General features: G+C 32.6%; 5 protein-coding genes across 6 annotated transcripts in view; 4 read left to right on the top strand and 1 right to left on the bottom strand.

Moving 5' to 3' along the window:
* Window positions 1–12,462: 12,462 nt before the first annotated feature.
* Window positions 12,463–81,646, bottom strand: LOC129225278 (short transient receptor potential channel 4-associated protein-like). The gene is made up of 23 exons (XM_054859864.1): window positions 81,440–81,646; window positions 77,736–77,873; window positions 76,484–76,597; window positions 74,851–74,911; window positions 70,110–70,171; window positions 66,378–66,531; window positions 66,013–66,123; window positions 65,845–65,904; window positions 63,167–63,229; window positions 62,491–62,601; window positions 62,273–62,406; window positions 57,910–57,989; window positions 57,490–57,544; window positions 53,763–53,821; window positions 53,220–53,275; window positions 47,558–47,588; window positions 43,463–43,555; window positions 40,132–40,222; window positions 26,800–26,940; window positions 23,875–23,986; window positions 22,439–22,548; window positions 19,941–20,162; window positions 12,463–17,134 (listed from the first exon to the last, which is right to left on the bottom strand). The coding sequence occupies exons 1-23, from the start codon at window positions 81,536–81,538 to the stop codon at window positions 17,012–17,014; spliced, it is 2,280 nt and encodes a 759-aa protein (XP_054715839.1). The 5' UTR covers window positions 81,539–81,646; the 3' UTR covers window positions 12,463–17,011.
* Window positions 81,647–81,886: 240 nt separating this feature from the next.
* Window positions 81,887–137,599, top strand: LOC129225277 (flap endonuclease 1-like). The gene is made up of 12 exons (XM_054859863.1): window positions 81,887–82,049; window positions 97,348–97,450; window positions 102,532–102,634; window positions 104,976–105,039; window positions 105,150–105,259; window positions 110,283–110,419; window positions 121,057–121,123; window positions 121,737–121,865; window positions 121,955–122,041; window positions 130,499–130,563; window positions 134,024–134,141; window positions 137,311–137,599. The coding sequence occupies exons 1-12, from the start codon at window positions 81,968–81,970 to the stop codon at window positions 137,377–137,379; spliced, it is 1,134 nt and encodes a 377-aa protein (XP_054715838.1). The 5' UTR covers window positions 81,887–81,967; the 3' UTR covers window positions 137,380–137,599.
* Window positions 137,600–149,747: 12,148 nt separating this feature from the next.
* On the top strand, window positions 149,748–171,578 carry LOC129223810 (uncharacterized). Its single transcript, XM_054858166.1, has 8 exons — window positions 149,748–149,881; window positions 150,363–150,491; window positions 154,034–154,229; window positions 155,144–155,333; window positions 158,296–158,344; window positions 163,445–163,647; window positions 165,911–166,037; window positions 170,411–171,578. Exons 1-8 carry the CDS (start codon window positions 149,774–149,776, stop codon window positions 170,621–170,623), a joined length of 1,215 nt encoding a protein of 404 aa, XP_054714141.1. The 5' UTR covers window positions 149,748–149,773; the 3' UTR covers window positions 170,624–171,578.
* A 44,364-nt stretch (window positions 171,579–215,942) lies between these two features.
* On the top strand, window positions 215,943–237,222 carry LOC129224550 (uncharacterized). The gene is made up of 5 exons (XM_054859026.1): window positions 215,943–216,082; window positions 222,527–222,633; window positions 227,505–227,563; window positions 229,063–229,175; window positions 235,975–237,222. The coding sequence occupies exons 1-5, from the start codon at window positions 216,071–216,073 to the stop codon at window positions 236,125–236,127; spliced, it is 444 nt and encodes a 147-aa protein (XP_054715001.1). The 5' UTR covers window positions 215,943–216,070; the 3' UTR covers window positions 236,128–237,222.
* Window positions 237,223–250,998: 13,776 nt separating this feature from the next.
* LOC129224027 (interferon regulatory factor 3-like) overlaps window positions 250,999–255,868 on the top strand; it is a 74,706-nt gene continuing 69,836 nt past the window's right edge. The window contains exon 1 of one of the 2 annotated variants that reach the window (XM_054858421.1): window positions 250,999–251,054. The gene's annotated coding sequence lies outside the window, so the exon portion shown is untranslated. The remainder of the gene's footprint in view (window positions 251,055–255,868) is intronic. The other variant, XM_054858424.1, reaches the window with a different exon arrangement.

Raw genomic sequence — 255,868 nt, 5'->3', positions numbered from 1 at the left:
GTAGGTTCGATTCCCGCCTGTGCCTTGAGTGTTATTTCCTTCTCTAGTGTTGTAAATCTTTCCTGTGTGTGTCCGGAGGCAAGGCGCCTGGCACGCAGTCCTCTATCTATGTGAAGCTGTCTAGCTTCTAAATAAATAGATAAATAAAGTGCAACGAGTGGGACTTCAGAGCAGACAGCATGATTGAAATTTTTAGGGAGAGGAGGGTTGACTAAAAGTTGTCTTTGTCGATTTTAGGGGATCTCATTTTGGGGATGCATTTGAGGGGAGGGGACATCATTGTTCTTGAGGGGGAAGAAGAGCATCTCTGATTTAGGAAAGAGTTTTTTGGTGCAAATGGAATTTCATAAAAAATGCGGAAAAACTGTAACGTCATTTAGTTTGTTCTATTATAATTCAAAATATATAACTTTAGAATACAGAACAAACCAGTTTATTTTCTTAAACTAATTTGCATTTAATGATGTTTACCATTCTTGAAAATACCAAATACATGAAAAAAAGTACACTTAAAATCGGAAAGAACATACTCCTTCAGGAAGTGTTTCCAAAAAGGAAAAATAAACTGCAACTGTATTGCTTATGGTCTCGCACTTTTTTTTTGGCATCATGTTCGTCATGTTGATAAGAACTCGCCTTGAAATAGATGAAGTCGCCAATATGGTAACCATGGACCCAGGATCGTTCCTGCATTGACCGACGTGTAATCTTGAATCACAGAATACTCAACGAACTTTTTTTTTTTTTGAGATGAGTTTGAGTTTTTCTTTGCTGATTAAGGTTGAAATGGGCCACAGCCCGACTCAAACTCATCTCAAAAAAAAAAAAGTTCGTTGAGTATTCTGTGATTCAAGATTTCAAAACAACGTAGAAGTTTGTTTACATGATTTATCGGCGAAGTGTTGCCAACAGAGGTTTAGAAATTCACCCCTTCATTTGCCGGCACGTAAGAGAGAGCAAGATCTTTTGAAGCAGTGTCAGTTGTGGCTCCCAAACGGGACATTTTTAATTGTGTATATGAGGAAGTTTTCTCAGATTAGAATATATAAGAGTGTAAATATGTAAATATATAAGAGTGTAAATAATGTAAATACATCCCTCGGGGGAGCCTGTAACCCCTAGAGGGCGTGTCCCCAGGTGGCGGATAGGGGAATGCCTTCATTGGTTTTCCAATGGGTGGTAGAAGGGAAATAAAATACCTTCCGCGGACCAACAGGTAGAAGTGCAATCTCTCCAAAGCAATGACAGACACTTTTGTATCTATAATGGTAAAGTTGTGCACATTGCCAAGGCAGTCATCTTACATACAGCAAAGTTAAACTGTCGAAAATCTGGCTAAAGCAGACAAATTAACATTATGAACGTAATTTTCATATTGGTTAAATGGATGGTGACCTAAATGCAATTACCAACTTTAATTTTTACGGAAAATTTTAGCTAGGCTAATGTATTGGCATACAGCGAGCGAGCGAAGCGAGCATGGATCGCGAAGCGATCCACAGGGAACTGCGTAAGCAGTTCCGGGGGTTGGCGAGCGATAGCGAGCAGGGGGCGATAGCCCCCTAGTACAATATAATGTGCAATACTTTTGCTCTATAGCATCTTTAAGTTCAGTGAAAATTGTAGCTGTTATGTGTGACTTCATATTATTAAAGAAGTGTGCAAGAAGTATTTAGATTTTTTAAAAAATAGAGACATTGCTTACTTCCTAAAGCTTCTGCAGATAATCTTATATCTTTAAATGAGAAATTCTTGTTGTTATGAATTATAGTTCATAACAATTGCGATAAAAGTGACAAAAAGTATTTTTTCAATAAGGCTTTAACAGAAAATGCAATCTTAAAACACAATTTGGAGCATCCAAAATTCTGTATTAAAGAGATTATTTAAGTAAAAATCTCCTAAATGTGCGTTTCTAACATTTTTTTTTTTTTTTTTTTTGAAAAATAAAATATTTAGTTTTTCTCACTCAATATCTCTCGAAGAGTCCAAACCCACGGTTGAAGACCCTTCAGTTCAAAAATGATTATGTAAAAAAATGATTCTCAAGGCCGACACACCGACCTTTTCTACCATGTACCTTTCCTATTTTTTTAATATGAAAAATATCATCCCGAAAATCAGAGTTATGTATATGGAAAAGTACACAGACCCCAGAAATATGGTTTAACTAAGAGAAAAATTAAAGTATAGCGGGAGAGATTGAAAATATTGAAATTAATAGTCACACCAGTAGTTATAAGTGTTTGAATGTAAAAATCATGTATGAATAGAAAATTAAAACAAAACTTTATCAAGAGGTGAAGAAGGAATGATATTTAAAATAAAATAGAGTGAAAAAAAAATACCGAAGATCATTAAGGTTATTTAAGGTCACCAAAGCACCAGATCAGTTCAAGAAAAGTTTTTTTTTTTATCTGGGGCTGCAGATAGCTTACATTTCAAGCAAATAAAAATGCTAGGCTCTAAATTGAAAATTTTATTATGGAAAATCTAAATGTAAATGGTTCTTAAGGAGAACACTGTTGGAGGGTGTTTCATATTTTTTATCACTAAAATAAATAAAAGAAGATTGGGACGTAGCCAAAAGGGGGGAAGAGAGGGATCCAAAAGAGCTTATATCTTCTTTTTTAGTCACCAAAGCTTGCCTAAAGTGCGTTTTTAAAACTTAGCTTTTTAAGGAATTCCTGGGAAAAACTCCCGAACCACATTCCTTAGTTTAACGTCATTATAGATGGCCTACAACAGCGTATTTGGGATTTCAGCTTCGAAAAACTTCGAGGAGAGTATTTCTGCCACAATCGACCTAGAAACGTCCCCACCCCATCATTAAAGAGCGTCAGAAATCAGTGTCAAAAAAATTTCAGAGACCCCTTAAGGATTTCCTTCCCATAATATCATCGAAGATCGTCTAAAATTACTTTTTTTGGGGTTCAATCTCAAACAAAAAAAAAAAAAACAAAAAAAGAGGAGGAAAACCCCGAAATTCCCGCTTTTCCCATATCATCATGACAAAAGATTTTTTGACCCATTACCAAAAATTAAATTAAAACCCTAAATTTCTTCTGTATCACGTAAAAGTCCATGTCATGGTGTCACGGACTCACAGGTACACCAGACCTTTATATCTTCCATTGTCCACTAGCCTCATCTTTCCACATTAAATATTACCCCTCTAATTTCTCTTTCCAAAGTTTCGATTGTTTACCGGGTGAAAGCCCTCGATCCTCTCTTCTTAGTAACACTATGAAAGATCGTTTATAACTCCGTTTTCGAATATACAGCACCGAAAAATTTCGAAGAAAGTCTCCCCCCCCCTCTCCCTCCGTCATCATCAGTAAAGCACGTCAGAAATCTCTTTTTTAATGCTTCAATTTCGAAAAAATTCCAAGTAGAGCTTCGCCATAACTCCTCCTAAAATCATCGAAGGTCGGTAAAACTTTCGTTTTCGGAACTTAACTTTTGAATAAATGTCGATGTCCTAGTTTTTATCAAAAAAGAAGAAAAAAAAAAAGAAAAGCTTACAATTACCTTTTTAAGATTTCAATTTCGAAAAAATTCTTGGTGGATGTTGCTCGAATATCTCCTTTTCCTAGAATCACCCAAAATCAATACAGCACCAGGCAATTTAAAAATACTTAAATAGATTATTACAATCATCCTTTTTTTTTACAAACAAAGGTTTAGCTTATTTTGTATCAATTGTTCACCATTAAAACACAGAAAAGATTCCCATCTGCTAAATTTAGTTTAAAAGAAAGTATTTAATTTTTTTTTAAATAATTTCCTCATATTTAAGTGATATCGTTTCCCAATCATTTTTGTAAAAATTAGTACCTATAGAAGCTATGGGCCGCGACATCCCTTTATGCCAGGGCCGATTTCTTTAACCAATCCGCCACTGCCTGAACCCCCCTCTTTCTCCAATGTCATCGAAGATAGTCAACATTTTTTGAATTTTTGGAGCTTTAACTTTGAAAAAATGGCTGAGGAAGATTCCTTGAATCCCATCCCTTTACCCAACGCTCTACCAAAGTTATCAAGTTATCATACAATTACGTTTTCTCCTCCAGTTCCAAAAAACTTCCGCAGGAAGACTACAAAACCTCACCTCTTCCTAACATCACCAAAAAATCTTAAACTATGTTTTTGGAAATTTATTACCAACATATTTCCGGGTCCGAGAGAGAGTTTTAAACCTCATGCCTTCGCCAAATGTCTTTAAAGAGGAGCTTCAATTTCGTCTTTAAAACTTAAAAAATAAGGACTGAAAAAATTCCGGGGGAGACTCTCTGATCCTGAGCCTAACTCCAGGATGATCTAATAACATTATGTTTTTGAAACTTTAAGAAATTGTTTAGATTTTAGACTTGACCTTTACAATAACTGCAGATTTTGTACAGAAATCTGCAGAAAACTTGCGTTCTTTAACTGCCCGCCCTGTTCCATAAACGCAACGGAAGATCGGACGATAAATACGAATACTTCCCTATACACATGTGCAGTTTAGCTTCCTCACTTCTCACAAGAAATAAATTAAGTTTAAAAAAAGTGAGTAAAAGAAAATTTTATTTTGTCATAAATAATATAATCGAGACACAAAAGAAATGCTGCTGCTTATATATACAAATAGAATGACACACAGAATAAATTAGATTGGTTTTGGAAATAATATTTAATCAAAATGCACAATTTCTTAAAAATTGCACTTCTTGATTTGAATTTAAAATATTGAAATAAAATAATTTTTCCTTGACCACAATTTTTATACGTTGACTATATTTCATTAAAATATTATGTAACCATAATTTAAAAGAAACAATACTCAATACTGCATTGTTAGTGTTTCCTTAAAGACTGCATAGTGCAGGGAAAAAAAAGCAATTTTAAGGATGAAAAATTAAATTTTAAATGGAGGTTCGAAAATTTACAGTCGGCAATCAGGAGAGGTCAAGTGACTCCCTTGGATTTCAGAAACATAATGATATTAGGCATTTTTGTATGTATTTTGTTGTATTTCCTCTTTGCCTCTCTACCCTCGGAAAATTTCGAAATGAGGGAGGTGACCTCGCATCAAGCCAAACTATCAGCCAGTGTTTCAGAAAAATGATATGCATAACAAGTCATGGCTTGTACAGAAAAAAAAATATTATTTCTGAACAAAAAATGTTTATCTGCTAAAACCCTTTATTTATTATTAACTTTTTTAATATCCATTTGTCCCTTTCTAAGTGGTGTCCCTTAAAAAAAAATTTTTTTAGAAAGATTTATTAAGAGAACTTAGAAAAAAATCTACCTTCACGCACTATAAATATTAAAACTAAATTTACACATAATTTTAAAGCTGAAAATTCACCATTTTCTGAAAAATAACATTACAAAAAAGTAGCATCAAACTGGATAGTTTCATCATGTTTTATTTGCATAAGATACAAAGTCACTTTATGCTGACATAACAATTCCTCATTGCACAGAGCAGTTAAAAGATTACTTAAAGCTTACATTTTACCTCTCATCATAAAAACTTCCAGCAGGTCCGTATTTAAGGGGTGGGTTTTTGGGATTCAAACCCCTTTCTGAAAATTTTCAAAACTGTTCCAAAAAATGCTTTTTATTATGAACTTTTTTGGCTGAAAAATTATTCTTACTATTTTGCTTTTTACTTCTTTATTTACATTTCAATTTCACTTAAAAAATAAAAATATTGTAATTGTAAAATTGAACAAACTTGGTACTTTATCTGCAGTATTTATTTTTACCATAGATTGCAAACATCTTTTTTCACAAAACAATGCAGCATTTTCCTTCAAATTTTAAATACATTGGCGCTAACGGAAACATCAAAATTCTTTCAATTCGAAAGTGTCAAACTCCATAGGTAACATATCTAATAGCTGTCAAAGGATATGAATTTACAAAGTTACTTCAAATGCGCGTATATAAGTACATGCATCTGTTCTTTTAAGTTGTTAAAAAGGCATCTAATATTTAACAGGGGTGAAGTTATGCAGAGTGCAGTTATCAGAATTCTTCGCTTCATTTTTTAGGTAAGTCAATTTTTACCTTTCTCCTTGTTAATGCCCTAAAAACATCACCACCTAATTTAACTAACTTATTGTAACAAAATCAGTAGAATATATAAATGAAATCAAAGTTTATTAATCATTCAGATTTCACGAGAAATGTGCACTTGGTAATACCCTTCCCGAAACAACCTTCAAATGAAACTACAATACAAAAATTATACTGCGGTGCTAAGCGCAAAAGTCGTATCTGCAGTGGAGCTCAAAATGAGAATTAATGATTAAAGTTTTACAACTCGCTTCTTTGATTTGTGACTTACTTTAATGGTCCTTTTCTAGTGGTTGTTTCGTAAATGATTGATCTAACCCAGCGGTTATCAAACATTTTAGGCCATGGAACCCTTACTGCTTTGCCTTTACCTCAAGGAACCTAATCATTGTTTATGACAAAGACAAAATGTCAACAATCTGGGAGTCAACTGATAAAGATGAAAATTCATTTGAATGCTTTCTTCTACATAGAAGAAACTATTAATCACGTAAAAGTTTTGTGATTTAACAGATCAACGCTTTTTAAGGTGTGCTGAACGCTGAACAGGCTTTGACCATTTTTGGAAACTATGTGGCCAACTTGTTTGTGTTTGCATGTATTTGACAGTATTGTGAGTGTTCTAATTAAAAACATAACAAATGGACTAAACAAAACTTGCCATGCATGTGCACCCCCATGTGAACTGGTAATGATTCGTTTGGGCACCGATTTCTTCAGAGGGCGACCCATCTGATAGATTTCTGCTATTAGTCTGACTGCTGTATTTGAAACAGCAATACAAAAATTCGCATGAAAATTGGTGCTGATATGTACCACTATGGGAGGGGAGCTGATAAAGTTCTGCCGTCATTCATTTTCAAGGGGTGTCATAATAAAACAATTTCTTTTACCTCGAAAAATGTTGTACGAATTCAAGCAAAAACTGAAGCACAGGGGAACCTCAACTGAAACACTTGTGGATTAGTTTTGAGTTGACTTTGTCATTGATTGACTGCTCAAAGAAAGGAGGTGCATCCAGTGGTTTTATCATCCTATGTGATTGATGTTTTCATGCATGATTCAGTCCTTGTGCATTATCAGAACTAGAACTGTGGTCAAGACACTTAATCTATGCAACTTGGTTGCGATAATTCATAAGTTTGAAAGTACTCCAAGACAAAAAATTGTGCCAACCTGGTTGATATAGCATGCACAGTTCAAATGTCGCCATGATTCCGAACTTTGGTAAATGCAAAAGTCGGCAAATATTGTTTGCTCAAGTGAAATTTACAGAAGAAAGTTTCATGATGTCCACTACATACTTCACTTCCCACTGTAATGTTCTCCGTGCCTATCACAGAGTGGTTTCTCAGTTTATAGGGTCCTGAAGTAAGCTCTGTTTTTTTTGCAATACAGATCAGGAGGCGAGTAACACCAGACTCAAAACCTCCAGAAGTGTTGGTTTGGAATGGAAACATGGAAGACATAGTGACCAGCCGCGACAGATGCAACAAGCACTGGTCGAAATAGCCCACATGGTGGATTGTCAACCGTTGTTATCGAACCTGCAATACTTTCACCACAAATCTGGTGCCTTACAGGTAGGGCTACCTCTGTCCGTGATCACTGCATATTAGTAACTCCTTAAAAAACTGAAGCTGTGATGGTAAAAAATGCTACCTTCAGTTTGAAATAAGTCCTATACATAAAAAAAGATTTTTGCATGAAATTGTTTTAACAGTCTACAATTATAACTTTTTGCAAGAAATTATATTAATATGAAGAATGAAATTGATTCATTGTATTACTGATAATGTCCACAAACTCTGGTATATGTTGAAAAATTGAGCAAGTACAACAGGAACAGAATCCATATTAGAATTGAATTTGTTTTTCGTGTACACATTGGCTGGAAAGATTTAATAAAATTTCTAATTTATTATGTGCTGCAGCTGTATTAATATACAAACTTTAAAACTTTTTTAGCCAATAACTAGTATTCCTCTTAGACACCAACCCAAAGTTCATTGAGTGAAACAGAATGAAACACGTTTTTAATGCAGATGATCTCTGAAGTTCAATTAATGATTCATACTCTGGCATGAATAGTGTCATTTGGTGAATGGGTTTTGTAAAGTTGATTCTAAGTCGCTATGAGTGAGCGACAGGTATTCGGCAAGAATAAGGTTCTTCCACTGATCAGTAATGGTTTTAAATACCAGGAAACAATGCGTTTTCTCCGTAGAGATAGTTTTCTTGCAGAACTTCACTTTAAGAGAGGAAAATATATATTCTACGTTGTTTCCTCTTAGGCAGAGAATACAAAAACTCTATTTCTCTCACAACAAGAAAGGTAACTTTCTCCTTGAAACGAAATAGAGACTTCGTTCAGTTTATCAAAAAGATAGGCTGATTATATCAACTGACCTCATGCAAAACATTGAAAACTGTTAAAGGTATTATTGTCCTTTGCTCCAGATGAAAAACCTTCAGTTCATCTGTAAGTTCATACAATCTTTCAAAAGTGTTTGTTTGGGACAGTCTGCGTATTTTGTGCAGAAAAGTAATCTGATGATTATTCATATTTAAATAAATCTTGCTCAATAATGTTGACTAGAGGCACCAAGAATTCAAAAAAGTATTTACTTCTGCAGTGTCTTTAAGAACTTTCTTTAAATCAGATGGTGTTTTTTTTAACGCTGGCACAACAATGACACAGCGATGCCTACTACTTCAATTCAGAACAGTGTTTTTTGTCCCTGAAAGTTTTCTTTCCTCTGAAATTACAGTGGAAAATAATATATTTATGCAACTACTGGTGGAACCTTTCTCAGCCCAAGGGTTCCGTGGAACACATTTTGGGAATTGCTGATCTAACTCATGCAAGTGCGTATTTTTGCAAAAGTCTTTATTTAAAATTAATGAACGTAGTTACAACATATTCTCTCTTCAATAACGTTTTCATATACTAGGTTAATTTCCCTGTAAGAGACTATTACTAGTCAAGTTTAATGGTATCTGCACAGATACGACAGAAATAGCATAGTAAAACGTGCTTAATGTATTATTTAAAAAAACTGAAAACATCTTCTTTCTTTGGCTTAAAAGACTCAGCTGTCCCTTTATTTTGTAAATATATATTATAACAGAATGTGCCTTCCAAAAAATAAATACCATCTTCAAAATTTCAGACAGTTAGAACTGTGTAAACCATAATATATTTCTGTTCTCTATATTTGTTAACTGTGTGTTAGTTAGTTTTACCAACCGACAATACTTAATAAATTTAAAACAAAAAAGGATAAATTGAATCAGTTGAATTTTTATATGATCATTTACATTAGATAACAACATTTTATATTCTCGATTCATTTACTGAGCGTGAAGATAGTTTTGACAGCAGACGATACTTAGATAAAAATATAATTGGCTGTAGAATGAAATGTCTTTTTTTTTTTTGAAAAAAAGAATTGGTAATGAATATTTTAAGTGCATTTATTTTTAAGAATTTGCATTGTAATTAAACATTAAAAAGAAAAGTTTGAATATTTACATGAATCTTTATGCGAGGTAGTATTAGTTTTTATTATGGATCTATATCAACTATTCAATTAATAGGTAACCTAAATTTTAGTACTATGTCACAATAAACTGCTACATTATTAAATGTTGTGTTACTAAAGTATAAAAATCATATCTACATAATTACTAGGGAAAAAATGGTGTAACTGCCGCAGATACCCCTTTAAAAGCTCAGTATTGTCATTTACGTTCAAATATTCTTAGCAAATGTGTAGTTGCAATTTTTCCCCTAAAGCTTTTTTAATACAGTAAAACCTGTGTACAACGATACTGTTGGGACCTAAAAAAAATATCATAATAGGCAGGTTATCGTTATAGACGGTTTGATTATTCATGCTGACATTTTTCTGGGACCAAAAAAAAAATTGTTATGGACAGTATCATTATACACAGGTTTCACTGTATTTCGCAGTTACAAATTGCCAAAAAATGTGAGATTTAGGTACATTAAATTACAAATGAACACCGGGTGACAATAACTCAATTTTGATAAAATGTGCAGATACCATATTTGTGCTTAGCACGGCAATATAATATGCATAGACAGTAGAAAGCCAATTAGCTCCCCTAACTTCAAGTAACTGAACTGTTTAAATATAATATTCCTATTATTTTTTACAGTTGAGCCAACAAAATAGAGAACATTCTCCAATGGGTAAGAAAATAAGGACGTCGGAGGATGGGGTGAATCAAGACCGAGGCAACAGAATTGAAACAGCTTAATCATAAATGTCATCTCATAAAATGTCACTTTCAGGGGGGTCAAATGATTAATAAACGAGCCATCATACATTTTAGTTGAAATAAAAAACTTTTTATATTGATATATTTATGTAACATAGCATGACATGCGACAAGAGGAGAGTGAAAGGGGTAAGGTCGTTTGACACTTAGTGATAAATGGGAGGGAGTTAAATATGTTGAAAAAAAGTGACATCAGTTATTGACAGCTTTCTATCCCAGATAAAGTGAAGGAAAATTATACACATAGTTTGTTTTAATTTATCAATTCAATACTAAATTTGGTAAGGAAATTTTACTGCAATAAAAATATATGTTTTAATCATTTTCATAGTCTAAAGCATCTCTGAAGCGACTTGGCAAATTATCTGAATTGTGCTTATCATAACTAGTTCTTGCTCAGACAGATTACGGATCTCAGCTCTACAATATTTATGCCAGAACTATAGGGTGTTTATAAAGTCTTGCACATGAAGATTTTTTTTTTTTTTTTTGAAAAAAAAAAAAATCAGATTTAACAAAGAATTTTTTTTATATTTTGATCCTTATCAGATCAAGTATTTTTTCCCACTGTTAAAATATTAGCTAAAGACACATAGGTAGCGCTAACATCTAAAACTGAAAACAGCGTACATGAACGAAAAACTTCCAAGGGAGATTGTGAGTGTTAACCAATCAGAACCTTTGGTTTTAACACATTTTGCCAATTCTAACATGACTTTATATCCGTATAAGAACTTTTATGACCAAACCCTCACCCCAAACCTGAGGTAAATTCTGACTCTCTAGTGCCTGACGTAAAGTAGAAAAATCGTCTAAATCTTCTCAGAACTACAAGCACACACGTAAAAGTATATTAATGTTGCGAAAAAGAACTTTTGAGATAAGGATCAAAATAAAAAAAGAAATATGTTTAAATCTGAAGCCTTTTTTCAAAATGAAATTTCTTTTGCAGTACAAGATTTTATGAACACCCCGTATATTTAGGTTTAGATAATTGTCCTCTACTAGGTTTAAAACTGCATACTGAGATGCTTCAGATTCTCTTTAAGATGAGAATTTTTTCCCAACTACTGCATATGTCCAAAGGCGGGAAAAATCTTGCACCTGTGAAATACAGTTGAATAGCAAAATAATTGAGCTATGAAGTTTGGACTTATAGGCATGTAATACTTTCTTGCATAGTAATACAACTTTTTTAATTACCTAACTGCCTTTGTGAATAGCAAAGTAAAAGCATGCTATGCATTGTGTTTCATATGTATATTGTATACATAATATTGTTCAATGCACTTGAGGTAGATTAGTAGTTGCATATAAATTATCGGGGGGTTCAAATATAAGTAATTGCCTCAAAACCAATCTAGGATGCAGTCAATTTAAACTTTTTGAGTAATGATTTCAATGTACAGCGGCTTCATGAAAAAAAAAAAAAAAAAAAAAAAACAGTACACAAGGTTTATATCATGAAGTTACTGCGGTAGAACTTCAATTATCTGAATCAAATTGGACTGGACCGCATTTGGAAAACTGGATTGTTTTTTTTAATGGTCGTTAATTTAATTGCTGTATTAAGGAGGTTGTTTAAAAAGGAAGAAAAAACTATTTTCAAAGAAAAATAGCTTTTAATTAATAAAATAAGAGGCGCCACTTTTACAAAGTGCTGCACATAGGAAGCCAATAATAGAGCTGCCCTATGAAACAGTGACTCATCAGAATAATGTTTGTACTGTACCTGCACTAGCTTTGCGGAAGGGAGGATAACAGCTAACGTAAACATAATTATAATTTAGAAAATCCCAGGGTGTTTCAGTGTTCAGTCTTAATTTTTTTCTGGAATTCTGAATGTGATTTGGATAATCAACAATTTGGATAGTTGGAGTTCGACTGTAAATGCAAATACTAATAGAAAGTAGTAGTCTGTGAGGATGGAATTTAGGGACCTTGTAATGTTTCCAAGAATAGCTGCAAAACGCAGTTTAATGAAACTTAACCTTATATTTACCATGATTTAAAAAAAAAAAAGTTTCTATGCAATACCATTCTTTATATTTTATGCAACATACAAGTAAATAATGAGTTTATAACAATTTTATTAAAAAAAGAAAGAATGGAAAACACATGATTTCAGTTGCACACAAAACTTTGCAACCATTTTGCACATACTTGATTTTTATCTCAGAATTAATAAATAAAAAGATTGCATTGATACCTAATATCTTTAAACACATTGCATAGATGATAGAAAAATGAATTTGTTTAACATATTTGCAGTACTATACAGAAGAATGATTTTTTTTTAAACTTAAAAACATTTATTAAAAAATTAAAATGCCACAGAATGTATTTAAAAATAGTGGAGAGCAAAGAATTCAATTTTATATCATACTAGTAAAATTGAAATGTTATAATTTATATACACAGTGCTAATATAAGAAAGATGATTAAAGACTCTTTGAACTAACACAAGAAGAAAAACAAATAGTTAAAGTAAGTAAAGCACAAACCATTGTCTTATTTAGTGACTTGTGCCATGCTTAATTTGATTATTTATCCTGCCCAAAATAATATTGTAATTTGAGAAAAACTCAGCATATATACAAATTTATATCTGGGTTAGATTTTTGACAATAATAATCAATGATACACCCAAATAGAGATAATATGAAAGGGCTGAAACATAATGTGCAATCCTATATGCCTTCTTTTTCGTGCAAAACGTTGCTCTTATATTTAAAATTTGTTTCACTTCATTTAAAATGTTTATTTAAAATAATCCTTATACAAACCAAATGTAACATAATTCTTTTCTTAAAAAATTTCAATCAGTATTGCTCCTTTAATTCACATCAATTTAAAGCTGCAATTATTTCTCAATTTCTTATATAATTCAAGAAAATTTTTTCTGGTTTAAGTATATCTCCTTGAAAATGCAATGGATGTACATTTACTGAAGTAGACATTACTATAAAAATCTTGAGAGAAAAAAATGAAAAGCAAATCATTATAGTTATTGTTTAGTACTTTAAAAACAGTTTTATATACCATTCACTAAAGACTCCTTTAAAGTAAGTAAAAACACTTTGAAGAATACGACTTTCATTGATAAGATTTAACTAAGGGAAAAAAAGAAATTTTTTCACAAGAATTAAGGAAAAAAGGATACTCTAAAAATTTTGTTTTACTTTAAAAACTAAAATTGAAGTTTTTAATTTTCTAGCAAATTAAAATAAAGATTTTATAAAGAATTGAAATATTGTTTACTTTATTTACTATAATACTTACTTTAAAAAAAAAAAGGCGATTATGATGCAGATGAATTCCCTCCTCTAACCCCCTTCCTTTGAAATATTGTTTACTTTTATCACAAAGTATTGTTTATTATCGTGAAGTTGTAGGAATTTTTTTTACACATGGTATATTTATGCTTCATTACAAGAATATTAATTACCAATTCTGAAACAAAAATCATTTATAAAAAATTTAATGTAGTTGAATTTGTGCATAAATATTAAAAGTTCCCTATATGTACTTTTTTACGTTTGATTTTTTCTTAATCAAGATTTTGAAATAGCCTATACAAAACTATTGTTATAGGCAATAATAAGCACTTCAAGTAATGATCACACATTTCAGAACAACATTCCTTTTCAGAGTTGTTTCCTTCTAAAACATACTTAGTATTTATATTAATTACCCTCTGAGAGTCATTTAAATTAAATTATGCACTTAAATTAATATAACATATGTTCAAACAATACACTTAAACTCTGAAAGTAAATAACACAAATAAACAAATGAAGTCAAAAATAGCATTAATACATAAAACTGTACACTTTGTACACAGCAGCATTAACCAACTAACTCAAGAACTTATTTCACAGATCTCTCACACAGCTTGAAACAAATGAATAAAAAATAAATAAAAGAATTTGTGTAATTCATCATAAACTTTGCTTTGGGGAATCAAAATAATAGTACATTTCACTAATGCACTATTGTATAACAGTTATACCAGTAACAAGCTTGCATTTAATGGGATTTTAGATATAATAACGGATATGGAGTAATTTGTTTGGTACTACGTAATAAAAATGTGAGAGTACACGTTTTCAGTGAATGAATTCTTTTATTTTCCTCAGAATAATGGTAGGAAATAATAAAGGAAACATAAAATGACAGAAAAATAGTAATAATAACAATGAAATAAATGAAAATATATCTCTTACCATAATATCAAGCAACACAAACAGACATAACCAACAACAAAGCAGAATTTTATTATTATTGATTTTTCAACCACCAAACTCAACCTCAGTGCTTACCAAAGTCATTTGCAGTTTCGAATGTCTTCAAGGAAAATAAATGATTTTTATAATGCTAGAGGGAATGGAAAAAGATATATCTGTTATTGACAATCGACGCTTCAAGACATATGCTTAGTTAAAACATTATTCAATCCGGAATTGAAAACTGTTACAAGAAGGCTGGATGGATTGACAGAAGTGATGGTGGCATTGAAGATGAAAATGACTTCCCATACTCAAGCTGGTTTCAACAACAGAAAAGTATTGAGCAATTTAACTTGGTTTTTAAGCATTGTTGAGAACAAAAAATGATGATGATGTGGGGCATACTTTTTACTGAAGATACACCAGGAGCAGGGAAAAACAATTGATTTGCTGTAACTTAAAAAAATGCTTCTAATACTTATCAGTGGTTGTGCTGAAGAGTCACCTGCAAAATCTTCGGCAGTTTTTCAAAGCAATGGAAAATACGGTTGAAACATTTAATTCATTATGTGCTTCAAGATGAAAATTTTTCAAAAGTCAAAAAAACTGCATATGCCTATTTTTGCATCATTATTAAAACTAATAAGTCTGAAATTAATGTAAGTTGTTTTTTTATGCTTAAAGTTTTTGAACTAAATTTGAATTGGGATTTTTAAAGAGCAACCAGATATTTCTGTCCTGAATTCTGTGTCTATCACATATGATTCTTTACTCTGTAACCAAAATGAAACAGCTAAACTGACACTAAAATGAACTGAAAGCTAGATTACCGATTACAATACAAAATTTCCCCAAGCCAGAATCAACAGCAAATGATAAATTCCTCTTTGGTAAATAAAAAACAGGGTTATTTATAATTCCTTTTGGGATTTCAAAAAAAAAAAAAAAAAAAAACCACTAAGATGACTACAGCAAAAAAGAACATTTGAAAGAGTGCAGAAAAAATTCAAGTTTTATTTACTTACTGTACAGGTCTTCTATGAGGACCTTTAGTCACACAGTATACATAAGTGCAATAGTTCAGTTTCTGCAAAGTTTTACTGAACGTGGTACTCCAATAAACATTATTGATGTGTGTGTCATCCTTCTATTCTTTTGATTGTGGTAGTGTTACATATAAGACCAAGTTTTCACACCCCATTTGTCACTTAATTTGGCAGAACTGCATGAATGGAGGATATCACACGCCATCAATAATGTTGGTAGTGCTATGTTGAGTAAAGTTTAGCAGGAGCTAGATTGCCACATTTATGTATGTTGCGTGACAAAGAGTTCACACATTGAATACCTGTCAAATATATAAATAATTCATGTATCTTTTCTGTATTCTTTCAAATATTTTATTTTTTATTATTATTATTATTATTATTATTATTATTATTTTGCATGTTTGTCTCAGTATTGTTTTCATAATAGCACTTTGAAACATGAGGGAATTACAAATAACCCTATATATTACATATAACTTTGTCTGCTGGATATCACAACAAAAGTAACACAACAAATTATTGCTTCAGATAGAATTTTTGATATGAAAGGCATGTTAACTTGAACAATGCAAGATATTTTTTGCTTTGATGTGGACTTGCATGGGTATTTGCACATTGAACATACTTCTTCACAAAGTTTAAGAATCAGAAAAAATATTTTTGTGCTAGAGAATATTGAAAAAGATAAGGAGAAAATAATCTTATTACAGAGAAACATGCTTTAAAAGTTCCCTTTAAAAAATTATTTATTCACAAAATTAAAGAAGCCATCCAAATTGAAATGACGCAGAAAGTATTATGGTTAACAAATGATATAACATGCTTCAAAAGCATTAGTTATTCTGTGCCAAAAAAAAAAAAAAAAAAGTTGCAGATGACTTTTGTTTCAACATTATACATAGTTATAAACTAAAACAAGAAAAACAATGCAACCTTTATGAAAAACATGTTCAACATCAGATATTAAAGTTAAAAGCAAGATGTAAAAACTGAATGTCTAAACATGAAACTTGATTTTATTACAAAACTGTTTGCTGCTTAAAATGTTAATAAATATTCTCTGTATAGCAGCTGTGATAGCGGAAATTTTGCTGAATATCGGTTACACATCAACTAAAACATGCGGCACATTATTTGGGACATGAAAATGAAGAATATGTCAAGTAAAACCACAATCATGTTGAAAAGCATCAATAACAATACAAAATATTGATGCCATTTTGTACTTTGAAAACAGGCGAATGAGTTCATGAAAGTGCTCCTTGTAATGTAAAAAACAATGTACAAACGGTATGTAAAGCATCAAAAATAGTCTTTAATCCTGATTATATTATATCTGTTACTTCTAGAGTATCAACAAGCTCTAGATGAAACAGATGGTTTAGTATAAAAACTAATGGCATTAGGGTTTGTTGAGTCCTCGGAAGTTAGTACTGTAACAGTATCTCTCCATTCTTGGAAGCATATTCTTGAGCTCTGTAAAAACAACATTACTAATGTATAACTTCAAACACATGATATGAAAATAATATTAATAATAATAATTAGGAGTTAATGTGTTCAATTCAAAATTCAGTGCTTCAATAGCTCTCACACAGTTTGTATCAGTTTTAGCAACAGGGCGATTCATGAAAAAATGTCCCGTGCGTAACCCTTAGTTTTTTACTTTTTCCAGCTAACCAACACCTTAAAAAAAGAATGTTGTTGGAGAATAATACATGCTTTAATATACTATCAAAGCCTAACAGTTAATCCCATATTTAATTAATAGTTACTTGAATAAAATAAAAAACTTAGCGTTACGCACGGGACATTTTTTCGAGAATTGCCCAACAGATAAATATTCTCTCTCACCAATTTTATTACAGAAAAAGGCTGGGGGGGAGGGGGGGGGGTTGTATTAGTCTTGATGCAAAAGAAATTAATCTTTATCTATTGCAGAGTAGAAAATGTGGATTTTTTTTTAAATTATTTTTGGACTAAAAGATTTTTATTTTTTATTTTTAATAGTAAACAACTCTAAAAAATCAGCATATTTGGAGATATAGAGTTATTAGAGAATTAGAGCTTTCAAAATACAATAGAACACAGAGATTGAAGGACATATTTTGCATCTGCATTGTAATCTAACAGTAATATTAATGAAAATTATTTTTTACCGAAGGTAAATTAATGACAGGAATACAACACAACAGTATAGTAAAAACTGACCTATAATTAAATTTTCAGTTAAACTTTATTGAAACTACATTATTATTGCACAGAGAAATTTTTAGTAAACTACAGTCGCACCTCCATATATTGAAGTAGCAAATTGCCATAAAAAATTCAATATGTAGAAATTTCGATACATAGAAACAATCTTAGTTGAACATTAAAATCTCCTAAAACATTAAAATTAAAGCTAAATTTCGTGTATAAAATGCAGTTTCTAATTTAAACGAGCATCGGATTAAATGAAAGTTAATAAATAAAAAATTAAATGTGAAACATTGACTGAGCACTGGATTGTTTCTAAAAAACCAACTGTAATGCTCTTTTCATGTTTTTGAGTGAAAGTTTTCTGTAAGTTTATTAGGACTTTCTGATTTCTCATAATAGCAGGCACTCTGCTTGCGGAAATACTAAATTTACCAGAAATAACATTTTTGCTCCTTTATAAATCTTCATTCTTCGGTAATTCAATTTCCGGGGGGGGGGGGGGGGGGTGTCCTATTCTTACGTAATATTTTTCAAGTCGATATTTTATATTAGAAATCGTGTGGTCAAGTGGTTTGGCCGGGATTATATTTCATTTACGTCAGGAAGATAAGAAACTTTTTAGGATGAGCTGTTTTTTTTTTATTTGTTTCACAAAGAATTAATGGTGTAAAAAAAATTTAAAAAATTGCACGATGTATGGCATGCTTTATTTTTAATTAGTATTGCTTCATATACAAAAAAATGCCGAAAAAACATTTAGTCAAGATTCCTACTTTTTTGTAAACATTTCTTGATACAATAAGGTTTAATTTAGTAACAGTGAATTTAATAACGATTCCAGTGATACAAGATTCATAGTTTCGTTATTTTATTATTTTGGAAAACGAAATGGAATCTTACGTAAGAATAGCAAAGGGGAGTGGGTGAAAAATCTTACGTATCCTTAAATAGGGGAAGGGGGATCAAAATCTTCCAAAATCATCCTTACGTAATTAATGAATGGCCCATAATGCAAATTTTTCAAGAGCAACGAATTTTAGAGTTGAAACGAATTCCTTGTTCACAACATGAAACTTTTTTGGAAAGAAGTATCGGCTTCATTATTGACAGCTAAATATTGATTTCGTGAATGTTATTACATCCCTTTAGCATTACTGACAGTGAAAGTTCCCTCACCAAACTAGACTACGAATTGCGTTGTTAGTGCATCAAAAAACCGCTCTGCATCTTTCTTTTTCTTTTTTCATTCTAAACATTAAATGATGAAATAAAATGGCCCCCTACTGAACTTTTTCATGTAAAGTTTGTGAAGATGGGAAAATAAAGTTTCTGACAAAAAAAAAGGTTAGGATTCTCGATATGCTTGGAAAAATGCAGACGGTAGCAACGCAATAAGTATGAGTGAATCTTCCATAAATACAATCAAAAGTGAAAACAAAAACATATCCGTAAAAGTTCAGAACTTAGTTTCAATATTGAAGCTTGCAGACTCGAAGCAAAGTAAATACTATGAAAATGGAAGCTGCTCTTGTATTGTAGAATAAAGAGATCAGGAAGAGGGGATGTTGCCATAAATGGAAACGTTATAAAAGAAAAGGCGAAACAACCATACTTTAAAATGTATTAGATAAGGATAACAATCTGATAATGGAGCATAAATCATCATCATCTTCACTTTTTAACTCATAAATATTGTGACAGTTATTACCAACTTAAAAAAAAAATGACTTTCATAAATTTGCAGTCAAAAAAATTTAAAGTATATTCTAGTTTGACAAAAGGGCAAGTTGTATTACCTATCACATGTTATGAACTTGGTATTGTTTAATAAAAAAATGTCGAAATATTTGATTTTTTTAATAAGCTTGTAGTTATATGCATTGAAAATTGTATGACAAATATAATATCGCTCCATTTTCACACAATTAGTTGAACAATTTTGTGTCTCCTCACATGATATTAACAATTTGATGCAATTCTTTTTCAAAGAAACATACATGTTCAACAAGCAATTATCTCAATACAGCAGAAGACTACTAAACCAAATGCGCATTTCTAAAACAAAATTATCTCTACATACCCTTTCAAGGATGGTACAGTCTTTGTCCTTTTGCAAATAATGATCTTGCCAGAACAGGAGCAAATCTCTCAAGTTGTCTAATGGTCCGGTACGATCACTCATTGCAACGGAACAAGCTTCTTGAGTGTTTGAAACTAAGATCTGCAAGTATTGTGGCAGTTCTTCTTTCTTTAGTCCAAACATTAATATCACTAAAGCTGTGTTCAGACAGCTGACATTTTCCTATGGTTAAATAAAAAGATAGTCACTGAAAAATATAAAAAGGAATTTGTGCTAAAATGACTAATTGATGCAAATCATTAACTGCTTGTCTGTGTCGCCTGAATCCAGTTCAGGCAATGACTGCGTGCAGTTTTTATGATGCTCAAACCAACTTCGGGCAGGAGAAAAAATTACGTTTCTGTTTTGTGAAGCCTGAGCTCAGTTTTTTTCGACTTTAAGATACTTAATTCAAAATTTTCCTAACAAATGGCATTAGTGGTCCCAGTTTTTTCCCCATTACAACTTTTAAGAGTGCAATATGGGCTTGCATATAGTACTATGTTTTGGGATATACCGTTCTGTAAAAGATTAGCAAAACTTATGCATTGAAAAACACACCTGCTGCGTTTTTATAATATATTGAGCTTAAAAACTTTGTTTAATTTGCTCTAATTGAATAAGATGCGTGTGTGAACCATTATTTTTATATGTTTATGTAAAAATAGTAAATATAGTAGTTATTGAATATAAAATTTTATTTTTGTAATGAAAAACCAATTTCTAACTTTTAAATAATATAAAGAACAAAATTAAGCCGTCAAAAAAAAAAAAAAAAAAACTCCCCATGTTTAGTCCATTTTTCTGAAATATATGTTACAGGTAAAGGAGTAAGAACCTGCAGCAAATAGCTATTTCAAAGCTACACTAGTGCAGCTAGGAGCAAAAAGAATATTATACAGTGACTTTTCCCTTACGCTTTTCATCCGTCTTTGCAATCACAAGCTGATATTCAAGTACTCTTAGCTTGCACATGCAATTAAAAAACTTTCACACCATTTCAGTAACCAATATTACTTTATCTAGGCATTTGCATGTTTAAAAAAAGGGGGGGGGGCAATCCATCTGGAAATAGGTGTCGTTATATTTTATTTTAACTAAAAAAAATTATTCCTTCATTCTCTTGAGGGATCACATGTTCCTTTTCCTACAGAGGAGATGCAGATTTCAGCTTTAGTTAACGTGATTTAACGGTACTGTTGTAGACTTACAGTGCAATTTGTAATTTTCTTATCACGTTACAGTGAAACCTTATCTTAGTTTAGTGTCATACAAGGGTTTCTTCAGGATTTTTTAGCAACTGAACTGCAAGATAGCTACATGCAGCTATAAATTAGCTTTATGATGTGCTACATAAATCATTCAAAAAGTTCTACTCTTTGCAAAATAATGTCAAATAAAAAGGGAAGGGTGAATAAAGAAAAAAAAGGGACATTAAAAAACCTTTTTCTCAAATAATTCATAAGTTAATTAAATCGTAACTCATATTTATAGTTCATTTTTTGTTATATATTTGTGGTTTTGCTTAGTACAACAATAATAGTTACTTTAAAATAAAACATGTACATCTTTGAAAGTAGTTTGCAATCTATTTTGATAGAAAGCTATTCTTCTTGAAAACAGTATTTCAATTTCAAGAAATAAACTGTATGCTTAAGATTAAATAAAATTATTTTTTTTACTCAAAATATTTATTTTCTTGTGTGAAGGTAAAAAATTTTACATCAAAATATGAGATGCAACATGACACTACATAATCAATACCAGATTCGCAAACAGCTATATCTAGGCTAAGAGAACAAACAGTGCAAAAAAGGAGATCAACAACATGTACAAAAATGAGTGAACAAATAGAAAACTACAGCAAGAGACAGAATTTATATTTAGCAAATCAACCGAAAAACCAGAAAGGCTGCATCAACCTGAAAGGCAGGAAAAGTTACAAGGACAGTTGCACTCAGGGAATGGCACTAAAAATGAGAAAGAATAAAGAAAAGTTAGCCAAACAGTAGGAAACGAGGGGGTACTGAACAAATTATTCACGAGGTAAGTGGAATTTATCCAAATAAAATAAGCTTCCCACTAATCCAGATCATAAATAGTAGAATAAAAATCAAGATTTAGGACTCTCTAGCATGACGGAGTATTGTAGACTATCTAATCATTTGAGATTTTTTCAGCTAAAATATACTGACGGATGAGGCAGTGAGAAGCAAAGGGATGTAAGTGGATATTTTCAAGTTTTGAGTAAAACGCATTTAAAGATAACATCCTTGGTAGGCTTTCATTGAATTTTTTTTTAAATCATGCTGTATAGTAGCAATTACCAGGGCTACTAGTACTATCTCTTGCCCCAAGAAAGAGGAGAGGTTCACCTACCATGTGTACTTGTTATCTCCAAATTTTTAATTTTGCCACTTACATCCCTTTGCTTTGAGGAAAAAAAAGGAATAACTTACCTGTGTTAAATTTTGTATAGTTATTACAGATAACAACTTCTTGAGATAATGAACACGAGTTTTAACCAAACTTACACGAGATAACAAATAACAATGGTTTTCAGCAAATGCTGGAATAGAAAAGTAATCTTATGTCAGATTCTAAAAAATTTACAATATTATATAGAAGTATATTAAAGAGCCTGAGGGAAACAATCATCCAAAAACTTTACACTTCACCACATTTCAAACACAATATTAAACTGAAATATTTTTGAAACAAAAAATTGAACCATTTTCAAACTTTGCTCTAAAAAGTTTTTAAAAAAATTTACTTTTTTAACACCATTGATACTACTTTTATACATAACTTTCGAAGTTGGTGCAAAAACAAAATATGAAATCATACGTAACCACATTTCATTCATATTTTTTCAGTAAAATCACTCAAAATTAAGAACGAAATATTTATACCGTTACAGAAATATGCTGTTCCCAATTCAATGTATGGGAAAGTTATTGATGAACTAAAGACCATTCAGTTTAAAACTAAATTGCGGTTAAGTATGGTTTTATTCACCATTTCACTGCCGACTTAAGCGTAATATTGATGGTGTTCAAAGAAAAAAACATTTTTAACTTTTTGAAGCAACTTACAGCCTCAAGTTTGAGGTTGATTTTTTTTTTCAAAACTATTTTATTTACTCTTTCTAGTTTTAATAAATATCAGAAAGAGTGTGATGCTGTCATTAGGAAACATCACTTCATTTTTTCATATAAATGCACCACTAAAAAAAAAACTATCAACATTATCAAAAAATTAAGTGATTGCTGCAAAAAAGAATTCCTGTCCCTTGCAGGGATTTATTTGTGTGCTATGGTTTAAATTAGAACGATTTAAATATTAAGGGTTTCCCAGAGTAGTTTATATTTCACAACAATATAAGTTACTAGTGATAAAAATTCTTTACATCCCATTTGGCTTCGTTATTATCTATTTTTGGCGAGGATGAAGATAATAAAAGATTAGAGAAAAGGAAGTGGTATAATGGGTGGTTATGGGTGTTATGTTTGCTTAAGAGAAGACTTCATTAAAAACTCACATTATAATTACAATTTATACAGCTGTTTAAATGCATAACATATTGTCAACAATGGGTTTCATATTTAATTATTTAATAGGGAAATTACATGAAATTTACTATTTTATATGAATAATTCTTTCTCTAAAGAACAAATAAGCTCAAACAAAGGAATGGGATCCAAGTTAGACCATCCCCTATACATTTAAAAAGAAAAAAAATCATCAAAGTTATAACGAGCAGACAAAAAAAAAAAAAAAAAGCATACATACATACAGTGTGAAATGATAACCACCTCCTTTTTGAAGTCGGTTAAAGAGCAATGAAAACAATAACATGTAGAAAAAACACAAAATATTAAATCACACAACTTACCTTTTAAATCAATATCATCGGATGTTGCAAACAACTCATATGACAGGATGAGACTGCGAATGAACATATTGGAATCAACTAAATTTATATTCATAAGATTTTCCAATTTTCTCTGTCAAATAAGAAAAGAAAAAATCATGACTCAGATTATTCATACACTATATGAGAAATGCAAAATACATTTTAAAAATATGAAGTTTTTTTTTTTTATTTATTTTAAAGCAGAATAGACCTATCAAAATGAGACAAAGGCAAAACTGCCCTCATCTCAATAAAATTTAATTCCAGTTTTTCTTTCATCTAGTACGGAAACAGTTCAGTTGGGTGCAAGAAAAAAATATTCAGACAGAATTAAACATAAGTTTTTCTTAAATTATCAATAAAATAAATGAATAAATAAATAATTTTAAAAGTCTGCTCAATTTACTTTATTGTTGCAAGTTTTCAATTAATGGAATAGATCAGAGTTTCCCAAACTGTAGTCCGCGGTGTTATCCAGATAAAATGTTAAATATAATTGAGGAACGAATAACGATATTCTGATTGAAAATGAAGCACATTTATGAGGAATAAAAGCATTCTTGCTTAAAAACATGCAGGACACAGTATCTCCCCCCCCCCCCGAAGTAAACACACTACACAAATTAATTTTGTGTGCTTGACGAAGTTCATATTTTTACTAAACTATATATTAAGCAAAATTCAAACACTGAGGCACATTTTTACAGCTGGGATATTATACTTTAAATAAAACTTTTGCTCTAAAATATTCAAAACTCATCCATTTACATCCATATTTAATAGTTAAAATCCTAATACATTATAAAAATACAACTCATATGAAAAATTAACACATAAACTGGGCTAACAGTAGTTTGCTCGCTAACTTCACAAGTTCATTTTTATTAGTAAACTTGTTGTAGAAATTTGGTAATAACATTTGTATTCCAAGCTGAATTTCAAACAAAATTTTACTTCCACAACTCAAAATAATAATGTAAGAAAGGAAAACCAGACAACAGCTCTGAAAAATATACAGAACAATGAATAGATAAATTTAAAGGGGGGAAAAACGAAAATATATTAGAAAAAATAGATTTTTTTTTTTTTTTTTTGCATGTGCCGAGGAGGCGGGGTCCGCGAAGTTTAATTTTTCCGGAGGGGGTTCGCGGAGGCCTGAAGTTTGGGAACCTTTGGAATAGATGAAAACTGCCATTTTTTTGTGAGTACAAATGCTATTGATTATAATTTCATGATAAAACTTTTTGACCAAACTTTTGAGACACAACTAATCCAATGGAAATTAAGCCATAAACGCCATAATTAATTAGAAAACTCTGTTTTTTTTTCTTGTGTATGCGTATGAATTATTACGGTATGAAGAAGTTTAATTTTCCCAATGCCAATCAATTTGATTTTCAACTATTTGAACTCAATTAATGAAAGAAACCAAAAAGTTAGGAGAAAGAAAAGAAAAGAAAAAAAAAAAAAAGGTCAGGATTGTGACAAATTTTGTGCACATTTATTTATTTATTTATTTTAAACTATGTTTTTTTCATACAAAATTTATATTTGTCAAATTTAATTTCATGAGAAAATGATGTACTTTTTTCAAGTTTACATATATACAGTTGACTGAAACAATTGTAATAGTAATTAAAAAGAAGCAGACCAGAAAAGAGCAAAAACTTCTATTTTCTTCCCGAAAAATATAAAAATAATACCATATGTTTTTTTTCCTGTTAAATTTTAACTGTATTCAATCATTCAAATTTCCATGTTTCCCAGTCAACACTATTAACAATTATTTCGGATTATTACAGTTCTACTGTATATAGAAATAATTAAATGCTGCAAGGAAAACAAGATAATAGATTCACAACAAACAAAAGTTAAAACCTCATCTTTTGACCATAAGTTCTTCTCAAACCAATACTCTACTTAATACATTTCATTTCATTTTTTTTATTTATTCTATGCAGAATCTCGTCATTCCAATCACTTTGAATCTCAGTTTTACCAGAATGGAATTACTTGGGTAAAAATAAAACTGTCAGAAAAAGAGGAGGGATAAAAGTTTAGAAAAATTATACTGAACCACTGCACATTCAAAATTTTTTCAAATTCATATACAGTTCGCTCTCTGTTTAACGACGCTCTATTTAAAGACTTTCTTTATTTAACGACGGCTTTTCACAGTCCCAAATGGTCTACTACAGTGTTAAAAGCATTCTATTTAAGGACCCTTTCTACTTAAGGACAATTTTTTGTGGTCCCTTGAACGTCGTTACACAGAGAGCCAACTATATATACAGTCCACTGAGACAAACATAATAGTAATTAAAAAGAAACAGACAGAAAAGAGCAAAAACTTCTATTTTCTTCCCCAAAAATATAAAAATAACATTCTCGTTATAAATCTAGAAATTCATAAACAAAAATATTGCTAAAATGTTGAACTTTCTTTTATTCATTTTTCTAAAAGTTGAGCATAAATCAATTGACTAAAAACCATGAATTTAAAATCTACAATCAGTCAAACTGGTTCAGCTTTCTCCCAGGAAAGACAGAGCACATGCTCTCTTTCTGCTGTATGACACTATGGAACTTACAGAAAAATAATATTAATAGCTTATACAAACTTGGAATTGTTTTAGACTGAAACAGGATAAAGCACAAAAATTCATTTCTAAAAAAAGTGGGACAAGATTCAAGTACATATCACAAAGATATAATGAAATAATATATTAGTGTACAACAATTAGTGTGTTAAAACGTAATACATGTTCAGGCATGTCACAGAATTTTGCTGACTAGCTTCTCGAAACTGCAAATCAAATGTTGAAAGTCTCTAAGATGATACAATCATATTCATTAACGAAGCAAACAAATAAACAATATTATCAAATGTTTAATAAAAATTACCCTTGCATTTGAATGCATATGGTTGTTTAACTCTTGAAATGCGTTGACATTAAATTTAATAAGTTCTCCTAGTAAGTCGAAGCTGCTCTGAAGGACTTCCTTATGCCTGTTATTACTGGATATTAGATTCTGAACAATATGCTACAAAGATACAAACAGAAACTTACTTTTACGTAGTTATTATTTTACATTAGCATTTAATGTACAGGCTATGGCAAAAATTACTCCCTATTTGCCACCTCAATTTCTCTGGTACTAATGGTGTAGCATTAGTAATTTTTATGGTCCTGAATAGAGTGCGATCTACCATTTTAACTGCTGCCATGAAATAGAATTCACATTACTATGTGCCTGTACTACAGCTACATTACTGTTGAGTGATGAAGATTACTTTAATTTGTCAGGTTGCATCAAGAAACAAAATTTCCGAAACTACAGTCCCCGAATGACCTCTTCACAGTCAAAACATATTACTGTATGGGTATGTTGTTGCTGATTTTGGAGTTGTTGCTGATTTTGCAATGTCATAATTATTTCCTGAACACCTGATCTCATTGCAAGCTGACATTTTATGGTCAGCTCGTTTCTTTGATCTCCCTCCTTGCGATTCATCTCTCTAGGGATATCTGAAGACTGCACTCTACCAACGTAAGGGGAGAACATTACAAGTCAAAGTGGCCATCTGTTAAGAAATTGTTGCATGTCACCTGAATTGTCCAGAAAGGTAGAGCAAAACCCCTACCTTCATCTCATCATGGTAGAAGATATGAAGGTAGGGGTTTGGATGAATACATTTTCAAAATGAAGTGATTTGGGGTATGAAACATAAATGGTAAATATTATTATTTAAAAGTATAAAACATTTTTCAATAGGCATTTATTACTGCTTTGTTATTTGTATTCGAAATAAGGGATGGAGTTATTTCTGCCACACCCTGCACAAGAAAGGCTTTAAAAATATCAAAAGGATGCAATAGTATTTTAGAACAGTTATATTATACTGTCAAGATGCAAAAGCACACAGTAATTGCACAAAACAAGCTCCCCACATGTTCCCCACATTTATTGTTTAACCCCCTTAGTGTGAAATCTATGAGAAAACATTGATGTTTTAAAACAGTGATGTTCAAAATTTTATTATAGGTGGTATCAATACATCAACCAAAAAACACTTATAGTTTGAAACATAAAACCTTTTTAATGTATGTTCCAGCGTATAAATGCTAAAAAATGTTTTAATGCTAAAACCAAATCTGCCGTGTGCAGGTAAAGGGTAGTAACAAAAAATTTTTCTTTTTTTTTTTGCATTTTTGTCATATACTGTACGATATCTTTATTGTACAAGCTCGCTCATTTGGTTTCCGCTGAAAAAAAGGCGCGAAATGATATCAAATTCCAACATTTCCCTATTGCTTGCATTGAATCCGAAACGCGTTTCTTCAAATATCTCAAAAACTCATTTCTGCAGATACTGCCGTTTACTTGCACACGGCAGAAATTCACAGTAATCTATTTATTAAGGGAGAAATCAGTTTAGATGAGTCAAAAAATCCATTTTTTTTTTAAATGTCATAAAATGTAAGTAGAACTATTCAAGAATATGTTGATAAAATTTCAATCCAAAATTCCCTTTAATTCTAATGCTATGAGCACTTAAAAAACTGTGAAGATTGGAAAATGTTTGTTGGCGATTGAAAACGATGATCGATTCCCATGCAAATTTGTTCTGTGCACATCGGCTGGGTGTGGACTGATGTGCGATTGATGTCATCCCCAATCACCGATCGGTACCAGGGTCTGATTACCGCACAGGCCGAATAGGTCTGGGGCTCCCTTTTCCTAAGGGGCCCCAAATTACTTAAAGAATTATGCATAGCATTACGACTATACAAAAAATACATATATTTTTAAAATAATAGCCTTCAGGGGGCCTCCAAATTATTGTGAACCTTGGGCCTCACTTTTAGTTAGTCAGGCCCTGATCCGCAGGTGCCGAGTTGGCCTGTGTCTGAGACACGTGCTTGAGAAGGATTGAGGTGGTTGAAATGAGTGTGGGTGGGTGGTTGGTTGTCAAGTTGATAGATGTTGATAGGAAAGCTTGTTTTTTCTATTTGTCTTAGGCAATTCTGCCTTTTTAGTTATCTTGTAAATAATTATGTTTGTTTTAAGTGTTCAAATAAACAATGAGTTTTTAAACTTAGTTTTCTTTCAAAGATTACTACATGGACATTAAACATTAGGAAATTCAAGAAAAAAAAATTTTGCTAACAATGTTCACAAGTCTTTTTTCAAGCGCGTTTTTCTCAAAACGACTTTTTTTTAAAACTGGTGTGTATTGTAGCGCAAAATGTTTTAGGCCCATTGTTCTGAAATTTTGTGTGAATATTCTTTATTCAGTTATAATCTATATGAACCTAACTCTGTGTGATAATGCATATCACATTTTTCACCCATTTACATTTTCCCCATGTTTTCGGTCATTTTAATCGTTTTCTTCCCCCATTTTGTTGTTTTTTATTTTCTTGTGCATTCCACGTTTTCCCCGCGTTCCCCCGTTAAATTTCGCACACTTTACGATATCAAATATGTGACTTATTCAATTTTCCCATCGTTTAGCTTTTTGTCAATTTTTCAAGCGTCGATCCAATTTTTTGCATCTTCTTGTCGGCCATTAAAATGGCGTAGCGTCCCCTTCCCTTCGTTGTTTGGGCGCCAAACGCACTCATTGGTTCCCGCGCATCACCGCGTACCCGGATCTGATCGCTCATTTGCCGATTCATTTTTCCACCCCACTTCACTGTACTTGCTGCTCTCTGTCCGCTCGGTCGCAATTTTCTGCGGCTCCGGTTTTTGTTCTACGATGGCGATAATGAAGCATCGGTGCACGGCGTCAGGGGACGGCCGTTGCTCGCCGCGAAATTGTTAAGACCTCAACATGAGGTGAAAGTTTTATTTTTTCATATATGTTTAAAATATAATAATCAAGACCGTTACTTCGTCGCAGTCGAAGATGAGAGCGTAGGTGATCCATCACCTGTTTGAATGATGGCGTCCGATGGCGGCACGCAGAGTGCACCTGAATCGTCCCCTTAAGTAACTACTTTTTCGATGATCTACATACCATGAGGTGACGGCATGGATCCGCAATTACCTTGAAAGTATCCTGATTCTTTTTTAAGCGTGTGACGAGCTCAACATTGTCACCATGGAGATTACAGCCCGCACCATTTTCGGCTCAACGTACATCGGCCCGCAACGGACATTTTAGCAATAAGTCATCCCTGAATTACACCCCACCATCTTCATAATGAACTGTCCATCCTCCGTCCATTACAATTAGAATGTTTCTCCACCCTCCGAGGGAACTTTCCGTTTTTTTTGACCTTTAACGAACTTTACAACCCCTACCAGCTCCGCCTTTTCTTTTTGAACTCTTAAGTCTGGATTCCTCGCATTTGTTTTTTTACTATGTGTGAAATGTTCTGGTGATCACCATGCCTAGTGCCTGTCTTCATGTCTGCTTAGAAGTAACGTAGAATAAAGAATGTATGGTAATTAATTTTGTGCTTCCTATCGTCAACTAACACACCACCCCCGGGTAAGTCTCTTTTAAATTTTGTTCTTGGGCATTCAAGGCAGTCGTTGGTCTGAGGTTATGCGCGGCAGCGATGCTTCCACTTCCACGGCCTAAAATCGTTATCTTTTTGGTTTTCGTATAATTTGGCAAAATTAATCGCGCGCATCATGACAAAATGGCGCCGTTTTTGACCAGGTCTTGAATGCCTTTTTTTTCTCTGAAGTTGAATGCATATGCACTTTTGTTGTTTTTTTCATATGGCTTTTTGTATTTCTGTGATGTTAATGGGGGGATATGTGAATTTTATATTTTTAATTTAGTTCAAAAATTTGATGTCAATTTTTTTTTTTTTTTGTTAGTTGCATTTATTCTCATGTGTGCATGTGCTTTCAACAATGTTTGCATTTAAAATTTTTTGTTTCTCATGATTGCACCGTGTGAATTAAGTGAAAATTATATTAGATGCTCATTGATTTTTGTGCTAAAGTAAAAGACGGCACATTTGTTGCCATGTCAACTGGTAGTACTCAAACCGACCCACCCCAAGGTGTGAATATGGCCAATGAGTCACCTCAAGGTGCTGTGGCGAGTAGGAATTTTAACTTCCCCATTCCCTCATATTCAGGCGAGCCGGAAACTGTTGAATTTTTTATATCACAAATTAGGGACTTGCAGAATTTAAACGGTTGGGATGATCCCACGACTCTTATGTTTTTGAAGTCAAAACTTTCTGGCTCTGCCTTGTATTTTTTTGCGACCAATCCCAGTTGCTTGGAGTCTATGACTTTTAACCAGGCTTGTGACAAATTGCGGGCATTTTTCAAAATGCATACCCCTTCGTCTGTGTCCCTTTCAGAATTTCAAAATATCAAATTTGAAACTCATGAGAGTATTCAGAGTTTAGCACATCGTGTTGAACGTGCGGCTCACTCAGCATATCCTTTTATTACGGATAGTGCTGCCCTCACCCAAATAAAATCTTACCAATTTTTGGCGGCTTTACCATTGAATATCAAGGACAAACTACTTGATGTCGACACGTCAAAGTTTACCGATTTAGTCGACAAGGCTAATAAGTTACACTGTTTACATGTAACAGGCCAACCAAAATTGACAAATGCTATGACTAGTGCTCAAGTGCAAATAGATGCCTTGGCCGAAAATTTACGATCTTTAACAACATGTGTCACTAAATTGATGTCAAATTGTCGTCTTTGTGGGGAAAGTCCACACTCACTTGTTGAATGTCCTTTATACATCCGCGTCTCTTCCGTTAATGAGAAAACTGTTTTGCCCAAACCCCAGCAAAAAGCCTCTCCAAATTCTAATAACACTTTTTGTGTATTTTGTGGTAGAACAAACCACTTAATGATTAATTGCCGGATTTACAATGGGGGTCAACCCCTTAACAATTTCTCAAATCAAGATCAAAATAGGCCTCAAAGTCAAAATTTTTTTGCCCCTCGTATTCCATTTAGGCCACGAGGTAACTTTAATTTCCCCAACCATTTTGTTCCACCCCAACAATTTCTGTCGCAAAACAGATTTTCATCGCCGGAAGTAAGACTTAATACTCCAACACAAAATGGAGACAATTTAAACTGGCGAGGGGGTCATCCATGAGGGACGGCTTGGCCTCGGTAACTGATTTCTCATCTCTGGTCCCTCAAAATATTAGTGTACAGGAGACTGAATCTGTTCAATGTAAGAAACATAATACATATCCAGATTTACATACCTTTTTAAATAGCTCCATTGGTAAAGATACTATTGGGGAATTTTTGTCGAAATTTTCAAAGCCTGATGAGTCTCAATGCAAACAATCCGAATCCATTTTTAATGTTCATTCTGATAACAAGGTTAGCGACTTACCTATACTTAATATTTCAATTGGTCATGAGATATTCCCAATGCTTTTGGATTCAGGATCTTCGGTCAGCTTATTTTCAAATGCTGTTTTTGAACAGATTAAATCTTTGACAAAATGCAGATTTCTCTCACGCACAGTCACAATCAGGACTGTAAATTCTAATTTATCATTTTCTGCGTGCGCTGAGGTTTCATTTAAAATTGGTAAAAATTTCTTTAAGCACCCATTTTTTGTTGCTGATTTTGCACCTTCCTCTTTTTATGGGATATTAGGTTATGATTTTTTAACCCGTTTCAATGTGCTAATTGACACTAAGACCGGCAGTGCCACTTTTGATAATTTTAAAGCTCCTTTAATGCCTCAAACTGACATCTCACAACATTTGGCCAAAATTAATTCTCTGCATAGTGACAAGGCTTTTTCTGTTGCTCTTAAAAACAAATTAATTATCCAACCGGGGGAAACTGCCATTGCTAATTTTTCGTTATCTGACATACCGGTCAAATCATCTGAAATTTATTTTATTCCTACCGTTAATGACATAACTTGTGAAATTCATCCCGCCGTGCACTTAGTCGAGAAACATAATTTCTCCTCTATTATCAGGAATATTGGTAATAATCCTCTTCATTTAAATAAAGGTATGGTAATGGGTCATGTCACTGAACAGTTTGAGATTTTGAATGATTCTTTGAATGAAACTACATGCTCAAGCAATCAATCCCAATTTTGTCACCAAATTATTGCATCAGATGAAGTATTGAAAATCAGGAAAGAGGAACTTAGTCCTTCAGATTTTAAATTAGATCACTTAAATACTTCACAACAACATATTTTATTAAACATTTTGATGAAAAATTTTTCTGTGTTTAGTAAATCTGTCAAAGCCTTAGGATGTTCTGACATTGTCACTCCTTCTGTCATTTTGCGTAACAATAATCCAATTAAGGCCTTACCTTTTGAAATTCCTCAGGCGTTAAAAGGACAGGTTCAGGAAGAATTGGATGAATTAATTGAGGCAGGAATTATTTCTAGAAATGTGAGCCACTATGCGAGTCCGATGATAATGGTACGTAAGAAATCTGGGCCTAATGAACCACCTAAGTACCGTATGGCATTAGATTTAAGATTATTAAATTCCGTCATCGAAAGTTCCACATACCCACTTCCCAAAATTTCTACGTTAATCAATGCCGTCTCATCCTATAAATACTATACCGTTTTAGATCTGCATTCGGCCTACTGGCAAATTCTCCTTCCCAATCATCTCCAAGATATTGTGACTTTCTCGACCGAATTTGGCTCTTTCGCTCATAACCGTTTGCCCTTTGGCCTTAAGGTAAGTAGCAACATTTTCCAATCTGCCGTGGATCAGTTAATTGATGAATTAAAATTGCTAGGAATTCACGGAATTCATGCATTTCAAGATGACTTTTTGGTTTGTGCCGAAAACTTTGACCAGATGGTATCTAAGCTCGAGGCCGTCTTTTCTGTTCTCTCCAAACATAACCTAACTTTATCGCCATCTAAATGTGTTTTTTTTCAGACCGTAATTGATTATTTGGGATTTCATATATCACACAACTGTATTCAACCTATTACTTCTAATATTGCCAAAATTACCAAATTTGCCCCACCTCGCACTGTGCGACAGGTCAAGAAATTCATGGGGTTATGTGGATTTTATAGGCATTTAATTCACAAGTATGCTGAACGCACCCATGCTTTGACACAATTAACCGCAAAAAATAAACCTTTTGAATGGAATGATGTTCACCAAAAAGCTTTTGATGATCTCCAGTCTACTTTTTTTAAGCAGCCTTTTGTGATTCTTCCAAATTGGAATGATGATTTCTATTTAAATACCGATGCTTCACTTCAGGGAATTGCTGCTGTATTGATGCAAAAGAGAGATGGTATTCTAAAACCCGTGTCTTATTTTAGTAAAGCTTTGTCAAAGTCTGAACGTAATTATCCTCCAATTAAACTCGAGTTGTATGCTATATATAAGGGAATGACAGCATTCAAGACATACCTCTTTAATAGAAGATTTATTCTCATGTCTGACAGTAAGCCCTTAGAGCGTTACAGCAATGTAACCTCGCCAGCCGATGTTGTTACTCGTTGGTTGTTAGAAATTGGTCAATATTCCTATACTTTTTCATATATCCCTGGCCCTCAGAATATTTTAGCAGATTTCTGTTCTCGGAGCCCTGACCCCAATTTACATGAATCAGCTCTTCAACCCAATGCGGATAAGGAGTTGATCCTTCCCTTCACCGATATTTCCACCCCTGACAATATGCAGTGTGATATACCCTCTAATACTCCTTGTGTTGAATCCACTAATGTGGTTAATTATTTAAGACCGCACCCTACTTCCCTATGTGAACCTCAGTCAGGTCATAATTTAAGCTCTCATTCATTTGTGTGTGCCCAAACTGATGCACATAATGAAATATCTATTAAAACCTTTTTACGTGAGCAACTTAATGATCCGTACATTAAAGAAGCTGTTTCCTTTTTGCAAAAGCCTAATCTGCATCATGCTCACAAGCTTAATGATTTTTTCATTTGTCCAACTACAAACCTATTAATGCATGTTCGCAACAAAACTTGTTTACCTACTATTGTTGTTCCCGACACATTGAAAGCTAAAGTTTTGCAGATTTGTCACATTTCTCACACCGGAATAAAGAAAACGTATGAGGTAGTTGTTAGTAAATATTTTTGGTTAGGAATGTATCGGGATGTGTCGAATTTTGTTTTATCATGTCATTTTTGTATTCGACTGAAGCCCTATTCCATTAAACCCGCCCCATTGCAAAATATTTGGATTCCGAGGAGACCTGGTGAGTTCTGTTCAATCGACCTGGTTGGCCCAATTCGCCAATATGGATATATTTTGACGGTTACTGATCATTTTTCTCGTCACGTTGTCCTTTATTCTTGTAAAGATTTTACTGCTAACACAATAGTTAAGCACATGTTGAATTACATTTCTCTATATGGTAGAATGTCGTATCTTCTGTCAGATTTAGGCCGTCAGTTTGACAGTGATGTATTTCACTCTCTGAACAAGGCCTTAGGTGTTACAATTCAGCATTCTTCTCGTGCTCATCCCCAGTCCAATTCAATTTCGGAGAGAATTAATAGTCAAATCAAGTCTAGTTTACTGTCTTTACTTGAGCAGAATGTGTCTTTAGAGGTTGCTGTTATGGTTCACATGTCTATATATAATGGGACAACTCATTCATCTACTGGTTTCACTCCTAACATGTTGCACTTGGGAAGGGAACTATCCTTGTTTTTTGACACTTTTGATAATGACGTGCAACCTCGATTTCTTAACACCTCACATTATATACAAAATGTTCTGCAGGATCTTCGCCTAATCTATGAGGAGGCGTACTCTTCTTTACAACTCAAACAGATCAATCAAAACAATAGGCAATTGCCTGCTTCTCACAGTCGAAATTTTAAACAAAATGATATTGTATACATGAAGTCGGCTGACACTTTTAAACCTAGATTTGATGGTCCCTATACTGTAGTAAGCAAAGTAGGGGATGTAAATTGTAAAATTAAACTCTTAGGCGATGACTCTGCGCAACCTTTTGTAATTCATGTCAATCGTTTACGTTTAGCCCCACCTCGCAAAAGCAATTTAATGTCTGTTAACACAGATAACAATGTGTCCCACCAACCTCAGCATCCCAGTCAACAAACCCGTTACTTTCTCCGTAGTCGTAAGTAATTTAGTCATAGGGCGTGCCACTTGCTGTTATGTACGGGCAGTCGTGCTGGTCGTGATTGTAATTCCGGAATCCGTATCATTTTGCTTGTGACTCTCTCTATGTCTTTTATGAACGTAAATTTTTTTTCTCCCCTATGTTTGTTTTCATTGAGGGGCACAGTGATGAGAATGTATTGTTAATACACGGCAAGTCGATCTCATTTTTTCTATTTTTGGAAATGTATTTTTATGTGTTTTTTTTTTTTTTATTTTTATGTATGACAGGACGCTGTCATATTTTTTGCTGTTGGTACCAACATATGTATGTCAACATGTGCGTAACAATTTTTCCTCCACAAGATAATGTCAATCTCTCGATTATGTCCTAATATCTACAACCGGTTTTCCTTATTATGTCTTACTCTTCATGCTTATGAATTTGTCCGTCTCAATCTTAGTGTGTCTTCAACATTCAATTTTTTTTCAAATACAAATTTAGTACTCAGTGTGCTCCTGGTAATTTGGTGCACTACGCTGTTGAACTCTTTAACAATATGAACTGTTTACAAAAAAAATTTTCTACTTGAATTTTTTTACTCATGTTACCCTAATGTGTAACACTTGACGTAGATAGTCAAGATAATGATTCTAATGTTTTTTGTGCATTAATATGTTTCTGTATAATTTAATGCATATCGAGAATGGTCATATTTGAGGGTTATTGCATTTTTTGTATTCATACCTTCTACATGTGTTGGGTAGTTGTGAACTTTTTTGAATGTTTATATTTTTAACTCTTGGTATGCTATGTGTTGTTCACGTAATCACAACTGTGTGTACTTTTTTTGTCCTTTTGGTTGGTCGTGTGTGGCAAATTGTTTTGTGAGCAGGGTGCAATCATGACATGCAAAAAGAAAATGCAAACAGTTCATTTTCTTTGACTTACCCATTTTCTACCTTGACGATAGTATAAAACTGTATCCCATGTTTTTTTTTGGATGTTACAACTCTTTATGCATTTGAATATATATGATGTATGAATTTGTTGTGTAAAGTTTTGGTAAATTGGAGCTGGACTTAAAATTTTCTTTTTTTTTTCTCTTTTTTTTTCTTTTGCTTTGCCAGTGTATGTGATAATGCATATCACATTTTTCACCCATTTACATTTTCCCCATGTTTTCGGTCATTTTAATCGTTTTCTTCCCCCATTTTGTTGTTTTTTATTTTCTTGTGCATTCCACGTTTTCCCCGCGTTCCCCCGTTAAATTTCGCACACTTTACGATATCAAATATGTGACTTATTCAATTTTCCCATCGTTTAGCTTTTTGTCAATTTTTCAAGCGTCGATCCAATTTTTTGCATCTTCTTGTCGGCCATTAAAATGGCGTAGCGTCCCCTTCCCTTCGTTGTTTGGGCGCCAAACGCACTCATTGGTTCCCGCGCATCACCGCGTACCCGGATCTGATCGCTCATTTGCCGATTCATTTTTCCACCCCACTTCACTGTACTTGCTGCTCTCTGTCCGCTCGGTCGCAATTTTCTGCGGCTCCGGTTTTTGTTCTACGATGGCGATAATGAAGCATCGGTGCACGGCGTCAGGGGACGGCCGTTGCTCGCCGCGAAATTGTTAAGACCTCAACATGAGGTGAAAGTTTTATTTTTTCATATATGTTTAAAATATAATAATCAAGACCGTTACTTCGTCGCAGTCGAAGATGAGAGCGTAGGTGATCCATCACCTGTTTGAATGATGGCGTCCGATGGCGGCACGCAGAGTGCACCTGAATCGTCCCCTTAAGTAACTACTTTTTCGATGATCTACATACCATGAGGTGACGGCATGGATCCGCAATTACCTTGAAAGTATCCTGATTCTTTTTTAAGCGTGTGACGAGCTCAACATTGTCACCATGGAGATTACAGCCCGCACCATTTTCGGCTCAACGTACATCGGCCCGCAACGGACATTTTAGCAATAAGTCATCCCTGAATTACACCCCACCATCTTCATAATGAACTGTCCATCCTCCGTCCATTACAATTAGAATGTTTCTCCACCCTCCGAGGGAACTTTCCGTTTTTTTTGACCTTTAACGAACTTTACAACCCCTACCAGCTCCGCCTTTTCTTTTTGAACTCTTAAGTCTGGATTCCTCGCATTTGTTTTTTTACTATGTGTGAAATGTTCTGGTGATCACCATGCCTAGTGCCTGTCTTCATGTCTGCTTAGAAGTAACGTAGAATAAAGAATGTATGGTAATTAATTTTGTGCTTCCTATCGTCAACTAACACACCACCCCCGGGTAAGTCTCTTTTAAATTTTGTTCTTGGGCATTCAAGGCAGTCGTTGGTCTGAGGTTATGCGCGGCAGCGATGCTTCCACTTCCACGGCCTAAAATCGTTATCATTTTGGTTTTCGTATAATTTGGCAAAATTAATCGCGCGCATCATGACACTCTGGGATGATATTATTATTAAAAATATTTTTTAATGCGAAAAAAATGAACAAAAATGGTAGAAAAACGTGAATTTTGTGATCAAACATCTCAAAAGCATGAAATGTTATATTTTTTAAACCAGAATTAGGTACATATTCTAAGGAAATATGTTGTTAACGATAAAAAAAAAAATTGTAATGATTATAGATCAAAATTGTGATTTCAGGAATGCACACCAGTAACATAATCTGATGGCGACTATCCATGGACATCAGCTTCTAACTCTTCTATTTATGGCAGAAATTACTTGAAAAAATTATAAAGTACTTCAAAAAAATGAATAAAATATCCTTCAATATTTAATTCTGATTATTCCTTCCCTGTTGACAAAAATCACAAAAAATACTAAAATTTCTGCCTCCTAAACTGGTTTCTCCCCTTAATTAAGAAGATTTTAAAACTATCAAAGGACAGCTAACATTAATGATGATCATTATTATTAGTGAATATAAATTTGCAAAATTCTAGGAAGTTGATAACATACTCACACAAAAGAGTGAGAGGAAAAAAAAAGAAAAAAAAAAGAAAGTGAAGAAAATAAAAATAAAAAGTGATCATTTTAGTATACTTACTTTTAACGGAGACTAGTACAAATTATTTATAAAACTTAAATTATATTCAAAGATTATAAATATTTATATAGATTTGAAAAATTAATTACTTTTTTGAAACATTGACTTATTGAGAGAGGGTTTGTACATATAGATTCACATATATCTTTTACAGAGGGAAACTGCAATAAAAAAAATTCATGTTTATGTTTGGGAAGAATATTAGAAACACTTAGCACTCTTTTTAACTGTGCGCTGGAAAAAAAAAAAGATTGATAACTTTTCTAAGTCTACTTCTAAAGACAATTAACAGAAGAAAACTCTTTTTGATATGATAGATCTCTCAATAACTGGTTAATAACAACGCTTTCATCATGAACTATAACTGTAAACATATCCACATTTTTAAGGGTACTTTTGGTTTGAATATAAAACATCGAACTCAAAAAATTGATCTTAGAAAAAACATCGAGCCTCAAGGAGCGATGTTTAGACAAAAACATTGATGTTTTGAAAACATCGACATTGATATTGCACCACTACTTGAAATGATTTAGGTATTATAAAGTTTGAAAAAGAAAGTGAAGTACGCAAATATATGAAATACATGAAAATGTGTTAATATATTCAGGCTTTTCTGACACATAGACATAAGCCATTGCAATAATCAAAATATAACAATGATAGAAAAAAGAAATTTACCAAACATCAAAGTGACAAAAAAAAGATAATTTCAAACATTATTATTAGAAAAGGCAAAAAAAAAAAAAAAAAAAAAAAAGGAATTAACAGAAATTGAAAATACTTCTTGAGATTAAAGTATTTCTGTCTCTTTTCATCTTTATCTTTCACTATGTTATCAGCTCACTTATTGATGAAATACAGCTTACTATTGCATTGTTTTAAATTGCAAGAACGTTTGTTTTATTTTTTAAATGCTTCAACTCAACAAGGAGTTTGAACAAAAATATTAAGGAAATTTTGGTTCAATAACTAGTAATCATATAAATGTCTACTACTGAAAACCAATCTAGTAGCAATTTATACTTCACTGGATAAATACAAGAGAAAGAATGCAGATGTTATATATGTTACTAACCTGTAACAAATTTCTCCTCAATAAAAAATCTTGGTCTGCACTAGAAAAGCTGCCTCGGAGATAGCTCTCTATGGCTCTAGAAAGCCAAAACCTGTGATAGAAATTTAACACCATTAGCATTAACAATTAATTTAATGTTTTATCATTTCTGATTCCAAAAGCTTGGAAAGTAACAAGGTAAAACAAATATTGATAAATGCAGTGAGAAACGAAAATTTATCATTGAACAATATACGGCAAGTATTGTTCTTACTTGACATAAAATGCACTTAAAAAAAAAAATACCTTTCAATTTGGGCAAGCACTGAAATTATAACAGTCAGTGGCATTGGGGAGGGGAGGCATATCTTATAAAGAGATAAAACATTTATAAATGTGTAATAATTTCATAAGTCCCTCCCCCCTTCAATGGCACAAATTTTTTAAAGCTATTGCATTAAAAACACAACTTTCAATTGACAATCATAGATATTGAGTTATAAAGCATTATATGTTCCACCGGAGTAATAATGGAAGCAGAAGGGTTTTCAGGGAACACATTTTGCTCACTTAACTCACTTGTTTCGAATTTATGGGTGCATAACATCACAATTTGGTCGCTGATGTTTCTTTAATAGGATCAGTAATTACTGTGAAAGTGTTAGTGCACTTAGAACAGTCATTTCAATCAAGGCAAAAAATTATGAAATTGATGATTTAATTTTCAATTTATAAGAAGTATAAAAAGAAAGAAAGAAACAGCATGGAACGTTTTTAGAAAACCACAACATGTGGCAGTATTCTTAACTTTGGCTTTCCAAACAAAATAGCATCTGCTTTAAACTTTGAGAAAAGGTTAATTGAATACTTTACTAAAACCCAATTAATGATTTTCCCATTTATGTGACATTTTGTAGTCAAAGAAATCAGATCATCCTGGATCTATAAATTTTGGGCTTCTAACTGCAACTGGATTTCTATACCCTTAGTCCCTATGGGCCCTTCCGCATAGCAGGTTTGCGGGTAAGTAGATGCGAGCCCATAAGAAATCCAATGTTCAACCCAAATCGAATGGAGCCTATCCCCTTAACCCTAGCGTCAATGATCGGGTACCCGGGTACCTTTTTGCGACTTTTATCATAATTTTTACGCTTTGTAACAAGGTCTTTTTAAAATTGCTTTTAATCCTTGTTATTTACATGAATCTGAACTAAAGAAAGTTGCAACCGTGTTTTCAAAAATTTTTTTGGGAGGGTTAGAGAAGAGTATAGTTCAAAAGCATGAACATTTGTAGTAAGTTGGGACACTCAAGCACGTACCCTACCCCGCCCCCCCCCCCCAAAAAAATCTAAAAAATCCTCATTAATGATTTTTTTTTCCGATAAAGGTTCCTTTTTTCATTTTTTTCACTTATTTTCTGGGGTAAAACCGAAGAATTGGACTCGCTTCCCATGTCCAAAAAAATTTTCGCGCTGTAAAAAAAAGTAAAATAAATAAAAATTAATAAACACTTGAAAACATTGCAATTACACACGAGTCACACTGCAGATCGTAGATACAAAGAAAGTTTCCGTACACTTAACATTTATTCAAATTACATTTACAGATATAATTAAGATTTTAAATTAAATTAAGTATACTCATAGTTATATTTCACAGGGTCACATAATTATATTTCACTACACCTGTTGGTTTTCACCATTCGATCAAATGCTTCGAAATTATCAAAATTTGATCAGTCGTGTCAACACTACATTTTGTTTTGTTATAAAACGAAATAGTTGTGACTTTTGGTTGCTCTAGAACTTCTTTTGTTATGATGTGAAGTGGAAAACAATATGACGGCCTTTTCTCTTTTTGTAGATGTACGGACATATTGTTACATCATCAGTGATACCGAATTAGGAACTTCATTTCTCTCAATATGTAGACAATAATATTTCAGTTGGAATATATTATCTGTCCTTTTTTTCTTTTTTTTTAATTTTTTTTTTTTTTTTTTTTTGAGTATACCTACGAATGTCAGACGGCATGACAGCAAAGGTTGAGCAAATGATAGTGAGGATAAAATTACAGATAATATTTTTTGGTACAACAGGCTTATGTATATATGGTAATCGCGGGCCTCATGTGGTCTGCGGGTCGTAAGTTGAACATCACTGGTGTATATAAATAAAATACTACGAATTCACTATAAAATACCAAAGAGTAAAATCAAATACATCCAGAATTACGAAAAAACTGGAGAAACACATTTGTTTCTTACAGACAATTTACCGTGAAACATAAACATAAAACACTGGAAAATAATAAACCATTTCGTTTTTTGGCAAAACCAGGATACACAAACTTCCCTAGATGAGGGTGGAAGAAAACATTTCAATTAAATAGAAGAGGTGTCAGAAAAAAAAAAATTATTTTTCTGTTCTAAATCTTCAAGATTCAAAATGGGTACCCGGTTATTGAAAGTAAGGGAAAAGTTTGGTCATTGATGCTAGGGTTAAGAGAAATAGCACTCCTCTCCAAGTATCTCCTGGAAAACAAAAAGATATCCCTAAAATTTTAATAGCAGTGTTTGCAGCATGCCCCTCAGTGAGCAAAGAATAACAAATGAAGTGCAGGTATGGATAAACACTTCCTTGCAAGAGAAAAATATAATAAAATTCACAAAAGATTAACATAAGGCCATTGATCCACTTACCATCCTAATCCCTTTATTAGAATTTAGACAATGTTCCAAATTATATTGGCATTTGAGGAAAAATTGTTATTAATTGAAAATCACAATCTAGCATTCACAAACACTTTCATGATCATGTAATTTAAAAACATAACCTTTTAATCTCATAGTAAAATCATGTAATTTAATTAAATATATGTTATGGATTTGAATCAGCTTCATATCTATTGAGACATCCAAAAGAAACTAATTACAAAAAAAAAAGAAAGAAAGAAAGAAAATTTGAATTTTTGGCATCTTAAATTCAAATTATGTTTTTTGCAATCACGAACGTGTGTGTATGTAGGCGCGTTTGTGTGGTGTGTTGTGTAGGCTTGTGTGTGTGTGTGTGTGTGTGTAAGTATGTGTATGTGTAGGATATGGACGCAACCAGGAGAGGGTGCCTTGCTAGGGGAGGGGCCGGTCGACAGTGGTGCTGCAGAGGAAGGCGGGGGGGGGGGGGGGGGGAATAAAAGGGACAGACATCATTCAACAGAAAAATTAAAACAATAAGCAATTCATGATTGCTCAAAATTAATTTTTTTAAACTAAACTACTTTCAACAGCTTCACATCAAAAAATAAAGGTAAGGGAAAAATGTTACTCCGTACATAAGGCGGGAAATAAACATACCTGAATGTCGAAGCTCCACTTTCCTTCTTCATTACCTCAACTATTTTAGTCAAAAGGCCTTTATTTCCTACACACATATCTTCTCTGTTAAGCCTTCAAAAGAATAACAACATGAGTATAATCTTAATGTCTTGATTCTGAAGTTACAGTTAATATAATGTAACAACAACCAATTACTTTTCAATAGACCAAATATTCTGTAAATGAACATATTCAAGGAAGAACATAACTCACACTCAAGGGGAGCTCAAAATTTGGGTAAGTCTTAAATAGGGATGTAATGAATAAGGAATTAGCTGAATAGCAGAATATTTGACAAAACATTTAATGCTAAAGCTAAATATTCAGCCAAAATGTTAGGCCAAATACCAAATATAGTCAAACAAATTTCTCAAATTCATTGTAATTGAAAGTATTTTTTGATGTTTAAAAAATTATTTGCCATATATTATAATTTTCAATAATAGTTTACAGTATTTGAAATACTGCATTTCGGAATTCAGTTTTTTCACCCTAATTTAAACTTCTCTAGTTAATCTCGGGGAATAGTGTCTGAATCTTTCTACTATGTCTCACGTTCAAAATCCATGTATAAAATTATACATGAAGTAGTACTCAAAAAACTGCAAATAAAAATTTATTTACTTATTTTTTTTAAAGAGCCGATTTATCAAGGCAATATCAGCGAATGGTTGTGATGGGTATCAGTAATGATCCAACTCGCAGGGGTTGCCTCTTTCGCATGGGTGGATTTATACGGGGGCAATGCCCCCCCCCAGTTTTGAGAGAACTTTATATAGTAACAACACATCTTCCAAAAATAAAAAAAAATCATTTTTTTTCCTTTTTTGAATAGTTTAGTGAAAATAAAGAGAATAGCGAATGTCCTTTTCTGATAGGAGAAAATAAAAGGAAAAAAAACGAACATTAAATACAAATAGTGCAGCTGTCACTGGGGTGCTGAAAATGTGTCTAAATTCACTATTTCGGACTGAAAACCATTTAGGCAAGTGTATGAAACTATAGGCTAAACAAGCTATACCTTAAGCTGCAACACTTATAATAATTGACGATTATTTTAACAAATTAGAACCTAAAACAAAGGGAGGAAAACTCCCCCCCCCCATTCGCGCTAACAGAACGATCTACTAGTTATGATTTGTGTCCACATTTAAAGTATAATTGTCCATAATATTTATGTTCTTAGTAGATTAATTGGCTTTTTGAGAGATTCTAAAAAATAGTTTTTTTCCTTTTCTTTTTGAGAGAGAGAGAGAAATTAAATTCTATCACAAACTGAATAAACTTCAGTTATCTGAGTGTTCTGATTAATTCAATCTTTTTACTTAGAGGGAAAGTACAATTTTACTTACTTTATAAATACTGTTTAAAAAGTAAGGTAAGTCATAATCATCTAAGTCTAAGTGAGTCAGTCCTTGTCATTATTGAAATCTAAATAATTGAGTCATCAAAAGTTTTGGAAATATTTGCTAAAATTTTATAAAATCTATAAAAACCTAACAAAGATAGGTAAAATCGCGTAAAAATCCTTTAATCGTAAAAACTGACGAATTTTTGTAAAAATTACAAAAAAATCAAGCAAAAATCTGCAGGTAAGAGTGAATTACAAACAGGGCTGAATTTGCCTATAAGATTAACAAGCTATTGCTTAGGGCCCTTGCTTTGAAGTGGGTCCCTAACTCCCAAAAAATTGCATGATTTGTTCCTTAAAAAATGGAAATTGGTTGAAAAAACTAATTTCATTTTCAAGTGCTTGAAAACGTTGAATATTTGGAAACATGTGGCTACAAACCTTAAATTTTAAAATCTCTAACAAATGGTAGAGGGAGAAGAATGCCAAAATTTGTCAAATTCAGCGTCTTGCCACATCCTGCATTAAAAATGTAAAAAATCATGGTTCTCACGTTTGTAACATATTATTCGAAATAAATTTTTGTGATTCACATGCTTCATATCTTGCTATATATTCAATTCCGAATGCAGTATTTTGGAAATTCTTTTGCTTTGATTGCTTTTATCTTACTTCTACTGCATATTGTTAATCTGTTCAGCCCGAAAAAAAAAATGATACACTAACTCTATTCCTTTTCGTTTTCTGCACTACTTATAATTAAAAAAAGTTTTTGAAATGAGAAATCTATAGTTTATTTTTTCTTTCAAACTTAAAATGGCTGTTTCTTACAAAGTTTGAACAATACTGTACAACTGTATAATCTAGTTATCAATTTCTATGTCTGTACCATTAACCTTTATAAGGCTTCAAAATGCAGAATTTTATATCCATTTTACAAAATTTCCTCCGGGGTAGAATCCCCCGGGACCCCTAAAATTGGAGATATTCTATTTCCCACTTAAAAGGGAGCCCTGCATCACTCTCTTAATACCAGCCCCCTCTCTTAAGGTCAATACAAAAAGGACAGCATGAAAACACATATTAATGAAAACAACACACAAAAAAGTAAAGCATGGACATGCATCACAGAAAACAGACAAAAACATGGGGGTGGGAGCTATAAAAATGTTGCTCAAAAAAAAAAAAAAAAAATCCTGCCCCCCAGGAACTCAGTCCTAAATCCGCCTATGCTCTTTCGTGAGGAAACTTATCTTTTGTTCAAACTCCTCTCCTGTGTGATTGCAAAGTGCATTCTGCCAGTAGGTTTGAACACCTTGGCTGTCATTTGCTTGAACCGTGAGTGATTCATGAAGTACCCATTAGTTGATCGCTGAATTTTGCTTCAGTTACTGATCTGCTTTATGACTTCTGTTCGGGGACCAGTACAATAGACCTCTGGTTGCAGTGCTTGGTTTGGTTGAGCACCCTTTTCTCTCATTTCAACAATGCAGGATTATTTTAAAATTTACGTTTCTAGAATTACAAAATATATACAACTGAACTTTGTTAATAGAACAGTTAGTACAAAATGTCGCTAAAGCAAAAATTTTGTTAATTAAATTTTGTTTACTATTTAATTATGTAAAAATGTCACACATAACACATAGATTAAAACAAAATTTTTGGTTCAGATGAAAAAAAACTTACTAGAACTTTAAATACTGTAATTTTATTTTTCAGCAAATTTTGTGTCATTGAAGAATGCTCATCATGTATTGTAAAGCATACGCTGAATCTTGCTGTGTAGACAGTGAAGCTCATACAACAGTCTACCTTTGCACAGGATTCCTTGGATAAAACATTCTATTCCTTTGGGGTATTGCCACCAGTTTACTTATTAACACCCTTCTTTGAATGGGTTCTTCAGGTATCGCTAAAACAGGTTTGCACAATAAAAATGACCGTTACACCTATTATAGGCCTTCTCATTTAGTCTCTTCTAGAACATCAATAAGGCAAATTATTTCATGCTGTAAATCAGCTTAGCTTTCTTGTTCATGAAAGAAAAGAATCCGTAGCATTTAATCTGACAATTCTGTGTATTTTATAAATTAAATGTTACTTTTTCTGGGAATCTTTTAAAAACTAATGATGGCAAGCATAAAAAGAAAAGCACTATCAGTTCATGGAAAGGTAGACATTATAAATGAGTTGCAATACTTTTTTAGAGAGACCATATGACATTAATAAATCAGGTACTCCAGAGCTAATAATATAACTTATAGACAAAGGCGTCCATATGGGGGGGGGGGGGGCAAGTGGAGGCTCAAGTTCCCCCCCCCCCCTCCTTTGAAATTAGAACTTCCTTGCTTTTAGTACTTTTTTCTTTGCAAAAATGTAAAAACATTTCTTCTCCAGCAATTAATGAATAAGTTAAAGTTTAAGTAATGAATAAATCAAAAATATCAAATTTTGGTAACTGTAATCTTGTACTGAAATCGGTTTCAGTGGGGAAATATATCCTGCTAAACCATGGAGAAAATATCTTAGTCCCCCCCCCCTTAAAATTTTGCATATGGGCGCCCTTGCTTATAGAGCATGACAAAATTTGTTTTTATAACAGAAATCATTCCTTATTAACTTTATTTTTAAAAAAGGGTCTATTTTTAAAACAAAGCTGTTTAAAAAATTGAAAAACAAATTGAATAATGTAATATTTTTGCAATAAAGAAAAATACTACCTTAAAGGAGTGGAAGGACTTTTGCAGGAATCTAAAATTAAAATACATACATCAGAAATTTTACTGTAACAAAATGTTTAACAACTTAAGAAAATGATCTGATAAAAACATGATAAATATGGAATTAAAATTTTTCCAAATTATTTGAAAACTAGATATTCAAGATGTAAGTGAAATGGTACTAAGAGTAACTTTAAACTTTTGAAAGAGAATAAATGCATATTAGACAAAAAAAGTAAAATGAAAAAAAAAAGTCTATTTTTGTGCCCTTTAAAGTAAGAAGGCTTCCTAATATATATAACAGCCAATGATTGAGTAACGTGCATGTTTCAACAATGAAACTCGCGCCACGGGATGATAATTTGAAAATATGTTTTGGTAATGTTTAATATGCAGGTAAAGGCTTTATTGTGACAAGGCTGAACTTGATCCGGTAGGTTAACAGTTTCACTGGTAAGATTGTGTCATTTCAGGCGAAGAAACGAAAAAAACGGTCAACAATGAACGCTACCTACTGGAGTTTAGGGTTAATCCACTGGAGTTAGGGTTACAATTTCAACTATCACAATATCACCAAACAGGAAATGGCTTGGTTCAAATGTCAAAGCAATTTTTAACCGTCAAACCTTGGCGGGCAATTGTTTTAGTTTACAATATACAGTAACCCCTAAAAGTGTTAGTACACCTTGAAATTTTGTAGTAAAACCATACTAACAGGCGAAACTGAATTCGAATATGAAGTTCAATTTTTTTTCACATCATTCCTATGCCATTCTAAATAAAAACCAGTACTTTTTTTCAAAATATTGCTTGGTTTTATTTTTGAAATTTGTCAAAAAATGAAGAGACAGAGAAAATATAAGCCACCAGTGTCAACGTATACACTGAAATATTTTCGTACAAATTCATGATTAAAATTATCACGTCGTTTTTTTTATTATTATTTTTGCATTGTGTTGACCCTGTATAGTCATTTGGCTTTAATTTTTTGTATATTTATTTTCTAATATTTTGCTTATTATTTTTAAATAGTTGTTATTAGTAAAAAAGAACAAACACCATGGGAAATTTAAATTTTTTACCTCACAGTCATAGTAAATTGGTTTGAAATGTCCCTTAATTAGTTAATCTATAGCATTCTATAGTGAAGTGCTTGATAAATGCTTTAAAGAAAAGAACCCAATTGGAAACAAGGTAAGAAAAGGTAAACCAGCAAAGTTAACAAAGCGTGATCAGAGATTTACAATTAAAATTTTTATGAAAACTGCCTATTTGAGAGCTGTAAAAGTTTCTGAAGAGTTTGATGAAAAATTAATCATTTAATTTTCACCTAAAATTTTTCGCCAAGTTCCCTGATTAGCTGGATTAAACGGGACCTCCTCCCGCAGAAATTTTCTTCTTCAGACAAAAAACAGAAAGCTTACGCTTTTTGTCGCAAAATCAATGATAAATAAGCTCAAAACGTTTTGGAATAATGTCTTACATACACATGAAAATAAATTCAACATTTTTGGTAAAAATGTTGTATAATTGTAAATAGAAGAAAAATTGAGGAATTTAATCTTAAGAACTTAGTTGAATCAAATAATCAGGACAGTGAAGGCGTTTTTATGTGAGGGTGCAATCAGCATCAGGACTAGTTAGTTTGGATTTTTTTGATGAAATTGTGTATCACGCTGTTCATTTGAATATTTAAAAAAATTATTTTCAACTATTAGCCCAAAATTTGGTTATCGAAAACAACTTTGTTTTATATCAAGGTAACGATAAAAGTATACGGTTTTCAACGTTTGCCTCTGGTGCCTCAAAAATTATCCGAAAGCTTAGAAATATATCTTCAATTGCCAGATTTAAACTTAATGTCGCACATTTAGTGAAATCTGGAGACTAGATTACGAAAATAGAGCATTGAAATGAAAAGCGAACTAGAAACAGTAAGACTCAAAGTGAGGTCGAACACTTACTCAGATATTGCACAAAAAAAAGAAAAAAAGAAAAATGAAATCTATTCCCAGACGTTTAAAAGCTGTAGTTGATACGGCATGCTATTCTACTAAATAATAACACAGTAAAAAGTTAGATTATTTACTAACATACAGATATTTTTTCAAAGTGTACGAAGACTTTTGTGAGATAAAGTTTACACCACTTTTTGATTATTGATTTATTAAAAATCAAGTTTTATTATGTTATTAAAGTTTTTCATGTAGTTTTGTTGAAAATAGATCATAGATCTTATAATTAAATACCTATTCCAAAACATTAATTTTAACTAATGGATAGGGGCATATTCTATTGAAAATCGTAAGTGTACAAACATTTTTGGGAGCCACTGTATATTTGTAGGACTTAAACAAAGAACTAACTTGATAAGAACATCCAAAAACAAAATATCAGTCAATAACAAAAGATCTCAAGCAAAAGAATAAACTGATTTAAAACGAAAAGCATTCAAAATCTTCACATTATAATGTTGGAGAAACATTGCATTATATAATAAAAATATGTTTATACATAGGCTTATATAAAAAAAATATGTTTACACATAGACACAACCCAGCATGGATTATCTGCACCCTGATTAACTTAACCTTTGATTAAACTTCCACTAATGCTTCTGCGCTGATCAACTCTTAAGCAAGTGAAATGATTGTACTTCATTTTTTAACTTGTGGAGTTATTTTAATGGCCAATTTGATATTGCCAAAAATAGGCTAGTCAGAACTTAATATATTTATAAATGGTATTACAGTAGGCGCCGTTTGATGTGATCACTTTGGGACAAATACAATTTGATATCAATAACCGACTGATAACAATAGCCGGATGGAATCAAGGAAGCACAAAATGAAGATTTTTTCAAATAAGAAGCATACAACTGCAAATTAAAATAATAATTACTCAACTAAATGCAGTTTAAAATTATAAATTAGACATAGTTCATTTTTTCCACATTTAAAATGGGCAAACAATACTTTAGCCATCCGTCCGATGCTAAAGTATTGTTTGTCCATTTTAAAAGCCAGAATTTTTTTTTAAAGTTATGTTTTTTCTGTATTATCGGATCATTTACTCGTGCAACATTTTCTCTGACATTCGAAACCAGTTTCAAAGCAGATTCAATTTCACCATCATTTCCAGCATGGTTTCGCTTGTTGTTTAAATTTTCAATTTGTTTTCAATCACGTCACACTTTTTTTTTTTCTGCATCTTACAAAGTAATGGCTGAGAAATTTTTAGATGTACTGCCTTGACTCATCATGGTTGAATTGTCAAAATGTTTAAAGAGAAAAATTCTTCTGCTTTACTGATGAGAATCGAACTTATTTTCCGGGAAGCTACTTGTCAGTGTTTGTCTTTGTATTTCTGTTGATTGAGGAACAAAAAAAGGGAAAAAATTCAAAACCTATGAAAAAGTGATAACAATAAACGAATACGCTGATTACAATATCTGATTTTTTTAACATATGATGATATAGAAGTGTTCTGGGTCTTCGTGATTCTGATAACATTAAGCGAATGCTAACATTAACTGTGATCACATTAAGCGGCTCCTACTGTATATAAAATACAGATAGCTTTATGATTAAGAACAGTTTGCTTTATATTACTCACTAGCAGTACCCACACAGTGATGTCCGTGCTAAAAATTTAATGGAAGTCCGTTGAAAAAAAAAATTGATGCCCCCTCCCCCTGTGATGTGAAATGATCGTTTTGATTTGTATAAAATGCGTACACACCTTTTCAAAAAAAAATTATTTAAGTTTCTTTGGAATTCAAAACTTTTCGTCAAATCATTAAATTAGATTTTCAGTTGCTTTAAAACTCTATTTAGTGTGTGAAGCAGTTTTTACTGCAATTTAAAATATTTTGCCAAATAAACAAAAAAAGACATCAAATAATATCTTTCAAATGTAAAAAAAAATTCCGCAGCTCTATTGTTTATCGCTAAACTTGCCCAGCAACCACGCTATCATAATTTAAAAAAAAAATCCTGTGGAACATTCAAAAATCGTCAGAAAAAATTTTTTTGTACATTTTACTCGGATAAAAACAAATCAAAAGTTTCTTCAACAAATCGCCAAAACAATGGATTACGTTAACAGTTGCCTTAAATCAATAATCCTAGACTGAAGTGCTCAGCACCTAACGTGCCAAACGACCACGCTACCGGAACCCAGCACTTTTGCGAGCGAAGCGGATGTTTTTTCTTTGGCAATAATTAATGTTTCGTCAAACAAACAAAAAGGCATAAAATCACAATAACAGTAGCTTTCAAATCTTCATATATTAAGAGCTGCGTTGCCCGGCTTTGCCAGTCTACTTTGAGAACAAAAATTGTGTCAAGTGACATATATTCAACAATTAATTAAAAGAATAACTTAATAACTTAAAAAATAACTTAAATAAAAGAAAAAAAACAGCATGCAAAATTACCCTTCCAAACATGAGGACAGATATTAAAATACTTTTAAGAAAAGAAAATGCGAAAGATGGATTTTAAAAGCGTTACCATGGAAACATGAAATAAATTAAGTGTATGAAATCAGATTCAAAATAAGGAAATACAAAATGGATTCAAAAAGCGTGACCATGGAAACGCAAAAATAAAATGGTTTACAACCTGAATCAAAATGACATATTTAGAAATTGATTTAAAAACGCTTGTAACTTTTTTTTCTTTGAAGATAGAAGCTAATATTTTCGACCAAAGGTTGAGAGAGATCTGGAGTAAAAAATCTCGCTTTTTCCAATGCTGTCAAAAAGAAAACTGTAGGACCATTCCTTCACTTTTTATTGATAGATTTAATGAAGAAAGTAGTGCCTAAATTTCAGCCTAAAAAAGTTCGAGCTAAAAAAGCAAAATACTCCCGCTGTAATTAAGTTAGTGCACTGAAATGAATTGCTTAAAACGCAGAAAATTCTATCCTTTTTAACGATGTATAATATTAATATGTGCAAGTAAATTTTCACCCCTTTAATAGCAAATAATAGGCAATTTACATGAAATTTGGGCCTAAATTGGAATAAAAAAAGAACTATTTATCGGATTTTTTCGAATTATAGCCTATGTTACTCAGTAAGAAAGCACCTTTCATATAGTGAAGGATTTTCTCAAATAGGTACAGTGGTTCCGGAGATTACCTCGAACATATAAACACACAAAAATCAGCCCTCTCTCTTTATAATATTAGTAAAGATTTAACACAGGTTTTAACTTTTTTTTCTTGAAAAAGATTGTTTTTCCCAAAAAAGTAGCAATTGGAACATTACTTTTTTGGAATAAGCAATAGTTTTCCAAAAAAAAAAATTATAATTTTGTAATATACTATTACAAATTCAAAACAAATCAATGTTAAACTTAATGACCCTGCAAAAACTGTCATTGATCATTGATATGACAAACCAATAGCCATAAAACTTTGTTCTTGAAGGTTCTTTTTTCTTCTGAAAACAAAATTTTTGTAACATAACTTTAATCATTTTTAAAAAACTTAAAAATTAATTTAAAAAAGTACTAAAAGCTGCACAGCCCTTGTTCTGTAATTTTTGTGGATTTGAAGGAGTTAATTGTAGTCAAATTTGATTTTAAAAAAATCAAAAAAGTTTAATTATATATATAGAGAGAGAGAGCGAGAAAGCGAAAAAATAACAACATACCTTCCAAAGATTGCAGCTCACTGTACTCACTCCACGATAGCATTACATGCTTGTAGCTGAGTCAAACAAATAGAAAATTATAGTTTACTTCGCTTGTTTGTTTATTTACATGCAATGAATATTACAGATATAATAAAATTAAATGCAGTAAGCACAACTTTGCTTTATCACATCAGTCCAACCCATCTGAATTCTTGTAGGTTGCTGTATCTAGAAACAGATCTACAGCCATTCAGGGGAGCTGTGCGGCACAATTTCCCCATTTAAAACCACTTATATTTTAATAGTTTAACTGCAGGTTTTGGTATAAAATGGGAGAAACACTTAAGCTACTGTAGAGTTATGGAAATTTAAGAAATAAATATCAAATCATTTACAATGAATGGTTAATCTGGTTTTAAGCTATCCAGCTATTGGAAATGCAAAAATATTTCTTTGACAAAAATATTTGGAAAAAATAGTGACAACATTTTAGGTGCAGGGGGGGGGGGGGGGGGTAGGGCATTAACACATCCAGTTTAGGTGGGTTAATAATATACTCACTCTGAATGATCACAGAAACTGTGAATTAACCTCAGAACTTGTATCTTTAACGCAACTTCCTGCGAAAAAAAAACATTAATATTAATATCAGATAAACTATACAAGTTTTAAAAAACAGAATAAATGGTGGAAAATTTTTCAAACGAAGTTAAATTGAAAATTTCTTTGTTCAAAAAACTACTAATTTTAAACTTAAAATCTATCAGGAAAGGGAGGGGAGGGGAGTTACAAATGTCAGAGTTATTACATTTTGATACACAGTAAAACAGTGATTCTCAACAAGAACTTTTGAGCTTTGATTGCTGACCGTACCAGAGCCCGGAAAAAGACTGCCAAGGAAACTTTTTGTGTGTGTGTGTGTTTGAAAAAAAAATTGTGGGGCCTAGAAAATCGAAAAATTGTACTACAAAAATACATTAAAACAACTTTTAGTAGGGGGTCTAAAATCAGATTTTGCTGGGGGGCCGAAAATTTGAAGTTACGCTACTGACTGGCACCAATCCACAGAAAAGTTTGACTAGTCAAAAGCTATTTTTTCTCATGCATATTTTAAAAAAATTTTACTCAAAAGAAAGAAAACATCATAATAATAATAACATCCTATACAACATCTATTTCTTGAGTTAATTTTTGTTGGTTTCTATACTTTTTCAGTAATGTTTATTATTTATGTACAATTATTACCATAAATACTTATCTTATTCTAAACATTTAAATATTTTTTGTAATAGATCTTTAACACCAAGTAAAGTTTTATTTATAGATTTATTAATTAATTTACTATTTGGCAAAGAAACACTCAGCCATTCACAAAAATTTTTCCCAAGAGTGTTTAACGGTTCTAGAGGCAAAAGTTTTTCTTTTTTCCCTGCAAAAAGAAAAAAGAAAAGGGAAAAAACTTCACCAGTCCACAAAAATATTTATGTCTTTTTAATGACCAGCAAATGCAAGGCTTCTTTTTTTTTTTTTTTTGCAAAAAAAAAAAAAAAAAGCTCTGCAAACATTGAAATTTTAAAGCAAATTCAGGCATGGGAGCCAGATTAAGGCATGGGTGCATGGGGCCCTGGGCACCAACAGTTGGACGACACCAAATCAGTGATCAAATTTTACTTGAATTCATTTCAAGTCACACTATAGCAGGATATAAACACTAAATCTAGCAACAAAAAAAAAATCCCCTTAAAAATTTAATCCTTTTTGCAAATCCAAAAACCACTCCAAGCTTAGTCTATACTTACACTATTAAAAGTAATATGATAGATAAATTTGATATTTATGGCTTACAGCAACAAGAAAAGTTTGACCACATCATATATTATAGCATTTAATTATCGTATCCTATGTCACTTCTACTTTTTTACAATGAATACATACAGTTGATTCCAGTTAATAGAACCACGCTGGTACGAAACCATTTTGGTCCTAATCAACGGTTGGTCCGATAAAGCGAACAGGACCTGCGTAACTTGACCAAAAATGCTCAACACAAAACATTTAAATGCCATTATGATTATTAGGAGCCTCACATGATGGTGAGCATATAAAGAAGAAAAATGCAGTATATAAAAAAAAAATTCAGTTAAAAATAAATTGAAATACAGCGAAGAATCTCGTTACACGCGTTTAACAATGTGTTCAAACTAATATGGTATTAATGTAAGACAAACAACGTTAGAAGAAGCGGAAAATTTGTGCTTTTTCTAACGTTGTTTGTCTTACATTACTGTTCAGCACAAAGGTATTTATTTATCCAATATGGTATTAGTTAAGTTTGTACTTTATGTGGTAAGAGTGCAAAGGGGAAAAAATGCTGTTAACAGAATTTTTTCAATTAATATTAAATTAAAATATGGCAAAGAATCTTTTTAATATCGCTCAACAACAAATTAAATTCCTTTCAGTCAGTACAATTCAATTCAACAACCAGAAGTAGCTAAAAATGTGACAGTGAAGAAAATACAAGTGCTAAAAAGTTGAAAACCACCATTAAAAATTTCACTGTAACGAGAAAAAAAAAATAATTTGAATGTGCTAACTGAACTGAAGAAATTTGAAATTGTACTGATTTTTTTAAGTCTGCAGGAACATTGCTGCAATGCAATGGGAGTTTTGTTAACCAGTTTTTTCTGTTGATGTTGCAAGGTTTAATTGAAAGTTACAAGGAACCAATATTAATTTTTAATGCACTAACTATTAAATTTGTTGACCCACTTAACTTGCTTCAAGTCTGCGATTTCTAGATTTTTTTCATAATTTTTCTCATGTTCTTTGGTCTGATTAAGCGAATAATATTAGGCTTGTGTAGTGGGATTTGTTTTGGTTCTTTAAGATTTGGTCTGAATAAGCAGCTGGTCTGATGAACCAGTAGTCCAAATAAGCGGATTCCACTGTATATTGTAATATAAGGTACCACCAAATTTAGTGTGACTGTGCTAAAATGCAACTATCAAACTATTTTCTTGCTAAGCTATGTAGAATAAACGGGGGAGGAGGCACCAAAAAAATTTCATGCCCGGAGTGTTTAAAAATTAGTTGGGCCCTGGCAGCAGCAGAGCTTGTTGAGCTCTTTTTTCTTAATTTAGGAAAAAAGGACAGCTATGTTGTCCAGTCAAGAAAAAGAATCTTGGAAGACCTATTGTTCAGTTTTTGCATGATTGTTTGCTTTATTTTAAAACAAAGCAATTATATTTATAGTATATACTAGTTCGACCCAGTCATGAGAGGGGTCTGCTGTGCGGACCCCCGGACGGTGGAACCTAAGGCTTACAGCTAAGTGGTGGGGTGTGTGCAGAGAAAAGTATTTACTAGTTGCATTGCCCGGTCTACCTTGAAAATAAAAATCGAGTCAAGTTACGTATATTCAGCAATCAGACTTTAGATTTACATAAATAAATTTAAAAAAACATCATGCAAAGTTTCTCTCCCAAACACTGATGAAACATATTAAAACACTTTTAAGAAATTGAATCGAGAAAGATGGATTTAAAAAGCGTATCCATGGAAATACAAAATAAAATAAGTTTAACGAATTAAAATGCAAAAGAAAATGGTTAACAATTTGATTGGAAATGAGATTTTTTGAACTTGATTTAAAAAGGCTTGTAACTTTTTTCCTTTTGAGATAGAAGCTTAGTATTTCAACCATAGGTCAAGATGGATCTGGAGTAAAAAATATCACTTTTTCCAACGGTGTCAAAAAGAATACTGTGGGACAAGTCCTTCACTTTTTATTGATAGATTTAATAAAGAAAGTAATGCCTAAATTTCAGCTTAGCCTGAAAAAATTCGAGCTAAAAACACAAATAACACCCACCGTAATTAAGTTAGAGCATTGAAACAAATTGCGTAGAACGCGGAAAATTCTACCCTTTCAAACGATATGTAATATGTATTAATATGTGCAAGTAATTTTTCACCACCATATTTGGGAATTTTGGTGAAAATTGGGCCTAAATTAGAATAAAAAAATAACTACTCGTTGAATTTTTTTCGAACTGGTCTGCAAACCTTTCCGATGCTAAAAGAAATATACTGTGAAAATTTCAGTGAAATCGGAAGGGTAGTTCATGAGTTTTGCATGTTTAAATAAACAGACACTTTTTGGAGACTTCATTTTATACTATGTAGAGATTTAGCACACTAAATTATTTTCTACTAAAAAGAAATATTGGATCATGTTGAAAACTGATGATAAATATTTCAAAACATTTTTTCAAATAATACTTACTGGGCTACATTCACAGGAAAAATTATGACCTGGAAGCCTTACGTGATCACGGCCTCTGCAAAAAAAAGTATATATATATATATATATATATATATATATATATATATATATTACATATGAAGCAGTGAGAAACAAATGGATGTAAGTAGACATTCTCAAGTTTTGAGTAAAACAACTATAAAGATAACATCGTAGGTAGGCTTTCATTGAATTTTTTTTTCTAAATCATGCTGTACAGCAGCACCTACCAGGGCTACTAGTACCATCTCTTGCCCCAGGACAGAGGAGAGGTTTACCTACCACTTGTACTGGTTATCTCCAAATTTTTAATTTTGCCACTTACATCTCTTTGCTTCTTGCTGTCTCATATGTAAGATTCTAAAAATAAAAATTTGAAAATGAAGGAAGACTGTAACTCACGCATTCGACCGCCAAATAAAATGGTCAAAAACATCAGACAAATGTGGAATGAGTCTCAAATCTGCTAACTCTTTCTGAACCTAAAATGAGTAAGAATAATAATTTAAAATAAAAAAATGCACAATACATTTCTAGAAATAAACAGTAAAACTAAAATGATTTTTTTTTTTTTTTTTGCTGGAATTGTTAGTTGCAAAGAAAAAAAATCTGAATAAGAATTTGAAACAAGATCAAATTCTGGAATTATGAATAAGTAGAATAAAACAGTCAAGAAGTTCCCTCTAGAATAAACCGATCCTACTTTCTCCTATACCTACATCAATTTTCTAGCATTAGATCAATATTCTTTTAATTCGCTTTAGGGTTGCATTGCATATTATTTCAAACATAAATTCTTAAGGTTAAAAAATGATTTTTAAAAACAAGATATGCCCCTTTCTGCATAAAACAAACTATTTGCTAATATAGAATTGATATCAAATTTCTTTTTGCTAATTGTTGAGCATTATTTTTTAGTAAATTTCAAACCGTTAATGAGCTTTCAATTAGGAACACTTAAAGTTCAGCAACTTGGTCAAGCATTTAAGCATCTAATTTTATGAGAGAAAAAAGAAAAAAGGAGGATCTTTTCCACAGGCAGCTAATAAATTTGCTTTTTATTAAAATAAATAAATAAACAAATAAATCTATCATTCTTAGTGTCTAAAAAAAAAAGTTCACAATTATTTCTTTTGAGCAAGATATGAAGAACTTCAGATTTCTTTTTCTTTCTTTGTCTGTTGTCCCCCCCCCCCAAAAAAAAAATTAAAATAATTATAAATTAAAACTTTAGAATAAAATATTTTAAATAAAAAGTCTTCCAAAAAAATTTTTTTTTGAACAAAAATAAAATTATTTGCAGCTCTTTCCTTTGGTAAAAACTAAAGCACTTCAAATTTCTAAAGAACTAAAATTAAATTAAAGCATTTTTTTCAAAGGGTTTTTAGAACAAAAATTTAAAAAGAGAAAGCTCATCTTTATTTCTATCAATCATAAGAAGTGATATTTCAGTTTTTATTAATAATACTTTTTTGAAACTAAAATTAAAAATATAAATCAGCATTTTTAAAATGTTTATCGTATAAAAAAATTTTTTTTTAGCACTGCTGGTTTTTTAGAAAAAGTTCGGAAATTCTCCCATGGGTATTAATACTAAAAATTTTTGAAATCTTCCAAAAAATACTTCCAATAGTGTAGGAGCCCAGACCGGGGGCCCATAACAACGACTGCCTTGAGAGAGCTGGAACAGCCAGTGCCACACGGGAATTGACATATCCCATGAGTCTGCGGGGCGAGTGAAGAAGAGAGATGAGGGGAGAGCAGGGGCGGCATTTCAGCACTTCATTTGGGGGGTCGAGTTTCTCAAATGTGTATTACCACAGTGCGGTTCCAAATACACATTAGCTAGCATGAAGTGGTCAGAAAATCGGTTTATTATGAATAAAAATTAGTGTTTAGAAACAATTAAAATTTTGATTCACTTTAAGAAGTTATCATACAAAACATCTCGAGACTAAATTTATAATACCTTTTGGAAAAGCTTTAATGCATTTTTGGAATTCGGAAGAGCAGGGAATCGTGTTACTAATCTATCAGTGCCCAGTGTCGTGCCGTTTTGCTAGTACAACTAAATAGAAAAGATGGTGAAAAAGCTCTGACCTTTATCATGTATGACTTCGTTTGATTTTTTTGGCATTGTGCTTCAAAAATTATTCTCTAGCCTACTGAAACATAAAAAAATATTTCTCTACTAGCTGAGCTGATTAGAATAGTTAAAAAATAATTGAAGTAACAAAGTTATGTATGAAAACACTTTTTATATTTTGCTCTTCAAAATCACCCAGGCATATTCAAAAATTGTGAGGGGCTTAATTTTTCAATGAATAACCTAGTCTCATCGGCATTCTCAGCTTCAATGAGATGTCATTTGATTCCAACTCTGTTATTCACTATTCCAGAAACTGGGCCGTATACAAAGGGGGGGGGGGTCTTAGGGTTCACCTGCCCCCTCGAAAAGTTCAGCTTGACATTTAAATGTGTTTATATTTAAAAATTTCCAAAAAAATAGTGTTCCAAAACTCAAATGTCTTTCATATGTATATTAATTGCATAAAACGCTTTCATAATAGATAACCCGACGACTTTAACATTAGCACAAATAGTGCAAAGCGCTCCGCATGAAAGTTTTTAAACCCTCCCCAAAATTATTTTCTAGTTAGGGCCCTGTCCAGAATGATGAGTTCATAGCAAGTACGAAACTGCAGTCTCTGGAAGTGATAACCGATCTTGTCGGTATATTGCTTGTAATTTTTCTCGCCTCATGCTAAAAGTTTTACTCATAATTGAAACATTTTATTTTTCGTTTCCAAAATCTAGATAATATAGAGCAAACCATACAGAAAAATATTTATCATCAAATCTTGTGTTGCACTCGAAACTAAATCTATTATTTCATACAAAATATTAAAAAATCAATGTTTGACTTTGATCATCATTATGTGGGTTTATGTCACTTTTTTTATTTTTAAATTGGCTCAGAGGAAAATTTTTTTTGAAAACTTTCACGCTTGATTGAAATATACAACTATGTAAAATCTATTTTCAGTTTCAATTGTAGATTGAACTATGGTAGTATGGTGCACAGATCAATTGTAGATTGAACTGTGGCTTGAATAGTCCGAAAATTAAGGGTAGCAAATTGAAGATGTTTTGATAGAGTAAAGCATTTTTCAAAAACTTTCCTCAATATAAATTGAAAAAAAATTCAAATGAAGTCATACATGCTAAAAGGGCATGAACTTTTTCACCATTAAAAGAATCGTTTTGCAATAATTCTTCCAGTCGTCAAATCACTGTTTTGAAGTTATCGAGAAATTTTTTTATGGTTTTAACTCTTGAATACCACCTTGTGTCACTCCGAGATTGCACAATTATAGAGTCCCATAAAAGGTATTTGTTGGTATTGGTTTTTTTTTTTCCATTCAGTAATCATATGCATTTTTAAGAAAGATCCATGAAAGCATATAATGTATTGAGCAGCTGAAACATGTTTCTAGCAGAAGAAAGTGATGAACACTCATTAAATAAATATACACTTAAAAAAGGAGGGTAAAAGTAAATGTAAAATATCAAAGAATTTTCTTGTGAAAATCTTGCAGCCACACAACTTTGCACGAGCCTCTCATATTGGACAGACCATCGTTACACTTGGCACACAAGTATGAAATATTTAGCCTATATGAGGAAATGTCTTCTTTAGTTAAAATTAACCATGGTCCTTTCCATCTTCTATGTCTAAAAAGGCCGGAAAATACTTCATGAATTTCTAAGTCGTCATCCAAATAACGAAAAACACTTTCTAGTCTGGGAATGTGTCGAATTTCATCAAATAGTTACTGAGAACCAGCGAGATTTTTTTTCATGAACATTGATTTCTGACTTACATAAATTGAATTCACCCATTTTCTATCATTTTATTCAAAAAATTTGGGGGTGCGACCGCACCCTCTTGACCCCCCTATTTGCCGCCCCTGGGGGAAAGGGTGGAAACGAGAATGAATGGGCGCGCAGGAAAGTTGCCCCAATAATTTCACTATGAAATGCTTTGGTTTAAAATGTAGAAGTTGATCTGTAATTTCGTAATTGTAAATATCTTTTGTATATAAGTGCTAATATCAATTAAAATTTCCTTATGAGCACTAATTGGAATCATTCATTGAATGACAAAGCCTTTTTGTGGCAAGATCAGAACCCCTCAGATCCCATAATATAGCCAGAGAAAAACCGTTTTGTTTTACATATTCTTAATCAAGATCTTTTCACACAAAGCTCAATTGAAGCAAATCTGCCAGTCAGTTTGGCATTTATGTTTTCCTTTAATTCCTCCATAGACATTACTGTTAAATATTTTTGAGCTGCTCAAACTTTGTTAAAAAATTGTAGACATCAAAAATGATAAATGGGAATAAAGTATCCTCTCCAGGATCTTTTAAACAAAAAACGCACAAACAGGGATATTCCCTCAAAAATTATTAGGAAGGACACACAGACTAACAGATACACATTTCATCCATCTCTCCTGTTTTAAAATGTATATATTTTCAATATTTATTTATTTATTTATTTATTTTTTGAGTTTTCTTGGCTTTAAACAACATTTTTGCGATTTTTTGCAATGCATAAAGGGCTTTCCTACTTTTAAGGGAAAGTATGCTAACAAACACTGATGCTATAAGATATCTTTTAAAAGCTAACCAAAAGTATAGAAGAGAGTATGTACATTTGAGGTGTAAAAACACTAACTTATCACAGCATTTACACTAACCTCTTTTCTGCGTCGTCCAACTAATAGCAGACCTAAAACACAAACCGCATCTGCCCTAAATGTAAGCTCAGCTGCAATTTGCACAGATGCCATTGGGCGATCTAAATAAGGTGTTGAAGCCCACTGAGTTATTCCTTAAATGGAAAAAAAAAAGAAGTTATAAAATATTTAATGAAATAAAACAAGGAGGTGGGAGGAACAAACAAATTCTTTCTAACCTCCAATAAATCTTTCATCTTTTGAAAAAAGATGTTCATTCATAAACTGCTCATCAATCCATTGCATCCATCGTTCACTTTCCAAATTGGCGGATGGAAAGCAGGGCACAACTAAAACAAAAGTTGAATTTTCATTAATACCACAAATAAGTTCAAAAATAGCTTTGAAGTCATAATCTACATCAGTTTAGAAAAGAAAGAATTTACATGTACTCTTTCTAATCAAAAGTTGGTTGTTAACAATTCGGAAAAAAAAAGTTTATAAAATTTAGAATTGCAAAAAACCAATAGTTTTTTCTAATAAGTAGCAGCTAGTTCCAGCTACAAAGTCTCTCACCAAGTGCTTACAGCAAAATTCTTAAGAATTTCAATTTAAATTCATAGCATCAAAAAGGCAATTATTATCAAAAAAAAAAAAAAAAAAGATAGTTTGTACCACTAGAAAGTGTTAAAGAGGAACATCTTTCCAATTCAAAGATTTAAATTAAACCTCTGCACTTGTTTAAAGTACATTTTTAGTTTTAGGAATTTTTAGGTCATCAATATTGTTTAAGATTCAAAATCTGAATTTACAATTTCAGTTTCAATTGCACATTTCAATCAATAATTAATTTGAAATTAAAGAAAATTACTTCTCTAATAATAATTAATACATTAAAAAAGTTACAATACTTACAAGGTTTTATACATGCAAGATTAACCAGTTTTTTTAGAATGTCTGGAACTTTCAAAATGATATCTGTAAATGAGAAATACCTTCAGAAAAGAAAAATGATTAGAATGAATTACACCAAAAATGTCCTTCATTCTAACGATTTTAAATTAATGGTTCACGTTACAAAGATTTCAATCGTTTCCAAGTAATCTACGAATGCATTTTAATTGTATTATAATAATCTTCCTAATATCCTTCTGATAAAGTAAAAATTTGCAACTGTCCAAAATCTGCAAAAAACTTCAAAAGTAAACAATGATGACTACAGTTGACAGTTGAGGAGAAAATTTTAATAGACTAGGAGACTCTTCTTTCCTCACTCAGTTTAAAATATTCCTTACCAGTGGCCGCTCGTGCTTTAAAAAAGTGAGGGGGCCGGATCATGGGTACACTCGACCCCCCGCCCTTGGTTTTGGAAAAAAAAAAAAAAAAATTAAAAAAAAAAATAGTTTATTAATATTTAAACTTTCTTTATTTGTTCTTGTTAAATTAATGAAATTGAAATCATTTCAGCAACTAAATTAAAAATGTGTAGAAGTAATAACTTTTAAGGTATATTCAAAACTAATAATCTAAAAAATAATGATTGCTTCTCTAAATTGTCGTAATAGGACGCTAATTGTGTGAAGACAAAGAGTCAAGAAACAAGCAAACGGTCTAATCTCGAGCAAATGAATGCTTCTTCCTTTACTGTATGTTGTTTATTTTACATAGCCTGAATCAGATAAGAACATTCAAGCTATATAAAATAAACAGCATACAGGTAGGTTAACGGTCTCTGAGAATCCCACAGTAAATATTGAGGTTCAATGCGTTGGTGTTGAGGGGGGGGGGGGCACAGATAATCTGCGACAACGTATAATCCGCACCTCATTAATTTTACTTTTCCACAGATAATCTGTGGATTATATGCAGGATACTACGGTACAATCCTTTTTTTTTTCACGCACGTGCGCATAAAAAAAAGGAAAATAAATAAAATGTTACAAATTATTGTCTTCAGAAAAAAGAGAGGGGCCCGGCCCCCTCTGGCCACTCCCACGAGCCGCCAGTGTTTCTTTAAAATTAGAACAAAATAAAAGTCTCAAGCCCTTCTCTTAGAAAAAAAGGATTTGAGTAAAAGTGCTCATTACAATTAGAAAAAATATTAAAATCCCACTCCACACCTAAACCAAATAGAACTTGATAAAAATACATCTAGCAGTTATTTTTTACAAAATTCTTCAAAGAGCATCCCTCCTCCAAGATCTAAATTTAGTGGCACCAAACTTCACAGCTTAGATCCTAAGGAGCATTACTAATATGTTAAATATGAGACTATGTTTTCCTACCAAAATGGGGATGTTTTCTTCAGTCAAAAATAACATGGAGCCAGAAAAATCTTTTATTTTCTCAACAGTTACTTAGTTTTTTTTTAGTGTCCAATTTTGGAAATAAGGTATGGTTTTTATGACGTCACAAGCGATGTACTTTGGCCCGTGCTAAATATTTACAAAATGTTTAAAAAAGGTTGCCATTAAACAGTAATATGAGAATTTTGAATGAAGGATTTTCTGAAGCAAACATTAAATTCATTAATATCATTGCACTATATTACTTTTACCTTTGTCTAATGCCAAAATAATATACTGTGCGATAATGACATCAGTGAATACTGTTTTATGACTTGTGATGTCATACGGAGACTTGTAAAAAATAAAGTTGAATCTGCACACTGATTAAATTTTTTTTTTTAAACATTAAACCCAATCAAATTATTTAAAAAATGGTTAAATCCTATGTTTTTAAGCCTGCTCTTAGTAAAAAATACGTTTAAAATTTCAGAAACAAGTTCTTAACTGGTATCTTTAGTAATTAAAGCCATACAAAGACAACACCAACTAAGAACACTGTAGATGAAGTCTCATTTCAAACAAAAAAGAATCATTTGAATTGGTTCATCCTGTATAGCAGCTATAGTGCCACAGGCAGATACATAGACAGGTCAAACTGATGCAGAATGTACTTTGTTGCCTCTTGGGTTTTAAAAGCAACTGAAAGATACAGAGTAATTCAAGAAAGAAATGTTGTACTAATTCCCCATATACTTCTAGTTTTAACAACTCACTCAAACTATTGCTTTTGTGCCAATTTATAAAATTATCTATTTTTACCAACTCCCCCATTGCTTCTAAAAGTTCGACAAGTGTTTATACTCACTAGATATGGTCTTATGTATCCAGTTTAAACAACTTACTAAAACTATTGCTTTTGTGCCTATTTATAAAAATTTTTATTTTCGATCTTTGATGATGAAAATACGGACTTTTGGCACACGTCTGTTCAAAATTATCTTCTGTTATAGAAACCCAATTTCATCATTTAAAACCTCAAAATAATTTTATGAAATCAGAAATCCTTTTATTTTACTTTTCATAATCTAGCTTCAGCCCAATAAAACGTTTAACTTTTTTAGTGCATATTACTGAGAGCAATAATCAGTTGCAGATTGTCATAAAGGAAAATGTAACAGAAAACTACAGAAATTTGACTTCTAATCTATAACCATATTTCCTGACATTAGTTACAACCCAGTTTTTTGTATGCATAGAATTAAGATTGGAAGAGAACTAAGAATAGAAGTTCTAACAATATCTTACCTTGATTTATATCACGCACATAAAAATTTTCATTCTTCTTTTGTTTTGTTTGAGCATATACTAAAAAAGGAAAAAACACGTTGAAACATAATCAGAACTAAATTAACTATGAAGGCTAAATGTCAAAATATTTTAATAGAACTAGGAAAAACAAAAAAGAAAACTTACGTGATGTCTTGTGTTCATACATGTCGAGCTCGGACAGTGTAATTGCTAAGATCTTACAAAAATTTCCCAAGGGAACCACATCAAAATTATTTATAATTTCTTCTAAATTTTCTAAATGAGAAAGAGAAAAATAACTCAATAAGAAAATATACTAATTTTTGGATAAAATTTTAAAAATACAAATTCTGAAAAGAAATAGTGCAAGTAACAGTACTTTTGTTTTTTACAGGAATATTGGATTAAAACAAAACTATTCCACATTCGTTTTGAGTTCGAAAACACTGCAAATTTAGTCCAAAGAATTAAAAAAGTAATTAGACAAAGGCAAAAGCAAGACCAAAGTTACAACTTTCATTGATACTGACCTATATTCGATAAATCTAGTATTTTTCTTCTTGACAAAAGAAGGCATTCTAAGTTTCGACAGGCATGGAAGCAGGTCTCAGGGTATTGCATATATGAAAATAAGGCTTGAATAAAATTTTGATTTTCTGCATAATTCACAGATAAATATTCAAACTACAAAAGAAAATGTGCAAAATTAATTATAATTCGTTGAAATAAAAAATAAATAATTTTTCATAGTCAAGCAAAGATGTTTTGTGTGTGAAATTCAAAGGCATAGAAATTCATTATTTTCCAAGTATTGTGACTAATTTTGTTGACAAATTTTGTATTTATTATTGAATTTAGTAGTTTATGCTTGTTTTCCTCAAAAGTTCATGCGAAGGCTTTGCAAATTTCACCACAGCAAATTAACACTGATGAATAGTACAAAAACTCTTCCAAATTATAAAATTAATTTAGCAGTTTTACACACACAACGAAATGAAAGAAAGAAAGAACTATTAGAAATAGATTGGAATTCAAATACAAGGCTAAAATAACATTTTTTCTTGATTATCGTTTCCACATTTGATCTCATTTCTTTCCCCCCCTTTTCTCGAGATTTATCAGTGTCTCAAAATACAAAGCTCTTTTTCATACACATAAAACTTTCTAAATTTTTAAGGTTTTTTTTTTTTTTTTTGAGCAATCACAATCGCTTATTGCTTTTATTTGACTGTTTTGATGTGCTATCCTTTTATTTTCCCACCAGCACCCTCTGCCAGCACCACCGTCGACCAGATCCTCACGATGCTGCTCCTCTAGCGAAAACCGTCTCCAGGTTGCGTCCATATACTACACACACGCATACATACACATACCTACACACATATATATATATATACATACATACATCTACACGCACATATATATACATACATACATCTACACACACATGCATACATACAGACACCTACAAATGCACACCTACACACAACTACCCACACACTCATGCCTGCACACAGACACAAACACATATGCCTACACACAAACAAACATACCCCCCCACGCACACACAACACACACACGCCTACATACACACGCACTCGTGATTGCGAAAAACATAATTTGAATTCAAGATGTCAAAATTCAAATTTTTTTTTTAAATTTATTATTTTTTTTTCATTGTTTCTTTAATTTTATATAATGCAGGTTCAGTTATTTCATGCTTGCCTTTAATTCTAGTTGTAATTTAACTCTTTCTTTTTGCCCTAAGATAAACAGTGGAATATGTCTGTCTTGAATTTCACGGGAAAGAAGAAAAATTTGATATACAGAGATTTTGATAAATGTTACAAAAATAAACAATTGGAAAAAAGTGATAGACTTAATAGCTTCTTTCACATTGATATTGTTGAAAATTTTACAGTATAGCACTTTATGATTACATGTTATACAAATTTTAATGATTTATATTGATAGCAAGTTTATGTATGCCTTTAAAGAGGAAAATTATCTTACGTTATTAAAAAATGAGTGTATGTACCTATGTATGTCAAAGTTACTTCTCATGGACGCCAGTGAACTGACCATTGAGCCAGGTATATATATAGATTTGTAATTTTTCCGTCCTCATGTTTGGCTATTTTACATAATTCTCTGTCCTTAATTAGTGGGGATATCAATTGATAACTATTAATTATAATGTTTAGATTTAGACATAAAATCCCTATTTTTTGAAGGCTTTCCTCTAGTGAAATTATTATTCAGTGCATCTCAACTTTTCGTCAAAATGCTTTAATTAAAATTTGTAGCGTGAAAAAAATCAATGAGAAGAAAGATCTGTTGCCATTTGTTTCCTTGAATATGAACAAATAAAAGTCTGGCTTTTTTTGGGGCTTTTCCTGCAATTGGGGGACTTAAAATGTTTCCTTTTTGGATATTTTTCCACAATCTGCTTCAAAATTTTACTGACTTTTTTTTTTTTGTTCAAGCCTGATTGTTGAACAAGTGTCACTGGACATAACTTTCATTTTTGAAGTAGACTGCACAAAGCTCGGCACGCAGCTAGTCTAAATAATTGTCGATCAAAACTGTTGAGATTTTTACTTTTTCCTCGATCAAAATAATGTAAACAAAGGAAAGGTATACCTAGAGAACACAACAAAATAACTCTTCTCGATGTTTTCAAAGTAAAAATCAGGAAGCTCCTTTAAAGTTTTCTCTCAGCTACATATCGCACAAGACTTGGAGTGCACTATTTGACTGTTGATATTAGAAAAAATGCGTTTTGTGTGAAAGCTCTGCTTTTGATAAATATAACTCGGGATCAAATAAAAAATAATAGTCGGATTTTGAGATATCAAGGTTTTGGAGTTAAACAGGCTAGTATTACTTATATTCACGAAGGTATAAGCATTTCTTTCAAAAATACCGAGTTTGTTTGCATATTTTTCGCTTGTAACGTAGAGTTTTTTGTCCTGAACAACTAAATTTTCAGAAAACTTGATAGCATTTTTCCAAAATTTGAAATTAAAGTTTTGAAAATTTGATTAAATAAGAACATTTAAAGCAATTAATTTTGAAAAGTACATGTACAAAAATAATTCATTACTTTCAAAATTTCAAAGCCGAATACAGGGTTCATACTCAATTTCAGAAATAAAATGAAGGCGTTTTGAAGGAGTAAAATGAAATTTTGAAGGAATACTTTTGGGCTATCCTTAAATGTTCTCACACTTTGTTTTCGACAGATTTGACCCCCTTCCTTCGTCACACTTTACCTCCTTCCCTTGTCACATGTCATATTTTTTCATAAACATATTGTTATAATAACTGTGATGTCACTTTTTGGCACCCTCTCTCTTCCCTATGTCACAACTTCATGAGCCCGTCTTCTCTATAAGGCATGACATCACTTGTGGATGACTCTTTTTACAATGTCAAAACTGCAATTTACTAAACAATTGCTTTTTTAATACAATCATTAATATAGCACATCTACTTATGTATTTTTAAGTATTTAAATATTAATTAGACAAAACTTTTGCTGCTGAGAGTGTGGTGGAGAAAAAAGCAATAATCATAAAACTTGAAAAAATAGCCAAGCTCCATTTAAGAATGATTTACTACACTTATGAAATGTCTTTGTCATCTAATAATAATTTCATGTTCAACTTTGACTTCTATAACCAATTTGTAAATCATATCATTATGAGGAAATATATAAAATTATTACATTAAAATCACTCTTATACCTTCGCCCTTGTGACAAAGTCAAGTTGTTGATTGAAGTATTTTAAATTAGAGAACGATTAGAAAGAATAGGCGTAGAAGACGATTATGGAGTCTAGATCTAAAAAAGGAGTTAAAAACCAAAATGAAGGAGTTTGAAGGGCCCTTCAAAAAAATTTCCTAAATAAAGGAGTATAGGAGGAGTTTTGAAGGAGCGTACGAACCTTGGAATAGATTTGACATATTTTAAAAAAATCTAGTTGAATATCATAAAAACTTAAAAGGATAGGAGCCAGCTAATGTGAGCCGTATTTTAATTATTCTTGGATAGGCTTCGAAATTTGCAATAATACTTACCGGCAATCTCTCAGATTGCATCATTGATTCATGATAAAAACATTATTTGAAAAATCCCTTACAAATCATTTATCCATGAACAGCCACAGAAAGTCCAATTTCATAGAAACACTTAGAATAAAGGTGCATACACTACAAAAATGATCACCACACATTGATAATATTTCATGCAGACTTACATCTATACACATATAATGTAATAATTCCAAAGCAATTGCTTTCAGCTTTAATATTCTTCTTTCTGTTAACAATAAAAGAGAAATAACATTAGTAATCTCTTGTGCAACTCACTATAAATGGCAAGCAAAGTGCATACACACCTTAACAAAATCAATTCATATTTCAGTTTTACTGTACATACATAACTTTCAATTTTGGTGAATAATACAGTAGAGTCTCGAAAATCTGAGGTTCCGTTTAATTCAAGGTGCTTTGCATGAAAGTTTTTTATTTTTTAATAGCAAAGTGATTTGCATTAGAATCTGAAAATCAAAATGTTTTGCAATATTAAAATTTCTTTAAGTACATAGAACAAAGTAATAAAAAGGAATTGAAAGGAATTGATATCTAAAACACTCGCCAAGTTGCATGAAATATTCATGGCTACTAGAGATAGATTAGCAGATGCTTTGGAGTTAATAATTTGATATGAAAGAAACCTTAAAATTAACATTGCTTTATTACAGAAAAAATAATAATGCACACCTCTTCTGCTCTTTTGTAACATCTGATTGCAATTAAAAAGGAAAGTACACAAACAAATCCATGATCCAAATCATGTGATCAACTGATTTTGTGTTCCGTGAGGTACGCACCCCGCACACAGACACAAATGGCACGACAAAACTTATTAAAAATGGAATCAGGACGTCAAAACTCAATATAAACATATTCATGTGTGTAAACTTGGCCACAAGTTTACACACATGAATATGTTCAGACAAAAAGACTAATTCAAATTCGTTTAGGGGTAATTCAAATGCAAATTTATGTTGAAATTTGAGTCATTCCTTTTAATTCTATAAGGAAGTAAAAAATTCATTTTCTGATATTGTTCGAAGAATTTTGTGGGTAATTCAAGTTTTCAGTAATCCAAGGTGGAATGAGCTCTGCTTAGCGTGGATTTTCGAGACTCTACTGTATTTGTTTAGAGATTAACCTCTTACACATAGCAAAAAATAGGAGAGGGTTTGCCCTCACTCAAACTTTGTGCATTAATGCCCGAAAAAAGGGGATATTTCAAAATTATGCAACAGCAAAATACATAACTCGGAATTGTTCTTTACCTAACACTTGAGTGTGTGAATGCATACATATTAAATTACGTCCTAGCTAAAATTTTAAAACTGATTTTACTTTATATTGGAGGTATGAACTAATGTTGCTTTAGTATTTTCTAGCAAGGCCAAAAGTGCATTCAAAGGTGTTTTTAAACATACATAAAATTATTCAAATATTGCTAAATATATAAAGTTGTGTTTTATTATTATTATTATTTTTTTTTTTTTTCAAATTTAAGCAAAGAATTTTTGATCATTTTCCAAATAAAACACATACATATCATTGACCATATACATTGTTGAGCTAATGGTCTACATTTTGACAAAATACAAACTTAAATTAGAAATAAGCTAACATTGCAGGCTGCTAGTAATTGATAAGATCAATCTTTGTTACATAAAGAATGTTAGTAAATGTTCAGAGTATCCAATAGACTACTAATAAAAGATTTAATAAATTATGAATGCATTGTGTGTTGAAAATAAAATGTACAATAATATCTTATGGATGAAACAGAATTTAAAACATATTGGGGAAAATTTTCAGACTTGAAATAGTTGGGTTTTTCGTATCCTCTTACATCCATTTTGATTATCACCTCCCAAAAAAATGTCACGAGAATTGGGAAGCCTCCCTCCCCCACCTACAGTAACATTAGTGAACATACCATAAATGAAATCAAGAAATAATGTATCCATCTCTCAACCAATTGCATAACAAGTATTTTCTGGTATAATATTTTACAAAATTACGTAAACCTGATAACTAATGAATAGTTATTCAAACATGTTTTCGAAGGAAACATTAATTTCAATTTGAAATTTCCCGACACAAATTAAATTTTTAACTTCAAAATGTTCTCGAGACATATGACTTAATTTTAGCACTTGAAGGATGTTACAAGAAATAAAGCTTGTCAATGAGCATTAGTATAGCTCGAAATCTTTACTAATAATAAAGCTCAAAGTCTCTGTCTGGATGCCTGTGACGCGCATAGAGTCTAGACCGTTAGGCCCATTTTCATAAAATTTGGCACAAAGTTAGTTTGTAGCATAAGGTGTGCACCTCAAAGCGATTTTTCGAAAATTCGATTTTGTTCTTTTTCTATTTTAATTTTAAGAACACGTTCCGGAGCAAAATTATCATAAGATGCACAAGTAAATTACGAAATTATCATGACATGGAATGGGAGAACGAATGAACATAGCCAATTGGCGAGAAATTCGTCATCCATTATTTGTAATTATACAGGCAAACCGAATGACCTTTTAATTTTTCTACTACGGGCAAAGCTGAGCGGGTACCCCAATAGTAATTTTATATAGCAGTTAATGAATTTCAACTTGAAATCCAAAGTAAAATAATATTATAACACTACCTAGTAGAAAATTTAATTATTTCATTCAAACAAACTAATACCCTTGTTCTATGCTCATCACAGAGGCATACGTTAATATATATATATAAACTCAATAAAGAAAAGTTAAAGATTCTAATTTTTTTAAAGGTGATTGCTTCATTTTCTTATCAATATTTCTGACACAAAAGAATTAAGCAAATTTTAATCTTTTAATAGTAAGCAAATTTAGTTACACCTGGCCATTGTTTGTTAGACTGCACAAATGACATCAGATGAGAAAAAGAGCTGAGTTTCCCTAAAAACTGTAGAATAATAATTAGTAGCTTGGTCCGACAGAAAACGTAAAACTCAGGTTCAACACCTTTACGTACACATAATTTAATACTACAAATTGAATTTGTGGAATGCTGGTATAAAATTTTTAAATAATTGAAGTATATTTAAGAAACAGATTGGGACACACAAGGAGAGTAACTTCCTATGTATTCAAAATTCTCGTTAGGGAAAAAAAAAAGAGTTATTGTTTTAAAATCTATATTAATATTATAAAGAGAGAGGACGAATTTTTGTGTGTTTATATGTTCAAGGTAATCTCCGGAACTACTGCACCTATTTGAAAAATTCTTTCACTGTATGAAAGGTGCCTTCTCACTGAGTAACATAGGCTATAATTCGAAAAAATCCGATAAATAGCTCTTTTTTTATTCCAATTTAGGCCCAAATTTCACGTAAATTGCCTATTATTGGCTATTAAAGGGGTGAAAAATTACTTGCACATATTAATATTATATATCGTTGTAAAGGGTAAAAATTTCCGCGTTCTAAGCAATTTGTATCGATGCTCTAACTTCATTACGACGGGATTAATTTGAGTGTTTAGCTCGAACTTTTTTAGGCTTAGCTGAAATTTAGGCACTACTTTCTTCATTAAATCTATCAATTAAAAGTGAAAGAATTGTCCGACAGTTATCTTTTTGACAGCATTGAAAAAAGCGACATTTTTTACTCCAGAAATATCTCGACTTTTGGTCAAAAAAACTAGCTTCTATCTTCAAAGGAAAAAAGTTATAAGTGTTTTTAAATCAATTTCAAAATATGTCATTTTGATTTAGGTTGTCAACTATTTTATTTTCACGTTTCCAGGATTACGTTTTTTGAATCCCTTGCTTATTTCCTCAGTTTGCATTTAATATCGTAAACTTATTTTATTTCATATTTCCATGGTTACGCTTTCAAAATCCATCTTTTGCATTTTAATTTCTTAAAAGTATTTTAATATCTGTCACCAATGTTTGGTAGGGTAATTTTGCATGGTGTTTTTTTTTTCTTTTATTTAAGCCTGATTGTTGAATATATGTCACTCGACACAATTTTTATTCTCAAGGTAGACCGGGCAAAGCCGGGAAAGCTACTGTGATCATATACCTTTTTGCTTGTTTGGCGAAACATTTATTATTGCCAAAGAAAAAACATCCGCTTCACTCGCAAAAGGACTGGGTTCCGGTAACGTGGTCGGTTGGCGCTGAGCAGTTCAGTCTGGGATTATTGTTTTAAGGCAAGCGTTTATGAAATTCATTGTTTTGGTGATTTGTTTTGAAATAAAAGAAACTTTTGATTTGTTTTTATCCGAGTGAAATGTATGACATTTTCTTTTTTTTCCGTTAGACAGATGGATTATGATAGCGTGGTTGCTGGGTAAGTGATAAACAACAGAATAGAGATATGGAATTATTTTTACATTTGAAAGATACTATTTGATTTCTTTTTTTGTTTATTTGGCGAAATATTTTATATTGCAGTAAAAACCGCTTCACTCGCTAAATAGAGTTTTAAAGCAAATGCAAATCTAATTTAATCATTTGACAAAAAGTTTTAAATTCCAAAGAAATTTAAATATTTTTTTTGAAAAGGTGAGTACGTATTTTATACAAAAAAAAAAAAAAACTATCATTTCACATCAGAGGGGGAGGGGGCATCAATTTTTTTAATTCAACGGACCTCCATTAAATTTTTAGCACGGACATCACTGTGCAGGTACTGCTAGTGAATGGAATAACATTAGAAAAAGTATTTATAATAATTTTAAAATGTAAAACTGTCTAGGTATAACAATTCTTGAGTTATTCTCCCCAGACATGATATTGGTAGCATTTTGGAGAATCATATATATGCAGGAAAACAAAACTAAATTATCAAATATGCAAAATGCAGAAAATGTACTTAAATATTTTTAGCAACAGAAAAACAAATATGAACTTTTATTACAAAAATCAACTTACCATACTTTTCAGCTGTTGGCTTTGGGAAAAAAGTGTAAGCAAGAATATACTTTTTTAGTACCTGGATTAAAAAAAAAAAAAAAAAAAAAAGCATAATCAGTTAAAGTGTGAAATAGCCTTAATACTAGAAAAAGTATAAAACAGACATCCAGTAACTAATCAAGAGAAATTTTACACTGACTTAATCCAGTCTGTCATATTAAAACTTAAATTTAAAAAAGTATTTGATTTATTGCAATAAGGACATAATTTGTAAAAAGATGTACCTATTGTAACATTAATAAATGACAAATACAGATGTATATTCTACAAAAAATATGAACTCTATCTTTAAACCAATAAAGTTTGATTGTCAAATCTGTTGTTTTCAGCGTGTTCTGAAAAGGCAATAAACAAATACCTTTGCTCTCAAAAGAAAAATGTAAAGTTAGAGCTATAAACACATAAGTTAGCAATAATGAAATTTTTTTCAAACAAGGAAACTTTTTTTAAGCAAAAAGGTGTGAGCATATGAATGCAAAAGATTTGCCAAAAGCAATAAAGACGAAACAATAAACAGTTTAAAGAGTAAAAAAGAGGATTAATCCAAACACCAAGGAGGAAATTATCAATTGTTTAAGAACTAATAGAAATGCAAACTATATTTAGATATTTTCTCACAGCTGTAAAAAGAAAAGATAAAAGATTTTGTTAGGTGGAAAAATAAACCTGAAAAATTTTAAATAGAAAGAGACAATTTCGATAACTATGAACAACGGAAAAAAGAAAAAATCACATGATGAAAGTAAACATTTTAAGAGGATGAGCAAAAGATATTTTTGAAGTATCAATATAAACATATGCAAATGAAATCGTAACCAGATAAAAAGAACTAAGAATGACAAAAAAAAAAAAAGCTGTTAATTATACCACTACAAAGAATACAAGTCCAAAATGAAATTAAAAGAAACAATTAGATCATAAAATAAAATAATAAGTTAAAGGATAATAGGTGCATAATTATAAAAACATAGAAACAAGTGCTTGCACCTTTTTACTGAAAAGTTGTGCATTTATTAAGTAGTTGATTTTACATACAATTATGGAAAAATCATAAGCACGCATTAAAAAAATGGGTACTACATTGTAAAATAATCAACAACCGAGTTCAAAATCAAACAATTTATTACCTGCACGATTCTACATATTTTGTCTTTATATGGAGAACTCTCCCCTGGACACTTTAATAATTGAAGTCGTAAAAACTCGATTGTAGATCATCTCAAGGAATGTTAGGAGATGGATGAGGTTCAGAGACTTTTCTCCAGTAATTTTTGCGAAACTAAAGTTCTAAGAACCCATTTTTAGACAACTTTTGACAATGTTAAAAGAAGGGAATAGGTTAAAGGACCCTTTCCATCTACCCTCCATGGTCACAACTCTATATTTTGTTTGTTTTTAATAAAAATGCTGTGGAAACCCTCATATGCATAAGTTCTGGCACTCTAACTTAAGTAACAGATAAATTATAATATCTCACGCAAAAGCGAATGCTTAACAAACAGTAGAAAAGAAAATAATAACAATAGTTCCTTAAATTAGTCAGTGAACTATGTAAACACCAATTTTTAGAGAGGAATGGTAAAAGTCTTACCTCAGCTGTATCTTCGATAACAAGTCTCGTTAACAAAACCGTTGCATCACTGTTTGAATTCCTTACATTCTCATAATCTCTAAGGCTCACTTCCTGGATTTGAGTTTGAAGATTCTAGGGAAAAAAAAATCCCCTAGCTCATTACAACTGATCTGAAACTGCATTTCATTTGAAATATTTTTAAAAACTCTATCTCACCAAAAGTAAGCTTTCTGAAAAACAATCGAAGGCTGGGATTTTTACAAACTAGGGAAAGTTTAAAAGTAGGGGCAGCTGGGACTTGGCGTAGAGACAGCATTTGTTGAGAAGAGGGCAATTCAAGTGCTGGCTAATTGTTGCGCCCCCTCCCCTCCTCTATCCTTAAGTTAGGGCAAATACTCTAAGTTTCCACAATCCAGACTCCCACCTTTATTTCTTCAAATTTCTAAAGAAAGTTTTACAATGACAGATCTATAATATAAAATATATTTGTAAAACAAAAGAAAGTTTTTTATAATCAAATTCTTTGAACAATTTATTGCTTTAAAAGAAAGATAAGGCCCTAAAAAGTGAAATTTTAGCGTCAAAGGAGGAAAGACTATTAGGACTGCCACTGGGAATTTTTCGTAATTGAAATATTAAAAATCCAGCTTTAATGAATCTTTGGTTGTGTTAGGAGATAGTTGGAGAAAGTTTAAGGTCCTCTCATGGAGAAACTTTCAAAATTGATGTCAAAAATCACAATTGTTGCCATTGTTGGAAATGTTAAAGGAAATAAACGTACTAACTTTCCAAAATTTAAAAATGTTAAATTTTAGACTATCTTTGATGATACTTGTTGAAGGGTTATTTTATCTATGAAGGGTTCCAATTATACTCTAATATTCAGGAAAATTGCAACACCATGAAGGAATTACACAAATTAACCAAAACTTAAAGGAAATACAAAGCAAGGTGGGACATGCAAATGATAACAATGACATAACAATCATTAATTTGCACCACTACAATAATTATGTGTCATAAATACAAGGGTCACTTTTTACTAAATTCAAAAATGCTATTAATAATTTTTCATGTGAAGTTTGGACTAAGGGATTTTGGAGCAACTATATGAAACATGTTTCCTTACTGGATAAACAATTTTATGTTAAATATTAATGAAGTAGTAGGAAATAAATTGAGGTTCTGTGTTTGGTGCACCTCCCCTATAATAGTTATTTTTGAACAATCAAGATAAATTAACTGTCATTCCAGATATTGTGATACTTACAGAAAAAACTTGAAGAACAGCTTTTTCATTTGTGTGCATCTCATGCAGAAGTCTTTCTAATTTTCTTGCAGTACAAGACAATTTTTCAACCTCATCTTTTTTTTCTGAGAACACTAAATTCAGTACATGCTGATGAACCTATAATTCAAAAAGATACAACATTTGTAATGGCAAATAGTAACTGGACAAATTCACTACAAACTAGTGAATTCAGGGCCGGATTTGGAAGTGTGGAGGCCCCGGGGCAACGAAGAAGTGGAGGCCCCTAATCAGGGTTCGAAAAGATCATCATATTTTCTAAAATATCCGATACTTTGATAGATATTCGAACATTTTGATATATATGTATATATCCGATATTTTTGACATGTGAAAGTTAGGATAGTTTGTAAAAATTTAATTGTGGAGGCCCCTTTGTTGTGGAGGCCCCGGGGCAGTAGCCCCGCCTGCCCTCCCCTAAATCCGGCCCTGAGTGAATTTAATTGTTTTGAAATAAAGTTAATGAAAAGTTTAGCAATAGGTTTTTTTTAATAAAAGAGGCTAACCAAAGAACTAAAATTTAAAAATGTTTATACATACAAATATGATATTGCCCATCTAACAAAAGCATAGCCTTTTGTATTATGTTACATTGATGATGATTGTCAAATTTTGAGCAAGGGCAAAATGTATGTTATGAACAATCAAGCGTCAAAACCTCCCAGGCTCAAATGTCTTTTCTGTAAAAACTCCCCGCCGTTTGGTGTGAAGCCTTTGGATTGCCATAAAGCACAGGAGAAGTGGAGAGTTATTCCCTTGTTCCATGGACAAAGGTCATCCAAGTAAAATATAGTACTCTTAACCACTGGAGTACAATGACAGGTCCCCATTAACTCAGGGCAAAAAACCAATATTTATGTAATAAAGAATTGTTGATCTTACATATTCATGTCATGATGGAAAAAAAAATTCATAGAAACAGACATTCAATAGAGAAATGTTAGAAATATGCAGGGATATTTTGCAATCAATTTCATTTTAGTACTCAGATTTTCAAACCAAGAAAAACATTTTTTATACATTTTAAATACCTCTTTAAGTTTCAAGGTTTTAAAAAGAAATAATCGTGTGCTATCCTGACAGGGTTTCTGCCACGGCCGCATTTTTGGCATAATGCAAAAACATTATCTGAATTGTGAAAATAAATCAATGCATTTTCGCTTTTTTGCTCAAATAAAAAATAAATAAATTTATATAAAAAAAAAGAAGAAATGTATGATCCTAGAGAAGAAGCATGCATGGCGATAATCAACTTAATCTTTTTTAAATCTTAGCTAAGATGTTTAAACTACAATTAAGTTTAATAACTATTAGTCTTATCCAGCATTATGTCCCCCCAATAACTGCTTTATTAGGAGGAGGAGACTGCAACGTTCTAAACACCAATCCTGTTTTCTTTTTTTATTTTATGTTTAAAAAAAAATTGCTGTTGTACTTATTTCTTCAAAGATGTCACAAATGAAATATGAATTTTATTTTTAACTGGAGATGAAACACATCGAGGCATACATAAATCTATGAGAATGTGTAACATTTTTAGCATTTTGCTAACATTTTTCCATCAATTTTAGCTTTTATGTTAAAGAACTTTTGAATCCAGCTTAAACCCTGTATTCTGAAGAGCTGTTTCATTTTCAGTATAACATCAATTTAACGATTGTCAAGGAGCAGGAAAAACTTATATTGTTAAACCTAGGATATCGTTAAATCCAGGAGCATAGACATTCAATGCAGTCAGATCCGGACCAGTGAAATGTATCCCCAAATTGAGGAAATTGTTAAATCAAAGTTATATTGTATTTTAATAGAAACTCAGTGTTTTCGATTTATTAAAAATGATACCTAGGTTGTTTTTTGCAGTAAGTTACCGCCCTATGCCAGGGCCCCTAAAGCAGAAATACATAAAATACACCAGCCAGCTCAGTTATTCCATCCTAGGACTGCAGTTTCGTGTTTTTAGCACTAATCGCCCGGAATAGGAATTAATAGCTGGAGGTGGAAAACCTATAGTGTGCTAATTCTACATTAGCTAACAGTTTGTTTGGTTCTCTTGGCTCCTTTAAGAGGTTTTTCGCCTCCAGCTCAGTTAGTTCCTATACCGGGCTGATGAGTGCTAAAAAGCACAAAACTGCAGTCCTCAGATTTGAATAACTGAGCTGGCTGGTGCATTTTAAGTATTTCTGCCTTAGCCCTAGCTTAGGGTGGTAACTTACTGCAAAACATAGGGAGATAATATAGACTCATGCATGCACGCCATGTGCGGATACATTTGAGGCTGCTTTTATTTTTAACACTGTTCATTAGTAGGTCTATTAACTCTAGAATAACAATGCATTTTTATAATGCATTGCAACAATCAATGTCAAACTACGAAATAAAGACAGCTTTTAAGGCATTTCCTAACTTTGAACAGCATGAAATACTGAAGCAAGATCTCTCTTCTTGCAAAACTAATGACACAGTGAAACAAGGAGGTATCACACTGAAACATTGAACACTATCTGTGTGGAGTGCAGGTGGGAAGTCACTGTGACCCCCAAAAATGTTTCCTTATCTGAGACACAATATTGGCATATTGCAATTTTTAATGTTGAATATTCTTTCTCATTAGTTATATATACATATGTGTGCTTACCTGTCTTTTGACAGTCAGGAAAGATTTGGAGCTTTATCAGGAAAATTGAGAGGTTCTCTCTTCAAAAAATGCAAGTTTGGACACCCCTGCCTACCCATAAGATCTAATTTGAGTTTGAGTTAGGTTGTCATTGTTAATCGGCCAACTATATTACACAACAATCTATAACAAGAATTTTAAACATGACTCAATATGCAGAATATATTAATCGTGCATTGCTAATTACAGATGTTATAGAAATTATTCTGCCTTAAAAATTAAGCACAATACATGTTTCTTGTAGGCAGGAAACATGAATGTAAATCTTGTCTTGTACAGCATATACTATCTGTTTTAGCATTTATAGATTCCACCCAAAGATAAAATGCTTCATCTCAAATCAACCTCTCTTCATTGGTGGTGTTAAATGGGACAATAGATTTTTTTTCAATTATAACTACTCATTATAGGTAATCTTCATTAAAATCCTAATATTTTCTTCTTAATTATTTTCTCTTCATTAAAATCTTAATAATTTATCTAAATACAAATTAAAGACACCCTTTGCTTTTAGACTAACGATACTCAGAAGCATAATGAAAATAGTCCATTCTATTTTTACGAGAAATCTAGCATGAAGGAAAAATAAATTTTTAAAAGTTCTGTCCATTCCAGTATTTGCTATAAGGAAACATATTTTAGAGAATGAATTTGCAATTGTAGGGTTTCAGTTAACCTCTTTTTCAAGGTTCAACTTTCTTCATTTATTTCCAAAACTCTAAATTTACATTGTGACGAAATTATTTTGAAAGAGATATAATTCCACAAAATATCCTAAAATTACGGATTGGATCAAATAGCGAGGGGAGAAAAAGGGGGAAAACAGCATTACTTTTTAATTTCTTTTAATTAATTTATTTATTCATATTTGTTACTTGGCATGAAAGCTAAATTATATTTCTAAAACATCAAGTTTCTAAAATTTCTTCCAATTTCAGCAGCCATGCATAGTTTAATTGGACTGAAGAAAAATATTAAGTATGTCACATACCACCCGAGGTGCAGAAGTTTGTCCATGAATAGTCGTTTGTTTTAAATATTTAAAAACAACTTGTGAGGAATTATTTTCTGATAGAAATTGCTTATTCATGATTTACTAAAAAAAATTTCACAAGTCATCTGCTTGGATATGATATTAGCTCTTTAAAGGAAGAACATTAATTCATTGACAAAGCACAACAGAACTCCGACGAAAGACAACAAATAGCAAGAAGTGGAAGTGCCGGTGCTTCTTCACACGCTTGTCGTCTCTAAAGTTAAGTTAAATGAAATCAAGCACTACATAAAGAAAATTTAAGTCATATAAAATAATTATTTCTTTCGTATTCAATGTTAATGAAATTTTGATCTTTACTTACATTAAATAAAAATAAGTGTACTCTTCCATTACTTTGGGCGCAACCGTGACTGCTTCACTGGCTCGCAATGGAAAGCGTTTTGGGCGCGAAAAATTCATGAGTAGTAAATGTCAAAAATTTGAACCACTGCTGAAAGTTTTGTTTACTAATTTACATTCGAGATGGGTATTCAGGGTTTAGCTAAGTTAATTGCTGATCAAGCTCCTTCAGCGGTGAAAGAAAATGAAATTAAGAATTATTTTGGCATGTATTAATTTTCCATTTTTAATGACTATTTTGTATTGAGCACTGAGTTTAGCATTTATCTAATATTATTAGTTTAAAAGTACGCCACGAGTTTTGGATGTCTAAAGGCATTGAATTACTAAGGTTTAATAAAATTAAAAATTTGTTGATAAATATGTAAACCGAAGTAAAGTTAGCAGATTTCACACAGTTCAAAATGTAAACAATAAGTTCTTGTGTGTATTGTATAAAACTAAGCGGTATAAACGATAGGGAGCGGATCAGATTTTAACGAGAGTAATACTCAGGCTCGGACTGGCCAGGTCGGCTAGTCGGCGATCGCCGAGGGCCCCCAAGCTAGAAAGGGCCCCCAAATGAAGCAAAAAAAAATGTAGCAAAAAATGATTTTACAATTCTTTGATTTCCTTGTAACTATTTCAATCTGTTTCCTTATACGTTTTGCCAGGATCAGGGCATGATTACTGAATGGACCAACTATACTGTTGTCTAGGACCCTTGCTTTTTAGGGGCCCCACAATGGGCAAAGTTGTTTTAGGTAATGACTAAAAGTAAGATTTGACTGCATAGTGGCTCCAAAAAATCTTTGCTTAGAACCTTCCTATATCTTTAATTAGACCCTGTCCGGGATGCTTTTGATCACTCTTTCTAGTTTATACAAATAGCACACTGGGCCTAATTAAAGCCAGGTAGGGGCCCCGAGGCAAACATTAATTTTAGGTTAAGGGCCCCTAGGGCTTTAAATTCTCTGAATTTGTCCCGTAAACAATGCTGGATTACCAAATAGGCAACTTAGGAATCGCCTACAGGCCCTAACAGAAATGTTCGGCCTCTCTGCTAAAAAACTTCAGGGCCCCTAACCGCCCACTGAATTGCCCCCCCCCCCCCCGCTCAAACGAAATTAAAAGAGTGATTGTTGTTTGTTTTTGTATGCTTTAATATTTCTACTTACATTTTGAATTCATATGTTTAAATATTTTTACAAGTTTATTATTATTTTAAGGTTTTGAGTAGTTATGTGGGACTTTAAATCCCGATTTTTTGGATGCCCATTTCAATTTTAAGTTATATAAGCAAATAAACAAGAATTTCCCAGGACTTAACAATATTCTAATAATGACTGTTCCCCTCTGTAAATCTTGGTTTTGAAAAAAAAAAGTATTCACATTGTATGGAATTCATATTGATTTGGTAAATGATTTAGCTTTCATTCTGTATTTCTTATAAGTTTGAGGCATGTTTTTTCGATTTGAGGGTTTTCTTTCAAATATTTTATTTTCTGTTGTCTGCTTGAAATTTTCTTTGAATTCGTTTTTGTCTCATTAATTAATTTTATTTCATTTATGTTGATGTTGATGGCATTTAAGGTTCTGGTCTGTGATGAACCGAAATTCACAGAATTTTTGTTTACCTGAACTGGTCAAAACATTCGTGAAAATACTTCGACCAGTTTTCACGGCATTTTCAGTTAATTTTTGAATGCTTTGAAACCTTTTTTTTTTTTGAATTTCATTTTATTCCTTTATTAACTGGGATGATTATAGGTGTTGTGTGCCTTTTATATAAGTAGATATACAAAACATTAACATCAATTTTTTGATCAAGTTAAATTTTTGTTTTCATCCTTTTAGAACTGATGAGACTATCATTAAGAGATTAAGCGGTGCCTAACCCCGGAAGAGCAAGGGCGCTCCTCCCTAAATATCACGAAGACCCCCCCCCCAAAGAAAGAGCCCCTACAGAAAAGTAAAACATACCCCTCAAAACCACCCCCCTAAAACTTTCAATGGCCCAGTCTGCGCCTTGACCCCCCTAGTTGGGCACCCCTGAAGAGAGATTTTAAAACTTCGTGGATTTTTCATGCTTTCCGTACATATATTTTTTTGTCTACTTAAAAATGTGTTTAAACGTCACAGTTGCACAGTTTAACTGCTCCTGGGTTAATATGCGTTGAGTTTCGTTTTTCCTTCAAAGATTTGCTAAAACATATTTTTAACTTTTAAAATTTCAGCAAAGGTATTAGGGGCCCGATTAAGATATCGAGGGGTCGTAGGCAAAAACATTTTTGAGGGGCCCTGTAGTCACACTCTATCCATTGGCTAAAATAATTTTAGCCGCAAACTAAAGTAGTTTAAGCCATTTGAGGGCCCCTAAATATCGGGGGTCCTAGGCCACAGCCTAGTTGGCCTATTCAGTAATCAGTTCCTGCAGGTGTTTAGCTGTTCGATTTATTTTTAAAAAGATTCTTTGGTTTCTCGGGCCATGGGCATCTTAGTGGTTTCCCCCCACCCCCTCCTCGCATTGCGGAGTCTGCGAGTACGCAGCAGATCTCCAGAGTAATCCTAAAGTTGAAAAAAGTTATCTTTTACAAATTCTAACAAATAAAATTATAACGAACTACTTTTCTTTCCATCCCTCTTTCTCCAAGTGTACAGTCGAGTCCCGACTTACGCGAATGATGCATTCCAAGACCACTCGCGTAGGTTGAAATTTCGCGTTGTGGAAAAGGGTATGTGTAAAAACTTTTATAAACATACCCAATTATTTTAGACACTTGTGAACACAACCTCAAACTGTTAAAAACCATTTCTTAACTATACATTACTGTTTCTTACATAAAAAACTGAGCTTTTATTTGTAATTTTTTTAAAATAACGTTTTATTCCACAGAAAATACTGCTACGATGCACAAATTCAATGATTAATGGGAAAAAAAGACATAAAATAAGCCACTACGGTGCGTATAGTATGTAGTAAGAAAAAGAAATGCACTATAGTTGTAATGTACAGTAGATCCAGTAATGATGATTGTAACTTAAGAAAATTAAGATGTATGCTGTGTGATCAAACCGTTATTCTTATATATTGTTAAATACACAATACAGTTGCTTCACTAGTTCTTTTATAACGTTTCCATCTATGTCAAAACCCCTCTTAATGATTTCTTAAATTCACAATACAAAAGCAGCTTCCATTTTCCTAATTTTTGCATTTTGCTTAGATATTACTTGGTTAACTTTTACAGATTTCTTGTTTTTCGCTTCTAATTGTACAAATGGAAGATTCACTCATACCTAATTGTCGTGCTGTCTTCGACGCATTTTATAGCATATTCAAGCATATAATTTTTCGCTTTTCTTCAATTGTTAGAAACTTTCTCTTTTTCTTTCTATAATCACAAGCTTAAGATAAAACAGGGCTCTTAAGAGTCATTATATTTTATCAACTTTCACATTTAGAATGAAAAAAATAAACGGAAAATGAGGAGTTGTTATTTGTATAAGCAACGGTGTGGGAAATTCCGCTCTCAATGATGCTAAAGGGATAAAGGTACATTCATAAAAAGAAAAATGTAGTAACCGATACTTTCACATCACGATTCCTTTTCTGAAAATTTTCGTGTTGCTCCAGGAATTCGCGTTAGGTCTAAAATTCTTTACTGGTAAAAAAAACCGCGTTATAGCTATTTCGCGTAAGTCAGATCGCGTTGTAGCGGGAGTCGACTGTATTACCGACGCCTCCAGGGTTGTCGGAGGTACTACACAGGAGGTCTGTCTTTGTTGTTTACATTGATTTTCAAAAAGCTTTTGATAAGGTACCGCATGTTGCTCTACTTAGCAAATTAGCTGATATAGGAATAGGAGGGAAAACTTTCATTTGGGTAAAAAATTGGCTGACCGGAAGGAAACAAAGAGTAGTTGTAAGGGGAAATTATTCTAATTGGAGTGAGGTCTTAAGCGGGGTTCCTCAAGGATCAGTGTTAGGGCCTGTTTTGTTCATTGTCTTTATGAACGATATTCACAAAAATATTTCTGGGAACATGAACTGTTTTGCTGATGATGTCAAAGTTATGGGGACTGTAGAAAATGAAGAACAAGCAAATCAGCTGCAAGAGGATCTAGATCATATTACGGAGTGGGCTGATAAATGGGGTATGGCTGTTAATGTTGGGAAATGTCAAGTGCTACATTTAGGGCATGGAAATAAGTGTACAAGTTATTATTTGCAAGGTTCAGTCATTAGTCAGGCAGACAAAGTTACTGATCTGGGGGTCCTAATAAGTCAGGATTTAAAGTTTAGCCAACAGTGCAGCATTGCTAGCAACAAAGCCAATAAGATGCTTGGGTTTATCAATAGATCTATTTCAAATAAATCTAAAGAAGTTCTTCTGCCCTTATATAGAAGTTTGGTAAGACCCCATTTGGAGTATGCTGTTCAGTTTTGGTCTCCTTATCTTAAGAAAGACATTAATGTATTGGAAAGGGTTCAAAGGCGGGCTACAAGGCTAATAAGTGGACTTTCCCACTTAGATTATGATTCCAGGCTTAGAAGGCTAAAAATGTACAGTCTTGAGCAAAGAAGAGACCGAGGGGACATGATTCAGCTGTTTAAATTTATTAAAACGAAAGATGTTACGGGGCTAAAGTTTAGCACTGAAAACAGGACAAGGGGTCATTGTTTTAAGCTATTTAAATCTCAGGCTAACATGGATATTAGGAAAAATTATTATTTTAGCAGGGTAGTAGAACTTTGGAACAGCTTACCGGAAAAGGTGGTAATGAGCAAAGGAGTAGACAGTTTTAAGAGGGCCATTGATCTTCACTGGGGATTGTAAATTGACTAGGACCAGTCTAGCTGGGCCCAGAGCCTGTTGCTGGTCGTCACTTTTGTATTTGTCAATTGGGTTCCACGCATGGTTAAGTTACTCCGGTGACAGGAATAAATTAGGACTCCTCGGAGAGTGATGACAGCCTTTGTGATCCAGGCAGCTAAAAGTGCGTTCTCCACGTTTCTGCAAGTTCTTGTGGAATCAAAAAGATGAGATAAGACAAGAACTGTGGAATTTGCGTATGGATGATGGCCGTGTGAAAAAAACTCGAACAAGAGAAATGCAGATGTAATAAAAATAGGAGTCAATAAAACCTTCATGACTTGTTCAAGACTCAATGGGTTCATGTAAATTGCTTTAGTGCACCATCTCCTTTTGCTTTTAAACCTGTAAATAAATGGGAAAATCGAATGCACATGGACATCTTTCCGATAGAGTCCGACGGGATATTGGCCATTCTGTATTTTACTTCCGTGCTAGCTAACTATAATTTTTATTATGGAAATTAAAAGATAGATACATTGGGACAAAATAGTGACCAGATGAAGTAAAAAAGGTATGATAATTTTTCTACTATTAAGGCATTGTTTTAAGCTTAAAATAGTGTGTGATAAAAAGAAACTCAGCCCCTTCCAACAGTGGCTCACCCACGGAGATGATAAGGGGCTCCCTCTTAGAGACTAAGCTCCCCCTCCCCCCTTAGGCCTAAAAGTGCCAAACTTTATATCTGATTTTCAAAAATTTCCCCGGGGGAGACCCCGGGACCCCTAAAATTGGGGATATTCTATAGGCACTTTCAGAAGGCTTTTACGCAGAATTTTTTCAATGAATTTTCTAAATTCTATGTTTTAACTTAGGAAATTTCAGGCATTGCGATTTTATGAAGCATTTAATGGAGTCAAGATTAGTATATTCAGTGTTGCTCAGTTTGTTTTTAACCGTTAAAAAAAATATTTTTAAGTTCAAGTCGGTTGCGTAAACTTACCCCGGACACGGGGCACATTTACGCATATTTATTTTGACGCCTAACTTGGTTCTATAAGAGTGTTTTGAACATAATGTCTTACCATCGTTAAAATAAAGGAAATTTATTACAGACTGAATAGTGTATATAGTAAAAACTGAACGGGCATGAAGACAGCACTACATGATTGTAAGCTATAAGATACGAATTTGTAACTCAATTAAAAATTAAAACTGATTTTCAAAACTAAATAGCCTAATGATGCTATAAAGTTTTGAGACAATTTGGAGCGAAAAAAGCGTCAGGGCACGTTTAGAAGTAAGCCATAGTATAAGAACGTGTGTAAAGGTGCTCAGACGTCAACGCGTGAACTTGCCCCGTCGCCAAGCTTGGATTTATTTTTAATGTGCAAATAAAGTTAATAACATTTCAGTTCATACAAATACAATTCTCAAAAAATTATAAAATTCTGCTAATTTTTGTATATTTGTTCTTTTTTAACTAAGTATTATTTATTCACAATAAGCCTCAAACCGTTCAACTCAAAATTCACTCGATTTGGTAGAAAACCGATAATCCTTTCTGCATGCTAGACCGAAACCGAAGCTCGACTGATGCTCAAAACCTTGTGAGGATATTTGCTAGGGAGCAGCATCAATCTGTTATGACTGTTGGCCCTCCAGTTATAATTCGTTTTGAAAAAAGGCCGCTGCGTAAACGTGCCCCGGTCTACACTACTTCACTAAAAGAGGTGGCCGTGCACCTCTGATCTGAACTAGAATTAGTTACTAGAATTATTATTTATATATTATTTATATATTATCTATATTATTTACTAGAATTGGGCTATATAGAGTTCAGTGCCCTGCACAAAGGGTTGGCTTTTTCCCGTCCAAAACTTGTTTTTTTCATCCCGCTGGGAAATACTGGGAAGAAGTGGTAAATACCGGGAAAACTTCTAAATAACAATATGTAATTAATATTTTGGCTATCTGAATTTGATGTGTTGAATGAAGGTTAGAAATAAATAGTTATTACAAATTCCCCTTGAGTTTTAAACTATTTTATAGGAAAGGAATATAAATAAATAAGAATTATTGCATATAACATAAAATTTGCTCACAATGTATTTTTATCAATTATTAATTTCCTACATAAATATTTTGATCACAATAAAATAAAATTTTTAAACTTAAAAATATTAGGGTTATCAAGAGCAGCAACAAATAATTTGTGTTAAATTTAAATAAAATTTGCAAAATGTCTCTAAATTAGTGTTTTGTTATATGATGCTAAGATCCAATGTGGAAGTAGAAGACGAGGAATATGAACACGATTATGATTTGTGTATTGTCTTTCAAGCCATTGTTAACTTAGAACTGAATTTTGATACTTTAAAAGATTGTTTTGAATTTATATTTTTTATAATCAGTTTTTTCCTTGCTGGAAAAACACAGTATTTCCCAGGACAGTAAATACCGGTGGTGGGAAAAACCTTTCCAACTCTGGCACTGCATCACAATCCTTCTACACAGTCTCCGCTTACTAGGTAAATGAAATAAAAAATAAATAAATAAATAAAATAAAGGAAAAAGAAAGAAAAACGTTCAATTCAGAAATAATGATAAATAAAATAACGCACCTTTAATAGATTTTGTAAAAATGGTATGAAATTTTGTTTTGCTAAAGGGTAAGTCGAGTAAAACTTCAAACACGTGTTTTTTATACTTAAATTTAACTTTAGTTTTATTATTTAACATGTCCAAAAAGAAAAAGCAATTTTTGAAACAATTACTTTCTCACATTTTCGCGGGAAAGGGCCCCCGGAACCCACATACCAGGGGGCCCCTTTCCAGTACCTAGCCGACCACCCCAGAAGGAGCCAGTCCGGGCCTGGTAATACTTGATTCTTAACAAGTCTTAAATTCTGCGATTTTTTTTTAATGAACTATGTTGGGTTTGTATTTTACTGCAAATATAAATGAAAAACATGAATTTATTTCTAAAGGATTAGAAGCTAAGGGGGAGATGAGACATGTTAGGCTCAGGGTTGTTTGCTTTTAAACCACTTTGGTTTAAAACCGTGCTTAAAAACAAGTGATTTGAAAAAAAAAATGTAATTTTTTCAAAAATGTTTTTTTTTTTTTTTTTTTGAAAATTTCTTTGTTTCCTCCCAAATGTTTTCATAAATTTGACATATTATTGCAAAGAGTGGAAACTAATTACTGCAAAGTAACTAGCCAAGCTTTATAGATAATTTTTTTTATATATAAATTTAGAAACTTATATTTTTTTAAGGCAATGCAAGTTTGCAAAATTATTTTTAATTTTTTTTTTCGTTTTTTAAATCTATGTAGCTTTTCTATTAGGCATACATAAATATACAAGGCAGTCCAACTAAGTTTTTCTGAAATTACATGGAAAAAAATTCAAGTAGCTCTTTTATATTTTTGATTATTATTTTTCAGTCTTTTGCATTTCAAAATAGTCCAAAAAGCATATTTTAACCAAAACTTCATATACTACCTAATTTGCCTGATTACTTAAGATTTATTAAGATAGATTATGTACCATTGAAGCGATGCATAGTGTAAAAATATCTTAACTCTAGAATATACTTAAATAAGAGAAAAAAATAAGTAGAGAAGTCCAAGAACGCTTAAGTAGGCATAAAATTGCACTTATACCTGCACACTTTTTGCACCCCGATAGGTGATGAAGTCAGAACAAGAAAAGAAAATGTATAAAATTATGAAAACAAAAAACAATTATGTAACTCTGCTCTTATAAAAAAAAAAATGCCAAATTTTCACCTTTCGAAGAACATTTTTTATCCCAATATATAAAAGAAGTCTCGTATAAATGGTGGAAGAATCAATAAACATTAATTTTTAAGAGTCTTCATTATTAAAATGTCTTAAGAGTACAGTAGAAGATCGTTATAACGCACACATTGGGAACAGAGCTTTTGCATTATACAGGTTTTTGCATTATATAGGTCATTTCACAAATTTGAAACTAATATTCAGAATGTGGTACAGATTTGATCTACCCCCCCCCCCCCCCCATTTGGCAACATCCTATTTTTTGCACAAAATTGAAATATTTTTCTCGTGAATGAGGCGATAGATTTTTAAGCATGGCATCCCTGCTGAAGTTAACCAATGTTTGGCAACCCGAAGGCAATCTTAGATCTGTTCAAACTTGTTTACTTATTGGTTTCAAGTAGGAGAGATTCTTGTTTTTTCGTGCAATATACCTTACAGTAAAGCTTATTTTGTATTAGTTTACATTCAATAGTTGTGTTTTGACGAATAAATATTAGAAAATGCCAGTTTCTTCAAACTTAAACATTAATTAAAAGTAAACTCCAACTTGCTGTGTATCTGTAAGCTGCCATTGTCATATGTTGTTTTGTTTCAGACTGAGTGTGAGGATTTTTCCATAAAAAGGCAAGTTCGTTTTTTTAGAATTAAAAAAATTAACTCTTACTTCCGAAATTCTTTGTTTTTACAAAATCTTGAGGGTTTCTTTTTGTTTTTAACATTATTTTTATTGTATGTAAATTAATTTTACAAAAATAGTACGGTTATTTTATTCTAAAAGTTAATTCTTATCGATGCCACGAATTATTTAGACATATTTTCTAAACGTGTCTCCTTTAGGTACTGAATTTCTGAAAATAAGTTGACTCTAGCATTTTATAAAAATATGAAGGTGTTATTTTATGTAAAATATTTATAGGTGTTTTGAAAGCATGTCTGGATAGCAAATTAATGTATGGTATTTTTGTATTGTTTATGTTTGGGATTCTACTTTTCATACATCAAAATTTGAGTAACTAAGCAATTTTTTTTTTTTTTTTTTTGGCTGAAATAGTTATTGATTTTGGGGATGTTTTCCGCTTTAAACATCGCAATTTGAATCTTTTCGCTCTCTTTTAGCAGAGTATGAGAAAAGTTTTTGTTCGATGAAATGCATGTTGGAAAATAGCTTACTATTGGTACATATTTCATTGGTGAGCTGTTACAGTAATTTGTTAATTTAAGCATTTACTTTCTAGTAATTTTTCAATCTGTACAAAAACTTTCTAGCTTCTGGTATTTTTGTAGCGTATATTCGCGATGTTTATTGTTGTGGTTTTATGTTTTTATATATATCATAGACTAATAATAAGAATAGACCGAGCTATGGCAACCCTTTTGCTGCTCATAAACCAAACCATGTGACTGGTGGATATCCTAGCAACAGCGAGTGTTGATCGTAGCAGACGATCAACGTCCACAAGAAATAAAATAAATAGAATTGATGGAACATGGAAGAATTATCTTTTATGGAGTCCAATTTGTAAATTTGTTATTCTAAGTTGTAAATATTTTGTTAATATAGTGAGTTTTTCGTTTAGATAGTACTGTGCATTTTCTTTAATCAATTTCAATAACTATCTAAGCAATTAAAGATGCAAGAGCCCAAAAAGAACCGGCAAACGGTAAGATCTTTACCTATAATTTCAATTTCAGATACCGATTAGTACATTTTTGTGTTAACGCAAAACGTTTACGCCATTATGTTCACACCAACGCTGACATAGCAGTTCCGAATGAAATAAAAGTTACTGAAAACTGTGATGAAAAAGTAATTACTAATGTCAAAATAATTCATAATTAAAAAGAAAAACAGTTCAATCTCTTCACCTGGAAAAAAATTATAATGAAAACACATTATGTCTTAAAATACTAGCAGTGGCGGCGCGAGAGCAAAAGTAGACGTCGGCGATGCAGTTTTGCGAGGCCCTTTTAATCATAAAATATTTTCAGACAAATCATTGAATTCACGAAATTAATTTTTGTACTAACTATTGGCACTTATAGTTTCCAATTCACTTAATTGCTAGGACAAAAACGTTGCGTGACTAGTAGCGCAATCAAAAAGTTTTTTTTGGTGGTGGGGGGAGGGGGCGGCACATTGAAAGAGGAAAAGTGACCTGATAGAAAGGTGGGTCCGGGGGTCCTCCCCCGGAAAATTTTTAAAATTTTTAGTTTAAAAACGCCATTTTAGGCTTTCTTTGCTGATGTTAGGGGAAAAAAATTACAGAGGTCTCGGTGGAAATTTCTAGAAATTGAAGCCTTAAAAACGCAATTATAGGCCGTTTTTATTGACTTAAAGGGTCAGAGAGTGTCCCAGATCGATTCTTTTGTTTAAAAAAAATAGGTCAAAATCAATCCCCTGCAAATTCTCGAAATCGAAGTTTCAAAAACAGAATTTTAGACAAACTTTGATGATTTTACGGAAAGGGAGGGAGCTCTTCCCTCGAAAAATTTTGAAAATTATGCTTCTAAAAACTTTAGCAATAAGGCCATATTTTGTAATATATTAGGTTCGGTAATTTTTGAAATTCAAGCTACAAAAACACAATTTTAAGCGATTTTCGATGTTGTTTAGTATTTGGGGGCTTTAGCTTTAAGCTGGAAATATCGCGAAATTTAAGATCTCGAAACGAAATTTCAGATGCTCCATAATGCTATCGGTGCGCGCGTGTATGGAGGGGTGTGTGTTCGGAGGAGCAGCATTTTGAATATTTTCTAATTTTTCAACAAGAGAAAAAGAAAAGAAATAGAACGGGGTGGGGGGGGGGGGAATAGAGTTAGCTGATCAATAAGCTGTAGCTAGTGAATATTTTAAATTCAGGTTCCTACAGAATTGGGCCCCGCATTTGCTAAAGCTGGCTCTGTACAGTCTCCGCTGCACGCACTATTTTGATTACTTTTGTGTCTGTTGCATTTAATAAGAGCTTCAATTGAAAACATGGAAATTTCTTAAAACTTTTGAGAATTTACTTCTGAGAATTTTGCGAGGCCCTATCTGCGCGAGGCCGTCGGCAGTCGCCGACGTCGCCGACGCCTAGCGCCGCCACTGAATACTAGTCGAGTGCCAAACCATAGATAATGTTGCCATCTAGCAACCATGCTGCCAAAGTTTTCGCTAAGCCTTCTACCAGTCACATGATGTATCCATGAACCAATTTTTTTATCAGCAAGTCTGGGAAAGCGCGGTCTACTCTTATTATTAGTCTATGATATATATAGTATTCTGAAGTGATATTATATAGGTTGGCATTATAATGGTCTTCTACTGTATTTTCATTTAAATTTGTACTGAGGCTTTTAATTAAAATGATTTTTTTTTCTTTGATAATTTTTTTTATTCCTAAATGCATTAAACCAGGAGAAATAATGTCTACAATGGAAAACAATTTTTTTTTTAAACCTAACATGTCCTGTTTCTATTATTGTTGTCACTAGAGACATACCGAGTAGCACTTTGGCCAAGTACCGAGTTCCAATTATGTTTTAAGAAATACCACCGACACACATGTGACGAATTATGAACTCATTGGAAAAGTAGTATAGACCTCCATATCCAAAGAGTTTTTAAAACAAAATTCCAGCTAAAATTTAATTATGTATTATTTAAAAGATTTTGTTTAAGTCAATAATTTTACAAATAAGTTATTTTTTTTAAAGTAAAAATAAACAAGTACATAAAAGGTAGGATTAATCAAGTTGGAATTAAAACAAATCATATCAATCTATACTTCTAGTCTAGCAAGCTTAAATAATTTTTAAAAGCAAATGAAACAACGTTAAAAGCACAAATGTGCAAGAGCACTGCAGAGGTGCAGAAAATGTTTTTACTGCTAACATTTCCTCCAATCTATATGAAAATTTCCTCAAGATTTTAAAATATGCTTTATGTTTCAGATAAAAATTCATTCATTACTATAAGTATAGATAATTTTGAAAAAAAAAAAAAAAAAAAAAAACAATTGTATCTTTAAAACTAATAGAATGAACTGGTAACTTGTAGAACTAGGTATCCCAAAAAGTAAATTAAGTAAATACATATATAAGTTTTAATTAAAATCTCCTATCTAATATTTATCATTAAATGTAAATTATTATCCAACAAATAGTTAATGAAAATACAAAGAGTGGTGATGCAAAAGAAAATGCATTCAAAAGACACTTGCGAAAAAAATCGGAAAATTGAAAAAAAAAATTGAATCTAAAATTCCCCAGATGTTCAAATTTCCCACGATCCTAGATCGCCGGATCGGACATATTCTGCACCCGTGGATCACTGTAGACATGTGTTTCTGTATTACAAGGAACATCTTTTTCAGTGCATAAAATGTGAGCTAATGAATGTAAAAAAAAATCAGATATTTGTCGGACATCTTTAAATCCATAAGCTAACATTTTGTGCGTTGAAAAAAAGCATTCCTTGTTATGCCAAAACATGTGTCTGCAGTGTTCCTGCACATTTGTGCTTTTATTGTTGTTTTATTTTTTAAGAAAAGGTATTTTTATGCTTCTTATAATTTTGGATGTGGCAAAAATCCATATAATAATATAAACATTTCATATTTTCTACTTACTTTTTTTGTCCCATTTTTAATAAATAAGTTTCATCAAATTTGGGGCATTAAAATATAAGATTTACTCCATTGAAGCATAACGAACTTCATTATTCTCAAAATTTGAATTTTACATGTAAATTTGAATTGTAAATGATTGCACTTTTTTATTATTTGTAAAATCTACTTTGAACAATATTCAATTTTTTACAACTACTTGGTATTGGCCGAGTATCTGATCAAAATTTGACCGAGTACCGAGTAGTTACTGAGTACTTGGTACGTTTCTAGTTGTCACTGATGCATTAGGTAAATGAATTACATGATTTGTAACTTTTTTAAAAATCTTTAAACAAAATATGCGTTGATCTTTCGATTTTTAAAGTTGTATAATGTACATCAGGCTTATGATTCATTTGTAGATACTGCAAAATACTTCCCATGTTGAGGACAACAGTGTCCAAAATCTGTTACCTACAGACTGCTGATTTAATTTGCTAATTAACAATTTTTACAAATACCTGCTGTCTTTTCATGTTCATATATTGTGTTCTAGGTATGCATACTATAGAATAAAAGCAAAATTGATGTCAATTTTAAAATTTTTTGAAATTGCTCAAAGTTAATTTTTTTGTTCCCACCTTTTGAGAACTACCCGCTAGATTTGTTGACGTTAGTGCAATGAAAAGAATAGGAATTTTTGAAGTTGCCTTATATTGATTTAAAAAAAAAAGAGCGAAATCCCTCACTCCTCCGCCCAATTTTTCGAAATTGAAGTTCTAAAAACGCAGTTTCAGACTAATTTCGATGATGTTACAGGCAGGACGGTTCTGGGACAGTCCCCAAAAACTATTTTGAAATTTAAGTCCTAAAAAACGAAGTTTTAAACAGATGTTCAGTAATACTAGGTGAAGGGATTCAAACACTCTCCATCTTGAATTTTCCAAAATTGTAGTTTTTTTCCTTGTCAGATTTCAGATGGGAGTAGTCGGACCATATTTGGTAACGTTAGGGAGTTCGGCCATTTTCCAAAATTGAAGCTCCATAAAGGAAATCTTTAACAGTATTCGATGCTTTCAGAAGGCAAGGCGTTTGGTAATTGTGCCCTGGAAATTTTTCGACATTGTAGCCCTGAAAACGAGGTTGGAGATTCTCTTTAATGGTTTTAGTGGTCGGAGGGGACTTCAAAACATAGCATTTTGAAGACTTCCTTGTCTTTGACCGACTAGGAAAAGGGGGAAAAAATTGGGGGGGGGGACTGAAAAGAATAGAAAGTGTTGGACGTGATCAATAGTCATCAGTAACTTTTGAAAAATTTTATTTTAAGGTTCTTTTCAAAAGCAATTCAGATTTTTTCCCAACATTAGGCAATCTTTGGAAGTAAGAAGGAGTTCGAGAATCCTTCTCTGAAAGGTACAACGCAATTTCAGGTCATCTTTATAGATGTTTAGTGGTAAGGAGCGGTTTTAGGGATCTCTCTCTGAAACTTTTCCAAAATTGAAATCTTTAAGGCATAACTGCAGACTATTTTTCATAGTAACCTCAGTGAAAGGATGTTGGTTCGGGGATCCTCCTCCAGAAGTGTTTTGAAAAACGCCTAAATAAATGCGGTTTTAAGACATCAATTTTCATTATTACTCCAACCGAACAACTAAAACTTATTTTAAATTTCTTTTAGGGAACGAGAGTTAAAGAGAGAATAATTTTGAAAAGAAAAAGGGGGGTGTGAAAGAGAGAGGAATTTAAATTGCTAAGCAATTAGCTGCATCTGTTTATATATTTTTTTAATTTAAAGATTTCTTTTTGAAAGAATTGAGATTTTTTTCCCCAACATTTTTTGCTTTTCTTTTTGCTGAAATAACTTCGCTTTTCCAAGACCCGTTCTTTTCTGGAGAACGGGGTATGGATCCTCCAACCCCTTCTGAACTCCATATCCTGGTGCCATCTAAAGCAGGATTCCCAAGCTTTAGCGATTGACGGCACCCTTTGAAGAGTTAGAATTTTCTCGCGGCATCCTAGTCTAGTTTTATATACATACTTATTATTGTTACCACTGGCGCTTGGCGGCACCCCTCACCTCCTACCTGCGGCACCCGGTTTGGAAATCTCTGCTCTAACGCATTACATTTATTATTATCACTATCATATTTATTTATTCATTTTTGTAGCTAAAAGTTTGGAAATTATTTGTGAGAAACCAAAAATAAAAATCCTTATTTAAGTTTTTTCTCCACATTTTGGAGGGGGCCCGGCCCCCCTCATCCCCTTCCTTAAATACGCCCTTGTGTTCATACCTTATTTTTTGCAGGACGTAAAATAGCCATTGATGCATCAATGTGTATTTATCAGTTTTTAATCGCAGTGCGTCAAGAAGCAAATATGTTGACTAATAGTGAAGGAGAAACGACAAGGTAAGAATCTATTTTGCAATATATTGCACTTTTTATGCTAATTTCTTTATGTTATGGTTCCTATAATTTAATCATTTAATGCCAAGTTTAAATTGTGTCGGCCAAGGCCTTAGATATTTCCTTATACAGTACAACAGGGCTTTGCAACTGGTGTGCTACGGCACACTGGTGCGCATCGAAATGGAACCCGATGTGCCGCGGTATTTTCGTAGTTATATAAAAAGAAAAAGCCGTGATGTATTTTATTTTAAAGTTACGACCGAATAGCGTTTGTATTGTTCTGTAACTTATCAAGTCATTCTGTTGATCGTGTGCAATAAGGCATATCCAACAAGTGGAGATGTGAGATTTACTGCCCCCCTCTTTTAAACTTCTTATGATCCTATTACTTTCAGTTTTTGAAAACGGATTCTAATTTCCACAAAATCAACTAGTTATTCGCAATTTTTCTAAATCTTTCAAGGAGTACCGCCCCCTCCCCCAGGTAGGGATCGTATCCTTCCGCCCAGAAATTTAGCTCCAGCTTTAGCTTTTGTTTTCCTCTTTTCCAGTTCCGATACTAATTTCATTTTATCGTAGTTTCTCAAAGCTCGGTTCTGAGACTTAACAAAATAGAAATTAAAAGAAAACAAAAAAAATCAAACTGCAAAAACAAAATCTAGGAGGAATGAATGTTTTAAGTTATTGCTGTATGGAACAATTCTGAGAGTAAAGCGAAGAGTGCAGCTGTCTTTACTTTTACCTCGACTTGTCTAGGCTTGCCCAGACGTCCCGGTTTGACCGGGACAATTCCGGTTTTCAAACAAAATCTGGGTGTCCTGGCCGGTTCACTTTACGTCCTGAAAAAAGAAATCTGATCACAAATGACCAAAAAGGTTCAAAAATAATTAATTGTGAAGGATTATTCAGGATAATTATATTATCACTTGTAACATTGAGTTGTAAAATTAATACCAGGTTAGCTAGTGAGGAATTTTGCATCAAGATTAAAACCAAAAAAGACTTAATAAAATATATCTAAATAATGTTCAATTTTTTTTATTCCTCATTCAAATTTTTTTTTCTAACAAAAATAAATTGTAAATGTTTACAGCTTGGAAATGAAATGTTCACATTTTATCTGCTTATATCATTTTATCATTTTTTATCGCCCCTGTTTTAGATTCATAATTAGTTAACGTTTATTCATAGCATTGAGAATAAACTGCCCTATAAAACGCTTCAAAAATCAGCCAGGGGAATGCACCCCTTTGAATACTAGCAACGCGGGGGGGGGGGGGGGGCATTGCGTTGTCTTGGCTGAACATATCAGAAATCTGGCAAGCCTACTTTTACCTGTTGCATACGTTGGCGCTAACGATCAGACATGAATTGCTTTAGAAAAAAAATGTTGTTGATCCGTAAAAAACAAATCAGCAAAAAGGGAAAAAAAATTTTTTTTTTCAAACTTATGTTTACTGTTGGCTTTATTGTTATTATTTTTTATTCTGCTTATTTTAGACAAATTATTCACACTCAATTCACCAGCAATGACATTCTGGATTGTCTTCATACGCTCAGTGTGTTGTTCGGATTGGCCCAAAACATCCGCTGTAATTACCAATGTGATATGGAACAATTTTTTGTTAGAGAAGGCTCATCAGCTGCTTAATCTGCGACTGAATGTACTGATACAGATGGACCTCCAAAGTAAAAAGGCTAAGTTGCTGAGTAGGCAGTACAGGGAAGGATACCTTGTGGCGCCCCCTCATTTCTTGTATCATAGATACACAATTATAGACACACAAAATAGAGAATCATTGCAATAATTCTCTATTTTTTCCTTGGGCACGAAAATATTCCTAGTTTCCTTTGTATCATGGAAGCAGATACAATTTCTGAGAATATAATGGTTTAGAATGAAAAGGAACTTCTCCCTTTTCTAGTTCTCAGCAAATTTGCTTGAATTCTGCCCCTGCGTGCAGTGACATAACCAGAAAAAAGTTTTAAGGGAACTCATTGAAAAAAAAATTTCTTTTTTTTTTTTTGATTGGATAGGAAAAAAGATCTAAAAGTGTCCAGTCAACAATTTTAAAACACATTTTTAGACTTAAAAACGCGATTATAGGTCTTGTTTATTGACGTAAGGGTAAGGGAGGGAACTCGGAGACTGTTTCCGATCGATTATTTTTTTAAAAATATCGAAATAAATTCCTTCTCCCTTTGAAAGTTTTTGAAATTGAAGTTTCAAAACCTCAACTTTAGACAAACTTTGAAGATTTTATGGATAGGAGGGTCTGGAGTATTTCCCAGAAAAATTGTTCAAAATTGTGGTTTTAAAAATATAAGCAATGTTTTACATTCAGGGGTTATTCCACTTAAAGTTTTTGTAAGTGTTGTTTAAAAAACCCATTGCTTGTGATGTTCAAGAAAGGTGACATGGGGATTCTTAAATTCTTAAAACACAATTTCAAAGGCCATATTTTGTAGTATTAGGGCAAATGATTTTTCGAAATTAGAGCTCCAAAAACACAATTCTGAGCAAATTTTCGATGTTAAGTATTTGTGGGCTTTCTCCTAAAATTTACAAAAATTTGATGCAAAAGAATAACATCTTTGTTCATAACACAAGGGTCTGGGCAGAGGAAATTTGGGTCCGTTAACGGACCCTTCATAAAGATCGGATCAACCTAAACGGACCTTTCACAAAATCACAATCAAATCAAAACGGACTCTTCACAAAATTCTGATAAACAAAAATAGATCTTTCATAAATTGTTTTTGGAAGAGCAAATCTCAAATCAAAAAATAACGCAGGAAAAATGTTTGGAACCTTTTTTTTGAAGTTAAATTAAAGGGATCAACTTATGTAAAATCTGTTAATTTTGCAAAAGATAAATAAATTCGGCACTCTTGTGATGCTCCTGCAAGCAATAAATAACTGCTATGGCTATTTGTTTTATGCAGTGCTGTTATTGTATACTGTACTTCTCTGAATAAGTGTTGTAAACTTCTCTGAATAGGTGTCCTAAGCACTTTTCTCTCCCTCATGATTTAATAAACAATAATATACTGGGAAATGAACTTAGAACTGCAAAGCATAGTAGGGGTGGGGGGAAATGTGATTGCTTCAGAGAGGGTTACCAACTTTAAACTTATCACCACTTAGCGTCTGGCGGTGAAATGTTTAACTGTTACTTAGGGAGAAAGTTATATGGGTTTGATTTTCGATGGTAAAAAGGATGATTGACTTTAAATAAACTTTTTTATTTACCTTTTTTTCTTTAGATGCCTACATTTTAAAAAACGTAATCTTTTTCCATCCGACATGCGAATTATATTTTATTCTTTTTTCAAGCTAACTTTGTTTTGTTAGGATGCAAATAAATGAAAAGTCTCTTTATTTTTATGAAAACGCTTATTTGAAGTTTTTTAAAACTGAATTCCATTTTCTTTTATGAGTCAAAAATTAAAATGCTGAATCTGGTTTATATTATTTATTTATTTATTTATTTATTTATTTATTTATTTTTTTTTTTTTGCTTTAACTGTGTCCAGATATTAATGAATTGTTTATCATAGGACTCTAAAATGCAATTCCGAAATAATTTTATCAAAAATTTTTATTTTACAAGCATTTTTTATATTTTTGATGCCGTCACTTTAAGGATTGCGATTCCTTTGCATCCGCTATGGGAACCTGTTTTTTCGAATTTTAGATGTTTAGTGAGCTTTGTTAAGAGGTAAACAAATAAATAATTTTTTTTAATTTTTGTAAAAATCACTGAGTTTATAAGTTACAAACGAAATTCATTGCTCTTTAACAGTGTCTTGGTTCAAAAAGTTAAATGCTGAACCCCTGCCTGAATTTTTTTGTTACAATTATTTTAAATACTATACATATAACATTTCTAGTACAATTTAACATAATGTAAAATGGTAAATAAATATTGATACTTGAGGGGCCCCAGAGAGCGATGCCTCCCCCCCCCCCCAAATACTTGAAAAACACTCAAGAATGATATTCTCGACAGAAAAAAGGGAAAACACTCAACTTTAAGTGTCAATGATGCACTTTGTGCCATCTCAACTTTCTAAAAAATTTTTACAAAAAAAAAAAATTTTTTTTGCAAAATTATTTGATTTTTCAAAAAATTGATTTTTCACAAAATTATTTGGTTTTCACAAAAAACGGACCCTGTGAAAAATCCTGGAAAGACCTCTGTAACAAATATGAAAGCTGGTATTAAGTTGGTACAAGTAAAACCAAAAAACACTAGAGAAGAGTCATTGGATGAGTCCAGATCGAAATTTTATTTTGACGTAATTTACTTCGATGAATACATTTTCTATTTATAATCAGCAAATTATTTATTTGTGTTCTTAGTTGGATCAATATGAATAGCCAATTCAGTTTTAAATGTTTGTTTTTTATGTAGTGGGATAACATTTTACTACATAAATATTGGGATTTTTAACATTTTCATTTTTCAAAAGTTTTTTGGGGCATTAAATTACAAATATTAGAAACAGATTCATTGCTTGTGTTTTAATTTGTATTGTGCATAGCCTTCTGATTGTTCTGTTCATTAATATGTAAAAAATTCAAGTATGTGTTATACACTGATGTTATAACTAACTTTATTTTTCTGTGTGTAGAGGGGGGGTGCTAGAGAAAACTTTAGTCCCGGGCGCCGTCAGCTGTTCAGACGGCCCTGTATATAGCATTGTTTTTGCTGTCACAAATCTAATCTGGAATCCCTTTGGCCTAAAGGACTTTACTGGGAATGACTTGGAAGCTAAAGGATTTTTTTTACTGATGTTTAGCCTTCAGAGGCATTGGTTGAGCCTAAAAGTGATGAAAAAACTTTTTGCACAGAAATTTTGTGAAAGGTCTAGTTTTAAGGTACATAATTTTGTGAAGTGATCGCTTTTATGATATAGAATTTTGTGTAGGGTGCAAAGTGGATTGAATCTGCATCTGAATTGACTCCTGATTTTCCATACTTTAAATTTAATTTTTCGGCACGTGATTTCATTTTGTGCTTACTTATGTATCCTTCAAAATGTTTAATGTTCTTGTATTAATTTCTACTTTACAGTCATGTAGTCGGCTTGTTTTATCGAACCATTCGAATGATTGATAATGGTATCAAGCCTGTATTTGTCTTTGATGGTAAGCCACCACAGATGAAATCTTCTGAAGTAAGTTTTTTTAAATAAAAAACTTGATCAAAGGGGAAGAAATGAAATTTTCTTGAGAATTCTTTTTAGTATTTGTGTTATTTATATTAGTCATTTATTTTATTTCAGTTATTCATTTCTTTTTATTAATAGATTTTGATGTGCTATTATTTGTTTTATTTCATTTTATATTATTTTCTAATATTTGTTTGATTTGTATTATTTATTTTTCGCCCTTGATAACAATAGTGTGTTTTAGTTTTAATGATTTGTTTAAAATACCGGTATGAGATTTTTCTGCCTTTTGCTGGAATTGTGGCTTTCTGTGGTTTTTTTTTCTTCCCCGTTTCACTTTACTGGCTTCATAACTATCCTATGCTTCTTATAAATCTGAAAAGATTCTGATTTTTCTTTTTCCTATATTTTATGTTCCTGTTTCCTTATTTTCCCTCCTCAATCTTCACCACCTCAATTTCCGCCATAAACATATGCTTTTGGAAACATACGAAAATAAAAAGACGTGGCTTGCCAAAAATTGTGCGCCTTGTTTAAGATTTGAATCCTTTTGCATCCTGAAAATATATCAGTTATTTTAAAAGTTTTAAGGTATTTTAATCTATGCTACATTAATTTGGCTTATTCTATTTGTTATTTTATTAATTTATTCAATAAGGTTATTTCAGTTACTCATTTATACCATGCAAAATTAACCAAGTAAACGTGGTTTGACGCGAGGCTTGAATTTCAATAAAACTTTACTTGTTGGGTCTTTCTATTATTTTAAGAATGCATGTAAAATATTTTTAGTGAATCTCAAACGGTTTAGGTTTTACAGCCTGTTACGGTTTCGGGTTTTTAGAGTTTTCATGATTAACTGAGGCAGTGAGAAGCAAAGGTATGTAAGTGACATTTTCAATTTTTTAGTAAAACGTGTTTAAAGTTGCGGGGCTCAGTAGGCTTTCTTTGAATTTTTTTTTCCTTAATCATGCTGCATAACAGAACCTACCAGGACTACTAGTCTTTCTTTTGCTGCAAGACAGAGGAGATGTTCACCTACCATTTGTACTTGTTATCTCCAAATTTTTAATTTTGCCACTTGCATCCCTTTGCTTCTCACTGCCTCAACTGATTTTGTAGTTAAGTGAATTTTAATTCATCTTTTGATTGAAAGCTGTTGTGTTTCTTGAAGTGTCTCAATATTTGGAGAAATGCATAACATACAGTCAAGTTTTAAAAAGTGATGAATGTCCTGATGATTTTTACTGTTAAAATTTGAGGAATGCTAGAAGTCACATGTTTTGAGAATAAACGATATTTGCAATCTTAAGTTCTTCTCAAATATTAGAAGTGAATTATAGGGATGATTGCATCTGGCATTTTCATCTTTAAAAATTAAAAAAAAAAAAATTCTAAAATTTAAGATAATCAATTATGAAGTGGAGTTAAATTTGTTCCCCTTTCACTATAATGTGTTAAGGGTATTTATGTTCTGCTTATTCCCTGGAATTCTGGTATTTTTTCATGTGTTTATTCTCCAAATTTTTGGCAATCACTTGGAAAATTATAAAAACATCTTGATATAGACCAGCAATTCCCAACCTTTTTACCTTGAGGGAAAAAATACAACCCCTCCTCACTTTTGTGAATTTGCGAAGAGGCCGATTTATGAGAAGCAAAAGTTAAAAAGGATTTCATTCAATGGTTTTACACGTTTTTTGATTGGTTTAACTCCTGCCCTGACAGGTAGTTGCAAAATGGCCAGTGTAAAAAATGTGTCCTTTCTATCTTTATTTTTTTAATAAAATAAAAGCTTTCCCCTTATAAAAAGGTGCGTGCAAAAAAGAATCAAGTACATCTATCATTGCAAAGGTTGGCTCAGGGATTCAACACCAGTGTTTTAAGGTTAACTTTGATATTTTAAGTGCAATGAAAGCTCAAACCCATTCTTTGCAAAATTGAGAATCAAACTTTCTTCTAACTATAGATTTGTCATAGCCCTGAATTTTTGTTCGACTATATAGGAGAAAGGCAATCAAACCTATTTCTAAACATATAGCATAATTCACCTAAATTTTCAACTCTGCCAAATATATGAAGAGATCTTCAAAGAAAAAAAAAAATGCTTAAGACTTGTAGACATTAACTGTAAATATACAAGCGAACCTAATGACCTTTTAAAATTCTACTACGGGCAAAGCCGTGCGGGTATTGCTAGTAAATAAATAAAATTGGATGCAATACTAGAAACTTAATATCATCAAATGACCAAATTGTTTGTTTTTCAGTTGAAACTTGCATTTTGCAAAATGGAAGAAAAAATGCTAAATCTGACTCTTTTTTTTTTTTTTTTCATTACTTCCAGTTAGACAAACGTCAACAGCGGCGTGAGGAAGCTCAAAAGAACTTGGAGAAAGCTGAAGAGCAAGGTGTGAAATTTTTTTTTTCATGTTAATAAATAACATTCTACTTGTTAATAAGTTTTAATTTATTTCATAAAACACTCGGCATTTTGTAAAGTCATTTTATTTTACTATAGGTGATGTAGAAGATGTCAATAAATTTACTAGAAGACTGGTAAAAGTGACCAAACAGCATAATGAAGATTGCAAGCAACTCTTAAAACTTATGGGTGTACCATATGTAGAGGTATTTAGAAAAATTTATTTATTATTATTATTATTATTGTTTTTTTGAATGCCCAGTACTTAGTTCATAATTATGGCATATAGTTGAGCCTTGTTCAGTAACTGCAGACTTTAACTCTGTGACCAGGGCTTAATTTGCATGGGAGCTCACAAGAACCCAGCTTCTCAACTTTTTTTTGCAATAAATTTTTACAGATTAAGTGGTAACAGGGTTCGTACGCTTCAGGAAAACCTGGAATTGTGAGGGGAAATGACTTAGTTAAAAATGTCAGGGAATTTTCCAAATTTGCCCCTAAAAATTTTTTATTTTCTAATTTTTTCCCAGGGAATTTTGTTCTATAAGATCTAATCTTCGTTTCTATCGATGTTTCTTGAAAAAAATTGTAAAAATTTTGAGGCAAAATGACGTTGGCAAAAAAAGTGGCGACCTAAAAAAACTTCCGCCGTTGCCATTTTTGACACTCAATAGTTCCCAAGGAAAAAAATTCCTCAGGTGAACAGGAATTATGCAGAAACTCAACAGGGGAGGAGTCAATTTACTGCTTTGGAAGCGCAAGCCTGAAGATTGGAGGGTCAATAGGACTAAATTGTTTTTTTCGATCGGAACATCTTTTCAGCTACATGTGAAATGTAGTCACCTTTTTTGGTCATTCTCAAGATGGAAGTAGACACAATCCTTAAATGCCTAAGTTTCCAAAAACAAAGCAGAATTGTATGTTTTCTTTAATTGCAAACTAATGAAAACAACACAAATTGTGCTGCAAATTTTTTTTTCCTTTGATTATTTGAAACAATTTTCTTCAGAAATGAAAAATTTTGTTCTTAAAACTTAATCTTATCCTCATTGCCTTGGATGCAAATGTGCTAAAAAACTTTTCAACTGAATTGTAGTTTCATGGAAATTTATTATTTTTAAATTGTTTTCATGCTACAAATTCAAAAAATTATTTCTTATTTTTTTGCGTAGCTGTCATATTTGGTCATTCCCAAGATGGAAGTACACAATACTTTTTAAGTGTCTAAGTTTCCGAAAACAGCATTGGATGTTTATTGCAATGCAAACTATTGAAAACAATACAAAATGTGCCTTATTTTTGGATAATTCGTAATTATTTTCTGGAAAAACATGAAATTTTATCTTCAGAACATTTTTTTTTTCTATTTGATTTAGATGATTATGTGCTAAAAACTGAGTATTTTGTCTTAATTGTAGTTTTTTTAGGGATTATTGATGTTTTATAACTACTTTATGCTACAAATTCAAAAAAATACTTATCTTAAATTTTTCACTTATTCGCTATATTTGGTCGTTTGCAAGATGGAAGTAGACGTAAATTTCCAAAAGCAGAATTGGATGTTTTTATCAATGAAAACTATTGAAAGTAACATAAAATGTGCAATAAATTATGAATTTTTAAAAATTAATTATTTTCTAGGAAATAAAAATTTTAACTTTAATGTAAACATCCTTTAATATGCAAAATAAAAAAAAATATGATTATTGGCATTGGCCTATGATTGTGATTGGTGGATGTTGATTTTTGTTATTATGCATTGTACAGTATGCCATCAATGCGACAAGTTAATCATTTTCATACTGAAAAATAGCTTTGTATTTTGCTCAATATGTTTTGTGTTAATAACTAAAAAGTAAAAAGAAGTATTGAAAAGCAAAGGCGGATGCTAAATTGCGCGATTACAGCAAAACGCCAATATTACGCATGACACGTGACATCAAAAAAACACTAAAATAAGTTGAAAGTACTTTGTTTTCAACAAGTATTAAACAAATTGAAACAATTTTTAACAAGATATTTTAAAAAACTTAAAATTTTGAGATAGGAAAAAAAAAGAAAAAATTCTAAGATTCTTTTTTTTAATCCAAGAGGAAAAGTTTCAGTTCTTCCGCATTGCTACTTTAAACAATTTCAATTATTTTGAAAATATTGCTATTTAAACTTAATTTTGAATGAAGCGACTAACCTGGAATTTTCTAAAAAAACTACCTGGAAAACCTGGAATAGTCAGGGAATTCTTTTTTAACCACAAAGGTATGAACCCTGGGTAAGCAGTGGAGCCTATCAATATTAGGCTCTGGAGCTCATCAGAACTTAAATTCGAAACTGATGAATATGCCACGTTAGCCGGCATGTGGGAAATAGATGAGGGTTTTTAGCGGGAAATAAGCTTAGTCATTCCTTTGGCGAGCTCCAAAGTAAAAGAACCAATATCAGTCTGAAATTTTTGGACTCGTTGAGTTTTTCAATGAAAGCTACCCCCCCCCCCCCAGCACACACACGTAGATTTGGTGACAGGTCTCAGGGACGTCTTTCCCCTCTGCATGATTGTCGACGCATGAAATTTATGAACAGTAAGGAAGGTTGGCTGACAAATCAAACCAGGGTAGGATGTTCTATAATTTTTGCTTCTGTTACGTATCAGTATAGAATTATGGGCTTTTAGTTCGTGCGTTACAGCTTCACGTCAAATCTGTTAAACAATCACTGTTTTGTGTCTATTTTTTCTTGCATAACTATACTTTTGCTGATTAATATTTTCTTGGTTTGTTTTCTAAATTTCATTAAAGAAAAATTGCTTTTGTGTGCTATAATAATAATTTTATACAAGAAGGATATGCATTGTGATATACAGAATTGATAATGTGAATGAAGTATAGTAAATGAAACTATATAAAGTCACAGGAGGGGATATGAGAATTTTTAACATAAAAGTCATTTCATATTGAATCAACAAATGGACCGTGTGGCACCATTTTTGATTGTGATAAAATTTGGTACGTAATATGTACTAATATTCTTTACTCACAAACTTATATTTTTTTCTTGGAAAAATTTTATTCATGAGATAAAACCATTTTTTTGCTCTGTGGAAGAGTAAAATTTGGCATAAAGCATTTTTAAAGCTGAAAGAATAAACTTTTATTTTGCACAAAAATAAACAATTTAAGTTAAGCCTAATTAGAAATTTTTGTGGTCAAATCATGGTTCAAAAAGTGCCGTTTACATCATTTCGAGCCTCAAAAATCCAATGAGGGACTTACAGTAGGAAGCTAATTTTTTTCCTGTTGTAGATAGTTATGCGTACTAGAAGCACAGGAAAAATTAGACTGATTCTATTAGTTATTCATGATGAATTGCTGAAACTTAAGAAAAAATGAAAAATTGGCTTTTTCACTCCTCAAAAATGGCCTGCGGGTTAGGAGATAAAACTTTTAAAATGCTATGGTAAGAAGCTGTTATATTAACCTTTAAAAGTAAAAAAAAGTCATGTATTTTGTAGGACTTAGAAGAGATATAAGCCTTTGAAAAAAGCATATGTTTTTGGTGGAAAATTATTTTTTGTAAATATAGTTAATAAAAATTGAAAACTATTGGAGGTGTAAAATTGCATTTTGTAATTATATATTTCAATGAAATTTGGTTAGGTGGAAGTTTATTTTGTACTTATTTAGTCTACTTATCCATTTTTAAGTATGCAAACATTATTATTCTGTTACTTTGAAGGTTTATATCTCTTTTGCGCATTGGAATAGCAGGACAATTTGTTTCATTTTAAAGGGCAACATAACAGCTTTTTACCCTACCGTTTTCAAATTTTTTTCCCATTACCCACTGGCCGTTTTTAGGGAATGAAAAAACCCATGTTTTCAATTTTTTCCCTTGAGTTTAAGCACTTTTTTCATAATAAAGGACTGCCAATATCAGCTATTTTTATTCACTTTTAGTATGCATAATTAACTTTAATAAGAAAAAAATTAGCTTTCTCCTGTAAGTCCCGCTACATCTACAGTCAATTCGCGATAACTCAAATCTAAAGGGACCGACGAAAAACTTCGACTTATCGGAAGTATACCTCTAGTTTCGGTTTTCGAAATTTTATATTAAACTTCAAATATTTTAATTAATATGTACATATAACAGACAAAATTACAGAACTTAAGTTTTTAAGTACAATATGCACAGTTTAATCAAAGATATTGAGAGAAAAAAAATCAATTGCATGGTTTTGATTTCGATGCTGCAAGAACCACTTGAATATAACTGATTCTACTTCAGGAAAAGTGCTCATCTTCATTTGTTTCAAATTTGGATTCATGGATTCAACCACTTTAGAAGTTTTTCTTTTTCTTTTAATATGGTTGACAGAGTATTTGCTTAGACACTTTTAATAGTTAAAAAAACTCTATCTCTCCGGAACTTATCAGCAAATGATCGAACTAAAGAATGAAGGGAATTGCATCTTAACTTATGTCAGCCTTTGAATAAAAGTACGATCAGTTGACTTGGAAACTTGACAGCTTAAAAGCAAATTCATAGTCCAGCAACATGTCAAAGTGTAAACAGTACACTACAACAAAAAAAACAAGCTAACTCATTTCTTCATCTCCTTTATTGCACATTTGTTCAACAGGTGTTCTTCTGGCTTTACAAGTCTATTGTGTAGGAATTGCAAGTGAAGGTGAATTAATTTTTCTCTCATAGTCACTTCTTTCTTTTTTTTTTTTTTTTTTTTTTTTGTGCTCTCTTTCGAAGTAAATTTCGAGTTATCTTTGAAAAAACCTTGAGTTAATGGAAGTTAACTTCGAGATATGGAGAATAATCAGCATAGAATTAAAGACAAAAGGGTCGGGACTTTATAAAAACTTCGAGTTATGGTAATATTCAAGTTATAACGAAATTACTCTATTTGATGCTCGAAATGACAAAAACCGCCCTTTTTGAACCATGGTTGGGCTATGGAAAATTTATAATTGAGTTGTTTTAGAAGAAGATAATCAGTGATTGCAAAAAGCACTAAATTTAAACGTTTTAGTAACATGCAATTTGGAATAACTTGCTTCGAAAGATAAAAATTGTAGCAAGTACATGTATCTTTTAAACTTGCAAGTTCTTGCTTTCTTCCCATTTTCATCATCAATATTCCAAATTTTTAAATTTCATGGATAACTAGAATTAGAATCGTTCTCGTATTTTTAATTATTACTTAAATGTTTCTTATAATAGGCTCCATGTGAAGCAGAAGCTCAGTGTGCTGCATTAGTAAAAGCTGGAAAAGTATATGCTACTGCTACTGAAGATATGGACGCACTAACATTTGGATCAAATGTTCTCCTGAGGCACATGACATTCAGTGAAGCTAGGTATAACACTATTAATTACAAATGTGTAATTTTATTTTCTTTTGCTGAAATAAATGATTGCATCGCACCATTTTGCTTTTAAGGGAATTTAGTAAATTTAAAGTGGTATTCTAGTCTAGAAATTCAGAAAAAATCGAAGATTTTTTTTCCCTTCATATTCTCAGAGTTTAGACCTTTAAGAATAAGTTTCTAAGAGGATTTACGGAAATTCAAATTATTTTTAGAGTTACAGTTAATTTTGTTGAAATAAACTCTTGTATTAAAATGAGACTGCAAACTTTAAAAGCGTTTTTCTCGAAACTAGTTTTTTCAATACGGTTGACAAGATATCTCAAGTTCTAATACACCGATTTACTTGAAATTTGGGGGAAACTTTCTTAGTACTATCAAAATTGTCCCCACGTTGAGGTTTTTGAAATTTTTGATTTTTATTATTTTTAAAAAAATACCAAAATTCAAAAAAGGAGCCAAAAAACTTTTTTTTTTTTCAAAAAGAAGCCATTTTGTGAAGAAAAAAACATTTTTCAAATCGGCTACGTCAAGCCAATTCTACATCCTTCCTTGTTTAATAAGAATTAACCTTGACTTTATGTTTCAGATCACCTGGAGGATTGGAATCACGTCAACCAGGAGACCCCCATTTTTTTAGAGTCCCCACTTTGCCAGCCTCCTCCAACTACAATTTTGAATTTTTTTTCAACTATTGTGCATTTTTATACTTTTCAAGTATTAATAAAAAAACTGATAAAAATCGATAGTGAAATTAGCTGATGTTTTTTTTAAATTACCTTGTAAAATTACCTTAAAATTAAGCGTCTAGACTAGAATACCCCCTTTAATCGATTTTCCCACAGTTGTAAAAGATTATTCATTAGGTTTCTTAACTACATATTAACTTGAGGAATCTAATTTTTTATTTAGTTATTTTATTATTATTTATTTATTTTTTGGGGAAAAATAAAGTGCCGTGTGTTATAAATGCAGGGCATTTGCACACTTGGAAAATCATGAATTTCAGCATAATTCTGCTCAAAAATCATGGGAACTGACAATTGGTCATGGAGAGTTCAGCCTCGGGCTTCTTCCGAATCAGATGTGCTTCCATATGCTCCGCATTCCATTCGCCCTAGCTACAGAAATACAGCAGCTAGAGAGTCATATTTTATATCAATTCAAAGATCTTGTTGAACCCTTCTCGTAGAGCAGCTGCACAGGGATTTTGGATCAACCATTCATTTTCAATCAGTTAATTTCATCTTTGAACATGTTCCCGCCCTGTTTTAGCACATTGTCTGACTGAAAAAAGAATTGGAGAACATCGCGGGACACCTTGATCCACTTCTTGCCATCGCACCACCACGGACGACCTATCAATGGAAAGTTTATCCTGCAAGCTCCAAGAGGATACTGATTATTTTGTCCTAGCACCAGGGACCTAAACAGAAGGGCACCTTAAACTATCGCTGAGACGACCCGGTTTTTGCAGCGCTAGAAACACCCCTTGCGACCTTCGACCCCCCCCCTCCCCGTGCGAACCCCCCCCCCTTCCGCGGGATCCCTCAACAGCGTCGGAGGTGAATGTCAGGGGGAACATTTAACGTAAACATCCAGCATCCACAGTGCACGCCCACGCTTCAGCGAACCCAACGCCTTCCAGGGGACCAAGTGCATAGTATTTCTGCATTGCGTAGCCAAGGGATCTTCCTCACAGTGCATCATTGACTTTCAGTGGACATTGTGTATTCTCATGTGCCCAGAGTGTTAACTCCATCTCACACTTCAGAGTCACCATATCAGACTTTTATACTTATATGGACTTTCCCTCTCCGGCTGACTAGGGAATTTGCTCTAGTTGCCCCGCTACACATATAAGCCCCATTCGTCATTCCTGCTATCATCACCTGAGCTATCTCTCACATGTGGACCAATTAATGCTCTCCAACCAAGGAACTGTATGTATAAAAATTTTAAAAGCAAATCAACATTGCTTTCCGGTTTATTAACATTCACTGCATTCTGCAGAGTATTTCTCTGTACATTTTACTGATCTTATGTAATTATTTTTCACTATAGGAATTTATTATTATATTATTATTTTATATAGTTCTTTTTTATATATTTTTTAATTAACATTCGCTGTATACTGCAAAGTATATCTCCGTACATTTTACTTATTTTATACAGTTACTTTTCACCAATGTGTTTTATTATACATATATATCTATATTTTAACATTTAGGCATTCATTTTGCACAGAGGTAACACAACATTAATTTTGTGGAATAAGTTCTTTCCTGCATTATTTTCCTTATGAAACATTTGCTTTATTGCTTCATACAAATTAGTTATAAAGTTCTTTTATTTTTATTTATTTTTTATTTTTTAATTTACTTATTTTTATTAAACATATATATATATATATATATATTGTTCTAGTGTTTGAAACCTATCGTGTAGGCGCTCGTCTTGCTCATCATTGAGAGAACTTTGAACATTTTAGAGTTTTTTTTTTTTTTTTTTTTTGAACTATTTGCTTGATTAATAAATCGCAAATTAGTGTTTTTAAAATTGAACTATTTGAATCCTATCATGATGATATCCATTTTACTCAAAATCAAAATAGTTTAAGCAACAGAAGTTAGTTCGGTTCCTTTTTTTTTTTTACAGTTCTCTCCCCCCCCCCCTTGCTTAATTCGTCATTATTGTTGTTGTCGTATGTAATTCACTATACTAATTTCCTCAAATTAGGTTCTTCTTATTTTATTTATTTATTTATTGCTATTATTATTATTATTATTCCCTATCAAGTTGGTTTTTGAACTCTTCTGCTCTAATAGACCTTTTGGTTCTTCTAAGTGTTATTGCCTATTACCTCTGTATTTCCGTATAGCTGTGTGTTTTTTTTTTTTTTTTTTTTTTAACCACCATTTTTGCCCAACTGGACATTTTCGCAAATTCATTGGTTCTGTTCACAGTTACTATGAAAAGACGTAGTGCCCTGTTTAATTCAGTTGCCAGATTGACTAATTGTACTGAGCCAGAGGGACGCATCTAAGTTGTTGTGTTTATTATTTTTAAGAGTTTTTGTCATTGTTTTTATTTCAATATTAGCCTCTATATTTTATAACACTCTCATCAAATTTTGTCAAAAGTTTTGCATTCAAGATATTTTTCGTTTTCTTTAATAATTAATAGTTACAATGCTCTAATTACATTGTTGGTCTTCGTCCCATTCATCTGTCGTATCATATATGTTCCTTGTCGCTCTATATACACTCTTGGGGAAACAGAGTTTTCTTATTTCAACCTGTGTTATAATCGAATTTTTCTGCCTTTTTACCTGCATGTGCCTTACAATATGATTTAACATTAGCAAATTATAAAGCCACTCACATGGCTCAAAGGGTCTCTCGGTGCTCGCTCCTCCCAACATGGTTATTAAAAAAATTGAATCTGTGCCACAGACTCTTGGAACCCCAAGCAAGGGCCACTCTCCTCCTTCATCCCAGACTAGTTCTAGGGGTAGCTCACCAGGCAATAACTTCATCCAGCCAGAGTCAGAAGGGACGCCTATTGGCTCACTAAAGGAGTTCTTCAACTCAAAAACATGCCCTAAATTGAATTACATCTCCCAGGAGACTTCTACTGAGGAAATCCTACAGTTCCTTAGAGAGTTGGCGATAGGCCGAGACCGTAACAATCGCTTCATCCTTAAAAAGGAGCTCAAAAAAGCTGCTTGCAGCCTTAGATCTCCTTCAGGCACAGATTGGCTGCTGGCCCACCTCGGAATAAACTCGGAATTCGAAGTTGCGGCTCATCCTAAATCTTCAACACAGACAGATATTTCGATTAACCCAGATTCGTCGGGATTCCCACTGGGGAATTTTCCGCCACTGGGAGGAAGAAGTTTAGAAGCCCCAGTACCAGCCCTTGAAAGAGCAAACCTTCAGACAATTCTCCCCGCCCCAACTGGGCTACATGTCACCCCCTCGTCGCACATCTTAACTGCATTACCACAGCTCCCTCCCTCGTCCTACGCTCAGGTAACTCGACAGCAACCCCAAGAGGAAACACTTCTGATATACCCGTCACAAAGTTCTAACATTTCCCAGTCCTCTGAGCTGCAGCTTATGCTTCGGAGGTCCTTCGTTCCTGAACACCACAGCACACGAGTCTGTCGTGTGAGATTCGTGGGCAAGGGGAGCCTAGCAGTAGACCTATGCTCACTGAGGGACCTGCACCTTCTTAAAGGCAAACTAGAGTCACATGATACCCTGGCAAACAATATCTCCCTGCGTATTCCAGCAAAAAAAAATCCCAGGGTGGTTATCCATGGCCTATCACCGGACACAGATGAGCAGGATTTAGTCTCCACACTTGCTGCTCAATATAATTTTGACTCTAAAGATATACAATTAGTTTTTAAACTCTCGGGGAGGGAGGGAAATGAAAATTGGGTTCTTGAAACCACCCCTGAGGTTTTTAATGTATTAATGAGTGGCCCAAAATATACGTACCTATGGCTGGTACATACATTCTTCGAATTTCTAGGAATCAGGCGATGTTATAAGTGCCAAGCTTTCGGCCACACGGCTTCGAAATGCAGAGCCATGAATCACCATTGTGGATTTTGTGCAGAGTCCCATGTGGGTAATCAATGCAACCCAGAGTACCCATGCTGCACAAATTGCTATCACTTTAATGAGAGGAATAAAACAAATTATGCAACAGACCTTCCAGCTTACTCATCGGATTGCCCAGCATACAAAAGGGCTGCACAACTAGTTCGCAAAACTATAAACTATGGCTAGAGATTCGCAAAATATTCCGCATTCTTCTTTATTATCCTCTTCCCTCCTCTCTCATTCCCTCCCTTCACTAGACCTTAACTCTTTTTCAGGTTCCCTTTCACCCACATATTGCACTAGCACAAGCCTGAAACTTAAACTTCTGCAAATTAACTTGCAACGTGCAAACGCACCCACATCTAAATTGGTGCAGTTCACCAACAACGAGGGCATCCTTGCAATCATGGCCCAAGAACCTTACAAAGACAAAGAAAAGACAAAAATAGTTGGTATTCCGTCTTCTTGGGGGTCAATACTCTCGCGCAGTGGCAGGGCGGCATTAATTTTACTGACAGGACAACTTACGCCCTTTGCGTGCTTTGTCTCCTACGACTTTGTTGCAGCCAAGATCACACTAGAAAAGGACTTTTGATTTTTTGATTCTAATTTCAGCCTATAGCTCCGCCTTTGAACCTCTCCAAGAACTCACCCAAGAGCTCCATGACTTCTTATCAGCCACCACCCCTCTTCCAGTCATAATATCAGGTGACTTTAATGCCCACTCCCGCTCGTGGGGCTATCAACATAACGAAGCAAGGGGTGAACACCGCCTGGACTTTGCCGCAACTCACAACGTGGATATTTTGAACAATAGAAGTTCTCCCCCCCACGTTCGAGACGCCGCACTCTCGGGGCTGGCCTGACCTTACTTTTGGAAGAAATTTCGCCTTCCCTGTTGCATGGTCAGTAAGCGAAGAGTTGTCCTTAAGTGACCACAAGTATATCCTCCTGGAAATAGATGTTTCTTTTTCGAAATCCCGTTTCATAAGATACAAAACGGCATATAACACAGCTCAATTCCGTAAAATCCTCAGAAATCAAATTCCTCCCTTTTACAAGAGTCTTTCAACGATACGCGATGCAGGCACATTAAATGTCTTTCTCTCTGGCCTTCTTCAAACCATACAGGGATGCGCCAATGCTTCCTTTAAAAAGAAACACTTTGGACAATCCACCCCATCCTCTTGGTGGCACGAGGGGTTAACACTCCTTAAAAAGCAAGCCAATGCAGCTAGGAAACGTATGCAGAGATGTTCAGACGAAACTCAACTACAAAACTACAAAATTGTTTTCAAAAAAATAATTGCTAAGTACAAGAAATTGATAAACACTAAGTTTATCCTAAGTACGATGTTATTATTTAATTATATGTATCTCATCATTTACAAACTAAAGCTATTTAATTGTAAACTTACTATGCATGTTCGCGTTGTAATATCCTTTTCGCTTTGACAAGCGATTCTTCCCGCATACTTCAACTTCAGATGAAAACATAAACAATGAGTGAATCTGTTTTCGCTTCCCGGCGAATTGAAGGTCAGATGACGTTACTTGTTCTCAGGCATTCTAGAAGCTTTTTGCACACGTCTTTTCCGCACGTGTCGAACTTGAGATGACGCGTTATGCTAATTGGGAAAGCAGTATTCATACGCTCGTGTGATATGACTCTTTCTCTTTTTCACTTCTCGCATCTACGATAGATGTTTTAGTTTGCCAACTTGCAGTTTGCAGTTGGGGTTTTCCGCTCTTGGCTTTTCAGCCATCGAGATAGCCATTCACAATTTTTGGAATGGATTAATAGGAAGTTAGTTTTCTGATCGGTAGTTAGATGTGATCTAATAGATTCTACTAGAACTCGCCGAACTTAGTGTTCGTGATGCATTATTGAAATGTTAGTATTAGAGATCTATGAATAGAGATCATGAAAACCTCTTCAATGGAATATTCGGTAATACTTAATAGAATTAGTAAATAGATATAATAGGTCTACAAAGTTCATGATTATACTTTAATTTTGCGTATGGCTTTGAGTTATTGATTCTTCAAGTTACTTTATTGTTTTCTCATTTTATCTTTTACAATTGTTAATTGTTTAATAAATCGTTGATATTTTAAAGAATGACTTTTCGTCACTTAATATAAGATTCTTCATGCATCAGAAGATAAATTTCTATTTAATAGTTCGACTACTCCAATCGCGTATTACACTTTGCTAATTTAATAGCTTTGAATTATCATTATTCTTTGCAAAACTTGGTCTATTTTCTTTCTTGCTTTATGCTGGAGAATTATAGCCCATCAGAAATAGATCAGAATTTCTAAGCGCCAAGCCTGGCAGGAGTTTTGCTCACGAAGTGCAACTGCATTTGGTAAACCTTACAAGACATCCTTTGGCAAGAATTTCACCTCCTCCTTTCTGCAGGAACACCTTCCATCGCTTAGAACAGAGCGAGAGTTCCTTGGAGCCCTACTAGAGCACTTTTACCCAGTTTCTCCTTCATCAAACACTACTCTTCCACTCCAAGGTCATTCTATAACAGAAGATTCCGCGCACCACCTCATTCCTTTCACGGAAAGCGAAGTCAACTTAGCGGTCAAGCTAATACCAAAAAGGAAAGCCCCTGGGAGGGACAGCTTGGACGCTATCATATGGACAACCTTCCATGCCTGCTTCCCAAAATTTCTTTTCAAACTCTTTAATATATGTCTAGAACTAGGCCATTTCCCCACTCTCTTCAAAGAAGGTTCCCTAATACTTTTCCTCAAAGAGGGGAAAGATCCTACTAACTTTGCTTCCTACCGCCCCATAATTCTTTTGCCGACTATTTCAAAAATACTCGAGAAACTTATGCTATTTAGGCTGCAAAGCCATTTAGCCCTTAACAGCCTTCATCATCCGGACCAATATGGGTTCGTCCCACGACGCTCAACGGAACATGCTCTAGCAAATTTCCACTCCAATATCCAACATGGCATTCACACTGGGGTAGTAATGGTTGCGATCTCGGTCGATATAGTTTCGGCCTTCGACAACCTGCCCTGGGAAAAAATCCTACATTACTTGGGCAGGACAAATGTTGATCCAAATATCGTCAAACTCTATTCCAGCTTTCTTTCCAACAGATCCATCTTTATTTCCACATCCAATTCATCTCTTAAGACTTCGCAGTCTAAAGGTTGCCCACAGCGGTCCAGAGCTGTGGAATTTGGTAGCAGCCTCGCTGCTATCAACTCCATGGCCAGAACACACAAGAGTTCAAGCATTCGCGGACGACTTCATACTCCTGGTTTACACCAGAACTACGGAGACTCTCCAAGCAAACGCTCGTGAATCTCTGGCTATCTTTCTTTCTTGGCTCATACAGCATCAACTGGAGGCATCAGAAACAAAGACCTTGGCGCTAGTCTTTCGTGTACCCAGAAACCTTGTTAGGCAACCCTCATTTCTCTTCGGTTCCACTTTTATCCGAAAGACAAAAACCCTAAAATATTTAGGCGTAGTTTTCTCGGAATTCCTTACCTGGAATGCACATATTGATTATGTAAAAAACAAAATGCAATACAAACATAGCTGCCTACAGAGAGTAGCTGGGGCAAACTGGGGCTTACGAGTCGCACACAGGCGTCTCATATACAGGCAAGTTATAGAAACCGCGGTGCTATACGCTGTGGGCTTGTGGGGAAAGTGCCTCAATCAACGTCTTGTGAAGAAGCTCCTTTCCATTCAACGCAGAGCATTACTTACTATAACAGGAGCATACAACACGTGCTCCCATGCAGCTCTGCACATTCTCGCAGGGGTCCCCCCTATTGACTTGACCATCAGAGAGAAGGTATGGCTTGGTCAGTTGGTATAGAAGGCAAACAAATTCTCCTTGATGGTACGCCCTTCTTGCCATCTGACCTGGAAAAGATATCCCCCAAAAGGTATCTGCCCTCCAGTCAGCAGATTTCCCAACATCATGTAAGTATTGACAAAGAAACCCCCTTTCCTCTCTATCATCGAATATACACAGATGGCTCTCGCACCCCACAGGGTACATCGGCAGCCTATGTGTATTACAAAGGTAACAGAATATGCCATACATGGAGCACAAGACTTCATAAGGATAACAGCATATTCCAGGCAGAATTATTTGCCCTTGAAAAAGCTGTTGAATACTCCCAGACAATCTCAGCGGAGTTCTTCCAGATCCTTTCAGACAGCCGGTCCGCTTTACAGACTCTGTGGAACCCTTTTCAGAGGAATATCATTGCATCCAATATTCAAAAGCTCCTCCTTGCCAATAAGTCCGTCCACTTACACTGGGTGAAGGGACACTCCTACAAAGTCGGCAATGATCAGGCTGATCGTTTAGCCTGGGAGGCAGCGGATGATATCAACTTCTCAAACACAACATCCCTTCCTCTTCCCAAATCAACGCTACTTTCCTACTTACGTAGACAGCTGCTAGAGAACTGGCAGTACCGCTGGACAAATGGAGATACAGGCCGCAAAGTATTTGAATTTTTCCCGTCAGTCCATCTAACTCCACGAGTAAAGGACCGATTTGAAACAGTTTTCCTCTCGGGACATGGTCCCTTTCCCTCTTACCTACACCGGTTCTCACTTGCTGACGCATCGGCTTGCTCATGTGGAGAGATAGGCACACCAGAGCATTTCCTATTCGATTGTCCACTAACAACCTCCCACCATATAAGGAAAAATCCTCTCAAAACTGACAGCCAAAACATCCTCACAGCCTTATCTCATCTTCATTCCCGTTCACTAATGAATTCTCTTTTTCTCCTTCTCTCGAAAGAGGGATACCTGTTTCAAGGAACGTAGTTTTTATTTATCTTTCTTTTCTTTATTCTTATTTTATTTTTTTAATTATTTTTTTTTCCAAGCATTTATTTATTCATTTATTTATTTTTTCATATATTTATTATTTCATATAATATTCAGTTCTTCACGTTAACATTATTTATTAACGTATATAATTAACGTTTTAATTATCACGCATATAATTTTTCATACATATCTACTTCTCTAAGGAATTGTCATCTTATTGTTCTGTTGTTTCCCAGCTGTATTGATATACTAGTGTAACCATGAATAATTGTTCTGTATCTGTATTCTATAATTTGTTACTTGAACGTTGTGAAATTGTGCAATTTTTCATCTGCATGAATACAAGAAACTTGCATCTGTTTGTAATTTGAATTATGTACCTCCTCCATGTAACATGTTGCATTATTAATGTAAAACATCCCTCTGGCTTAAAAGCAAGTAAATATTGTAACAAAACTTTGTAATCACACCTGGCATAAACACAGCTATGTTCTCGGTTTCAGACTATCGGCAAAAGCGCGTCTTTTCCTATGATGTCGAGTCGGGGTTTTTTTAGTTATAATAGTAGTTCAGCTCATTACATTTTGCTTTATATTTGAATTTCCAAAAACATGTGTGCAATGAATAGGTCAGATGGTTGCAATCTTATTTTCCCAAAACAGTAATTTAGACAATTTTTTTTTTTTTTTTTGAAATTATTGCTGAGTCATGAAAAGTTACAAGCAAGTCGTGGATTTGAAAATTCTAAATCTATCAGATACCCTGTGCATGCTGGTAGGGTATAACTTAATTGAACTACTTCCTAAAGTAATAAGGCTGTTATTTGTATGCAAGGAATGTAGAAATTAGCCAATATTTTTTGCTTCATCAAATTAATACCCAATAGCTTATGTTTTGCCATTTTAAGCTAAGGTATATACATATTTTTTTTAAACTGCAGTGTGTTACCTAAGTCTATCTTGTTTAACCAAGAGAACTACAATAAAAACTATGGTCAGTCATCAGAAAAATTATTTATGTTATTATCTATAGCCGATGTGTTTGTAAAACTTTGACTTAGTACTTGGATGTATTTTCGATAAATACGTTTTGTTTTTAATTTTAAGTATCATTTTTAAAAAATCCCTTCATAAAGTCAATTCTTAGTATTTCTTTATAATTGTTCTTTCTCATAGGAAAATGCCTATTAAAGAATTTTACTTGAATCAAGTGCTAGAAGATCTCGGGCTAGGTCAAGAAGAGGTAAGTTAGTATTTGTTACGATTACAATGTAGTGGGAATGTAATATCATTTTTTTTTATTTACAACAGTTGTATTGTTGTTTTATTTATAACAGTTGTATTTTTATTTAGAACAGTTATCTTACATATAATACTATTTCTGAAACCAGGACACATATGAATGACAATGATAAATAGTTCAATTATTTGTGTAAAAATATTTAAATTCTGAACGTGTTTTGATTTATTTAGTCAGAAAAACAGCTTAAAAAATGTGTGTGTGTGTGTGTGTATATATATATATATATATATATATATATATATATATATATTAATATAAGAAATAGATATTCGTTTAAAAATTAATTCCCAATTTCTTTTATTACTCTAAAAATATTTTATGAGATTTGTTGTTGTTGTTTTTTGTAGTGTTTACAAAGCTATAATATATACTTTGTAAATTTGAGGGAGGATTGAACTGGCGTTTCAATATCTTACTGAATTTTATTAATTCATTTTTACATGCCTTATTGACAGATAAATTAAGATATTTGCGTTTTATTTGGCTGAAATTCAGTGCTGTGACATAAGTTAGTTTTCTGTTCCTTAACATGAACTGTTTTCTCCATTATTAGTTCATCGACCTGTGCATTCTTCTTGGCTGTGATTATTGTGAAAGTATTAAAGGAGTTGGCCCAAAGAAAGCCTTTGAACTTGTCAAAGCACATAAAAAACTTGAAACCATTATCGAAAAGCTTGATAAAGTAAGTTGAACTTATAAATGCAGTTTTTTTTATTTATCAGTTTTTAATTAATCAGTCTAACTTTCTAAACTGGAGCAATTTCACCCTAGAGATATAAAGTTCCTGATGGGTGGATGTATAAAGAAGCAAGAGAATTGTTCAAGGCCCCTGAAGTTGCTGAATGTGAAAAAATAGAGGTAACAGATTTTCTTAACATTCTGCTCAAAAGTGTATATGCTTTAAATTGTCTTTCTTTTCTTGTTCCCCCCCCCCCCCCCCATGTACTAATTTGTTTCATTTTTCATTGTGGTAGATTTTAAAAAATATAATTGGTAACATTTCTTAACAAGGGTTCTGCAAAGCAAACCATGGTTCAGGGTGCTGAAAAAAATAGTTAAGCTCAAATAAAGACAATGTATTAAAAAGAAAGTTAGTTTAACAGACATGTTTTTAATCCACATACAAACAAAAACATATTTCTGCTCAATAGCATCCAAGCTAAAGCAGTTCCTTTTTTATGGATTTTATTAAATATAATCGAAATTTTTACTTTGGTCGTCTTATTTTTCTTACTTGACTTAAGTGTATTGATGTATAATCCTACCTATATTAGTGGTTCTGCTCATTGAAATATTTTTCAACTATTAATATCTTTGACTTCCTTAATTCTATCTTCAATATTTCTACTAAATAAAGAAGGATATAGAAAATGTTAGCAAAATTGTAACTCAGTAATATTTTATTTCACATTGGAAAATAATAATTACTTAAAATTCTAACATCATAACAAATTGTTGGGTCATTCCACGTCAATTCAACCAAGCCATGACACCCACCGACCCAGATTTTGATGAAACTTGTTGAGATTAGTCCTATAATGTAGAAAAGTATCCACATCAATTTTTTCTTCTCCATTTGCTTTAGTTTTCATTTTACAGCCAGTGAAAATTTTGAATTTTTCGTATTTTCCAAACTATGACGATTCTGCTCATTGATTGAAAATAATTTGCATTTCATTTATTTTTTAGCCAGTTTTTATGAAAATTTACAGTAATATTGATGAAAGTATGAGGATTCCAGAAAAAAATATTAAAAAATTCTAAGTAATATTTTAAAAGTAGAAAAAAAATTATTTTTAGAATTTTTTTTCTAAAAGTATGAAATACGTTAAAGTCAATATCAACCAAAGGGAATATGATAATCAAAAAAATTCTTTTTTCCTGATGATCTTAGATGTGTGTTCTGCCATTAAAAGAAATAAAATTAATGGCTTTTTCAGTTCTTTATATTTTTAGCTTAAAAATATATCTGCTTCATTGGTTTTATTATTATTTTTTTTAATTTTATTTATTTATTTATTTTCCCACACTACTATCAAAAAATGAATGTATTTAAAAATATAAATATCTCAATAATTTGCACATGAAATACCCTTAATTTTTATTTTAATCACAAAAATGCTTTTTTTACAAATTTCATTACATAGTACACTAGTGCAGCCAGAAATACCTTCTGGGTGGGTTTTTGAACCAAAAATACCTACTGGAAGGGGTTTTTGGACCAAAAATACCTTCTGAAAGGGCTTTTTGATTAACAATACCTTCTGAAGGTGATTTCTTGATTAAAAATATCTTCTGAAAGGGGATTTTTTCATCAAAACAGTCCTTTCATATGCAGAAATTAGAATACACATATATGTTAAAACCAATGCCTTTGGGAGAATCTTAAAAGTGTGTTCTGCCATTTAAAAAAATAAAATTAATGGCTATTCCATTTCTTTTTATGTATGTATATATTTAAAACAAAATATTTTCGAAAAATTTTCGTTACCCAATTTGTTTACATAGCTGTATTATTTGCTAGAATAAAGAGCCTACAAACACAATTTTTTATGTATTATTTTATTAAACATTCAGCATCTATCAAATCAGCTTTTTATTCCTATTATTTACAAGATATTTTTTATTTACTTTTTCTCTGAAATATTGATTTCACTTAAATGTTTTTCCAACTTCTTTATGTAGTATGATGATTAATATTTTATTACCTTTTGCAGAAATTCAAACTTTTTCAGAAATATTTTGTGATGCAGACAAATAGTTTGAATTCTTGTTCTGATTCAGTTCGTAGCTTTAGGAAAATTTGTTCATCTTCTGACAAATCATTAACATTTTCTATAACTTGTGTGCTCCGTGACTAAATTTGACAATGAGTTAATATCAACTCTCCCACACTACACTTATGTTCCATTTTTCTTACTAAAACAGGTAAACATAAGCAGCTCTAAGCACACAGAACATCTAAATGCAACTTACTGCAATAGTTGTGGAATTAAAGTATCTCAAAGTTTGACTCGAATATCTGACAGTTTCAGTCTTACTTTATATTCAGCATTTAATTTGCATCTCTGTGTGTGGGAAAATCCTTTTGCTCCTTGAAACATTGATCAAAAGGGGATATCAAATTTTAAAAAAAAAGTTTTTTTCTGAGTCAACAGTATATTTATTTGTAACATTGAATCAGAGGGCAATTAAGGAATTGTTCTAGAAAATACCCTTTAGAAACTCTCAGTTTAACAATATGATCCTTTTTCTTGCAATAAAACTAGAACAGTCTTTAAATTTATAACTTCTTGTACAGGATTATGAGTCTAGCTATTTGCAGGGTTCGTACGGGTCATGGAAATCCTGGAAAGTAATGGAAAAAAAATAAAGAAATTTCAAACCTGGAAAAGTCATGGAAAATTGAAATTTTCATTGAAAGTCATGGAAATTTATTTCAAGTCATGGAAAAATGTCCTGGACAAAAAGAAAGGAACAGTAGCTAAAGGAGCATTAGAAATCTTGAGTGATTTAACACTGTAGCGCATAAAAGCTATTAAAAGTGGAAAACTGAACGATCCCAAACTCATATCTGAATTTTAAAATCTCATTGTATCCACTTCTGTCGCAGCCGCTTGCCTTTTTGTGAGATGTGATTTTTCTGCTTGGACATCACTGATTTCGAATAAATTGTTATTTTCAACACTTCTTATGTTTCATATTCTGTAGTAGGGAACTCGCACGTTCTTGGTTTTGCCACGCCCAGTCAAAAAAGGCAATTTAATTGCATCCGAGTTAGGTTCCATCACTTTTAAGAACTTTATTATTAAATTTATCAGAGTTGATCTTAATTTATTGAAGATTTTAGAAAATAAAGAACTTTAGTCAGGCGATAGAATACAGAAAAAGAGGAATTCTAATACTCGAAAAGAATAGTGCCCAACATACGGCCCGCAAAACTAATCTATGCAACCCACTGCTACGCTCAATGTCAGGAATCTAACTTGTTCTGGAATTTCTGAACCTATTAATTTATATGCATTTGAAAATGTGCAAATAAGTAAATAAAACTAGTATACTTTTAAATGAGAAGATTTAAAAAACCATTCAGTAATGAATCAAAAAAGATCTGGTTTAGAAACTTAAGGAACTAAACTATGCGGCTTTATTTTAAAGAACCAAAATACTGTCAAGTTACGTGGATGATTAAATGTTCTGTTGACACTAAAAGGCAACTTTTGAAGCAAATTTATTGAAACTTAGTGATGACTCACTCATTCAACCTTTGTCGCATTCAATATCATTCTGCCTGTTTATAAAAAAAAAAGTTATATATTTAAGCATCATCATATTCGTTTCACTGTATTTTTACGTTCCTTAAATTTATATGATGAAGACAAATAAGAATAGTTTAGTTTTTTAATTGTGCACTTATATTTTTTTCATTACAAGTAAGTGCTTCAATGAGGCTGTGGCATTCATGTAGACGTTTTGTTAATGCTCATTTCCAAAAATTAGTAAGTTTGAGATTAAATAGTGCTATTCTCTTCGTGTAACAAGGTCATGAAAACTTTCGTTGAAGTCATGAAAAAGTCTTGGAAAAGTCATGGAATTCTTTTATCCAAATAGAGTATGAACCCTGTATTTGGTAGGAATATATGGCGCATAATTATCATTTGACTGCAATTTCGAGTTTGAGTGCTTAAGAATTTTCTTTTGTTTTTGAAAAACAATAGAACTGCTTTAATAATCAGATATTTAAAAAAAGGGTATTTTTTTATCAACAAACATACAGTACAACCTCGATATCTCAATTCTCTCCGGATGGGAAAAAAATTCGAAATATTGAGTTTTTGAGTTATCAAGGTTCTAAAAAAATTACACTAGAAACTCTCACAATTACACGCACGTACGTTATATGCATTTATATATGTACTATGAGACCACTTTGAATTACAATCAATAAAGTAGTCTTCAATATTTGACTAGATTTGAAATTTTATAATTGTCGAAAGTGCACAGGAAGAGATTTTGAAATAAACAACAATTTCAACTTGGTTTTTCACCTAAAAATTTAAAATTTCTTATCTTCAACTAGTAGCTCCCCACATTCAAAAAGTTTTCAGCAGCCATTTTGTAGGAGTTAAAAAAGCAGAATGATGAAAATGAAGAACGCAGTTTCTGTTTTCACTTGAAAACCGACTGACGAAAAATCGACCCCCCTTCCTCAAAGTGGACAACATGTTCAAGAGAAATGCACAAAGATTCTAAACTCTGAGGAAAACACAGCACCTCTTTCATACCAACACTCCCCTATTATCTTGCTTCAATCCCCTAATCACAAAGTTTTCAAGAAGAGGCATGAAAACTAGTCCCTGGAACTGGTTTAACTACAAAAATTGCCAAAGAAAAACAAATGAAACATTTCTTCTGTGCAAAAATGTCGACATATCAAGGGTTTCGAGAAATAAATTTCGAGATAACTAAGGAAAATACATAGGAATTTTTATAGAAAATACAGGGGAAAAATGTTTTTTCAAGACATCAAGGGTTTCGAGATAAGGAGGTTCGACTGTACTTGTATCGACTGTTCGACTGCCCACTTATTAAGAGAAACTCCATCTGAACAAATTTCATGAACTCCTTTTTTGCATACACTACAAAGCAAGTTGCATAGTTTATTCCTGCGATTTTTTTTTTTAACTGTGTAATTCACACTGTAGCAAGTTTCACTCCGAAAATTTTTCTTAAGTAAGAATATTTGTTCCCATCCCTGCTGTATTTTTGGGTTGCCAATCATTCCTTCTCCTTTCCATCACTAAAAGCTCATAGGAAATTGTTGCTAACAAACACGGTAACTCCTTGTCCCACTTTAGTAGTGAAGCAGGCGTTCGCATATGCTCTTTGTACTGTTTCCATTAAGTTTAATCGAATTTTCCGATCAAAAGCTTCTGAGAAAACGAAAGTATTTATGTGCTTTCAACTTTATATATCCTGTATCCATAAGTGTAACTTCTCCAGCTATCTATGGAACTTGGCCTTGCAAGAGACAAATGAATAAATGATGAGTAAACAGCACATGAATTATAAACTTCTGCCATTACAATACTATTTTTGAGAACCCCCTTTCTACCCCTCAGCCCTCACGAAGCCCTAGGGATTCCCAAACAACTGGTTGGGAAACCTGTAGATGACGAAGGACTTGTGTTTCACTTTTGCAGTAGGAGAACGTTTCACAGGCTGGAAGAAAGATGAGAAGAGAGCACTTTTAAATAGGCTACTATGTAAGTGGCGCAGCGAGGGGGGGGGGGGGGGGTTGAACACCCACCCCCAAGGCATTGGTTTTAACATACATGTGTATTCTAATACAATAATTTATGCATATGAAAGGACTGTTTTGATGAAAAAATCCCTTTTCAGAAGATATTTTTGATCAAGAAATCCCCTTCAGAAAGTATTGTTGATCAAAAAACCCCTCCAGAAGGTATTACTGATCCAAAAACCCTTCCAATAGGGATTTGTGGTCCAAAAACCCTATCCAGAAGGTATTTCTGGCTGCACTAGTGTACTATGTAATGAAATTTGTAAAAAAAATAGCATTTTTGTGATAATAGTGTGGGAAAATAAATAAATAAAATTGGAAAAAAAAAACAATGAAGCAGATATATTTTTTAACTAAAACTATAAAGAACTAAAAAAGCCATTAATTTTATTTTTTTTCAATGGCAGAACAGACATCTAAGATTATCAGGAAAAAAGAATTTTTTTGATTATCATATTCCCTTTGGTTGATATTGACTTTAACGTATTTCATACTTTTAGAAAAAAAAATTATGAAAATAATTTTTTTCTACTTTTAAAATATTACTTAGAATTTTTTTATATTTTTTTCTGGAATCCTCATACTTTCATTAATATTACTGTAAATTTTCATAAAAATTGGCTGAAAAATAAATGAAATATAAATTATTTTCAATCAACGAGCAGAATCGTCATAGTTTGGAAAATACTAAACATTCAAAATTTCGACTGGCTGTAAAATGAAAACTAAACCAGATTGAGAAGAAAAAATTGATTGGGATACTTTTCTACATTAAAGGACTAAAAACTCACCAAGTTTTATCAAAATCCGTGTCGGTGGGTCTCAAAATGCCATTTTTTTTTGGTTGAATTGACATGGAATGACCCTATTACAGTCGGACCCCGATTTAACCAATTCATCTGGACCGAAACTTTTATATGTTAAATCAGGGTTATTCGTAATGTTGGTGTGAGAAAAAATTTAAAAAAAAAAGCACTTACCTTATCTAAAACTCCTACCAAGCAACTGCACAACAATATCCATAATTAGAAAGTTTCACTTTTTATTCAGCATTCCACAACCGATTACACGCTAGTAATTTCAAATTTAAAACTACTGAGTAATAGATGGATGATTTCCTTGATACTTGACTCAAAATAGTTCTCTTTCGACTTTATAGAGAGAATAAAATACTGTGTCTCTTGCAGCCTGCTGCATGAGATATGTTTTTACAGTTTCCAGGCCATGTTAAGCATTTGAAAATGTAAGTTTTAATGGGAGTTTCACTATTGCTTTCAGCTTCAGAATCACTATGTATTGGTTGCTCCCTCACCCTTCAAAAAATGCTGACACCAAAAAAAAGTATTTTTCTGCTTCGAACAGTGTGGATGTAACATTTAGAAAACAATCCAATATTTCTTAACTCAAATTAACAAAAAAATTTTTTTTTTTTTGGCTGTTAAAATAATTTGTTATTTCTGGGTTTATTATTCGGTAAATAGGATTTTTTGCCTTCATTTTAGTCAGGAGAAAAAGAAAAATTCTCCAAATCGGGAAATTTGTTAAATAGGGGTTCGTTAAATCAGGGTCCGGCTGTATTAAACATAGCTGATATTAAGTCACTTGACAACAGAATGAATTAAGTTTTGAATGTTTGTTAATGAATTAAGTTTTCAAACATGAAGAAAAAAAAAATTCAACTCTCCCTTGCAGTCAAGGGAAGGAAAGGCAAGTCAAAGATTCTCAGCTTCTTAACCCTTTCCAGCACAAGTCATTAAAATTTTTGAAATACAGTAAAATTCCTCTAATGCGGACACTAACGGGACAAACTTTATTGTCCTTAATAGAGGGGTGTCCGCAGGACGGGTTTAATAATGTTACTTGCCTTGGAATCGGGGAATTAAAAATTGTCCGCATAAGAGGGGTGTCCGTTAGGAGGGGTTTTACTGCATAAGGGGTAATGTCCCCATTCGTTGACACCACCTATCTAGGGATGGAAAAAATCGTGTTTATCAATACTGAAAATTAATTTAAATCTTTTAAAATAATGTAATTGAACACCTTGATGTAGCTCTTGAAAGTCTTACTGTGAAAAGAGTTTAATTTTTGTAAACTCAGATAATACATAAATCTATTTTTAAAAAAAAATTCTTTCTTATATCTGTGCCCCAGAGGTAAAGTGCCATGGAATATATTGAATTTTTCAGGTTCTTGAAACAACCAGTTTTCTTCGTGTAATTTTAGTTTCACCATCTTGGAACAATATGTATAAGCAACTTATGCAGTACTTTCACATAGCATTTATATTTTTGGCCTGACAATAAAGAGTTTGAATCGAGAGCTTGAAATCTGCGGTTAATTTTTTCTGCTGGCTGTGGTACTTGACTTCTGAGGTACAGCTATACATGCTTTTCCAGATTGGTTCTTATTCCATAGAGTGCATTACCTCATCCTTAAAAAAAAAAGAGAGAGAGACAAAAGGTTTCGTGTATTAATGTCAGCCTTGTCTTAACATTTGCCTCTGAGATTTTTACCTTAACTAATGAAAAATTTTTTGAATTTTGAATCGCAAGTTCGTGGTAGTGGAAATGAAAATATTTGAGGCTGTTGCAACTTAGAACTGTACAAAACTGTTCAACTGATTACTATATTATTTAAAAAGTTCTGCATTTTAAAGCAATACCAAATAGAAAGCTTGGCAGACATCGACTTAGATAAACAGATTCAGTGGAATAGAAATTTTTGTCAGTTGACAAGAACAACTGATGATGGAAGGTCAGTAAAGGCTAGTGTTAAAAATTGTATGTAAGAAAACAATAGCTTATGTTGGGTTGTTTGAACAATTATGTTGAGAGATTATTTGTATCAAGCCATGTAATTCCCATTGAAAGAAAAATTCTATTATGCTAAGCGATTAGCTTATTCTCATAAAACAGCTACAATAAAATAATGATGAATCTCTTATGCAACTGATTCATTTCTAAATAGCATTCAATAATTAAGTTGATATTTAAATTTTCTCTAATCAATAGTTGAAGTGGACTGAACCTGATGAAGAGGGTCTGTTGAAGTTTCTATGTGAAACAAAAGGTTTTAGGTGAGCAACTATAGTTTTTCGATTGCTGCAATGTTTCATGTTTTAAAAATTAAGTGTATAAATCTCTTCATGCAGTGAGTTATTGAATTTGGAACTGCTGCATTGTGTATGTTTTTTTTTTTTTTAGGCAAATCGTTCTGTTTTGATCAGGGCATTTTCTTTTCAAAACTTTGATTTCAACTCTTTATTTATTTTAATTCACTGTACCCTTTCAAAATGTGTTATTGGTTATCTATATCTTTAAGAAATAACAGCCAAATTTTATAAATAAAATCTACTTGCTTTCTGCATTAGCCATGAAATTTATACATTTTAATTATTACGCTTATGCACTCTAGTCCATGATTTTTTATGCATATTGAAATCCAATTGCATCCACTTACATAACACTTGCTTATTTTTTGTTTACTATGCAATTCTACTGTTTAAACATTATTAATTTTGTGTTGACCATTATTTTTGCCCATCTTTTATTTTACTTTTTGCTGATAATTTGCATGCCAACCTTTTTTCAATCTCATTCATAAATTTCTAAATAATTATATTCAGGTTAGTTCCAGCTAGCACCATTTACAAAATTTAGCCAATGATATTGGCATGAATCGCTTGTTTTTTAATAATGAATAAGTTTTTTAATTAATTTTATCGCATTATGAGGCAAGTTTTTAAAGTAAGTACCATTTTTAAATAAAAAAAGAACTAGTACGGATAGAACAAAGAAATTTATTGTACAAAAATCTACCACCCATACGCTATTTTTCGACATTGCTCCAATGATTTTCCAAGCATTTATCATAGCGTGGTACAGAATTTTGTATACCTATTTGTAGAAAGTTGCCGCCTGTGTAGTCAACCATAAGGACTCTAACAGGGCTTTGTCAGGAACGTTTTTGAACATTCTCCGGGACTGCCCCGACCTCGGTTGCAGCAATTTTCGTTTGTTTCGGAATCTGGAGTCTTTCCTTAGCCGTTGATGGCACAACATCAATGATGAGCTCAGAGAACATGTTACCCCATGGTTGATTACACAGGCGGCAATTTTCTATGAATAGGTGTACAAAAAACTGTACCATGCTATGATAAATGCTTGGAAAATCATGGGAGCAATGTCGAAAAATAGCTTAAAGGGTGGTAGATATTAGTGCAATAAATTTCTTTGTTCTATCTGTACTTGTTTTTTTTAATTTAAAAACGGTACTTTAAAAACATGCCTCGTATTAAAAACATTCTGGATGGCAATGGATTTCTGAAGTCTTTTTCTGGGGGGGGGGGATAGGCATTAGGCATTATTTTCGGCATTTCTAAAAGTTTTAACAATCTCATCAGTAATTGTAACTGTGAAATATGGTCGCCTTTTTAACAATAGTAGCTGTAAAAATTTTAGGTAAAAAATCGTTTTTGATGTCTTAACTGAGATTGTTAAAAAAAAAATCAATAAATAAACAAATAGTGCAGTTAATCTAGAAAAAAGAAAAGGTTTTTAAACATTATAAATGTTAAATATGTTACATGCAGTTAGTTGAATCAATGAAGCTTGATTTTCATATTTATTATCAAAACAGCATATATTTTTACTTCCTTTTACATAGGAAAGGAAGTACTTAAACATTGAGATATTCCCAAGCTGGCAACTGTGATAAAGGGAACTTTTTATTGTATTTGCAACACTGAAAATATGCTCTCCCCCCTCCTCCCACACACTTTATATTTTATATTACATTATTTCAATATTTAAATGCTTTTTTTTTTTTTTTTGGAAGAATCCAGGAACTTGAGATTTTTGCCAGGGAAATTTTTTTTTAAATAATTTCCTATGATTTATTTGCAATAATCCAAAGTGCCTCATTGTTAAAAATGTAATTTAATTCTTATAGTATTGCAGCATAAATGTATTATTAAATTATTAAAAGATTCTTCCCCTCTGCTCTGGAGGTTTCTAGAAGTCTGTTGTATGTACCGCAATATCTTGCACACTGTGATGCAGAAAATTTTTCAAGCTTAAAATTTCCCCTAGACATAAATATTTTTCCCAAAATTTCCCAAACTCATACTTGCCAACTCTACTGTTTTTAATGGGAGACTCCCGTTTTTGCTTCCATCTCCCGATTTCCCGTTTTTTACTATTTTCTCCCATTTTTTGCAGTTTTTTCTGTCAATCATCAAAAAGTTTCACTTTCTTCTCAGTAGATGATGCCCTTTTCTTTTCTACCAATGTCACAGAATAAGATTTTTTCCAATTAATAACTCATTTTGTAAAAATTAATTTTTTGGAAGCTTTCCACTTTGCATGTTCAACAAAACACTTGCTTTGCCAAAAATTGAAGCAGATTTCAATCCTTTTGCATCTTGGAAATATTTCAATTATTTTGGAAATTTGAAGTTATTTTAACATGAGCTACCATATACCTACTTAATTTATATTTTATTTAGTAATAATAATAAATTATATATATTTTTTTTCCCCCGGATTTCTGTAATTAAATTTTTGTAGCTACTTTTTTGGTAGAGACTCGGGAATGTACAAAACTTTAAGTAAATTCATTCCTTGTTTTTTGGTTTTTCCTTTGCACTATATTTTTCTTGCTGCTACCAATTAGCTTACATCTGTGAAAAATCCCCATTACACTTTAAATTTAGTATTCATGTTATTTAAAAGCATAATTTAATAATTCTGTTGTGAAGATGTGTTGCTGCTGAATCGTCTATATACCTCTAGTGGAGTCACCTGTTTTCTTTCTTTGAAGGTTGCTGCATTTGCATCATGTATATTTAGAAGGAATTGTGTGATGAAACTTAGCAATCTTATATATTATTCAGCAACAATATATTTGATATGCCTAATCAATTTCAGTTATCAAATTTCTGTTAATCACAATCTGTAAAAAAAAATCAACTGTATAAGTTTTTAGTTTCGTAGAAACTCAGTGTCCCTTCATGAGATCAAAATATCAAATTTGGGAAAAAAACAAATTAATAAAATTTTCCTTAAATTTCAAATATTCTTCGCAAACCTAGTTAAGACATTTGGACATATTTTGCACCCCTGACTGGTTACATTCAAATCGTCATTATGTAAAAATATAATATTTTATATTTTGTAATTAAGTGTCCGAAAAAGAAATGATAAACAATTTCTTTCAAGAAAAAAGCTGTATTTTGAAGATAAAGTTGATTTTTCAAATGTACATGAATTTTTCAACTACCTCTATGGGTTTTCTTTTTGTTTCATAATATAGTTTAATCATTAATAACTATTTTTGTTCATAAATTTTGGGCATAGTTACTATTTTTATTTTCTTGTGAAAGAATCACAGTCTAGCAAAAGTATCTAAACTTTTCAGAATAGGAATTCTCCGAATTTTTAAAACTTCTACCTTTTATCAGTTTTTTTTTTATTTAGTTTAATTGTACAGTGAATAACAGTTATTTGGTAAATCACTTTTGTTTTTTTTTATTTTAGTGAAGACAGAGTTAAAAATGGAGTGAAGAAACTTCTAAAAGCAAGACAAGGGAGTACTCAAGGAAGATTAGACTCATTCTTCACAGTCATACCTAAAACCAACCCAGTTAAAAGAAAGGTTAGCACCTTGAGCTTAAAGAAAGGTTTTTTAAATAAATTTCTCGTTGTTGTATCATAAAATTATATACATATAAACATCAATAAAACAGCAAGCAGACTAGCTTACAACACAGATAAATGACAAAGATGAAGCCAGAACTCTTCAGCAGTGGAAACTTCATCCTATGGTCAAAAGACCAAAAAATTTATACTAAAACTAAATGTAGGATCTCCAGTTCCAAAAAAGCTAGCATTCAGGACTACATTAGGCTAAACGCACCACATGTGAAAAATGAATGCAGATTTTTGGAACTAAGAACCTAAAACTAAGCACTGGGGTTTCGTCTCAGATATTAGAAGCCAAGGCTATCAATATCACCGTACCGCCAATGAAAAATCAAGTCTTACCTAAGTGTTCAGGTGCAAATCCGTGATCATCATGTCAGTTTTCATGCTAGTGGATAAAAATAAAACCAATCAAATGAATAAAAAATAAATAAAGGGATCATCCATTAAAATCAGGTCCAAAAAGCATACCAAGTCGACCGAAAAACAAATCTTGAGGAAACCATTTGTTTGGACTTTATAATGTCTTTTAAAATTTGTTTTTTGGTTGACCTGGTATACTTTCTGGACCTGATTTTAATGGATGATCCCTTTATTTATTTTTTATTCATTTGATTGTTTTTTTTTTTTTTTTCGACTGGCACGAAAGCGGTCATTGATGATCACGGATTCTAATTTGCACCAGGACACTTAGGTCAGACTTTTGATTTTTCGCACGTGTAACTCCTTTATCGCACATTGGCTCAACAGATGTTCTCATTGCTTTAGAGGTTTATTATGCAGAAATTGCGTGAATGAATTTTTCTCTTATAGTCACTTGAATTATGTGTATTTTTCTTTCTTTTTTTTCCATTGTTTCGAAAACAGTTCAAGTCATTTTTGAAAAAAATGTCGAGTTAAAGGAAGTTAACTTCGAGATATTGAGCATTATTAGCATGGAATTAAGGACAAAGCGATCGGGACCTGATAAAAACTTCGAGTTATAGTAATATTTGAGTTAGGCAAGGATGGACAACTAGGGATTGATAAAGACAGAGCTGCTAACTTTTAAAAATCTGAATTTTTAGCTGAATTTTGCGCAGAGGGTGGGGTGGGGGGAAGACACGTTTTTAACAAATGTGACAGACGCAATAAATAAGTTTCGTTAGTAAAATCCAAAAAGTAATTCCTCCCCCCCCCCCCCACCTTATTTTCAAAATGAAACTGATAAATTTAAAGGGGGAGGGAGGGGGAGCTATTATCGAGATTTTTTGAAAACTGATTTTAGTACGTGAAATACACCGCCAGCTCAGTCATTTCCAGCCGAGGACTGCAGTTTCGTGCTTATTAGCACTCATCAGCCCGGCATGGGAAAGTGACTGAACTGAAAATGAAAAACCTCTTAAATAAGCCAAGAGTGCAAAACAAACTGGTAGCTAATATGGAATTAACAGACCAGACGAGTGACCGAAACAATGGTTCGGTTCAACTCGAAGATTGAATGCAAGGCATGGTATATTCAGTAAATTACCGCCCATTAGCCAGGGCTAAAGCAGAAATACGTGAAATACACTGCCAGCTCAGTCATTTCCAGCCGAGGACTGCAGTTTCGTGCTTATTAGCACTCATCAGCCCGGCATAGGAAAGTGACTGAACTGGAGATGAAAAACCTCTTAAAGAAGCCAAAAGTGCGAAACAAACTGGTAGCTAACATAGAATTAGCAGACCAGACGAGTGACCGAAGCAATGGTTCGGTATTTCTAAGTTTTAGGATAATTTTTAAACAACGTGCTTTCCATATAGCGTCAAGTGGAAGATTGTTCATTTTCACAAGTTAAAAGTGTAACACATATGAACAAAAGGCAAAAGCGACCTAGCATCAAAATGTGTCTAGACAAGGTGGAATGAACAAATCCCTTAAAGTGGCAAATTGTTATTTTGCATGATTTTTTAAAAATATTTTATGTATGAAATTGTTTGCTTTACTTCTGTTTTTTTTTTTTTTTTTTTTTTGGAAAAGAAAACCTGCACATGGTGAGGGGAACTAAAACTAAAAACTTTGTTTTTAGTCCTGCCGTTCGTCTAAAAAAGCATTCTGACAAGCAAAGCTAAAAATGTTTGGTGCACTTTTCTTTTTTTTTGGAAAGAGAGAGAGTGGCAAATGAAGCAGTAGTATGATAAATTTATTTTGTTTATGTTTAAACAAAAGTTTGGAATATTAGTGAGCACAAAAGCATTATTATCTAAATTATTAATAATATAAACAGTATCTATGAACAAGTTACAAAAAAAGAAGAAAATCATAATTTTTGAACTAGTTTTCGTAGCATCGTAGTTCAATGCTGCAGTTTATAAAAACTACGATTTGTTCGTAGCAGTTGGCAGCTCTGGATAAAGACATAAATAGAAAAATATTTGTACCTGGTAGGTAAAGGCCACAATCTCTATTTTTTTCATAAAAAAGTTTAAGCATCATTTTACTCAAATTTTATATACTCAATTCAGAGATATAAAGCATTAAGATTTCGATCAGTAAATTTTTAATTTATAAGCCCATTGATGTCAGTTCAGTAATACATATCATAGCAAAAGATAAACTAAACTCGGCTTTTGAATAATTTTGTTTTTGTCAGTTTCCATTACTTCCCAGGTATGGACACTATCTATAAGTATTGGTGTACCAAGAAATATTTTGTGAACTATAATATCGATCAATAAATTATAATCAATTAAAGCTTATTTAGTTGGTGTAAATTCATACGAATATGTAACTGTCATCTTGTCTGTGCTATATTTTATCAACAGTTAAACTTTTTGTAATCAACTGCATTTTTTTTCTTTAGTGAAATAATCAATTAGGCAATAGTTTCCATTTAGTATTAAAATCTAGTGTAATGAAGCACATATAGAAACTTGTTTGTCCTAATGTGAAGAAAAAAAATAATAATGAGACAACATTAATTTTAAAATATTACTTTGTTTTATAATGTTTTAATCTTGAAAATTTTGTTATATTTTTCATATTTATACGTTTCAGATTACTTTAACTTCTCAAAGTACACCTAGTGCTCTATATATTAAGATGTAGTTTTTGAGTATTGATCGTAAATGTTAAGTGATTTATTACTTTATGGTCATTTCAGGCTGAAGAAGCTGGCAATGCCAAGAAGAAGAAAGCTGGTGGAAAGGGCCAATATAAACGGGGAAAATGATCTCATTTTATCAAATTATTTTAATTATTCACATATTTCATTAAAAAACATAGTGCTTCGTGTCTGTGAAACATACATGATATTTTTGTACATTTGGTTAAACTCTTCAAAATAAACTTTTGTGTTGTAACCTTATTGTTTTTCATTCTCATATTTTAGCGATTTTCTCATTCAGTTGGAGAAAAGCTTATAGTGTTTGCTTCTGCTTATATCTTAATATGTTATTCTACTCAACATTTTTTGCTCATATGTATTTTTCTCATGACAAATCCCGTGAAATGTTTGTATGTAAAAAAAGAATGGAATGATGTATTCTTTCCCTTTTTTATAAACAATATAAAAGAATATCCAAGAACACATAGTGAAAAATGGATGCTTTGCAGTGGAAGTGCCACTGTAAAAAGTGCTCTGCGTAGGCAATTGATTTGTATACAGTACAACCTCAATATCTCAAATCTCTCGGGACGGGGAAAAAATTTGAGATATCGAGTTTTTGAGTTATCAAGGTTTTTAAAAAAATTACACTAGAAACTCTCATAATTACACACACGTACGCTATATGCATTTATATATGTACTATGAGATCACTTTGAATTACGATCAAAAAAGTAGTCTTCAACATTTTACTAGATTTGAAATTTTATAATTGTCGAAAGTGAACAGGAAGAGATTTTGAAATGAACAACAATTTCTACGTGGTTTTTCACCTAAAAATTTAAATATTCTTATCTTCAACTAGTAACAAACCACATTCAAAAAGTTTTCAGCAGCCATTTTGTAGGAGTTAAAAAAGCAGAATGATGAAAATGAGGAATGCATTTTCCGTTTTCAATCGAAAACTGACTGGCAAAAAATAAACCCCCTTTCCTCCAAGTGGATAGCATGTTCGAGAGAAATGCACAAAGATTCTAAACTCTGAGGAAAACACTGCACCTCTTCCACACCAACACTCCCCTATTATCTTGCTTCAATCCCCTAATCACAAAGTTTCCAAGAAGAGATATGAAAACTGGTCCTTCGAACTGGTTTTACTACAAAAATTGCCAAAGAAAAACGACAACTGAAACTTGCTGCTGTGCAAAAATTTCGACATATCTAGGGTTTTGAAAAATAAACTTCGAGATAACTATGGAAAATACATAAGGGTTTTTATAGAAAATGCAGGGGAAAAATGTTTTTTCGAGATATCAAGGTTTGACTGTATAAAATTGCCAGAAAATTTTTTGTGTATTACTAATAGATAAAAAGTTGTTCAGAATTATATACTAATTTATTCTGAAAGATTGCCAACCTAAAATTAAACAGACAAATCATATTCATAAAAATACTAAGCAAATGACTGAAGCTTCGGTTGACAATGCTGTACAACAGGTTCGTACGCCCTTGAAAAACCTTGAAAAGTGCTTGAAAAAAAAAGTTCATTTTCAAGTGCTTGAAAACCTTGAAAAAGTTTTAAAACCTTGAAAAAGTTTCTTAGTGCTTAAATTCTCTCAAAAATCAACGAATTGTGCTTAGAAGTTTTAAAAAAGTATTTCACCAATGCAATTTTCTGAACATGTGTTCAGTATGCAACATCGCGAAAAATTGCTTCCGTGTTTGGGATTTCAATCCTTTTGCATCTTGTAAATATTTTGATGTTTTTTACAACCGAAAGATATTTTGACATATGGTACCTTAGATTAGTTTTTTTTTTGTTTGTTTAATTTCATTAATTAACAAAGATATTAATTTGGAAACCATGACAACATTGAACTTACTCGGGTTTCGCGGAAAATTGCTCTTGTGTTTGAAATTTCAATCTTTTTGCATCCTGCAAATATTTAAATATTTTGGCTAATCAAATGTTAGTTTCGCATATGCTACCTTAGATTACTATATTTTTTGTTTAATTTTAATAAAAAACAAAAATTTATTTCATGGGAAACATGCCACGTCAAACAAAGTCAGACTTTGCGAAAAATTGCTTCTCGTGTTTGAAATTTCAATCTTTTTGCATCTTGCAAATATTTAAATATATTCTCTAATCGAATGTTATTTTCATATTTGCTACCGTAGATTGGCATATTTTATGATTAATTTCAGTAAAATATAAGTTTATTTTATGGGAAATATGACAACATTAAACTTAATTCGCGAAAATTTGCTTCCCTTGTTTGAGATTTCAATCCTTTTGTATTTGTAAATATTTTTATATTTTTGGCAATTAGTAGTTATTTTGACACTGCTACATCAGATTAGCTTATTTTATTTTAATAACTAAAGAGTTAAAGAATTTATTACCTTGGTCTTGTTTAATTATTTGCTTATTTATTTTTGCAATTTTGAATGATTATCTTTACCTAATTTTTGGTCATAACAGATTTTTAAAAAAAAAATTTAAATTTCAGCAGTTGAGCACCTAACAAATTAACTTAAAGTTTGTATTTTAAATATAAAGTTGATTTATATAATTTTATTTATAAGTACATCATTTTTTTATGTCTTCTAAAATAAATAAGGTGTATAACAGGGGTGGTTGTGTTATGATTATTCACTTGAAATCGTGTAGTGTTCGTTTTTATACTTTTACCTCCCTATATCTCCAATTTTCCCCTTTTCCTCAAATGTTCAAAATTACTACTTTATTAAGGTTGTGGGTACTTGGAGCTTACTGAAAGAGGCTTTAATCAGCAAAGGGGTAGATAGCTTAAGGAGGGTCATTCATCTTCATTTGGATATAATAAATTGACCAGCTAGGCCCAGTGCCTGTTGCTGGTTATCAACAGGCACTGGGCATGGTATTTCTATGCAGAATATTTTGACTTAATAAACTGTTTTATGAATTGTATGCATAGCAAAAGTTATTGTTGTACATATGTATATTCAAGTAATAGGGGTCTTAGTTTTAAAAATTATTCCCCCCCCCCCCTCGCCCCATTTTGCTCTTTGAAACTTTCAGGTAATGAACCTGAATATTATTGCCTTTCTAAATTTAAATTCTAATTTCAATAATAACCCATTTTTTCCCAAAATAAGGCTACTTTTGTCATAATATATGTCAACTTCTTGTGAATCGTTTCAATTTCGAAATATGGCTCTATAAATCTGAACTTGCATATTTATTCTCAATTGCAAGTTAATCAGTGAAAGCTGAATAGGCTCAAGTTTGCATTCAAAGTATTTATCACTACTTAAGCTGCTTTTGTATATTTTGAGGTGTAGAGACTGGACTGTGGACTTCATAAACTTTTCTTACTTCCTAATTTTTAAATTTACTCGAGGACAGTTGAAATGCCTTATTGGCTGAACAGCTAATAAATACATACGAATAATTGATTTGCATACTTATAAATGATTTGCAAACCTGATATTTTTAGAACTTAATAGTGCAAACTGAAATAACTTTCTGGATAGTGTTTTTGTCCTAACCGCCCTTATAGTGTAATAAACCACTGTATAGATATTGGAAATAAATGTTGAAACCGGGGGGGGGGGGTGACTTCAAAAACTCCTTTCTGGCAATGCCATTGAACTTGGGTATTTTAGTTTCTTCCCATAAAAGTTAAAAGCACTTATGAAAGTTTTTTTTTATAAAGTATTAATTTGCTGATTCTTGAAAATATACAAACCTCTGACTGCTGCAACCTTTGAAAAACCTCAAAATTAAACCTCTTGGTATCTGCTTCTCTTTATGACCAAACTTTTCAAACATTTTCAGAAAAACTTTCAACGCAGTAGATCTTTCATCAAAACGTCTCTCGTTGTAGAAAAAGCAATTTTGTTTTCCTATACTTTTTTATATTATTGCCTTATTTCTATGTGTTTGTAGTAAATGAAATCTGCATACAATATTTTTAGTACAAATTTATGATATTGCCTTGAAAACAAAATTTTTTACCTTGAAAAGTACTTGAAAAGTGCTTGAATTTTTTTTCTGCCTAAAGGGTATGAACCCTGTACAAATCGAGTACATATGCAATGAAACATGTAAATAAAATCACGATTTGAGACTTCTTTTTCCTAATGGAAAAAGTTTATACATTTACTCATAAAGATAGTACAAGTTTTAATACAGTAAACTTTCGATTATCCGCTGAATTGGGGCGGCACGGTTACTGTGGAGTGAAAATCATGGATAACCCTCAAAAAAGCTAAAAGTGAGGAGCGAATGAACTAAAAATTGCTATTGTATAAAAGCTTGGTTAAATTGTTCATAAAATATGATGCAGGCAGTGCAAATATGTGTAGAAGAAGGAAAAAAAAATATTTTATGAACTGAAAGGAAAGTAAAAGCAATAGAGAAAATGTGTACTTAGGATAAAGCCAACGTAAGCAAATTCATCCCTGTGAGTACTGCACTATATTTGCAAAAAATGAAACAAAAATAAGACTTTAAATTGGTGATTTTTACTTCAAAAATTGGTGATTTATTTTCATTGTGCAGTCGACTCCCGCTACAACGTGATCTGACTTACGCGAAATGGCTATAATGCAATTTTTTCACCAGTAAAGAATTTGGGACCTAGCGCGAGTTCCTTGGCCGCAACACAAAAAAAATTTCGGAAGGGAATCGCGGTGTGTAAGTATCGGCTTTGTTATTGGCTACATTTTTTGCGTGAATGGACCTTCATCCCTTTAGCATCACTAAGAGCGGAAGTTCCCACACCGTACTAGTCTGAACATCGCTTATATAAATAACTACTCCTCATTTTCCATTTATTTATTTCATTCTAAATGTAAAAGTTGACGTAATATAATGACACTTAAGAGCACTGTTTCATTTAAAGTTTGTGAAGATAGAAATAAAAAGAGAAAGTTTTTGACAATTAAAGAAAAGCTAAAGATTCTACCATTGAACAACTATAGAATGTGGAAGGTAGCACGACAATTGGGTATGAGTGAATCTTCCATATGACAAAAGTCAAGAAAAGGAAATCCGTAAAAGTTCGCGGAGTAGTATCACAATGAAAAAATTATGAAAATCGAAGCTGCTCTGGTATTGTGAATTAAGAAACCAGGAGGAGGGGTGTGCCATACATGGAAACATTATAAAAGAACTGTTGAAGCAACTGTAGTGTGTATTTAACAATATATAAAAATAACGGTTTGGTCAAACAGCATAAATCATCATCTTCACTTTTAAAAGTTACAAATATCATTACTATATCTACTGTACAGTACAACTATAGTGCATTTGTTTTTATTACCATATACCATTGGTCATTAATTTTGTGCATCATAGCAGTATTTAATGTTGAATATTTTTCTTATTTTAATACAAATAAAACTTCAGTTTTTTAATGCAAGAAAGTTATGTATAGTTAAGAAATGGTTTTTTAGAGTTTAAGGTGGTGTTTGCAAGTGTCTAAAATAATTGGGTATGTTTATAAAAGTTTTTACTCATACCTTTTTCCACAATGCGAAATTTCGATTTACGCGAGATGTCTTGGAACACGACCCTCGCGTAAGTCGGGACTCAACTGTATTTGTTACTAAAATGCATTTTCTGGTTTTAGGCAGCATTTTTCTTATATGTTTCAGTGAAAACTGTGGGACATTATCTTTTTCTTCAAAATACTGCATCAGTCCATGAATTTACACAAAGATTGTATGTATAGATTGTAAATAACAAAGCAAATCGTTTTTAAATCTAGATTAATTTATTTTCTTAATTAGAAATTTGGTGGCAATATGGGAAATAACCAATAGAGTAATTAAAGCACATAATCTGTATAGTTTTCTGTTTTTCTTGGAGAAAAAAATAACTTATAGGAATACCTAAATTCTTCATACTGTTGAAAAGTACTTCAGCAACTTTTACTTATTTTAATGACTCTCTTATAGTCTAGATTAGGACCACTATGTTTCACCCAGGTGATTCGTTCTCAGATTTTGGAATAAGAAAAATATACTGACTAATTCTCCTGCTTTATGCGGCAACACAGAAAAAGTGAAAAGAGTAGAGTTTAAAATGTCATCTATCACTTAATGACATCAAAACCATCGAGACTTCGATTTATTTTCATATTGAAATTATTTATTTTTGTAGTTGCTGATTTGATTAGTATTATCATTTTCTAAATAAACTTTTTTTTTAGTTGATTTTTTTTGGGGGGGGGGGGGAGGGGGCAGTCTAAAAGCTTCCATTACTTTATGTATGTTGCACTTACTACTATTATAAATGCAAAAGTTTGTATGTATGGATGTTTGTTACTCTTTCATGCAAAAACTACTGAATGAATTTTAATGAAACTTTACTATAATATAGTTTATACATCAGAATAACACATAAGCTATAATTTATAAAGATATTGTGTGGATTGTCCAAAATATATAACGATTAATGTCAAGTAAATAGGAAAAATTCTACCATCTGCAAGCTATTCTAGTGTGTGCGATCCTCATATCAAAATAAATACTTTTATCGCTTCTGGTGTTATATAAATTACAATGAGTAATAAAGTTAAATTATTTTTTCTACGGGTAGCAGGATTTTCCTTTTGTATTTGCAATGCAGATTTTAATTGAAAACATTTTTTTTCCTAGGTGGAGTGGAGTGATCCTTTTATGTGAATTGCAGTACATATTTGGGTTAAATTCTGTTTTCTACAGGGTACAGGATTTTTCATTTGTTCTAAATATAATCTTTTTTAATTACATTAATTTTCTTCAAAAGAAAGGGGTTAGTTAAAAAGATCGGATCACTAATTGGTTGGAGTTCACTTTACTCACTAACCGGCTGAGTTTCGGTAGCTTGTTCGCTTGGTGAGATAGGCAATAAACAATGGTGTTGGTGGATTATTTGACATTTTAAAGCAACTGTTAATATAATTTAATGCTTTTTATTTCTTTTTTTATTTTAATGGTGCATACAGGAAGGGGGATTTTTATATTTTCAAGGGAAATTCTTTAATTTATTAGTAGGGGCATCGCCGTGCGGGTACAACTAATCATAAATAGATTTCAAAAAATAAAATAATGTATGCATCAGCAGGGCTCCCAAATGGTCCGCTTTTCCCGCCAAAGTCCGTTTTTTAGGTTTAAGTCCGCTTTAGACCGCTTTTTAACTTTTTAGTCCGATTAGTCCGCTTTTATATTGTTTTTACTTAAGAATCAGATTTTAAAAAATTTCCATTTCGTTAAAAGATACTTTTCACCCAAACACGCGGCCGCGGCGCCTTAACCTGACTTTCCCGTGTTTTTTCGCTTCAGATTAACGTCATTACTTCTCCTTCACAGCTGCAGCATGGAAATCCATAAAAAAGAGAGGTTTGGGGAAGGAGTTATGACGTCGAATCGGAGCAGGGTGCTACCGATATTTCTCGGAATTTCAGCCTCACGTTTGCAATAACGAATGAACTTTCCAATCTGGGATCTCGATAACTCAAATATTCCTTTATCTCAAAGTTTTTATTGAATCCTAAGCTTTGATACTGTTGTGGAAACTTCCCATAACTCAGGACGTTTTAGCCGGTACCTTGGGACTTAGAGATGTCGCGAGTTGACTGTAATAGTAACGCTGCTATGAACCACCTCTTTTCTTGCAAATGAATTCGAAAGTAATCTCGTGGCGCATGCGCCATTTTTTTTACAGGCGCATATGTTCGTAAATTTTACGCCCTTGAAAAACCTTGAAAAGTTTTTTTTTTGGAGGGGGGGGGGGGGGAGAGTTTATTTTTCATGTGCTTGAAAACTTTGAAAAAGTATGAAAAGTTTCTTTATTGGTTGAATTCTTTCAAAAATCATTACAAGCAATTTAAAGCATACTTTAGACTGCTTGTAATTCTTTTAAAAATATTTCATCAGTGCAATTTTCTGAACATATGTTCGATATGCAGTATCGCAAAAAATTGCTTTTGTGTTTGAAGTTTCAATCCTTTTGCATCTTGTAAATATTTTCACGTTTTTTACAATCAGAAGTTATTTTGACATGTGCTACCTTAGATTAGCTTATTTTTCGTTTAATTTCAATAATTAAGGATTGAATTAGTTTGGAAACCATGATAACTTTGAACTTACTCGGACTTCGCAGAAAACTTCCCCTCGCGTTTGAAACTTCAATCCTTTTGCATCTTGTAAATATTTTGATGTTTTTGAAAGTAGGAAGTTATTTTGACACATACTACTTTAGATTAGCTTAATTTTCGTTTGATTTCAATAATTAACGAAGGAATTAGTTCGGAAGCCATGACAACATTAAACTTACTCGGACTTCACGGAAAGCTGCTTCTCACGTTTGAAATTTCAATCCTTTTGCATCTTGTAAATATTTTGATGTTTTTGACAGTAGGAAGTTATTTTGACACATACTACTTTAGATTAGCTTATTTTTTGTTTAATTTCTATAATTAACAAAGGATTTAGTTTGGAAACCATGACAACATTGAACTTACTCGGACTTCGCGGAAAACTGGTTCTCGCAATGGAAATTTCAATCCTTTTGCATCTTGCAAATATTTTGAAGGAAGTTATTTTGACACATACTACTTTAGATTAGCTTATTTTTCGTTTAATTTCAATAATTAACGAAGTAATTATTTTGGAAACCATGGCAACATTGAGCTTACTCGGACTTCGCGGAAAATGACTTTTAGTGTTTGAAATTTCAATCTTTTTGCATCATGAAAATATTAAAATATTTTGCCCAATCGAATGTTTTTTTCCCCAAATGCTACCTTAGATTAGCATGTTTTATGTTTAATTCAGTAGAAAATAAATAAATTTATTTTATGGGAAACATGCCAAAATTGAACTTGGTTCGTGAAAATTTGCTTATCTGAGCTTTCAATCGTTTTGCATCTAATAAATATTTTTATATTTTTGGCAGTTTGAAGTTGTTTTGACATGCTACATTAGATTAACTCGTTTCAGTTTGTATTTAAATAACTAAAAAATTAATATTGTTTTGTTTTTAATTCACATTTCTAGTTTTGCAAATTTAGTTTTAATTATTTTTAGCTTATTTTCGGTTATTACTGGTTTTTTTTATTGGGGTGGGGGGATATTAAATGCAAACAAATTGAGTGCATAACATTTTAACTTAGTGTTTGTATTTGAAACAAAGTTGAATTATAAAATTTTATAAAGCTGAATTTATGTGCAACATTTCATTGTCATGCTTAGAGGGAATTAGCCCCCCCCCCCCCCCCCATAAAAGTTCAAAGCACTCATGGCATTGCAATCATGGAGTTTTTTTTTTTTTTTTTTTAAATTTGAGCTTTATGATTCTTGAAAATATACTTTGAATATGAAAATTGCAAAACTAAACCTCATGTGATCTGCTTCTCTTTGTGATTAAGCATTTCAGACATTTTTAGGAAAACTTTCAATACAGTAGATCTTTTATCAAAGTGTCTCTTGTAGAAAAAGCAGTTTGTTTTCCTATACTTTTTATATTACTTCCTGTTATTTATATGTTAGCATTAAATTAAATCTGCATGCAATATTTATAGTGCGAATTCAGGGTAGTACCTTGAAAAATATTTTTTTACTCTTGAAAACTGCTTAAATTTTTTTCTCCTTAAAGGGAATGAAACCTGTGATAAGAGATTAAATGTAAAACTCAAATACAAAATAATTTTACTATGAACTGAGTTGTAGCTACACAACAATATTTTTTAGGTTTCAGTGTGAGTCATGGGGAAGTGCAAATTTCTCAGCAAATGGTTACATGAAGATGGGAATAAAATTAGAGACTAGGGAAAACAACAAAAGAATAACTTTTTTTGTTTGGTGTATGGTAGATTAATATTGGTTGAGAAGGGATATAACGCTATTAAGAAGCATTACAAGACAGAAAAACATAAAAATAATTTTAAACTAAATAAAGATGGAGCGCAGCTTTATCTATCCTTCAGTGAGACTATCAGCATCCCTGATTCAAGTCAAAATGTATCATTATGCCTATTTAGTTCTAAAGAGGCTGCCTTAAGTGCTGAACTAAGTGCCCCCTCCCCATCCAAATATTTGTGTAAATAATATTATTCAATGGATAAAAAAGATCAATTTCACAGGTGATAAAGGAATTATATCATTATTATAATTAATTAACGAATTATCTTCACGAATTTAGCAGCTGGCAACTAATTTGCCTTTTGATGCATCCCTGGGTTTAAATATGAGTGGTCTCCCAAGGTCCTCTTTTTGATCCTAACTGGTCCTCTTTAGTCCCCTTTTTGATTGAAAATGGCTCTCTTTTACCCTTTTCTGAAGCTAAAATGTGTTGGGAGCCCTGCATCAGCAATTATCATAACAGCTGAATGCAATTCATGAATGGAAATCTATGACAATATTGCATCTGCATATGTCACAATCCGAAATTTACAACACAATCTTTCAGCAGAAAACATTGTTGACAAAAGTGGACATGTTATGTAGTGAAGGAGAAAAGTTGAGTGGTAGTATCAGTGTTTTAATATAGTTTAATTGGTTAGTATATAGTTTATCAAAAGTATAAGACTGTATCACAAAGAATATTTCTTCAAAAAATCTAATGACTTACATAGATTTTTTTAATTGACAAGATGTGTTAGATTTTAAAAGACTTATTTTGTGATTCCTTTAACAGTTGCTTGTTTAAGATTAAATATGCATGTACACTTAGTGCCGGTTCTTCGATTTTTCCAGCAGGTTCAAATCTTGAAGCTGTCGCCCCTTCCAAGTTTCCTTCAAGTTATCGAGCTGCAAAGAAAGGAAAAAAAAAAAAGGGTTAATTTTCCTCCAGGGGTAAGATCTCAACTTGCTTCCCTTAGATCTGATACTGTACACACGCATCCTTAAGCCAGAGGGTGCCCCTAGTCCCCTCCCCCTTGCCAGTGTCCAGGAATATGAGATTAATACTTTTCATAACATATTTTGTAGGTTTTTGAATTATCTTGTTATTGGTCCTCTTTTAATTTCTTAAATTTTATTTTTAAAAGCTAGGGTGTGACAGTGCACTCCCCTGCTGGCATTCATACACATAAACATAGTAGATTTTTTCCATGATGTGTTTTGAGTTTTCCATGTATTTCATAGTTTGTTCTTTGATTCAAATGAATTAGTGTTGTTTATTCAATGTGATTTTTTTTTTTTTTGAAAAAGGTTAATAAAATATTAAATAAAAAAATTAACATATATTAATTCTTTTTCACAACTTAAATTTTGTTTTTCAAAGCTAGGGATCGCAAGTCCCCCCTCCCCTTTTTCCTACACCCTTGTACAAATAATGCACTGAAATTACTAACAATAAATATTTTAGTTTCATGTATTGCTTTATTCAGTTGCACATGAAACCCACAGCCTGAACAGAAAACTTCATGTTGGTCAGAAAAAAAAAAAAAAAAAAAAACTGAAGAATGGCACAACCCTTCTGCAAACAGACCTACAGTTTTCGTTTTGGGTTCAAAGGATTTCTGAAATAGCTTGATTGCGAATAAAAAGCACCAAATCTACCATGAATAGTGCGCTTAACAGGGCATAAACGTTACAAATTAATTTCATTATGCAAAAAAAAAAAAAAAAAAAAAAAAACGATGGCGCAAAATAAATAAAAAACCGAAAGCGCAAAATTAAAAAAAAAAAAAAAGCCGACGACACAAAGGTGCCCAGGTTTAAGAGGGCAAAAAAAAAAAAAAAAAAAAAAAAATTGAGGGAGCACACGCTCGAGGGCACAAAAGAAAAACCGAAGGAGCTCAGGTTTAAAGGTGCAAAAGAGAAAAAAACTCGCACAGGTGTGCAGGGTACAAAAGTACGATCTCATACACAGATTTGAAGAGGCAAAGAAAAAAAATTGAACAAGTTCGAGAGCACAAAGGAAAAAAAAAACGAAAGATCTCACATTTGAGAGATTAAGTAAAAAACAAAGTCGCATAGACTTGAATGAGTAAATGAAAAACGAAGGCGCTCAGGATCAAGGGCGCAAAAACGAAACTAGACTCTCAAGTTTAAGGGCGCAAAAAGGAAGAAAAAACGAAGGCACGCAGAGGCACTACCTCCTACATAGATGAGGGCGATAGGGCGCATTGGCCCGATGGGTAATGGAAAAAAGTATCGGAGGGAGATATAGTTAATTTCAGTCTATATTAAAAGAAAAGGAAATTTTTGGAATATCGGAGGGGTTTTTATTAACCCCAAATCTTTGTATCGCCTGGCTATGCCCCTGATTTACCTGTTCTACCTGATGCCTTGTCTACCCTAGTTTTCGATTGCACAAAACTACTCAATTTCAACTGGCAATTAATGGACAATGATCGATGCCGGTAACGCAATGATGCAGTACTTTTGGCCAATAATTTTGGCCTTGCTTTCAAAAATTTTCAATGGGTTTGGTTAAGCCTTAGATACGTTTTAAATTCAACTTTTCGGTAGTGAAGTTGGCAACGACTATTGATGTTATTTTTTTGCTTTTAGAAAACATGTCGCGAGAAATTTTATAATGGCTGTTGTTCGGATAAGAAAAGGTGTTTTGCCTAAAGCCCGATTGTGGTATGGAGATGCAAATGAAGATCATTCGAGAGCCATGCTTCGAAGATACTTATTTCAGGTAATATTGGATTGAAATGGTCTCATTTTGACCTGATATATACTGATGTAAACCACACCCTCGAAGTACGCCGCGACGAAGCTTCCTTAAATATTAATGATTCCTTTAAATATGCTGACTCAAAAGATGTTTATTATTGTAAGAAAAAAAAATGTATTAATTAATAAAATTGTAGTAAGGAAATACTTCTATCCTCAATAAGTTTTTTTTCAAAATTAAACATATGCAAATTTCTCTGAGCGTTCGATAACATTCTCCCCATCAATGTGTTCTGTTTTCAGAGTTTAAAATTTTAATTCTGTGTTTAAAGTATTTAATTTTTTAGCAAAATAATATTCTTTTTTCCCTTGTGGCGTATGAACTTTCTTTCGCGTAATTCGAGAATTAAATGGCCTTGGTGAAGGCTTATGTTGTGGTGACCTGTCATTTGATTTTTTATTTATCTATCTTAACACAAGCATTGAAAATATTTAATTTTCAGCATAAACTTTGTTCAGCTTGTTGTGGATTTTATGGACCAAATTTCGGGCAACCTCTTTGTGTAACTTGTCACTCGTTTTTGTATCCTGACGATGTAAATATTGCTGATTGTGGTGTAGTGTATCAAGAGGTAAGTCTCAGTTTTGTGTAATCTCTCATTCTACTATCAAACCTTTTATTTCAACCATTTTACATTCTCAATTGTATTGGAGCAATTCCATACTAGGACAATTCTTTGCACACTTAAATTTTATTGTTTATGCTTGCTATGAATAATTATTAAGCTGCATCAGTGTTTTTTTTTCTTTTTTAAATTTTAAATAGAAATCATAGTATTGGTTGAATTTTTTCTATTCGTAAAAAGTTACCCCGAAAACTTTTATATATAAGCAGACCAAGATAATATAAACAAACACTCAAACGTGGTTCTCAGAAAATTTTGAAACTTTGCAGAAGATTTTCAAATGTTTAAACAATTGTCTGTAATATTACTGTTTTTTTTTTTTTTGATTAGCAACAAATGTGTTGATCTCCACTTTTGAGGTACCCCAATTAATAATATAAATAGGAGTAAATGTAACTGAAAAAATATTCTGGTTGCATAGTAGTACTCTTCTTACTTTCAACAATTTTTTTTTCTGTTGGCCGCAATCTAAGACTCGGGAGGAGTACCACTTTTTTTTTGCAGAAAATTTTTAAGAACTCAGTTGAGTTTGCAGACAGTTTAAAATTTTACCTAGGTCTGTATATAAAGCAAATGCATGTAGTAATTGAGGATGACTTTTTTGGCATATCTGGTACACATTGAATGTATTGAATAATAGAAAAACAATAACAAAAGTAAGTTTTTTTTTATATTTTTTTGTTTATAAAAGGGCAGTTCTCAAAAGGTGGGAACAAAAAAGTTAACTTTGAGCAATTTCAAAATTTTTCAAATTTGACATCAATTTTGCTTTTATTCTATAGTATGCTATTCCTAGAACACAATATATGAACATGAAAAGACAGCAGGTATTTGTAAAAATTGTTAATTAGCAAATTAAATCAGCAGTTTGTAGGTAACAGATTTTGGACATTGTTGTCCTGTAGGTAACGGATTTTGGACATTATCATAATGTAAGTTTCACCATTTTTGACAATTGTTAATCCGATTTTTAATATTTCCAATGAAAATTTTATTTACTACTTTTTGAATTTTGCAATTTAATAATAAAGAGGATATTAATGAAGTACTTGAATGGCTATACATACTGCTCTTTACATATAATAAAGTTTTGGAATGATTTTGAAGAAGTTGATGAAAGGTAAAAAAATGCTTCAAATTAAAATTAATACAAGTATAAAAAGTGACATCATCAGTTTTAATAATAAATATTTTTTCTAATGTCATAAGAATTAAAATGATGTCTAAAAAAAATTATTGGAAAAAGAATTTCGTATTTCTATTAGGAGATCGTTAAATTATGTTTCCAAAAGAAGAGAAAAAAAAAATTCTAAAATAATAAAAGCGGGGGGAAAAAAATGCTAGTGCAGGTGATAACGTCGCCAAAACTGGTGCAGCTGACGATAAACTACATTTGTCAAACTGGAATTCCCCTCTGGTAACCTTTAGCTTATCGTATACTGTGCTGTCGCCAACGGTGGTTTGCTTGGCGATTTTAGCACAAAATGGCTTTCGTTGCGATCTAACCATCCATGTTTCCACTGTAATTTATGTATTGTTCAATGTGTAACGTATTAATTATGCAAAATACCGATGGATTAAAGAAGATAACATTATAATAACCTTTTTTATTGAGGTTAGAGGACAGTGGATCATCTAAAAATTATGAATAAACGGACAGAATTATCGGCGTCAAGGTCGTAACACTATTTGGACATCTCGCATGTATGTTTAAGAAAAATTACTTTTCTTCTAAGATACTGCATAAAAGCTTATGAAAACACTTTTAAACAATTAAAAATTGATTCTGAGGATCGATAAATACTTCTAAAACGAAAACATCATATACTTAGTTCTCAAAAAATAGCATTGTAAAGATCGTAACTTTTGGACATGCATCAAATTTCAAACTTACTTTTTTCTAAAATCGTTTACAAAGTAAATAATCTGTCTTTACTTTTGTTATTTGTCTAAAATATTAACAAAAAATTATTCAGTGTAAGATTCATGCCTTTAATTTTTTTTTGAAACGTATGGAAATAATTAAAAAAAAATTTTTTTTAATGGTACATATGCTCAGTTAACGTTTTGGTATGTCCAAAATTGTGCCTTTTAGCAAAGAAAATATTTTTTTAAGGGCATTTGAAGAGCATTTTTCAAAAATTTATGGCAATTCTTGTCTCTATACAGTGTTATAATATAACTCAAAAATTTTTGAGTTAATTAAAATGAAAGTTATTTGGTGTTGAAGCTTCAAAGTTGAGGTCTGTGTTTGTTCCCACCTTTTGAGAACTGCCCAAAACTTTAATTCGGAATAAAATTGTATGCAAATATGCTCAAGCAAAATACTGTTGTGCAACTTGCCCTGCTTAAAATATTTCAAAATACAGAACTGTTTGCGATTTTTCTTTCGTATTTTGTGCTATGTTTTGAGTTTTCTGAAAAAAAAAATAGCTCTTTCAGGGCTCTTAAAAATATTTTTTACATTATGGTAGATCCTCATTTTATGCGGAGGCTACGTTCCTCGGAAATGCCCCATAAATCAAAACCAGGCAAATTAAAAGTTAATATTAGTGTTAAGAAAGGGTTTAGGTTCTGAAAGAAAAAATACTTCATTCCAGTGATGAATAATTGTGTAATAAGTTTAATGTGTACTTATATTGATTTCTATGCACAATATGCTAAAAGAAAACTCTTAATTTAGCGTTTATGAAAAGGGGCTGGCTATGATAGTCTGTTGGCAGTCGAGAATTTTTCTTTGTAGTTCTTTGCAGAGCATTAAGGCATGCATGATTCTTTCCATCACAGAATCTTTCTTCACTAACAAATCAGAAAGATCATTTCTCCATTGATTGTTCAAGGAATGGCTCAAAATTTTCAATATTAACGTTTTTGGTGCTGTGTCATTGATGTCTGTATCCTCGTTTCTTTTGTCCTCCTTTGCCACTCCTATAACCTCTTCTTCCAGTCAGTTCTGAACTGTGTGAGTTTAATAACTTTACTTCTGGAGAACTTTAGCTCTTGAACCAATTGCATAAAATGTTTCCAGTGGCCCAAGCTCGATTATTAGCACGGTAAAATGCAGTTAATTATGTGTAATCTGCAATCTCAGGAGTTTGGATTTTCAAAGGGGGGAAATTTTATCTTTTTGCATTGCCGTATCCGCGTCAATCCAAAACTCATCCGCATAAAGTGAAATAATAGTGTCAAATCTTGAACCAATCAAAACCGCATAAAATAAATCCACGTAAAACGAGAGTCTACTGTTCTTCATATTCTATGCATATTGCATACTTAAATAATTTCAACAAAAAATAATTTTTTATCATTTAGTCGGAAAAAACTAGCAGATTATGAATTAATCAGAAAAGGATTATGGATCATTCCCAATTAATCTGTCCCTAGAGTCAATCATGCTGTTAAATTGATTTTCTTGATTGTCTGATAAAAATATTTATTTGATTGAATATTACTTTATTATAATTTGTATTTATTTATTTATTGAGCAGAAGAGTGATTCTGACGACTCAGGAAATGAAGAACCTTCCGATTTTTACGAGACTCTACAGCAAAGGCAAGAAAGACCGCCTGCTATTCTAAGGCAGCCTAAGTTAGATAAATTATCAGAATGTATAACTGCCTTAATTTCACCCAAGAGAAAAGAAGTTTTCCAAGAAGGCTTAATGGAAAATCTACCAAGTGAAGGTTGTTTTTCAATTATCTTATTTTGCTAAAACATCAGAAATTAACTATGTTTTTAATAAATGTTATCAAAAATTAGCATTTATCAAATATTTAGCCACCATATAAAACCACATCAAATATTTGTCTTTTATCCATTTTTTTTTTTCTTTCTTGTGTTTGTATTTTCCTGGTGTGTTGTGGAATTCTGATTTTTCGTATCAGCATTTTGGGTTTTGAAACCAAAATTTACTTTTCAGTTTTAATGTTAAAGTTTAAAAATTAAATGTATGGAAATAAAAAATACTCCAAAAACAGCAATGAATGTTCTCTTCGTAACAACCATCGCTTGCTAACTTTTCTCATTGCGTCTGAAAATTATACTAATAGTATTTTCACTTTTGCTCTCAAGATGACTTTTTATGGAATTTTTAGCATTCAGTAAGTTTAATTCATAGGATTTTAATATTGTTTATTGGTACCTTCACAAAAATCAGATTAGTAAAATTTGTACTTTCTCAAAAAGGATGTAAGAAATTGGCCCATTCAGATAAAATTTTACCAGTTGCAATTTTTGCAAAAATCTTCATCCGTATTTTCAAATGTGTACTAAAATAATCCCTAAACTGAAATTTTTGACACATGTGTTTCTTGTTGCTTAAAAATTGATTTGAAATTAGATCTAATTAAGATTCTAAAATTGCATTTTATCATGAAAATGAGAATACAGTAGTGAAGGAAGTATTTTTTATGTTTAAAAGTTTCAGTGCTTTTAATTTTTTTGATATATGCTGGACCAGTTCAGTAAATTTATTACTTTTTTTCCTATTTGTCTTTAAAAAAAAAGTTATTACGAAACTTTTATTTGAACTATTGTTGAATTTGTTGTTTTCATGAAGTGTCATTTCATTGAATCCATTTTTTTTTATTTCCTACAGTTCTTGTTGTAATATTCTCTTTCTTGGATGATTTCTCCTTGTGGAACTGTTCTCAAGTATGCAAACGGTGGTGCAGTGTAGTTGAAGCAAATAATTCAGAAGAAAAATGGAGGCAATACACAAGGCGACGCTGGCAACTATTTAATCCAACATTTATTGTTCCTTGTTGGAGAAAAATGTATTCAAAATTGTAAGTCAAATGGTTGGCTTTTGCATTTAAATATATTTAATAGCTCTCTAATAACAAGTCAAGTTTTATTTATTAAATGGTTTATTTATTATTAGTATTACTTTGTATAAAAGATTCTTGTTTAACAAAAGAAAGAAAAAATTCCACCAACCAATCACAGTATTTTTCAAAAGATTTTGCCGGTCCGGGGATCAAAAAAGGATGAGAAACGCTGGTCCGTAAAGTGTTGTCATAGCCAGAGCAACGTCTTAACTAGAATATTTTAAAAGTATCTAGTTAAACAATATTTTAATAAAACATCCATTTAATAAATTAATGGATTAGTATTATTAATTAGGTTCAACAAACATATTTTTTAATTATTGAAGGACAAGACTAAAATCATAAGCAAAAAAAAAAAAAAAAAACTTCATTTATTTTTTTTTTTGTTTCAGTCTAAAACTTTTCAAAAGGGGTTTGTTTACTTTTTGAATCACAATTTAAACAATCATTCTTTCCATGAAGTAAATTTTAAGTGAAATGAGATTCTGACAGCTAATCTCTGCCTTTCAAACATGGAAGGACGTTGTTTATTTTTTCTGTACTTTAAAGGTTTGGTGTATTTCTTCAATATTCTTTTTCTCCTATGAGGGGAAGCTTGCAGTCATCAACTACAACTGAATGCTACAGCTGTGTGTTTTCTCTTCTTTTGCTATTGTCTTAGTCCAGTATTGACTAAGATTCACCTACTTAACCTTACATTCCTATCTATTGTCATTTGTGTCAAAGGCTAAAATATCCCTTGCATAGATGCCTCACTATTCTTCAGATGGCATGCGTGGACTACAATAGCGCAGGTTTCTTATATCGCTTATCAGAAAGTCCTACAATAAACTTTTCCAGATGTTTTTATTATTTTAGTGAAAATATTTCAATTGTAAAGAGATTCCATGCAGCCCAAAGTGTAGTGGTAGCTACAGTTTCACAATAAAGTTTTGTAATTTTCAGTATTAAAGCCATTTAATATTGAAATTACATACAAGAAATTTCGGACTTTGAATAAGTGATGCGACATCCAGAGTGTCATGGAATCTGGATGTTGTGGTAACGAGGTTCAACTGTATTAAGATTATAGTTCGCCAAAGCATACCCAGCCCAAAAAATTTTTCCAGGTGTGCAAACTTAAAAAAATTCGCTATCTCAGTAAAGGTGGTTTTTTCAATATTTTCTAAACATTGGAAACATTTACTTTAAAAAAAAGCTAAACATTATAACTATATTGATTGTACTTTTCTGGAGTAAGCAATGATTATTTTAATAAATTTCAGTTTTCTTTTGTTTTGTTGCGAAAAATGCTTCGATCAACTGTAACAGGGAACATTCTTCTTAACAGCAACTTACTGCAAAATTGTTAAGTGAACGTAAAAGTTGTAAAAGTTACATCACAATAATTGCAAGAATAGCCTAAAGCAACCAACCTGCGTGATGACCGCTCCTTATTCGTTTAGCTAAAAACATAACTGAGTTTTAAAAATGTATTCCCGAATGACTATATGCAAGGTTTATTATGTAGTTTATTAATTACTAATTTCATTGCTGCTCAAGTTTTTGTTTCTAACTTGACCAATTTCATTTTCAATTACCCGGTTTTATTCATTTTTGGTTTAAGCTGCCCTTTTTCTTAAAACTTAGTCATAGGTTGTGACTGCAAGAACTAAATATATATATATATATATATATATATATATATATATATAAATATATACTACATAATATTTTTTGAGATTACAAGGAGCATGTTTCTCAAATTGTTACTCACGCAATTTGTTTCTTAGAACAGGAAGATGTTTCCTTCTAAATGGTCATGTTGTGGAAAAAATAATTTTGATATTTCATATAAATACTAAATTGCTTTCAAATTCCTATATTGTATTCTTTAATTTTATCATTTTTACAATGTATTTGAGTAAGTATAGATGCAAGATTGAAATTTATGTGCAATTCTTAGAAAAGTAAAGTAGCAAAGCAGTATTCAGTAAGCTACCGCCGAGCACGAAACTGCAGTCCTCAGCTGGAACTGACTGAGCTGGCGGTGTATTTCATGTAGCAAAGCAGTAGTTTGGTACTATGTAAAAAATGATTCGTGAAAGCACTCGGATTTTTCATCAAAAACCCATGTATTTGATCAAAAGCCCAGGTGTGCTGGGCTTTTTCTAACAAACCTTGAGTTTTTTCAAACCCAGATTGATATGCTTGTTCTAAGATTAATATTTCTAAATTAAATCATAATTGAGAATTTTAAATCTGTAAAATTATTGCTTTAGCATTGTGTCCAAATATTGTTGTCATTCTAGTCAGAGTGTTCTTTTTTTTTTTACTGAATTTCATATACCATATACATATGGTTAATTTGAAATGCAAAAAAAAAAAAAAAAAAAAAGAGGAAAATGAATGGGGACCTATGATTTTAAATGGATTGACTCTTTTGAAAACTATGAGTCCCTAGGACCAGGTGTAATGAGTTGTCAGCAACGCCTCTGTCTAGGTATTTTTAAAACAGTCCTACTAATGGCGCTAATGAAGCATATCGTGAAACACACTTGAGGAGAAATCTATAATCTTGAATGAAATGAGGCAGTGAGAAACAAAGAGATGTCATTGGGCATTTTAAAGTTTTGAGTGAGACGCGTTTAAAGTTTAGATCCCAGGTAGGTCTTCATTGAAATTTTTTTCTGAATCATTCTGTATAGCAGGACGTACAAAGACTACTACTACTAACATGTGTCCCAAAAAAAGGAGAGGTACTCCTAATGTAAGCGCTTCTTATCTCCCAAATTTTTAAACTTTGTACTTATATCCTTTTTCTTCTCACTATCACAAATGTACTCTTGTAAGGTTATGTAATCTGTTATTAAATATATATTTAAATTTCAAAATGCATTAATATTTTTGAATTTGAACCTATAGTTTTATTCAATTACAGAGCTCAAAGTTCACCTTGTATGCTATGCCTACATCAAATGACAGAACAGGTAATTAACTAAATGAAAAAATCTTTTATCATGCTATCTTTTTTTCATTTTGGTTAAATTTTCTTCCACTTTTGTTTTATTATGAAACTGTTTTACTACATTTAGAAAATAATTAGGTGAAATGTTGTGATATTTACATCAAGCTAAATTTACAAAAATACAAGTTCAAAACTCTTGTAATATTGTGAAAATCAAAAAAATGTGAAGAAAATTTGAAATTCAGTATACAGTAAAACCTATCTGCAATGATACTGTTGGGACCTAAAAAAAAATATTGTTATAGACAGAGGTTATCATTATAGACAGATTGATTATTTATGCTGACATTTTGCTGGAACTAAGGAAAATATTGCTATACACAGGTTAATTATTATAGACAGTCTTGTTACACACAGATTTCAGAGTATACTAGACCCCTGGCTTTATTGCAGGCAGCATAAATACCAATGGAGAAGATTAAGTTGCTATTGCTAACAACTGGGTTCTTCTTTCCAAAACACAAATTCTATCAAAATCTCTCTCCTGTCATTGATATGGCATAACAAGGCATTGCACTTCATTCTGTTCCTGATTAAAAGGTTCTAGTCACAAAGATATTCAGTAGCATAAAGTGACCATTTATATTTTTTCGCAGAATGGGACGTTTACTAAATTTAGGCACCTGCACATGTAAATTTAAATTTTTAAGTGGCTTTTTTTTAAGTTTATGACAGACAAAAGCAATATTGAACAGTTAAAAGAGAAAAATCAATGTAATCTTTTAAAATACAAATTTTGCTTGATTCCTTGGCAGAATTTCATACAATTGGGTTGTTTCCTTCAGTCAAAAGCACTGCTTTTAGTCACTGAAATTGATAGAATAAGCAAAAAAAAATTACATCAACCCAGAAAATACTTTCATAATGTCCGACTTTTAAATCAAGGCATGGTTTTGATGATGTCACAAATGATGCACTTTTGCGCATCTTTCTACCGCGTTTCCACGTCATGATAAGAAGCAAATTAAATATTGCTCTCTATCAGGGTTCGTACGCCCTTGAAAAACCTTGAAAGGTGCTTGAAAAAAAAAAGTTCATTTTCAAGTGCTTGAAAACCTTGAAAAAGTTTCTTAGTGCTTAAATTCTCTCAAAAATCAACGAATTGTGCTTAGAAGTTTTAAAAAAGTATTTCACCAATGCAATTTTCTGAACATGTGTTCAGTATGCAACATCGCGAAAAATTGCTTCCGTGTTTGGGATTTCAATCCTTTTGCATCTTGTAAACATTTTGATGTTTTTTACAACCGAAAGATATTTTGACATATTGTACCTTAGATTAGTTTATTTTTGTTTGATTTCATTAATCAACAAAGAAATTAATTTGGAAACCATGACAACATTGAACTTACTCGGGTTTCGCGGAAAATTGCTCTTGTGTTTGAAATTTCAATCTTTTTGCATCCTGCAAATATTTAAATATTTTGGCTAATCAAATGTTAGTTTCGCATATACTACCTTAGATTAGTATATTTTTTGTTTAATTTTAATAAAAAACAAATAAATTTATTTCATGGGAAACATGCCACGTCGAACGAACTCAGACTTTGCGAAAAATTGCTTCTCATGTTTGAAATTTCAATCTTTTTGCATCTTGCAAATATTTAAATATATTCACTAATCGGATGTTATTTTCATATTTGCTACCATAGATTAGCATATTTTATGTTTAATTTCGGTAAAATATAAGTTTATTTTATGGGAAACATGACAACATTAAACTTAATTCGCGAAAATTTGCTTCCCTTGTTTGAGATTTCAATCCTTTTGCATTTTGTAAATATTTTTATATTTTTGGCAATTAGTAGTTATTTTGACACTGCTACATCAGATTAGCTTGTTTTATTTTTTATTTTAATAACTAAAGAGTTAAAGAATTTATTACCTTGGTCTTGTTTAATTATTTGCTTATTTATTTTTGCAATTTTGAATGATTATCTTTACCTAAATTTTGGTCATAACAGATTTTTTTTAAAAAAATTTAAATTTCAGCAGTTGAGCACCTAACAAATTAACTTAAAGTTTGTATTTTAAATATAAAGTTGATTTATATAATTTTATTTATAAGTACATCATTTTTTTATGTCTGCTAAAATAAATAAGGTGTATAACAGGGGTGGTTGTGTTATGATTATTCACTTGAAATCCAGTAGTGTTCGTTTTTATGCTTTTACCTCCCTATATCTCCAATTTTCCCCTTTTCCTCAAATGTTCAAAATTACTACTTTATTAAGGTTGTGGGTACTTGGAGCTTACTGAAAGAGGCTTTAATCAGCAAAGGGGTAGATAGCTTAAGGAGGGTCATTCATCTTCATTTGGATATAATAAATTGACCAGTACCAGCCTAGCTAGGCCCAGTGCCTGTTGCTGGTTATCAACAGGCACTGGGCATGGTATTTCTATGCAGAATATTTTGACTTAATAAACTGTTTTATGAATTGTATGCATAGCAAAAGTTATTGTTGTACATATGTATATTCAAGTAATAGGGGTCTTAGTTTTAAAAATTATTCCCCCCCCCCCCCTCGCCCCATTTTGCTCTTTGAAACTTTCAGGTAATGAACCTGAATATTATCGCCTTTCTAAATTTAAATTCTAATTTCAATAATAACCCATTTTTTCCCAAAATAAGGCTACTTTTGTCATAATATATGTCAACTTCTTGTGAATCGTTTCAATTTCGAAATATGGCTCTATAAATCTGAACTTGCATATTTATTCTCTATTGCAAGTTAATCAGTGAAAGCTGAATAGGCTCAAGTTTGCATTCAAAGTATTTATCACTACTTAAGCTGCTTTTGTATATTTTGAGGTGTAGAGACTGGACTGTGGACTTCATAAACTTTTCTTACTTCCTAATTTTTAAATTTACTCGAGGACAGTTGAAATGCCTTATTGGCTGAACAGCTAATAAATACATACGAATAATTGATTTGCATACTTATAAATGATTTGCAAACCTAATATTTTTAGAACTTAATAGTGCAAACTGAAATAACTTTCTGGGTAGTGTTTTTGTCCTAAACGCCCTTATATTGTAATAAACCACTGTATAGATATTGGAAATAAATGTTGAAACCGGGGGTGGGAGGGGGAGTGACTTCAAAAACTCCTTTCTGGCAATGCCATTGAACTTGGGTATTTTAGTTTCTTCCCATAAAAGTTAAAAGCAGTTATGAAAGGTTTTTTTAATTTGCTGATTATAGAAAATATACAAACCTCTGACTGCTGCAACCTTTGAAAAACCTCAAAATTAAACCTCTTGGTATCTGCTTCTCTTTATGACCAAACTTTTCAAACATTTTCAGAAAAACTTTCAACGCAGTAGATCTTTCATCAAAGTGTCTCTCGTTGTAGAAAAAGCAATTCCGTTTTCCTATACTTTTTTGTATTATTGCCTTATTTCCATGTGTTTGTAGTAAATGAAATCTGCATACAACATTTTTAGTACAAATTTATGATGTTGCCTTGAAAACAAAATTTTTTACCTTGAAAAGTACTTGAAAAGTGCTTGAATTTTTTTCTGCCTAAAGGGTATGAACCCTGTCTATGCTTGCTATCAACCATATTGCTGCCAATAGACGTGAGTAAAGATGCAAATTAAATATTTTGCTCTGCATGGCAACACTGAATGGCATTTTATCATTTGTAATGTCATCAGCAGAAGCATAAACAATGAAAACGTACCGATTAAAGTAATTTTTTAAAAATATTAAAAACAAATTATTTAAAGAATGGTCAGATCTTATTTTTTAAGCATGCTCTTTCAGAAGAAAGAACTTTTAAAATTTTGGAAACGTGCCCATTTGCAGAAAAATCATCATTGCTGGAAGAACTTTAATTTGCAACCGTGCTTTTTGCTAGTTCACAAATGAGTCACAAGTTAAAGTACCCTTTCTATGAGTGTGTTAGGTCCGGGCAAGCTCAAAATATGTTAAATAAATATGCAAGATTAATTTATTTGTATGAAAATGAGGAAATAATTCCACCCAGTGACTTTTGGTTGAAGCATTCAGTGTTCCGTTCTGTCTCTTCAGAAAACGGGACATTCTAATTTGTGCTACGACAACCGGACAGGAAAGCTGAAAAAAGGACTATCCTTATCAAGGCAGGACATATGTTGAGCCAGCAAAAAATAGCATTTCACTATTTTGAAGACTCTAAATTGCACCTAGCACTTCTTGCACTCAGACCCGTCATTTGGGAGGGAGGTCAGGAGATGGAAATAGCCTATCCCCTGGTTTTGAGAAAATGTCTTTATATATGAATAGGCTTGTTTTTGAGTAATCACATTGCTTATTGTTCTCATTTGACTGTTTTGATGTCCTATAATTTTATTCCCTCCCCCCCCCCCCCCGACCAGCCTCACAATGCTGCTCCTCTAGCGAAAATAGTCTCCAAGTTGCGTCCATATCCTACACACACGCATACACACACTCATGCCTGCACACAGGCGCAAACACTCACACACTCGTGATTGTGAAAAACGTAATTTGAATTCAAGATGTCAAAAATCAATTTTTTATTTATTCTTTTTATTATTATTTTTTTTTCATATAATTTGCATTGAACTATGCCTATTGCCCCCCCCCCCTCCAGGTGGACCTGATTGCACTACTTTTAGAAGTAAATCACACAAATGTTAAAACTTGCCAGGTTGGCAACTCTCTAAGTAAGTAACTGGAGTTTGTGTACATGTTATCCATCTTAAGGTGGTGTACAATAAAGGCAAGAAAATACAGTTTATTGCTTGGTAAATGTGATTTAAGTCATTGAACCTAAAGAAGAATTGGACTCAAATTAACGGAATTGAATTTTGATTTAAAAAAAAATATATTATTTTAAAATATTTTTTCTCTGGAGAAACTACCAGTTCTTCAAAAATTAGATATTTTGAGAGGTGATTGTTAAGAAGAGCTCAGCTGTATTCATTGGAGCCCAAATACAGTAAAACTACCTTTATCATTAACTTTTAACACTTGATGGTGCATTTGGAATCTCATGATTATGATTTTTGTATCAAAAGCCATTATATCGGGTCCAGACTATATTCTATCTTTTGTAGGAAGAACCATCTGTTGTTTGTAGTTCTTGGAGGACTATTAGGCTGCGGAATGAAATGAAATCGCTTCACTCTGATCCTCCTGAAGGAATTGAAGCAGTGCCTCTAGATGAAATGTGTTACCATTGGCAAGCATCCATAACAGGTCCTGCTGATAGCCCTTATGAAGGAGGCACATTTTTCCTTTATTTACAGATTCCACCAAGGTAGTATTTTGTTATGTTTCTGGTGCTTGACTTTTTCTTAAACAAAAACATTTTGAACCAGAAGTCGGAATTCACTCTGAAGGATAAATTTGTACAGTACAGGGTTCGTACGGGTCATGGAAATCCTGGAAAGTCATGGAAAGAAAATAAGCAAATTTCAGACCTGGAAAAGTCATGGAAAATTGAAATTTTCAGTCTAAGTCATGGAAATTTATTTTCAGTCATGGAAAAATGTTCTGGGAAAAAGTAACAGTAGCTAAAAAGAGCATTAGAAATCTTGAGTGATTTAGTATTGCACCATGAAAGCTTATTTAAACTGGAAAATTGAACGATCTCAAAAAACACATTGCATCCAAGTTCGTTTCTATCACTCCTAAATCTTTATTTTAAAATTTATCAGAGTTTATCTCAATTTGTTGAAGGTTTTGGACGATCTTCAGTCTTGCGATAAAACACAGAAGAAGGGGAATTCTAATGCTCAAAAACAGTAGTTTCCAATATACGGCCCGCAAAATTAATCCATGCGACCCACTGGTACGTTCAGTGTCATTATTCAAACATGTTCTGGAATTTCTGAACCTATTAATTTATATGCATTTGAAAATGTACAAATAAGTAAACAAGTACATTTAAATCAAAAGATTTATTAACTATAAAATGTTTTTTTTTATTTTTTTAAAAATAAATATCTGGTTTAGAAACATGAATTTACTAAAGAATGTGGATTTATTTTAAAGAACCTAAAAATTGTCAAGTTGACACTAAAAGACAACTTTTGAAGCAAATTTATTGAAACTTAGTAATGATTCATTCAACCTTTTCCCCAATCATTATCATTCTGCCTGTTTATAAAAAAAATAGTCGTCATTTAAACATCATTCACTGTAGTTTTACTTAACTTAAATTTATATGATGAAAACAGGTAAGAATTTTAAGATAAATAAATACCTTTGTGCTGAATAGTAAAGTCAAAACAAACAACGTAAGTAGAAGCACAAATTTGTAAATTACAGCAGACACGTGTTTCGGCGTTACAGGGAACGCCTTTTTCAATGCAAAAAATAATGAGCTTATGGATGAAAAGACATCCGACAAAAGCCAAATTGTCGGATGTCTTTTCATCCATAAGCTCATTATTTTTTGCATTGAAAAGGCGTTCCCTGTAACGCCGAAACACGTGTCTGCTGTAATTTACAAATTTGTGCTTCTACTTACATTGTTTGTTCTGACTTTAGGTAAGAATTATTCAGTTTTTTAGGTGTACACCGATATTTTTTCAATCAGGTAGTATGATTCACATAGAAGTTTTGCTAATGCTCATTTCCCCCCCCCCCAAAAAAAAATGCAAGTTTAATATTAAATAGTACAATTCTCTTCATGTAACAAGGTCATGAAAATTTTCATGAAGTCACGAAAAAGTCCTGGAAAAGTCATGGAATTTTTTCATCCAAATAGAGTACGAACCCTGACAATATGTTTGATGCTAATAAACTCCTTGGAATATGATATGAATGGCATCTTAGTCACCAAAGAATCAGTAATGACGTATGAAATGAGTGGCAACTCGAAGGCATTCATAGAAAATAGCACTTGCATTAATGAAATCTCATCAATATCAAAGTTAGCAATAGTGTAACATCTGAAAGATAGCACATGAAATGAAATCTGTCGGATAAGTGCTTCCATTTAATATTTTATAAAATAACACTATGTTCCCAGATAAAATATTTCTACAGAAAAAATACATTAAAATCTCTTGTGAAGTTAGTCTTTGGCTAAGACTTTTAAATTTTGGCTAATTTACTGTCGAACAACTCGAAATTGTAAGTGAGTCATCTCTTTAATGCTACTTCCTCAGTTCATTTGTAGATATAGGCTAGCTGTACACTCGTAAAATCGTGGATTTCTAAAATGATCAAAATTAGTCATGGAAAGTCGTGATTTTCAGCAAAAAATGCTCAAAAATTAGTCATGGGTTTTGAGTTTCAGCACATATCACTGCAAATTAGGCATACAATTTAAGCTATTTAGCTGTTTTTTTATGTTTCAGCCCCAATTTTTGATGTATTTTGAAATTTGATTGCTTCTGCATCTATAAAATTTGCTCTTTTTTTGATTTATTATGTGAATCTACCACTTGGGCGTTAATAATTATCTGTTGACTATTAAATTTTGCCCTTCCTATATTTCTTATGTTTGCATGCTCCTCATTTTCTCATATTAAAATTCCAAAAAAAAATCATGTGCTCTTTTTTTTTTTCAGTTATCCAATGAAGCCTCCCATTGTTCGCTTTATTACGAAGATATTTCATCCAAATATAAGTCGTCATGGAGATATTGGGATAGATTCCATACACGACAACTGGAGCTTGATATTAACAATTTCTAAAGTAATGTATATATATATATATATTGTAAAAATATTTTCTTGAATATGTTTATTATTGCTCTCTATAAATGGAAAAATACTTAAATAGGTGACATTCATCAAAAGCATTTTCAAATGCAATATTAAATTGAGTTAATAAAGTTCTTCATAATTGAAGAAAAATAGAAAAGTAATGTGATCTGATTTTTCTAAAGTACTTCTTTAGTTACATAGTTCTTTTTTTTTTCTTTGATAATATTTAAGCACTTTTATTATATGTTTGTCACGGAAAAATCCAAGGCCTTCTTTTGCTTATATATCATCAACAAGACCACTTAGACACTTCAAGATTTCACTAAATAATTTGCTTAATCTTAAGGTACAACTTGATGCTAAAAAATTAAAATTCTAAAATAAAATTATTTCGGTTAGGATGGAAAACAGCAAATTTCATGTAATTTTCCCATTAAATGATTAAATATAAAAATCATTGTTACAAATGTTCGTTGCCTTGCGACAGTAATATTAATAGTAATTACAATGAAAATTTTGAATGATGGCTTCTCTTGAGGAAGCATGAAATGCTCTCCCTATCATTGCTCTCATCTATGCCAATTATTGATAACAGGGCTAAGTAAAGAGACAAATTAGGATCTTTAACACATTTAAATTGTATGTTTTGAAACATAAATCAGTTTGGGAAACCTTTATTATTTAAATGATTTTAATTAAATTAGCAAACAAATCCTAGAGAGGGACAAGGATTAATTTTTAGTGCCAACTGCTTAAAAGTTTTTGACTTTTATACTACTTAAAGGTTTTTTTCCTTTTAGTACAGAGCATTTATATGAAAAAATAAGGTGAAGTTTCGTGATGGGAACATTATTCTATTTCTGAAATACATTTACACTGAAAAGGATAAAATAGCAGAATTTTTAAGAAATACTAAGCACTTTTCATAATGCACTCAAAAAGACAAAATAGCGTTTCTAGCTCAGAAAAGACAGTTTAAGTATTCAGCCCGTAGTTTTCAAAAATTCCAAGAAAATGACACCACAAGAAAGAAAACTGCAGTTCTAGTCATTTCAAACCAAACTTTTCCGTTAAGAAAAATATTCATGTTTCAACATTCAAAGTTGTGATTGAAAGCTAGATAGTGATAAAAGGGAGAGAAATTCTCTTCATGACTTGAGCCGCACTTTTCTTCGTTTATGGTGTCATTTTCTTGGACTCAAAAAAGTTATTTTGTCCTTTTGAATGCTGCATTATGAAAAGTGCTTAGTATTTTTTTAAAAATCTGTTATTAATTAAGCTGGTTAAAAGTGAATTTCAAACATTAATTTAAATATTTTAGAAGTAATTGCAAGTTTCAATTAACTTAGTTTATTAAGAAATGTATTTTAATATTCTAAAAAATTTAGTGCATTATTTTCCAGTTGTCTTTAAGTTCCAGTTTTGTGTTCTTTTTTCAATATTGCAGCCATTAATTTAAAGGTTTCTTCTTTAAACTACAAACTATTATTTTATTTCATAAAATGAATCATTTACATTTATATACACTTTCATTGAACGGTGTGTATAACTTCGAAAATTTTCTATGTAGATTGATTTCAATTAAGTACAGTAAAACTTCTCTGAAGTGACCACTGTACTTTCTGGAAAAGAGAAGTGGTTGTTATTGGAGGTTGTTTGCTCTCAAACATTGTTTTCGAATTTGCAAGAGGCAATTTTTTTCAGTAGCAACAATAAAAATCAATTACATTCTGTTTACAGTATATTAATTAAGAACATTGTTGTAAGAGCATATTTAAATATAGGAAGTAAAATTTTTCTTTTTAATTTTAATGCAACATATTTTTTCATTTAGAAACTAGTTTGCTTTAAAATATAAGAAACAATTTGCCAGCCTCGGATTCTTAGTCTTTTCCCAGGAACTTTTATTTTTAATTTAGCTTTCAGCTACAAAAATAAATAATTAATGTGCTAAACATTAACACAATCTGCATGCAATTTTGAGACTATTTTTAAAATGTTCAAATGCACTAAAAATAGGCTCCGACTACTTAAATGACCTAGGCATGTCCCCATTACATTCACTAGCAACCAATAAATTTTGAGAAACACTCTTTTGAAAAACTTTTAGTCCCTATCCCACAATGACGGATTCATGCCTGACCTACTTCGAGATAACGTGTCACCATAGCTCTCCAAGGGTACGAAAAACTATATTCCCCTTTTTGTGACCAGTTTACCCTTTGAAACCCCTCTAAAGCAGTATTTAAATTGTGTTCCACAGAACCCCAGACTTCACAAACAACATGTATTTTCCATAAAACTTCATTAAAATTAGTCACTTCAAAATCGACATCTCAGGTTTTGAGTGAAGTATTTAATCATTATTTTCTTATTATATTGCAGAGAAAATGTCACAATGAATTGTGGATTAATTGCCCATTTATTGTCAATGTGCAACCATTGACTATGTCAGTACAGGAAAAGGAAACTTTTTTTTAAAACAACATCCGATTTAACCTTGCAACAATTATCTAAAACTAGCTGCGTCGCCTGATTTTGCATGGTCCACCTCGAAAATAAAAGTTATGTCAAGTAATGTATGTTCAACAATCAGGCTTGAACAAAAAAAAGCAGTAGAATTTTGCGGCAGATTGCAGGAAAATAACCAAAAAGGAAACATTTTAAATTTCCTGATTACAGGAAAAGCCTTTAAAACAGCAGAATGTTATTTCTTCATATTTGAGAAAAAAAGTGGTAACACATCTTTCTTCTCAATGATTTTCTTCACGCTACAAATTTTAATAAAAGCATTGTTATGGAAAGTTGAGATGAAGCACTGAATAATAATTTAAATGGAGTAAAGTCTTCAAAAAATAAGGATTTTATGTTGAAATTTAAGTGTCATAATTAATAGTTTTTAATCAATATCTCTGCTAATTATTATTGGAGGATTATGTTTAATAGACATAATACATAAAGACGGGACGATTACGAATCCATCAATACCTGATTCGATGGTCAGTTCACTGGCATTCGGGAGAAGTAACTCGGACATATATAGATACGTAGGTGCCTATGCTCAGTTTTCAATTATATATGATAATGCCATTTCTGGAATTTTTGAGCAGTTTTAATAATGATTTATTCTCAGCTGACAGAATGGCAATGTTGGTACTTATACCATAACCATTGGCATTTACATGCATGAAATGGTTCTCAACTAATTTGCTAACAAAATAATAAATAGATGCTACAACTGACCTGATGTCCAATGTTAAGTGTATCTGCTGTACTAAAATGAAGTACAACTCATCTCTTTAAAATTTAAAATTCTGTGTGAACGAGTTGTCTAATTTTAATTTAAAAAAAAAGTTTGTACATTTTTGGAGTTACTTTTTAAAGGCAAAAAATATTTTTTGCAATAGTTTTCATTTTTATTGCAAGCAAATCACTTTTAGAATACTGTGTTCAAACTTTACTGCTAATGTAAAACCAGGGATTCCTTGAAAAAAAAAAAAAAAAACATTTAAAAGAGTTCCACTTTTCAAATAAATTAAAAAATGCTGTTCCAGAGGAATAGATACATTTTTACCCCCTTATTCTAATTTCTTTCCACTTTCATAAATAAGAAAAAATAAGTTAGAAAATGTGTGTACAAAGTAATGTTCTATTGCTTTTCTTTCATTATCTCTCATTTGGTTTGCTTTCCAAATTGAAGGAGTTTGGTTGCGAAAATTCCTTTATTTGTTGGTTCTGCATTTTGCAAGTTGCCAATCATTGTGAGAGGTTTTGACGGTCCTCTTCTAGAGGAATTTTTACATGCAGTCGATAGGGAAGAAAATTAGTGCCTTAGAAAATTGGTCGTTAATGGAGGTGGTAGCTCACAGAAGTTTGACTGTATTTTTAAATTGAATTTATCAAAAGTTTTATCCCTTAACACTAACTCTAAAGAGTACATCCTCAAATCCGATGTTGTAAAGTGCAATATCGCATTGTGCTAAACATTATTACAGATTTGTTCATTTTTTCAAAGCAGGCTCAAAAGTACTCATTTCTATTTGCATTTTTATATCACTTAACAGTTTGATTCATTTTCTAAAGTAAGATTGTAAGAAATCTGAGTTAGTTTACACTTTTCATTCTATTGGGGTTGATGTTCTGTTTGTCCAGAAGAACAGAAGCAAGTTTCCAACACTCAATTTTTGGCATAGCAAACTGTTGCTTGTACCATAATGATTATCATATGAATCAATCAGAATGAATTAAGACAACTATCCATTGTTAATAGTTGTTTCTGTTTTGGATGTAAAATGTACCCATTGCATTAAAGTAAATTGAGCTGCAATAAAATTAACCTAACAGTTTTTTTTTTCCTTTCAGATTTTAATTAGTATTCAGTCTCTGTTGACTGATCCATATTGTCATGTATGTATGGAGCCTGAAATAGGACACTTATATCAAGAAAACAAAGCTACTTTTGACAGAATAGCTAGGTTTTGGACACTGCGTTATGCAATGCTTCACAGAAGGCCACCCTCTTTAGAGAGGCCGCAATATCTTTCACAGGAAAATGGATTAAATCCAACATTGTAAATAATGAAACAGTGTTTCAGCCAAAGAGTGAATGAAGTCTTTGATTCCACTAGAGGGGAGCTGTTTTGTGTATGATAAAATTTGTATATGTGTTATAAATCAGGAGACTCCTGAGAGTTGCCATGACATGGTTTGTCTTGTAAAAACTGATTTTGTAATATTTCAGAATGCTAATATTGCTCTCAGATATTCAAATAAAGGGTAACTTGATACATATAGTTATTGTGATGCAGGCATGTGCATTGTGGGAGAAAAAATGCACAACATTTGTTTGTAGTTAGAAAATGTATTTGTAATTTTTACCCTTTGCACATTAGGTTTGTTAATCCATACTTGTTTAGAAGTTATGCTTTTCCATATTATCATCCCTCTGATTTACTTAGGCTGATTTTTTTCAAAGCATGAGCTCCATTGTAAATTATTTGTATTTAAGAGTTATATTTCAGGCATGAAAGTTTTCGGCTGATCCGCTTTTAAAGGGTTTCTTTTAGCTGTTTTCGAGATCAATATAAATCTTGCGGAATCATGAGGGAAAATGTGGATGAAGGTGACTTGAAAACACTCCTTGTAGTAGTTAAAAGGAATCCTTGTTTCAAACACAAAAATGAAAATTAAATTTGCTTTCGCAACAAACCAACATCGAACACTTGCATCGTCGAAAATGGTCTGCCATGTTTGAGAGTTCAATCCTTTTTTTGCCGCCTGCAAATATTCATTTTTTTTTTAAAGTTACAAACTGTTTTATCATACGTTTATTCTAATATTCTCAATTTATTATTTATTTTAATAACTTATTTTTTTCCTTTATTTTTTTGCTACTTTTAAATAGTTGATAGTTTTTAATTTGTCTTGTTAATTCATTTTATTGTTTATTTTAAAGAAATTTTTAATGCATTTTATAATGTCCTGGTTTATGTATTTTGCTGTAACTGTTTGTTCTTGCTAAGTAATTTTTTCAATCAATGAATTTCAGTTTTTTTTCTTTTTAAAGCTGGTACTTTTATGCCTGAATATCTCTTAAAATAGTTCTCTCCCTCCCCCCTCCCCATTTGAGAAACATTTTCTTTCCCACCGTATGATTAGTATTGTAAATTTCATTCAAATTCATGTTGCTTTAAAAATTGTGCTGAGCTTTATGTGAAAATGTAAGGTCTTATATTAATCTACTTCTTTTCCCTAAATCAAGTAATCCTGTTGGTTTATTTATATAGTATTTGTTCATAATTTTCAGTTGAAATTTTTAGATTTCCTAGTTAGTGATTTTTGTTTTTTCATGTTTTATTTCATGTTGGTTGGTAATAAACGCACATCTTTTGTAAAATGTATAAAGCAATACTTGATATGTTTATTGCAGTATTTCTTTGTATTGCAATTTTTAAAGTAATGGTAAACATTTATCCTGGGGGGGGGGGGCTCTTAAGGTATTTTTCTTCCAAAGTGATGCTTTATTGTGTTTTTATTGCTTGTTTTATATAATTTTGGGATTTGATCATTTTTTGGTTATGTTTGCAATTATTTTTCTGTAAAAAATCTTACATGTGTGTGTAGCATTAAGTACTTGTAAATAAGGGTTCTGCATGAAATTAAAATATATTGTATATGTTCTCCAAAATGTTTTTTTTTTCCTTAAGTTAGAAATCCAGGTTCAGTTTTTACTAAATAGCAGTGCTGTTTATTAAGTCTCCAAATGTTTCTTCGAAATACTACCAAAATTTGTTTGTACATTCTCTTTGTTTCTTTTTTGGTTGAAAAAATGCTGTATTTCATATTTTCACCAATTAATTGTTTTGCCTTTTTTTTATTTGAAGAAAAAATTTGAAACTCTTGATGGAGAAAAAATGCTAAATTTTAATCTGAATTATTGTAAAACCTTTGTGAATTTCCACAAAAAATGCCTCTCAATAAGTTTCTAGTTTTGTAAATTACTTCTGTACTTTTTTGGTATATAATTTTGAATGCACTGATAAATTTGTTTCTAACAAAATAACTCATGTGCATTAAATTCCGGTTATTGTTTTTGGTATAATATCTTACTAATATCAACTCGTAAACATAAATGCTTTGATTATTTATCATTGAACTGTTTGTATTTTGAGCAGGATTTTCTGTGTTAAATTTCAATATTTTGTGATAATGCTATTTATACATTAACTGAACTTTAAACTTATTTGTGTCTTTAAATTTCAGATATTTTAAGAAAAAAACTTAAAAGAAACAAAACATTGATATTTTTATACTGTTCCTTTGTTATTACTTGTTTATTATAAGTCTACAGAAAGAATTAATTTCAGACATGCTTTTTCACTGACAGAAGTATCATTTTATTGTTGTTATAGCGTTACTGATTTTTCAACATTAATCGGTGCCAGTTTCTGAAAATGTTATATATTCCAAGCATTGGAGATATCGTCGTCTCAGAGCAACACTGAGACATCTAATCTCAGAAATAACCCTAAGATATCCTACTATTGCTCTGAAGCAACAATATTGAAACGGATTAGTATGCTGATTGCAGCTGACATTTTTCTGCGTATTCCTTTTGAATGTTTCTTTACCAAGTCGTATTTGCCATTTAACATTGATAACAAAAACTAATGTTTGTTTCTTCACTAATCCATTGTTTATGTAACTATTTTTACTCTATATCCACAATTAAATTTTTTTGTGACAGTTGGGAGTTGGACTTCTGGATGGAGATTTACTGACTGATGGATACCACAAGATTTTTTAAAACAATTTTCTACATTTAAAATGTTGAAGTTGTTCTTGCATGATTAACAACCAAGAAGTTGTTTTTTAATCTTCAAAGTGAAGTTTTAAAACTGATTTTGCATATGATGAAAATTTACATCAGATGATAAAATATTAAATGACCGATTTTACTTGATATGTTCTAGTGATGAGAATTAATGAGAATTATAAAAAAATATTCTAAAATGCAGTTATAATCTTTTGTTTCTGAGTGATTAGTTATTATCAAGTGATTCTTTGAAATGATCAGTTTAGGAGTGGTTTTTTATTCCTAATGTTCTGTTATCAGTTCTTCTGAATGATTTGTTTTCATGTGATTTTCTAAATTAGATGAATTTTGAAAATAAAAATGAAAGGAAGAGAAAGAATTCTCCAACTGACATTGTTGAACAGTTGAATGACAAATGATCATTCTAAATTGAATGATAGTACAACTCTGTCTACATCCAGTATAACCATCATTCAATTGTTAAATCAGTTGGAATAGTTGTATTCATGTTGATTATATGATTAAAATATGTGTGTGTGGGGGGGGGGGGAAATCACTCAATAGCTGAACATTTAGTTGTAGAAATCTTGTGGTTATGTACATCATTATTTTATCCATTTCGATTCAGAAAGTAATTCTGCAGTATTGGCATAGCCTGATTGTGTGTATTGCAGTGTCTCAGAAACTTGTTAATAGTCATCAATCTCCAGTTTAAATTAACGCTTTGACACCTATAAACACATAAGGATTATGGAAGTATTCATATTCCTCCATTAGTTTGAGGTATCTGCTTTCTTTATGAGAGACCTCTAATAATCAAATTAATTACAATTCCTTTCAAAATAATAATTCCACTTATTAAAATAAACTTGGACTTAAGTGGCATACACATATAGCCCTTAAAGAGTTTGACTTCAAGGAAATCAATTTATTGTCTGCAATTAGTACTACACTCTTTAAAGAAAGACTCCATCCCTTGTGTTGCTCTCTATCTTCTTGATAACAGTTGTTAGGGAAGCTTAACTCTTTGTTTTGAGCAAGTATAACTCATACTTTGCATTCCTTTTTACAGCTATTGCAAAATGAAATATTGAGTTCGCCCATGCTCACCGTAAAGATCCTGTATTTATATGGAAACTGCAATTAACAAGACTGCCATTCTTTAAGCTGACACACACAGCGCTCATAATATCTAAAAAACCTGTGAAAAATTTCGAAAGTTAAATTTTTTTTTTGTAGTAGTAGTAGTACCGGTGAGTCCTGCCCATTCAGTTATGAAAGTATATTTTGATAAAATGTAACAATATTTTGCTCATTTACTCTCTCATTTCCAATTGCTTAACCCATTTCTCAAAAAAAATTTACCATAATGTTTTCATTCAATAAAAAAATAAGAGAGTTATTTACCTGTGTTTTCATTTTAGCAATAATTATATCTGATGCCTGCATGTACAGTGCTTACTGTTTCTATGTTGCTGCATCGAGTATAAAGCATGCAATATTTTTTATAATGTGCATCAATAAGTGCACATTAAATTATATATTACTCTACCTTGGAACAATTGGACACTGTTCTGTTGCCAATTTTATATCTAAATACATAAAAGAAAATTATTTATTTTATTTAAATGTTGAAACGAGAATATATTTTTCATATGTATTGAATTTGTTTTAATTTTTTTTCCAAGATCTTTATGAGATAATGCATAACAGCCAAGTTTGCAGATAAAGTTATGCCTTTTTTGATGTATTGGAGTGTTATTTCTTTGTACAAGAATGAATAATGCAAGGGAAGTTAAGCTTGTTTGTACATAAATTGAGAAAAAATAAAGCATGTATAATGCTTTAGTTCTTCATTCGAGTATAAATTGTAAATAATTCCAGATATTTCTGAATTTATGCTGTGTAAAGTTTAATATAAGTACATAAGTTTTTTGTCCAAACAAAACAAAAGTTAAGAAATAAAGCATAAGTTATTATAATTTTTATGCATTTTCTTTCTTTTTTTCTTCATATGAATGTTATAATTGAATGCTTTCATATTCTTAATAAGATGCTAAAAAATTCAATTTTTGTGTATAGTAAAGTTCCAATTATCTGGAGTATTGGAGGCGATCACTCCCTGATATGTAAATTTCATCTTTTCTGGATCGCTAAAAAGCGCTGTTTGCCAATTGTTTATCAAACCCAAATTACTAATAATAAGTAGCTACTCATAATATGAAGAAAACAGTTGAAATGCTTATAAATAATAAAATATTTTTTAAATATTGAATGAAAGAATCATTTTAAAAGCCTAAAAATTTAAAACACTCAAGACCTTAAATAAAAAATAAAAAATCACAGCACTTTTTTCGATAATGTTCAAAAAAGAAAGAAAAGGAAGGGTAAAAACATTTTAATGAACGTTAATGTAATTGTTTTTTTAATAAAAAATTCGTTTTGGTGAATGCATTTTTTAAAAAAAAGTTTTTAAGTTTTAATTATGCAATTAAAATAGTAGAAAATTGTTGCTCTTGTGTTGAATTAGTATCGATGTAAATTTGTTTTTACGTTCTTGAAGCCTTATTACAGTCTGTCATTTACGATCTCTAGATTCCATGAAATCAACTATGCCCAAAATTCGCGAATCTTTATTCAACGTTCTTGCACTTTTTGTGTTGTTACTTATGCCTTCAACGACTTTAATTAACTACTATTAAATAAAAAGTTGCATTTGAATACATCAGTATTTTTTTCTTTAGTTTTCCGTTGGAATAAAAATACGGAAAATGTCAGATTTTAGAGTGTAAAGTTTTGCTTGGAAAAATATTTCATAAATTGTAAGATGAGATGACCCTTCAACTTTGAAGTTCATTTTTATTCTAAATTTCCCAAATCATATGCTAGTAATACAGTGTTTTTAAAGAAATTTTTCATATTCTTTTAGTTACAGTCAAGCCTGCTTTTTAGAATATCGGTTAAAAGAATATTGCACTTAATGTAATATGTTTTCAATGTACCAAACCATTGATGTATGTTATTTTAATCCTGTTTAATGGAATATCCCGCCTATAAGAATAATTTTTAGTGGATAACTGGCTATTCTCCACTAAGCGAGTTTGACTGTATTGCATAAAAATGCTCAATTTTTCAAAAATTGCTAAAAATCCTTTTTTCCCCCCCAAAATGGCGGGAAAATTGAGAATAAAGTTCCTGGTTTTCTTAACCCCAGGTAGAAGGTTCTGTAATATCCGGGTTTGATTTGTTATTGAGTTATCAGAATTATTTTCAGTCACTTATGATTTGATCTTTATAGTTTAACTTGATCTCCATGAAGTGCCGTCTTTAATATTTTATGCATATCTGCGTTCTTATATGACGAAACTAGAAAATCGCCAGTCAAGATAGGACAAATGAAAATTGCTTCTGCATTTGAACAAAGCAATTGCCTGTTTGGTGATATTTTGATAGTTGAAATTTTAACCTTAACCTCAGTGGATTAACCCTAAACTTCAGTAGATAACGTTCATTGTTAACCACTTTTTCGTTTCTTCATTCCCCTTAAATGACTGTCTTACCAGTAAAACAGTTAACGGATCCAGTTCAGCCTTGTCACAATTAAGCCTTTCTCAGCACATTTAACATTACCGAAACACATTGTCAAATTATCATGCTGTGGAGTGAGTTTCATTGTTGATGACATCAGAAGCATTACTCGATCATTCACTATTATGTATATGAGGATTCTTAGCACAGCAAGTAGGTCAATGAATAATAGAGCATTTCTCCCGCTTTCTTTACTTCAAGCACTTTTTACAAATTAAAAATATTTTTATTTTACTCTTCATAAAAGAAGTTTTAAAATACTCTTTAAATTTGCTTACTCATTGCTTGCTTCATAAAGGCATCAAGGACAAATTTTTCAGCATTCAGAAAATTTCCCCCATGTTAAATATTTTTGAAATCTATCTATTTCAGGTTTTGCATCTTGCAAAAAGCAAGTTTTAATGTAATTAAAAGACATTAAAAAATGTGGGGCATTCAGGCATCACCCATCCTAAACAGTCCTGGTTCTTTGCCATCCACAAGTAAAAATTTTCTAAGTGATGTTTTGGGAATCAAAAGACATAGAATGTTGTTTTTTTTTTTAACTTGAGAACTTTGGGGAATCTTCTGTGGAAGAGAGTTCCACACAACTTTTTAAGGAATGGATCTGAAAATTATTGACTGAAATTCCACCATATGGCTGTTAATACATTTATAAACAAAAAATATATACACATAAATGACAATGACTTGTATCCAATAAATCTGTCTAATTCTTGACTTTTTATTCCGTGCTGTATTTCTTACTTTCTTTTCTTAGAAAAAATGGTATTTTCCCACTCTTTTGTTTTCCTGAAGACTTCCAAGATTGGTGAAACTAGTCCCTTTTTATTTCTTAATACTTGTTTTTTAAAGCCTTGAGGAAATTGGATCTGTCGAACTCCATTTTTTAATGGGACTTTTTGTCTCCAAGTCAAGATTTCAAGCCTAGTATGGCACTATATGAAAGTTTAAAATCTTGCTGTTTCAACAATAAAAGCCCATGTTGGTTGCACAGAGCAGTTGCCTTGTTACAGTTATAGCTTAATTGTACAGACATATGATGCATTTGGAGTATGACAATATGTGCCTTTGTAATATATGATGACATCAAGAGCATACAAAGTTTTGACTTTTAGGTAAGGACCGAAATGTAAGATATTTTCTTAAGTAGGATACATGTGAGAAATATTGGCAATTTTTAATAAAATTTGCCTGCACATATTCAGCATCGTGTAAATGTCTTTTTTTTTTTTTTGCAATATTAGTCTTTCAAAGAGTACAAACTCTGTAGATTAAATGTAGAAATAGATGACTATAAAATGACATGTTAATGTGAAATTTAAATGACCCAACCGTGTGTTATCTTTCATAATATTAAAGTATTTAATTGCTCAACATATAGCGAGGCTATTTTGAAAATTTTATTGGATTAAATCAAAAAATATAACCTATTCAGTGCTTTATTTAGTTATAGCGTTAGCTTAAAGTTTGTTTTATGTTCCCATAAAATTAAGATGAAAACATTTTATTAGAAAAGGTGTGTTTTACTTCATACACTGATTTAAATGTGCAATTTGTCATGATTCTATGCTAAGGAATACATTTAGTTATGCTATGTTTTTTGAAGATATTTATTGATTGTTCTGAATAGAAATTTTTTGAAGTTTTTAGGAACAGGTTTGTTTTAAAACCTCTTTTGTTATTGAAAATCAATTCCTCTTTAAGAATGTTTTATTTTCGTCATTTTATGATGCTTTTCCTTAACTGATAAAGAAAAAATCTATTAAATGTGTTTTATTTTTACATCGACCAATTTTAATATCGTAATGCTATGTGAACTAAATAATAACATGCAAGCTACAGTTTTATCTGAATATTAGTTAAAGTTAGTTTTTTTAAATTGTTGTTGTGTGTGTTCCTAGTCTAATTTTAATATCTTAGTCTGCATGCATGATGTCATCAGTTTTGTACTACTTAATGGATTGATATTTTATTTATTTTTATTTAAAAACAAATAACAAAAGTTGGTTTTGTGTATAGTAAGTATATATCTTTGATAACCCTAGGAGAGATATTTAACATTGAAATCAGTATAAGATAGTGGAAACTCAACGCATTTTTGAAGAATGTATATATATTTTAAATAAATAATATTTTTTTATAATTTTTTATCTAATTGATAAAAATTGACAGATTTTATTCCTGAAAACTCAAAGTTTCATTACAGGGCGTTTCACTCTAAATGGTACGAAAAGAAAACAATCCTGTGAACATTGTAGTTACTTTTTTTAAATAAATCAAACTTATAGTGAAACTCTAGTTATCGCGTTTCCTATAGCTGTTCTATATATGACACTCTGCTGACATGAAAAATATCTGTGGGGTATTCTAGTCCTGCACCACACTTTCAATAGATCCTGCTTTATTAATTCGATCTGTTCAGCTATCCGCTGTTTTTGACTGTTTCCTTCATTTCTCAATGACTTACAGGAAAAAAGTACAGTCATAAATGCTTTGTCTTTTAAAAAATCCCATAGAATCAAATGACAAAGGTTTAGATCTGGGAATCAGACCTAAATTACATAGACGATCACGCAAACGCCGTTCGCTGTTCCAAAGTTTGCAGACACAATTTCAATTTTTTTAAACAATTATTTTTCACGAGAGACAAAACGGTTGTCAATTTTGACTTGCCTCAATTAATGATACTGAAAAATTAGTTAGTTGAAAAGCCATGCTGTTGGCTAAGTGGTATACGACTCGCTTTCAACTTCCCATTTTTGCTGTTTGCTGCAAAATACGACTGAGGAAGATCACAGCATTTTTTGCAGATAATTTTTAAGAAATTGTTTTGAGTTTGCAGAGACTTTTAATCTTTTTCTAGGTCTGTTGAGGACCTCGGTGGTCTACACTGCACTGACATATTTGAACCCAACACGATCAATCTAGATATGAGGTAGACTAAGTACCCTGAAATTGCTTCAGCTTCAGCCACTGTGCTGTGCTATGACAATGCGAAGGTTCTTTGCAGGATTTTGTGCAAAAGTATCTGAGATTGACGATAAAAGATAGTTTTGGCCGTATTGTAAAACACGATGTGCTTTCTCTTGTGCAAATGGTGTCATTTGGTATAACAGTGCACCTTGTGACAATTTTGTAACCAGGGGGATTTTTCACTGTTGGTGTGTAAAATTTTCGTGACTGTCGCTTTAGAATCAATTTGTTACAGCTGAAAAATCCAATGCAAGGTTTATACTATGCTATTCTTTTGTCCCATTCATTATGAAGCACCCTGTCGTTCAAGCAAAACTAATATTAGTTTTCTTCCGTGCCTAATATTAGTTTCCATGCTGTCTTCCTGAGTTTTTTTTTTCAAAAGCATTAAAAAATAATGAAGAAATGTTGGATGAAATAATTAGTTAATTTGTTTTTCTATTTTACGATTTCATTTTTTTTAAAGAAAAATCTTTGTAACTTACCCAGTAAAAACAGCAGTTAAAATTGTTGATGCTTTAAAATAGTGGTTCTCAACCTAGGAGACTTAAAAAGATTTCAAGGAAGGCGTAAATGTTTAAAGAAAATACTAACTGTAACTTGCTAATTTTGTGGTCACATGTAAATATATTCGCCTTTAGCATTATCGCCTTTTTTGTGGTTTTTAGGGCAGTTTCCAACCAATGTATCTGTTAATCTGGCTTTTCAGCCTTAGCTTACATGAAGTCAAAATATCGAGCAAGGCATTGAAAGTTACGTGAGGAGCACCTTTTCACAATTACCTTATGTTCCAAACAAATATGATTGGCATTACAAACCAAACTCTCCTAAATCCTTGATTAGACTCAAATTAATTTGTATTTACTTCTTTGATTCTTAGATTTCATTTGAGGCAGTGAGAAGCAAAGGGATGCAAGTGGCAAAATTAAAAAGTGGAGATAACCAGTACAAATGGTAAGTGAACCTCTCCTCTGTCTTGGGGCAAGAAATTGTACTATTAGCCCTGGTAGGTGCTGCTGTATAGCATGTTTTAAAAAAGAAATTCAATAAAAGCCTACCTAGGATCTGATCTTCAAATGCATTTTACTCGAACTTAAAATAGTTCACTTGCATCACTTTGCTTCTCACTGCCTCATTTGTTCTATGAATATGTTCAAAATAAGTTACTACATTGTGTAGTAGTACATATTACATTTTGTATATGAAATCAGTGTTTTTATTTAATAACCAGCTTCAGTTTCAAATTCTGATTTTCCAATTATACTATACTTGCATTTGCCATATATAGTAGTGTTGGCGTTGAGGGAGGGGGGGGGGGGAGGTGCTCCTCACATGTGTGCATAGGAGACACAGAGCCTAAAAGGTTGAGACCCCTACTTTAACGCGTAATCATACATATATATTTGTATTAATTTTTCACTGTCGAAAAGCAATTTTATTTTAAATTCGAATGACTGTTATGTTTCAATTGGCTTTTTGCAGTAATGTTCTAAATTATTCTTTACAATATCATTTTCATAAGTTATTGTGTTTTGTAACATTCAAAGGTTTAGATTGTCCAATAATTTAAAATTCTGTTTTTCTTGTTCAGTATTTTTTATTTCATCTTTCAGTTTATTTAAGTTTAACCACACATTTGGGTATTAATCTCCACTTAATAATATGATATACTCGTATAAAGTTATATATTTAACTTGTAAACTATGTAATAACTTGCTAAAAATCATTTTGTAATTGAAAGCTGTTGCAAGTTGTAACAATGTTCAAAATGAATGGAAAAAATGCTGTATGAAAACTATAAAATATGCATAAATTATGCAACACAAATTATTATATGTACAAATTCTGTAATGTGATATTGTTGATTTTTAATGCTGAGAAAAACTTGAGCATTTTTTTTTTTTTTAATTCTCATTACTTATTTGAAGTTGTGTTACTCTATTAATAAATGCAGTTTCAATAAAGCAAGCTGTATCATTATTGTATATTCCTTTTGAATGAATTATTTTGCCACAAATGAAATAATTCACTTCAGAGAATAATAAAAATCATTTAATGATTTAAAAAACTAGTTGCAATTTTAAAAAATATTAGAAAGGTGGTGAAATAAAAATATGTATTGAAAAAAAAAGTAAATTTTACAAAGTTATTTTTTAATTTTTACAGTACATTTAAGACGACTTCTTCATTTTTGCAGATCTTTATGTAAATAAAACACTAATGCCAATTCTATATGTCCGGGGTGAACTCTGAAACTACCAAACCAATTTCATTGAAACACAATTTGTTTTAGGTCAGTGGTGGGAAGGATTGATTTGATTGAAAAAAAAAAGATAATTAGTTCTACTTATATTCAAAATTTAAGTTTTTAAACACAAAACATGGACCTTTCTGCTCGAAATAATTGTCGTATTATTTCGATTTTAGTTTCATTCGAAAGAGTGAAAAAATTTTTAAAACATTTTCTAACAAGGTAAAAAGGATCAAAGGCGATTAATTAACGAGGAAAAAAGGTTACAAGCATTTTAAGTAAGGGAAAATCAATTTTTTTTTCTTCATTTGCATCGTTGCCATTTTGTTCAAATGTGGGCAAGTTCTTCAACTTGTTATAAATAAAACAACTGAACTTTAAGTGCTCCAATGATAAAATGATGCAATCTCGCCTGCTATGGTGTTTGTTTCATTTTTGGTGACGTCAGAGAGTAACCTGGTCAGATTTTGGCTAATATAAGATTATTATTTTGTTTTTGACTTTTTTGTTTTTAGTGATTTTTTAAGATGCAGGAGTCCCTCGTATAACACGGTACTTTTACAACAAGGTTTTGTTATTATACAGTACCAAATTTGATTATTATAACACTGTTTCGATATTACACGGTCCAAAACTTTAATTCATAACTACACTGTTTTGATATAACACGAATTTTAAAAGAAGGAATTTAATTTTTGTTCAATACACTGTTAAAAAATGTATGATAACAACTGTAATAAGTTTTTACTTTGTTTTTATGAACATTTTACGAAAAATTGTCTGTCTTGAGCTCAAAAGTTTGGTTTCCCCATATTCGCAACTCCAACAAACTATAGGGGACGCTGCAGTCACTGTCGAATGGCGGATGAAAACAGGGGCGGATCTAGAGGGGGACATGGGTGCCATGGCCTCTCCCAAAGCCTTGTGATTCTAGGAATTGTTTTAAGGAAAAAAAAAGAAAAAAATATTATGAGAAGATAACAAAATTTAACACATGTATTTTACAGAAAAAGAAGTATAGGCCTTAACTAGGGCGATAAATTATATCCCTATCCTCAAAACAAAACTTTTATTTCCAAAATTTTTCTCCATCTTTTACATCATTTCTTGATTCCAACCACAGACACTTAGACGATCTCTAAATGCTGCGGTTCTCAGAGTATACCCAGGGCCCGATAAACCTCTGAAATTAGGGGAAGCTCGGCCTCATTTTGGGGCCCCCTACATTTTGTTTGGGGAAATTTCTCTAACATTCTATGCACATTGATACAACACTGACTAATGGCAGGTGGCCCAGCAGAATGGGGTTGTTTCCTTCAGTCAAAAGCAGTACTTTTAGTCACAGAAATTTGTAGAATGAGCAAAAAAAAGAAAAACATAGACCCAGAAAATACTTTCATTTTCCAAACAGTTATTTTTTAACTAATTTTTTAAAATGTCCATTTTTTCAAACAAGGCGTGTTCCTGATGACGTCACAAATGATGCTATTTGGCGCATCTTTCTTCCGTGTTTCCACGTTATGATAATCAAGAAGCTAAATAAAATTGAGCTCTACACTTGCTATCCACCATATCGTTGCCAATACACGTGAGTAAAGATGCGAATTAAATATTTGGCTCTGTGAATGGCAACACTGAATGGCATTTCATCATTTGTGATGTCTTCGGCAGAAGCGTAAAGAATGAAAACACACCGATTTAAGTAATTTTTTAAAAATATTTAAACTTAAACAAATTACTTTAAAAATGGTCAGATCCTATGTTTTTAAGCATGCTCTTTCAGAAAAAAACACTTTTAAAATTTTGGAAACAAACCCATTCAGAGTTAAATTTTATTCCACTTTACTGACTGATGGAAATTTTGTTTATTACATATGTTACACTTGAATTCTCAGCAAATGTGAGTTGTAACATTTTGAATCATATTTGACACTTTACAAAGGCTGAAATTGAATGTCATAAAAGTACATTGTAACAGAGTTGAATTAAATCCCATATTTGAAAATCTATCTTCTAGCTACATTTTATCAAATGTCTTTTCACTTTCAATAATTTAATTCTTTCAAACATATTTGTTTAGCAAGTTCATATGTTTGCTATCTCTTAAAGAAACACAGTCTAAAGCAAAAAATGGAATTGTTAAACACTTTTTTTACAGTGAAATTTAGGCCCCCTATAAATTCTGAGAGGAAGCTCAATCTTCCCAAGCCTTTTGGGTAATCAGGCTCTGAGTATACCTATTGTTCACAAGACCAAAGATAGCCTAAATTTTCGTTTTTATGGCTTTAATTTCCAAACTAGGAAGAGAACCTCCTTTTCCCATGCCCTTTCACAAATGCCTTGATATGTAGCAAAAAATTGCATTTTAAGTCTTTTATTTGGAAAAAATGTAAACGGAAACTAGCTTATCCAGCCCTTATCATTTAACTTGCTCAAAAGCAACTTAAATGTTTTTTTTTTTGGGGGGGACTTCAATTACAAACGAGTTTTGATAGGACCCTCTCCCTCCCTAGTTTATGTCGTGATGATAGCTTTAAAAGGCAGTGGCGGATCATGGGATTGTGAGGCCTCAGGCGCAGCCAGATCCCGAGGCCCTCACAACAAAAACAATAGAGTCTTACTAATATTAACAATGCGGGAAATCATAACCTTTTTTATTTTTTGGATAAACGAACAAGCTTTCGGGGGGGGGGGAACAGTTAAATTCTTATTTAAAAGGGGAAAAAAACAACATTCCTGACAAAAAAAAAAAAAAAAACACATTACAGTGAAAAATTTTGCCGCCTATATTTGTTCGTAATTTAGTCAGTTCAGGGGGAGAGATCCTCCGAGCCCCGTTTTCTGGCTTTTACAGGGGTCGGAGTGGAGATTTCAAAATTTTTAGGACACAATTTTGATAAAATTTTAGTAATTTTTAGGACAACAAATATCAATTTTTTTAACTTAAACGTAATTTATAAGCTTCATTTTCACATTGGATGATAAAACGTTTCAAATTCCATCTTGAAAATTACAATACAATGCATTCAATCTTTTATTCTTTAACACAGTGACCAGTATGAAGTAAAAATAAATGTACATATGTCCAATTGCTTCTTTAGTTGCTTTGCTGTTGTTGAAAAAATGTCCTTAATAAGGAGGGATTAAAGGTAGAATGCAAGGAGCAAGTCCAAAATTTATTGCATACTTTTCTTTTTAACAGATAATCTGATACTTTTTAGTATCTCAGAATCATCAAAAATATCCCTGTAAATTCCAGAAAAATCATTTTAAGATGCAAATGAATAATTGTTTTTTATGACAACTAAAACTATATGAAAACCTCCGCTTATGAAATTTTATCTTGGAGTGAATTCGAAATAAAAACTTTGGATTGTTTCATCGTAACCATTTTTTTTTTCAATAGAAGACGAAGAATATGGAATTTAAAATACAGCTTGATTTTTTTCAAGCTACTTGTCAACCTCTTATGTCTCGCTGCATCAGCATGAGACAATATCTGTGAAAATTAAATGCTCTAAATTCATCCCTTTATGCATGGCACCACGTGCTAATTTTGCACCTATTTCTGCCTGCTTTTTCAACCACAAGGAAGAGAATTTCGTTTCCCATGGCATTTTAATAAAACAAATTACTATTCACATTTTAAAACAAAAAGTTAGTGACTAAACTTAAAAATTATATGTGCAAGAAATAATCCAACTACACTGAACCGAAAAACAAAGCAAACTGACTCTTTGTATTGGAAGAACAAGCTAATGCTCAGACTACAACGCAAGGTAAGCACTTTAAAAATAAATATTCCTTCTCAGTACACCTGGGGACAAACCATTTAACTTTTGTTTTAAATATACTTTTTGAACCAAGTGCTTACATTTGAGTTCTTATTTTATTTTATAAAGAAGAATGACTAAGATTTAGAAAGTATAGATAAAACAGTTTTATATTGAGCACTTGTTTTTGTTAACTGCATCCCCCCCCCCGCGCCTTTCTCTAGAAAAAAAATAGCAGCAGCAGTTTTACTCTCTTTCTTTAAAAAAAAAATTTCTTAAGGTCTACGAAGTTAATTTTGTCCTTAAATACAGGCATATCATCAGGAAAAGTTTCATTTTACTGCGCAAGTTGGGAATATAGTGTGAACATTATAGACATATTAGGACGAAACTCGAAATTTTAGGAACCTTAGGACAATTCCTACCCCTGGTCATTAAGCGAAATCTCAACTTTCCCCAGTTTTTCCAATGCAAGTATAATTAGTGGTGCCATCAGAAAAAAGTCCAAGGAGGGTGAGGCCAGGGTGAAGGAAAAGGAGGGTGGGACCGTGTCTTTGATCTTTCAGTTTCGCCGCTCGTGGCTAAAGGAGGGGAGAAACGGCCGTGTCTGACGTCATCCTGGAAGCACTGACTTGCGTATTTCCATAGCTCAATACTGGTTTGCATCTTCAATTTTAATTTTTCTGCTCGCACTGTTTATCGCACGGGCTCCCCTTGCCCGTGCCCTGGGCATGACATTTCCAAGAAACAGGAGAATTTTTTATACTTTATTTAAATTATTTTTCAAAAACTATCCCAGTGCTTTGAAATAAATTCTTTAATTCTTAGTATTCCTTCCTATATTTTTTTCCCTTTTTCGTTCGGTGAGGGGGGGGGTGTAGTTTATAATGAATTTAAAACACAGAAGCAAAAATAAAATAACTAATGACGAAAATTAAGAGCAGCTGCCACATAGGTTTTGGTATATTGGAAAAAAAAGGGGTCAGACAGTGATAGGGGCGGACGGGCCCGCCGGCCGATGCGCCCTCAGTGTACCTTGGTTATTATTATTTTCTTTTTTGCAATCTCAAATTTGTGTGACTTCGTTTTTTTTTTTCATTCATTCTTTTTTTTTTATTTTTTGCACCCCTTCAATCCTGAGCCTCTTTTTTTTTTTCCTTTCTTCCTCAAACCTAAGCTCAGTTTTTCTTTCATCCCTTGAACCTGTGTACCTTCGGTTTATTTATTTTATTTTACTTAATTTTTTACGGACTAAAACCTGTGCGCTTTAGGGGTGTTCCCCCCCCCCCTTAAACCTGTGGACTTTCGAGGTTTTTTTTCTTTCTTTTTTTTTTTTTTTTTTTTGAAACCTTTGGGAGTCAAGGTTGGTTCTATCTTGGGGAATCCTGTCCGCCTCTGAATAGTTATGGATTTCAGAGTGGTTTTTTAAAAAATACCTATGAATTTGAAATGTTATACACTTTTTTGTTATTTCATAATCAATGATGTTTATTGACAGAAATTATTTAAGAATGTAAAATAATTGGAGATTAATAAAAAAAATATGCATATATTTGATGACTCGTGCATCTTTTCATTTCAATTCGTATTAATTCGTATCGCTTCATAATTATTTCCGTTTTATTGTTGTGTACCTGAATGGTTATTCTTTTTTTTTTTTTTGAGTTTAAAATCTTCTTATGAAACATACTTACCTGTACACAAGAAGCAAAATACTTAACAAAAATTGCTTAACATAGGTTCGAAATTTCTTCAATTGAGCATCAAGTCGAAAACATGAAAGGGTTGGCGGTGCATCTCTTTGATGTTCAATTTCGTATAACGCATATTTTTCCATCTAGAGTTGCGCATATATTCTACAAATGCAATTATTTCAGTATATGTATTTATTATAGCTTATTTCATTTATTTGAATCATAAGCATCAGGAATTACATAGTTGATCATACTTTGAATGTTCATCAGTGGTATCCATTTGAAAAGTCATAGCCAATAGTTCTTGGAAATATCAGTTTAAAGTAAAGGTTTGATCTTAAAAATATTTCATAGGATAATTTTTTTGAGGGTTTATTAAAGAAACGTTATGTACCAACCAGCTTCCGATATTCCGTACTTATACCTCTATAGTTATTTTAATATTCTGCAAAAATAATATTTTAATATATGTATTTATTGTAGTCATTTATGCACACAGCTATTTGCATTTTGAATCAACATAGTAGTTACAAAATCTTTCCATTATACACGAGTAACAGTACTTGGGAAATATCTGCTTGTAATAACAGTAATTGCTTTAAAAATGCTTCATGAGGTATTTAATTACTTTCATAAAAGACGTATAAATGAAGTATTACCATGTGGTAATCAGTTTCTGAGTATTTGTATTTTTCCCTCTATGCTGTTGTATATATTTTATAAATGTAAATATATAACTATTTTGAACTAATATAGTTGCTATATATTATTAAATTCAATCATTATTCATTGAAAAATTCGTTTTTTACTTCTTAGAATTAATATTAATTTATTATATTATTAATATTAATAATGATTCTTTCTCTCTTCTACAATTTTTTGAAGATAAACTTTAAAGTTAATGAATAACAGTACTTTCTCTTCCAAATCAGGAAAAGGTTTTTTGTAGCAGTTTACGAATTTAATGACTCAAATAGATTACCATTTTCTTCTAATAAAATTATTTTAAGTTGTAGTCAAACTTGGTTTAGTTTCATAATAATTATCGTTTGAAATCACTCATGATCAAGTTTTGTTCTTCCATTTTATTCGAATTCAAAACAATTCTCGTAAAATATGGGTGAGAAACTAGTATCAAAGAAGGTAAATTAAGACACGAAGACTTAATTTTTTTTTTTTTTTTTTTTTCAAATTATGCTTTTATGTCCAAAAATAAAAGCGAAGCAATGCCATTTCCTATTGAAATCGTCTTAAAGTGCTCCGCGAGTGCTTCCGGAGCTACGTCACCAATTTCATCCCCCCACAACCTGTTTCGGGAGATGGTCCAACCCTAGTCTCCTCTTCTAAAGACCCTGGGGTGAGGCACTTAACAAAAAAAAGAGAGAGAGAGAAAACTTCCGATCTAATAAGAAAAGGGGGGTCCGGGGAAGAATGACGTTTGGGGACAAAAAGATCCAGTTGTCTCAGCGGAAAGTAGTAGAAATTGAAGCCTTAAAAACGCGATTATAGGCCATTTAACGTTAGGGGTAAGGGATGAGCCCAGGGAGTGCCCTTAATCATTTTTTTAAAAAATAGATCGAAATCAATTCTCTGCCCATCCCTTCTTCCCAATTTCGGAATTGAAGTTTCAAAAAAGCAATTTTCAGACAAAAATTACATGATAAAAAATTTTATGGGAAAGAGGTGCTGGGCTCTTCTGTGATTTTTTTTTTTTTTTCAAAATTATGGTCCTAAGAACTTTAATATTTTATATTCAGGGGCTATACCATTTAAATATTTTCTAGGTGTAGTTTACAAAACTTAATTTTTTTATGATATTAAAGAAAAAGTATGTTCGGGGACCCTTGCTCGAGTATTTTCTGAAATTCAAAGAGTTCATCGGCCCCCCGGATGGTAATCCAAAGGCGTACGCTAAGAAATGGGGTGATAAGGTGGAAAATAATAATGAGTTCGCAACTATGATGAATCCAAGTGAAATTCTTACTCTCATATTTTTACTTTCCTGAAGTATTTATATATTTCTGAAATTCAAAATTCGTAATTTAATTTCCTTTACTGTTTGAAAATCCTGATTCTTCAGAAGTTTTCAAGCAAATCTTAAAGCCTATGTTTTTTTTTTTTTCTATAATCATTACCATCAATTTTTTCTTTTTCTTTTTTGAAGCAGTGAAACATGCTCTTTAGTAAATGGCAAATGTAAATGTACACTCCTGAAAATAAAACTGAAACACTTCAATAGTTGGGGAGAACCTAACCTGGCAGCATTAAGAAAGCTACGCAGATCTTAGTTATTCCATTACGACGCTATCAGGTTAGGTTTGCCCCACCTACAGTTTTTATGTAAAACGTTTGTCTTTAATAAGTAAATCAATCTTAATGAAGTTGAAATTGTAAAATACATTACAAAAAATGGCACCAGTGAAAGAAGGAGAACACTAAAAATCAACTACTTTCGCTGCAGAGGCATTTAAAAATTTTTTAGTAATTTTATAAAGCGTATTTGTAATGAAGTGACAAATGATTCTTTACTCTGTAATGGAAATATAATTTAAAGAAGAATTAACAGTATATTCTTTTTTCAAAAGCAATACCTTTGTACACCTTTAATTGTAGGCTATTATACTTCAAAATTTATCATTTAACACCAAGATTGCAGCAGAATTTAAAAAATTAAATAATTACGAAAACATATTAAACTTATCTCAAAAGGAATCTTGTCGTTGATTGAAGACACACAACAAAAGCACGTTTACGAGCACGAGTGAATCAAAACAGCGAATTAACAGGTTCTTCCTTCTTCGTCCAAAAATAAGAAAAAATTCCTGTCTTTTTCAAATTACTTATTTAGTTAAATACGTCATAAAACTAGCTTGTTACGGGTTGGTCATGGGTGGGAAAATGGGAAACTTAGCAAAAAGTAAAGAAAGAAAATAGCTGTGCTCGGCGTGTGAAAACGACTTCGATCTGGACCCCCCCACAGATCTGTCTCTTCTCCCTTCAGCATTCTAGAGATAAGGAAAGGCAATATAAGTAATTGTTCGTCAAGAAAAGTGACCATTCCAAGAGGTCGAGTTTTACACCCCATATTGTAAATCCTGCTGCCTGCTCCCCTTATTAAGATAAACACCGACTTGGGCATAATCAGGGCCGTAACCAGACTTTTATTTCGGAGGGGGTTTTACCATACACGTTTTTTGAAACATTTATATGAAATCTATCAAATTTGGTTTCATGTATATTCTACTGATTTTTGTTACAATGATTCTCTAAATGGAGGGAGGGGGTGTTCTTACAAAACGCCATATTGTTACATAATAAATGAATTTCTCAATAACTACCGTAACCACACAATTAGTTTGTACAATTTTTCAGTCATACTAATTTCACTTCACAAATAAAATTGAAATAATAATAATAACAACACTAATATTTTTGTCACCAAAATATAAATAAATAAATAAATAAAATAAATAATGGAAAGCATTTCTTTGGATAAAAATTTCGGATGGGGTTTGAACCCTATGAACCACCTCCTTGCATACGGCCCTGGGCATAATCGCACAAATGACGACTGGCATATTTTGAGGACTGATATAATACTGACACAAAAATGACGACTGGTTATCATTTGTTTGGGACGGGGGGTGCCTCACCCCTCTCTACCCCTTTCTCGACACTTCCTAGCTATATGACTATTCCAATTAAAGCAAATATCTTTATGTGTATATCAATAGTGCTTTTTTAAAACAAGATGCATACTCCTTACTCAGACGAAACCGACTAGTAAGTGGTCAAAGAACTACTTGGAACGGGAAAAGTTCTTCTAGGAAGCAGGCCTGGATCTATAAATTTTGGGGGGCCCTGCAAAAACTCTGTAGGGCCACTCCCCAGAGGCCAGCAGTGTACATTCGTACCTTTAATAAGAACTTAATACTAGTTTATTTATTTTTTAATTTTTTTAATTTCTTGGGACGTTGGGCTCTTTCAGGTTGTGTCTCCCCCTTCTTGCACTGCGGGGTTTGCGGGTACGCAGATCCGGGCCTGCTAGCAAGACTAACTGTGCATTTTATCAGAATAATTTTGTCGAACATTTACAAACACAATTTTATGCTGAAATTGTGGGAAGAAAGAGGAAAATCCAAACTCCAGGGAAAATCCAAACAAAGGCGCCTGAAGCCAGGGGCCCCCTAAGCCTCAGGGGGCCCTATTGGAAGCAATCAGGCCACCCCTAAAATTCATGATTAAATATCAATTTTCATGAGTTTTGAGCATTTTCCACTCAAAATTATGGCTGTCAGCGGCAAATCCTCAAAACAAAAAATTTTGGTTTTGAGGATAGGCCACTTCGCAGTTTCGAGGCCCCCTGCTTTTCTGGAGGCCCCAGCTATCGCCTCATGCGCCTATGCGGTGATCCGCCACTGTTAAAAGGAGGTTTTTTGGAGGAGCTCACGAATCTTCCATTCCTTTCTAAAATATGTATAAATATAGTTAAAAATCAAATTTTTAGAACCTCAAAGGCAAAATATTTTCAGGAAGGAAGGATTCTAAGCACCTTCACACTTCCTTTAATGTAAGCAAGCCATAGGCGGCTCGTGCGGGGGGGGGGGGGGGCAGGGGGGGCGACCGCCCCTCCACTTTTAAAAGTGGAGGGACCTTGCCCCCTCACTTTTCAAAGATCAAAATTAACGATCGACGAAAAGTGACTTTTTTCATTTTTTTACTTTAGGAAAGCGAAAAACTACATTTGAATAATTTCAGATAAACCAGCTAAACGACCGATATACCATCCTTCTTAGCTTCCTATCCTCTACTTTTGCATTCACAGTTTCAAAATACTTCTATAATTCCAAAAACAATCACGTGAATTAACTTTAACTCGGCGGTTCTCAACTCGTGCAATGCTTTCCTCGAGGGGAGGGGGAAGGGACGTTATTGTGCCACTTGTTGAAAAGCGTCAAATGTGTTCGGATTACAAAGTTTTTTTTTTGTATGACTTTTCTGTGTAGAAAATGATGCGTACGACAGAGAGAGATTCCAAATGAACAGAGCAAAATAAGATAACGTAGTAAAACGAAGTTTTTCATTTTTAGTACAAAGTATTTGACAATTTCTCCAGCCCTTTTAGCTAATGCAATTCAGGTTAGAAAATTTATCAAACTGCACAGATACACGGATTAATCGGAAACCAGCGACATTTTTCTGATTATTTGTAATCGGCAGATTTTACCCATTAATTGGTTGAAATATCATTTTTTATTTTAAATTAATTAAGCAAGAAATTATGCTGAATGAGTTTAAAAAACAATTAATACATGTATTTTTCCTTAAATAAGATGATTTGTAGCAATAAATAAATTCATAAAAATAAAAATATACAGAATTTAAAACAAGTTTCTTAGTTTATTTTTAAAAAAATAGTTTACTGAAATATTTTGCATGAAAGAAAATGTGACTGTGATTAGTTCTCCCCCTCCCCGTCCCCCAAGCGATTGATGGAAAACTACAATACAATCTCTCTCCTTTTTTTTTCAGTTATTACATTCAAAGTTTATACATACAATTACAACGTACATTTAACAATTTTCCAATTTAGTACCTTTTTATTCAACCAAAACTTTGTATTATTAAAAAATTTTTGACTTCATAAAATTTAGTAAATATGCTTTAAGTTTTTTCACAAAAATTAACGGTAAAGACATTTTAATTTATTATATTGATCTGTACATATGTGCATGGAAGGTTGCACATGTCTCTTGTGTTAGTACTTTTCGTCCTATCTAACCTACGGTGTAGATCTTTTTAAGATTGCTTTATAATTTTTACAATAATTAAACGTTCGTTGTTAAATGGCTACTAATAATAAAAGAAATCAATTCTAAATTTAAAATACCTGCCAATCATGGACTACTAAACAAATATTTGAATTTTCTTGTCCAATTAACAGAATGAAATTTTATGAACAATGATAAGAAACATTGTGCACAGTTTGAGTAAAATTTCGAAATATTATTTGCAAAAAAATATGAAAATAATAAAAAACAAACTATCACTCACATGAATGAACTAATAATAACCAATTTTGAAAAGTTGAAATTTCAAAAATAAATAAATGAATATGTGGTGATTGAGTTACTGTACATTTTAATAAATCAACTGTTGTCTATTACCGATAAATCCACAAAAGGTCAGTTTGCATATATCGGTGCCTCCCCACTAAGGAACTTTGTCTAAAATATGACAAATAATACATTTTTTAATAAATTAGTTCCTATTTCCATATTACCTATAATCTAAAATTTTAATTGATTTTTGACATTAATATTACACCTTTATTTCATACTTATTGTGTTTTGTGTCAAGATAGTCCATTGGAAAAAAACGGGCAGGTCCACCAAGCATCTTTGAAATTCTTATTTGGTCTGAAGTCCCTATCTTCATAAAAACAGGTGAAGCGTTCGGAAATTTTTTTTTAGTCTGGAGTTTGATGTGCCAATGGCGCCACACATTCACTCCTTTCTCATACGGCAATAGCGGTGCTAGCTTTTACGAGGCCCTGTGCATTAGGAGTCAGTATAAATGGGAGACCCTTTTCGAATGCGCCGCGTAGTCCCTAGAGGAACTAAGCCCTATGCGATGGACAGTTCTCATTGTGTGTAGCGTTGCCTGAGATATTTGGAGTGTCCGGAGGAGACATCATGCATGGTCACCATGTTTATCTTTCAATTTTCTGCGGTGTCACTGCAGGTGCCTCCATGTCTAGTCTATCATTTAAAGTGTTCGCTTGACGCGTGCCACACAAAGGTGTCCAGCTCCTGTCCGTTAACCTGGGTCGAGATGAGAAATCCCGAAACATTCAAAGGGCGATCATCTGTAAGGAGCACTTGAACGTTTCATTTTCGAATGCGAATTCGAAGCAGGTGCTGCCTTTTTTTTCCATTTAGAAACTTCATTTGTTTCGTCTCTGTTTTTGCAAAATGTTTCGAAAAGCAAAGTGACTTAAAAACCAACCTACTATTAGTGCTTGTTTCCGCAAGATTCCTACTGTGGAAAATGCAGGTGAAAGTCAGTCGAAAGACGCGGATTTTTTAAATTTCAATGCAACACTGTCTGATTCCATGCCAACGACGTCAATCAATACAAATACAGAAGACTCGATAGTTAATGAAGAGACGACATCTTGCGACAACCATGATATCAGAAACTAGTATGTTGTGGCCATCACGAAACTTTCTTCTATATTTTTCTTTTTTTTTTCTGATCCCTCCCCATGCTTGACGAGGAAGCAATATTCCCAACAAAAACAAAATGACACATGCAAAAACTTGACGACTATCCCAATGTCTGAATTATTGCGAAAGCAAAGCAAAGAGCGAAAATTGAAAGTTATTTTAAAAGCCTTGCTTGAATGAATTACAAATATTTTATTTGTTAACAAACATAAGATGGCAACAGTTAAAAATTTTAAATCATTGCGATAATATTTCCTATCATTTCCATACAATTAAAATCACGAGAAATACGCAGACGACAATCTATTACGATTTATCTTTCTTATTGTTGCATTAATAAAAATATTTTTATTCGAAAAAAAAAAAAAATCAACACCTCTTGGAGCGATCGGCGTCAAAATAGAACCAAAGCCTGTTTACATATGGATTCACATATATTCCAAATTTCAACCAGAACGTAGCATTACTTCTTGAGATAGGGCACTCAAAATGGAAAAAAAGAACGGGTGATTGCGCTACCCCCTTTTTAGCTGTTGACACAAAAATAAAATCAGTTCTTATACCCACTAAGGGCTACTTGCCGATAAATTTTTCTTTCATTCCGTTCATTATTTCTTGAGATACAGCAGTCACAATTGACGACAAAAAACGTTCTATAGCTCAACCCCCGTTTGAGTTATTGACACCAAAGTTGAATCAGCACCTGTTCCTGTTAATACCAACATATGGATCAAATTTTGTTTGATTCCGCCAGTTACTTCCTGAGGAATAGCAAGCACGCGTAACTCGAAAAACGTCCCATTGCTCCACCCCCCTTGGAGGAATTCGCGCCAAAAACTAATGGGCACACGTTCACATAGGGGCACATATGTGTACCAAATTTTGTTCGATTTCATGCGGTAGTTTTTGTTGTAGAGCGGCCACAAAAAACTGGTCACACACAGACGTGACACACATACACACACACATACACACACACATACACACACACATACACACACACATACAGACAGACAGACATTTTCCAAAAATGATCGAAATGGACTTAGCACACCTCAAAACGTTCGAATCCGTCAAAATTCGAAATTCGAAAATTTGCACGAATCCAATACTTTCTTCTATATATTAGATATAGAAGAAAGTAAAAATGAAGTTAATAAAGGCCCGCATCAGCCTTTGGACATTCAATATCCAGTTAATAATGGGAGGAAATTCCAGAAAAACTGATTCGGCCAATTTCCATGGTTGGAATATTATGGAGAACTGAACAAGGCATTTTGTTTTCCATGTCGAATGTACCAAAATGAACTTCAAGGTTGTGCAGAAAAAACATTCACAGAAATAGGATTTCAAAACTGGAAAAAAGGTGTTGAGAAATTCAAAGCCCACGGAAACAGTGAAGCTCATAAGTCGTCTGCTGAGAGACTCAGAGCATATAAAACTTCATCGAGACAAGGGAGCGTGTGTGTTCAACTCCCAAAGAGCAACCGAAATTGAGGAAAACAAAAAGTATCTCGAGTCCGTTGGTGAAACTTTTGTTTTGTGCCAGACAAGGCATTGTGTTAAGAGGACATGACGAAAAGGAAGAAGCAAGCAACAGAGGAACTTTTTTAGAACTGTTGAATCTCCGTTCAAAGGACAATACTCTAATTAAAAAATTCTTTAAAGGAAAAGAAAAATATTTTTCTTACAGTAGTAAGGAAATTCAAAATGAAATTTTAGAGCTCATGGGCAAGCAGGTCTGTGAATCCATAGCTAGCGAAGCAAATCGGTCGGGTTGTTATGCAATACTTGTTGATTTTATCTGTTATGTTGTTGAAATCTAATGTTACTGCTCAATTATGCAAAAAAGAAAAGAAGCTTGAAGGGTGTTGTGCTCCGCGCACGCACTCACATTGCTTTTGCCCCCCCCCCCCCACTTTTTTGAGGCACCAGCCGCCTATGAAGCAAGCATTACCTAAAGGTGCATTTTTAGGCTGGACAGCTGAAGAGTTAGAAGAGCAGCCCTCCTCTTCTAACTTCTCAATGTATAATGACAGAATATTTTGGTTTTTAAGCTTTATTTTCAAAAAGTATTTTGGGGCCAGAGCCCGAAACCTGACCTTTCTTCGAACTTCATCAAAAATAGACAAAATGCGTTTTTAGTTTCATAATTTTCAAAAATGACTCGGAAATTTAAATTTTGAAACATTTTCGAGAAAGATTCCTAAACCCACCCCCTCACCTAATGTCTCGTTACTCCGAAAATTGAGTTTTTAAAACTTCCATTTTAATAAAATTTCTGGGGAGTTATAGGGCCCAATTTCCCAATAGGCAGAGTAGGCAGCTGCCTAGGGCGGCAAATTTGCTATTATAATATACATTTTTTGAATTCAATTGTTATTCTTGAACGTAAAATATTAGCATTATTTCATTTTTTACACAGACCATTTTTTTTTTTTTTTTGTAATTTAATAATGATTACTTTCACACATCTAATGAAAGTCAAATGTTTTTCAATCATGGTGTTTGCCGAATCGTCAGCAAAATTTGCCGAATAAAAAATTTTGTGGGAGATCACTGTGATCATTTCGTCGGGGCGCCTCAGAATGTGAAACGCCATCATTTCTTCATGAGTTTGACAGTTTGAATCTGGGGAACACTTTTTTACGTTTCTTTTTTTGAGTCAAGGATATTTTGCTTCTTTTAGGGAGGGGGGCGGCAGATTTTTAAATTTGCCTAGGGGCGGCATGGAACTAAATTCAGCCCTGGGGAGTTTGTTCAAAAATTTCGGATGAGCCCTCCCAAGACAATCGGCTGGATCCGCCACTGGATGAAAAAGGTAAAACAAACGCACGTCGTAACGTATAAATTGCTTCTAAGCTTAGTAAATGACAGAAATTTTGGTTTGTATGTATGATTTTTTTTGTTCTTCATTCTTTTGGAAAGGTTTTTCAAAGTCTTTTGATTATTCTGACCCATCTAGAAAAAGGTGAGAAATTAAAAAGAATTGGGGCATTTCACAGTATTTTTGACATTTATGTAGAGACCTTTTTTTTGCCATAACTTTTTGATTTTCAAATTAATTTAATTTGAGTTGGTGTGTTGGTAGGAAAAGTTCAAAATAAAATAATATGCTAATCAAACAGTTAATTAAAAAGTTATGCAAAAAAGGTCACATTACGGACTCTACATAAATGTCCAAATTACCATGAAATGACCCTATTGCGACAGTAAAACTAGTATGTTGTGGCCATCACGAAACTTTCTTCTATATTTTTCGTTTTTCTGATCCCTCCCCATGCTTGACAAGGAAGCAATATTCCTAACAAAAACAAAATTACACATGCAAAAACTTGACGACCATCCCAATGTCTGAATTATTGTAAAAACAAAACAAAGAGCGAAAATTGAAAGTTACTTTAAAAGCCTTACTTGAATTAATTACAAATATTTTATTTGTTAACAAACATAAGATGGCAACAGTTAAAAATTTTAAATCATTGAGATAATATTTCCGATCATTTCCATACAATTAAAATCATGAGAAATACGCAGACGACAATCTATTACGATTTATCTTTCTTATTGTTGCATTAATAAAGCTATTTTTATTCGCAAAAAAAAAAAAAAAAAAAAAAAATCAACACCTCTTGGAGCGATCGGCGTCAAAATTGAACCAAAGCCTGTTTACATATGGATTCACATATATTCCAAATTTCAACCAGAACGTAGCATTACTTCTTGAGATAGGGCACTCAAAATGGAAAAAAAGAACGGATGATTGCGCTACCCCCTTTTTAGCTGTTGACACAAAAATAAAATCAGTTCTTATACCCACTAAGGGCTACTTGCCGATAAATTTTTCTTTCATTCCGTTCATTATTTCTTGAGATACAGCAGTCACAATTGACGACAAAAAACGTTCTATAGCTCAATCCCCGTTTGAGTTATTGACACCAAAGTTGAATCAGCACCTGTTCCTGTTAATACCAACATATGGACCAAATTTTGTTTGATTCCGCCAGTTACTTCCTGAGGAATAGCAAGCACGCGTAACTCGAAAAACGTCCCATTGCTTCACCCCCCTTGGAGGAATTCGCGCCAAAAACTAATGGGCACAAGTTCACATAGGGGCACATATGTGTACTAAATTTCGTTCGATTTCATGCGGTAGTTTTTGTTGTAGAGCAGCCACAAAAAACTGGTCACACACAGACGTGACACACATACACACACACACACACAGACAGACATTTTCCAAAAATGGTCGAAATGGACTCAGCACACCTCAAAACGTTCGAATCCGTCAAAATTCGAAATTCGAAAATTTGCACGAATCCAATACTTTCTTCTATATATTAGATATAGAAGAAAGTAAAAATCAATGCAAAACACTCCGTTTGTTGTTCTGAAGCAGCCGTTTTCACGATGTTGAATTTGATATCCATAAAATTTTGGTTCACTTCAAACAACATTTTCATTTTGTACTGTTTTTTTCTATACATTACTACTTATTATATCCAGTTTCGTGACATTTCCGGCATTTGTTGACATTTCTGTCACGTAAAGAACATTACGTGACCGTAAGACTGTCAAGAGTAACATTCAATACCAGATAATTTATTTCTATGACTATATGATTGAATTTCAAAAGAGGAAGATGATATTTCAAACTTTTATTTAGTTGGCGCAAATTGTTTTATTTATATAATTGAGTTATTTCTTCGAATTAGTTTTTTTTTTTTTAATTCTCGCTGTTTCACATGTTTCTATTTCTCAACTAAATGATAAAATTCGCAACTCCAGAGCTCAAATACGCTGCCTTGCGGTGAGTCGCAACTCTAGAGCTCGAATCACCTTATGGTGATTAACAATACTGAAGAAAAAGGCAAAACATTCCATTCCACGTGTTTTCTTTGGGGTAAATTACAGGCTTGGCTTCAGGCAGTTTAAGATGTAATGTAATTTCAGAAAAATAGAAAAGAAAGCTTCCTACAAACACGATGAAAAAATACTGTCATTCACTAAGGGTCAAAGCAAGTTATAAGTTGCGGCGTGTTGTTTGTTTTACCTTTTTCATCCGCCATTAGACTGGCTGCAGCGCCCCCTATAGTTTATTGGAGTTGCAAATTAACAATATTACCGATAAAGGTAAAACAATCCGTTCCACATGTTTTCTTTCTGGTAAATTACAGGCTTCATACAGTTTGTAGTGTAGTGCAATTTCAGAGGAGTAAAAAAGAGAGCTTTCCACAAACACGATGTAAAATTACTGTCATTCACTAAGTTTAGAAACAATTTATACGGTTAGGGCGTGCGTTTATTTTACCTTTTTCATCCTCCATTAGACTGTGGTTGCAGCGCCCTCTACAGTTTATTGGAATTGCGAATTCTGTCATGCTATATGCTGTGTGAATCATCTATAAAATGCTTACAGATATGTAGCGGCAGTTCTGTTTGAAATCATCATGCATTTAATTCATTTGTCATGTAAATGATTTCACTGATGGCGAATTCTTGTCAAGATACATTATTCTTTCACACAATACTAAAACCATAACCTGAAACAGATTTTTTAGCGAAACTCTTCCACTGGTAATGACAGCTTTTGCAGATCAATAAAGTAAAGTTGGCGCACTATTTTAGCGACAAAAATTCCAAGCTTTTATTTTTTACTAGTGGTACCCGCACGGCTTCGCCCGCAATAGAAAAATTAAAAGGTCTTTTGGTTCGCCTGTATATTTACAAAAAATGTATGGTGAATTTTCTCGCCAATTGGCTTGTTCCCATATTACGGTTCCACGTTATGATAATTTCGTATCTTGCCTATTGGCTTGTGTCCATGTTACGGTTCCACGTTATGATAATTTCGTAATTTACTCGTCCATCTTATGATAATTTTGTTCTTAAAATTGGAATAGAAAAAGAACCACATCGAATTTTCGAAAAATCGCTTCGAGGTGCACACCCCCATTCTGCAAAATAATTTTGTGCCAAATTTCATGAAAATCGGCCGAACGGTCTAGGCGCTATGCGCGTCACAGAGATCCTGACAGACAGAGATCCTGACAGACTTTCAGCTTTATTATTAGGAAAGATAAAGATTGTGCAAATTCTTAGCGTTCTTTCTGGATTTTTCAATCCGTTCTGCGATAAATATTTTCAAGAATATTTATTTGCATGCTGTCCATTTCAGTTATTAGATGCTGTAGAAACAAGGTTATTTAAATCAATTATGTGGAATTAGGTTAAGGAAAAGCAGTAATTTTTCAGCGTGGCCCTAGTGTCCAGCCAATGTAATTAAGTCGTTTTTTTCTTCATCGAAATGAAAAACTAATAATTATTCAAATTCACTCAGAACAAGATGAATAAAATGTATATTCACAGTGTTTTAGCAGATATTTTTGATGTTACGCTGTTGCGGATGACGATTCCAAATGATGAATTTACGCAAAAAAAAAAAAAAAAAACCTAGCAAACTGCTTGTTTTGCCCAAAATGGAACACGTGGAACGCAATGTGTTACCTTTCTTGGCAATATTATAAATCAGCGCAAGGTAGCGTATTCGAGCTCTGGAATTGCGAATAACTCTAACTTTTTAATTTTAAATACATACTTCGGTTTTCTCATCAGAGTTCTAAAAGCAAAAAGGTGAATATTATTTTGTTTTCAATGCATTGTAAGAAAATAACATTAGTGTTAAACATAAGCTAAATTTGGAAAACGATAAATAAAAAATGTAGTCGAAATTAAATATGAAATAAAAAGAGGGCGCTGCAGCCCCTGTCTAATGGCTGATGAAAAAGGTAAAACAAACAAATGGCATAACTTATAATTTGCTTTGACGCTTAGTGAATGACAGTAATTTTTCATCGTGTTTGTGGGAAGCTTTCTTTTCTATTCTTCGGAAATTACATTGCACCAGAAACTGTCTGAAACCTGTAATTTACCCCAAAGAAAACACGTGGAGTGAAATGTTTTACCCTTTTCTTTTTTCTTTAGTATTATTAATCACCGCAAGGTAGCGTATTCGAGCTCTGGAGTTGCGAATTTTAAATTTTGTTTTGTTGTTGCTCAGACAAACTTGATTGCTACAGAAAAGCTTAGTTTTTTTTTTTTTTTTTTTTTTTTTTTTTTTTTTTATGGAATGCGTTTTGTTCTTACTGCAGAAAGAAAAGCGGATTAAGTTTTTTCTTGTTGTACATAACAGTTTTAATTTGAGGTCTGTAAAATAATTAAGTTTTATCGTTTATAACAACTCTCTTACTTTTAAATCAGTGGGTCTTATATGTTCTGGTTGCCAAGCTTCGTTTGTGTGTTCTATATTGAGCCGAAATTTCAGCCTATTATAAAATTTGCACTTTATGACTTCGTTTCAATATAACACGGTACACATTCCTTGATTTACATTATTTCAAGGTCTCGTATAACACAGTTTGATATAACACGGTACACATTAACATGATTTATGATATGTACATGATTAATTAGGTTAAAAAATGAGTAAAAAACCATTTGTAAACAATTCTCTTATAACACGGTTTCGATACTACACGGAACGAATTAACCGTGTTATACGAGGGATATCTGTACATTAATTGTTTCATGCTTTTTTTTTCCTTCTTTGTTTTACTTTTACTGGAAAGTAGGGTATAAATCTACCGTTTTAGTCCTTCAGTGCATTGTATAATGTGTTTACAAAACTGTTTGCTGGCAAATGCTTTTCAGTAACTTTCATTGAAATGTCTCACACATACAGTGTCTCCCAAAAGTGTTCGTACACCTACGATTTTCAATGAAATACGCCACTATTCATTAGTTAAAATTAATATTTTGGAAAGGGTATTTAATCATAAGATCTATGATCTATTTTCAACAAAACTGCATGAACATTTTTAATAACATAATAAAACTTGATTTTTAAGAAATCAATAATCAAAAAGTGCCAGAAACTTGATCTCACAAAAGTCTTCGAACACTTAGGGAAAATGTCAAAAAATTAGTAAATAATCTAACTTTTTACTAAGTTATTATTCAGTAGAATATCATGCAGTATCACCAACAGCTTTTAAACGTCTAGGAATAGATTTCTTTTTTTGAGCAATCACGATTGCTTATTGTTCTCACTTGACTGTTTTGATGTCCTATCATTTTATTTTCTCACGGCCACCATCCGCACCATCACCGTCGACCGGGTCCTCACGATGCTGCTCCTATAGCGAAAGCCGTCTCTGGGTTGCATCCATGTCCTACACACACGCGCATACATACACAACTACACGCTCGCGCACACACACACACACACGCACACATACACACACACACACGCACACATACACACACACATACACCTACACACATACACAAACACATACACACAACTACCCACACATTCATGCCTGCACACAGACTCAAACACATATGCCTACAGACACATACACATACCCCCCCCCCACATACGCATTCATACACACAACTGCCCACACACTTATGCCAGCACACAGACACAAACACACATGCCTACACACACATACACATACCCCCTACACACAAACACACATACCCCCCGCACACAAACATGCATGCCTACATACACACACTCGTGATTGCGAAACAGAGGCGTAGCTAGACCCGAATTTCGGGGGGGGGGGGTACTTCATTTATATCACTGGCGTCGTCAGCTGAAATTTATTGGGGGGGACCATTCTGACTATCATTTTCAAGTTGCATTAAGAAAAACTCGTGTATGTATATATATATATATATATATATATATATATATATATATATATATATATATATATATATATATATATATATATATATATATATATATATATATATATATATAATGGGTTTACGTTTAATACAATATTTTAAACGGGTACATCTTGATTCACATAATTACACAATAAGAAAAAAAATTAAATACCAACAAATACATTTTTTCTAGACTGCACATGGGATACGAATATCCGTGCTATTTTTTTGTGATCAATTTCGTCCAAGATGTTTTTGTGAATGTAGCATAAAGCAACATGATTCAACCGCTTTTGTGTCATAGTCGACCTTAGATACCATTTCAACTTTCTCAGCGCACTGAAGCTTCTTTCAACTTTACACGACGAAGGGCGGCACACCAAGAGTAGCCGCACCAAATTTTCAACATTTTGAAACAGTAGACAATTGAATCAACCGTTCTTAATGAATGAAATCAGCAAAAACGAAATCCAGCTCTATTGAATCAGCCGCTTTATGGAATCAAAGCTGTTCAGAACAAAATGTGACTCATATAAGCCGCGACAACTGTATAATTAAATTTTTATATTACATAGTGATAAACCCTGCAGCTCTAAGTTCTTGGCACAAGTTGGATTCGAAGGAGTTTAATTTGATGTTTTTTAATTAAAAAATTAAAGTATATAATTCACCGTTATGACATTCACGAACCTACGAAAAACACAACTACAAAAATAAAATAAGACACAAATAATTAAGCTCTCATAATATCATATTTTAATAATGCTACCTTTTAAAGTATTTTCTTAATTTTTTCAGGATTTTTGTAACAAATGCACCAGAATTTTGCTTTTTTGTTGAATCCTCCATACACTCAATGCATATGAAACCAAAAAACAACAAAAACCATGCCCATGTTATTTCATTAATTTCTAATTTCTCAAAGTCAGCAGGGAAAGTGCCCCTCCTGATCCTCTTTAAGTGACAGGCCTGTCTTGAGAGGCACACCTCACAGATTGAAAAGTACTGACCTACACAGAGACCAAACAGCATTTGGTGTATAATTGAATTCTGATCAGCGGACGATGAGGAAGAGATAGAGAAATGGAACTGCTTTTTTCTGACACGTGACAATAAGTTTTAAAATGGTTATTTCAATAAAATTTGTTCAGTAAAGCAGGATTATTAATGGATAATTTTCTGTTAAGCTTTAATAACTAAAAGGAGTATTATTTATTCCATTAAAATTTATAAAAGTTGAAACATTTCAAAAAAAAACTAGTATGTTGTGGCCATCACGAAACTTTCTTCTATATTTTTCTTTTTTTTTTTCTGATCCCTCCCCATGCTTGACGAGGAAGCAATATTCCCAACAAAAACAAAATTACACATGCAAAAACTTGACTACCATCCCAATGTCTGAATTATTTTAAAAGCAAAGCAAAAGAGCGAAAACTGAAAGTTATTTTAAAAGCCTTGCTTGAATGAATTACAAATATTTTATTTGTTAACAAACATAAGATGGCAACAGTTAAAAATTTTAAATCATTGAGATAATATTTCCTACCATTTCCATACAATTAAAATCACGAGAAATACGCAGACGACAATCTATTACGATTTATCTTTCTTATTGTTGCATTAATAAAAATATTTTTATTCGCAAAAAAAAAAAAAAAAAAATCAACACCTCTTGGAGCGATTGGCGTCAAAATAGAACCAAAGCCTGTTTACATATGGATTCACATATATTCCAAATTTCAACCAGAACGTAGCATTACTTCTTGAGATAGGGCACTCAAAATGGAAAAAAAGAACGGGTGATTGCGCTACCCCCTTTTTAGCTGTTGACACAAAAATAAAATCAGTTTTTATACCCACTAAGGGCTACTTGCCGATAAATTTTTCTTTCATTCCGTTTATTATTTCTTGAGATACAGCAGTCACAATTGACGACAAAAAACGTTCTATAGCTCAACCCCCGTTTGAGTTATTGACACCAAAATTGAATCAGCACCTGTTCCTGTTAGTACCAACATATGGACCAAATTTTGTTTGATTCCGCCAGTAACTTCCTGAGGAATAGCAAGCACGCGTAACTCGAAAAACGTCCCATTGCTCCACCCCCCTTGGAGGAATTCGCGCCAAAAACTAATGGGCACAAGTTCACATAGGGGCACATATGTGTACCAAATTTCGTTCGATTTCATGCGGTAGTTTTTGTTGTAGAGCGGCCACAAAAAACTGGTCACACACAGACGTGACACACATACATACACACACACACACACACACACACATACATACACACACACAGACAGACAGACATTTTCCAAAAATAGTCGAAATGGACTCAGCACACCTCAAAACGTTCGAATCCGTCAAAATTCGAAATTCGAAAATTTGCACGAATCCAATACTTTCTTCTATATATTAGATATAGAAGAAAGTAAAAAAGAGAAAGTTGAACGCATTAACTCTCATAGGACTCATAATGTCAAAATATTGACTGTAAAGCATACCTGATTAGCAGGCATTCAGGGGCTAGGCTACTCGATAAGAGGTTACTGTGAACTTTCATAAACTTTCCTTTCCTAGAAATTTTTTTCTGACGAATCTTCAAATTTCGAGTAGTTTTTTGCGAAATATTGCATTGAAAAGATATTCTCATTTGATGTAGTGATGTGGGTAATTAGGAATTTCATTCGGAAAATCGAGAAGTAACCCCACCTGAATAGTATAAAATCGGGGAGCCCCTGCATGTATTACACTCAACAGAATGGTACTTACCTATCACGATCTTTTGATTTTTTGAAGATGGTTCCGTGGATGTTGATGATGATTCAGTTGTTAAAAATTGCTAAGGTTCATTTGATGTAGAAGGTTTGCTACATTTTCCCATTTCAAGCCACCTCTCCATATTCGTAATCGAATATGTAAAAAAAAAGCATTTTTACCAAAATAGGAGCGCTCTTGAGGTCACCTACTCTCAAGGAGACCAAAAGACCACATGAAATTATCTTTATTTTTGTCGGAACGTCCTTTTATTTCTGTCTTTTTTTCTATTCATCTTGCGCTTCTTTTTTCGTTGGTCTATCGGGAGTGACATTACAGTATCCATCGTTATGCTGGCTTACGATTTGCTTTTGAAATTGCACGTTAATTTTTAGACTCCTCCTCTTTTTTTTCTGTAACGTAACGCTTTTTTGGTTAAATTTGAGATGCCGCAGACACATTTGAGAAACCGCGCTTCGGTAAGGTACTTTGAAGCCACGTGTTGAATAATGTCAAACAATGACACGTCTCCTTTCCCTTTCTACCCCAAACTTAACCTTTGACCAGCTAAGTGGTCTTCTAAATTTTTGTGCATCCTTTGGCCAGGGTGTTGTTGCCAGCTGCAAAAAACCGCCAAAGAAGTCTGGTGTCTCATTTTGTTTGGGAAACATCGGGGTCGCTATAAATTGAACCGAATCGACGAAACAAACACTGCAAAACTTGAAACAGAAACCTGGAAGCGCCGAGAAACGAGATAAGAAAGAAAGGGGCAGAAGCTCAGATCCCCGTCTGACGTCTGTTGACTTATTAGCACGAGAGTCGTAAAAAAAAGGGGGTGGGGGGGGGTGCATATACGCTGGAGACTCGACTATGGATGGTTGACATTGCACTCGGGAGAAGGTATCCCCTTTCTAGCATCCTTCACTAAAGCTAGTGTGCGTAGAGCAGAGCAATAATTTGTCAATGAAGTTCACTTTCCGACTTTCCGTTCACTATACACATCACATATTTTGTTTTTTTTAGTTCATTTTTTTCGATGTTCATTTCGTTTTATTTGATATGAATTAAACATGGTAAATTATATATTACGCAACTGTTTAAAGTCTTCAAAGCAAAAATAATTTCCCCAAAATAATGAATTTCATCTTGACAATTATCGAGGGGGTCAAATTTTCAAATATTGAGAGGGTCCGGTCCTCAAATATTAGGGGGGGGGGGTCCGGACCCCTTGCACCCTCCCGGCCGCGACGCCCATGATTTATATGCATGTATGTATGTATGTGTGTGTGTATATATATATATATATGTGTGTGTGTGTGTGTGTGTGTAATTTTTTTAGTATTAAAAAAAATAAGAGGGAGGTGAATCTTGCATACTTTGGAATGGGGTGCCCCAATTCCGATACTTGTATCAAACAAAACAAAAGCAAAGAAATTCTTTTTTTTATTTTTTTAATGTTATAGAAAATTCTACTTTTTTTTTCTTTTCCCTCCATTTAATTTAAAGTGAAATTTTCTAGCAACGGTCTTGTCAAAATCAGTCTATCCAAATCAGGGGGAAGTCAAATATCTGATGAGCGTGCTCCGTTCATTTCAGTGTGACTGCTTAATTTAGAGGCTAACACTCCTCTACAAAAGTTGCCATCCCTGAAAGCTAATAGATACTTTCATTTCCGCCTGTGAACTGGATGTTTGACTTTCAATCTCATCGGTGGTCAGAATATAAAGACTTTTTTTACTAACTTGGTTTGCACTAAAAGTATGAAATAAAATAAAAAAAGACTTCTTAAAATATGACCCGCAAAAAATGTAATTGCTTTTCATATCGTTATATTTATATGTTGCTTTTTATGTATTTACATTTATGCTAATTCTAAAGTAATTAATAAAACTTGAATAAAAAAAGTTAGGGAAGAAATATAGGCGGTAGAAAGTTATTCGCTCAAATGCATACCATCTGTTCGCCTCTCAAGTCTTTATTTTTAATTTTATTAGCTGCTTTAGAATTTACATAAATATCTATTTGAGAGAGCAACAGCAATTTTCGAGTATTATAAACAGAAATCTTTTTCATTTTCTACTTTTCAATGCGAACCAAGCTAATAGAAATAATCTAGATTCATTTCGTTTTTAAACATTTTATTCATGTAATGCTATGCAGTTTTTCTTTTGAATTAAAATAAAATTACCTTCAGAAGGATCCAATGGGACTAATGCTGCTTTGCAGACTGTACTTCGTTTTCTTCAGATGACGTTAACTTTTAGAGCAATCCTTTTCGTTTTCTTTGGGTTTAAAAAAGCTTGTTATCGGTTTTGCTCGCTTCATTATGCAACAACTTTCACATAGAATGTACTATTTTAAACAGACTGTACCTTTCCAAAAGAATACGCAGTAAATATTGGCTGAAAAATCAATGTGATTGCAATGGATACTCTGGTTAGCAAAGGTCGTTTTGACTATGACCTATGACACACACAAGGCCAGACCAACAAAATCCTCTATCGTCTCGAATTCCGGTTATGCTATCATTTTTGGATTCGAAGCCCAATGATCTTTAAAGCAGCAAACAAAAACATTTTCTTCAACTCAGAAACAGAGGAATGGTCTTCAAGAGTCGAAGAGGCAGTGGAAAAAAGGGAGAAATGCGTTCTACGAATAGGCTTTCCAGGAAGATCAACCAAAGGACAGTCGTTTCGCGCACTTTCTTGGAAGAAGAGTAAAGGGGTGAAATTCACAGGCTTGACCTTGTAAAATGAACATTTCCAAGTTCATGGTCATTCAAGTTAAAAGCCATTTCGCTCTGTTATCTGGATTAGTACTGTTCTTTGGTTGCTCTCTTTCTTAAAATTATGTTTCCTTAGAAAACCGAAATGATTGGAGTGAAAAGAAAGTATAAGTTTTTTTCAAGTGATGAAAAAAAGAAAATCGTAGAATACTGGCCAAGTTAGATTTGCAGCAATTGCTAACCTCGAGAGGATAAATAATGAATCCAAAAAAAAAAAAAAAAAAAAAAAAATCAGGGACCAAAAAGGAATAAAAGACTTTTTCTTGAAAAAGATATGCTTAAAGTTTCTTTTACTGTCAAAATAATTCCTTAAACTCGCAATAAAGCACTTAATGATGTAGTAATAGAATAAATACCTAACAAAACTAATAAAGAGGAATTTTAATCAAGAGCCCATATTGTCTTCAGTATCGATTTCAAATTTTCACCATCATATTTCAAATTTCTATAAAAAGTTTTTTAAAGCCCCCGTATCTCAAAACCTCTTTTTCTCGATTTTTTTCTTTAATGTGAAATTCGAAATATACAGATTCGACTGTATGCAATATTTCCACTGCGTGGCTCATAAAATTAAACATATTTAACAATTTGCAGAATCTGTGAAAAGAAAGGCTGCATATACGTGGATTTAACAGATCAATCTCATTTCTAAAGCGAAGTGTCAAATTTCACTCAGTTATCAAATTGTCGCAGCAGAGGGAGGCGTGTTTATACTTGAGGGTCACTCATGGAGCAGATTTTCAATGGCATTGGGGGGGGGGGGGAGCGAAGTGAATTTTTGACCTTTGTTACTCAGAAAAAAAAAGTCGTTTTGATTTTTTTTCTTCTTTTTTTCTTTCTCTTCTCTCTTCTTTCTCTCTCTTTTTTTTTTTTTTGAGAATAACGTTTCGGGCGGGGGGGGGGGGGTTGTCCCCCCCCCCTTAGCTACGCCCCTGTTGCGAAAAACATAATTTGAATTCAAGATATCAAAATTCAAATTAATTTTTTTTTCTTTCTTTTTTTGTGCAAATTCTTGTGCAATTGTTCAGCCACACTTCGAGTCTTACTGTTTCTAGTTCGTTTTTCGTTTCAATGGTGTATTTCCGTAATCTAGCCACCAGATATCTCCAAATATGTTCCATTAATTTTAAATCTGGCGATTGAGGAGATATTTCTAAGTTTAAAGACAATTTTTGAGGCACCAAACGCAAACGTTTGCTTCTTATCGTTATCTTGATTAAAAAAAAAAAAAAAAGTTGTTTCCGATTACCAAATTTTGGGTTAATAGTTTAAAATTCTTTTTTAAAATATTTAAATGAACAGCATGATGCATTATTTCTTCAAAAAATTCCAAACTTCCAGATGCTGATATGCACCTTCACACAAGAACATCTTCACCGTCCTGATTAACTGACTGATCCAACTGAATTCTTCAGATTTAATTCCTCAATTTTTCTTTTATTTACAATTATACAAAAATTTAACCCAATATGTTGAATTTATTTTCATCTATATGTAAGGCGTTGTTCCAAAACGTTTTGAGCTTATTTGTCATTGATTTAACACGGAAAGCGTAAGCTTTTTGTTTTTCGCACGAACAAGAAATTTTTGCGGGAAGTGATCCCATTCAATCCAGCTAATCAGAGAACTTGGCGAACAATTTTAGGTGAAAATTAAACGTAAAATGTTTTATTCAATTCTGCAGAAACTTTTTCAGCACTTAAATGTGTATTTTTCATAATTTTTTTAACTGCAAATCTCCGATCATGCTTTGTTAACTTTGCCAGTTGACCTTTTCTTACCTTGTTTTCGATCAAATTCTTGTCTTTAAAGCATTTAATCAAGCACTTCACTGTAGACTGGTATAAGTTAACTAATTTAGAGACATTTCAAGCCAATTTACGGCTACTGTGAGGGGAAAAAAATCAAATTTTGAATCGTGTTTGTTGTTTTTTACGCATACTTTACGCGATCTTAATAACTTTTTTTTCGAGTGTTTTTAACGATAACTGTATCTTAACAGTTGACATCAACAAGACACAAGCAATAGTACAGCTTGAGGACTTTGTATTTTCCAGGGATGACGTTTTACTTCATTTGAAATAAATTAAAGAGAGTAAGGTTCCGGGACCAGATAATATTTATCCAAAAATTTTAGTTGAATGTGCAGCAGATGTAATTGTAAATATTTTCAATGCGTCTTATAACTCGGGGACAGTGCCAGAGGACTGGAAGCTAGCTAACATTACACCGCTCTTCAAAAAAGGGTCTAAAGGGAGTGCGGGAAATTATAGACCTGCGAGTCTAACTTCGGTGGTTTGCAAAATTTTTGAAACATTGATAAAAATTAAGATAGTAAATTGTTTAGAGACTAATAATCTATTGACTAGTTTTCAGTACGGTTTCATGAAAGGTAAATCTTGTGCAACTAATTTATTACATTTCTATGACAGAGTTACCATGGCTTTGGATAATAAGAAGCCTGTAGATGTTGTTTACATTGATTTCCAAAAAGCTTTCGACAAGGTACCGCATGTTGCTCTACTTAGCAAATTAGCTGATATAGGAATAGGAGGGAAAACTTTCATTTGAGTAAAAAACTGGCTGACTGGAAGGAAACAAAGGGTAGTTGTAAGGGGAAATTATTCTAATTGGAGTGAAGTTTTAAGCGGGATCTTAAGGATCAGTGTTAGGGCCTGTTTTGTTCATTGTTTTTATGAACGATATTTATAAAAATATTTCTGGGAACATGAATTGTTTTGCTGATGATGTTAAAGTTATGGGGAGTATCGAAAATGAAGAACAAGCAAATCAGCTCCAAGTGGATCTAGATCATATAACGGAGTGAGCTGATAAATGGGGTATGGCTGTTAATGTTGGGAAATGTCAAGTGCTACATTTAGGGCATGGAAATAAGTGTACAAGTTGTTATTTGCAAGGTTCAGTCATTAGTCAGTCAGGCAGAAAAAGTTACTGATCTAGGCGTCTTAGTAAGTCAGGATTTAAAGTTCAGCCAACACAGTGCAGCATAGCTAGTAACAAAGTCAATAAGATGCTTGGGTTTATCAATAGATCTATTTCAAACAAATCTAAAGAAGTTCTTCTGCCCTTATATAGAAGTTTGGTAAGACCTCATTTGGAGTATGCTGTTCAGTTTTGGTCTAATTATCTTAAGAAAGATATTAATGTATTGGAAAAGGTTCAAAGGCGGGCTACAAGGCTAATAAATGGATTTAATCATTTAGACTGATTCCAGGCTTAGAAGGCTAAAAATGTACAGTCTTGAGCAAAGAAGAGTCCGAGGGGACATGATTCAGTTGTTTAAATTTATTAAAATGAAAGATGTTACGGGCTGAAATTTAGCACTGAAAACAGGACAAGGGGTCATTGTTTTAAGCTATTTAAATCTCAGGCTAACATGGATATTAGGAAAAATTATTATAGCAGGGTGGTGGAACCTTGGAACAGCTTACCGGAAGAGGTGGTAATGAGCAAGGAAGTAGATAGTTTTAAGAGGGCCATTGATCTTCACTGGGGATTGTAAATTGACTAGGACCAGTGTAGCTGGACCCAGAGCCTGTTGCTGGTCGTCACTTTTGTATTTGTATTTGTATACCTGCCATTTAAAAATAATGAGCAGAATATTAGGGAATAAATAAACAAAAAACTAAAGTCAAATGACTTTACAGTGTCATCACAATGCAAAAATAATAAAAAACGACACATGATAACTTTAATCATGAATTTATTCGAAAATATTTCAGTGTACGATGACTTTTGTGGCGTATTTTTTCTCTGTCTCTTCGTTTTTTGACAAATTTCAAAAATAAAATCTGGCAATATTTTGAAAAAAAAAAAAAAAAACTACTGGATTTTACATAGAATGGCATAGGAATGCTGTGAAAAAAAAATCGGATTTCATATTCGAATTCAGTTTTGCGTTATTTTGATTTTACTACAAAATTTCAAGGTGTACGAACACTTTTGGGAACCACTGTATATTAAAATATGTAGTTTAAATAGTAGGAGCTTCGCGAAACGTGCACTCCCTTAGATTGTTAATCAACTTTTGTTCTTAAAGCATGTGGAATAATTATTTCAATTGCATTTTTAATTATGGTACTTAAATAATAGTTAATATTAATTAAATGTTATTTATGCACCATTTCTTTTTAAAAAATTCAATTCTTTCGGAATTGGTGCTCGTGTTAGAACGGGTAGGCACAGTAAATTTGCACCGTCCTGGAAAAGGAAATGAATATTCACTGTGCCCCCTTTACATTTTGAATGTTAGAGTATGAATGACCTAAAAATGCATATACGGCGCCTTTAAAACAATCATTTCTAAAAAAAAAACAAGGCTCTAAGGAAATGAGTTTAGCTAATAATTTTATCTATATTCCGTGCCGTACATTCACGGCGGACATTAAATAATTTTATCTTATGGGGTGACAACGTGTAAAGTGGTGTTACGTGATAGGGCTATTTTCCCTGCATTGGCACTGCACTGGCAGAAAAACAACTTTTACAGAATTCAGCAATTTTTATTGAGTTGTCATACATGATGCTTGGGGAAAGAATTGATCTCATGACTTACGACGATTTCTAGGAATAGAGAATGTTCTGCAACATTCCTAGCTAAGAAACGTAGGAGAGAGTGGGAATATTTGATACCTCGGGAGACAAGTGTTTTTATATGTGTATTACATAGTCCATGAAAAAACATTTCAGATATAGTGTTGTTTTCTTGCTTTAAAAAAATAAAAAAGCAGTGTGTTATTACAGGCAGCTGGACTAAAATTTAAAAGTTGATGGATATTCCGAAAAATACCTACCACTTTTTAGTAAAACTCACTGTAGCAGTTCTTCTGGGATATTGTGCCAGTAGTTAATTATTTTTATTTTCCTTCTCATAGCTATCATTTTGTAGTCAAACATAATACGAATCAGTAAAAGGTAAATTAAAGTGTAATCTGAAAAATCTAAACGTTATATTAGTTCCAGTATTTCTAATTTATTTTCATCTGCAAATATCAGGTCATTTCCCTGTACATTTTGTAATTTATTGCATTTGTAATTTCTTGATTGAAAATATTTCGTTTAAGATGGTCATTAAAAGCATCCAAAATTTGATCAAAAATTGCTACCTTAAAATAAGATTCGGGTGATTTTGTAGGAATATTAGAATAATATTTTTTTTTACTTTTTGGTTAATCTTGAAGGATCACTTCTGTAGTCCTTATCGCTTTATTTTAAAACTGATTTTTTTATTATATATTAAACTGATTCCTGCCATTTGGTAGCAATCTATATTTATTATGTCTGAATATATCGCCAAAAAGTTATACATAAATCTCAAAATAACGGCCATCACAATGAAGGGGTACATTCACGACGGGCATTAATTAATTTTAGCTTATTGGGTGACTTTACGGGTGAGATGGTGTTACGTTACGGCTATTTTCCCTGCCTTGAGGTTGCGCTAGTAGAAAAACAACTTTTACAGAATTCAGCAATTTTTATAGCATCGACTACACTAATATTGACTTTCACAAGGAGGTTATGATCAATCTGGCATTTCATAAAACGAAAGAATGTTGCCGCCATTACGATGAATAGTAATTGTTTGGTAATGCAATTAGCATCCGCAATAAACTCTTTCTTGTTTTGTTCAATAAATATTATTTCAACATACAAAACATGATTAAGTAATATAAACATGATATGTCATAAAGGAATTTCCACAATTCGTGATGTTTTTTAGTGTATCGCATAATAAACCGATTTTTTTTATAATTATTTAAAAACTGCAAATTTAATGATCATTACGTTCAGTTGCACGCCTGCGGAAGGGGAGAAGATTTCACGTTGCGACGGGCTCGCGAAAACTAAAGTTTCCTGAAAATCAATGCTTCATTAATTACATAAAGATGATTTTGGCAATTTTTCACCCCCTTACCCCCATGTAAGGGTATGCAAGATTTTTCATGCCCCTCCCCCTATTCTTACTTAATATTCCTTTTCGTTTTTCAAAATAATAAAATGTTGTTAGAAATGGATCAGTTTACACTAAAACTCCCAGTTTGATGTAAACCAAATATTTTATTTTTGAAATATATTATGTGATGCGATACTAATTAAAAACAAAACATGCCATACATAGGGTGATTCTTTTATTATATTTTACGCTTTCATTCTTCTTTGTAAAACAAGTAAAAAAACAGCTCATCGTAATCCGTTTTTTACCTGCCAGACGCAAATGAAATATGATCTCTGCCAAACCACTTGACCGCGCAATTTCTATTATAAAATTTCGACTTGGAAAATATTACGTAAGAATGGTTTTGATCCCCCCCCCCTCCAAAGTAACGGTATGTAGATATTTTTCTGACTTCTTTCTCGGGACCCTTACGTACGTAATTAATGAACGGTCCCTTTGACAGTATTTAACACACTGGTATGTTTTCCTGACAATGCAAGTATGAACGTCAAAACATTAAAACCCCTCCCTTATGAAACCCTGAGCACGGGCCTGATCACAACTCAATAAATTTGCTGTTTTTATATCTGTTCTATACCAAAAAGGCAAGTCCAAGTTCGAAACAAGACAAGGGCCAACACCCGACACACCCCGCTGATCGCCACGCTCAATGCACACTAATTCGCCGTTGGATTAAATCCCCCATCTCAGATCCCATGGCTACTAGCCAAATAAAACAAAGAAATTTAAAAAAATAAAACTGAATGGGAACCACAACCTGTCGGACGCCCGAACCGGTTCCAATAAGAATGACGACGCTGAGTTTTATAGTTGGGACTTATTCTTTTGTCCCTGTGGCTATCATTAATAAAAGAGGAGGGTTAGTAGGAGAAAGTAAAAGATGCTAATTTGATGCCGTCTTGAGCGGTGGATTTATTTGGACTTGAAAAACTTCCATGACAATAAAAGTAAGTCTTTTTTTTTTTTTTTTCCTTTCTAAAAATGTCTTGGCTAATATGATTAATTTTGTTATGATCATTTTTTGTTGAACTGTAATGAACAAGATGTCGAGCAAGTGCTAGTCCTTCCTCCCCCTACTAGCAGAAAATCTTGCCATCAAGCAATGCTGACATTTTTTTGGGGGATCATCTGACTTTACGAATATTTATTTTTTAACATAGAAAAATGAAAAAAAAAAAATCTAATATTGAACCTGATTTCTGATTAAATTTTAATTTTTTCTTTCAAGGGATAGGAAAAAAGGTGATTGAAACCGAAATAAATTTTTCGTCGACTTAACATTGATCAATGATTGACAGCTTGATTGATTGAATCAAAATGATGTGAAGTCAAAGTACGTTGTTTGCCCTAGACATGTACGAGAAGTTCGTCCAGGGCTAAACGAACCTACTTTCCCGTATACCAACATGAATTTTCCAACCTCTAGGAAACCTCAGTGTCTGATGCAAATTATTTCAAATATATAGTTTTAACATTTTCCAAAAAACGTTAAAAGATTTATAAAAAAAAAAGCACGAAAGAAGGCTTTAAGTAAAAATATGTTTTAAAACTAAAAAAAAAAAAAGCCAGAAAATAAAAGTATTTCAAAAATTGTTTTTCAAAAAATATTTGATAAGTTAGTGTTGTGAGCTCGGGGAAATGTGCGCCCCTCTAATCTCTTTCTGCTCTCCAAAAAATGTTGAATTGATAATTTTAATCGAACATTATTTGTTTTAATTGAAAGAGCTCTTGACTTAGAGCATGTGCAGTACTTTTTAATTTAATTACTTTTTTAAATGGCAAATAATTTAATAACCTCCGAGAAAGTTTCAAACTTTTTTAGCTACTAAACCAGCAACACTAAAAATTATTCTTAAGGGCAAAAAAAAAAAAAAAAAAAAAAAAAAACTATGTTAGCTTTTTTATTTCAAAAAATAGATGAAAGAAAGAAAAAAAAACCCTTCACATGAATGGAAACCAATATACAGTTCTACGTAGACTTGACACTGAAGAAAGATTGATTGATTGATTAAAAGAGGAATGAATCAAAAGTGTTTTTGTATAGGAATAACTGAAATCGATTTTATGATTGATAAAAATATAAAAATGAAAAATGTTCGTAGAAATCGATTTATCGGACTGCTTGATTCAATTAAAAGCGTTTTATTTTCCTCACAGCGTTGCATTTTTTTAACGGTTTAGGATTTTTTCGGTTTTTAAAGCATCATGCTTAAAATTAGAAACATTTTTATATTATTGAAAAAAAAACTGCTTCATCTATTCAGCTGTGAAGTTTTACATGGGCGTAAATTCTTTGTTGATATTCAGTTTTACGTTTTCTAAGTACAAACAAATTGTTCTTCATTCTTAAATTTTGCATTTTCAGTTTGAAAAAATGAAGTTAATATCACTTACGCAATATGTATTAGTTACGATTGTTAAGGGATAGTAGTTCTATTTTTTGTTTTAACACTTTAGACAAGTAATGTTGCCATTATTTAAAAGTTATGTTTGAAAATTTTTGAAATTTCATCTAAACACACGAGAGATAGATAGATAGAATTAAATTCAATCTTGTTAAGCATCAAAACAGGCTTGTTTAGCTCTGATCGAACTTCAGTTCTGGATGAATCCTTGTTATTTTATAAAAGTTTTCTAAGAGCAAAAGTCGTTTCTTATATGTCCCCCCCCCCCCCTCCCCCCCAAATGAAAAGAAACTACTAAATATCAAAATAAATTACATAATTATTTCGAACTTCTTGTTTTGCGTTATGTTTCAGCAAATTTTAACCATTTATAATTTTTGATTTGTTTATTCATTTCTAATTTATTTATTTTTGTTATTATATTGACCAGAGTCACAAAATGACTAGTTTTACCGATCTAATGGGAAAGTAGACTCCGTATAATATAGATGAACTTTTTGTTCATTACTGTATATTTTACTAAATTAACAATAATAATCAAGCACATTTTTCCAAATATTCACTTTTGATGAAATTAATTTGCAAAAGACATCAACTAATTAAAATATAAATATACAATAATAGTAAGTCAATATCCAGAGCATATTGTAAGTTTAAAAAAAAAAACATTTTTTTTTTTGGAAGCCGCAGGCTTTCTCCGTGGTTTTAGTAGTGGAATTTGTGTATAGCCACAGTATGTTTTTCATAAATAGGCTTGCGTATAAGTACAATGTGGCATTTTTGTGCACTTATTTGAGTAGCTACATTTGTTGTATTGGCTTTATGTAAAGCACTTTGAGATGTTTCCTCAAACAATCTACTCATGGGTGCAAGACCTTCCGTCTCAGGACGGATTTCCGTCTTGACAAAATTTCCGAGACGGAGGTCGGGACGGAAAGAAATTCAATGACTTTCTTTTAATTTTTAATGAAAAAAGAAAAATTGAGTGTTTGAAAAATATGCTTTAATATTACTGGACCGTTCCATAACCACGAATTTACATCGACATTCTCTCGGTTTTCCGCCATGTACTTGTTTTGTTTGCAACGTGCTTTTGGAGGAGTGGCTTTTCGGCTCGCGCCGTTTGACGTTTTTTAGGTATAGCTTTATTATTTCCAACTCACTGCATTGCAAACCGAGGAGTTGCTCGCTATTCTCCCTGATTTTTCGAAGCAATCGGCTCTAATTGAAAATTTAGCCTTTTCTCATGCTATTTTCGATCATTCTTTCGTTTTTTTTTTTCATTTGTGGGTTTTTTTTTTTTGCAAACTTGACACGCATAAATAAAAATTATGTACGCTCTTAAAATGTCTTAAAAGTTGAATCTGCATCACCGATTGAAAGTGATTGCTGACAAGATGAAATATTTTCGCCACAGCAAAGGGCGTCCACATACCAGGTAAAACAGAAACTATCAAGGATTTTGAAGATTTTAATGAAAATGGGAGTTTTGGAAATAATCGGGGGGGGGGGATTTCAAGCTGATTGGAAACACCGATGGGCAAACCGTTCCTGCATTTTTGACAGACTTGAGGAATCACTAAATTCTAATGTCATTGAATCGAACACTCGCTAGAATGGAAATACGGGTGGGGGAAGGGGGGGGGGGAGAGAGAAAGGAAAGGAGAAAAATAACGGCAACACGAGTTTGCGAAAAAACGCTGCTCTTGCAAAGAGGGTAATCTGTCCGCAAATTAACCCACGATACTGCGGTCTTAAAACGTTGATATCTTGGACAATCTGGGGGGGGGGGGGTTACTCACGGGGTTACAGTATAAAATATCGAAAAACTGAATTGAAAATATTTTTGAAGCTAGGAGTGGTTCGATATTTCTCCACTGCAAACTCTTAAAAATTTAAAAGTCAAAAAGTTTTAGGCTGTCTCTGATGATGTAAAAGTGGGTTTTAAAAAAGAATCGAAGATTGGAGTTTTAAAAACACTAATTTAGGCAATCTTTGGTGAATTTATGAGAGATGGTTTTGGTGTTTTAACATGAAAATGTTTGGTAGCTGATGTATTAAAAACTATTTGAGGCTATACTTAAATGACTTAAGTTAAAAGGCATTTGCGACCCTCTCCCGAAAAGTTTGTAATTGAAGTCTTAAATCTTTTAGGCTGTCTTTGGCAATGTCAAGAGGGAGGCCTCTCTTTAGGCGAAATTCCGAAACTGGAGTCGTAAAAACGCAACTTTGGACCGTCTTGGGGTTCGGGGTTCTCCTTTCCCAAAAAATATTCAAAGCTGAAGTATTCAGAACTCGGCTTTAGGTAATCTTTGGTAGACTTAAGAAGAGGGAATTCGAAGGCTTTCTCTCAATACGTTTTAGAATTTAAATTCTAAAATCTTCGGTGATGAAAAGAGGAAACCGCAAATTTAAGTGAAATTTAGTGAACTTAGAGGAAAGAGTTCGGGGGAGGGGGTCTCTCTCCCCGAAGTATTGAAATACTATTTTGGCTATTTTTGAGTGAGTTAAGAGTTAGAGAATTCAGGGGTCTGTCTCGAAACATTTTCGAAATTGAAGTCTTAAAACTTTGGGTTGTCTTTGGCGATGTGTGGAAGGGAGTTGCTCTCTCAATAGAAAAATAAATCTTAAACAAAAACTTACACTGCGTTTAGTAAACACAATGAGAGGGGGGGGGGTTATTCCGCACCCCCAGCCCGAAATATTTTAGTTTGAAATTTTAAGAGCTTTGGTTTGGGCTATCTTTGGATGACTTAAGGGGGAAGGGTGTAGGAAGATTTTTTCAAAAAGTTTCCAAAATTAAAGTATTAAAATTTTTAGGCGGTCATAAATCATGTTTATAGGTAAGAGGGGTACTATTCCTACAAAACAATTTAGAAACTGAAGCCTTAAAAATTGAAATTTAGGACATTTGCGGTGAACTCAGAGGAAGGGGTTCGGGAGTTCTCTTCCGAAAATTCTTTAATGCTGAAATATTTAAAGCGCCACTTTAGGCTATATTTGAGTGCCTTAAGAGGGATGTGATTCGGGAACCCTGCCTGGAGTTAGGATTCAGTTCCCCTATTTCTTTTTTTAATTAATGAATGTTGGAAAGGGTACCTTGTTTAAAAAATACATCTACTTCACTGAAGCGATTTTTTATTGCTAATTTCACCACCTGTTATCCTATAAAAGAATTCTTTTTCAAATGAAGACTGTGGGGGAATGATGACAGTTTATTATCATTAGTCGGTCTTACCCTTCCCCCACCTTTCCTTCTTTTCTAGTTTGTTGGCGCTACCTTGGGTAGACTTTCGAATCAGAACTGATTTATGATGCAAAAGTGAAAATCTTATGTCCTAAGCGATTTTATTGTTACAACAAAAATGTTTAGGATTGGCAAAAACTAATGGTGGGGTGCTGCAAACGCTTTTATCCCTTACAATTATCCAACATCGTCTAAAATTGCGTTTTTGAAACTTCAATTTCGAAATATTGCCGAAGGAGGTTTGCTGAACTCCATCCCTTCAATAGTGCATTCAAAAAGAGTATAAAAGTTATGAAATTTAAATTACAATTTTGTTTTTAAATCTTCGATTTCGGGAAAGCCCATAGCGTCTCCCCCACCCCTCTTTCTTTAATATTTTTTGAAGGTTGCCCAATATTGTGATTTTGGGACTATCAGTTTGAAATAATTGATATAAGAGTCCCTGAACCCCTCCTTTCCCTGAACTTTACCAAAATGGCCTACCACAGCGTTTTTTGGACTTCAATTTGAAAAAATTTCTGGGGGAGAGCCCCCAGACCCCCCCCCCCCCCCCTTTATTGCCGGATTTTAGATTTTTTAGAATTATGATGTCAAAGCGCTTAAATATTACAATTTTAAGGCTTAAAATTTAAATCAAACAGATTCCAAAACTGGCATTGTTAAGATCTGCAACATTTATACATACAAATTTTTCCTTAAGCCCGCATGCGGGCGGGGGGGGGGGGGGGGGGGGGCTGAAAATATTTTTCGTCTTGAACACATCACCAAACTTGCACCCATGAATCTACTGCATGAAATAATAGTAAGGCCATGACAATTTGCAAGAATCCTGACACATTGCGATAACCAACGCAGTTTGAGAATTTAGTTCCAAAATAGATATATAGAGCAAGAGTAATAAATCCAGTTTCCATCCTCGTCACTTTAGAGGTAAAATTCGACTTTAACAGCTCAAAAATGAATCACTGTACAAGTCCCAATTCAAAAGAGAGCATGATTTTTCATATTTAATCTACACTTTTTAAACAAATGAAATGAATTCTTCGAATTTATCAATAATGGGAAACCCCAATTGTTGTGGCTAATAAAAATACGTTGTCACGTTTGAGCATTTTCATTTGTAACAGTGCGAAAGAAATATTGTTATAGCAATTGAATTTCAAAGAACAACAATGGTTTATGAAAATTGTTACCAGTATTCACACGTAGTTATTTTCCTCAATATTCAAGTAATATTTCACTCCCGCCCAGTCATGTCAACAAAGATTTCAAAACGATCCCCATTCATCAGTCTTTTTAGCTTCGTTATCATAGTTGTTTATAAAACCACAGCTTTTGAAGTAGTTTTAATTATCTGTCATATGCCGATCCGATTCTGTCGTAAAATCACAATTATTTGAGCAATTCAGAAAATAAAAGCAACTTTTTTTTGGTTTTTGACGAAATTTTAAGTTTTTCGAAGATTTGCCTGCAATGAAATTTTAGTTCGTCAGCCAGGGCAAAAAATAGCCCTATCCACTTCTTTTCATGCTGTCTTGCTACACTGTGCGATTGTGCGCAAAAGGAGCACTATTGTAAGTAAATTATCCTCCTCACGCATGCTGATAAGCAAAGCTGTGTATTCAAGGAGGGGGGAGGGGGACTTCTCTTTTCTTATTTTTTTGCTGCATATATATATATATATATATATATATATATATATATATATATATATATATATATATTATTATATTATTTAGTTCAACATGAAAGCGCTTCAAGTCTTGTGGCATCTTATGATTCTGGCAACGACACCATTCAACAATACCGAAGAAAATTTAAACGTTACGTCTTCAGGAATAGAGAGGTAAGTCAAAATTGTATTTAGAAATCATTTCTTTGACATTCCCAACACATGACTAGAAAGATATCATTATTTCTCTCAGTGACACGTTTTCCACTGATCTTAGATAAACTGAGACGATAATTCAGCTAGTAGCTTCCACAGGTAGAGTAAAGGTTAAATTAGTTTGAAGTTTTGACCGAGAACATATTTTTGAATTTTAAGGCAGGTACACATGCTAGTGCACGGGGACGTAACTAGAGACAGGCTCATGGGTGGCCCCGGCGCTAAATGCATAAGCATATGAAAAAATATGTTTTCCTCGAAAAAACTGGAGAGAAAGAGACAACTTATGTTATTCCTACTGGAGAGAAAAAAAAAACCTAACTAAATGTGACAACTGAAGACAACTTCTCCACTTCTCCCCCGAACGGTAACAAGACCTTCTCCCTTCTCAGTTTTGGTAGGAGATGTGGAGTGACTTTCCAACGCCATCCAACCAAGAAACCCGGAACAACAGTTGACTTGATTGAAATTTTGACAAAATACAGTAACACTATCACAATTTCAGAATTTTGTGTACATAATTACGGTTGCTTGCAATTTGAGAAAAAACATATAAATGATTTTTTTTAAGTACACCTTTGAAGAGAAAATGATGTTACTTTCTTTCAAAAACATAAATGATCATCAGAATTAATTACAAAATGATTAAAAGTTATTTAACATTTTAGAAACAGCATATTTTTTTAAAAACAGTCAAACTAAATGTGAAATAAAAGTTAGCATAGATTTAAGGTTAATGAAGAATGAGAAGAATGATCACGCAGAGAGAAAGTGGGCTGAAGCGTAGTAAATAGTAGAAGTGTAATTTGACGAATATTTACTTAATTTTTTTGACGAAATCTTATCTAATCACTCCACTTGTTAGAAAATTCTGAAAAAAAAAGAAAGAAAAGAAAGCCCTTGAAAGTACACTGTGACACAAATATCTAATGTTTTCCCGCAATAAAACCCCCTATAAAACTTTTCCCCATGATGTCTTCCTCAGCTTGCAATGAGGAGAATGCTTGTCTATCCTGCTCAGTGACGAATCGAGAATTTCATTTTGGAATGGGCCGGGATTATAAAAAATGCATATCGTGTTTCAACTTTCATAGAAGTGAATGGAGGCAATTTTATAACAAGGCCGTCGTGAAGTCAAAAAACTGAGGAAGGGGGAGAGCCAGCTTTTGGTTCGGGAGAGGCAGGGTCATTGCCAGAAAAGTGTGCACACAAATCAGAGAAGTGCACAGAAATCAAAATTGCCTTATCTAAGCAGAGAAAGAGAACCGAGAATATGAACCTAATGTAGTAAGTGTAACATTCAGAGGAAAAAATGGATGGGGGGGAGGAGGTACTCCCCAACGTTTTCAGAATTGTAGTCTTGAAAATGCAATTTAGATGATCTCTGGTGATGTTAGGGGCAGTAGAGGCAACAAGGGGGGCAAATGCCCCCTTAATTTTAAAAGTAAAGGGCTTTGCCTTCTCACTTTTCACTGTTGAAAACTAATCATAGAATTAAAAATGATTTTTTACAGGGGTGATTGATTTATTTCACGAAAATAAAATATAAAGTTTCAAATAAATGGATTTTCATAATGTTATTTCATAAAAATGAACTTAAAATTTGAAAGGGGAAGTCTACAAGGGTCATCTCTCCGAATTTTTGATGCCGTATTCCATATTTATAGAATTCATTTCATCAGTAATTTCATCAGTAAAAAATCTGCTTCAGGTGGACAAGAAAGTGACCTTTTTCCGATTGCTCCACAGAAATTGTTGACCACAAAGTTCATTCATCTGTTTAGTTTTCGGAACGCTATTGTATTAGGAAGGTTTAAAGAAAGAATGGTGAAAGAAGCTATTGTATTAGTAATGTTGGGAGTGGTTAAAGTTTCATGGTCCCGATGGATTATTTAAAATTTGTTAGGAATGCCTAAAACGAATACGCGCGGACGATATAGATAATGTTCCTAAAAGCTTGAATAATGCTGTTGGAAACCGAGAAACGAGTCCACAAGGTTTTTCCACAATTGGTAGTGCGCTTGCAGAGAAACAACTTTTACAGAATTAATTAATCTTTACTGAGACCTCGTAAAAACATTTCTCAATTAATGGCGTTCTTAATTAAAGGAACCTCTGAAAAGTAATCCGATCAGTGTAAATTCCATGAGACGCAGCGATTCAAAAGTAATGTAAATCGGTTTGCAGGGGCTCCCCAAACTAAATTTTTTTGGGTAGGGATACATTCTCAATTGGTCGAATGAAATTCTAATTTTACCGAATGATAAAATATGAATACGCATACACTAAAGCATAACATCTAACGAGAAGGAAAATTAGGCATCATTAAGAAACATTTTTAAAAATTTGAAAAGAGGCAAAAGGAATATCAATGTTGCAATACTGCCTCCAGATTGGCCGAATTCTCAAAATTCGGCAAAATTTGCCAAATAAGAAAATTTTCGAGAGGTCATAGTGACCTCCTATGACCCCTCCCTCCAGGGATTTCCCTGTAGGTGTGAATAATTGATGAACAAAATATTTTCATCCCAACAAAGTTATTGCAGCAACTTTATAGAAAATGTTCAGCTCAGTAGCACGAAACAGCTAACCGAGTTCGACAAATGAACTTTTTACAAACGATATTTTTTGGATTCAATGATGTTTTTGCTGCTATGAATAAGGATTCTCCCAGAAATGGCCACCTTGGGGGGGGGGGGGGAGTGTCATGCGCAGACTGCGCCATTGAAATTTTTATTAGAGGTTGTTTTGAGGGTTAATTTTGACTTTGAGAGGGGAGAATCTTAGCGATATTTAGGGGAGTGCGCCCTTGCTCTTAGGGGGCACCCCTGATTCTCTATTTATTTACATAATTGGTATTAAGCTTGTAATAGAGCAAGTCAGTGTTGTCCACCCTTTTCATGCCCGAGGGCCGCAATGCGCAATGCTTCTTCAGACGAATCTCGCGGGCCCGAGCAAATAAAGTGTAAACATGTTTCCCTTCTTTCTTTTTTTTTCTTTTTTCTCCTTTTCATATTGCGTTGAAAAACATGTTGAAATAATAACACTCTAGTACTGTCTGACCACGGATTGTATGGAAAGACAAACATCCGTTTTACAGCCGGAAATGGACGAATCTATTATTTTTTACCGATGTCAGCTTTTGCAGAGGCAGAGTCTCATTCAAACGAGCGGAATACGCACATCAAATTTTTACTTTTCCCCCTTATTCACATAAATTCGTCTCCATTTGAAAATTCCGTGCAATCCGTGGTTGGACAGTACTGTGGTCATCACTACTTGAGGCTTTTTTTGTTAACGCTGTCAATATTGCCACTTGGATGCTATCTTTGAGCAAGGTCATTAATGTGCCCCCAAAGCCTTGCAAGAGCAGAGGAACACCACACGTATTATAGTTCTCTAGCACACACACACACAAATAAACATCCAGCCACTGGCGTTCATTTGAATTTTGACGTCTTGAATTTAAATTATGTTTTTCGCAATCAAGAGTTGAGGTAGGACCTTACTCGTAGCATTTCTTGCTTATACAAATGGAATAAAATGAAAATGGAGATGAAATTCGCACCCTTCATATTATGACTGGTGATTTTCTAGATTAGGTAACGAAGCCAGGGCCGTATTTAAGAGATGGATTTTTAGAGTTCATGCGTCTTCCGAAATTTTTCAAAACTTTCATAGAATTTTTCAGAAGAATTTTCTTTAATTGTTGGTACAATATTTTCTTAAGTTTTGTATTTGCTGTATATTTCCTTCAGCTCTCTTATAGGGTTGTAAAAATTGTCTTATGATATTTAAATGCTTTGAGCGCCTCTGCTCTTTTTAAGATCACTACTGTTTTTCTCACTATCAATTGCATTCTTTGCACACTTTCTATTATATCTTATTTATATGTACTCTTTATGGTCTATAAATGACATGCTGCTTCTAGTATAAACCTAAATGTAGTGTATATGTTACCGTTAAAGTATGAAATCCATTATTTTATAGAATACCTATTTCATGGAATAACTGATCGTGCCTGTTAAAGTGTAAAACTATCTTGTATTTCATGGTTTAACTAGTTATATCATAGAATAACAATCTGCAGCCCGTTAAAGTGAAAAATAAGCTACATCATATATCTTGCACGAGAAATACATTTACCTTCCACCCCTACTGCATTTATAAACTATTCCAGACCATAGGTGTGTCAGTCAACCCAGTGTGTCAACAAAAAATGTTTTTGTTTTAGAAATAATGTTCTTTGTAATTCCAAGTGTGATTATAGTAATCCTTGTTGTAACAAATGATTTTATGGTACGTTTCCATAAATACCATTTATACGCTGCATAAATTATATAAATTGCCTTTTCATTTTAATTGTCTATCATTAGTTTATTTATAGAATATCTAGCTAATCCATTTTAGATAAATTGTTCATTTTGCACTTTAACTGTCCCTTATTAGTTAATTTATAAGAATACCTAGTTATTTCATAGAATAACTAGTTAAAGTGTCAAATTAATAACATATTACACACTTTAACGGACACGATCAGTTATTTCATGGAATAACTAGGTATTCTATAAAATACTCATTATATACTTTAACAGTAACATATATGCTAATTCAAGCTTTTTTTCTTTGAAGTATAATGATACCACTTTTTTATTATTTTGTACCATCAAGTTACAAAAATACTGACTGCTGTCACACCTATCGTGTACTTTTTTTTTTTCTGGCTTTATGCATTGATTAAATGTACTCTTAATTTTGAGTCGTTTTTGAAGTTGGTTAGAAAGTTTAGTATAAATTTTGATTTCAAATAACACCTTTCAATTTTTCAGGCCACTTTCTTCCGACGTACCCGATGCATCTACATTTGAACCAAATGATGTTGCGGAAGGTAAAATTGCTTTTGTTAAAATAGGTTTTCAATTAATCAGAAAGAATAAGAAATTTAATTAACATATAATAAATTCTTAACTTTATGTGTATATTCACCTTCGAGAAAAAATTTGTTACTTTTCAGAACATTCACTCTATGATGTGCAGTTTTGTACGCTCATGTAACGTTTTGCTTTGATCCGAAAAAAATGGCTTGCTCCGTAATCGAAGTTTCGAGGTTAATTTACTATCTGATCATAAAGTTGTTATTTTTGCTTTAATAATTAACTCTTTCTCAACTTTATTATTACTTTTCATACTTACAGTAGACCCTAATAAAATGTCAAACGAGTCTTTTCGTAAATGTAATTTTTTATTCTCGCCTTGCGTGTGACAGCACGCGACTTGATGAATGGAAGAGAGTAATATGGTCTGAAGAATCGTCTTTGACACTTTCCTACTACAGGACGGGTACATGTTTGGAAGAACCCAGCACAAGCGTATGATCGTGATTCTCTCCTTCCAATTGTCAAGCATGGACGAAAAAAGAGTTTTTGAAGATTTTAAAGTAATGGAGCATTTACATAACTGAAATCTGATAAAAACAATAGTCAAAGAAAGGGAAAAACAGCGAAACCCTAAGTGATTCATTGTTTTAAAATTGAATATGAGAAAAACATAAAGTCTTATTTTGCAATGTATGGTGAAAAGAGTTACGCATATAAATGGGGACAAAACTTTTCTATTCATTTATTTTTTAAAACTATGATGGAAAGTTGAAGTAAAAGTTACTGTTTTTAATTTTTAATTTTTACTTTCATTACTAAAAGGGACTCAGAAACGAAACGAACTAGGCACCCCAGAATTTTCAGAATTTGTGAGCAATCATGTCTGCACTAGATACCTAGGGCCTGTCTCCCCTCCGCCTCTTAAGGAAGTGTTGGGACAGATCCACAGACGTGAACAAATTTTAATAGTACAGAGATTTAAACATTGAGGCCATCTCACTTCATCCCTCTGTAAAAGGAGACGTTAAACTTATGTAACAACTAGAAAATCACTCGTCAAGGTATGACGGGTGAAAATTGCTTCTACATTTGAACGAAGCCATTGCTTGTTTGGTGATATTTTGATAGTTGATATTGTAAGCGTAACTCCAGTAGATAGCGTTAATTGTTGACCGTTTTTTCGTTTCTCCATTCCCCTAAAATGACAAAGTTTTACCAGTAAAACAGTTAAGTGATCGGATCGAGTTCAGCCTTGTCACAATAAAGCCTTTCCCTGCATGTTAAACATTACCAAAACATATTATCAGATTATCATGTCGTGGCGCGAGTGTCATTGTTGAAACATACGGGTTATTCGATCATCGGCTGTTATATATATGAGGATTTCAAAAAAAAAAAAAAAAGAAAAACTTGTTTTTAGTTATTTTTTCTTAAATTGACAAACGATGATTATGTTGTTCGCTTCAATCTTTTTTACTCATAATTTATTTATTTATTTATTTATAAATAGGATGCCGAGAAATGTCCTTGCACAAGTGTGGGAGCAACGTAGTGCGTGTGTTTCAGCTTCTAGACTACTTGCCATTGGGTAAATCATTCGACGCAAAATGCGCTCTTAGAAAAGTAAGTTTATCATTAAAAAAATAAACAAAAGGTAACACAGTCATTAAGATTAAGGGTAGCATTGAAGACAGAAGCGTACCTAGCATGGGGGACACCACTGGCGGTAATTTGTGGCGTCACATCCCCCCCTCCTACCGACGCAAAAGAAAATATATTTGTATATATAAAGTAGCTTGTCCTGACTGACAATCAACGCACAGCCAAACCTACTGAGGCTAGAAAGTTGAAATTTGGAACATAGGTTCATTTTATGACGTAAGCGCGTGCTAAGAAAGGATTTTTCGAAATTTTGATTTTAAGGGGGTGAAACAGGATGGGGAGTGTTCTGCACTCATATGCAAAATTCTGAAGAATGGGCTCGAGTTCAGGGTCGAACCAGGTACTAAAAAAATTCGAAATTTTACGAGGGTTACGAGTATTTCAGTCTCATCCACGTAGGATGCTGATTAACGGAGATATTAATTAAAAACTCAATTTTATGTCCACTTAAATTTACGTCTAAGCCAAAAAATGGTCCGATTTTTTCGGCTTTTGTACCGTTGGAAAGCCTGTAAAAAATAATCATTTCGAAAATATCCGCAAGGACTAGAACCGAGGACATCGAAAAATGACTACAAAAAACGTTATAAGCATTTGAAGTAAAAATTAATTTATTTCAAAAAAAAATTTCTTCCTCCATTTTTTGTGCGAGATTAATTTTAGCTTGAAGAAAAGCTGAACAATATTACTTGTTGCCATTTCTTGCTTGAGTATCAAGAAGTAAAATTCCTTGCAATTTGTTTTTAACGCATTGGGGCTTTGTCTGTAGCAGGGCATTTAAAATATATTCCCTTTTAATTCGGAACTCCAGCGCTCGAATACGCTACCTTGCGGTGATTTACAAAACTACAAATGAAACTAAAACATTGCCACGTTGCGTTCCACGTGTGTCTGTTGACGTAAACACAGGCAGTTTGTTCTGAGTATTTATTAACGCAATCGATGTGTCTTAGTTTGCTTTCAGCTACAGAAATCAATTCGTCCCTTAGTAGTATTCTCGAGCTTCTCAAAATAATGTTAGTTTTCATTATTTCCTTAATAATTGGTGAAAGCGAAAATTCTGGATTAACAAACTTGGATAACGTTATACAAGGTAAAAATTTTTATTGTTTTGTATGAATTTGTAAGAATATGGGTTTTTTTTTAAATCTTAAATTAATTAAACTTACCATATTTTACAGCAGCATTTAGTTGGAATGGACAGTATGCAAAATATTTTCTTGAATATATTATCGTAGAACAAAATGAATAACCGAGAAAGAATTTACTTTATTCCTTTTATTCTCAGCTGAAAGGTTTCGCCAAATTTGTTTAGGGTTATAGTTTTAGTATAGTGCGAGCAAAGTAGCCTTGGCGAGATTTCGCGTTTTTAGTTAAACCATTTTTAATTTTTATCATGAATGGAATAAAATGGTAGTAAGATTACAGAATTCGATAAGTGAAAAGAAATAATGGTCAATCATCTGAAAAGAAAACTACCACCATATATCCGTGAGAATTTTGTTGATGATTTGCATAACATGACACAATTAAATCGTAACTCAGAAATTAGAAAAATCGAAACAGAAAATTTTTAAATTAACCGATTCGGGAATTCGAGAGAAATAACTCAGCTACAAATGGAAAACAATAAGCGCTAGCCAAGCAAGGCAAAAAAGTATCATCTTCTTTCGATAACAATTTGTAATGTCATATTGAATTTTATAGCATTAATTGTTATTCTTGTCAGGCCACAATTATTATTTAGTTTTATCAAGAATTGATAAATATCGAATTCAACATCGTGGAAATAGCTGCTTAGAACTACGAACTACGTAGTTTGCATTAATCTTTGACGTTTAGTAATGCTTCTTGAATTCTCATTTCTTTCTACGTGGGCCAGAATATCCACAAGACTTTGAAAATTAATTTAAAAAGAATAAAGCGAAAAAATCATACGTACGAACAAAAATCACAACACTTTTAACATTTTCTTCGTTACCATGTGCGTTTGTTTTAGTTTTTAAGTCCGCCATTAGACAGTGACTTCAGTGCCCCCTGTAGTTCGTTGGAGTTGCGAATTAGGTTTTCGCAAGTCGATGTTTTCATGTACGATTTTAAACTAGACGTTAAATCCCGGTTATCACAAATTTGCCATTTCAACTGCGCTTGTGCGCGGACTTGGCTTTTTTGGGCTTTCTGTTTTAAGATTTCGTATTGCTTGTTTATATTTAGGCTGAGCGAGAGTTCCACCATATTAATGAATGCGATTAGAAAAATTTCACAGCGATTTCGTGATACATTAAACTACGGATATGAATAACTGATAACTTTAAGGGAAAAATGGCACTTCAATATTTATTAGTTTGGAAATATTTATTTAACATAACTGTAAAACACGTTGTGTAATTCAAAAATGATTGGAATATTAGTACAGAAATCCGTCTTTTGCGGATATTTTACGTTAGACGTAAACAACTTAGTATTATACATTTTTATTTAGGTTGCAAACAACTTAGTATTATACATTTTTATTTAGGTTGCGGGTTCGGCTTTGTATTAGAAGTGATGCTGCAATTCTAGTACGCTCTTCCGAGGTTACAAATTTGGTCCTGAAAAGGGGCAGACAAATCAGACACCGAATCCATTAATAATTAAGACGCAAAATTCAATCTTTACCGAGGCCTAAAAACCAAATCAGAGAAAACTTTGTGATTTCTAATTTTTATCTGTTGCTATCTCATATTCATTACCAAATTTAAAATGTTTGTAATTAATTTTAGCAAGATTTTTGAAATCAGCTAAGTCCGCGCGCAAGCGCAGTTGGAATGGCAAATTTGTGATAACCGGGATTTAACGTCGAGTCGATTTTAATGGATGTGTAGTCTTTAAAAAAAAATCTGACTCTTACTGGTTGTGTTAACGTTATTTTTAAGGGTGAATGATATATTTGTTTTAATGGCGATACTGAGAAATATTTCTCTTACTTGAAAGGTGTTTTTTTTGCTCTTAGACCCATTCTGATGAATATTTTCGAAACTATTGCAGAAGAGGATTTTAAAGAGCCGTCGACTCTCTTTAAAAACTGTTACCTTTATTATATCGGAGACACTTTTTTTTCCGTTATAGATATTTTACGGCACATTATTAATCTTGGCGATTGATTTTGTTTAGCTTATTTTGTTAGCATGTTTTATTATATCTTCGTAGAAACTATTTATTTGGTGAAACCATGCATTATTTTGTCATTGTGCTTTTTTTTTTTTTTTTAACAAAAAACAAGAATTGAAACAAAACTAATAAAATGAAATGTAATTTTCCAAATAATTAAAAAAAGCCATTTAAAGTAAAAAGTCCGCCAAATGAAAATCCCCAGTAATTCGCCAAATAGACTTTAAATGATCCATTAACATGTAAAATTATTTGCTAAATGAGTCATAATCGAGTCATAAATAACTGCGAACGTTCTATTAAAATAGAAATTAGAAAAGACGGAGCAGACATGACGACGATGTAAGCATATTTTTCAAATATTCTTACATTTTACGGGGTACGGGATACAAGATTTCCTTTTCGTAGTAGATGCACTGTGTTTTTAATTACGTTGTTTTTCTGCTGGGAAATTTTCGTTTGAACGTTTGAGTTAAAAACATTGGATCGCTAATTGGTCGGAGTTCGCTTCGCTCACTAATTGGGTGGGTTACTGTAGCGCGGTCGCTTGGCGAGTTTGACGATAAGCAACAGAATTGCGGGATTTTTTTTTTTTTTTTTTGCAATTTAAAAGCTACTGTTAATATAATTTTGATATATATTTTTTTTATTTGGCGAAATATTAAAATTGAAAATAATTGTTTCCAGCTATTTAAAGGCTATTTACACATTTTAGTAAAATAAATTAATTATTTTACATCAGAGAGGGAGGGGGGATTCCTTTTAATCAATTAACTTTTTTTTCTTTGATCATGTTGCTAATCGATCGGAGTTTGCATCACATCGGTTGGGTTACGGCAGTGGGATCACTTGGCGAGTTTGGCGATAAACAATAGATTTGGGGAATTTTTTACTTTTAAAAGCTACTGTTAATGTAATTTGACGTCTTTTTCGTTTGTTTGGCGAAACTTTTTTAATTGCAAAAAAAAAAAAAAAATATCAGCTTCACTCGCAAAAGTGCAGAGTTCCAGTATCGCGGTCCTTTGGCGAGTTAGGCGATAACAATAGTTGGAAAATTATTTGATTTTAAAGCAACTGTAAATGTAAAATAAATAGTTACCCAAAGTTAGGAATCACAACGATGGATAACTACTTATTTTAATTTTCTGCACAAAGGTATTTATTTGTTAACTGTAAATGTAATTCAATACTTTGGCGAATTGTTTTGAATTCCAAAGAAACGTTTGATTTGTTTTTAACCAAATGAAATACGAATTTTTCTTCTTCTTTCTCCGACGACGATTTTCGAATGTCCCACGGGATTATTTTTCTTTTTTCGTTAGATGGGATGGCTAATAAATCGGAGTTAGCTTCGCTCGCTAAGATCTGGGTTACAGTAGCGTGGTCGCTTGCCGAGTTAGGCGACAAGCAATAGAGTTGCAGAATTAATTTACATTTGAAAGATACTATTTGATGTCTTTTTTGGTTATTTGTTGAAACATTTCAAATTGCAGATTAAAACCGCTTCATTCGCTATAGGGTAGGGTTATGGTGTCGCGGAACCTTGGCACGTTAAGCGATGAACTATACAGTTGGACGATTATTTTGAGTCTTAAAGCTTCTGTAAATCTTTTAAAAGTTTTTGCGAATAGTTTTAAATTTCAAAGAGACTTTAAAAGGTTTTGTTGAAAAATGATTATTTTACAGAGGGGGGAGGGGAGGAGTGTAGATTTTTTTACTCAACGGAATTCTTTTAAATTCTCAGCACGGGTATCGCCGGGCGGGTACTGCTAGTTTATATATAAACATGAAATTCGTGCAATTCAGAAACAACTACATTTGTGTTATAACGAAATTTAAAGTCGGCTAATGTACAAAAAAAAAAAAAAAAAAAAAAAAAAAAAAAAAAAAAAAAAACAGAGTCGGGAACACCTTTACAAACAGTAAATGAAGAATTTTGTCTCACTCTTTTGAAGGATGCGGAGAAAAACCAAAATGAAGAATTAACAGAAACCTCGAATCAATAACAAATACTAACATTAAACTAAAAATTAAAAAAATTAATTTGAATTTTTGGCATCTTGAAATCAAATTATGTTTTTCGCAATCACGAGCGTGTGTGTTTGTGTAGGCGCATGTGTGTGGGTGCGTGGGTGCGTAAGTGTATGTATGCATGTGTGTGAGTGAGTGTTGTGTACGTGCGTGTGCGTGTAGGTGTTCGTGTGTGTGTGTGTGTGTAGGCGTTCGTGTGTGTGTGTGTGTAGGCGTTCGTGTGTGTGTGTGTGTGTAGGCGTTCGTGTGTGTGGGACATGGACGCCACCGCCCAGCAAAAGTGGATTTCGGGGGACAGTGTTCAGGACCAGCCGCGCCGCCGCCGGTGGACGGTGGTGCTGCAGGCCTGGTTCAAGCTGAAAAAGGCACGGACGCCAAAAACGGTCAAGTGAGAACAATAAGCAATCGTGATTGCTCAAAAAGAAAAAAGAATTCGATTCGATTCGATTCAGAGTCACAACTGACTTCAACTGCATTTATGTCGAGGGCTGCATACTAAGTGCCTTGCCTCCATTATTTTTATATACCGATAGATGGCAGCACCATCACCGGATCGAGCAGTTAATGAGAATTTAGAACTAGTCCAAGAGCTAATAGCTACCTGGTGCTAGCACACCCAGAGGTATCGTTTCACTTGGAGGACATTGAGACCACGAGCATATTTAACGTCGCCCAGTCCCCTTTAATGACGACGGTGGGTCTTCGACCAGGAAGGATCGAACCCGAGGCCCTCCGGCCCCGAGTCCAATGCCTTACCGATCAGGCTACCACGGCCCAAGAAAAAAGAAAAACAGATAAAAGTGGGGTGCCCGGGGGTTTACCCGGAAAAATTTCAAACTTGTAGTTTTAAAAATACATTTTAGCTTTTTTTTTTTTTTTCAAAAACTTGCAATTCCACTTAGGACGGCGCCCCTTCCCCCAGACGGGTGACACTCGGGGTAGACCCCCCTTCCCCGTAGTGACGCCACTGATTAAAGACAATTAACTTTTCATCACTTCATATTTTTTAGTCGGGGAATTTGGGCTAAAGTAAAATAGCGGAGCAAAGAGAAATGGTGAAATATTTTCAGTTTTCCAGTCAAAAAATAAATAGCTGTAAAAAATCAAGGTAAATTATAATACAAGTCATTTTTAAAACTTGATACACATTTCGTAATATTTTATGGTTTGTCCAAAATAATTTGTGTTACAATAAACGACTTTTTTATTTAACATTTCAGGTATTAATTGAGATCCGTCCTGCGAAGGAGTTGGACAATAATTTCTAGCTTAAATGTAAGTACCTCTGAGAGGTAAACTACTGCTGAAGTGCCTAACCCCTTCGCAACACTATTTATGGGGATTTCTATTGCAATTACAGCATGCAGCGCTCCCTGTTCGCAATTTTCTTCCTAATTTCCAAGTTTTTGTACATGATTTTTATGGGTTTCACAATAAACATACCGTTTATTTTAGTCCAATATCGGCCATTGTTTTCGAGATATTTAATTTTGAAATCAGGAAGTCCTTTCCTGGTCACCCTTTACATTCTTTGTTTTACTTATACAGATTAATCTTTTTAAATTATTCATTTCAACAGGAGTTCTTCAAGTGTATGGAAGCTGAAGAAACACCTTGCAAGAAACGCGTATGGCGTCTTGGCGACTCTAATTTCCGCAGAAGGCTCTTGAGAAGCCTGTGGTCTACACGAGGTTGCGTTCTACGACTCCTGCCCAATGGAACTCACGTTTAGCGTCCTATTCTGGAACACTCACACAGTTAACTCCTGATTATTCGCGGGGGCGGATTTTCAAAGTAAATTAAATGCACTTGTTTTCACATAACAAGTGCAAAATATGTTTTTAGGTACACCTGTTTCTTTTTTTCCTTTCCCTTCGAATCTTCAAACCTTCCAAGGTCATCGGAACATGACTATTGCAAAGGTCTACAATACTTTTTTAGATTTACACTACGAGTACTTTCTGATGTCTAGATTTGCATTTCTAATTGAAACCCGATTTTTGATCTGAATCATTGATATTTAGGTCTACACTACCTACCTGATTTTTAAAGCTACACTAATTACTGATTTTTAGGTTTACACTAATTACTGGTTTTTAAGTCTACACTAATTACTGATTTTTAGGTATACACTAATCACTCTTTTTTTTTTTTTGGTCTACACTAATTACTGTTTTTTAGATCTACTCTACTTACGCGCGTAAACGAGTGACCGGACCAGTTTTGATTGAAAAAATTTCTCTTCCCTTCACGGTTTTGGTGTAACTTAGGTAACTTAGCTTGATGTGTTTCAGTTGATCTGCTTGCACGATTTGATCGTGTATGTGTGCAACTCGTTTGAAAAAATGAGCAATCCTTTTTTTAAGCTTTTATATACATTTTTTACATAGATTAGCATCGCTTTTAGCTGTTGCTTAAATGTGTGCCAGTGTTATTGATTTTTATGCTACTGTTTACCCTAGCGTCGTTTATTTTTAAACCTATTTTATGGATTAAACGCGAAATGCGCTTATTCCCGGTCACCGTGCCACCCTATTCCGCGAACAACCAGGAGTAGTATAAAGAAAGCACTTCCGAAGTGACGTCATTTTACAGAAATGAAACATCTCACTATACGACATTATCATGGAGAGGCTGATAGTGGATGCAACAGCGACACTGCTACAAAGTACGACTCGGAACTGAATTTTCATTCATAACCTTTTACATTCATATTTTTTTACTTTCCTTTTTCATATGTATCATCTACAAGACGGGAAACTCGCACAATATCTGTGTTGGGACAGATGGCCACCAAGTTCTAATAAAAGAAATCTTGGAATTTGTACTCAAAATAAAAGTTTATTTTGTAAAAATTAAATGTTTTTTGTTCTTTTATTTCACTGTGCTCCCCCCTCCCCCTTCCTTGAATAACTCGAAAATGGAGGAGCAAAACATAAACAGCGTCATAGATTGCTTTCAGCAACAGAAATTGTTTTGTCTCTTAAATGGTATTCTCGCGCTTCTCAAAATAAATGTTGGTTTCCATTATTTCCTCCTAAAAAGTGAGTTGATTGTCGTAAATAGCGAAAGTGTAAACAGAAGAAAACTCTGAATTAACAAATTTCGCATTGGCACGATAGTAACAACGAATACGCTCGTCTGTTCGAAGCATTTCTTTCTTTTTGAAAGAGTTTAACATTTTACCAGGTAACTTTTTTTTTATTATTGTTTTGTGTAAATTTGTATTCGTGTGATTTTTTTTTTTATAAACCTAAAGCTCGATTTGGTAACATTAGCTTAAGAATTAGGCTTTCATCTCCGCCTTTTTTAAAAATAACTAATTGAACTAAACTTATTTCACTGCAGCATTTTGTTGGAAAGGACAGTATGCAAAAAATATTCTTGAAAATAAAATGAAAACTGTTTAACCGAAAAAGAACGTTTAGAATTTGATCTAGCAAAACCAAGAATTGAGAATTTTAATTGCTAAAATAGTGCGCCAACTTTACTTTATTACTCACATTATCGGCGGAACATTTTCGCTAAAAAGTTTGTTTAGGGTTATAGTTTTAGTACTGTTCAAGGAAAGAACCCTAGCCGAGATTTCGCTTGCCATTTTTTTCATGAGTGTTCATCACTTTATTACTCACATTATCGGAGGAACAGTTTCGCTAAAAAATTTGTTTAGGGTTATAGTTTTAGTACTGTGCAAGGAAAGAACCCTAGCCGAGATTTCGATTGCCATTTTTTTCACGAGTGTTCATCACTTTATTACTCACATTATCGGAGGAACAGTTTCGCTAAAAAAAATTGTTTAGGGTTGTAGTTTTAGTACTGTGCAAGGAAAGAACCCTAGCCGAGATATCGCTTGCCATTTTTTTCATGAGTATTCAACACTTTATTACTCACATTATCGGCGGAACAGTTTTGCTAAAAAATTAGTTTAGGGTTATAGTTTTAGTACTGTGCAAGGAAAGAATCCTAGCCGAGATTTCGTTTGCCATTTTTTTCATGAGTGGATAAAAACGGTAGGAAGATGGAAGATTATACAATTCGAAAAGTGTAAAGAAGTAATGGAAGATCAATTAAGAAGAAAACTACCACCACATATCCGTGAGAATTTTATTGATGATTTGCATGACATGACAGAATTAAATAATTTAAAAGAGAAATTAGAAACTTATGGAACAAAAAAATTAAAATTTACCGATTCAGCAATTTGAGAAATGACTCAGCGACAAATGTAAAACAATTAGCGCTTGCCAAACCTCTTTTGATAATAAATCATATTGTCATATACTTAAACTATCTATAGTTAAATATTGTTCTTGTGAGTCTTATGGCCACAGTGAAGATGTAGTTCCATCAAGAATTGATACATATAGTGCTAGTAAAAAAATTGCATCACCCTCGCATTTTCACAATAATGGGATTATGTGAGAAGTTTTGGTCGACCGATTAACGATGAATATATGTGAAATTCTGCAAAACTTGTGAAATAAACATTTAATAGCAGGAATCCGATAATTGTTTACGTAGATCGGGACTGTTTCTGGGCCAAGGCAAACTGCTGACCCCATGCTCATTTTTCCATTTCTGAACCTGCGTGTGAGTTTAGAGAAAAAAAAATTACTTAACTAGATGTCAATTTAAGTCTAATGGCATTATAAAGATTTTCAAGTCGTTACTTACCAGCTTTGCCCTATGGCACGGAGCAGAATCATCCTGGAAAATGACGTTTGGAACTGAAGTAAAGTGATCCCGGATAGTATAGGAAGCAATTTCTCCTCCGAAATGCCAATATACCACCTGAGCGTTTACTGTTCCTTGCAATAAGTGGAGCGCACCAACTCCTTGATACATCCCCAAATCATCTGGGATACGGGATGCTTGACTGTGTGTTGAATGCAGTCGGGATGATATTCCTCTCCTTTGCGGCGCGGATGATGCCTTTTTTTTTTTACCACCACTGTATGAGTTCAAGATAGTGGAAAACTACGAACTACGTGATTTGCATTAATTTCTAACGTGTTAATGCTTCTTGATGTCTCATTTCTTTCTACGTGGGCCAGAATATTCACAGTACGTAAAAAATAATTTAAAAAGAATAAAAGAAAAAAATCTTACTACAAACAAAAATTACTAGACTTATTAGCATTTTATACGCTACGGCATGCGTTTGTTTTACCTTTTTCATCCTCCATTAGACGGTGACCGCAGTGCCCCTATAGTTTATTGGAGTATCAAATTGTAATCTTTTCAAAAGGTCAAATGTACGCATAATACAGACGCTAAAATGTAATTTTTGTTGTGTTATGAGAGTGGTCGAACTTGAATTTTACTGAATTTTAGATACTGGAAATTGTTAGGCCTTCTTTAATTCCTTAAAAATCCAATTTAATTAATTTTACCCGAAGTTACCGTTCACTAAATCTGTTAGAAAAAACAAAACCATATTTTTTCAAAATAATTTTTATACACCTAAGCAAGTTTTTAATATGAAATTTTAGTTTGATTATTAATATTCTTATTGCTTTGATCTTTCAAAACTAAAGAATAAAACCGGCAGCAACACTTAGGATCATGACAGATAACGTAAGCTAAGAAATAGTCTTTAAAAATAGACGTTAAAAATACAACATTACTGGAATAGTAATGCAATATTTCTGCGATGGGTAGGCTTGCTTTTGCGCGTAAATTTTCTCCAAGGCCGGCTCCAGCAGTACTGCCGCCCTATGCGATATTGACAAGTGCGTCCTCCCCCATTGAATAATAATGTAAAATAATAATACAGTGAAACCTGTGTAAAACGATAATGCTATAACGATAACCTGTCTATAACAATATATATATTTTTTTTTTGGCCCCAGCAAAATGTCAGCATGAATAATAAAACTTTCTATAACGATAACCTGTCTATTACGATATTTTTTTAGGTCCCAACAGTATCGTTGTAGACAGGTTTTACTGTATACGTTAATAAAATTTCAAAAAATAATAAAGTGCTTAAAATTAAGTTAGTTTGTACGTAGTTAAATTCCAAACTGGGTTTTGCATGTCCTAGCACTGCTACACACTTGATTATCTTTTTTAACATTAAAGTAATGCATCTTATGACACTGAAACAGATGTTAAAATTTTCAAAGGACTTTTCAATCACGGAATTTGCCGACTCCAAAATGAAATTGAACTTGTTAAAATCCGAACTTTTTTTTGCATATCCAAGCACTGGTACACACTCTAAATTATTTTTTTAGCATTGAAGCAGTGAATCCTATGGCGCTGAAATAGATGTTCTAGGTAGCCTACCCCAGCAGTCGGGCCAGATTTTCTCATACCTTGGTATCAATGGCGCAGTGAGGGGGGGGGGGTAAAAACACACTCCAGAAGCATTGGTTTTAATATAAATTCAAATTCTAATACAGTAGTTTGTGCAAATAAGAGGACTGACTGTCTTTATCAAAAAAAAAAAAAAAAAAAAAACCTTACTTTTGATCCAAAAAAAAAAAAACCCTCCAGAAGGTTTTTCTGGCTGCGCTAGTGCTATGTGTGATTGAAATTGTATCGATGTTCTTTGTGTGGACGTTTAAGTCTGAATGCTACAGCGATGAGGCTTTGCTAATTTTTGTTTTCAAACACCGGTTTGATTTTTTTTAAATTAAAAATGACGTGGTGACAGCTGTGTCCAGTGTGCTGCCCTTCAGTTATTAAAAGCGTCCATATAAGATGCACCCCACATATGGAAACCTCTGCAATAAATGATAAAAATTTAATTCTTACAGAGAATATTATGATGATTTCTGAATTTGAAGCACAATAAAGAATAGAAAACGAATATTCATCTTCGTTATTTAGAAAGAAATTCGCCATATTTTTCTTTTAGAAATAAAGCTATCATTCATTCTTCGATTTGGAAGCTAGTGGATATACCAAGTTATCCAATGGATATTTAAAAAAAAAGTTTTTTTTATGATGGTAATAAATACCAGTTTACTTCCGTATCTTGGTGAATAATTAAGCATTTTCTTGAGCTTAAGACCAATAATGAGTTCCCCAAAGTATGAAATGTGATTAAATGCTACAAAATATACTTCACTTTCATTTTAGCAACTTTGAAGCAAAGCCAAAATATTATTTCACGATTTTTCCTCAAAAATAATGAATGCGTTTATTATAGTTTGGTTATGACACGTAAAAACGAAAGCTTGGTCACATTTTGTGAACAAAGAGTCCATTGGTTCGAATTTCCCATCAGAAGACATTTGATATGCTCTGTAAAAGATCACTAGCTAAGCTCGAAGCTAATTTGAATCAATTATTCTTTATACAAAGTTTCTATTTTTGTATAAACCTTTCACTCTTGTGCACTTTGCAAGGAGTAATTTTTAATTATAACTGACAAAAAAAGAAACAAGAAAAGAAAAGAAAAAAGTTGGCGATATCAGAGAAAGAAAAATGGTAGAAAAGGTTTTAAGTGTGAAGAAATTAAAAGCATGTTGTCCAAGCATTGTCATATATCTCTGTATATATTAAGCCTTTCAAAATTTTAAGCATCTTTATCAGAGCCGAATTTCCAAACAGGCAGAGTAGGGAGCTGCCTAGCAGGCGCTCCTCGAGTTACATTTTTGGGAGGGCAGAAACTCTCAATTTGCCGAATAGAACTCCAAATTTTGCCGAATGAATAATTTTGCCGAATTGTCAGACACAACTTGCCGAATGATGATAATTTGACCGAATCGTTAGACAAAATTTGTCGAATAATGATAATTTTACCGAGTCGTCACACAAAGTTTGCCGAATAATGAAATTTTTGGGAGGTCACAGTGACTTCCCATCGAGGCACCCGTGCTGCCTAGGGCGGCAAATTCTAACTTTAATCACATTTTTTTTTTCTTTTTTCTGATCGCCAATTTGGCTCATCCTGCCAGAGGAATGCAATGACTTGCCTTGCGACAATTTAAAAAAATGATTGTTGTTTACGGAGATTTTCTTGTGAACGGAAAATGGAATAATCTCTACTGTGAAATTTCCTCTGATGACCTGACAAAGTTTTATGCGCCTCTTCTTATTTGTACCTTTTCATCCCTTCACTTTTGCTTTTAAAACAATGTATCGAGAAAATAGCTTATGAACATAAAACTTAATGAAAATCATTAAACTGATTTCTGTGATTAAATTATTAGCGTGACTTCTGATATGAAATATAAAACTCATCATGGATGGTAAAACTCAAAGGCGAACACATACTACATTTTTTCTAAAAACAAATCTACAAACTGACTATTACGTCTAATGTATTCTTCCATGTACCAAGAGCTCTTCTCCCCCTCGAATTGAAACCTCAACTGCATACTTTGTGACCCTTGGTGCGGAAAGTATTGGAAGATGCTGCATTTACTAACTCAATAACTATAAAACAATCCAATATTACGGACAGTTTTCAACTTAAACGTCTGGATTCGCCATTGAATGTGCTAAAAATATCAATAATAATGTTATTTTCGTAAAATATAGACATTATACCTTTTGAAAGAGCCATCTGGCAGCCTGCCTTGTCTAGTGGTCATAGAAGTCTAACTGCGGCAGGAAGGTCCAGGTTCGAATCCTGGCTCGGACATGGACGTACTTTCTCTCTCCTGTTCATTTTTGGTCTGAATTTGTAGTTGTGCTGTGAATGGTTCCCTACCCTATAAACGGGTCCTTATGGCATGTGTGTATCGTAGAAGTCGAACTTCACACCAAATTACGGTACAGTTGGAAAAGTGAAGCAGCGCACCCAAATTGCCAGCTTAACTGCCATACGACGACAACAACAACAAAGAGTCTTCTTTAGTACCTTTAGTTTTCCTATTTGATTTTGTTACGTATGTATTTCCCGTATTTTACGTTTTTTAACTCAGTCCCTTGAGATACGTAAAATCGGGATTGCACTGTAACTATAAAATTATTTCATAGAAAACAAGTGCAGAGATTTGTGTGTGTACGATTTGGGTCTGCTGCAAAAGCGTCCATATAGGAAGGGGGCATATGGGGGGGGGGCAAGTAGGGGCTCAAGCCCCCCTTTAAAAGTAGAACTTCCTTGCTTTTAGCACTTTTTTCTTTGCAAAAATGTAAAAACATTTCTTCTCCAGAAATTAATGAATTAGTTATTAAAAATGTCAAAGTTTAATAACTTTAATCTGTACTGAAATCGGTCTCTATCGGGAAAAAATCTGCTAAACCATGGGGAAAATATCTGAGCCCCCCTCCCTTAAAATTTTGCGTGTCAGCGCCCTTGGTCTGTCTGCTGTTCCAATTTTTCATTTCGATATTGGCACCCCGAACTGATAACTAGATTCTCATAAGAGTAGTTTTATGTATGTTATTTAATTTTAAACTTAGGGGCTGTTTTTTTTTTTAATTTTCAAATGCGTGTTAAATTACAGGATTCACTGCCGAAAGTGTAGTTATGAAGTACGTATGAGATCTTCTTGAATGAAAAAAAATAATAATAATAAAGCGTAAAGTAAACATAGTTGAAACGGCATTCGTTTAAAAAGTCGCAGCTACAAGAAAACAAAAGATAACAACTTTTTCTTGGTATGCAAATAATCAAAGGGTCTAATCAAATAAGCAAAGGTGAGATTAAGAATTCCTAGAACTGAAATTATCATGTGAGTTTGCAGATGCAGCTTTATCTTTCAACTTTTCCCGCCTATTCTTATTTTTTCTGTCTTCTTTATATGCATTACTTTTTAAAAAGAATTTATCTTCTTCGTTTTGAAGTTAAATAATATTTATTTTCAAAGCGTGTAAAAGACAAAATAAGTAAGTAACCGGGGGAGGAGGGGGGAGTACGCGATACGTATCTTGAAAAAGCGTAAATGAAAGGAGAAAAATATACAGCAAAGCGCTACAACTTCTCTTAACGGAGTCTCCAAAAGCGAACGTTTTAAGCATATCAAAAGTCCGTGATGATTGTGTGTAGTAAGAGAATATGCGATAATATTTTCATGGTTCTCCTTATTAACAGCAAGCAACTTATGTAAAGTATTTAGTACTTGGCGAAGACAACGGTCCCTTTAGAAGGTGAAAGTTAGACTCCAGATGTAATGTGTTTTCCGCACACACAAACCTAAACCGTCATTGCCTCCAAGCCTTCTCAAATTGAAAATTAGATCAGGCTAGTGGTGGATGAGAAATGTTCCATTGCAATCCCCAGATTTTACTAAACATTCCTTACTAGAAAATCGTCCGTCAAGGTATGACGGGTGAAAATTGCTTCTATATTTGAACTAAGCCATTTCCTGTTTGAGGATATTTTGATACTTGAAATTGTAACCATAACTCCAGTGGATTATTAACACTGAACTCCAGTAGGGCGATTCTCGTAAAAATGTCCCGTGCGTAACTCTAAGTTTTTATTTTATTCAAGTTACTACTATTAATTAAATATGGGATTAACTGTTATGCTTTGATAGTATATTAAAGCATGTATTGTTCCCCAACAGCATTATTTATTTAAGACTTTGGTTAGCTGAAAAAATAAAAAACTTAGCGTTATGCACGGGACATTTTTTCGAGAATCGCCCAGAGGTAGCGTTTATTGTTGACCATTTTTTCGTTCCTTCATTCCCCTGAAATGAGTCTTACCTGTAAAACTGTTAAGTTGCCGGATCAAGTTCAGCCTTGTCACAATAAAGCCTTTTCCTGCATGTTAAACAATACCAAAACATATTATCAAATTATCATGCCGTGGTGCGAGTTTCATTGTTGAAACACGCGGGTTACTCGATCATCGGCTGTTATTTATATGATGATGTCCTTTTTAATGTTCATGTGTCTATCTGTATTAAGATTATCCATAAACACAGCGTGCATTATGCTATGATTCTGTCACTGCTTTTTTAGCAATTAAGATTATTCATTGTTTTAACTATACTGCGGATGATGATCAATTATCTCGTTCGCTTCGTGATTGGTAGATAGCGAGTCACATGATCCATTGCAATTGCTTAGAAAAATTCTTTCAGACGTCTTTACGGGAGTTTCTTCAAACGACTTGAATCAGAACCACGCAGGTGTCGCTGCTTTAATCCCTAGTGACGAATAAAATTCCTGGAAACTAAATTATTGAAGAAAGAAATATCGCGCATCAGGTTATAAATGTTGTCGCCTTCTTCTTCGCACGTAAAACATACAGCTTTTATATTTAAATTTATTTTCCTTTCTTTCTTTTTTCTTTATATTTTTGTCAATTTTTTCAGGGAATATTCTTGTTATTATTTCTATGTATTTTTGTATATTGCAGTCTAGTTCACTTATCAGAATACTGGATAAAAGAATATCCTGGACGTTAATGTAATACATTTTCAATGTTCCAAAGCGTTGATCTCTATTATTTTAATCCCGTTTACTGGAATATTCTGCCTATTAGAAAAAATTTCCGTAGAAAATTGGCTATTCCATTACGCGGGCTCGACTGTATTTTACCTTTTCTATCATCTTCAAAAAAGTAATAGCTGCCTACCGAATTTGCTAGCAATATTACTTCGGAATATGTACTGAAAGAGGTTAAATAATAATTTTTTTGAGCAATCACGATTGCTTATTGTTCTTATTTCACTGTTTTGGCGTGCTATCATTTTATTTTCCCACCAGCACCCTCTGCCAGCACCACCGTCGACCGGCTCCTCACGATGCTACTCCTATAGCAAAAACCGTCTCCAGGTTGCATCCATATCCTACACACACACGCAAACACACACGCGCATACAAACTCACACACACACACACCTACACATACACACGAACGCCTACACACGCGCATACACACACATCACTGCATACACAACATGCACACACATGCATACATACACACACACACGAACGCCTATACACACACACTCGTACACACACAGCACTGCGTACACAACATGCACACACATGCTTACATACACATACACGCACGCACCCACACACATGCACCTACACAAATACATACGCGTATACATACACACGCTCGTGATTGCGAAAAACATAATTTGAATTCAAGGTGCCAAAAATTCAAATTTTTTTTTTTCAATTTAATTTATTTTTTTCAATAAGTCTCAATAAAGTACGAATATTATTAAGGTACGCATGCCGCGAGTCGGCTATCCCTGAGCATAAACCTGAGCTTCGGACTCGGAGTCGAGAAGAGTCACAGTCAGACTGATTTTGAGGCAAAGGAGTCGGAGTCGGGAATCAAAGGTTAAAAATTCTAAGAGTTGGAGTCGGTCAGTTTCCCTCGAAGTCCGTAACTCTGCCAGTGCTTGCGGAATTGGAGTCAGGAGTCGGAGTCGAATGCTCTTAAATTATTTCCGGAGTGGGCCATTTTACTTCCGACTCCGCAGTCCTGGTATAAACCAACACAGAGTGTCAACCTTTTTGTTTTTGTTTACAGATTAGGAGCATAATTTTAATAATACAACGATACGGCAACTCTTTACATTCAGAAACGGTGCTTATCAAAAAAAAAAAAAAAAAAAAAACTTTTTCTCCTCGCACTTCCTGTGTTCCGATATCTTCAAAGCGACTGCTCTGACTCGAAAAAGGGGAACCACCGGGCTTTGTTAATTCAAGGACGCCAGGAAGCCTGATATGCATTATTGCTCCAAATAGTGCAATACTTTATTATTATGTCCGACTCGAAAGAATTTTTTTTGTTCCCATTTTGCCCCGAGATTAATTTTAAAGCACTTGCACTCGAAACGAATGGAATAGAAAAGAGTTCTTGAGTGGACAAGGAGACTTACCGTTCCCGATCTGGTGAAATTTCCAGCATTTTCGATTCGAGGTTGGGGTTCGAAGTTGGGGGGTCGGGAAACTTTCTTTTTTAAGACTACAATGGGCCTATCAAAAGTATTTTTTAATAGTCCAAGATGAACAAAAATGCATAACCACGGGCGCCCCGAACTTAAATTTTTGGGAGAGCAGTAATTTTCACTTTGCTGATTTGAACTCCAAATTTTGCTAAATCATCAGACAAAATTTGCCGAGTAAAAAAATTTTTTTGGATGGTCACAGTGACCTCCCGTGACTTCCCACGGGACGCTCCTGTACATATTTAGATCATGATGTGCGATTTGAATTGAAAACTAATTATCCAATGTACAAAAATTAGACATTGCACACAAATTAAGTTTCATGTATTCACCATAAGTTATTGAGCGATCAAGAAGATTCCTAATTGATCACATTCTGACCACAGTTTGAAGTTAATGTTGCATCCCGTATCGATTTCTGTCGTTTTTGTAATTGGTCTGACGAATCACATGACATTTTTTTGATTTTGTTGACTGTATACAAAAAATAATTGCACATCTTTAATTTTTATGCTAAAATTCGTCGCTTATTCAAATCTATTTTTTGAAGTAATTTTTTTTTAAATCCTGTCAAAAACTTTAAAAGTTTGAAAAATTTATCATCTCTCTAATCTTGAAATCACATTTAAGGCAGAGCACTTGAATCCAATTAGAGCAAGCATACCACTCGGCAAGGGCGCTGGCAAGATTGCAATTGTACTTTCCTCCTGGCTTTTGAAAATAACACTAATTTTTAAAATACATTAAAATAACATCAATGTAATATTTTTTAATCTTTTTTCTATCAAAAAAATTATTAGTATTTAAAAAAACCTTTAATTAAATTCACATTAAACAAAGGACGAACTACCAAATACGTATCGAAAAAAACATTAATCTCATACCTATATCACTTGTATCCACGAGGGCCGGCATGGGGCTGCCAGTTTTCTTTTGCATGGAATTGAGCAGTTTAGACTTTTTCGTCGTTACATTGAAGAACTTAACATTCAGGTCTTCTGGTCAATGACCATCTTTGATATTGAAGAAAAGCTCTTCTGCATGACTTTGCTTGACCTTGACAATGTTTAAGTTTTTTAGGACAACAGGTAAGAGCTATTGGTGCTGAGTTGAGTGGAGTTACCTCCATATTCAGTAGTTTTGCGAAAGTATTCCAGCTCAAATTCGCGCCAGTGACCCGCCCCTTTTTCACAGAACGCCCCAAAAATGAGAAAACACTGTCAAGGTAAAGCTTCAACTTATCAGAGCCACTTGTACGTTCTTACAGAACGGATTTTCACTTTTGTTTTCAATAGTGAAAAGAAGAAATCGGAACAAAAACTACTACAAATGCACGTTAATCTTCACAAAAGTTATCGAACTGATACACTGAAACCGCAGATACGTAGTCGGATGAATAGTTTTCTACTTTGAGAGATCGTTCTTATTTTAAAAATGGCTCAGACTAAACCGCAAGTTTCGGAGTGATAAGAAGCTATTTATTGTAGGAGCGAAAGTAAAAATGAATATGATTAAAAGTAAACTAAATGGTTCTTGAGTATAGAAAAAATAAAAAAATCACGCATGTGAATTTTGATATTTTTACGTTTGATATTTTCCTAATGCAGTGGTTCCTAACCTTTTGCACGTCGTCTTTTTCCAGTTAAACAGCCTGCGACCCCATATGTGATGTAAAAAAAAATGAAATTACTACCATAATTTATAAAATATTTTTCTGCACTTTCAAAATTTTTGCTCATACATACTGATTTTCCCGTTTTAACATACATTTGTCATAACGATAAATGATAAAAATCAAGTTCTTTAAAGAAAAGAGACACATAATAAATATAATCAAATTTTAATAAAAATGGATGTTTTAAAACAAAAATCTAAACAATGTGTTTTTATTAATAAAATTAACAACAATTAACATTGGTACAGAGGAAGATGAAAAAAAAAAAAGAAAAAGAAAAAGAAAAGGAAAAAAAAGCAACTGTTTTCTTGTGCAATAGTTTTAAAACTGTAATATCATTTTATAAATGGAAATAATGTCGCGACCTCGTAAGAAATGCTTCATTACCCCTTTGGGGTCGCGACCCACTGGTTGAGAACCACTGTCCTAGTGTTTCATCAAACAACATCTTAGCTGCTCTGTAACTGTGGAGTCTATAAGCTTGAGGGGGGAGGAGGGTTAAAGTCCCTTTCAGAATCCAGTATTACCTATCCTAAAGTGCTAATTTCTATAAATATAAGGACTGTTTCGGGATAAAATTCGTGTTCCACGGTGATTGAGACTGATTTCTTGCTTATGAGAATGATTTTAACGTATTTTTACTTCTTTTTACAAAAAAAAAAGGAAGTACTAGATTCGCCAAAAAAAATTTCACTCAAAAATCGACCTTAATTTCCATTTCACTCACCCCCGAATGAATATTGAGGTTTTTTTTCGACTCGACCACACGTGGATAAGTGCCTAAAAACGTATAGACGCGCGAAATATCCGTAATGACGATTCCCGAGTTAATTACAACGAATTTTCTCGTGACGTCTGTATGTACGTATGTATGTATGTGCGTATGTGTGTATGTGCGTATGTGCGTATATATCTCACATAACTCAAAACCGGTATGTCCTAGAAAGTTGAAATTTGGTACGTAGACTCCTAGTGGGGTCTAGTTGTGCACCTCCCCTTTTGGTTGCATTCGGGTATTTCTAAAGGGGTCTTTTGCCCCTTTTTGGGGGGAAATCATTGTTAATTTCGATGTAAGCTCAAGTGGTGTTATAATTTGGCGGACAATTGGCGATATATCACCAGTTTTTTGGTCGCCAAGTTTTGTCGCAAACTTAGCGACAAATTTGGCGATTTTTAAAAAAATCTGTTTCAATTTGGCCATTGTTGGTGATATTTAGAGAGTAAACTAGTGAATCACATTAAAATTGCCAGTAATGGGGAAATGACATTAAATTGGAATAAAAGGAAGTCATGTGATGCTCACATCAGCTCGTTTATTAGATGATTCCATTACTAGTTTTAGACAAGTGATACATTACGAAACAAAAACACAGAAAGAGCTTATTGTTAAAATGAAAATCCAATGAAAACTTGACTTGTGTCAAAGGAAAATTAATTCTCCTAGAATATCAGTACCGGAGCGGCATTTCGGCACTAATTCACCCCTGTTCTAGCTACAGTGCAGAGGGAAGCAAGTGGGCGTGATTGGGAAAATTTCTTGATTTTTGCAGCAAATAGAGATTAGAAACAAGCCCCGTAATTCATGATTTAGTGCATTGAGTGTAACGATAGACTAAAATGAATTTGAAAACTGTATAATATCAAGCAAGTATCTAAGTTACAACGTAATGAATATAAGTTCATGAATATGAAAAACGTTTGCTAATTAAATATTATTACGATTATTTATTTATTTATCATTATTTTTTCTTATTTCTCTCATTTGTTACTTTTCTCTTTCCAAAAAAAAAAAAAGGGGGAGGGAAGGGGGGCGGGGAGAAGGCGAACATTATTCAAGTTATTTCATCAATTTAATTTAAAAATACTATTTATTAACTTGATATTCCTCAGCTCCTCTTTCTTCTCTTCTACTCACAACATTCACATACGTCACCCCGATATCAGGGTTAAAGCCTTTCATTCATCGTTGGCGATAAGAACTACTATTTGGTTTCGAAACTAAAATGCTCATGCGCGAAAGTGATCCATTTATTAGCGGTCTTTTGAAAAGTGAAATCACTTTCAATTTAGTGTTTTCTTTGAAATTAAGGGTGCAGTATTTTCAATTTCTTCAGAATTTTTGTACAGTTGATATACGGTCGGAAAGCCTTACAGAAGGTAAGATAAAACTTTGAGCTGCAATTTCAACTTAGATTTTAACGTTGCTAATTTTTCTTTCCGAAATTTAAAAATTAATATTTATGCATCTCGTTTATCTTTTCCAATCTTCAGTAATTTTAAGATTTTATTTTTACATTTGTGTCAATGTATGGGTGTTATTTTCGCGAAAATAGTATAAACTGTGTCCGACACTTTTTAAGATCAATTTTATTAATTACCACCAATTAAGCACTTTTTATTGATTCTCCTTTTAATTATTATTATTAATAATAATAATAAAGCAGGAAGTCTCTCTGTCCGGATCTCTGTCATGATCTCTGTGACGCGCATAGCGCCTAGACCGTTCGGCGGATTTTCATGAAATTTGGCACAAAGTTAGTTTGTAGCAGGGGGGTGTGCACCTCGAAGCGATTTTTCGAAAATGAGATAAAATTTCCGGCAATTTTTGGTTTTTGATTTTTTAAAAATTATGTTTTAATGTTTTATTAGAAGTTTTCATGTAGTTTTGTTAAAAATATATCATAGATCTTATAATAAAATACCTAATCCAAAATATTAATTCTAACCGATGGATAGGGGCCTATTTCATTGAAAGTCGCAGTTGTACGAACACTTTTGGGAACCACTGTATTTTTAAGATTACGTAAGTGCAACGTCTGTGCCTAATTAGCCACTTTGAATTCATTTTAATTGTTAAAAAACAAAGTGAGAGTAATTCTATTTTTTTCTGATAGTAATTTTGAGATTCATAACTTCCGTTATGTTACATTTGCATTAATGATTTTTTTTAACGTATTGCTTTCTTTAAATTTCAAACAGAATAAGTTTCAGCATCATTGTTTCATTTTATGTTTGTTCTGCATAACTTTTCTTCATGGTTAGAAGGCTTAGCTGTCCACTTTGCTACACTCTTTAAGTAACAGTGTTCAAAATATTTGTACAACCTTCATAAATTAGTTATGTGCAAAACACTGAAACTTGATTGTGCAAAAATAAATGGAGTATCAATTTTAAAATTATGGTCTAGCTATTAAAACTGAAAAAAAAAAAGGAAATAAGAATAATAAATTCATAAAAAATCAAAAGTGTCGACTTTGATTTGTAGGGGAATGTGAGGTAAAATGAAACAGCGGGGAAAAGTTAAAGGGTGATATATTTACTCTACTTTTAGGACTACCTGTAACACATATAGTCTATTCCAGTCCGGACACAAATACCACCAAGGTATATGATAATACAGACAATTTTCAAAAAGTGATACTCTTATTGTAATACTAGAAAATCGCCCGTTATGGTATGACGGGTACAAATTGCTTCTTTATTAGAGATATTTACTGTAAAATTTGACTTGTTCAAATAGATACATATGAGAGAAAAATCTATAACATTGATTGGGAAAAAGTTAAATTCATCATTGCCAGAAGGGCTTGAACTTAAAACGGACCGTCAAGTTATTTTTACTCAATGTCTGACCAGCAAATCAGTTGCTTATTGGATCTAGTTTTATTTGTTAAAACAATCACTTCTTTGCTTCTCAAACACTGTCAAAAAAATTATCTAATTATAAATAAAAATATTTAATTTAAGTGATGCAACAATGAAATAATGCCGTCTAGCAACCTATTGCGCGAGTTTCATTGTTGGTGACGTCAGGAGCGTTACTCGATCATTCGCTATTATATACATGAGGGTTTTGTTATAAGTCAAAAAATTATTTTTGTTATTATAAAATGATAAAATCCTTTTGATTAACATTTTAAATATTAATTGAGACCTTCTAATATTCGGTGAAATGTTCATTTCGTTAATACAGTGATTATTTGTATTTTAAATACTTTCTACAATCAGTCAAGTTCATGCGGGACAAAGTGAAATAGTTTACTTTGTTTATTAACTCAATCATTTACTAAATCTTACTAATTAATTCACATTCCTTCCTTTAGTAATTCACATATTTATTCATTCATTCACTTATTTTCTGATTCATTCACTCTTCTACTCAGTCATTTATTTTTCCTCACATATTAATTTGTTGATTTATTTCATTATTAGTTTATTGTTTCGTTATCTGTTCATTTTTTCATTAAACCTTTATGGGCAGTTCTCAAAAGGTAGGAGCAAACACAGACCTCAACTTTGAAGCTTCAACACCAAATAACTTTCATTTTAATTAACTCAAAAATTTTTCAGTTTAATTATAATACTGTATAGAGACAAGAATTGACATAAATTACGGAAAAAATGCTCTTCAAATGCCCTTAAAAAAATATTTTCTTTGCTAAAAGGCACAATTTTGGACATACCAAAACGTTAACTGAGCAAATGTACCATTAAAAAAAAAATTTTTTTTAATTATTTCCATACGTTTCAAAAAAAAAAAAAAAAAATTAAGACCATGAATCTCAAACTGAATATTTTTTTGATAATATTTTCAACAAATTAAAAATTTAAAGACAGATTATTTACGTTGTAAACAATTTTAGAAAAAATGGAAGTTGGCAGTTTGATGTATGCCCAAAAGTTACGATCTTGACAATGCTATTATTTGAGAACTAAATATATGATTTATATGTTTTAAAGGTATTTTTCGATCCTCAGAATCAATTTTTAATTGTTTAAAAGTGTTTTCATAAGCTTTTATGCAGTATCTTAGAAGAAAAATAATTTTCTTAAACGTACATGTGATATGTCCAAATGGCGTTACGATCTTGACGCCGATAATTCTGACCGTTTATTCATAATATTTGATGATCCACTGTCTTCTAACCTCAATAAAAAAGGCTATTATAATGTTATCTTCTTTAATCCATTGTTGTTTTACATAATTAATAAGTTACACATTGAACAATACATAAATTACAGTACAAACATGGCTGGTTATGATCGCAACAAAAGCCATTTTGCGCTAAAATCGCCAAGCAAACCTCCGTTAGCGACAACACAGTATACGATAAGCTAAAGGTTACCAGAGGGGAGTTCCAGTTTGACAAATGTAGTTTATCGTCAGCTGCACCAGTTTTGGCAACTTTATCACCTGCGCCAGCAATTTTTTTTCCCCCGCTTTATTATTTCAGAATTTTTTTTTCTCTTCTTTCTTTTGGAAACATAATTTAACGATCTCCAAATAGAAATACGAATTTCTTTTTTCAATAATTTTTTTTTAGACATCGTTTAAAGTCTTATGACATTAGAAAAAATATTCTTTATTAAAACTGATGTCACTTTTTACACTTGTATTATTTTTAATTTGAAGCTTTGTTTTAACCTTTCATCAACTTCTTCAAAATCATTCCAAAGCTGTATTATATGTAAAGAGCAGTATGTATAGCCATTCAAGTACTTCATTAATATCCTTTTTATTATTAAATTGCAAAATTAAAAAAGTAGTAAATATAATTTTCATTTGAAAAGTTAAAAATCAGATTAACAATTGTCAAAAATGGTGAAACTTACATTATGATGATGTCCCATATGATGATTTAGTATTAAAATTACCGAACAAAAAAATTAAATAATTATTGAATTTGTCATTAAAATATTTCGTGAAATAACTATCATTTCTACATATTATTTTGTATTTCACATGTTACCTCAAAAATTAAAATTTGTCTTTTTTTGCTCCACCCTCACGTTACCTACAGGACAACAATGTCCAAAATCTTTTACCTACAGACTGCTGATTTAATTTGCTAATTAACAATTTTTACAAGTACCTGCTGTCTTTTCATGTTCAAATATTGTGTTCTAGGTATGCATGCTATAGAATAAAAGCAAAATTGATGTCAAATTTGAAAATTTTTGAAATTGCTCAAAGTTAACTTTTTTGTTCCCGCCTTTTGAGAACTGCCCTTATACTGATTTATTTGATCAAAAATATGTTTCATAATCTAAGAAAAAAATATTTCATTACAAAAATAGTTTATTTTTCTCTTTGCCCCATAAAAAAAAGTGAACATTTCCACTTTTTTTCTTTTTTTTTTGAAGGTGCAAACTTAGCGCCAAAAATTAAAAATACTTTTTCAATGCAACTTTTATTATAAAATACAATGTTCTTTCCTTATGTACTGTAAAATTTCAAACAAAGTTCCAATTTGTTCATTTTGAGAAAGCTCAGTCATCTTAACTAGTTCACATTCCCCTAACTATTTTTCAAAGAATGACCCATACGTGTAAGCACATGAAAGATTTAGTATTAAAATTACCGAACAAAAAAATTAAATAATTATTGAATTTGTCATTAAAATATTTCGTGAAATAACTATCATTTCTACATATGATTTTGTATTTCACATGTTACCTCAAAAATTAAAATTTGTCTTTTTTTGCTCCACCCTCACGTATATATCCATACCGCTGATGTCATCAGCGCCATTATTTTACTGCCCATGAAGTAAGGAAGTTTTGACATGTTCCTCTATATATACATAATTGCCAATGTTTATACAGTCGAACCTCCGTATATCGAACTTCCACATATCGAAATTTTCTATATATCGAAATCCCAGCAAATTTCCATGTTTATAACATAGAAAAATTGTTTCTATGTATCGAAAAAATCTCTATATATCGAAAAAAATGTCCAGACATTCGTAGATTTTTTTTTCCACTTTAGACTGTTTGTCTCATGAAAAGTGAAGTTTAGGGGAGAAAATTATGTTCACTTACCGTTGCTATGAAACTAATAAGGAATTTGAGGTTGAGGGGTGTGTAGATAGGTCGTTGTTCCGTTCTGGAGTTCTTAAATTTCTTCAAGTTTATTTCAAATCTTATTTGTTACGAGTAACATTGTCAAATCAGTTTCAAGTTATCCC

Source organism: Uloborus diversus, chromosome 6 (genome assembly GCF_026930045.1).
Source record: "Uloborus diversus isolate 005 chromosome 6, Udiv.v.3.1, whole genome shotgun sequence".
NCBI lineage: Eukaryota > Metazoa > Arthropoda > Arachnida > Araneae > Uloboridae > Uloborus > Uloborus diversus.
This window is presented reverse-complemented; position numbering and strand designations above follow the sequence as displayed.

What these genes read in the sequence shown, in the direction of transcription:
- LOC129225278 (XM_054859864.1), bottom strand. Translation starts at nt 81,538, where the DNA reads ATGAATAAGCAATTTCTATCAGAAAATAATTCCTCACAAGTTGTTTTT. An exon ending in TGTGCGTGATATAAATCAAG is followed by an intron (nt 63,230 to 65,844) that starts GTAAGATATTGT and finishes TCTCATTTACAG; the next exon opens with ATATCATTTTGAAAGTTCCA. An exon ending in TCTTGCATGTATAAAACCTT is followed by an intron (nt 62,602 to 63,166) that starts GTAAGTATTGTA and finishes CTTTTGTTTTAG; the next exon opens with TTGTGCCCTGCTTTCCATCC.
- LOC129225277 (XM_054859863.1), top strand. Translation starts at nt 81,968, where the DNA reads ATGGGTATTCAGGGTTTAGCTAAGTTAATTGCTGATCAAGCTCCTTCA. An exon ending in TGAAATTAAGAATTATTTTG is followed by an intron (nt 82,050 to 97,347) that starts GCATGTATTAAT and finishes TATTTTTTGCAG; the next exon opens with GACGTAAAATAGCCATTGAT. An exon ending in TGGGTGTACCATATGTAGAG is followed by an intron (nt 105,260 to 110,282) that starts GTATTTAGAAAA and finishes TTCTTATAATAG; the next exon opens with GCTCCATGTGAAGCAGAAGC.
- LOC129223810 (XM_054858166.1), top strand. Translation starts at nt 149,774, where the DNA reads ATGGCTGTTGTTCGGATAAGAAAAGGTGTTTTGCCTAAAGCCCGATTG. An exon ending in TACATCAAATGACAGAACAG is followed by an intron (nt 158,345 to 163,444) that starts GTAATTAACTAA and finishes TATCTTTTGTAG; the next exon opens with GAAGAACCATCTGTTGTTTG. An exon ending in TGATATTAACAATTTCTAAA is followed by an intron (nt 166,038 to 170,410) that starts GTAATGTATATA and finishes TTTTCCTTTCAG; the next exon opens with ATTTTAATTAGTATTCAGTC.
- LOC129224550 (XM_054859026.1), top strand. An exon ending in ACGTCTTCAGGAATAGAGAG is followed by an intron (nt 222,634 to 227,504) that starts GTAAGTCAAAAT and finishes TCAATTTTTCAG; the next exon opens with GCCACTTTCTTCCGACGTAC. An exon ending in CAAAATGCGCTCTTAGAAAA is followed by an intron (nt 229,176 to 235,974) that starts GTAAGTTTATCA and finishes TCATTTCAACAG; the next exon opens with GAGTTCTTCAAGTGTATGGA.